The 288,358-nt window shown below is 42.5% G+C and overlaps 1 protein-coding gene across 25 annotated transcripts; it reads left to right on the forward strand.

The window, feature by feature from the left end:
• Positions 1 to 18,390: 18,390 nt before the first annotated feature.
• QKI (QKI, KH domain containing RNA binding) lies at positions 18,391 to 179,303 on the forward strand. 25 transcript variants are annotated; one of them, XM_086318685.1, is made up of 9 exons: positions 18,812 to 19,208; positions 58,251 to 58,352; positions 66,035 to 66,177; positions 88,148 to 88,264; positions 141,104 to 141,247; positions 164,850 to 164,937; positions 166,260 to 166,559; positions 169,296 to 169,370; positions 173,323 to 179,303. In XM_086318685.1, the coding sequence occupies exons 1-9, from the start codon at positions 19,067 to 19,069 to the stop codon at positions 173,337 to 173,339; spliced, it is 1,128 nt and encodes a 375-aa protein (XP_086174811.1). In that variant the 5' UTR covers positions 18,812 to 19,066; the 3' UTR covers positions 173,340 to 179,303. The 25 variants fall into 25 exon arrangements, 18 of the variants coding, with proteins under 18 accessions (XP_086174800.1, XP_086174801.1, XP_086174802.1 ...); XR_015133437.1 differs by having other exon boundaries at positions 18,915 to 19,208; positions 166,284 to 166,559; positions 168,510 to 169,370; XM_086318668.1 differs by having other exon boundaries at positions 18,915 to 19,208; positions 166,284 to 166,559.
• The last annotated feature ends 109,055 nt before the right edge of the window (positions 179,304 to 288,358 follow it).

Below are 288,358 nucleotides of genomic sequence, written 5' to 3' on the forward strand. Positions count from 1 at the left end.
TACATCTGCGTTTCAGCTCCAGTGTGCCCATACATTATTCTATTAAAATATCATAAGGATTCCCTATAATTAAAGATGACTTAGAGTCTAAGCCATAACTAGATGTAATTTCATGCAAACACATTTAGGGTGAATTCACTTTAAAGTAGAATTTAGCTAGTCTAATGAAAACATTATCTACTGGGCACTGGAAAAAAAAAAAAAAAAGACATTCTATATGGTCAATGCAATATAAACCCCGACAACCTTCTTATGCATTCATACTCAAATAGTCTGTACTGAAGGAACATATACAGAGCACTGCCTAAAAGAAAATGTTGGCCAGTTCTTTGTTTTCCAATAAAAGATTTATTTCCAATATGGAAACGTTGTCCTTAATTTTCTTCATCAGTGGGAATAGCTGGGCAGCCCGCCCTCATTTTTCAGTCATGTTTTATTTCACATTTGTACCGACTTGACACCACAGTTACATTTGCAACTCCTGAAAGCAAAGATGAAACTTTGTTCCTGCTTTTGTGTTGAGCTGTACAATCTATTTCTCTCCTGGCAACAGATTTTAAATCTCTCTTCCTCCCGCCCCCACCCTTTTTCTTCCTTTTCATGGGAACTGTTTGGTGAGCGCCGACAAAGCGCTGTGTGTGTGTTTTTTTCCCCCTTTGCCTGGTTTCTGTGTCGGTGTGTGCAGGCACGCATTCATTAACGTAATTCCTCAACGTCCAACAAGAGCGCATCATAAACCCGGGAGAAAAAAAGCCTCATAAATATTTAGATGCTCCTTCTACCTTCCAAACGAGAGTGAAAAAGCGTCTTTAGCGAGGAGTTGGTCTGGGTTAATCTGCATGTGAATCAAGAAGAGGGACAAAAGGATGAAAAGGTGATGGAAACTCGAATACAAACCCTCTGGTCTCCAGGGGGTCATTCATCTTGTTCATGTCGATACCCTGGCGAGGCTTGGCTTTTTTCTGCGCATGCGCAAACAGAGCAGTTTCCAAAGACAGCTGGCGCAGGGTGTGTGCTTTGTTCTGTCCTGTAGTTTTCTAAGCCACGAAATTGCTGGACACTTCATACTTGATTTCTTCATTCTTCGTCGTCGCTGCCATACATGGAACGATGCCTCTCTATTTAGTGATGTATGCAAATATACGAGGCGAGAAGTATGGACAAGATTTTTCTGCGTGGCAAAATATACGTGAAGCTTACCATCGTAACCTTTTTTTTTTTTTTTTTTAATGTGTACAATCCAATGGCATTGACCACAGTCACAGCCTTGTGTAACTATTTCTGGAACTTTTCATCACCCCAAACAGAAGTTCTGTACACATTAAACAACTCCAGACTCTCCCCTCCCCCAACATGAACAGCATTTTTTTTTTTCCCTTAAACTCCGTCCCTAAAGTCCCCATATAGAGTTAGAACTGGCACTCGATTTGGAAGGGACTTGGGTGTGCAAAGCACGGAAGAATGGAAGATAAAGAAGTGACATAAAGCTGGAAAAGTCTTTTCCCTTAAGTGTGATTTCCCTGAGCCAATGAACTCAAAGCCTGGGAAGGAATATGAGGAAAGAAAAGTTGGATGCCAAATGGCCTGTCTAGTTTTCACCAGAATGAAAGAAAATGATAGTGAAAAGTTAGCAGCTTCTGAAAACGCTCCATTTATTTTTCTAAGAAATTGGTGTAAGTAAAAATTTCAAAATAAAATTCAAAGGCAAAACCTTGTACTACCCGATATTATTTGAGACAAAAAACTGGATTTTATATTTTATAGAATTATTCCACCAAATATTGGGGGCATAATACACTTGACTGAAAACTGAAGTGAAGGCCAGGAAGATAACCAGCTGTAAAAAATTCAATTAATTTATGTTGTTATTTCCCATTTTGCAAATCTCTGGGGTTGCAAATATGTTTCTTTAAATGAAAAACATATTTAGGTGTTATTGGTCAAATTCCGTTACAAGGTAACATATTATGCAGGAAATTTGCAATCCCAACCTCCAAATTCACCACTTATTTTACGAAATTTTTAATATAAGTTCAGTGCAATTAAAAAAATACATCTTGTAATAACCTATAATGCAAAAGAACTGAAAAAAAATGACACATACATAGTCTTTGTGTGTGCATATATGTACATATAAACTGAATCACTTTTCTGTACACCTGAAACTAACAGAAAATTGTCAACCAACTAAACTTAATTTTTTTTTAAAAAATGTGGGCAGTCCGATTGAGTTTGTTTTAATGGCATCTTGTTTCTGTAGAACATAGAGACAGTCTCCCTAAGAATGAGTATGATCAGTTGAGACCACATGAAAGTGACTAATATTCTTCTTTCCTTAGTGGAAGTCATGCTTGTTACTATCACTAATTATTTAAGGAATTTTAATGTCTTATATAATGTGAAGATAGGATTATCATGAGGATTTTCAAGGCCAATGTGGGTGGGGGTGGTTGGAGAGAACCTGCAGAGTCAGAGGACCCAGGGAACCAGGGGAAGGGGTAACGCTGGTAAATTGGGAACTTGCAGTCATTACTATTATTTAATGGGGGAAAAAAAAACAGTTTCTAATTAGCTTAACCAAAAAGGCTCACTGATCAAGGTGACTGGGAAACACGAGTCAGACAATAACAAAGGCGGGAGCTCAAAGAGTGTAAGGAAGCGTTCTGCCATATTGGCGCACTCTCCGTGTGGGCATTTTTTTTGATGAGCTCTCTCCATGTAGCAGTTACCACTGCGGCCACTACTTCCCTAGACTATCCTCACCCACAACCACCAGGAGGTCCTGTTTTCCTGACGTTCCGGTGGGCATGGTGGTGATGATTGATTAGCCTGCCTTGGGTCCGGTGGTTCTGTGGGAAGGATGGGGAGTCCCGTGTGCCCTGCTGAGGGTGGCAGAGGTTTTAAACCATACCAAAATCACATACATTTCCCACTCTAGGAGGGGATCTTCACGGAAAGGTGGAGATGGGGAGAGGAAATATGCTGAGTAGACAGCTACCGCTCCAATAGTTCACTACAAAATCGATCCTTCATTGAGCTCAGTATTCGTGAGCTGTATTGGTAAGGACGAGCTGGGATGCTAGCCAAATGGACATTAATTTAACTACAATAAAAATGTCTCCTTTCTAGGTAACAGAATTGTGCAGGTGAAGAGGTCTGTTGAAATGGCCCTTCTCCAGGCAGTGCTTTTAGGACACATACCTTCAAGTGTCCATCCACAGGCCCCAGAGGGACAGACGATGGTGGAGGACACCCCTCAGCTCATATTCTAGAGATGAGAACTCAGTCATATGGCCACATGTAGCTTCAAGAGCGGTGGGAAGTGTAGATGAGCTGTGTGCCCAGGAAGAAGAGGAAGTCATTTTGATGAACCGCTACTGATGTCTGCCTCATCAGTCACCACTGTCCTACACATTAGCTGCAGACCACAGACACGTGTAGTGACCTAAACCAGGCAGTTACTTCGTTCTTACTCTGTGCCAGGGGTCCTTTCAGGGGCTTTGCAGTATCAACTCACACCTTCTCCCTCATCAGCCTGAGACGAAGAAGCAGAGGCACAAGGGAGGCTACCGACTTGCCCAAGGTCGCAAAACAAGAAACTGTTGGAACCAGGATTTGATACAAACAGGTTAACGACACAGGTGATGTTTGTAAAAGTTGTGCAGGGAAACAGTGCAAGTCATGAGGCTCCAGAAGGCTCTTTCCTACTGAGTCCACAGGACCGCTGTGGGGGCCTGGATCCCTTCGTTAAATCAGAGCACTTGTTGAGCCAGCCAAGTTCACACCAGGGCGGGATGAACCGTCAAGGCTGCCTGCACAGGTCACCTTCCCAAGGGACCGCCTTTCCACCGGGATCTGCGTACCCTTCCCGTCCCGGGCCTCAGGCTGAGTTCGTTGCTCCCTGCTCCACGTCCTGAAGGACTTCAGTCGTGATCCCACCAAGAGCCCGTTGCTTTGTAGCTGTTGACTCCTCCCTTTTGCCACCGTGTAAATGTCTTGAATGCAGAGACAATGACTCACTTTGTCTCAGCGACAATGCGTTGTATCAATGCATGAAACAGAGAAACGTGCCCTAACAGTGGTAACTGGATGTTGACAATAATTCTAATAGCCAAGGTGTATTGAGAGATGCTTTCTTCCCAGCATGGCTGAGGGCTCCATCATCATTGTCTCCCTTTATCTGCACGGTAATACTCTGAAAAGTGAAAGTGAAGTCACTCAGTCCTGTCCAACTCTTTGTGACCCCATGGACTGTAGCCTACCACACTCCTCCGTCCATGGGATTTTCCAGGCAAGAGTACTGGAGTGGGTTGCCATTTCCTTCTCCAGAGGATCTTCCCGACCCAGGGATCGAACCGGGGTCTCCCGCGTTGTAAGCAGACACTATACCGTCTGGGCCACCAGGGAAGTCCTAACACTCTGAAGGGGGTATTGTCAGGGTCCTCCTTTTGCAGCCGAGGAGACTGAGCATCACTGAGCTCATGGGGTCTGCCCGACATCACAGCAGAGCTGGAGGTTGTCATCACAGCATCACCCTGCTGGGCTAGCTTGGGTCATGGAGATGCCCCAGAGAAGCAGGGAAGCAAGTGCAAGGTCAGTGAAGAGGGTCCAGCGGGTAGTCTGGGGTTTGTGTGTGTGTGTGGGGTGGTGCGGTAAGGCTAGATCCCCACGGCTTCCACCAAGAGGGGCTCCATTAGGGACCCCGGTGGCAGACTGAAAGTCAGAACTGGCAGCTTCAAGCCCAAGGGAGAAGCCTTGGAGGGGAAGGAAGACAGGAGACGGCGGGGGTCAGAGAGTGGGCCTGGACTCCCCAGGAGCTAGGGCAGCACCCCCAAAATGAGAAGGTGTCCCGGGGACTGCCCCTCTGGGAGAGATTAACAAGCACGTTCTGGAAGTCTCAGAAATGGTTGACCCAGGTCTTCATTGAAATGTAAATGAGGTCAGGCTCTGAACTCCTGGTGGACTTTTCTGAGAGTCTCTCCCAACCTTGTAATTTTCCCGTTTGTAAGTTTTACGATGACCTTTCTGTAATGAAGACTCCTTCGTGCTTTTCCTAATTGGTGTTTGTTTTGGAGGCCGCGAGCCCAAGCGGAGGTTGAGAGCTGTGCTGTGCTCTGTGGGCCCCCGGGAGGACGGCTGGAGCTGGTGGAGGAGCAGGGAGGAGCTGGACAGCAGAAGTGAGAGGCCTCGATTCCAGGGGAGGAGACAGGGGGACAGGTGGGGCTGAGGGGCCGGCTGGGGACACAGGGGGATGGAGTGGTGGGGTGGGGGCTGGTGCTCTTCGGCCACTTCTAGGACTCACCTCTCAGACCCAGGACGCATCTGTATCATGGCGGATTTCACGTCGGTATCAGGCAGGAGCCAGAGCATGCACTTACCTCTTTATTACAAGTGCAGTTGACAGTAAATTAGGAGGGGAAGACACAAGCTTTGCAAATCTCCTTTGAAAGGATTTGGGGATCAGAGACACGGGACAGCTGAAATCACCTGAGGCTTAGCGTCACAAAGCGGGAAGTTCTGTTCTGTTTGCAGAGGTGGGGACGGGGGGCACTGTTCCACAGGAACTGCTGGACCCTGGACGCTTCTGGCTGCTATGCAGATGAGGCCCAGGCAAAACCAACAATGAGGTTTAATTAGCATGAAGATCTTCCTTTGGATGCTTAGGAGGGAGAACATATAGTGAATGACAGCATTTTTCTTTTTTAGTCTTATGAGGTTGATCACCAATTTAATAACTAGATTCCAATAAGAAATGACAGGTCTGAGGACCCTTTTATTTTTTTCTTTTCAGAAATGCTTTCTAATATGTTGCTATCGTTAACTGGGACCTTTTCCTCAACAGTGTAGATCTCACCAACATTTTCAGTAACAGTACAGAATCTTGAAGCTCTCTGAGCCACTTCCAACCAACTTGAACTTGAAGGTCTATGGGAAGACCACAGCCACTGGGGCACTCTGGGGTTGAGAGTCGGATGGGCTGAAGACTGAGCTAGCAGGCAAGGACTGGTAGTTTTGTGTTTAGAACTTGAAAAATAAAACTGCTGTTCAGCTCATTTCCTGGCAGATTTGCCTTTTGGAAGTTGTTTCCTCGGTTTCTTTTCTTTCTCATGCAAGTGCCCTTTCCTGCCTTTATAGAATGATGTCGTTAATGAATGCTGTGCAAAGTTGAGACTCCTGAAGACGGTTCAAATGAAGGATCAATGACAGTGACAAATCTTCCATTAAGGATTTTTTTTTTTTAAAAAAAGCTATATTTGTTGGAAACCCAGCAGAGTTTCCCATCTAGAAAATGCAATGATAGACACCGAGAACAAAGTTATGGGATGCACACATTAGGGTGCCAACATGCATAACTTAAGTCACGAATAGAAGATTCTATGACATCGTACCAACAAGTTTCACAATTAAAGTAACTCATGGCACCTCTGAGACCGTGTGGACAGGTGGCTGGGGTGACAGGAAGTGACCCTCTGACCAAGATGACAGAGAAAACAAGAGAAGGCACAGGCAGAAAGGCAAGACATTGAACTTGAGACTGAATGGGGCACGGGCCCCACCGGAGAGAGGGCTGAGAGCCCTGAACCCAGATCTGTGTCATCTGCAGGACAGCTCAGTGATGTGGTCGAGATTTTGCCTTGGGAAAGTCTGGTCTGAAAATAGGAGACTTAAGTTTTTTGCTGTGGTCTATAGCTTGACCCTCGCTTAGTGCATAATTGTTGTATACTAGTTACAATAAGCCAGTTTTATAAAACTACATATCCAGAGGAAAATTCTTATCAAGCCCTTATAACGTCAGGGATCCAGTTATAGTTCAGACTGACTCACACCCCCTAGGAATCTATTGATAATAACTCTGGCCCTCCTGGTAATAAGAAAACATGATGATGCAAATGTAAATTTTGTTCGGCATTAGTATCACAAGGGGCATGAGATTCACTGTGAAGCCAGACTCACAATTATAACATTGTCTATCTGAAAGATTCTTTTTTCAGCCACCTTCATTCATGTGTCCTGGCCTTCACTCTGAAATGATGCGCTGGAAACCATTTGGCTACATTAGGGTACCCTGAAAACCTCTTAAGAGAAAGTGTTCGCTCCACTGGTAAACTGCTTGGAGGGTATACACACAGCCTGGGGCTGAGTGAAGGTGACTGATCCATGGGATTCTCCAGGCAAGAATACTGGAGCTGGTTGCCATGCCCTTCTCCAGGGGATCTTCCCGACCCAGGGATCGAACCCAAGCCTCCTGCATTGCAGGCAGCTTCTTTACTCTCTGAGCCGCCAGGGAAGTCCTACAGATCCCAGGGCAGTGGACATCCTGGTCTCAGAGATCTAGTCTGGCTGATGCTGAGGCTCCTGGAGGTTCACTTGCAGAGGTCAAGTGCACCTCCGGGAACCCAGTGCTGCCACGGTCTTCCAGTTGCTTCAAGTGTGATCGAATAGACTGGCTTGCAGTGGCCACCTGTGAGTGTTTGCCTCCTCCCACCCTACTTGGCGATTTTAAGTTCCTCAAAACATGAACTATTTTTTTTTTGCCCTTGATGTCTGATTTAAATAACGAGGGTGGTATTCATTGCTTTGCTTAGCGATGTCTGCTGGGACATAAGGAAGCATGGTTTTGCTTAGCGGGAGGGTGGGGCAGACGCCCCTACTCCTTCACTCAGCTGTGCCTGCTGGTTCGAGCCACCCATGCTGGGCACCGGAGAAAGCCCTTGACCTGGCCCCGTGCATCCCAACAGTTGCCCAGACCTCACATTTTAAGCCCTGGGCCGGCCCTCAACTGTCAGTGGAATGGAGGTTGCTGCAGGTACCGTGGGAGCTCCTGCACTTTCCCGCCAGAAGGCAGGATCTTCCCAGGTCCCTCCTCTAACTCCAGCCTGGGGGGGACCCGGAGACAGGGTGGGAGGGGACAGCGCCTCTTCTCCCCCATCTGCCCTACTGCTGCAGGGCTGTTTCTACCAGGTCTGGGAGAGCATGGAGGCCCCGGGCCAGCTCTGGATCTCCCGGCTTGCAGCTGACAACCCAGGCAGCCGGGGATCAAGGCTCCTTTGCGTCAGGTTATTTGTCCTTTTGCTCCCTAGTGTCAGCAGTCCTGGGAACAGGAAACGGTTTTGTGCAATGGGAAGTGACAGGAAACTGGTGACCGACGACTTTTGAGCTTTGCAGATACAGTTTCAACGTGCACGGAGATACTGACACGCATTCCGAGACACATGTGCATGGATAAATAAGAGCTAAATCTAGACCTTACTCTGCTCAGGTTTTAAGGTGGTGCTGTTTATTGACAGCTTCCTGTGCTCTTGGGACTCTGCTAGGCCCTTCAGTCCTTCACAGAATCCTGACAACTTCCCTGGGTTCCACGGTCTGCTTTTACAGGGGAGAAGAGAGTCTGAGGCAGCTGACGTAGTCGCTGCTAAGTGCCAGGACGTCCTCGGCTCCTGGTCTAGACGCCTGTCCTCAGCTGCCTCCTCTAAGGGCTGGCAAACTTCAGGCTGAATGTTCTGGGGCGTGTTGCACTGCATGGGGGTGAAAGAATTCCTCCAAATCATCCGTGAGAAGAGCGTTCCCGTGGCTCGGCAGGTCACTCCATGGCCGGGCAAGGTATTGTGATTTCGTATGTTCACTGTGCAGAAGGAAGTACTTCTCAGGCCCCCACTGGCATCGTCTTGAGTCTAGAGATGAAAGGCCTCTATACCCCCACCAGGCCCGGAGCTCGCAGCCCAGACAGGGAGATGGCCAGCTCCTCCCATTCTGCTTGGTGTCCGCTCTGAAGCTCCAGCTGAGTGGCCAGGCCGTGGTGATTAAGTGAAAGCATGCCTTCCTGGAATCAGGCCCTACACAGGCTGAAATGCAGAGACCTGGTCAGCTGCGGGGGAGGAGAAAGTCAAGTCCGGCCATCGGTCCTGGAGGTCAAGGAGCCTGGTGCAGGGAAGGGCCTGGGGCTTCCACTCACCAGCAGCCAGGCGGCTGGAGAGGAGGCTGGTCCCCAGGGTGGGTGGTGGATTACCGCTGGCCTGTCCACTGATGGGACAGCTTATGAGAGTGCCTCTGAACCCCGTGAACCCGAGTCTTTCTTCCCTTTCCTCATTTCACAATTTAACAGTTTCGTGTTCTCGATTCCCTCCTTATATTCTCTCTGCTTTCCTGATAGCATTACCTGGATGGGGAGATGACGGTAGCCCCGCCCACTGTGTGCCACCAAGCCGGCGGGCAACTTCCTGCTCCCACTTCATTCCAGACGCAGCTAGAAACTGGTTTTAGAACTTCGGGGACAAAACATGTTACTCAGTTCACTACGCTATGTTTTATTTCCACCTAGAAATGATGCATCCTGCCAGTGGATATGAAGAAAATGTCACTGTAATTAATGCCAGTTAATCAAGTTGGTGGCCCTTGAAGATCTATAAAAGGGAGCTGAGACACAGTTTTACAAGTGGATTTGAATAGAGTATTTAGGAAACAGTAAATGCTGTCATCATCAGCCTGACTTTGGACAGTTTAGCCAGGGTATGTGAATGGCCCTATAGGACTGGGGAGAAAGCCAGGCAGCCGTACTTCTTTGGTGGGAAATATAAAGAGTTCACCATAAAGAGGATGAGTCATCATTTTTAATCTCTGGAAACCTGTTTCTGCAAGCATTATTTGGTGAAAAGTAGAAAATAAGACTGAAGACTTTGGTATTTCATTGTAACCCAGTAAATATGATTTCTAGAAATCTTCTAATTTTGGATATGTGCTCAAAGAACTTATGCATATTTTAGACAAAAAAACTATCCATTTTAGGTGCAGTTAGTAGAAACTAGCAAACTCAAGCTTAATGGACATGAAGATGTGAAGCAAACAACCAAATAAGCTGACACAAATAGAGATGATATTGAAAATGTTTTTAACAACTGGTATGGCAGGTGTGCAGATGAGCTCAGAGCCTGCTGGCCAGGTGGGAGCAGGGTGCCAGGTGTCAGGGTCGGGGATTCTTGGGGGTTCTGGGAGAAGGGCTTGGTCGTGTGGCTAAGAGCTCAGAGCAGTAACTATGCTCTAATGGGTACTGAATATCAGTGTTGCCAATAATTGCTTTTTTTTTTTAGTGTATTAAAATTTTTTGTGAATAATTGCTTTTAATTTTACATCTAAATAAAGTTAAAGTGCCTCTGATAAAATATCATTGCTATACAAGTCCTTCAATATTAAATCAAGAGGTACCACAGATTTAGGGGACCGTGGATGCTATGGGCCCATTGTCCCAAGCAGTCTGTTTCTTGCAGACTGAGACCATCTCACACTCTAGGAACCGTTGCATCACATTGCAAAAGCTCTTCCCACAGTGGCAGACACTGTGGCCCCTCCCTGTACTTCTGTTTCCTCGGTCACCAAGGGCAAGGATTTTCAGATGCTACTGTTTACTTAGGTAATTATTCTGGGGTGTGAGGAGATTAACAGCTGCTTGCCTTCTCTGGAGCTCAAATATGTCTGTGTTTCTTTTTGTTTGTTTGTTTTATTCAAACAAATAATTATTGAAAGGAGATTACTTGTAAAGCATTTAAAAAGCAGAAAGAGCAACAGGCCTTGAAGTCTACCCTCTAGGAATTTTTATGTTCTCCTAGTGTAAGTTTTCCACTAGGAACGCTAGATGCAAGTTTTTAGTGTTCTGCTTTTATTAAGTTGTAACACGATTTTTAAAAAGGAGAAGATTTGGTTTTAACCCTTTGGAAATTATAAAAATAAGGCTTTCAGTCAAATGCATTGTATTGTTTAAGGGAAACAAAAACCCATACATATAATTTTATTTCAACGAGGAGTACAAAATTGGACAGCTAAGATTTTAAAATACATTTTTTATTGCTGTTGCGAGACTACCCATCTGTACACGGGGTTATCCTAGCACAGAAATTAAATTACAACAAAATACTTGTGGATGTGGATGAAAACACCTTATACAGAGTCACAGGATTTCAGAACTTCTAAAGACTTCCAAGATCACTCAGTGCAACTCTCAGGGACTGAGCATCTCCTTCAGTGCCACACAGCTCCTTCGGCTACAACTGAGAAAGCCTTTTTATACCCAGCCCAGCATTCCTTTCTCTATGTGACACCAGCAGTATTTCAATTAGACAGAAGAACTTGACGTTTGAAAAGCTTCAGTATCACTATTGGTTAGAATACTGAAAAAAGACAGGCAGAGTTAGAAGACGACAGCATTTTAGCCATGAATAGACACACTTCTCAGGGCACCCAAATGTAAGTTGTAAGAGGGGGCAGCAGGGTGCTGGAGGAAGTCATTTGGGACTTGGAAGGTCTGGTTTGAACATTGTCCCCAGAATTGTCCCCTTGTTGTGTGACGAGTCATGTCATTTTGTTAACTCTCTGAGCTGCTGGTTCTTCACTATGAAGTGGGGGTAAGACTCAGTTCAGAGCTGCTATGGACTTAGCGAGGTAGTAACTGAAGTGCTTGGCACTCCCTAGGGATTCAGTAAACATCAGCCCTCTGTCTCCCTGGTCCCACTGGGAGCTTAGAAGATACAATATGTGGACTCTGTTGGGTGGGGGATGATTTGGGAGAATGGCATTGAAACATGTATAATATCATATAAGAAACGAATCGCCAGTCCAGGTTCGATTCAGGATACAGGATGCTTGGGGCTGGTGCACTGGGATGACCCAGAGGGATGGTATGGGGAGGGAGGTGGGAGGGGGGTTCAGGATTGGGAACACGTGTACACCTGTGGTGGATTCACGTTGATATATGGCAAAAACCAATACAATATTGTAAAGTTAAAAAAAAAAAAGAAAATACAATACGGAAGAGAGAAACTCTGGAAAAACAGAACATTTAGTCTACCATCAGTTGAATTTCAGTAAAGGATAATGGCATTTGACTAAACGGCTGGGATGTGAGTAGGCACACTTCCCATGCTCCTAAAATGTTCACTCACAGGAGCTATTTAAAACTTAATGCAGAGATTAGGAGTTACACAGTATCCGTTCAGTATGTCAAAAAAATTTAACCACAGATTCATCCTGAAGGAACCAGATCCTAAAGAACAACACATGAACCCAGTCCAGGGACACTACGGAAATCATTTTGCAGTCATAAAATCTTGAAGGTCGGAAAGGTGATCAAAACGCTACGGGTATTTAATTCACTCCCATAACCCTGTAATTAACAGACAATTGTTTTTTAGTTAGTGTCTGTCAAAATATGGAATGAAGATTGGATTTCATGGCACAACGGCCTGCATCTTGGCTGGGAATGGTTTTACCTCTAAAGTTTCCTTCAGGGTCAAATGAGTAGAAACCTGACACCACCGGCTAACATTTAACCCCAGCAGAGGTTTAAACTCAGTGTTAGTATTACATCTTCAAGGATCTTAGTGGTTTAAAAGGTGGCACAGTTAACATTAGATGGGAGTAGTGCCTTTATTTTACAAATGCTATATTTATGCTAAGAGATATAAATATGCCTCACTGAAGGAATCCACAGTACCATTTTATTGATTTTTTTTTTTTGTATTAAAAACAATTCCCAAAGCTCTTCTCTAGGAACACACTCGGAGAAGGCAATGGCACCCCACTCTAGTACTCTTGCCTGGAAAATCCCATGGATGGAGGAGCCTGGTGGGCTGCAGTCCATGGGGTCGCTAAGAGTCGGACACGACTGAAGCGACTCAGCAGCAGCAGCGGCAGCAGCAGGAACACACTAGCTTGATACTCAAGGCCAACCCCAGTCGGGCACCTCCTGTTTTTTACGGAAACTCCTACTGTAAAGTCTGTAAGTCCATACTTTCCCATTTTCAAAGTTTTTCTTTATGCCCTCCCTCAGTTCTGTTGCTCTGCCCCAAGCAAGACAGCAGACTCAGCTCCCCATGCTGCTGCTGCTGCTGCTCAGTCGTGTCTGACTCTTCTCGACCCCATGGCCTGTAGCCTATGGGGACAGGCTCCTCCGTCCGTGGGATTTTCCAGGCAAGAGCACTGAGGTGGGTTGCCATTGCCATCTCCGTCCCATGCAGACTCACTTAGGTACTCATTTCCATTTGTAAGGCATCGTGTCTTAAGCATCCGCTCTGTTCTGGTTAACTTTTCATATGTATGTGATATTAGCTCCCAGCTTAGTCTGTAAGCCCCTTAGGGTTAATGACAGGTATTCGCTCAGTCCTGCCCGACTCATTGTGACCCCATGGATAGTAGCCTGCACCAAGCTCCTCTGTCCATGGGATTTTCAAGGCAAGAGTTCTGGAGTGGGTTGCCATTTCCTTCTCCAGGGAATCTTCCCAACCCAGGGATTGATCCCAGGTGTCTCTCATTGTAGACAGACGCTTTACCGTCTGAGCCACCAGGAAGTCTCATTTAGATACAACGGGGACTCAAATATTCGTTAAGATAGTCACGCTTAAAATGTGTCATTTTCAACCTTTTAAACAGCAGCTGATAAACCATCTCACAATTTAAAAGGATACTAAAAAAATCTATTCAGGTGATAAACTTTACAAAGATGTTGGAAAAAGTCCATTCCCTTTTTGGACAATCTAAGGACTAAGACTTTTAAAACCAGAACATTTAGGACAAAAAGCCGTCAGAGGCTGATGCTTAAAGTCTGAGAAGCATTTTCGTTCCTGTGAGAACTCCATGGTGCTGATGAAAAAAATACTATAACTTTCTATTTTGAAACGTCAAGAATGGCAACAAATATTGCCAGTCAAATTTAGGAGAACAGAAAGTGTATTTCCACCCATGGTTAATTACTGATAGATGTGGCACATTTTCAGTGTCAATGTATTAGATGACGTGGGCCTCCAGGGCGGCTCAAACAGTAGAGAATCTGCCTGCTTCTCAGGTGGTGCCAGTGGTGAAGAACCTGCCTGCCAACGCAGGACACGCAAGAGACTCGGGTTTGATCCCTGGGTCGGGAAGGTCCCCTTGAAAAGGAAATGGCAACCCACTCTAGTATTCTTGCCTGGAAAATTCCATGGACAGAGGAGCCTGGTGGGCTATGGTCCATGGGGCTGCAAAGAGTGGGACACGACTCAGTGATTGAGCAATAACAATATTAGATGACATTTCTCACAGTGAAAAAAGTTTTATAAGGATCTTCAAATAGGAGCTCACCCATACATATATTGTAACTTTCTGTGTAACATACGAATATGTTGTATCTTATTATGAATATCAAAAAGATGTTTTTGTAATAATATATTTTCCACTGGAGAAGGCAATGGCACCCCACTCCAGTACTCTTGCCTGGAAAATCCCATGGGCGGAAGAGCCTGGTAAGCTGCAGTCCATGGGGTCGCTAAGAGTCGGACACGACTGAGAGACTTCACTTTCACTTTTCACTTTCATGCATTGGAGGAGGAAATGGCAAGCCACTCCAGTGTTCTTGCCTGGAGAATCCCAGGGACAGGGAAGCCTGGTGGGCTGCCGTCTATGGGGTCGCACAGAGTCGGACACGACTGAAGCGATTTAGCAGCAGCAGCAGCAGTTTTTTCCACATTAAGTTTTAGCTGTTTAAGCTACTGCAAGGCAAACAATGTATTCCAGGAATTTCTGTTGCTCCCTGTACTTGTCGTTTGTTGTGTAATTAATGGTGTAATACACATCAAATATGCGCAAGATTGGAGACTGAGATAAAAGGAAGAGCTACTGTGGATACTGGTGGACAGGTGGGAGGCCTCACCCTGTCTGGACCCAATTCTGCCCTGTATGGTCCAGCTACTTAACTGCTCTAAAGCACTCTCTCTCCTTTTGAAATCTGGCTATTCACACCCACCCCAGATGTTTGCTCTGTGGATTACAAGAAATAATGTAGGTAAGGGTTTTGCATAGTTCCTGGTGCCTAACAGGTACTTAATATTTTTTGGAACATATTTTTAATCTGCCTACACGTACATTCAGTCTTGAAGGGTTGGGAGTTCCAAACAGAACAAAGTAAAGTCTTTGCTCTCAAGGAGCTCACAGTGTAGGGGGAGGGGACAGACAAATTTAACCATAGGAAGACAGTGTCATGTAGGTATGTGAGAGTTGGACCACAAAGAAGGCTGAGTATGGAAGCATTGATGCATCTGAGCTGTGGTGTTGGAGAAGACTCTTGAGAATCCCTTGGACTGCAAGGAGATTCAATCAGTCCATCCTAAAGGAAATCAGTCCTGAATATTCATTGGAAGGACTGATGCTGAAGCTCCAATACCTTGGCCACCTGATGGGAAGAGCAAGCTCATTGGAAAAGACCCTGATGCTGGGAAAGATTGAAGGCAAAAAGAGAAGCAGGCAACAGAGGATGAGATGGTTGAATGGCATCACTGACTCAACAAACCTGAGTTTGAACAAGTTCTGGGAGATGGTGAAGGACAGGGAAGCCTGGTGTGCTGCAGTCCATGGGGTCGCAAGGAGTCAGACATGACTGAGAGACTGAACAGCAACAAATACAGTGTCAGATGGAAATAAAAGCCATGAAAAGAATTATAAGAGGGGTGGATGGGTAAGCAGAGAGCAAATGGCAGGTGTGTGTGTCTTAAATACATGCATACACTATTTTATACAGGGTGGCAAGGGAAGCCTTCTCTTGTAAGTCTTGAGAAAAAGTGTATGGGGGGCGGTGCTTAGAGATGTGTGGGAAAAACTCAGCAAGGAGAGGAAACACTGAAGCAAAGTCCTGGAGTAGAAGGACTTTGAACAGAAGGGACTAGGGGCTGGAAGAGCCCAACACAAGGTCACCAAGGCAGCAGGAGCTGAGAGCACCTGGACCCACAGGCCTCTGTAAGATCTTTGGGCTTTTTGCATCTGTGGTGGGGGGACCACTGAAGAACTGTGGGCAGAAAAATTATCTTCAAAGATTTGAAAAGGCAGAACAGAGTAGCTATTGTCAAATGGTGTAACCATAAGGGATTTGATACATAGGAAATGAATACTGTCTATCACTGTTCTTTAACTCTGATGTGGTTCATCTAGACTGTAAGAACCAGTTAGTCATATGAAACTGCAGTTTCTATGGGTCAAAAATGGTGGACACCATCAAAAGTCCCAACCTTATTGGATAGGGTTAGTAAAGGGGCACAGAACACAGGCTTTAGAATACAATATAACTGGATTTGAATTCCACACCTAGGACTCATGAGCTATAACCTTGGGCAAGATATTTAATCTCCTTCTTCTTGGGTTTCCCCTTATGTAAAATGGGGCTAATAGTATAACCTAAGTTACAAGCCTGAACTAAAAATTAAATGAGATATACATTCAGCACAGGGCCTGGGAGCCTAATAAAGAAGTGAACAGATTACAGAGACTGAACATTTTACACTAAAGTCAAATGAATAACTGAGTACCAAAACCCTTCCCAACTATCATTCTGCCGGCCACTAAGGAAACACACCTTACCTTAGTTTTTGAAGAGACAACAGGTTTTGATTAAATTACCATGCCCTGCATTTAGAATATTCATCCTTTAATAGATAATTAGGTGAATATTCTTGGCAACCCACTCCAGTCTTCTTGCCTGGAGAATCCCTGCGGACAGATGAGCCTGGCCAGGCTACAGTCCATGGGGTTGCAGAGAGTCGGACGGGACTGAGCAACTAAGCACAGCGCAGCTCAGGTCAATCTTCAATAGCTCCACTAACAATGATGGGTGTTGGTGAACTTAAAATATTTCAGTTTAATGTTTACAACTTTGTCTAGCAAAGCAATTCCATTTCCTCTATCGACTTAGCTTGATTTCAAAAGCAAACTCACTTTATGCTTTTTAAATGAATAGGCCAGAAGCTACTTGCCACTCTAGTTTTTGAAATTCATTTAATAGTTTCAATACAACTCAAAAAGTGTTCCTCAGAATCTTAAACAAAATTTTATGGAAAAAAACAAAAAAACACCCAACAAACCCACTTATTTAGAACACGGTGGACATGACTACGGCCATGAAACTATTTCAGCACATGTCACTCATACAACGGTCGGTTTTTGTATACATTATTTTGTACACATTATCAATTGAACATGTCATAAAGGGCTTGCAATAAAATGCAGATACACATTTGGTGGCTGACCACATTCTGCAAGCCAAATTTTTTGAACGGCAGTGTGGCAGTTCAGAAAATTCCTTCCCAAAGAAATAAAAATGTTTGAAATGTACTCTAACCGCAGGAAAATCCTCCTTGCCCAGTGTACGGTTATTTCTGCATGTGTGCAAGTACCAGTGTTGACTTTGCGCTTTTCCAACTCAGGCACCCGCTCCTCGGTTCGCCTCGCCATCGCGGCTGCATGGGATCATTACTGGACACCGAAGCCGTCGCGAAGCGCTGCAGACGGCGCTCCCGATCTGCTCCGGACTCGGCCCCCGGCGGTGCGCGCGCCTCGCCGCAGCGGCTCAGGGGAGGGCTGGGGGCCACGGAAGCGCGGACGTCCCCCACGCCCGGACCCCGCCGCACCGCCCCGGCTACGCCGTCTGGGGGGCCACGGACGCCCACGGTGGAGGGGAACCCGCCGCGCGACCCCCGAGGCCGGAGGCGACCGCGAGGAGCCCGGGGGGATCGCTGTGCGCGCCCACCGTGTACCCGTCCTGGCGCAGGACGGCCCGGGGGCGGGAGCGGAGACTACGCTACGTCGCCGCCCCCGCGGGCCCGACGGCCGGGCCACTGCGCGGTGATAGCGATGGTGGGGGTTCCCCACACCTGGACCCCTAGCCACCCCGGCACGCGGCCCTCCCCCTCCCGGGGCGCGCCCCCTCCCCGGCCCCGCCCCGCCCCACGCAGGCGCGCGGCAGGCCCCGCCCCTTCCCCCTTGGCTCGCGGGGCCCTGTTGGGGGCGGGGCGACCCTCGGAAGGGGCGTGGCCGCCGGCCTCGACGCACGCACGCACGCGCTCTCGGGCCTCACGGCTACGTGTCGGGCCACGTGACGCCCACCCCGAAAGTCCCCCAGTGAAGCAACAGGACGTTAAAAAAAAAAAAAATTGTTTTGGGGGGGTGGGGGCGGGGAGGGTGGCTGAGTGGCTTTTAAAAAACCTATAGTAATGGGGGAAGGGGACGGGGCCGTGCGGCGGCGAGCGCGGCCCTGACACGCCGTAGCCCGTCCCGCTGGAAACCCCACTCCCCCTAACGCCAGAGTCCGACCGCGCCGCCAAGAAGAGCCGGCCCGGCGGCACCCCCTCACCCCCTACACGCCCCAGTCCAAAACACCGCCGCCGCCCTCCCCTGTCCAGCGGCCCCTCCCTCCGTTCTCCGCTCGCCCGAAGCGGCGACCCTCCGGCCCGGCGCCCAGGCCGGGCTTGCCGTGCGCCGCCTCCGTCACGCCAGCCGCCGCCGTTCCCCTCAGGCCGCCTGAGGGAGACGGCGCGGCGGCGGCGGCGCCTGGGCCGGGGGCCGCGGGGGGCGGCGGGAGGAGGAGCGCGCCGGCCGGGCCCCGCTAACGGCCGCCCTGCGCGGCCCCGCCCGCCGCCCGCCCCCGGCCCTCCCCGCGCCGCCGCCCCTCCCCCCGCGCCGCCGCCGCCGCCGCCGCCGCTGGCAGCGCCGCCTGAACTGAGGCGAACTCCGCCGCCAAGTGAGTGAGGAGGAGGAGGCGGCGAGGAGGAGGAGGAAGAGGAGGAGCGGAGTCAGAGCGCGGCGGCAGCGGCAGCGGAGAGGCGGCCGCGGCGGGGACCAGCCCAGAGAGACCCCGAGCCCGCGGCAGAGGCGGCGGCGGCGGCCGAGCGGGCGCGACCAGCCGAGCGAGCGAGCGAGCGGGCGGGCGAGCGGCGGCGGCGGCGGCCCGGCTCCTCCTCGTCCGGCGCCGAGCGGCCCCGCGCCCGCACTCGGCCCGCGGAGACCCGCCTCCCGCCCGCCGGCCTCGTGAGGGACGCGCCGAGCCGGCGGCCGAGGAGCGGCGGCGGCGGGCCGGGAGCGCGTCGGGCCGCGGGCGGAAAGTGCCTGCGGGGGCGGGGAGAGCGCGGCGAGCGCGCGGTCCGGCCGCCCGGGCGCCCGGCGCGGGAGCGGAGCGGAGCGGGACGCCGAGTCCCGAGCGGCCGGCGGCCGGGGCTCCCCGCCCCTCCCTCCCTCTCCGGCGGCGGCGGCGGCGGCGGCGGGCGGAGTGAGCTGCGGAGCCTGGAATATGGTGGGGGAAATGGAAACGAAGGAGAAGCCGAAGCCCACCCCAGATTACCTGATGCAGCTGATGAACGACAAGAAGCTCATGAGCAGCCTGCCCAACTTCTGCGGGATCTTCAACCACCTCGAGCGGCTGCTGGACGAAGGTGAGTCCTGCCCGGCCCGGCCCCTCGCGGCCCGCGCCCGGGCGGCGGCCCCTCTCCCCGGGACCCGACGCCCGCCGGAGTGTGGGGAGGGCGGGAAGGTCGCGCGGCCGCCGGCGGGGGGATCGTGCGCCCGGGGCCGGGGAGGCCCGGGCGGGGCGCACGGAGGCGGCGCCGAGGCCGGGGGGCGCGGGGCGGGCGGGCCGGGGCCGCGGCTCGGGCGGGACCCGCGGGCGGGACGCTCCCCTTCTACCCCGGGCTTCCTCACCCCGGCCCGGCCCTGCGCCGCTGCCGCCCCGGCGGGTGCGCTCAGGGAGGCTGCGGGGCCGCCGGCTCCCGGCCCGGCCTCGAGCTCTGCGACGGCCCCGAGCTCCGCGGGCCTCCCGGGGAGCAGCCCGGCCTCGCCCGCCTCGCGCCTCGCGGGCGCCTGAAGGACACCGGCCTCGGGGCCGCTGCCGGAGGGGCCACCCCGCCTCCGTCCCCCATCGGAGGTCCTGGCGGTTCTCCGAGTGGGGCTTGTGCTTTTGTTTTGGAAGTTTGCGCAGCTTGTAAATACTCGAGGGGACCGAGGACCGTGGGGCTGGGTGAATTGAAAGGCATCCCAGAGCCGACCGAAAGTACAGCCGCCGTAGCCGAAGAGGAGGACAAAATGACAGCGGAAAGCACTTTTCTGTCCTTTTGTTTGGGGAAGCGAGCCCCGTCGGGGAGTTTTAAGTTCACTTTCGGGGTGGGGGGGTGAACGCGAAATACCGCGAGGACGCGTGCGGGCGGCGTCCGACTTGGAGAGAACTTGGGCGGAGAGCTTTCCCCCGGGGCCGCGGCCGCCTCGGTGTGTAGGACAGGAAGCCGAGGCGCCCGAAAGGGCGAAGACGAAGCGAGCAAAAGTTTGCAGCAGGGCTTCGTCGGCGGAGAGCTGCGAAGAGCTGCGAAGAGCGAGGACCTCCGAGGACGTTCGTTCCGGCCGACTCGAAGAGGGCTCGACCGAGGTCCGCCGGCGCGGCCGGGCCGGAGTGTCCCCGTCCGGGGACGTTTCCGTGGCCGCCAGGGGAAAGGCGACGACCACGAAGGGGGTCAGTTTTGAAAATCGAGTAGCGTGGAGTTTCTTTTTTTTCTGCTTAGAAGCATCTCCTTGAGGACTGTTTGAAGAAAACGGAAAACTGCTGCATAGCGATGAACATTGGATTGTAGGTTTTTCGCAAGGATTTTGAGAGATTTTTACAACAGACCTGGGAGAAAGGAATCTGAAGGTTGGGGAGTTGGAATGTCACGCAAGAACAAAAGACCGGAAATATCTGCGTGATAAAAGGTGGTTGAAGAAGCATCCCAGGAGCTTTGGTTACCATGAAAGTCTCAGAAACAACTCGAAAGTTAGAAAACTGTTGGATATTACTGTGTACTGTTTTTTGTTTGTGTGTGTGTGCTTATATGTTAAACATATGGCAGTGGATAGATCTCATTGAGATGAGCTTTTTCCCCCCATAGTTGAAACAGCAAATCTGTTCATATCAAATTGTTCCGGGGAAAACTTGAGCTGTACCTTTAAGGGGTTCTGCTTTTCCTATTTGTGTTGGCATTTGAAAGATTGTGGAGGCAGAAAACTTTCTGGAATGTCAAAAAAAAAAAATTGTTGGAACTCTTAAATTGAGTATTTCCAATTGTGGGCGCTAAGGGGCGCCAGTTATTTTTTTTAAGCATAAGAGATGTTTGGAGCAAAATGTGTAACATTCTCAGTTACCTGACCTATATTAAATTTAGTTGAAACTTAAATCATAGTTTATTTTGTCACTCTGTGTCCGTATTTATATTTGAAAACACTTCGGAACACTTTTATCACATTTCATGTGATTTCATGAATTCCACATGCGCTGTGGAAGTAATAACGCTATTTTTTTTTGGCACATTTTGATGCATTTAAAGTTTTAGTAGTATTCGTAAAAACTTTTGTTAAGCTTTTTCTTTAAAGCCTAGTTGTATAGAAGAAATCCTTTATAGTCATTAAAGTGAAAATAGGCTTTGATTATATTAGGGTTAAAGTTAAGTTGAAGTCTGAATTAAAATGTTGGATTCAGTAAGACAGCATAGGAGATTATAAAAAGTTTGCAAATGTTTTCTCCTCGTTTGTACTATTTGAAGTAAATAATTTGAGTTTCTCTGACTAGTTTTGAAAGATTTGTAGTGTTATGTTGGTCTGAAATCTCTAAATGGTAATTGAAGTTGGTTCTAATCTTTGGCATGATAATTTTTAATCTAAATCTAGAATTCCAGTTATGTCCATTATTTCTAACAAAGGTTGGTTTGTTCGTTTCTCTCTGTTTGGAAATAGTAATAGTTTGAGTTTTAAATGTTGTAAACCACTGGTTGAGGAGGAAACAGTCTAAGTAATATGTATTTTTTATTTTTATTATGGTTTACTTCATCTCTGTCTCAGTCTCTGTTGAGTTTTAGCCTTTTCAACTCCCCAGCATAAAGAATGCTCCTGTATAGTAGCTAGGATGTTTAAAAAGGGACAGCATAATGACTAGGAAGTTTGATTGTTTTTTATCAGACCAGTACAAACAGGGAGGGAAGGGGGTTATTCCTTAGTGTGGAATAAGCTGCTTCCTGTAATTGTTAGCCTTATTATAAACTTAATTTGACTTAAAAATATTGGTTTCTGAAGTTCATCACGTTTTTATCTGTGCTGGATTGGATTTTCAATTTGGCAAGTTGTCCTTTACTCCTTTGTGGCCTATCATTGTCCAAAACAAATTAATCTACTTGTTTGTGGTTAGGAATTATAATTTCCTTTGTCCATATGATTGGCTGAGGAATTCTTTTTAAATTTATTTAAAACTAAATTTCATTTCAGTGATTAGTTTAATCAAGATATTGTACTTACTGACAGTAGTTGTATCTTCTGATAATTGGAAGTCTTGAATGAGTAGCAATTTTATTTTGAAATATTTTTCAAAAGCGTTAAACAAATTTCCTGGTCAGTTTGAGAATATTTATTTGCTCGGTTACACATTGGGGATTTCTGGGTTCTAGATTTTGTTTGGTTGATTAAAACTTGAATGCTTTAGAGTGAGCATTTTAATTTTATGCCAAGTTAACCTTTATATTTTGGCTGTGGACTATGAACAGTCTTTTTTTGTTTACTGTGTTGGTTTTTTTGTTGTTGTGGGGCAGGGTGTCAGATTTTTCTCTGAAGTAACTTTATTTAGCATGGTTGTTTTTTTAGGTTGTTGAATGCATTCTAGGTTGGACCATGAAAGACATAGCATCAGTTGATAATTCTGATACTTACTTAGTCTTCCATTGAGATAGAGACGATCACAGATAGGTTTGAGGTTTTAAAGTGTTAAACTGCTCTTCCTTTAAAGAGAAGTTTTCCACTGAACCACCGTGGGACTATCCATGGGAAAGAATAGGTTTTTTTTTTTTTGGGGGGGGGAACCTTCCCTTGTGAAAATGAGACTTAAGCAGGAACAGTATTTGAATGCAAATTCTGTTTTAATAAAGTATTGCAATTTAGAATTGAGACAGCATAAAAGTAAAAATAAAGTCACTCCACTTAAAAATCCCAAATAGGGGAAAATGGAGATCTAGAGATATTAAAATTAGATTTTGAGTTTTCATTTTTAGACAGATATGAAAGTTAATATGAATATATGGTATAGTTTTTGAGGAAGGCTAGCCTAAATCTTTTTTTGTGAATAACTAAAAAAGTAGTGCATGGTTCAGAAAAAGCAAACGTGTTAGAGTTCACATTAGTGATATGAAAAATTTGTGTTCACTTTTTCATGATCTTTTTTGGGGTTGGGGGGTGAGGAGAGATGTAAATTTTCTTTTTGACCTCAATTTATTTTTTCTCAGTTTCTTCTCCCTTTCTTACACTTCTTTTTTTTTTTTTTAAGAAATCTTGCTCAGTTTAGAATTACATGGTTTTTTTTATTGAGAGGAATTTTGTTATATAAGTTTATTATAGTTGATTGTCCCCCCCCCCCCCCGACGAAGCATTGTTGACAATAATCAATATCTGTGACAAACTGATTTTAAGTTGAAGTAATGAATTTGTTCTTTAGAAGCAAAGGTTGTGCTTTTGTATGCACGGACCTTTGCATTATTAGTAATGAGAAAGAAGCTAGTTTTTGTGATCAGTTTTCTCCATTATCCTTTTTTCTCCTCACCCAGGAGGTGTCAGCAGCTATAATAAGGTAATAAAGGAAATGATAATTTGTATCATGGGTCATTTATTCAACATTTATTCAATACTTTTGAAGCTTAACTTCTAGACAGTGTGTATATAAAATGCTTGTACATACTATGATGCAGATGATTTCTTTTTCTTAACTTTATCCAGTTTACATGATAATGTACTTGAGTTAATAGAAATAGGTCTCTGCTAATCACATTTGCTAGTGTGTTTGGTATGAGCACCTTTTCTTAAATGGCTTTGAGAATATCAAGTGAAAACAAGATAATTTTATCTTTTAATGCTTTGTACATATTTTATTCCTGTTGATATCCCCCTACTAGTCACAATCCTGAAGTTGAAATGCATCCGTTTTTCATAAGAACAGATGGTTTTTGGCTTCCTTCTTAAGGGAAATAGATTCCTGCAACAAAAGACATGAAGTGAACCCTCCTTCCCTTTCCTGAGCATGATTCAGGTGCTCCTTTTTTGAGGCCAGTATAAGGTTTTTGTTTTGTTTTTTGACTTTTTTTTTGGGTGTTAAGGAGAATTACACCAGTATGATTATAAGGGCAACTTTTATAATCTGACTGGAACCACATTTTATTTTACTTGAGAATTTAATGCTGTTAATATACTTTGATTTATAATGATGCAGTTGTAAGTAAAACTTGGCCTTACTCTGTTGGAGATGTTGGAAGTGCTATGCTGTTGTTTTAGTTTTTGATTACTTAAAAGTTGGAGCCCACTGAGCAGTTTTCTGTTACTTACATGTCAGCTATTGTGAGATATGTAAGGATCTATTTTAGGGTCAGCGGAAGGGGCCAGTGCATGGGCCCATGTGAAGAAGTCATAGTTAAAATTATGTGCTGATTTTTTATTTACATGATTGACAGGACTTTGTCATGTGCTCTGACCCCTCTTGTTTTGACATTGACAGTTCAGTGTGAATTCTACGTGCAAAAATGTATCTCTTAATGAGAACTTTTAGGAAGTGCTTATCCCTTTTTTGAATTGGCATTGCAGTGTTCGGACTCAAAATAGCTAGGTTGTTTGATGCCCAAGTAAGATTTTTACAGGTTTATTTTCATTTAATAGAAAGCAAAAATAGCATTAATCTTTTCATAGTGAGTACAGTTTGTTTTGTTAGTGTGACTCTGTTACGAAATTTGACTATAAATATAACCCCCCGGCCTGTGTTAGGTACTACTCTCTGTATAGTTATCAACATACTTAACATGGTAATATCATCTCTTTTTTTGTCAGTCTCTGGTTTGTAACGTCATCTCTCTCTTTTGTTTGTTAGAAATAGTTTCTTAAAAGTGGCCACCTCATAGCCTGCATATGTGCGATCTCAGGTATTTGTTGAATTAATAAATAAGTTCACAGTTTAAATTCTTTTTTCATTTCTAGTTTCTCTAAAATACAGGATTAAGCAGATGGTTTTGGGTAATTAGAAAAAAAAAGGTACACGTTTTTCTTAAAAATGGTATTTTTTAGAAATTTTAAAATATTTTTTGAAGTACATGCCCTCAAGGAGCTTAATTTTATTTTACTACCATTGGTGTGAATGAGAATTAGAAAGATGAAGTTGCTTTACTTAAGCAGTAGTTTCTAGCCAGTCTTATACAAAGTGGATCAGTCCATAGGCAGAGAAGATCTGTCAGTGTTCGTCTCAGCTTGTGCATGTTTTGGCATTTATGGAATTACATAGGTGAACCTTCCCTTAGTCAGTTAAGTATAAAGGCAACATTCAGCAGATATGTATGTCTTGTACTCTGTGCAAAGCACAGTGAATATGAAAGACTTCTTTTCCCTAATGCTTTGATGTGCTCAGGATAAATAAGGACTATTTGAATGGTTTTAGTTTAGAGGAAAGCTGAGTAAACATATGTGGCGGTTACAGTAATTTAACACAAATAGCAGGTTTTAAGACACAGGTGTTTATTGAAGCTAAGTTGAAAGTGTCATTACTTAGAAGACTGATAAATTGAAAATTTCAGTTAACTGAAATTTAATTCTCTTAAAAAGAGTCTACTTCTCTGCTTTATCTGTAACAGTGTTTAAAGTAAATCTGTCAAGAGTTTAACAAATACATAGCTTGTTGAAGTTAAGTGATTTATCCAAAATTCTTGTAATTAACAAGGTGATGACTGTACTTAATGTTCTCAACATTTCCTCAGTTTCCTGAAGCAGAAACTCATTTCAAAACCTAGCAATCCTGTCAAGTCTTAATAAAATAAACAGAATTGTGTTTATGTTCATACTGTTGTTTCATATATTTGATTCTAACCTACATATTTTTATTAAACTAAATTTTGAGGTTGGTGAAATGATTCAATTTACATTTAGCATTTCTTTCACATTACTTTTGTTAAAGCAGAATTTATCAATTTGAATGCTATTCAGGGGGGTTGAAGTCTCAGAAAAACATGAAAGTGCAGTTAAGTCCATGAAGCGGTCCTGTGCTACGCAGCCATGGTTGTAAGGAAGGGGTGTATGTGTTTGCATGTGTCCAAGCCTGCCTGTGTATAAAGGGAGCCATGCAGTGGATGTGAGCTGGCCTTGAAATCCTTGCGTATGGGTGCTGCAACTGTGAAGTTCAGAGCAAGCATGTTTTTCAAAGTAAAAATTTGTCTGGCCTCAGGATTAAAATGATTATGTATCAACAGTGGAAAAGGGAGTGGATATTAAATATCTTGCTTTTGACTTTAGTGCAGGACGAGTTGTTGTAAAGATGGGGCATGATCTCCTGGTCATTTGCAGATTCTTGGAGGAAAAGTACATAAGATACATATATTTATTACATTAAAAAGAAAGCGCTAGTAAAAAGCAAACTTTTATGCAGTTTTTACTTGAAACTTTTCCATTAACTCAATGTCATAATATTTTACAGGGTCTGAAAATTCATTTACAAAGAGTGTTTGAAGGGGATTATATGTGGAAAAAACTGGGAGAAATATGAAACATTTCTTAGATGCAGTTGAGTGTAAGGTGTGCTAAGGTGATGCCCGAAGATGATGGAATTTCAGAGCTACCAGGGATTGTGAGGTGGGGGATGAGGTTTCATTTCACAGGTGCAGAGACCGAGTTAGGAAGCCTTGTGACTGGTCCAGATCACACAGCAGGGTGGGGGGCTTGCGGGTTGACTGCGCTACTGCCTACAAGGAACAGAGGAGGAGAACTGCTGATGCCTTGGATTGTGGACATGATGGGAAAAAAAAAACAACACATGAGGGTTTTCCTGATTCTGTGAAATGTTGGGCTTCAGCAAAATGCTGGTCATAGTTTTGGAGCTAGAATACACACACACACACATTATTATTACACTATTACACTATTCAGTGGTAGATCTTTATGATAATTGAAGGGCTAATAATAAAGTAAACACATTTTTAGAGAATATCAACTCATTCACTTAAACTGATTAGTAGCCAAAGGATAGAGCTTTAGCTCTTAAAATAACATGGTGCAAATAAATCTAGTGAATATTGAGTATTGTTTCTACTCTTCATTACTGTAAATTCCTATTTTTGAAAACTACTCAAGAGGAAACTTGTGTCAGAGTTTACTATTGTTGGGCAATTTAAATCAGGACTATACAAACTTGTATCAGTTTCAGATTAGCATAGGGTGGTTACAAGCATAGGTAGGCAACTCTAATGGCAGCCAAAAGGTAGATGATAATAAATCCTGTGGAAATAGAGCTGCACTAGATAGCCCCTGCATCCTGTTCCCGAGGCCCACATCTGGAGCTTTCACTGTTTCCAGTAGATGCGAAAGAATTGAGTATAAACCACCGTTACTTGCCTTTTTACGGTAATGTGTCAACTCTGATAGAATTGATAAGAAGAAATAAAAATTTCAAACTAAGACCATGTGTCAGTTGCTCTGAGATTCACTGCCCCCAATCCTTTGTTAGCGTCGCTGCTGCTGTCCCCATTGTGCAGTGGTGCCCCCAGTGTTAGAGCAGGCATTCGGGTGTTGACTGTGCATGGGCCTGTGTACACGCGTGTGCCAGCATGAACATGGAAATGAATGTGTGTTTCTGTCCATATGCTAATGAGACTTAGGTTGCAAAGTCGTAACAGTTCTTTGGCTTGGGAATCTGTTCATGACTTTACAGCTAACTGATTAGTTTGGTGATCTTGGACAAGGTCTGTAACCTTTCTGAACCTTAGTTTCTAAATGGAATTATCAGCTACACTGGTAACTTCAAAATGCTCAGAAGATGGGGAGAATATTATACGCAAGAGAGTTTCTTAGGCTATAAGGCAGCAGCATCTGACTTCTGTCAACATTTTCAGGTTGTTTTTCATAGGATGGGCAACCAGATAAGCAAGGCAGTTTGTAGAGAATGAGAGAAGAAAACAAAAAGGAGAAGGGTAAATTATCCAAATGAATATCACTAGTTTTTGTGTTCAGGAGAGTCATTCACTTCTAGCATTTTGGAAGTTCAGACACTGCTGAAGTGTCTAATAAGGATTTTTTAAGAAGTAGTTGGTATTAATAGGTGAATGGTATTATTAGTTGGTTTTTAATGAGGTGAATGGGAGGGTAAAAGATATTCCAGCAGAAGGGAAAAGTGAAGTAGTATCAAAACAGTGGTGATGGGAGATTGAAAGACTTTCATAAAAGTGTTTTTCAAGGAGGTTTGTTGAGATGACAGATGCATCAAGAGAAGCAGTGAGAAGGAAGAGCAGGGCCAGAAAGCCAGTTTACAGCTTTATTGTGCTGGGCTCTGAACTGGGGCGAATGTTCAGGCTTTACTCTGTCCTGTAAGGAACCATTGATGACTTGGGTTGTATCAGGATGACATGATGAAATCTCTGGGGATAAACTAGCAAGAGTGTATAGAACAAATAGATTTAAGGAAGTAGACTTTGGACACTGGAGAATTAAGACAGTAGGGAATTTGGAAAGAATCTTATATTTTCTCCAGATATTTAAGAAAAAATATTTTTTGACTTTTCTGTGTTTTAGATTTTAACTTTTTAGAGTTTTTTTAAATGGTATTTTAACTGAAAATATACATGCAAATTATTGTTTTCTTTACTTGTAAGTTACTGTATTCATATTAAAGTATTGAGAACACATGGGGCTCATGTTTTTACCTGTCAGTCCAGTTTTTGGTTACTTAGAGTTGAACTTTCATTTCTGTGTGAGTTAAAGAGAATTGAAGAAACTCTTGGTTTGGGGAATCTTGGGAATTTTTGACATAGTTTGACTTAAAATTTTTATTTCAACTGTACTTACCTAATACTGTTAAATATATGTGTTTTATCAAGTACCGTGAAGACTTGCTGGGAACTTGACTGCTTATCATCCATTTTACTGTGTGTGTGTGTGTGTGTGTCTGTCGCTCACTTGTGTCCAACTCTTTTGCCACCCCATGGACTGTAGCCTGCCAGACTTCTCTGTCTGTGGCATTTCCCAGGCAAGAATGCTGGAGTGGGTTGCCATTTTCTTCTCTGGGGATCTTCCCAATCCAGGGACTGAACCCAGGTCTCCTGCATTGCAGGCAGATTCTTTATTGTCTGAGCCACCAGGGAAGCCCACACTTTAATTTATTTAAGGTAAATTAGAGATTTTGGCATTCTATCTCTAAATATTTATATATCTCTTTAAAAACTAACAAGTTTTCTACATAGTAAATTCACACTGAACAAAATGGATTAATCCTACAATTCATGTAATAAGCAATCTGTAGTCAGATCCCCTTGTGTGCCAAGTTGGTTTGATCCTGTCGAACGCTTTGCAACCCCATGGACTGTGTAGCCTGCCAGATGCTCTGTTCGTGGAATTTCCCAGGCAAGAATACTGTAGTGGGTTGCCATTTCCTTCTCCAGGGGAACTTCCCAACTCAGGGATCGAACCCCATCCTGCATTGGCTGCGTCTTGGGCACTGCAGGCATATTTTACTGCTAAGCCACCAGAGAAGCCCCTCAGATTTCCTTTTATCTCCAGAATATTCTTTATAACTGAACTGGCTTGTGGAAATCAGAATCTGACTCAGAATCACTCAGTGAATCTGACTGTTAGAGCTTGAAGCCTTAAATCTAGAACCATCTCTCTCTCTTTTTTTTATGACACTGATGTGACTTTCTTGTTACTGAGCTTGTTCCTTTATGTCTTCTGTATCTGTTACTTTGGAATCCATCTAAGGATGGACAGGTTCAAGTATAACACCATGGGTGTCTCTTCCCCCTGGGAACCCAGTTTTGGTTCTGCCTGAGGGAACCTAGAATATGTTCCCAATGGAAGAGTTAGATAGATTCTTATTAAATAATTAATTTTTATTAAGCGTTGGTTTTCAAAGTAAAGTGTTGGTTTGCTAGCTAGCTCAAAAGATGACTAATGAATTTTTTCTGTGTTTCATGATAATTATTAAGGGCTCAAGAATCTTAATAAACTCACTGCAATTAATATTCTTTTTGATGTTCAAGTTGTCACAATTTTGGCCTGTGATAATCTTAACTGGCTTTTGTGTCTTTTGAAAATCTTCCTTGTTTGCTGGGACAGTTTGATGCCCCAAACTCCCTGCCCCACGGCTAGAATTAACCCTTTCTGCAAGGTGTTTTTTTTTTTTTTTTTTTTAGTGGAAATGGTACTAGAGATGTGAATTTAGTCCCTGAGCATATTGGTTGCTGTCAGGGTGAGGTTACTTCCAAGCCATTGGCCATTTTCTGTGAACAGAGCTCAACAGTTAATGAGTTCATGTTTGTACTTTCAATTCAATCTTAACATTTATTTAATTTTATAATCATATCTTTCTTTTTCTGCCAACACCAAAATAATGTGGTTTCTGACAGTGACAGAATTTCCTATTTACTTTATGCTACAATATAAAGAACATACTTTCAAAATAATATTGCTAATAATTGTAAAACTACTGAATATAACATTTTTAATATGTTTTAGACATGTTACAAATTATAGATAAAACCAGTGATCTCTTATTCTTCCAACTGATATAATTTTCTTCTTTCTTTCTTTGGATTTATTCAATTTGTAATAAGTATTTTTTTCTACCAAATCTTGTTTTTGAGCTTTTGATGTTGTCAGTTATTAGCTAAGTTCTTTTGCTGTTTTACTGCTGTTTCTGTTAGTTTTTACCCCATGTCCAGCAGAAATTATGGGAAAATATATTTTATAATCAGGGGTTAGTGAGTGTGTGTATTTATGGAGATATGTTCCAGAGCGATAGAGAACTTTAAGATAACCTAAAAGGAAAAAGATTGTGCTGTTCAGGTTACTGCTTTGTATCTTAAGCCTAAGGATAGAGAGAGAAGAGAACATAGCAGGCAAAGTGTTTTAATTTAGTGAATTTTTCTGAATAATGTTGGTAAAAGAATAAGGATAGGTCTAAGCTTTTAAGGTCCTATGAGTTAGAGGGAAAAAAATCCCCAGGTAGAAATTAAGTATTGAATTTTATTTTTAAGTAGTTGCAAAATCTCTACTGCAGAGTTTTTGTCCTTAGGAACTTTGGTAGTAAGAAAGTTCTGTTCCAGCAGATGGAGATATTAGTACACAAAAGACAGTGTTTAGTGATTAAAATGTGTTGAGAGATAACTGTCTTGCCAGAATAGGAAATTTTTCTTCCTTAAATTGTAAGAGAAGAGTTGTTGTTCAGGAATATGACAAATATTAGTTGCTGAATTTAATTTGGGGTAGTACTTAAATCAGTTGTGATATTTCTTTAAAGAGTTTTTTTTTAAGAGACCGTATGTTACTATGTTGACTATATAAAATATGAATGGTTTAGGACATTGGATTGATTACTGCAATATTCTGAAATATTCTCTGCCTTTACAGCTTCGTTGTTTGAATAGTTTTGGTTTGTTTTGGAAAGGGACTGTGTCAAGTCTCTTTAAACGTATTGTTTGTATGTTACCTTTGCAATTCTAAAATCTTTACCAGGCAGTTGATTTCTGTTTATTAATCTAGGTATGAAAAAAAAAGTGTGCCATAGTTTACTATTACATATTGTATAAAGAGAAAGTTCTTTTGGAGATTGTAGTTTTATTATAGTAATAAAAAATTATCAGCAGTAAAAGGTAATTTTGTCTCACTTTATTATCGTTTATAGCATTCCTTATCAGCTTTTTTTGGTTGGGTGAGTATTATATATTTTGCTTTGAAATGGCTTGCAATTTTAAGTTCCTTCTTAGGAACTTTTTGATTTGTGGAAATACGTGTTTTATTATTAGTTGCTGCATTTAAATTATGTTTCTAGTTGTTATACTGAGCGGTTTTTGTTTTTTTTTTTTAATGACAAGTCAGTTGTAAAATACCATTTTTCCTTCCATTACTTGAAGTTGAACTTGGCCATGAGAGAAGAAGGATGGATATGTTTTCTTTGTTAATATTTGGAGGACCAGGAAGAAGAGGTCTACTGTGGTGCCTTTGTAGAGTGGATAATAGCTTGCATTTTACACCCCCCAGCCCCGCCCCCACCACTTTTGCTCTTTTTTGTTATTCCTGAAATGTAGAGAATTGAAGATGCAAACTTTTTTTTTTTGGCCTTGTGGCATGGCTTGCAGAATTTTAGTTACCCTAAGGCTATATATCGTCACCCTGCTTATTTAACTTATATGCAGAGTACCTCCTGAGAAATGCTGGGCTGGAAGAAGCACAAGCTGGAATCAAGATTGCTGGGAGAAATATCAATAATCTCAGATATGCAGACGACACCACACTTATGGCAGAAAGTAAAGAGGAATTAAAAAAAAAAGCCTCTTGATGAAAGTGAAAGAGGAGAGTGAAAAAGTTGGCTTAAAGCTCAACATTCAGAAAACTAAGATCATGGCATCTGGTCCCATCACTTCATGGGAATTAGATGCAGAAACTGGAAAGAAACAGTGTCAGACTTTATTTTTGGGGGCTCCAAAATTACTGCAGATGTTGACTGCAGCCATAAAATTAAAAGACGCTTACTCCTTGGAAGGAAAGTTATGACCAACCTGGATAGCATATTAAAAGCAGAGACATTATTTTGCCAACAAAGGTTCATCTAGTCAAGGCTATGGTTTCTCCAGTGGTCATGCATAGATGTGAGAGTTGGACTGTGAAGAAAGCTGAACGCCGAAGAATTGATGCTTTTGAACTGTGGTGTTGGAGAAGACTCTTGAGAGTCCCTTGGACTGCAAGGAGATCCAACCAGTCCATTCTAAAGGAGATCAGTCCTGGGTGTTCTTTGGAAGGAATGATGCTGAAGCTGAAACTCCAGTTCCTTGGCCACCTCATGCGAAGAGTTGACTCATTGGAAAAGACTCTGATGCTGGGAGGCATTGGAGGCAGAAGGAGAAGGGGACGACAGAGGATGAGATGGCTGGATGGCATCACTGACTCGATGGACGTGAGTTTGAGTAAACTCCCGGAGTTGGTGATGGACAGGGAGGCCTGGCGTGCTGCGATTCATGGGGTTGAAAAGAGTTGGACATGACTGAGCGACTGAACTGAACCAGGAATTGAACCTGGGCTCTGGGATTGAATATGCTGAGTCCTAACCACTGGAGCACCAGCAAATTCCTGAAAATGCAAAGCTTAATTCACCTTTCACAGTACGGTGCTCAGTGGTCTCTGAATCCTTGGAAAGGTGGTGCTGTGAAAGCAGAGAAGTATCCTAGCATGCTATCTTTGAACCTTAATGTGAATTATTTTTTTTGAAATAAATTATGTCATGAGCATTTTCCACTCCCATTTTATATCATTTAACAATACGGTTTTTATGGTAACAGTTCATCTTATAGAGGTATATTATAATTTATCAACTTTTTACTATCGTACATATCATTTTATTTTCAGGAAGCTTGAATGATGATATATCTGTGGTTTCAGAATTTTAATTCTTAACTGTTTAAGAAGCCTTAGGTTACTAAGTGTTGTAATTCTTTTATTTTTGTAATGTGGTGCTTGGAAAGCAGTGTTTTATGCTGCATTCCAGTAGGAAGTGATTGCTATTATGTGACATGCAATTTTTGAGTAATGTCAGTTGCAGATTTCACATAGTAGCTTTTAATGACAACATATTTATTTGAAGTTTTTTTATTCTGTTTGCAAATATTTGAATGCATACTATGTGTGGCATCTTAGGAAAAATACAGCAAAGCTTCAGATTCATTCCATACCTTTAAGTTGTTTGAATAGTAGGGTAGGTCAGTCAGTTCAGTCGCTCAGTCATGTCCTACTCTTCGTGACCCCATGGACTGCAGCACGCCATGCCTCCCTGTACATCACCAACTCCTGGAGTTTACTCAAACTCACGTCTATTGAGTCGGTGATGCCATCCAGCCATCTCATCCTCTGTTGTCCCCTTCTCCTGCCTTCAATCTTTCCCAGCATCAGAGTCTTTTCTAAGGAGTCAGTTCTTTGCATCAGGTGGCCAAAGTATTGGAGTTTCAACTTCAGCATCAATCCTTCCAGTGAATAGTCAGGATTGATTTCCTTTAGGACTGACCATGTGCAGTGATTTTGGAGCTCAAAAAAGTAGAGTCTGTCACTGTTGCCCTTGTTTTCCCATCTGTTTGTAGGGTAGAAAGAAAGTGAGAGTCACTCAGATCAGATCAGATCAGATCACTCGCTCAGTCGGTCCGACTCTTTGCGACCCCATGAATCGCAGCACCCAGGCATCCCTGTCCATCACCAACTCCCGGAGTTCACTCAGGCTCACATCCATCGAGTCAGTGATGCCATCCAGCCATCTCATTCTCTGTCGTCCCCTTCTCCTCCTGCCCCCAATCCCTCCCAGCTTCAGAGTCTTTTCCAATGAGTCAGCTCTTCGCATGAGGTGGCCAAAGTACTGGAGTTTCAGCTTTAGCATCATTCCTTCCAAAGAAATCCCAGGGCTGATCTCCTTTAGAATGGACTGGTTGGATCTCCTTGCAGTCCAAGGGACTCTAAAGAGTCTTCTCCAACACCACAGTTCAAAAGCATCAATTCTTTGGCACTCAGCCTTCTTCACAATCCAACTCTCACATCTATACATGACCACTGGAAAAACCATAGCCTTGACTAGACGAACCTTTGTTGGCAAAGTAACGTCTCTGCTTTTGAATATGCTATCTAGCTTGGTCATAACTTTCCTTCCAAGGAGTAAGCGTCTTTTAATTTCATGGCTGCAGTCACCATCTGCAGTGATTTTGGAGCCCAGAAAAATAAAGTCTGACAGTTTCCACTGTTTCCCCATCTATTTCCCATGAAGTGATGGGACCAGATGCCATGATCTTCGTTTTCTGAATGTTGAGCTTTAAGCCCACTCTTTCACTCTCCACTTTCACTTTCATCGAGAGGCTTTTGAGTTCCTCTTCACTTTCTGCCATAAGGGTGGTATCGTCTGCATATCTGAGGTTATTGATATTTCTCCCAGCAATCTTGATTCCAGTTTGTGCTTCTTCCAGCCCACCGTTTCTCATGATGTACTCTGCATATAAGTTAAATAAACAGGGTGACAATATATAGCCTTGATGAACTCCTTTTCCTATTTGGAACCAGTCTGTTGTTCCATGTCCAGTTCTAACTGTTGCTTCCTGACCTGCATACAGATTTCTCAAGAGGCAGATCAGGTGGTCTGGTATTCCCATCTCTTGAAGAATTTTCCACTGTTTATTGTGATCCACACAGTCAAAGGCTTTGGCATAGTCAATAAAGCAGAAATAGATGTTTTTCTGGAACTCTCTTGCTTTTTCCATGATCCAGCGGATGTTGGCAATTTGATCTCTGGTTCCTCTGCCTTTTCTAAAACCAGCTTGAACATCAGGAAGTTCACGGTTCACATATTGATGAGAGTCGTTCAGTCGTGTCTTATTCTTTGTGACCCCATGGACTATAGAGTCCATGGAATTCTCCAGGCCAGAATACTGGAATGGATAGCCTTTCCATTCTCCACAGGATCTTCCTAACCCAGGGAATGAACCCAGGTCTCCCACATTGCAGGCGGATTCTTTACCAGCTGAGCCACAAGAGAAGCCCCTTTGTAGGGTAGGTAGCATGAAATAAAAGTAATAAAATTGGAACTTCCACAGCCGTCCAGTGGTTAAGACTTTGTCCTTCCACTTCAGGGAGCGTGGGATTGATCCCTGCTTAGGGAACTAAGATCCTGTAAGCCTCACAGCCCATCTCCCCCACCTTAAAAAATAATATAAAGTCATATAAACAAGAGAAGACTAAAGACTGTTGTTAAATAGGTAGCTAGGACATGCCAAGTAGGATCACTTCTCCACCGTAGATAAGCTTAAGTGCCTGGAGTTTAGCTTCTGTCCTGTTGATAGTGAAGGGGCTTCCCTGGTGGCTCAGAGGTTAAAGCGTCTGCCTCCAATGCTGGAGACCCGGGTTTGATCCCTGGGTCGGGAAGATCCCCTGGAGAAGGAAATGGTAACCCACTCCAGTATTCTTGCCTGGAAAATCCCATGGACAGAGGCTACAGTCCATGGGGTTGCAAAGAGCTGGACACAACTGAGCGACTTCACTTAGTGTTTAGCTTCTGTCCTGTTGATAGTGAGAGACCCATTTAAGGGTTTTTCCTTTTATATCTTACTCTTAGGATTTTTTCTTCTCTTTTATATGTCTCCGTATTTATGTTCAGTGTGTATTAATGTGATAGATTGCTATGCTTGCTGCATGTTTTCATATTCTTGAATTTACCCCTTTCCCACCCCTATTCCAGTATTTTGCCACTTCAGTTCAGTCACTCAGTTGTGTCTTTGCAACCCCGTGGACTGCAGCACACCAGGTTTCCCTGACCATCACCAGTTCTCGGAGCTTACTCAGACTCATGTGCATGGAGTCAGTGATGCCCTCCGACCATCTCATCTTCTGTTGTCTCCTTCTCCTCCTGCCTTCAATCTTTCCTCAGCATCAGGGTCTTTTCAGATGAGTCAATTCTTCTCATCAGGTGGCCAAAGTATTGGAGTTTCAGCTTCAGCATCAGTCCTTCCAATGACTGTTCAGGACTGATTTCCTTCAGGATTGACTGGTTTGATCTCTCTGCAGTCCAAGGCACTCTCAAGAGTCTTCTCCAACACCACAGTTCAAAAGCATCAATTCTTCGGCACTCAGCTTTCTTTGTAGTCCAACTCTCACATCCATACGTGACTACTGGAAAAACCATAGCTTTGACTAGATGGACGTTTGTTGACAAAGTAATGTCTTTGCTTTTTAATATGCTGTCTAGGTTGGTCACAGCTTTTCTTCCAAAGAGCAAGCGTCTTTGAATTTCATGGCTGCAGTCACCATCTGCAGTGATTTTGGAGCTCAGAAAAATAAAGTCAGCCACTGTTTCCCCATCTATTTGCCATGAAGTGATGGGACTGGATGCCATGATCTTAGTTTTTTGAATGTTGAGTTTTAAGCCAGATTTTTCACTCTCCACTTTCACTGTCATCAAGAGGCACTTTAGTTCCTCTTCACTTTCTGCCCTAAGGGTGTTGTCATCTGCATATCTGAATTTGTTGATATTTCTCCAAGCAATCTTGATTCCAGCTTGTGCTTCATCCAGCCCAACATTTCTCATGATGTACTCTGCATATAAGTTAAATAAGCAGGGTGACAATACACAGCCTTGACGTACTCTTTTCCCAATTTGGAACCAGTCTGTTGTTCCATGTCCAGTTAGAACTGTTTCTTCTTGACCTGCATACAGATTTCTCAGGAGGCAGTTCAGGTGGTCTGGTATTCCCATCTCTTTAAGAATTTTCCACAGTTTGTTGTGATCCACATAGTCAAAGGCTTTGGCATAATCAATAAAGCAGAAGTAGATGTTTTTCTGGAACTTGGTTACTTTTTCAGTGATCCAGCGGATGTTGGCTATTTTATCTCAGGTTCGTCTGCCTTTTCTAAATCCAGCTTGAACATCTGGAAGTTCATAGTTTGTGTACTATTGAAGCCTGGCTTGGAGAATTTTGAGCATCACTTTGCTAGTGTGTGAGATGAGTACAATTGTGCAGTAGTTTGAACATTCTTTGGAATTGCCTTTCTTTGGGATTGGAATGAAAACTGACTTTTTCCAGTCCTGGACCATTGCTGAGTTTTCCAAATTTTTCTGGCATATTGAGTGCAGCACTTTCACAGCATCATCTTTTAGGGTTTGAAATAGCTCAGCTGGAATTCCATCATTTCCACTAGCTTTGTTTGTAGTGATGCTTACTAAGGCCCACTTGACTTCGCTTTCTAGCATGTCTGGCTCTAGGTGAGTGATCACACTCTTGTCGTTATCTGGGTCACGAAGATTTTTTTTGTAGAGTTCTTCTGTGTATTGTTGCCACCTCTTAGTATCTCTTGCTTCTGTTAGGTCCATACCATTTCTGACCTTGAGTGTGCTCATCTTTGCATGAAATGTTCCCTTGGTATCTCTAATTTTCTTGAAGAGATCTCTAGGCTTTCCCTTTCTATTGTTTTCCTCTATTTCTTTGCATTGATCATGGAGGAAGGCTTTCTTATCTCTCCTTGTTAGTCTTTGGAACTCTGCATTCAAATAGGTATATTTTTCCTTTTCTCCTTTGCCTTTTGCTTCTTTTCTTTTCGTAAGTATTTTTTTGTAAGGCCTCCTCAGACAACCATTTTGCGTTTCTTTTTCTTGGGGATGGTCTTGATCGCTGCCTCCTGTACAATGTCATGAACCTCTCTGTCCATCATTCTTCAGGCACTCTATGTCTATCAGATCTAATCCCTTGAATCTATTTCTCACTTCCACTATATAATCGTAAGGGATTTGATTTAAGTCATATCTGAATGGTTTAGTGGTTTTCCCTACTTTCTTCAATTTAAGTCTAAATTTGGCAATAAGGAGTTCATGATCTGAGCCACAGTCAGCTCCTGGTCTTGTTTTTGCTGACTGTATAGAGCTTCTCCATCTTTGGCTACAAAGAATATAATTAGTCTGATTTCAGTATTGACCATCTGTTGATGCCCATGTGTATAGTCTTCTCTTGTGTGTTCTGTGGTTTTTTGCCACTTCTTTTTTAAATCTGTGCACACCTGCTTTGGCTTTTTGTTTTGTTTCATTTGGATTTACTTACCCTTCTATTATGATGCCTTTTAGTTACTGTGTGTGTGTCTGTTGGTTATTGTTTTAGGGTTAGGTGCAGGGAGGAGAAGGACATCTGGATTAGTGAATGTGTGGCTTCTAGAATGGTGAGTTTCAGCTGTGTGCTAAAGGTGAGTTGCTAGCCTGTCTTGGTCTGCCTGTGTGGTAGGGGCTTCCCTTATGTCTGGTTTTCATTCGTCTCCATTTGCTTGGCTGTAATGGCTTGAGAGATTGCACTCTCATGTTGGAGGGGAGCTGTGGAAGATATGCTAATTTAATTGTGGTTTGTGAGAGGCTTTAGGAAAGTGTTTTTGAGGCCTGTTTCTTGTAATGCTGGCTTCTTCAGGTGGTCTGAGAATAGAAGGGTTCTGTAGTCGAAGAAGTGCTACATATTCTTTTGTGAATTCAGTATGTGTTGATACATTAAATATACAGGACCTGCAACCAAGAATTTTCTGAAATTGGGTAAAAGAATGCTTTTTTTTTTTTTTTCTTCTTGGAACAAACGGTCTGAGGATATATTATGGGAAATACTAGAAAGAGGATTATAAAGACCTGTGTATCTGGAGAGAGGAAAGTTTACATAATAATTGTTTGGGAATCTTGATTTTGAATGAGAATGCTGATTCAAGTCAGATCAAAGTACCCTTTGAAAAGACAGTTAAACTTCATTCAGTTTGGGACTATTTCAGATTCCATCTTGAAGCAAGAAAAGTGTCCTTTCTGGCTTTATATAACAACTGAGACAGAGGGTTTCAATAGTGAATTTTATTTGAATCAATGTATGTTACTTCAGTAACAATGTAGATATGGTATTTAAAAAAACTAAAGTCCTGAAAGTAAAAACAGAATTTTGACAATTTAAATAACAGAGTAAAACATGTTTTGAAATAGATATGCATATAGAAATATGGTGGTGTACTACTATAAGACTGGCTCAAGTGTAAAATTTTTAAATTTGGAAACTATTGAATTTTAAGGTGAAGAAGAAGTGTTACATTTTGAAAAGAAAAATACTTGGATTGTTTAATGAACATTGAGATGCAGTGATGTAACAGTTTTTTGAGGTCTGTGAATCAGTAACCCGTTGAGTGTTTTCCGGGACTTCAGGTTTAATTTACGCGTATAAGATGGTCGCTCGCTCTGTTGTTTCAGTAGTTACTCAGTCTTATAAAAATGATGTTTTGATGACGTTTATAGTTTGCAGCAGCCTTTCAAAAGGGGGAAATACAAGGGTTGGATTTCACTTGGAAGGCCTGAAAGATTTTTACTTAAAAAAGTTTGTCCTTGTTCAAAGAAAAACACTATTATTCAGATTTTAAAGCTGAAATGAATATTAGAGATCACAGTTCCATCTTTTCATAGTATGGTATGTAAATACATTTCATTAAAGGATATGAAGACATTTGACAGACTAGAAACTACTAGTTTCAGAAGTGATAGCTCATTTGGCTCTTGCGGCAGAAGTATATCTCTCTAAGTTATGTTAAGTTATATTACTGGCCAGAAGGTACTTTTGGGCCTGATCCCCTCCATGGAGAATTATATCAGGACTGATAATTTGCATAAGGTGACTCCCTTCTGATGTGAGTAGTCTTAATTATTTTAAATTTTATTTTAGTACCTGAAATATCTGCCTACTGTGTTTTAGTTTTTCCTCTAAAGAGTAAAGCTAAGCATCTCACAGACAGTGTTGTTGTCATTAAACTGATGTTAAGTCAGAAGGTTCTCTTGTTTGTTGTAGTCTCCTTCAGCATTTTCTTGCAGGCTGAACCTTGGTCTGGGAACAGTTTAATGTGTATTTCCATAAGAACTTTCACTGTCCATATTTTATACAAATCTTTTAAAGTCATTTGTTAAAGTTATTCCCCCTCGCTGTTCCCCCCACCCCGCCTTTCATTATAGATCATGTGTCTTTTGAACAATGTGATAAAGTCCAAGATAGAGATAAGGGAAAGTGAGAAAGCCATGTGGTATGTTCTGAATACTCAGTTCAGATTCGCTGTCATTGCTATGCTAATACTTAAGAGCCTTTGCATTGATGTTCTGTAGAGGTTAAAAGAGGTGTCTGTAAGAAACTTTGTCTTAAGTTAAAGACCTAAAGGGTAAGCCAGTAGAGGGATGGATAAATGGATCAGTTAGAGAATGCTGGTAATGAAGGAAGGTGAAAGTAAGATCTGAGCTAGAAAATCCTAGGCTTCTGTCTAGGTTATAGGAACATGTACAGTTGTCCCTTGAGCGATACAGTTGTGAATTCCACGGGACATTTACGTGGACATTTTTCAACAGTAGATACTACAGTATGGCGAAGTCCATGGGTGACTGAATCCACAGTTGTGGAGAAACTGGATGTGGAGGGCCAACGTAGGCTAATACTGGCTTACTCATCTCTCTGTTCAAGGGTCAGTTTTGTTTATTTTACAGAGTGGTAGGGGGTGTGAGAAGTTAAAATCTTTCACTTTGTAAATTGAGTCTCTTTTGATTGTTAACGTTATTTGTTGAATAGCAAGTATGTATAGCCTGACAGTATAAAAGTGAACCAGAACAAATGGTATAAATATGAACCAGAAAAGGTATATATCTTAAATTTTTAAATGTTTCCTAAAAAGAGACATACTTTGTTACGTACACATACATATATATTTATATAATAACTGAAATGAAAGCGTCATGAAATAATTTTTATTACCTGTGGTATAAAGTAGTATTTTTGTGTTCTATTCCATTAAAGAGATACTGGTTTTGACTAATACTATAAATTTAGTGGATTGTGATCTGTGTGATTTTAGGAAAACTTAAGTTGACTCCTGCTGTAATTTAGTTTTCAGTACACTTAAAAAAAAATGTAGTACTTTGCTGGAGATACAAAGATGAATAAGACATAGTCCAGTTTTTAAGGAGACATACAATGGAATGGAGATAGACATGAACTGAGAAGTGCAGTACAACGCTTTAACTGCTGAGGCAAAGGTACGCACAGGTTAAGATGGAAAGGGACCACGTTTCCTAGCAGGAAAATGAAAATTTTTTCTAGGTTCACATTGTGTGTGTGTGTGTGCTAGTTTGCTCAGTCCTGTCCAATTCATTGTGACCCCATGGGCTGTAGTCTCTGCCAGGCTCCTCTGTCCATGGAATTCTCCAGGCAAGAATTCTGGAGTGGGTTGCCAGGCCCTCCTCCAGGGGATCTTTCTGACCCAGGGATTGAACCCGGGTCTCTTACATCTCCTGCGTTGGCAGATGCAGTTATGTCCCCACCACTGAGCCACCTGAAAGCCAGGTTCACTACGTATGATCTGATAATCTCTCTTACTACAAGCTTCACTTAATGTGAAATTGAGTTCTGTTTTTTCCCTGTAAATTCTAAAATGAATACTGTCAAATTAACTTGAAAATAAGAAATTTCTGAACTTTTGGTGTACAGGCCAAGTTTGTAAATGTTAGTTTTATAGGTAATATTTAAAAAAAATTTAAATCTCACAAGTGAGTAGTATTGTTGTCCTAAATATGACATGGTAATTGTAATGCCATAATTTTGGAAACATTTTTATTTTTTTCCTTTGAAGTTTATGTTGTGACTTATTAAGAAGGTAAAGTTAGATAGAAGTGTTCTATAAATAGATATATCTTATAATTATCTCTGACCATTGGTTATTTGCCCAGATAGTGGAAGTTAAACTACAATACAAACCATGAACTTTTAAATGATAGGGTAAAGATAGATACTTAATTATCCAACACTTAAAAAACCATTTTGTCTCTGTATTGGAATTTGAAAATATTCTGTATATTGACTTCTGTGGTTAATTTTTGCAATACCATTGATTGTAAAAGTTAGGAAATCGGTTGCCTTTTACTTTAAAAACTGAAACCATGGCATTTCTGTAGAATCGTGCTGTTTTTGTGGGTTACACGGCTGTTTTGCATCCTTCGTGAGTGACAGGCTACTGCACCTGGTTGAGGGCGCTAGTGTCTATGGGGCTGTGGTGGTTGCCTTAGGATGAATTCGCTGTTAGCAGTGAAAAATGTTTTCCTTACAGTTCTTGTGCAGCAGGCCATGGAGTAAAGCACATTTTTATAATAAAGGTGATGAATTTAATCACAGACTGACAGCCAAATGGAAATTGCAGACCTTGATACTGGGAGAAAATTGCCTATAAAGCAACTCTTGAGAGAACAGGCTTTAAATTTATCCACCCATTTCGACATTGAGGAGAACATAGGAATCACAGGATATTTTGCTTGGTCTGTTTAGTTCAGATGAATGACACTTGAGTGTTCTCTAAGAGTTAGAGATAGTTGGTTTAAAGTTGCTTATGCTTTATACATAAAGCCTTTAACACATTTTTGTATTTTATTAAAATTCTAAAATATTGCTGCTTTTTTGTATAACAGCACATTGCTAAGAAAGTGAACTCGCTCAGTTGTATCTGACTCTTTGTGACCCCATGGACTGTAGCCCACCAGGCTCCTCCGTCCATGGGATTTTCCAGGCAAGAATACTGGAGTGGGGTTGCCATTTTTTTCTCCAGGGGATCTTCCTGACCCAGGGATGGAACCTCAGTCTCCTGCGTTGCAGGCAGATAATTTATAGTCTGAGCCACCAAAAAAGCCCGCACATTGCTGAGCGTAATGAATTGAAATCCATTCACCACACTTCCTGTCATGTGCCATGTAATTCATATTTCGGCCATTTATATGGTGGAGCACAGTCTTAAAGGATGCAGAAAAATATGGGTTTATAAGTAACGTCGGGCCTCTCTGGTGGCTCAGTAAAGAATTTGCCTGCAGTGTGGGAGACCTGGGTTGGGAAGACCCCTGGAGGAGGGCATAGGAACCCACTCCAGTATTCTTGCCTGGAGAATCCCCATGGACAGGGGAGCCTGGTGGGCTGCAGTCCAAGGGGTCGCAAAGAGTCGGACATGACTGAGTAACTAAGCACATAAGTAACATTGAATTGATAAAATGTCTCTCATATAAACTGTCAGTCTTTACTATTTTATATTTGAACAGCTTACATTATAAAATTTAAGCACAGGATGGTAGAATTTGTATTATGGGAAATCTGGACTTTGTCATTTTTTAAGTAATTAATGATTGTCATTTCTTAGGAATAGCTTAACCCTTGATCCAACATGCAGTATTTAGAGTGTTTAACCTTGAATCTTGGTTTTATTGTTGCATGTATTTTGAGGTGTGCTTTCCCCCCATCGTACACATATTGTTAACAGATATGTGTCCAAATTTAGAGAATTATTTGTACTATTGAAGAGTGAGAGGCCTGTCAGAGGATGGTAAATGTTTAGAATGTAAAAGGCCACTGGAAAATATAAAAATATTTCTTAATATACTTATGGAAATCACTGGGTTCCAGAAGGAAATAAGAATTACCTCTAGGAGGTTATAAAATTTTGCTTGGTTACACAACCCTGTTCTGATAGATTTTATTTTCTGGATAGTATGGTACATTATATTTTAAGAGTCTAGCTGTAATAAGTGTGTGTTCTCTTTGTGTGTGTGTGTGTAGCAGAGTTTTATTAAAGTATGCAAAGGGACAGAGAGGCTTCTGACATGGACATCAGAAAGGGGATGGAGGGCGTCCCCCTCACTGTAGTCTTATCAGTGTGTTCTCTTTAGGTATAGAATTATGGAAGTGTTTACTTTTAAAGTAAATATGGAAATTTAATATATTTTGGTAGAGCAAGAATAGAAGGAAGAAAAAAGTCTTAGAAATTTTGTTTTTAGACAACAACTTACTAAAGTTGTGCAGATGAGACTGAGGGTAAGAAAACAAGAAATAAGAGTATTGTTTTTTCTTATTAAAACAAGTACCAGCAAGTGTGTCTTTGCCATTGGACGTAGTTTCATTTAAATTACTTTAGTGGTAGATTGATTGTAATAACATCCGTATGAGAAGTAAGCTTCCATGAATGTTGAAGGCGGTAGAGTGCTTAACCATCTCTGAAGTTTGCAAAGTTTAAAATAAATCAACTTCTCTCTTCTCTTATCTGTGATGTACGCTTGATCTTTGGTTTATTTGGTGGAAGTAAACTGTGATAGACCCTAAAGATAGTATTTGTGTTATACGTTTGTGAGAGAAATATTAAGTATTTTAACTCTTATTCTCCTGGTCCAGTAAATTAGTATACGGAAAACCGCATTTTCAGTTTCAGAAAAAAACTATAAAGTTTCATGCACTTAACATACAGGATAAAGTTAGAATAAGGTATATGGACCATATATAACTTGTGTACGTATATAATATGTTTGTTGATAGAGTTCAAAAATATATTTTGTACATATAATATTTGTATATAAAAATATAATGTATGTATATGACATATATGACTGTAATGATATGTAAGCCTTGTGTGTGTATCTGCCCACATGTGTGATATGTGTGTACGTACCTGTACACTTAGAGTACTTCTTTGAAACTGTACTATTTGTCTGTAGTAGGTTGAGTGTAATTAGTTGTAAGCTGACATTGAATTCAATTTCCATAGACACTGATGGTGGTTTATTTTTTAAAAAGGCTTTTGTTTGTCTTACTGCTGTGCTTCCATTCACATATAAATCTATTATTGTGATGAAGGTAGTCGCAGTTTAGCTCAAGATTATCTATTACTGTGATAAAGGTAGCCACGACTTAGTTCAAGATTGTCTATGTCAGAGTCTGAAACACCTGAGGCATCGAATATTATGAGTTCCAGGTGGATTTTAGAATTGCATGTTTAAAGAGTCGTATCACTGAATTAGTTCAACGTTGCAGGTTTGCCAGTGGAGTGAAGGAAGGGGAGTGTCCACAGGAACATTGTGGTTTCAAGACGGCAGTGTAAGATACCATCCTTTTATGTTGTGCTGTTTCTGTGTAGATGACTATTTTAAGGTATTAAGTTGTAGTTACATAAAGATATATTACAAACTAGAATATCTCCTCAACTTCCTTCCCTCAAATTATTCATTTGATGTTAAAATAATCTTAAAGCTCTTGCTGCTGCTGCTAAGTCACTTCAGTCATGTCCGACTCTGTGCGACCCCATCGACGGCAGCCCACCAGGCTCCCCTGTCCCTGGGATTCTCCAGGCAAGAACACTGGAGTGGGTTGCCATTTCCTTCTCCAGTGCATGGAAGTGAAAAGTAAAAGTAAAGTTGCTCAGTCATGTCTGACTCTTTGTGACCCCATGGACTGCAGCCTACCAGGCTCTTCCATCCATGGGATTTTCCAGGCAAGAGTACTGGAGTGGGGTGCCATGGTTAAACCTAAGCAAGTCAGATCCTGGAGCAAAACCTTTTTTAAAGACAGTATTGTGGGAAAGGTGCTGTAGAAGACAGTCACTCCCAAGTATTCAAGAGTCATTTTTATAAGCCAAGTGTACTGTGGGGTTTGTATTCGAGTAGTTTGTAAGATTTTCCAATTATATGTTTCACTATTTGAGGATCAGATCAGATCAGATTAGTCGCTCAGTCGTGTCTGACTCTTTGCGACCCCATGAATCGCAGCACGCCAGGCCTCCCTGTCCATCACCAACTCCCGGAGTTCACTCAGGCTCACGTCCATCGAGTCAGTGATGCCATCCAGCCATCTCATCCTCTGTCGTCCCCTTCTCCTCCTGCCCCCAATCTCTACCAGCATCAGAGTCTTTTCCAATGAGTCAACTCTTCACATGAGGTGGCCAAAGTCCTGGAGTTTCAGCTTTAGCATCATTCCTTCCAAAGAAATCCCAGGGCTGATCTCCTTTAGAATGGACTGGTTGGATCTCCTTGCAGTCCAAGGGACTCTCAAGAGTCTTCTCCAACACCACAGTTCAAAAGCATCAATTCTTCGGTGCTCAGCTTTCTTCACAGTCCAACTCTCACATCTATACATGATTACTGGAAAAACCATAGCCTTGACTAGACGGACCTTTGTTGGCAAAGTAATGTCTCTGCTTTTGAATATGCTATCTAGCTTGGTCATAACTTTCCTTCCAAGGAGTAAGCGTCTTTGAATTTCATGGCTGCAGTCACCATCTGCAGTGATTTTGGAGCCCCCCAAAATAAAGTCTGACACTGTTTCCATTGTTTCCCCATCTAATTCCTATGAAGTGATGGGACTGGATGCCATGATCTTCGTTTTCTGAATGTTGAGCTTTAAGCCAACTTTTTCACTCTCCTCTTTCACTTTCATCAAGAGGCTTTTTAGTTCCTCTTCACTTTCTGCCGTAAGGGTGGTGTCATCTGCGTATTTGAGGTTATTGATATTTCTCCCAGCAATCTTGATTCCAGCTTGTGCTTCATCCAGTCCAACATTTCTCACGATGTACTCTGCATATAAGTTAAATAAGCAGGGTGACAATATACAGCCTTGACGTACTCCTTTTCCTATTTGGAACCAGTCTGTTGTTCCATGTCCAGTTCTAACTGTTGCTTTCTGACCTGTATACAGGTTTCTCAAGAGGCAGGTCAGGTGGTCTGGTATTCCCATGTCTTGAAGAATTGTCCAGTTTGTTGTGATCCACACAATCAAAGGCTTTGGTATAGTCAATAAAGCAGAAGTAGATGTTTTTCTGGAACTCTCTTGCTTTTTCCATGATCCAGCGGACGTTGGCAATTTGACCTCTGGTTCCTCTGCCTTTTCTAAGACTAGCTTGAATATATGGAAGTTCACTGTTCATGTATTGCTGAAGCCTGGCTTGGAGAATTTTGAGCATTACTAGCATGTGAGATGAGTGCAGTTGTGCGGTAGTTTGAGCTACAACTCTAAGGAACGTAGTGGTGTGTTGAATGTGTAAATAGCTTGCTTGGCTTGAAAGTGTTATTCTTTTCATAAGAAAACTGTACAACATGTTCAGAATGCAGGAAGTATATTAAGCTTCTTTCAAAACTTGTTCCATTTAATATTGACCTTTTGAAAGTGGGTTTACTTTTTAAGTCTTGATACTCTGATGTCTTACTGAAGGTTCCTACCAGTGTCCCCAGGCACCTGTGAATTGACCTGGTGTTGAGAACTTATATGGGCTTCCCTCACAGCTCTACTACCAGTACCACTACCACTACCACGATGCGGGAGACCTTGGTTTCCCAGGGTTTGGTCCCTGGGTTGGGAACTTATATGGCCTTTTCCACCTTGTTGTTGTTTAGTTGCTAAGTTGTGTCCGACTCTTTGCAACCCCGTGGACTGAGCACCCCAGGCTTCCGTGTCCTTCACTGTCTCCTGGAGTTTGCTCAAATTCATGTCCATTGAACTGGTGATGCCATCTATCTAACCATCTCATCCTCTGCTGCCCCCTTCTCCTTTTGCCCTCATCTTTTCCAGCATCAGGGTCTTTCGCAGTGAATTGGCTCTTTGCATCAAGTGCTTTAAAAAAAGGTATACCGAGGGGTTTTAGTGTACATCTTACCTTTTTCTTGTCAGTGAAATTATTAGTCTTCAAAGGGATTTGGCTTCAAACCACTATTAGGTAGGGTTTCCTCTTTAGTGACAGAATTTCACTCATTTTTCAGTGTGATAAGGGTGGTACAGTGTAATTAGAAATAAGGTTGTTTTTTCGATTTTGGTTTATATAAGTAATTTTCCACTTGTCCCTATCAAGGCAGGCTTTGGTAAAGACAGAACTTTGTTCTTAGAAATTCTGATCATTATGAACTTTGCATGGGGAAAAATACATATAGTTTTCAAGGAACAAATACCCAATTTGAATGGTAACTTGCGTATCTTTAAACCTTAGCGTGGCTACTCTGTAATAAATAACTTCCATATTTGAGAAGTTTTTCAGTAAATGAAGTACCTAGAGCAAGAAAAACAGAACCACTTGCCTGAATAATCATAGATATTACTAAAAATAAGTCAGAAAACTAAGATTTGGGGGAAAAAATCCTTAAGTGGGACAGAAGAATATATTTTAAGCTTTTTTCATGTATCACATCCATCAACATAATTATGTATCGTAATAGTGATATACATGTCCATGCCTTTTCACTTTTATTCTCCTTTTCTTCATAATGATTAAGGTGAAAGTTTATGTATCTAGAATCCGGTTTCCCCTCGCTTGGTCTTTTCCCACGTGTTCAGTCGCTCAGTTGTGTCGGACTCTGCGACCCCATGAACTGCAGCACGCCAGGCTTCCCTGTCCTCCACTGTCTTCCAGAGTTTGTTCAAGTTTATGTCCTTTGAGTTGGTGATGCTCTCTAACCATCTCATCCTCTCTCGCCCTTGTCTCCTTTTACCTTCAGTCTTTCCGACTATAGAACCAAATGAAACCATAGAACTCAGGCTTACTCTCCAAAAAGTGCTTTGTCTATTGTTCAGGCCCAGGTATTTATATCCCAGGACACTCAGCCGCATCCATCAATCAGTTCTAGCAGTCTATAATTTGTTTATGTAGAAACCAGTTCTTACTGCTGGAGTGCCCAGACCATGCTGCTTACCGTGTGTCCCCAGCATGGTGCCTTCACCGTAGAAGGATGAGTCGTGTTCAGTCAGGAATAGCTTCTTGAGCATCTTTTATGTGTCAGATACTCTACAAATGTTTATAAGACTGAAATAATTTTTCCTAACTCAAAAGCTTAGGGCTAGATGTCTTTATCTTAGATGTCCTTAGAGGTGAAAGTCATCGTAGGCCATGGAAAGCTTGCACGATTTGTTGGTGGATATGCAGCCAGTTCCTGGCAGAGATTAAACGAGAATCTCTCCTTTGACTTTCATTTGGACTGTACATTATTCCTGTCCTTAGTTATTATTGCATATATATTTCTCCGTGTTTCCCTCATATCTCTGATTTGTACCCTCTTCACCATCTTTTTTCCCCTTTTCTGTCTGGCTCCTACTGTCAGCCATCACTGCTTTTCCCATTACTCTAGACCATTTGTTCTAGTAGCAGCTAAATTTAATTTTGGGAGATGGAGCAGTAAGGTATGGAGACGGACCTGGGTTTGAATACTGACTTTAACTTTCAAGTTATGTGATGTTTGGGGAAAGTATTTAATCCTCAAATCCCAGTCTCTGAACTGCGAAGTAGAGATGAGAATAGTGTGTATGTGTAAGGAAATCCCCCTACCCAGACTGGAGTCATAAGGTGCTGTCATGCAGGGCAGACTTTGTAGGGAGATGCATCCTTCAGAAAGGATCTGATCTCATGACTCCCCTCTCCTCCCACCATGAGGGAACTCTGTTTCGTCCCCAGTGCCTTCGTGCTGTGGCATTCCAGGCAGCCCTGGAGAAGGTCTGGATAATAGGAAATAGAGACCGAGTAGCAGCTGGCTAATTTGTTTACAGAGGAGAGTTCATTTTAAACTCTCTCCTGTACGGAGGTGATACTTCTTTGTCCAGTTCTGGTAGGCTCCTTTTTCCTGGGGGTTTTGTCAGCATGTCTACTCTTGGGAGCCCAGTCTCGAGCAGAATGTGAAGCCTGGAGGAAGCAGGAGCTCCCAATCATATTTAGATTATTGTGCATTTTATCTCTCATTTGATCTAAAAATACAGTAGAGGAATTTAACATTGGTGTAATAAACATGTTACTAAGCAAGTGCTGCTGTTGGTGGTGGTTTAGTCGCTAAGTTGTGTCCAACTCTTTGTGACCCTGTGGACTGTAGCCTACCAGGCTCCTCTGTCCATGGGATTCTCCAGCGAGAATACTGGAGTGGGTAACCATTCCCTTCTCCAGTGAATTCTCCTGATCCAAGGATTGAACCTGCTTCTCCTGCTTGGCAGGCAGATTCTTTACTACTGAGCCACCTGGGATGCCCAAGCTAATGCTAGATTCTCACAAATCCAGAATAAAGAGAGCTCATTAGAGAAGGTGAATACGTTCCTGTTACTTTAGAAATAAGAGGAATAAGTTGTCAGCATATAACCTATTGATGCTTGAGTGAAGTTTCAGGAATGTTTTGTAGCTTTGTATGCCAAGAGCCCTAATGAGGTTTGCTTAGTCTCTGTTTTTTCCAAGGATTTAGATGTTGGGAATATAACAAATGGCAAAAATGAAGCTATCTGCCCTCCCAGGGTTTACATTTCTTTTGTAGGAGACAGGCAGTATATACTTTTATGGTATATTAGACAGTATGGGAGAAGGTAATGGCACCCCACTCCAGCACTCTTGCCTGGAAAATCCTGTGGACGGAGAAGCCTGGTGGGCTACAGACCATGGGGTCGCTAAAAGTTGGACACGACTGAGCGACTTCACTTTCACTTTTCACTTTCATGCATTGGAGAAGGAAATGGCAACCCACTCCAGTGTTCTTGCCTGGAGAATCCCAGGGATGGGGGAGCCTGGTGGGCTGCCGTCTATGGTGTCGCACAGAGTTGGACACGACTGAAGCGACTTAGCAGCAGCAGCAGCAGACAGTATGAGTTATAGGGATACATTGAACAGGATACAGTGAATCACAGTGTTTTGGGTGGATTGGCAAATTGCAGTTTTAAATAGAGAGATTGGGTTGAGCCTTATTGAGAAATTGACGTTGGAGCAGAGATTTGAAGGAGGTAATGGCGTGAGCTGTAGTGCTGTCTGGGGAGAATGGTGTTCTAAGGGGAGAGAAGAGTCCGTGCAGAACTGAGGCCAGAACCAGCATCTCCCTGCATAGGGCGCAGCTGTGGCTGTGAGTGCGGGACGGTGGCTTGGTCAGGAGAGGAGGGCAGAAAGGTTGAGGGGGAGCAGCACAGTGATTGAGATGGGAAATCCCAGCAGGGTACCTATAAACCTTGTCTGGCCTAGGAAGTCTCTGAGGTCTAATTATTTACGATAATGTTATCTGACTTTTTCACTTGTCCTCCTTGCTTGAGTGTACATTGGAGTGTTCAGAGGCTGCGTGATACTGCAGCCGGTTGAATTGAGAAGAAGCTAGGAGAATCCCACTGTCTCCGTTAAGAAAGACATTTAAACCATTTGCAGAAGTATAAAACAGTGCCTCTCCTCACTATTTTGTTGGAAAATAGAGTATTTTCTATGAAATGTTTTCTGTTAACATGTAATAGAGTTTGCTATTTTTTAAAGTAAATCAAAATTAATTTAAATACTTCACTTTTTTTGATTTCTAGTATAGTAGGTATTAATAGATATAAATCTCATGGACATAAGCTCTCTAGGCTCCTTGTGGTAATATTTTAAGCATGGGGTCCTGAGACCCAAAATTTTGAGAACAGCTCCACTAGAGAGTTTTGAGCAGAGGAGTGACATATCACTTGGCTTATTATAGGCTAGCTCTGGAAAATTGATAATAGATTGACAGGGCAGAGGTGGAAGCTGGGAGACCAGTTAGGTTATTTTAGTAGTCACAGTGGGAAATGCTTGAGGCTGGAACTAGGTGGTGAAAAGTGGGGTTCTTTATGTATTTTAAAAGGTGAGCATGTAGTACTTGCTGGTGAATTGGATATGATGTGTGAGTGAATGGACTTGCCACTTTCTGAGATGAGGAGGAAAACGTCTAGGGGAGGCAGACACGGAATCTGATTCTGAATGTGTCAAGGGTGCGTGTTTAGAAGGTGGTTAGAGACAGGTGTCTGGAGCTCAAGGAGAGGGTTCATCTGAAATGTCCTCCACCTCCACTAGATTTTGTTGGATTGTATCAGTAATCTTTTTATATGATAGCACTTTAGCTTCCATTGCATGTGTGTGCTAAGTCGCTTCAGTTGTGTCCAGCTCTGCAACCCTATGAACTGTAGCCCACCAGGCTCCTCTGTCCATGGGATTCTCCAGGAAAGGATACTGGAGTGGTTGCCATTTCCTCCCCCAACCCAGGGATCGAACTCATGTCTCTTACCTCTTCTGCATTGGCAGGCAGGTTCTTTACCACTAGCGCCACCTGAGAAGCTTCCATTATAATGAGTTAAAGCTATATAACCTTAAAAAGCATGCTGTATTCTGCATTTTAAAAGTTCACATAAAAACTGCTTTCCAAGAATATTAAATGATAGTAGAATGTGCACTTTGAGTTAGTAAAACTTTAATACAAGTAATTATGTCAGTGGCATTTATAGCATTACTTAGATTTTCTGAGTCTAGTTCTTTGTAAAGTAAAACAACTTTGGTTTAAAAAAGGGGATCATATTGTTTACCATATTAATGTTTTTAATACCCATTATGTTGACATGTGAATATGTTGCTCTTGTTACAAAGATGGAAGTTTTATTCTAATTCAGTTTTGATACTTGATATAAAAGGACCGTTTTGAATATTGTGTATAGTAGATTTTTTATTAAGGCTTAAAAAACTCCTTAGCTTTTTCATCGTATGAGGCATTTCTCTCGTATATGGCCTGCTGTAGCACATGTGAATGTCGTGTGATGTTAATTTGCTTTAGTTTGTGGGAGTAGGGTGATGCACAGGTAAATGTAAACATGTTGCATTATTATACATCTGAGGCTTTTCCTACATTGAGCTTAGGTGGAGTTTAGAATACAATTAAAAAAGAATTAAAAATCTAATTGTCTCCTGCTGCTGCTGCGTCGCTTCAGTCATGTCCGACTGTGTGTGACCCCATAGGCGGCAGCCCACCAGGCTCCCCCGTCCCTGGGATTCTCCAGGCAAGAACACTGGAGTGGGTTGCCATTTCCTTCTCCAATGCATGAAAGTGAAAAGTGAAAGTGAAGTCGCTCAGTCGTGTCCGACTCTTAGTGACCCCATGGACTGCAGCCTACCAGGCTCCTCCGTCCATGGGATTTTCCCTAGGAACAGCAATTAATCTCTCCCCCTTACACAGACATAATTCCTTCGAAATTTGGGGAAGTTCTGTTTCATTTTCACTCTGATTTAACAAATTCCCTGTAAAGCCCTCAGAGACTTGGAGTTTGAAGAGGCTAAAACACATAGAGATGGACACCTTCTCACCTTCTCAAATACAACTGTGGTAGAGCCTGCTTACCCGAGGGTTTGGTGCTTTATAAGAATATCATTTAAACTGAGTCTTGGTGCCTAGGAGTTTAAGACATTTTGGAATGTGTAATTCTGATAAAAGTAGCATTGTTTGGGCTTCTTAGTTGGTCATTGAATTTATTACTAGTCATTTCTTGTGATGTATTGATACAGAGAGAGCACAGAATGGGGTTCTCTATGAAGAAACAGGAGGATGCACCCCTAAACAATTTTAGAGCTGGCAAAAACTATACATGTGATCTGGTCTAACCTCATTTCACAGAGGAGGGAACTGAGACCCAGAGGTTAAGGTCAAAGCCACACAACTACAAATTGCAGGAAATCAGAAATAAAATCCAGGTTGTATAAACTCAAGGTCAGTGTTTTTTCTCCTACTGCATATAGTTCTTAGCTCTTTGCGACCCCATGGACTGTAGCCTGCCAGACTCCTCTGTCCATGGGATTCTCTGGGCAAGAGTACTGGAGTGGGGTTCCCTTCTCCAGGGGATCTTCCAGATCGCCCATGTTGCAGGCGGATTCTTTACCATCTGAGCTACCAGAGAAGCCCATTTCTACAGAAAGGTCATCATTTATGGATTGTATTTTTCCTTGTTCTTAAAGAGCATTTAAAGTACATATGTTTTTTAAGCAATATCTGATAAAATTAAAGAGATTGTTTAAAAATTTTTAGTTATTTTGAATTAAAGATGATATTGAATGATTTTGAGATCCTCAGTGTTAGTGCTAAACAGATGTTTTCTTTTTCATTTTTTTTAGACACTAGAAAAGTAAGACGTTTGCATGGCTTTCATTCTCTCCCACAGCTATCCTCCTCCATTAGAATAAGTAACTTTGAAGGCTAAAGCAAACAGTTTTCTGAAAAAGTGAGTTTAGACTTACTTATAGAGAAACAGAAAAAATAGTGCAGACGTTAATGTTAACTCACATGACTAGGAAATTAACATTGATTCGAGATTATTTACTCATCTGCAGATACTTCCTCAGATTTCACTAGTGTTTCTACAGGTGTGCTTTTCCTGGTCCAGGATCCAATCAGAAATCCCATATTGCGTTTGGTGGGGATGTCTCTTTAGTTTCCTCCATTCTGTGACAGTGTCACATTCTTTCATGATACTTTTCTTGACACTTTGGAAGACAGCTGAACATTGAAGAACATTCTTGAACTTGGACTTGTCTGAGTTCAGGCAGTTTGGACCAGAAAACCACAGAAGTGCTGTTGGACCCTTCTGAGCACGTCACACCAGAGCACATGTCTTTCTCTTGATGTTGACCATCGTCTGGTTAAGGTGGTGTCTGCCAGGTTTCTCCACTGTGCAGTTTTCTTTTTTCCTTTGTAATTAGTACATGTCTTGTGGGAAGATACTCTGAAACTGTGCATATAGCCTGTTTCTCTTACTTTTGTTCACCCATTTTAGCATCCATTGAATAGTTTTCTTGCTTGCAGTAATTATTACTCTGGTAGTAATCTATGATGATTTTTCTTATCCTTCTTTCCTACTATATATATTATTGAAATTCTACAAGGAAAACCTGTCTTTTCTCCCACTTACATTATTCAGTTATTTATATCAGTATAAATGGATTATGGATTATAATCCATTATTGTATTACAAGTAAAAGCTTCTTAAAAATATAATTTTGAAAAGTTAATACATGGAGATGATTCAGAACTCAAAGGCCTGTTAAGAGAGTATATGTTGAAAAATCTCTCCTCCACTCCTGTATCATGGTTACCCATTTTCATTGCTATGAATTTATTTTTATTCTTCCAGAAATATTCAGAGGGTTGGGGAAAGAGTTCTTAGTAAAAATTGCTAGATTCTCAAGTATTTAACTATTTATCTGGATTCTGATAACACCTACCATTTTACCATTACATATTCTGCAGATATTCATGGAGAGATGTTTTTTAACTAGCTTTCTTAACTTTTGGATTTAAATTTTAATAACAACAAAAGTTAATATAAAGACTCGTTTCTCCTGCATATTCTAAAAAATAAATGACAAGAAGGCAACATTTTTATTAAATAATACTTGATATGTAATAGGTAAAACTCACCAGATTTAAAAGTAACTAACCTCCATACAAAATGTTTCAGTTTTTTTTCAGTTGATTTTTATTCACTTAAAAAATGCTTTCCCTTTTTTGTGATAGCCTGTTGCCATTTTTCAGTTATGTATCCATTTACTCATTTAGAATTGTCACTTTTCTGGGAACTGAGGCCTAGATTTCATTCATAAAACTGCTTTCTTTTAACGTGGAGTGAAAGAGGAGGGCTGCAAAGACTCTTGGTAGTTGCTAGTAAAACAGTGAGCATATTGGACTGTGCTTGTTACAGTATGGCTGTAGCAATAAACCAAAAATTGGTTTGTTCCAGTTTGTTATTTTATATTTCTAATTATTATTACCATCTCTTAAAGTGAGTTTTAAGGGCTTCTTGTTCCAGAAGTCCTTTCAGTTCAGTTCAGTCTCTCAGTCGTGTCCGACTCTTCGCAACCCCATGAATTGCAGCACGCCAGGCCTCCCTGTCCATCACCAACTCCTGGAGTTCGCTCAGACTCACGTCCTTCTAGTTGGTGATGCCATCCAGCCATCTCATCCTCTGTCGTCCCCTTCTCCTCCTGCCCCCAATCCCTCCCAGCATCAGAGTCTTTTCCAATGAGTCAACTCTTCCCATGAGGTGGCCAAAGTACTGGAGTTTCAGCTTTAGCATCATTCCTTCCAAAGAAATCCCAGGGCTGATCTCCTTCAGAATGGACTGGTTGGATCTCCTTGCAGTCCAAGGGACTCTCAAGAGTCTTCTCCAACACCACAGTTCAAAAGCATCAATCCTTCAGGGCTCAGCCTTCTTCACAGTCCAACTCTCACATCCAAACATGACCACAGGAAAAACCATAGCCTTGTCTAGACGGACCTTTGTTGTCAAAGTAATGTCTCTGCTTTTGAATATGCTGTCCAGGTTGGTCACAACTTTCCTTCCAAGGAGTAAGCGTCTTTGAATTTCATGGCTGCAGTCACCATCTGCAGTGATTTTGGAGCCCAGAAAAATAAAGTCTGACACTGTTTCCTCTGTTTCCCCATCTATTTCCCATGAAGATGGGAAGACCAGATGCCATGATCTTCGTTTTCTGAATGTTGAGCTTTAAGCCAACTTTTTCACTCTCCTCTTTCACTTTCATCAAGAAGCTTTTTAGTTCGTCTTCACGTTTATGAAACCCTAAGTAAAAGTTGCTTGGGCTATCTGTGATCTTGGGCAAATTCTTTAATTTCTGAACCTTTTCTTCCTTCCTGCTTTCCATTCTCCTCCCCCACCCCCTTTTTTTTTTGAAAATGTGTATTATAATAAATACTATCTTAGATTCTGGGAGGATCGCATGATAATTTATGTACCGAATTTTAACATGGTGAGGTGCTCATATTTTAAAAAATAGGTAAGTCTTTGTGGTTTATTTTTAGATTTAAGAGTCAATAACTTAATCCTCATTATAATTTTATATGGGGAATCCTATTCTGCATTTTGATTTAAATTAGTTTCTACTATCCTAATGAAAATAACTATCATTTTCTAAGTGTTACTGTTGTAAAAAAAAAAAAAAAAAATCATGAAGTAACATGAAAACTAAATTGTCCCTGTAAACTCACCTTTTAGAGATGACTACTCTTAGTTGTTGTTATATCCTTTTGTTGACTTCTGTGTGTCTGTCTGAAAATTCACATACTTCAGTTGTGATCATATAATAGACTTTCTTTTCTGTAACCTTTGAAAGGGCCTTTCCAGGGAAATGCAGCTACTGTTAAACACCTTTCATGATACATAACTGCTGCTGAGAATAGTCAAGGAACTAGGACGGACTATTTCATTTTTTTTTTTTTTTCAGGTTAGGTTTTTTTTTTTTTTAATTTTATTTTATTTTTAAACTTTACATAATTGTATTAGTTTTGCCAAATATCAAAATGAATCCGCCACAGGTATACATGTGTTCCCCATCCTGAACCCTCCTCCCTCCTGCCTCCTCCCTCCCCAGGTGAAATTTACCAACAATTTGAACAGTTAATTTTGGGCAGTTTAAAGAGGGCTGCTGAATTTCATTCGTCATTTTTCTTTTTGTTCTTCCAGTTCTGGATTGATTAAAGAGTAAAAAGGGCCCCATCTATAGCATTGGCAGTAGCTTGATTCCTGCCCCACACCCTGCTAGTTTCAGGGTAGTTGACTCAAATTTAAATCAGATATATTGGGTTGAATAAGCAAAATATGTTCCATTAAATAGTGGATATTCTCTAGTAGCCTGCTTCTTAATTCATTTCTTTTCTTTACCTTGTGGCTATGGCTTTTTAAAATTAGAACAGTGAAGTTATATTATTCTGTGGGTTTTGCTGTGCTTAAAATATCTTTAAAACCCTCTGTATTTGGTAAACCCTGAATTAGAGGTTTCTTTTTTTAGAAGAGATGTTTGTTGCCCCTAAGTGTACAGGGCACATAACATCCATCTCGTTGTGTGTTGGCAGGTGTCCTTTAGTTATAAGTAGACTTTTAATATTACTGTTATAAGATTTAATGAATTTCATGTGAATAGAGACTGGTGATTTGTCAATTAAAACCTAAAACAACTAAAATCTTACTTTGCCCTTTGTCTCACTGTACCAGTTTAGTGTCCAGCAAGAGATGGATGCAGATAGTGAAGAAATCATTGATCCCATTTAAACTTCATTTGGAATGATCAAAGCTGTTATTTTAATTTTGTTTATAAAATCTATACTGTGTACCTCAAAGCTTATATATATTTATAAGTAGTTGACTCTTTACTGAATAAATTAAGGGAAAATGTTAAATTAAAAAGCTTTAATGGTCAGATGATACAGTAACCATTTCATTTCTTTCTGTATTTTAGCTCCAGTTATATTAATTATAATACAGATAGTATTTTTGATGAATTTAAGTGTACAGGTCAAAGAAAAGCATGTAGATGATAAAGTGTGAATGTCTGTCGTTTGATTACAGCCAGTTGTTGTGCAGTTGCAGCTGTGTCCGACTCTTTACGGCCCCGTGGACTGCAGCACACCAGGCTTCCCTGCCCTTCACCGTCTCCTGGAGTTTGCCCAGGTTCGTGTCCATTGAGTTGATGATGCCATCTGACCATCTCATCCTCCGTTGTCCCCTTCTCCTGCCTTCTCTCTTTCCCAGCATCAAGGTGTTTTCCAATGAGTGGCCAAAGTGTTGGAGCTTCAGCTTCAACATCAGTCCTTCCAGTGAATATTCAGGGTTGATTTCCTTTAGGATTGACTAGTTTTATCTCCTTGCTGTCCAAGAGACTCTCAAGTGTCTTCTCCATAACCACAGTTCGAAAGCATCAGTTCTTCAGTGCTCAGCCTTCTTTATGGTCCAGCTCTCACATCCATGTGTGACTACTGGAAAAACCATAACTTTGACTAGACTGACCTTTGTCAGCAAAGTAATGTCTCTGCTTTTTAATACACTGTCTAGGTTTGTCATACCCCTTCTTCCAAGGAGCAAGCATCTTTTAATTTCGTGTCTACAGTTACCATCTGCAGTGATTTTGGAGCCCAAGAAAACAGTCTGTCACTGTTTCCATTGTTTCCCCATCTATATGCCATGAAGTGATGGGACTGGATGCCATGATCTTCGTTTTTGGAATGTTGAATTTTAAGCCAGCTTTTTAAGTCTCCTCTTTTCACCTTCATCAAGAGATTCTTTAGTTCTCTTTTCTTTCTGCCATAAGGGTAGTATCATCTGCATATCTGAGGTTATCGATATTTCTCCCAGTTCGTAATTCCAGCTTGTGATTCAGCCAACTCAGCATTTCGCATGATGTACTCTGCATATTCCTGTGTGTGTTGGAAAAGACTCTTTGAGAGTCCTTGGACTGCAAGGAGATCCAAGCAGTCCATCCTAAAAGAAATCAGTTCTGGGTGTTCATTGGAAGGGCTGATGTTGAATTTGAAACTCCAGTATTTTGGCCACCTGACTCATTTGAAAAGACCCTGATGTTGGGAAAGATGGAAGGCAGGAGGAGAAGGGGCTGACAGAGGATGAGATGGTTGGATGGCATCACGGACTCAATGGACATGAGTTTGGGTAAACTCCAGGAATTGATGATGGACAAGGAGGCCTGGCATGCTGCGATTCATGGGGTCGCAAAGAGTCGGACACAACTGAGCAACTGAACTGAACTCTGCATATAAGTTAAATAAACAGGGTGACAATATGCAGCCTTGACACACTCCTTTCCCAGTTTTGAACCAGTCTGTTCCATGTTCGGTTGTAACTGTTGCTTCTTGACCTTCATACAGATTTCTCAGGAGGCAGGTCAGGTGGTCTGGTATTCCCATCTCTTGAAGAATTGCCCACAGTTTCTTGTGATCCACACAGTCAAAGGCTTTGGCATAGTCAATGAAGAGGAAGTAGATGTTTTTCTGGGACTCTCTTGCTTTTTCTGTGATCCAGTGATGTTGGCAGTTGGATCTGTGGTTCCTCTGCCCTTTCTAAATCCAGCTTGTACATCTGAAAGTTCTCAGTTATACTTTTGAAGCCTAGCTTGGGGGATTTTGAGCATGACCTTGCTAGCATGTGAAATGAGTGCAATTGTACAGTAGTTTGAACATTCTTTGATATTCAGTGAAAACTGACCTTTCCAGTCCTGTGGCCACTGCTGAGTTTTCCAAATTTGCTAGCATGTTGCATGCAGCACTTTCACAGCAGCATCTTTTAGAATTTGAATAGCTCAGCAGAAATTCCTTAGCCAGTTGAGCAATTAGAATTAGCTGTCACAACGTTAAGTTTAACATGTGGTTTGCATCAGATTTTGTTCAGTGTTTTGAAAAGTCATCCTTAAAGTATTTCTTTTTGGCTGTGCAGGTAGGTCTTAGCTCTGGTTTGGGGACTCAGCTGCCCATTGGCATGTGGGATCTAGTTCCCTGACCAGGGATCAAGCTTGCATCCCCTGCAGTGTAAGACAGATTATTAACCACTGGACCACCAGGGACGTCCCCCTGAAAAGTTACATTTTAATCTGCATTGTTAACAGATTCTTAAAATAATTTTTTAATCCTTTTTAAAATGTATATTATTAGTTTTTTTTTCCTTCACTACTGAGGTGGTAAATTTTTTATATTTCCTAATCTTGTTTTCTTGGTTTAAATTTTTTGTTAAAATTCTAAATCAGAAAGTAAAATAGGGCGATATTTTATTCTTTATCTAGTTTTTCATTTTTGTAGCATTGAATTTATACACAGCGTTTTCTACTGATCTGGAAATGACTACTTAATTTTGTAACTTAGATGTCTCAGCCTGTATTTTTCTGTTCTCCAGTATTTTTTTTTCATGTTTTTATTTCTGACACTCTACTCTTCCTCAGAGTGGTTAGCTGTTAATTTGATAATTCAGATTTTAAAAGAATGTGCTACATTACTATGTATAAAATAGATGACTAATGAGAATCTACTTAATAGCACAGGGAACTCTATACTCAGTACTCCGTGGTCACCTAAATGGGATGGAAATCTTTAAGAAAAGTGGATATATGTATACTTACGACTGATTTACTTTGCTGTACAGCAGAAACTAACACCACATTGTAAAGCAACTATGCTATAAAAATTGAAGACTGTGCAGAATTGTAAGGTGGCAGTGGATGGGGTGCGCGTACAGTGGTTCAGATGCAGTAAAAGTGGTGGTGATGGAAGAGCTGAAAGCCAAAGGCAGTTAAGGCTTAGTGAAACATAAGGATGATTCTAAAACAAAGCTTTAGTTAAATCCATAGGTGAATTAGGGGAAAGGGGAATGACTCAAGGCCAGTGAGGTATTAGTAGGTTGCATAAAACAGAACTGTGTAATAACTGCTTTTCTTCTTAGGAGCATAATTCACTGACTGATAATTGAGCTTTAGTTTGGAAGAGGAAAATATCAGGATAATTAAAGCAGAGAAATATGAAGAGACAAAGCAGTACAGCCAAAGCAGATTTTCAGGACTGGATAAAAGAATAGTTCTTAAGGTATTAGAATTTGAAAAAAAATGTGATGACTGAGTATCAATTCAAGAAAACATGGAAAATGAGAGGAGTCTGACTGCTAAAAAGGTTAATACTCCCCAAAGCTGAAAAAATTATAGCACAGCCTTTAGATTCCAGAAGTGATTGTTTCCTGTTTAGCTTTGGTGGATCCAGAGGAAGATTCCAGTTCTAGTGTAGCTTGACATGTCATCAAATAGTTGATAAAGTATGCCTGAAGTTTTAATATCCAGGTTAGAGAAATATGAGTGGTATGAAATTGCAGTTAGTTGGATCCTTGCCTCACAGAATAGTTATCCCTTAAGAATGTCAACTGATAGATTATCATCAGTCTGAAGGTATTAGTCTGGTAGAAAGCAACCATGAGAAAATGTTAATTTGTCTCCTGCTGTCTAAGGAAACAGCCGTAGAAGTATGGAATGGTTGAAACTTAGCTTTGACCTTGTCAGCAGTGCACTGTGCTGGCCAGAGCAATTAAGGTATTCTTGAAAGGTGCAAAGGAAGCGGAGTGTTTGGGACTGGAGGTAGGCAGCCTCAGGCTGTGCGTACTCATTGGTGGTCAGGGAAGAATGTGTGTGGTACAGGGTTTTCAATTTTAAAAGAGACAGACAAATGAATTACACCTAAATCAGTAAGAGAGTATGAAACTATGTCATAGAGCTTAGAGAAGAGGGCACTTAGATTTCAGAACTTTTTTATGAGCTTTGGAGTATTGAGTGGGGGTGAGTGGGAGAAATTTCCGGAAAGAGAAAATTCAGTAAATTTATAACATTTAAGAACTTAATTTAGAGATGTCTAAAACAAGTTTTCTTGATATTGGGGTTATTTTGGGGTAATTATAAGTAGTAGGAATTTGTATACTCGGTGAGTAAGCACATGGCTCTGAACTTTTACTTCTGTAAACCACTGTGGTAGTTTGATGAAGGTAGTGTGGAGATGGGGACATTAATCTCATTGTATCTTGTAATGTTTGATGCAACAAAAGAATGTATAAAGCATACTAAGTATGAGACATTTGTATGGTTCATAAATGAACACCTGTGAGCCCACCACTACGAAGGGATTAGAGCGTTACCATGCCCATACCTATGACAAGTTTCTGTAATACTTTGCCTTTGATCATATCAGCTTGATAGGATAGCATTAACAAAAGCTCTTCTTGCTAGCCTTAAGAATGAAATGCTTTGGAGGCAGCTTTTAAAACCATTGGAGTTATGGGGAAAATAATAAATGAGTTTTTGCCTAGTGAGGTTGGAATCCAATGGATTCAGTCACCATCATTCGATAAGCAACCTTTAATTATATGAAGTACAGGCTACCCACTCCAGTATTCTTGGGCTTCCCGGATAAACTTTTGGTAAAGAATTCGCGTGCAATGCAAGAGACCCCGGTTTGATTCCTGGGTTGAGAAGGTCCCCTGGAGAAGGGATAGGCTACCCACTCCAGTGTTCTTGGGCTTCCCTTGTGGCTCAGTTGGTAAAGAATCCGCCTGCAATGCGGGAGACCTGGGTTCCATCCCTGGGTTGGAAGATACCCTGGAGAACGGAAAGGCTACCCACTCCAGTATTCTGGCCTGGAGAATTCCATGGAGTGAATAGTCCATGGGCTTGCGAAGAGTCGGACACGACTGAGCGCCTTTCACGTACACTTTTCACAGGCACTGAGAGGTTAAGTAAGAGACTCTAAAATGACACGGTTACTGTTAGAACTGGCATCAGAACTTGTTCTGTCTTGAGTGTCCTAAGTAATGTGCCGAGAAGTGCTCATGATTTTCTGGCTAGAAAGGTGCTATTGATAAAGGTGTAGTAGTACTCAGCTGGTTGGACTCCACAGTGAAAATTCTAAATATCTTGTGAACTCAAACTGTCTTAGTCGTCTTTTCATTTCCATTAGTGCTGTCTTGTATGTAATTTCTTTTCTGTTATTAAATTGAGTGATATATTTTAGAGATTGAAATAAATAATTTCATTGTAATTTTGCTTCACATACTCCTGTCATTAGAAAACAAAGTCAGAGTTCTTGTCCTCTTGACTTCTTTCTTGATCCTGATACCCTGTCTGTAGCAGAGTTGACGATGCCTGCTTTTGTGTCTAATCCGTATCTCTTACTTACTGTTGTTCTACCTTAGAGTGCCTCTGTATTCATAGACCTCCCATATTAGACTAAAGTTTTTGAGAGCTGGGACCATGACTTGTTTAACTTCAATGCCCTAGAACCTGGCTCATTCCTCTCTCCATTCACCCATCCATCAATCCCATTTACTGAGTATTAATTGAGGACCCACTGTATTCCCAGCCACTATGTAAGAACCAAGGATATAATAGGTAACAAAATTTCATGGAACTTTTAAATAATCACAAAAATGTTTCTAGAAATACAGCTTAAGTGGTAAATGTATCTTTTCTTCCATTATATCATCTGGTCAGATAGATATATATTACTGGGTTTTTTTGTATATTGTTTTTACATCTAGTCATCTGAATTTTTAAATTTATAATTGATTATTTCAACTTTTCTAAGTTAGATAAATTTGTTTACCTGAAAATCACTTTTTCCTCTGCAGCCTATGTATTACTATGTTAATAGATTAAAAAAATACTGAATTATTGTTGCATTCACGGTGTAAAATCCACCTTGTCTTAGTGCATTGTGCCAGTGATGTCTGTGCATTTAGGATATTTCCATCTCCGTCTGTAAGCAGATTTTGTGTATGGTTTCCTTTTATGCTATTGTCAGCTTTTTATTTGAGTGTTATTAGCTTCATAATAAGAATTGGGCAGCTTTTGAAGAGGAAATTTTAATGGAATAAACTAATGTCGGAAGTACTTCTACATAGAGACCTGGGCTGAAGGATAGATGTGCAATTTTAATTAGATTAAATTTTTCTCATGCTCTCCATTTAATTATGTGCTATAATTACATAATTATGTAAACAGCCATTTATATTTAAATTGTTGGTCACTAGAAATTTGAGAATTGCTGTCATATGCTAATTTTAAGATAAACACTGATTTGATACTGGACATCTTTGGGGATGAGTTCATTATGAAAGCAAAAGTATAAAAAAGAACTTAAAGAATCAAATGTTGCCCGCCCCTACCATGTAGTTAAATACAAGGTACCTTCTTTTGATTTTCTGTTACAAAAGATCACTTGCTATAAGAAATAAACATTTGGTAAACTTTAACAAGCAAATTGTTAAGAGATAAGATTTGTCATAAAATGAACATTGCCATCAGTGAAGTAGAAAGTGTACTGTAGTGCAAAATTCTCACCAGTTGGACTAATAAAGCTGGGTAAAAACATCTTTGATCATGCCTTTTTACTGTAGTGGATTTTATTTAACTGAAAGCAATTTAAATAACTAGTTAAGAAAATTAAAAGTGTGCATTGCTTTTGATAGTTCCTTAATAGCAATAAATTGAAATTCAATGTTTGGAAGGGATACAAATATAACAGGAGTGGTAAATGTATCTCTCTTTCCAGGTGAAGTTGTTTTTTTTTAATATGTATGTATTCTTTAACCTAGTCATCTTATCTAAATTTTCTTATTAATAATTAGTTCTTTTGGGATCTTATTTTTAAATATCAATACTAATGGACCCAAGCCTCTTCCCAAAGGAGGACATAGTCTATATCGAGAGTTGGTTACAGAAACATTCAGCTAACTTAATAATGACAGCTGTTATTAGTGTATTGCAGTAGGGTAGGGCCTGTCCTTTAGCACATTGTAAAAGCTACATAAAGAACTCTTGAAAGAATTGATTTCTTTGTATAGAATTTGATCCATTAAAATAAATTTCCCATTTTTTTTAAGAAGTCATATTTATACCTGAGAGCTGTCATGATAATTGTTTTTTAAAAATCATTGACTTTAGGTATCTCTGGTTTCTTGTATTTCATTCATTAACTCAGTGTAGTTTGACCTCCATACCATCTTCTCCTCACAACTTCTGGATCAACATTGACTTAATGGTCAAATCCAAGGTACCCTCTTTTTGCTCTTTACCTTACCATGCTTTTGTGGTATTTGATACTGTTGATTACCCTGTCCTTGAATCTGTCATTTCATAGCTTCTTAGATGCCTCTCTTCCCTAGTTCTCTTAATCTACCTCCGTTACTTCTTGGTTTGGAGCTTCTTTTCCTACTCCTTAAGTGTTGCTTTTCCTAGGGTCATTCAGTTCTTTCTCCTCCCAATCCCCCCTTAGGACATCTTTTTTGTTCTTGTAGCTTTAACCAGTACGTTTGTGTATCACACTCAGACTTCTGAATCTCTGTATCCATTGGACATCTCTGATTGGGTATTCCAGAGATACTTAAAATATCTAAGGAAGTGGTCCAGTTTGAATTTCATTCAGATCATTTCTGAAGTATAAAGGAGCCTTTGGCATTAGTGTTGTCTGGTAGGCATTCTCGGGGAGGCGTTTGGCTGAAGCTATCATTTGTTTAGGCATGGAGAAATTAGGTAAAATAACTGGTTTGTATTACAGTGAATAGGAGTGTGGGCTCTGAAGTTATTTTTTAATAAAATATATTATTTGGTGTAAATTTGGTTTCTGGTAGAATTTACTTAAGACTGTAGTTTGGTTATGCACAGACTTAATCCAGAGAATGACAGTATAGGTCAACAGCTCTTGACTTCTTTAAGTTTTAACACTTAATCAATGAAATCCTCCCTTACCGTCATATTTATTTTTTTCCTGGACTAGTAAGAATATTTTTTTGTCTAACACATTTAAAATTTTTACTTTTAACAGAAATTAGCAGAGTACGGAAAGACATGTACAATGACACATTAAATGGCAGTACAGAGAAAAGGAGTGCAGAGTTGCCTGATGCTGTGGGACCTATTGTTCAGTTACAAGAGAAACTTTATGTGCCTGTAAAAGAATACCCAGATGTAAGTATATTTTGTTTATATTCAATGTTTTGTTTTGCTTTTTTCCTGATTCACATTCTTTGGAAAGAGATATATCTGGTGGTAAGCATTGGCAGCTGCTTAAAAAAAATTTCACACGAGGGACTAGACGTGCGAATAATTTAAAATTACTTAAAAATATATATTTTTGTTTGGATGTTGCTGTGTCACTTTGGAAATGCACATAGTAAAGACTTAGTTCTAGATTTCAGAATTATGGAAAGAGCTTTGGCTTGAATGTCAGAAAGCACCAAGTACAACTTAGTGCTTGTCTTTGGCCCAGCCTCTGAAGCTGCATCATCCTCTCAGCAAAATGAGGGGCTAGGCTCTGATAGCTAAGGTTCCTTGCAGTGCTGAAATTTTTATCATAACCACTATTTATAATTTTTTTCATCTTCGTTCCTTGCTCAGCTATTCTCTGAGTATCCTGTCCTGGATAGCCTCCTTATACTATACAATTATTTTATAAAAGGCTCAAAACTCTTTGCCTTTTGTTACAAAGCCCTACGTGATATGGTACTTTCTGTCTCTGACCTCATCCTAAATGATTTTCCTTCTTCCTCAACACCCTGTAGTCACATTGGCTGTTAAGAATAAGTCTATTCCCAGCCCAAGTACCTTTATGTTTTCTCTGCATTGATCTTAACTGGCTGGCTTCTTCTTGTCATTAAGATTTTAGCTTAAATGTCACTTTAGAGAGGCCTCCTCTGACAATTTAATATAAAAGCAATCTGGTTATTCATTTTTTCACATACGTCTCTATTTTTCTGCAATAGCACTTATTATCTAGTTGTTTTTTGTTTTTGTTTTTAATTTGTCTCACCCCAGCAAAATATAAGGTACTTAAGAACCTGTTTTTGTTATTTACTTCTGTATTCCCAGTGCATGCAATATTGGCACATAATAGTCATCCAGTAGCTACTGAATATATCGAGGCAAATCGATGTCTTTTTGCTGAGCTTCAGAGGACTTTTCTGAAAGGAAGTACAAGAAGGAGTTGATACTGTAAAGTCAGAAATGTGATGTGCAGTCTGAGATGGATTGATTATGTGGGTACTATCATAGTTTGGAGATTGGAAATAAATGTCGAGTTGATGGGGGAAAATGTTGATATTACATAAGGTGCATTTCTATTAATAATACAGTTTTCTTACAAGTTAATAGATTTACTCTTTTTTTTAATAAGTATTTTTGTTGCAAATATATAAATAATTCTGGATGATTTAGGCAAAAAGGAGTTTGTTGGAAGATAATTCGGTGTAGTACTAAGGGTTAAAGGAATAGCTGGAGAACAAAGCTGTATATAAGACAGGAACCAGGGCAGGTTTGAGAACCTCAGTAGTGGAAGTTTAGGCCTTCCCTGTTGAGAGCCTTGCTCTTTTTCTGTTTTTAACTTCCATTTAATAATACTGTGGTAGTTCATACAGATGCATGTATAAATTCTCCTTCAAACTCCGATTCCATCCAGGCTGCCAGGTAACATTGAGCAGCATTCCATGTGCTACATAATTTGACATCATGCCTCTCAGATTTTATTTTTAAACTTCATATTCTTAGGAGAGAGAATGTATTTTGGGCCAGTTTGCCATGAGTAAGGCCTGGGATTAACTGACATAACCTAGACCACCCTGGGTATTGGATTATTTTTAGGGATGGTAAATTGTGATTTGGGCAGCTGTCCATCCCGGTTGGTGTCTACTACTTTTGTGTTTCATTATCTCTTTAAAAGATAGCGACCTTCTCATCTGCTTGTTTAAAGGATAAAGATCCAGCAGTAGTCTTTAACGTAGACTGTGTAAGAGCATGAGACTGTGTTAGAGAATATAACCTTAACTTGCCTGATCCCCATTCTCAAAAAAAATGTCATGTACAGAGTGATGTTTCTAATGCATTACTTAAAAGACGCAAGTCCTGTATAATCCTCTAAGTCAGAAGAGATGTGTTTTATGTTGTGGATCCAAAGCGGGGAGGCACCTTTTTACTATATTCCTGTCTTTTTCCACCAGTTGAGATTCATTGTCATGGTCAGCTTCAGTTGCTGACAGGTGTGTTGGAGTGAAACAATGTCTAGTTCACTGATTCTCGAAATGTGGTCCTGGGACTGTAGTATCCACACCTCCAGGGAACTTGTAAATGTTCAAACCTCAGCCCAGACTAATTGAATCAGCAACTCCGGGCCACAGCTCAGCAGTCTGCCTTCCAAGCCACGTGGACGATACCATGTACGCTGAAGCTTGAGAAGCCCTGCTCTCATTTGTGTAGGTTGTCATCCTAAGCCAGGCTCACAGGTTGTCACGTAGGGTGCTTTTACCAGGCGTTGTTTCAGGAGACGGATGGGGGCAGTGAACTCCTGAGGAGCAGGCATTGCAGTAGGAGAGACAGACAAGAAGCAAGAGGATGTTTTCTTTAGGTCCTGTCAGTGCTGTGGGAAAAAGGAGATGCACAGTGGCTATGTATTTACAGTCAAGGAATCTCTTACAAGATGAAGGGAGTGCAGAGACAAGAGTAGAGTGATGGGGGGAGGGCATTCAAATCATCTGGAGAAAGGACGTTCCAGGCAGAGAGATCAGCAGCAGTTCAGTGCACGCTTGGAAAGTGTGATGAGATTTGAGGTTAGAAAGTTAGCAGAGTGCCTATCCTGTAGAGATTTTGGATACTCACTTCAGTTCAGTTCAGTTGCTCAGTTGTGTCCGACTCTTTGCAACCCCATGAGTCGCAGCACACCAGGCCTCCCTGTCCATCACCAACTTCTGGAGTTCACCCAGACTCATGTCCATCAAGTCAGTGATGCCATCCAGCCATCTCATCCTCTGTCGTCCCCTTCTCCTCCTGCCCCCAATCCCTCCCAGCATCAGAGTCTTTTCCAATGAGTCAACTCTTCGCATGAGGTGGCCAAAGTACTGGAGTTTCAGCTTTAGCATCATTCCCTCCAAAGAAATCCCAGGGCTGATCTCCTTCAGAATGGACTGGTTGGATCTCCTTGCAGTCCAAGGGACTCTTAAGAGTCTTCTCCAACACCACAGTTCAAAAGCATCAATCCTTCAGGGCTCAGCCTTCTTCACAGTCCAACTCTCACATCCATAATGACCACAGGAAAAACCATAGCCTTGACTAGACAGACCTTTGTTGGCAAAGTAATGTCTCTGCTTTTCAATATGCTGTCTAGGTTGGTCATAACTTTCCTTCCAAGGAGTAAGCGTCTTTGAATTTCATGGCTGCAGTCACCATCTGCAGTGATTTTGGAGCCCAGAAAAATAAAGTCTGACACTGTTTCCACTGTTTCCCCATCTATTTCCCATGAAGTGGTGGGACCGGATGCCATGATCTTTGTTTTCTGAATGTTGAGCTTTAAGCCAACTTTTTCACTCTCCACTTTCACTTTCTACTGACTGTGAAATGGAAAGCTGTGGAGTGCTGTGGGGTCAGTTAGGTTTTAGTAGCTTATTTCTGGCTTCTGTGTGGAGAAAGGCTATGGGTGATACTGACAGCAGGGAGACCAGCTAGGGGCAGAGGAGGAACTTGAACAAGAGCACTTCGAAATACTCAGATCCTACATAATTGATAACCTAAGAGCCAGTAAGATTTGCTGGCAGATTGGATATGAAGGGTGAGGGAAAACTCAGAGGAGTAGCTCGGAGGTTTTGATTGGTTGAAGTAACAGTCACCAATTCCTGAGCTGCGAAAGACTGAGGGAAGAGCAGGTTTGGGGTGGGGCTTCACATTTCTGACTTAGAGCTGAGTTTGAAGTTTGAGATTCCCTGGTGGCTCTGCCTGCAATGCGGGAGTTTGAAGTTTGAGATTCTCTGGTGGCTTCTGCCTGCAATGTGGGAGACCTGAGTCGGACACAACTGAGCAACTTCACTTTCACTTGAAGTCAGACATCCATATGTAGGCGTGTCAGTGAGGCAGGTGGTGTATGAGTTGTGGGTAATTACTGGCACCCCAAAATATCTATTTTATCAAAGCTTTTAAAATTAGAAATTCAGTGGTTTATAGGAGAGGAATAGATACAAGCCATTTTGGTCCTCCAGACTAGTTTTTTAATACCTTGATTTTAAATTTCCTTTGAAAGAATTTGGCAGAGTTGGAGTCTGCATGTAGTTTCTCTTTGAGGTTATCAATACATACCAAATGAATAGTATCTAACTGCTGTAGTCTGTACTAGAAACTGTATCTCATCATTAAAAAAAATAATTAAAATGAAACAAGAGTGTCAAATTTTGGCAGTATAGAAAATATTTTTATTTCAGAATTACGAATTAGGTATTGGTCACAATGAAACAAGTATGTATTTTTCTTGTTCCTGTTTTTCTTAATATATCTTAGAGATCATTACATATGCGTTTGTCTTACCTCCTCCTTTTGTATGAGGAATTGATTTTGTGAGCGAACTCACGCTCTTTGACTCGAAAATGCTTTTAGTAAAGCTGCAAAGGGGCAGGTAGTGCAGTGGTCCACACGTGTGAACTCAGCTCCTGGCTGGCCCTAGTGCTTGCATTGTGCTGTGGGCAAATCCAGTCATCATTTTCTTCATCTCTGTATAGAGGTGGTCTCTAACAGGCTTGTGAGGACGTGTAAGTGAATTAGTACATGTAAAACATTTGGAAAATGCCATAATGCTGTGTAGGTGTTGCCAGGATGTAAGCTCCAGGAGGGGGGTGGTGGTGTCCTTTTTTATAGTCTCACTGCCTGGCATAATGTCCAGTAAACGGTAGCTGTACGATAAGTATCTGTTGTGTGTATCTGTATGAAAATTTGTCTTTTAAATATTGCTGAACTTTAAAAAAAAGTTGTCTTTTAAGTTTACATATAGCAACTTATTTATAAAATAAGTGTAAACTTGGAGATACTGTTTTGGGTTTGGCTGTGTATACCTCTGGGACTGATAAGAGAAGGAAGCCTTAGATTCAGTGTTTGAGAAATGAGATTGTGCTGTATTATGTCCACAGTGTTTTTTGAATCAGTGGCTTAATGGTGTGGGAATGAGAAGATAATATGAGTAGCTTGTTGAAAATGTATTGAAAATTTTTTACAGATTTAACTTTTAGTATTTATACTTATTAATAAAGTGGATTGTATTGCATCTCTGTTAGTATTAAGCATATCCTGGAGGTGGGAATATTAATTCAGTAAAGAAAACTGCTTGATACAGTTGAGGTACTAGTGGGTTTTTGAGTCAGGTTTTGAATCCTGGCTTACTCCTTTAGTGGCTGTATTTGTCAACAATTGCCACAACAGTGCTCTGTGTAAGCTGTCCTAAAACTCAGTGGCTTAAAATAACAAGTATTGATTTCTGTGTTCTTTATTTAGTCTACACTGTGTGGGCTGCAGTTCTGCTGATTGGGTTTAGCCGGCTTGGGATAGCTGGGCCAGCTGTGGGTGTTTCGGTTACCTTTATGTTACCTTTATGTTCCTGCTAGGCTCTGCCCAAGGGGGCAGCAGCTGCTTGGAGCAAGCCCTTCTCCTGGCAGGTCACTGGAGCGTCAGAGCCGAGCCAAATTGCTTAAACACCTGAAGGACCTCTGCTCTTTCTCCCTCAGCCAACATTCCCTTAGCTGGATGGTTGTCAGCTATGGATTGATCTTGCCTTTCGGGGGCATTTGGCAGTTTCTGGAGCTATTTTTGGTTGTCACAACTTGAAAGGAGTACTAATGGCATCTAGTGGAGGTGCCACGGATGCTCTTAGATATCCTACAATGCACAGGACAGCCCCAACAACAGAGAATTCTGCCCCCAGTGTCAACAGTGCTGAGGTTGGTAAACTGTGTTACCAAGTCACTCCGTCCACATGAGAAGGGACTGGAAATTGAGACTGTCACATTGACTTTGAGCCCATGTTAACTTTAGAATGTTTCCTTGTCTATAAGATCATCATAGAATTATTTAAGAGTAATGAAGATAACAAATATATGATATCTGATAGAGCACTCAGTAAGGTTCTTACGATCATGAGTAAGGAAAAAATCCCCATCCTTGAAGGAGCCCACAGTATTGTATGAAAGAGAAAAGCTGTTGCATTAAATCCTTTAAGACTATTTATCATACTTTCATAAAAGGACAAACAGGAATGAAGATTAAAGGCCATCATAGTGTTGGTTTGGCCAGTTATTAAGGAAGGACTTGTTTGAATCCATGACGATCTTATAAACAGTATGTGAATGGAGTTAACTCTGATTAATCAAAGATGTTGTATTTCAGTGAGTCAGTGATAATTGTGTCATTAAAGTTGCCTGGTTATCGTTTCTGTGCTCTGAGAAACGGCTTTATAGGATGTGCCAGAGTGGTAGAGCAAGTTCCAAACATTGGCAAGGGCTAGCTGTCAGGTGCCTTAGTTAGCCTAGTGTATATGTGAACAGATAGATTGCAAAACTGTTTTAGCTTCGGGCATGATTAAGTTGTAGTGAGACTTTTCCCAGAAATATTTTATGAAGATAATTTGACTTTGTGATGTTTTAAAAATGGGTCTTAATTTTGAACAGTTATAGTCTTGAAAGGTTTGTCTTGGATCTAAGCTGTCATGAGGACATATATTGTCAGTGTGTTTACACAGATTGTAAGATGGGTAAATGCCCTTTCAAATATTTTTTCCAGCTTGTAGGACTTCAACATGGCAACGCTAATTAATAACGTGGGTTTATAATGTTTTTCACGGTACTCTCTATGGAAAGTGAAAGTGGCTCAGTTGTGTCCAACTCTTTGCGACCCCATGGACTATACAGTCCATGGAATTCTCCAGGCCAGAATACTGGAGTGGGTAGCCTTTCCCTTCTCCAGGGGATCTTCCCAACCCAGGGATAGAACCCAGGTCTCCCACATTGCATGTGGATTCTTTACCAGCTGAGCCACAAGGGAAGACCCAGAATACTGGAGTGGGTAGCCCAGCCCTTCTCCAGTGGCTTTTCCTGACCCAGGAATCTAACCGGGGTCTAGCTCCTAATAATAATCTATGTTAATGGTGGAACGTAATTTTTAAATTCCTTTTCAGTTTATTTCTCCTGGGCTTGCAGATAAAATTTGGCTAGTCATAGCTTCTGAGTTGGTATGGAATTATTGGTCAGATTCAGTTTCTTAAGACTGTCACCTGCAGAATGGCTGCTGAGCTGACTTTTGTTTTGGAGAAATTATAAGAGGAGAAAAGAGATCAATGCAGTTGGTTATCCTTACTTAAGCCTTTGTCCTTTGACTTTTGTGACTTTCTTGTTGTGTTGAAAGACTCAATATAAACTACTTTGGTCTTTTGATGTTCTGAGAAACTGATGGACAATAAGTAAAAATGTAACGATCGGCTAAGTCTCTCTTTTCAATGCCTAGGTTAAACCTTGATATTTGGCAGGATATGATCTTAATTACAAGTGAAAATAAAAACATCTGCACATCTCTCTTTGATATTTTATACAGAAACCTCTTAAGGATAGGTTGTTGATTTGAAGAAGGTTAGATAATATATTTTTATTGAATGGTGAAATGTTTCAGATTACATATTAACCTATTGGAGTTTGTAATTTAGCAGTACAATTTGATAACATAGAGCATGTCTTTAAGTTTTAGAAAGAGAGACTATTATTGTTGACTTAGAACTTTAAACAGGTCAATTCAGTGAAGGTCAGTTTCATGACATTTGGTTTTTAAGTTTCATTTTTATTTTACTCTGCAAGGATATTTCAAAGGCCTGCTGTGTACCAGATATTTAATAGGCTCTTTGTGGTCTGAGATATACTAAATTTCTTAGGATGTTAATAGAAATTATTCCAAAAAAGCTTTCAAGACAGTCTGAAAACTAGTTTTTTTTGGTTTAAATTTTTTCAAAGTTTAACGATTTTTAAAGTAATCTCGTCTTAAAATAGGAATGCTTTCTTTTGTAAGTAACATTTTGATATTAAAAAGGACTAGTGTGTAGAAGAACAAGCTAAAAGATGGAGTTAGTTTTTAGGGAAGAATAATTACTTGTAAGCAAATGTTTTCCAAATTCAGTTGAGATAGAAAATTTTGCCTGTGGTTTATCTTATCCAAAAAGAGATTATTAGGATCTACTTGGTTAAAATTACTGTGACAGAGGTCTTAAGGAATTAGATGGTAACCTCATCACAGGCTTTAACCTCCATATCTCTAAGATTCTCACTGAAGTAATCAAAGGAATAGAAAAATTAGAGAGAAACCTGCTCCTCAGGGGTATTGGGTGTTAGATGTTAAAGGAAAGGTCAAGGTGCTGATCTTTTTTGGCCCATTTTGAGAGAACAGTGTCTCCTGGGAGTGAGTGAAACAGTCAGTAACAGAATCTTCTTAATCCTTACCCTGTCCCCTCCAAAGCTGGTAAAAATGAAATGGGGTGTGGAGTAGTCTACAGTTATACCCCTTGAGCTTGGCCACCCGTTTTTGTGCCTGCTTAACATAGGTGATCTAAGTTTATTTTGTGAGTGAATGAACTCATTATGTATACCTTCTTTTGATTTGAGTTTGAGCAAAAAACCACTGTAGCTTTTGATAGAATTTGTCTTAACTTCTGGGCTTCCCAGGTGGCGCTGGTGGTAAAGAACCCGCCTGCCAGTGGCAGGAGACGTAAGTGATGTGGTTTTACCCTGCGGACATTGAAATAGAACTTTTTAATGATTAGCCACAGAACTAAATTTAATTACTTCTTTGGTAAAGTATGTTATATGTCTTAGTAAACCCATCCCTTTAGAACTAAATAGTTTATAATAAATTAGGAAATTCCTGAAATCTAACTTTTGATTACAATGTGTGTGTTGCTCAGTCACTTCAGTTCTTTGTGACTCTCTCTGATCCTGTGGACCGTAGCCGGCAGGCTTCTCAGTTCATGGGATTCTCCAGACAAGAGTACTGGAGTGGGTTGCCCATGCCTTCCTCCGGGGGATCTTCCTGACCCAGGGAAGGAACCCCGGGTCTCCTGCATTACAGGCAGATGCTTTACCACTGAGCCACTGGGGAGACTCTACCAGGCTGCTCTGTCCACGGGTTTTCCCAGGAAAGAATACTAGAGTGGGTAACCATTCCCTTCCTCCAGGGGATCTTCCTGACTCAGGGATCGAACCCTGGTTTGCTGCACTACAGGCTGATTATTTAACCGTCTGAGCCACCAGGAAGCTTTTCCTAAATTCAAAAACAATATCAATAAGTAGCCTGCTTACCATGAACTTGGCCACCCCCATGTTTCATATTGGTATGATAATTTTTTCTTCATTACTTGGTAAGGAATTGATTTGAGTTTAAAAAATTTATCACTGTTGTCTTGGTTGGGGTTATAGAACAGTGATTTATTACTTTTTTGCCTTTTTATTTGTAAGATTATGTAAGAGCAGTACAAATTTGCAGTTTTAAGGACAGATTAAACAAAATAAAAAAGCAAAATTTGAGAAATGAGTAGAAACATGAAGAGATATGAGTATAAAACTGTAAAATTTTGATATCTTTCAGTAGCAAGGGCCTGAAGAATGGCAGTGACAGTTGGAACAAAGACAGGGAACAGATTAAAATTAAAATCTTAAGATTTTGTAGTCTGTTACATGTGGAGGATAATACTGTAGAGGAACCAAGAGTAAGAGATGGTAAACGTACTGTATTAATAGAATTTAATAATTGAAAATTATTAGAATTTTTACTTAGAATAATTCAGAATCACTGTGAACTGAGTTTGTTCTTAACAATTTAGGAACATTGAAACAAGGGTAGTGTAAGTTACCAGTAAGTCAAATGTAACCAAAATTTATGCCCCAGAAGAGCAGGTTTCTTTAAGAGCTGTATTAGTACTTTTGGAGCAGTTATGAGAGTGATATTTATGCAGCAAAATTTAAGAAACCAGTTTCAAAGAGCCTTAGGCTGTATTCATAATCAATACATGGTCAGGATTACTAAATATTTGATATCTCAGACTTACCTGCAGGGTCTGAGGTAACACTTGTAAGCTCAGTCTTGATTCAAATAATTGTACTGTTCTCTGTGTGTGTGTCTTGTGCTGAAGTCTATGCATACTTGCCATTGAATCATGTGGATGAAGTAATGATCATGTACAAGTTTTCATTCATGTGAAAGGTTTGGTTAAGGTACAAAGGATGTGGATGTTGAGCCTAGTCAGTAACAGACAGATGAGGATATTGAAAAGGGGTGGTCATGTGAAAGGAGTATGGTAATGGTATGTTCTGTGATATATGTGGAAAATAAATTACATTTGGGCTCATTGTGAAAGTCAACTTAAATCTGAAGAGGGTTTTTCTAGACTTTGTGCTAAACATTTTGAGCTACCCATTGAACACCTGGTGGAATCAGGGTCTTTAGAAGAGAGGCTTTATGCTATACTGATGAAGTGTCTGGACTCTAGGTGTTCTAGGATTGGGACTACTTTTGTAGCCTCAAATGTGTTAAATGGAGAGGATAATGGTAACTACCTTCTAGTGTGTTGTGAGGATTACGTGACTTAATGCAGGTAAGTCTTCCCTGATAGCAGAGTTGATAAAGAATCCACCTGCAATGCAGGAGACCCCAGTTTGATTCCTGGGTTGGGAAGATCCACTGGAGAAGGGATAAGCTACCCACTCCAGTATTCTTGGGCTTCCTTTGTGGCTCAGCTCGTAAAGAATCTGCCTGCAATGTGGGAGACCTGGGTTTGATCCCAGGTTGGGAAGATCCCCAGTGGCTACCCATTCCAGTATTGGCTACCCATTCCAGTATTCTGGCCTGCATAATTCTGTGGACTATACAGTCCATGGGATCGCACAAAGTCGGACACGACTGAGCCACTTTCACTTTCTTTCACTTTTCAATGTGGCTAAAGTGCCAAGCATCGAAGTTCACTTTTGAGGAACACTCATAGTAGAACATACTTCATAGTACTCAACATCTAAGAAATGCTGAATGACATAGTCCTTGCGCTTACGATGCTTCCATATTGAGGCATCATTAGAGAGAGACGTGCTCCTCAGAGCTACTGGCTGTTAGGTGTTACAGGAAAGGTCAAGGTGCTGATCTCTTTTTGTCCCATTTTGGGAGAGCAGTGTCTCTTGGGAGTGAGTGAAGCAGTCAGTAACAGAATCTTCTTAATCTTAACCCTCTCCCCTCCAAAGCTGGTGAACGAAATGGGTCTGGTGTAGTCCGAGGCTATACCACTTGAGCCTGGCCACCCAGTTTGGGGTGGGAAATAACAGTTGTTTCTGTGACATCATTAACTCTCACTTGAATTTTATTCCGAAAACAGGCGTCCATTTAATAAGTTTTTGGGACGTGTGAGCGTTCCTGTGCTGCCTGTGTTCATTTCTTCTCTGTGCTGTATGTCGTGTGAGGCACTGTGGATTCACATACACACACGTACGCGCGGTGCTGGTTTCCGATTTCAAAAGAATGCTCTATAAAAGACATGCAGATGATTGCAGACGGTGAGACAGGAGGGCTTTAAGAGGTGGGTCCTCACTTAGGGGAAAACAGCAGTCTCTAGGAATTAACAGCCAAAGAAGTCACTGAAGGACTACTTGAGCTTAATACTATGAAATGAGAATTTGAGGTGTTTGGTGAGAAGAGAAGAGAAAGAAAGGTATTACAGGGAACAAAAATTCAAAGTCCCCGCTGTTTTAGAGAACAACATGTTTCTGAACAGAAGGCTAAACGCAAAGATAAAGGTTTGAAAAGTAGCTAGGGATCTTTTAAAAGGCCTCGTGTGTAAGTGTTTGGGCCTCACACTTTCACAGATATTGTCTTCTGTTTGTGTCATCAGACCCTTGTTGGTTTTCATTGCCTTCATATCTTTTATTTTAATTGATAATTTCTTGTTTTTCTGAGTACGTGTTATTTAGCTTCCTAAAGAATAATCATCTTATTAACCTGAGTTTGTTTTGAATGGTTTCCTCTTTTTTGCAAATTATATTTATACTCAGAAGAGAAAGACTTGACATGATTTAGGTTATCTGGATTCATATGCTATAAATTTAATATTTTGGTTGTTATTGGTTACTTTTCTTCACTTTTGCATCTGTTGGTGTAAATGCTTCTTATATGTCCTGTGCCACCAACAGAAGATGTGTATGAAGGCCTAATATACGATTGGTTTGCAGAATGGTTCCTATAGTAATTATGTACCTTAAGGAGACATATCTGGCTGCTTATCTGGAATTAACATGAAGATAGAGAAGGGATAAGACATCTGTCTCTCCAAAAGTACATGACATTTTGATATATTCATTTTTTTTTTTAAACAGAAGACTTTCGTTGATTTTTTTTTTTTTCCCCTAAACTCTAATGTCTCTGGCCATACTGGTTTCAGTTGGTTTAGTTCTGACGTGAATGTTGATTGGTGTTTTCATTTATGTTAGTGAGTAGATGAAAGTGAAAATCACTAGACGTATGTCGAAACTTTATTGTTCATAAATGTCCAGGCAGTTTATTTGCTAAATTGGATAATGACTTCAAATATTGGAAGAAGGCTATGCTATTCACAGTGGACTTTAGATGTAGCAAACTTTTAAATTTAACCTGCATTGTTAACCTTTTCTCGTTTACTGTCATCAGTCGAGTCAATGAAACTATAAATCAAATCAAACAAGATATTCTGGTATTTTTAATTAAAAGCAGTTGTATGGCTAAGTAGTCATAACTTTTCTCTCATCTTACATACTTGCATAAGATGGCTTACTAGTGTTGACTACATTAGAAGTGGTCCATTTTTATCTGCCGAACAGAAGACTTTATCAAGAAATACACATTTGTGTGTATGTGTTTGATACTATGTTGCTTACATGATATGATGTAACATTTATAAATATTTAACTTAAAATTGGAAAAGACCCTGAGGAGGAGAAGGGGATGACAGAGGATAAGGTGCTTGGATGGTATCACCAACTCGATGGACATGAGTTTGAGCAAGCTCTGGGAGTTGGTGATGGGACAGGGAGGCCTCGTGTGCTGCAGTCCTTGGGGTCACAAAGAGTCGGACACGACTAAGCGACTGAACTGAACTTAAAATCACCTTAGCTATACTAGACGAAATATTTAAAAACAGAGCATCAGTTTATTGTGCGAAAGACAATCCAAAGAAGTGCATCTTGCATTTTTAAAATTGTTTTTCCAAAATTTTAAGCAGAAATTAAACATGTCTTAGAAGCGTATCATTGAAATGAATGCTTTTGGAAATCATTTTTTAATACGCTTTGATAGTGTGCCACAAAACATTTTATTTTTGATTGTACATTTCTTAAAAGGTTAGTGGAAAGATTTGCTATAATACTTTATGTTCTATCATTGAGAGAACTAATTTCTATTTAAAATTAAGTCAGCAGCATCAAATAGCATTAGACATGATTGTTGTTGACCTCTTCTTTAGAAATTAACATGCCACTTGAGGGCGATATAATTGGTAAGCCACAGAGAGGTCTGTACATAAACAGTAGGGTTAATGAGTGTCTTTCTTTTTTTTTTTTTTTCCTCTTTTCTTCTTTCTTTCCCTTCTTTTGGCCTTTAAATTTTGCAGTTAGCTTAGGCTGTTTGAAATTATTTTCTTTGAATGTGTTGTGACATTGTTTTAATTGAATGAAGCTGCAGAACTAGCATGATAAATCAACACAGAATGAATTAAGGCAAACAATATTAACTTGGAAATTGGTTGCAGTAGACAAAGCAGCTGCTGTGATTAAGTTTTTTCCTTCTCTACTTACACCATTTTGAGAAGGACGACCTTGATGGTTTCGAGTATATTTGAGTCCCAGTGGTATGCACTTAAACACATTTGAGCTGTTTTTTGCTGGTTGTGGTGCAGTAGAGGTTGGTTCATTTTTAAGATTAGGAAAATTTTGTTACGGATTTAATGTTTGACTGGCTTTAAAACATTTTTTATTTAGTAAATAATAATTGGGAGTATTAGCTATAGCAGAAAACCTTTCCTGTGTAATGCTGTGGTTTTAGCAAAAGAGATTTAATATATGAAAAGAAAGAATGTGCCAAAGATGGCCTCTTTAGGGTTTGTGTATCAGGAGTGGAGCCAACCACTTTAACAGAGGGCACAAATTCAGACGTTACATATTCGTTATATGACATGCTGAAGTACCTTCATTCATGCTGCATTTTTCCACACATTCTTTTGCTTGTTTCAGATACATAAGGTATATTTTTTATATGAGTTATAAGATCTGTATAGAGCACAACTGTAATAGAGGAAAAGCTGGCAAAAGTTACTTATTTTAAGAAACAGTCAAGATACCAAATAGAATAAAGTCATTTTCACAGATTTCTTGAGAGCAAGGAGAATTTCTCCTCTTTCTCCTCCTCCCCTTTCTCCTTAGGAAAAAAAAAAAAAAATTATAGCATCTATTTCACTCTTGACTGAGTAGCAGACCACGGATACATATTTCATTAGGTTGAACTTGAAAATAAAAGGTTGTTTCCTATTTTACTGAAAAATACTCAAAGTCAGTGAGGCATGGAATGTGGAAATTCTTGTCTCTGTTCAGATTGTTTGAGGAAAGGAGAGGGAATGAATTTTACAGAATCTTTGCCTATATATAAAGATAGGGGGTTAGCAAGGCCTGTTGATAGATTTTCTGTGGTAGGTGTCTTTTTCTCTTTCTCAGACCCTCATTCTAATATATTTTTACCCTGTACTGCCTGAAATTAGTCACTTCTAGATCTACTTAGATTTAAAGGCAGCCTTTTTAAAAATTTCATGGGCTTCTCTGTTAAGTACTAAGGGTAATTCAGAGCAGCTGAACAATTTCAGTAAAATAGGATACAGAAGGGAAAAAAACAAACAAACAGCAAACAGACATCTGCTTGAATGCATCAGAGACCCAGCAGGATTGTGAAGAACTGCTAATTCAGGATTCCTGGGAGGACAGAGAATCAAGGTTGGATGTAAGCCTGGCTTTGTGAAACTGCTTCTCCTTTAGCTAGGTGTGTTTGCTGAACCTGGAGAGGACAGCGGCGAGGCTAAGCTTTGGGGGACAGAGGTCTAACCTATGTAAGCTCCTTCCCATCTCCAGTCTGTGCTTTGGGGAGGAATCTGATGGGTGTGCATTCAGGGGTAAGAGGGAACTAATTTCCTAGGCCTTTACAGACTTTGCATGTCAGCATCAAAATTGTGTCAACCTCAATAAGCGGAATTGTATTGAGATGATCTTAGGTTGCTAGTTAACAATAGGTGCCTGGCAGAAGCTGACATATATTCCCTCTGGAGAAAGATAACATCACCTTAGGCCTTATATTATTTCTGTAAGCTGTTTAGTAAATACGTTGTCTGGCACACGCTAGAAAACAAGCAAACACACAAAGAATACAAGATGATGTTAAAAAAAATCTGAAGAAATAAGACAAAAGAAGCACATTCATCAAGACTCTAGATATTAGGATTATGCCATATTTCTCCAACTTGTCTTTGGTCTTCATACAAACAATAAGCATAACTTTTATATAGACTCAGACTTTATAAAAGTTATGCTTATTGTTTGTATGGAGACCAAAGACAAGTTGGAGAAATATGGCAGAGTTATGGGAGCTATGAAAGAAGAGTCAAACTGAATATGTCAGAGAAATAGAAAGTATAAAAGAAAAATCAAACTGAAAAATTGCTTAACTGGGATTAATAGATTTAACAGAAGACTCAAAGCTTTTGAAGAGGGAATTAATGAACTGAAAATTACCTCAGTTGAAAATTCAGTATGAAAATAAATTTAAATATCTTATAAATATCTTTATATCTTAATATATGTAGGCTTAAGGGCAAAAGGTACTACTGGAGAAAAGACCACTTCATAATGACAGAAGAATATAATTTTGTATATACCAACAACACAGTTTCTAATTGTATAAAGCAAATAAAACTGAAAGAAATAGACAAAAGTTAGTCACAGAGGAGTTTGCCTGCTTTTTTTTCCTAAGATTTTTTTGATATGGACCATTTTTAAAGTCTTTAGTGAATTTGTTACAATTCTGTTACAACAATTTGCTTCTGTTTTATATTCTGGCTTTTTGGCCCCAAGGCATGTGGGATCCTAGCTCCCTAAGACAGGGAGCAAAATTTCACTCCCTGCATTGGAAGACAAAGTCCCAACCATTGGACTGCCAAGGAAGTCTCATGAACACCCATGGAATATTTAGAAAAATTGATTATGTACTGTGCTTAAAAGTCTGAACAAGTATTCAGTTCAGTTCAGTCGTTCAGTCGTGTCCAACTCTTTGCAACTCCATGAACCGCAGCACACCAGGCCTCCCTGTCCATCACCAACTCCCGGAGTTTACACAAACTCATGTGCATCGAGTCGGTGATGCATTCCAGCCATCTCATCCTCTGTCGTCCCCTTCTCTTCCTGCCCTCAATTTTTCCCAGCATCAGGGTCTTTTCCAGTGAGTCAGCTCTTCACATCAGGTGGCCAAAGTATTGGAGTTTCAGCTTCAGCATCAGTCCTTCCAATGGACACCCAGGACTGATCTCCTTTAGGATGAACTGGTTGGATCTCCTTGCAATCCAAGGGACTCTGCAGATTCTTCTCCAGCACCACAGTTCAAAAGCATCAATTCTTCGGTGCTCAGCTTTCTTCACAGTCCAACTCTCACATCCATACATGACCACTGGAAAAACCATAGCCTTGACTAGACGGACCTTTGTTGGCAAAGTAATATCTCTGCTTTTGAGTATGCTGTCTAGGTTGGTCATAACTTTCCTTCCAAGGAGTGAGCGTCTTTTAATTTCATGGCTTCAGTCACCATCTGCAGTGATTTTGGAGCCCCAAAAAATAAAATCTGACACTCTTTCCACTGTTTCCCCATCTATTTCCCATGAAGTGATGGGACCAGATGCCATGATCATTTTCTGAATGTTGAGTTTTAAGCCAACTTTTTCACTCTCCTCTTTCACTTTCATCAAGAGGCTTTTTAGTTCCACTTTACTTTCTGCTGTAAGGGTGGTATCATCTGCATATCTGAGGTTATTGATATTTCAGCTTAGAGGAATACTTAAAGCTTTAAAAGTATGTTTATTGGAAAAGAAGAAAGGGTGCAATAAGCTGAGCATTCGTTTCATAATATCAGGAAAAGTACAGCAGATTAAATGTAAAAGAAGTAGAAGGAAGGAAGTAATAAAGGTAAGAGTAGAAATTAAGACCCCTGAAAACCATCACAAAATGAAGAAAATCAATGTATTGGCTGGCTACTACTGCATTTTAATGAGCTACCCCAGAAACTTATGTTCAAACAACCACCACTTACTTAGCTCCTGCTTCTCTTGTGCATGCTGGTCGCTTTTGTTCAGGCTGGGCTCACCACAGTGGTTCTTCTGATCGGCACCTGTAGTCAGCTGTGGGTTAGCCAGGCCCCTCTGCTCTTAATAGTTACCTGGGTGTGGGCCGGCATGGAGTGGGTTAGTCTGAGACTGTTACATGGTAATAATAGGGCCTAAGAGAGGAAGTACACATAAGACTGAGCCTTAGGCTTTTAACACACACATTATTCTTTTCATACATTGTATTGGAAAGCCAGCCAGCATGCTAACCCCAGATTCAAGAGGTGAGAGGAACTGCAGAATTACACTGCAAATGGCGTAGATTAAGGATGCATGGGTAATTGTGGTCAGTTTTGAATGACCTGTCTACAAATTTAATTTAAAATTATTTTTATCAGTCTACCCCTCTCAACAGTAGAAAAGGTACATTCTTTGTAAAGACTGGAAGACTGATCAAGAGAAAGGATGATATAGATAGCCAGTCAGAATTGAAGTGGGACCATTGTTACAGATCCTGTAGATACTAAGACGAAAAGTCCATGAAAGCTTTATATCATCAAGTTTGAAAATTTAAACTACATTGACATATTTTTAGATAAACACAAGTTACCAAAATTGACATATGAAGGAATAGGAAATCTAAATTAGGTAACTGAATCCATAATTGAAAACCTGAACTGAGAAAAAAATACTCTAGACCCGGGTGACTTCACCACTGATTTCTCTTCGGTATTTAAAGGAGGAATAGTACAAGTTAGCTTCTATGAGCCATTCCAAAGAGCTGAAAAAGGGGGACTACATCCCAACACATTTTGAGTCCAGTATAATCTTGATGCCTAAGCCCTAAGAAACATATTGTGAAAAAGGAAAATTACAAGGCAGTTCCATTTGTGAATGTAAATTTAAAAAATAAAATTGTCACCAAATTGCTAACAAGCTGAACCTAGTGATCTATAATAAAAGATAATGTGATTAAGTTTATTGTAGAACTATAAGCATGATTTAACATTTGATAATGAATTGTAATCCATTGCATTACCAGAATAAAGGAGAAATACTATGATTGTCTCGATGGTGAAAAAATGTGATACATTTAAACATCCATTCATGACTAAAAATAAAAACTCTTAATGAATTAGGGAATAGAATGGAATTTTCTTAATCTGCTGAAGTATACACAGATTACTTCAGACTTCATAGTGAACTATTGAGAACTTTATTCTTGGAATGAGTCAAGGATAATACACTTGATTTGACTTTGAACCCATGATGTGCTGGCCAGTGCTGTAAGGATGGCCAAAAAAAGAAATTAAAAATATGATTGAAGTTAGGTATTTTTTCTTTTCTCTTATTTGCAAGTGATATGAATCTTTACCAAAAGAATCCAAAAGAACCTACAGAAAAATTAAAATGAAGAAAGAAGAAACAGGGTTGCTGGGTATACTGTATGATACAAAAAGATGAATTATGATTTCACATGTAAAAAAACATGAAATAAAAATATGATTTACAGTAGCAAAAACGAAGCCCCAAATGTTTTGGAATAAATCAAACAAAATCAAGTAAAGGCACACCAAGAAAGCTTTGTATTCTTGAGAGAAATCGAAAAACACCTAACCAAATGACAAAATTATACCATATTCATGATCCTGAAGATTGTTCTAACATCCCAGTAAAAATTATTGCTAGTATCATTTTAGAAATTAACCAGCGATTTCTGAAATCTGTATAGAGGCACAAAGACTGAGACATCTTTGAAAGAGGAGCAAGGTGAACTAACATGCTATCCTGTGTATTAAGATTTTGAAAATAAAGTTACATTAAATGACAGTGAGATACTAAGCCAAGTAGCTTAATAGAGAACCCAGAAGTAGACCCATATGTATAAGCATGTATAGGTGTTACTTAAAACAAGAAATGACACTGCACTGTAGGGCAGGGGAAAGGATGGTCTCTTTAGCAACATGTGGCGGGACAGTTGGGCAGCCACGGGAGGGAACAGGAGAAGAGAAGATTGTTCTCGCATCATGGACATCACTTCCTGGCACACTGTAGACATAGATAAGAAAATCATAACAGTAAAGCTTCTGCAAATTAATACAGAGGATATCTTGATGACCTTGGGATGGGGAAAGACTACCTTTAAACAGGACACAGAAAATATTGTTAAGAGAAGACATGAGCTGCATTAAAATTATATATAATTTAATTCAATTCAGTCTGCTTAAATTAAGTCATCTTAAGACACCATTAAAGATGAAAATGGTAAGCCACAGGAAGGGAAAAGGTATTTGCCACACGTGTGACCGCAAAGTAGAAATCAATAAGACAGCAAAACAACACAATAGAATGGTCTGAAAACTTCACATGTGCTTCAAAAAATACACATCTGAATGACCAAAAGCGTAAGTGTTGAAATGTATCAGAGCTAAATCCTCTCCTCTTCTCGGAATGTAACTGTGTATGACTGATTTAGAAAGTAGTTTAGTGCTGTCTACTGAAGGAGTTTTGGGGGAATTTTCTGGGAGATGGTGAAGGACAGGGAAGCTTGGCATGCTGCAGTCCATGGGGTGGCAGAGTAGGACACAACTAAGCCACTGAACAACAATCTCCTTTACCAGCAGTCTTTTCCCTAATGGGACAGTCCTTTGTCCTGCTTCTTTATAGTTTGTACACTCTTGCATGCAAGGGCCTTCCTTAAGTTAGAGCATTCCTCAAGTCTTTGGTGAACTTTGTCTATACATACTTAAGAATGAAGCACAGAATATGAATTAGAAGCTCGTATTCTTGAATGGGGCTAGCTCATTGCAGGGTTCAGTGGGAGCTGATCACCTGAAGCTAAGTGTCAGCCTTTGAGAATGGAGCCAAATGCTACAGTGTGAGAGTCTTTTCTTCGGGCATCTTTTCTATATATGAAAACTCAAGCCTGATACCTGCAAAGTTAGATGCATGGCTATTGCTCCTCTTTGAGAAGGCTTTGTATCATTTCCATCTTTTCTTTCTGGTTTTCTGCAGAACTCAATGCGTGAGTTTCTGGTCTCTCTGGAGTTTTGTAGGTCAGATTTGCCATTTGATCATATCCCCTTCTGTGGACATTCTGAGCTTACTTGTTGATTGAGGGCCTGAGGCTTCCTAAACTGAATTTGTAGTAGACTTCATAGACTGTGACCCACTGTGTGGCGGACTTTGTATTGGATGTTTCTTATATATTGTGCTGTACACACGTGCAGTTCCTCATCACAGCAGTTCCGGAAAGCGTTGTCTCCATCACATGATTGAGGCTTGTTTTATATGACTTCCCGATTCTTAATTATTGCTTAATATTGGAGCTTGAATACCAGTTGGGGTCTGTATGCTTTCCAAGTATAGACGTGTAATCATAATACAGTCCTTCAAGTACAGTACAGTACTTCAGTTTATTTAGATGGGGGATATGAGAGGAGGGCTCTTGACTGGATGACTGCAAGGGTTTAGTTGGTTGAAGAGGTAGGTCAAGTCCTATATGCCAAAAACTAGGCAAGGGTAAAGGGTTTTATTTGAATGTAAAGACATAGTTCAGGCAGATTGCAGAATTTGGAATCTTGTATAGCTGGGTCAAGGACCTGAGAGTCTTTGCTTGGGGTGGAAGAGCTGATGTCACAGTCCCCTAGGGAATAGGACTTTCTTCCATCCTCAAATGCGTACGCACACATGTTTCATTTGGGAATCACTTCTCTAAGATGTGGCAGTGCTGGTGAGCAGGCAAAGCAGGCAGCCTCTGGAGCACAGAAGACTGAGGAAGTGCCCTCGCTTCTTAAGCGCTGAGAGCAGTGAATTCTGGCATGTTAATGTTATGTAACGATACACTAACAGTAGGAATAAAATGCAGGAAAAAAGTAGGAAGCATAGGTATCAGTAACCTGTTTGAATAAGTTGATAAAAACCACCCATGGATCTTTGTGGAACTGATGATATTCATTTTCTTGTCTTTTATATAGATGACATATTAATAAGGAAAATTTACTTTCCAGTGTTTATAGTCAATCTGTTCCTCTCACTGGCCTTTTAAAAAAATTAACTTCTATGTGTGAATATTAGAAGTTTCTGTGGAGGGATGATAATTATTTATACAGTTATTTCTTATCACTGTCCTTTTTGTGACAAGAGTTAAGGTTCTTTGTTAAAGTAGTAGTATGAACTAAAGGAAGAGATGGGAAATAGGAAAATAAGGATGCAGATACAAAATTGTGCAAAGATTGTGGGGAAAAAATGTAGACTCCTACGTCTTAAATAGTTAGTATAGTGTGGAATACAGTTTTGGCCATCAGTGTTCTGGCAGCCAGCCCCAAAACACAATGCTTTCTGAACAGTCGCTGAAGTATAACTTAGATCAATAAGATAGGAATTTCCCCCAGGGATTTCTGTATAAAAGGCAGCCACTATTTAACATAATAAATAGCTCCTGGAACCCAGTCATAGAAGGGATTTGTTGAACTTTTCATGTACACTTGTTTAGAGTGTGCATATTGATGGGCAGTTGAATACAGCACCTGTTTTAGGTAGATTCTGCTGTTCCTAATCCATGATTTGTATTAATGCACATGAAAATTTCAAGCTAAACCATGAACTGCTATCATTACACCCTCAAACTTGGCAAGAAATTAATAAGATTTTATTTCAACTTAGTATTTTTAAAAATTTAATTAGAGAAAGTTAAGTATATACTTTAAGTGACTAATGCACGATGTTGGTTTTTTTTCCCCCCAGTTTAATTTTGTTGGGAGAATCCTTGGACCTAGAGGACTTACTGCTAAACAGCTTGAAGCAGAAACAGGATGCAAGATCATGGTCCGAGGCAAAGGCTCAATGAGGGATAAGAAGAAGGTAAGTCCTTGAAAATGGGGCCGTCCTTTATGTGAATAATGTACTTACACTTTTGAATTTTAATAACAAAATATCTAGATCTTAAAGCAGTATATGTTATTTCATGTCAGAAAATTTTTAACTTTTTAAAGGTGGTGTCATGATTTTCTCTTTTTGATTATCATTACTTTTCATTTAGTTAGCTAATAACAGTTAATCCATCATATTCATGTTGGTTTTTACACTTGAGAAGCCGCCAGTTTGGAAGTTAGACTATTCAGTGTTGTATGTATTAAAGATGTAACTGAAACTTTGAAAAATCGAAAATGTTTCTCTTGATGAGATTTACATGAGAAGAATCAAATGAATTACTGTGGATTTATGTCATCTCATCAGGAGAGTGAGTAAGTGTGGAGGAAGGCTTATAAGTAGCCATACAGGAGTCATTTTGGTTTTCACCAGCATTTCACGTTGAGTTTGTTTTCCAGCTATTTTACTTTAAAGTATATTGTTGTTGTTTTCTGCTTTTCTTCCTTTTGCCACTTCTTACTTTTCTAGTTTAATTGATGAACACCTAGTTCCCTGCTTTAAATACTGTGTTTTCAGAAGGTTTTATTTGCCTGTTTCCTTTTATCCAGTGATGCTATGAGGCAGAATACTTTGAATTCTATCTGTGTGAAAAATGTTTGACTGATTTTTTAAGAATAACATAGGTTTTGATTGCCAAAGATTAAATGTATTGTTAGGAAGGGTTTGTTGTGTGTTTGATTTTTAAATACATTGCCTTGAAAGACACATCAAATGATGGAGATGTGGGTGGCTTTGCTAGAGCGTGTTGTGCATTGAATCCCTCTGTGGAGCTTACAGAGTGAATGCCAGACCTGTAGGTACTCTGACTTCATTCTGACTTCTTTCTAAGCTCTCACCTCATTTCATTTCATCTTTCCCATTAGCTGACTGGGGTCTCAATCATTTTCTCTCCTTACAGATAAATAATGACTTAGTAGTTAAGCTGAGCAGAGAGGCTGTCAATAATATTAATTATCTGTAAATTTTATTTTAAGCTGTTCTTGTCAGATGAGTATAAAGATACTTTGAGGCAAGCATGTGAGTTCTCCCTGAGCGTATTTAGCAGTTGTATTTAAAACAATCTTTTTTATTAGAATCTTAAAATAACTTCATCACTGTGTGACTCAGCCAAGGGGCAGTCTTGTATTGCCATGCAGTTTTGGTTCCCATGTTTGCGCTTGTGGTTGCTTTGCTTCAAGCAATGCTGATTTAATAGCCTAGGTACAGTACGACAAGCTCTCAAAACTGATGGTGTATTCATCCGTCAAACAAGTTGTTATGTCAGTTTACAAAGCGTGTTTTGCCCTCTCCTCAGCGTCTTGTCGATTCTGCAGTAGCAGCCCTCCACTCACGCACAGACACTGAGGAGTGGAGCTCAGAGCCCTGTAATGAGGCATCGCCAGTTCTGCTTTCAGTCAGGTTGAACTTGGAGTCTGAAGAACAGTTTCCTGCCATCATTTTGGCATACATTAGAGTGGCTAAGAGTGTAACCTCTGTAACCGTCTTGCTTTCATTTGACTCTTGCTTCTATCACTTAGCAGCTTTGTGATTTTAGCAGATGACTTCATCTCTTGGTGGCATGTGAAGCGGGAGTAGTGAGGTCACTGTGAGGTCACTGATGGCGTGAGGATTACAGAAGTTGTAGAGCGCTTAGCATAGTGCTTTGACATACAGTGATCAATCAATCAATGTTAATGATTGCTCTTTAATAAATTTTGTTTACATTGTTAGTGCATTTCCTGTTTAAACTCTTACACATCATGGGGGAAGTACTTCAGCTTTTTAAGCTTTGGAAATGACAATGCTTTGTTGTTGCTTTGTGACCTTTGAATATCCCGTATCCTCACAGCTTTTTTGTTTGGTTCTCTGGTGGTTGGTGTGTCCATATTCTGTCTTGTCCACTTTGTTCTTAAGCACAAACAGAAGTAGTTAACACATTATATTTTTTTAATTTGTACTGTTGACTAATGAAATAAAAAAGTTTACAGATTATACATAATGCATGAAAACAATGATAGATTAAGACACCAACAACATTTTGACTGCAGATTGCATTTTTAGTTTTATTAACTGCTATAGCAGACATCCTGGAATGTGAAGTCAAGTGGGCCTTAGAAAGCATCACTACGAACAAAGCTAGAGGAGGTGATAGAATTCCAGTTGAGCTATTCCAAATCCTGAAAGATGATGCTGTGAAAGTGCTGCACTCAATATGCCAGCAAATTTGGAAACCTCAGCAGTGGCCACAGGACTGGAAAAGGTCAGTTTTCATTCCAATCCCAAAGGAAGGCAATGCCAAAGAATGCTCAAACTACCACACAATTGCACTCATCTCACACGCTAGTAAAGTAATGCTCAAAATTCTCCAAGCCAGGCTTCAGCAATATGTGAACCGTGAACTTCCTGATGTTCAAGCTGGTTTTAGAAAAGGCAGAGGAACCGGAGATCAAATTGCCAACATCCGCTGGATCATGGCAAAAGCAAGAGAGTTCCAGAAAAACCTCTATTTCTGCTTTATTGACTATGCCAAAGCCTTTGACTGTGTGGATCACAATAAACTATGGAAAATTATTCAAGAGATGGGAATACCAGGCCACCTGATCTGCCTCTTGAGAAATTTGTATGCAGGTCAGGAAGCAACAGTTAGAACTGGACATGGAACAACAGACTGGTTCCAAATAGGAAAAGGCGTTCGTCAAGGCTGTATATTGTCACCCTGTTTATATGCAGAGTACATCGTGAGAAACGCTGGACTGGGAGAAACACAAGTTGGAATCAAGATTGCCGGGAGAAATATCAATAACCTCAGATATGCAGATGACACCACCCTTATGGCAGAAAGTGAAGAGGGACTCAAAAGCCTCTTGATGAAAGTGAAAGTGGAGAGTGAAAAAGTTGGCTTAAAGCTCAACATTCAGAAAACGAAGATCATGGCATCCAGTCCCACCACTTTATGGGAAATAGATGGGGATACAGTGGGAACAATGTCAGACTTTATTTTTCTGGGCTCCAAAATCACTGCAGATGGTGACTGCAGCCATGAAATTAAAAGACGCTTACTCCTTGGAAGGAAAGTTATGACCAACCTAGATAGCATATTGAAAAGCAGAGACATTACTTTGCCAAAAAAGGTCTGTCTAGTCAAGGCTATGGTTTTTCCTGTGGTCATGTATGGATGTGAGTGTTGGACTGTGAAGAAGGCTGAGCACCGAAGAATTGACGCTTTTGAACTGTGGTGTTGGAGAAGACTCTTGAGAGTCCCTTGGACTGCAAGGAGATGCAACCAGTCCATTCTAAAGGAGATCAGCCCTGGGATTTCTTTGGACGGAATGATACTAAAGCTGAAACTCTAGTACTTTGGCCACCTCATGCGAAGAGTTGACTCATTGGAAAAGACTCTGATGCTGGGAGGGATTGAGGGCAAGAGGAGAAGGGGACGACAGAGGATGAGATGGCTGGATGGCATCACTGACTTGATGGACATGAGTCTGGGTGAACTCCGAAAGTTGGTGATGGACAGGGAGGCCTGGCGTGCTGTGATTCATGGGGTCGCAAAGAGTCGGACACGACTGAGTGACTGATTTGATCTGATCTGATCTGATAGATGAATATATTTTGGGAATATCCAGTTAATTTGAAGGGCTACCGTATGTTTGATACTACGATGAAGAATTTATGTGTAGATTTGTAATGCCAAGGGTGTCTTCTGTAATATTAATTCAAATCTATGCATACTAAACTGTCAACCATGTCATTTTGGTTTACTCTGCTCTGCTCATTGAGTTCTTAAAAATGTTAATAGAAGTTAAGTCACAGTGGAAGGTGCTATCACTTGTTGCTTGGCTATTGCTTTGAAAAAGAACATGAAAAATATATGGAGACCAAAAAGTATTGAAATAAATAATAAGGCTGATTGAAGCATATTCTGTGAGTTTAAAGGAAAACTAAACTTTTTCGTGCAGAATTGTCAGTTTATGTAAAAGCTGAGAAAGCTAGAAAATCTTAATTTGTTGACTGTCCATGGTATTAATGATGGAATGCTGTTTGCTGATTTGTCAGTAACAGCATGCCATGTCTGTTTTATGGAGTGTTTCTCTGCTGTTTGATGAGTACTTGGCATAGAGTAGACACTGGAAAAAACCATCTGAGAAGGGATGAATGTGTAGGTAGTAAATGAAAGACATAGATGTCCCCTCTGCTTTACGTTCCCCAAAGTTTTTATGAATAGAGAAAATGATAAATTCTTTGTGTTTTCAGTTCTTTGGGGAAGATAGGCAGTACTATATCATCCTACGCTGTTGGTTTTAAGCAGGGGAATGAATATGCTACTTTATATTTTTCATTTTCCTGGATTGCTGTTACTTCAGAATTATTGATGGGCACAGCAGCATTGTCGTATATAATACCCAGAGGAATGGTACTGGGTAATTGCAGGAGCCTTAGGACAAGAACTTCACTCACACTTCATAACTGACTAGGGAGCTGTGCTTGTCTTTCTACTTCCCACTCCCACCTGAAAATGTTAGTGTGTGAGATGTCTGCTGCTGCTGTGGTTCAGTCGCTCAGTCATGTCCGACTCTTTGCCACCCCATGGAGTGCAGCACGCCAGGCTCCTTGTCCTCCACTCTCTCCTGGAGTTTGCTCAGATCCATGTCCATGGAATCAGTGATGCTATCTAACCATCTCATCCTCTGCTGCCTCCTCCTATTGCCCTCAGTCTTTCTCAGCATCAGGGTCTTTTCCAGTGAGTCGACTCTTCCCATCAGGTGGCCAGAGTATTGTAGCTTCAGCATTAGTCCTTCCAATGAATATTCAGGATTGATTTCCTTTAGAATTGACTGGTTTGATCTGCTTGCAGTCCAAGGGACTCTCAAGAGTCTTCTCCACCACCACAGTTCGAAAGCATCAATTCTTTGGTTCTCAGCCTTCTTTATGGCCCAACTGTCACATCTGTACAGGACTACTGGACGTGACAAAGCTGTGATCCATGAAAGGGGTGAGATGTCTACAGTTGATCAAAGTCAGGTGTTGGGTCTTCTGAAAATGTCCAGTAGGACTCAGCAATTCTGGTTAGAGCTCTTTGCTTGAAATGAAGGGATGTGCACTCAGGGAATCAGATGGCCATTCAAGGGCTGCTAATAGCAGTGGCCAGATGGTATTAACCACATTTATGATCTGTTCAGTGTCATATTCAGACTGTGCAGAAATCTCAAAAGATAATTTCTACTCTTCTAACAGGAATGAAGACTTAAAAGAGGTCAAGTAACTTATCCAGTCCCTATTTCTAACTGTTAACTGCACTCAGTATAAACATGTATCTTGCTGGACATTGACATTCAGCTCTATAAATCATTCTCTTCAGAATATGAACTTTGAATTTAAAATTAGATAAATCTGTTATAAAGTTTTAATTTACATTTTAATACATTTCCCAAATATATTTGACCACAATCTGTCCATTCTGAGAGATGTCTTAACTTCTTGAGGAGCTACAGTGTTGTATGGACCATGATATCTGAAGTATTATTAGAGGGACATACTGTACAATTGCAAACATGGGTAGAATTGCATAACTTTTTTATTTGCCACTTTTCATATGCTTACACATTTTTCTCCTATTCTTACAGTTCATAGATGTTTTACTTAGTTAATATGTGATATTTTTAGAAAAGTTTAAAAGTGTATATGATCAGAGAAAAAGTGTGGCGAGGCACCTGATCCTATCGCTTTTAGAGACTCCTCTTGGTGACAGTTCCGATGTGTCTAGTAGATCATTCTTCCTGCGTTGGTGTATACACTTTCACATGTGCTGTACAAAGTGAGTCTTCCTATTCTTGATGCTTTGTAATTAGCATTTCCTGCAGTTCTGTACCCTGTCCTGTCAGTTTAATTGACAAATAATTGAGCATTATAATGTCTGAGACTTTGTGCTGTGTGATAAGAAAACTTAAAAGATAGCTTAAGGCAATATTAGCAGTATATGCAAAAATTAATTTGCTTGTATGGGGGAAACTTAGACTTTTATTTTTATGAAGGATGTTATTACTTTCTCAACACTTTGAAAATGATCAAATTGATATAGTTTTTTTGGTTTTACATACTAAAGTGGTTGTGATAGCCAGTGACATAACGTCAGGTACAAACATGGTCTAGACAGCCCACTTTATTAGTCTTGTTGAATGCTAGATTTCTGACAACCTGGAGCATAAGTGTAGTTTATTAAATTAAAAAAAAAAAAAAAACAACAACCAGAAAAACAGCTTTGATCACGGCAGATTGTAAGCAGTGTCTATTCAGCCCCTAGCGCCGCGCTGCCCGTCTCCTCCCACGTGTGCCTGGTGTCCCCTGTCCTCCTCGCCCCTCTGTCTGCCAGACGGTCTGGGGAGCAAGTTCCGGACATCATGTCAAGCTGGAGATGCTGTATTAGGTGTTTCTAAAATAGAAGGGCTCTTCAGCACTATCATATTTGTGTTTTCTTTCATCACTAGAACAATTTCTTTGTGTTGTTAAATGTCTGGCCAGTGTTCCTAATTCCCCTCTTGTCTCATAAATGTGCTTTTAAGAGAAGCTTAAATGGTGTCCGTGTGAGGGGCTTACACATTGCATTTGATTGATAGATCTGTTAAGCCATTCTCGCCCTGGCCCCCATTTCTCTTTTGTAGTTTATTTGTAAAGGGTCTGAGTTGCTTGTACCGAACAATTCCCGTGGCCTTTGCTGATTGTATTTTCATGTATTTTCATGGTCATGGCCATGTTTATTAACACTTATCTGTGTCCCCTGTATTTTTGGCAATTTGGTAGTGAGAAAGGTTTAATAAGGTTTAGTTCTCCTGCCCTTCCTTCCTCATTTCCTTTCTTCCTTTTGAAAGAAAATTTTGTAAGTAAATGTGGTGGTGATACCGAAAATGTAGTGTTCCTTTGATTTTAGCAATCATTGTCGATTGTTTTTCAGACCTTTTACTTCAGTGGGAACTGCAAAACAGTTATTACCCTGTTTCTTTGCTATTATTAGTTAGATTTAATTTTTTTAGGAAAGGCTGGATAAATGCTCAGTTGTTTTTTTTGACTCAGTCCCTTATTTACTAGGTTTAAAATAGTGAATTGGTTCCTAGGAATCCTCCAGAGGTGTAGAATTAGTTTTTTTGTCTTGTTTTTATTTGACTATCATTATGAATGCATTTTAACAGTTTTGATGGATTTCAGTTCATTGCACCACGGTTTGAAGGCATCAGTTCTTCGGCGCTCAGCCTTTTTTATTGTTCAGCTCTCACATCCATACATGACTAATGGAAAAACCACAGCTTTGACTATACAGACCTTTTGTTGGCAAAGTAACATTGTGTTTGTCATTGCTTTTCTTCCACGTAGCAAGCGTCTTTTAATCTCATGGCTGCAGTCACTGTCCACAGTGATTTTGGAGCCCAGGAAAATAGTCTGTCACTGTTTGGATTGTTTCCCCATCTACTTGGCCATGAAGTGATGGGACCAGATGCCATGATCTTCGTTTTTTGAACCTTGAGTTTTACATTATATTGTTTGTATTGTAGTAAACTTGTGGCTGGGCACAAGAAATGAATTATTGTTTTAAATGTTTTCAAGAAGAAAAGTGCTATAATTTTCCATTAGTTTACACAGCCTTTCTCAGCTAGGGTTCCTCATCTTAGAAGCTCTTCAGTTTCACTAAGAGTGGTTCAATAATGAGTACCATTCTAGATAGGAGAGAAGTGAGCTATATATAATTTATGCCTTGGGCCACCACTGGGTACTCGATTCCCTTGTGGAGTCCTTAGTTGAGAAAGACTGTACCCTGTGAGGAATGGGTTTTTTTCTCTATTTTATATTCCTGCATTACCACCTGCTCTCACCCCTGCTCTTGGTGCCTTCAAGTCAATGCGTTGAGAGTAGGAATTTTTTTGGATTCTCTCTTAAAAATGTTACTTTTATAAAGTGCATGCTTAGAAACTTTCATGAATCTGATTGGGATAGTGCATGTGTGCTAAGTCGCTTCAGTCAGGTCTGACTCTTTGTGACCCCGTGGACCATAGCCTGCCTGGCTGCTCTGTCCAAGGGATTCTCCAGGCAAGAACACTGGAGTGGGCTGCCATTCCCTCTTCCAGCTGAATAGTAGTATTTAGCTTAAGAGTAATTATGAAAATTATAGTATTATATATCTATTTGGAAGTAACCTTATTAAAGCTATGACGTCTAATACTTACTCATATTTAATTCTGTGATATTTTAGTTCCTGTGGTACACATGGTTGTCACTCAGTTTTCCCAACCCCCCACCATAGTCAGTACCTTTTCAGGCAGTAAGTAGTTTTGAATGCTATGAATTTTGTCCTCGAAGATCTTTTACCCTGAGAGACTGATATGTTGACGGTAGACTAACACACCGTGCGGTGTAAACAACAGTTGTTATGCATTGTGCAGTGGGGAGCCAAGGAAGTGATGAGTGCTTTCACACGTTGAGGACTTCAGGGAAAGCTGGAGAAGATTGGACTGGAGTAGGAATTGACAGGGCAGATGAGTGGAATGGTGTTCTGCTTGGCATGTTGCCGTGCAAGTGACAAGGTTTAGTGGGAAAAGTGGTGTTGGAGACAGGCTTGGACCTGAGGATATAGGGCCTTGCTGCTAAGCCGCTTCAGTCGTGTCCAACTCTGTGCGACCCCGTAACGGCAGCCCACCAGGCTCCCCCGTCCCTGGGATTCTCCAGGCAAGAACACTGGAGTGGGTTGCCGTTTCCTTCTCCAACGCATGAAAGTGAAAAGTGAAAGTGAAGTCGCTCAGTCGTGTCTGACTCTTAGCGACCCCATGGACTGCACCCTACCAGGCTCCTCCATCCATGGGATTTTCCAGGCAAGAGCACTGGAGTAGGGTGCCACTACCTTCTCCGTATAGGGCCTTGAATACTATATTAAAATCTTTTTCTTTGGAAAGCAGTGTATTGGCACTCATATTTTTAAAGTAAGAAGTTATATGAGACATTGTTTTTTAGAGAAGGTGGCTATAGAAAGGATGGTGTAGGGAGGAGAGAGCAGAGGCTGCAGATAGAGAGCCAGGCCTCAGACAGCTCGACTCAGAGAGTCCTGTGTGTGCGGGAAAGCTTTGAGACTCAGAGCCTCTGATCCTAACTCTGCTCTGAATATAAAACGAAATAATCTCTTAACCTTAGGGCCTTTGACATATTTAATGTCCAGTGTCTCAAAGGTGTCCTACACTAGCTATAAACTAATACCCTAGGAACTTCAGTCCTCCTCCACCTTTTTTTTCTTGTTAATGTCATGGAACAGGGCACTGAATTCAGCCTCAAAAGTGATTGATTGGTTTCTTTTTAAAGAGAAAGGAAAACCTGCATTTCTGGAAGAATTTAAATCAGTACTTTTCAAATTGTCTGCCACAAAAGACCATTACAACAAAATTGTAATTCATCATAGACTGTTTCTTTTGTAAAATTATTATACAGTGAAATAAATTATCAGAGACAACTTTAAAAGACAATTTTCATCCTGTTTAAACTTTATGTCAGCGGAGGAAAATATCTGGTCAGAATGCTGTAAAAGTTTCTAAATACCCCAAGAACTATATAGCGCACAAGGCTCCTCTGTCCGTGGGATTTTCCAGGCAAGAATACTGAAGTTGGTTGCCATTTCCTTCAGGGGATCTTCCCGACCCAAAGATCGAACATGAGTCTTCTACATGTGTCTCCTGCATTGCAGGTGGATTCTTTACCACTGAGCCACCAGGGAAGCCCTAATGGGCAGAAGTATCCAGTCAGAGTGCTATAGAAATTTCTAAACACTTGATTCTGTCCTGGGAGGCTGCACTTGGGGCAGCACTGGCCTAACTGTCGCTTTCTGGCTGATTGATTTAGTGGGCCTTCAGGGCTGGGAAGGGGCCCTCTGCTGTCCTCTCCTCTGCTTTTCTTCTTTCTTCTCATACCCTCATTTTTACTTTGAGTTTTTTTTTTTAAACAAATTTCATTTTGGAATATGAAATTTCATATGGAATTTTTAGTTCTGTTTCTGGTTACATGTTCATTTTGGACTTAAGCAACTTAGCTTTAAGGTAGTATCAGATCAGATCAGATCAGTCACTCAGTCCTGTCTGACTCTTTGCGACCCCATGAATCACAGCACGCCAGGCCTCCCTGTCTATCACCAACTCCTGGAGTTCACTCAGACTCACGTCCATCGAGTCAGTGATGCCATCCAGCCATCTCATCCTCTGTCGTCCCCTTCTCCTCCTGCCCCCAATCCCTCCCAGCATCAGTCTTTTCCAATGAGTTAACTCTTCGCATGAGGTGGCCAAAGTACTGGAGTTTCAGCTTTAGCATCATTCCTTCCAAAGAAATCCCAGGGCTGATCTCCTTCAGAATGGACCGGTTGCATCTCCTTGCTCAGTCCAAGGGACTCTCAAGAGTCTTCTCCAACACCACAGTTCAAAAGCATCAATTCTTCGGTGCTCAGCCTTCTTCACAGTCCAACTCTCACATCCATTCATGACCACAGGAAAAACGATAGCTTTGACTAGACAGACCTTTTTTGGTGAAGTAATGTCTCTGCTTTTGAATATGCTATCTAGCTTGGTCATAACTTTCCTTCCAAGGAGTAAGCGTCTTTGAATTTCATGGCTGCAGTCACCATCTGTAGTGATTTTGGAGCCCAGAAAAATAAAGTCTGACACTGTTTCCTCTGTTTCCCCATCTATTTCCCGTGAAGTGGTGGGACTGGATGCCATGATCTTCGTTTTCTGAATGTTGAGCTTTAAGCCAACTTTTTCACTCTCCACTTTCACTTTCATCAAGAGGCTTTTGAGTCCCTCTTCACTTTCTGCCATAAGGGTGGTGTCATCTGCATATCTGAGGTTATTGATATTTCTCCCGGCAATCTTGATTCCAACTTGTGTTTCTCCCAGTCCAGCGTTTCTCACGATGTACTCTGCATATAAACAGGGTGACAATATACAGCCTTGACGAACGCCTTTTCCTATTTGGAACCAGTCTGTTGTTCCATGTCCAGTTCTAACTGTTGCTTCCTGACCTGCATACAAATTTCTCAAGAGGCAGATCAGGTGGTCTGATATTCCCATCTCTTGAAGAATTTTCCATGGTTTATTGTGATCCACACAGTCAAAGGCTTTGGCATAGTCAATAAAGCAGAAGTAGATGTTTTTCTGGAACTCCCTTGCTTTTTCCACGATCCAGCGGATGTTGGCAATTTGATCTCCGGTTCCTCTGCCTTTTCTAAAACCAGCTTGAACATCAGGAAGTTCACGGTTCACATATTGCTGAAGCCTGGCTTGGAGAATTTTGAGCATTACTTTACTAGCGTGTGAGATGAGTGCAATTGTGTGGTAGTTTGAGCATTCTTTGGCATTGCCTTTCTTTGGGATTGGAATGAAAACTGACCTTTTCCAGTCCTGTGGCCACTGCTCAGGTTTCCAAATTTGCTGGCATATTGAGTGCAGCACTCTCACAGCATCATCTTTCAATACAAATTAAATATTTGTTTCAGATTGGATAGTATTTCAATACATTTTTATAAAAGAGTCATTCCTTTGCCTTTAGTGATTACTGAGAAAGCTCAGGAAGATTTGAAATAAAACTTTTGCTACTGTTTTTTAAAGTACAGTTTGTTTTTTTTTTTCTTTTTAATTTGTAAGACTCTTTAAGGGATAAAAAGATGGATCCAATGAAAGTAAACCTGTTTTCATTACTAAAGTAACTCTTTAAGTAACCTGTAAAACTTAAGCTAATTACTCTGCTATAGATCTAATACCACGATGAATTAATTGTCCATGTCTAATGAAATGAGACGAGTTTCAGTGAAAGGGAGAGTCTATTTTATCACTGGATGCTGTTAATGAGCCTTTTAAAATTCAGTCTTGATTGGATTGTAGTCAATTTAGTTAAGGAATCTTTGAGTATCTTATAGTATATTGTGTATAAAGAAGTTTTTTTCCCTCAGAAAGTTCAGTTCTCTGTGAACAAAATTAGTAGTGGAATGTTGCTATGTGCTTATCATTATGCTACATCAGTTGATTTTCTTTTTTAAAACCCTTTAACAGAGAAATTCAATGGAAACCTTTTGTCAGTTATATTAGTAACACATTATCAGACAATTTCATAAGCATAGTGAGCCATCTAACTCTGTCCTATTTTTACTTTTTCTTCTGCAGTTATGAAAGATAACAATTTAAAGAAATTATAATGTTGCTCTTTGAATTTTAAACTGTTTTTCTTTTTAACTCATGTGTACTTGTTAACTCTTTGACTTTTAAAGACATGTACAGTTGTTAATTCACAAGTTGTCATAGGACCAGGATGATATCATAGTCTTTGGGTCCAGAAAATTTTAAACTTATGATTCTTCATTTTGCAAATCATTTATTACTTAAAAGAGAAAATACAAACTACAGCAGGTAGTTAGCACTGCTTTTAAAAGGTTTTAGTAAGTTTTTATCTTAAGTTTTTGCTTAATTCAAACACCTATGCTGCTGCTGTTGCTGTTAAGTTGCTTCAGTCGTGTCTGACTGTGCAACCCCAGAGATGGCAGCCCACCAGGCTCCCCTGTCCCTGGGATTCTCCAGGCAAGAACACTGGGAGTGGGTTGCCATTGCCTTCTCCCCAAATACCTATTCAGTTCAGTTCAGTCGCTCAGTTGTGTCCGACTCTTTGCAACCACATGAATCGTAGCACACCAGGCCTTCCTGTCCATCACCAACTCCCGGAGTTCACTCAGACTCACGTCCATCGAGTCAGTGATGCCATCTAGCCATCTCATCCTCTGTCGTCCCCTTCTCCTCCTGCCCCCAATCCCTCCCAGCATCAGAGTCTTTTCCAGTGAGTCAACTCTTCGCATGAGGTGGCCAAAGTACTGGAGTTTCAGCTTTAGTATCATTCCTTCCAAAGAAATCCCAGGGCTGATCTCCTTCAGAATGGACTGGTTGGATCTCCTTGCTCAGTCCAAGGGACTCTCAAGAGTCTTCTCCAACACCACAGTTCAAAAGCATCAATTCTTCGGCGCTCAGCCTTCTTCACAGTCCAACTCTCACATCCATACATGACCACCGGAAAAACCATAGCCTTGACTAGACGGACCTTTGTTGGTGAAGTAATGTCTCTGCTTTTGAATATGCTGTGTAGGTTGGTCATAACTTTCCTTCCAAGGAGTAAGCGTCTTTGAATTTCATGGCTGCAGTCACCATCTGCAGTGATTTTGGAGCCCAGAAAAATAAAGTCTGACACTGTTTCCTCTGTTTCCCCATCTATTTGCCATGAAGTGATGGGACCAGATGCCATGGTCTTCGTCTTCTGAATGTTGAGCTTTAAGCCAACTTTTTCACTCTCCACTTTCACTTTCATCAAGAGGCTTTTGAGTTCCTCTTCACTTTCTGCCATAAGGGTGGTGTCATCTGCATATCTGAGGTTATTGATATTTCTCCCGGCAGTCTTGATTCCAGCTTGTGCTTCTTCCAGCCCAGCGTTTCTCATGATGGACTCTGCATATAAGTTAAATAAGCAAGGTGACAATATACAGCCTCGATGTACTCCTTTTCCTATTTGGAACCAGTCTGTTGTTCCATGTCCAGTTCTAACTGTTGCTTCCTGACCTGCATATAGGTTTCTCAAGAGGCAGGTCAGGTGGTCTGGTATTCCCATCTCTTGAAGAATTTTCCACGGTGTATTGTGATCCACATAGTCAGAGGCTTTGGCATAGTCAATAAAGCAGAAATAGATGTTTTTCTGGAACTCTCTTGCTTTTTCCATGATCCAGCGGATGTTGGCAATTTGATCTCTGGTTCCTCTGCCTTTTCTAAAACCAGCTTGAACATCTGGAAGTTCACGGTTCATGTATTGCTGAAGCCTGGCTTGGAGAATTTTGAGCATTACTTTACTAGCGTGTGAGATGAGTGCAATTGTGTGGTAGTTTGAGCATTCTTTGGCATTGCCTTTCTTTGGGATTGAAATGAAAACTGACCTTTTCCAGTTCTGTGGCCACTGCTGAGTTTTCCAGATTTGCTGACATATTGAGTGCAGCACTTTCACAGCATCATCTTTCAGGATTTGAGATAGCTCAATTGGAATTCCATCACCTCCACTAGCTTTGTTCGTAGTGATGCTTTCTAAGACCCACTTGACTTCACTTTCCAGGATGTCTGGCTCTAGGTGAGTGATCACACCATCGTGATTATCTGGGTCGTGAAGATCTTTTTTGTACAGTTCTTCTGTGTATTCCTGCCACCTCTTCTGAATATCTTCTTCTTCTGTTAGGTCCATACCATTTCTGTCCTTTATCGAGCCCATCTTTGCATGGAATGTTCCCTTGGTATCTCTGATTTTCTTGAAGACATCTCTAGTCTTTCCCATTCTGTTGTTTTCCTCTATTTCTTTGCACTGATTGCTGAGGAAGGCTGTCTTATCTCTTCTTGCTATTCTTTGGAACTCTGCATTCAGATGCTTATGTCTTTCCTTTTCTCCTTTCACGTGTCTTCTTTTTACAGCTATTTGTAAGGCCTCCTCAGACAGCCATTTTGCTTTTTTTCATTTCTTTTCCATGTGGGTGGTCTTGATCCCTGTCTCCTGTACAGTGTCACGAACCTCCATCCATAGTTCATCAGGCAGTCTGTCTATCAGATCTAGTGCCTTGTATTCTAAATATAAATTACTAATCACTTCACATAGGAAATACTAAAAAAGTTTTCAGATTCTGATATGAAGGGAGTTTTGTAACATTTCACCTTTGTAACTGATAAGATTAATTTCTGACTAGTAACCTTCTTTTCATTCTTGCATATTTGGCAAGAGTATTTAAAAAAAAAACGTTGTGTCCCTCAGTTCAGCTCAGTTGTGTCTGACTCTTTGTGGCCTCATGGACTGCAGCACACCAGGCTTCCCTGTCCGTTACCAACTCCAAGATCTTGCTCAGAAGTCCTTCTACTTGTAAGACCATGGAGGCACAGGGGAGGTTCTCTTCACCTGGCTAGTGAGCTGCCTAGTCACAATTTGAACCCAGGCTGAGTGAAGGGGTTTAATCCTTACATTGCCATCTTTTGATCGCCTTATTTCTGTTCTTCCTCTCTGTCTCCCTCTGGCAACCAGAGTGATTTTTAAAAAGTAATCCTGCAGTACATTTTTCTGTGTTCAGTGAGAGTCAGCTCTTCACTGTGGGTGACGAGGCCCTGCTTGATCATGAGTCCTCCTGCTGTCCAGGCTGCTTTTCTCTTTGCTGCCTCTGTGCCAACTATGTGGCTCACAGCAAACTGGAAAATTCTTCAAGAGATGGGAATACCAGACCACCTGACCTCCCTCCTGAGAAATCTGTGTGCAGGTCAAGAAACAACAGTTAAAACCAGACATGGAACAAGGACTGGTTCCAAATTGGGAAAGGAGTACATCAAGGCTGTATATTGTCAACCTGCTTATTTAACTTATATGCAGAATACATCATGGGGAATGCGGGGCTTGATGAAGCACAAGCTGGATTCAAGATTGCTGGAAGAAATATCTCAGATATGCATAATATTTCAGATATGCAGATGACACCACCCTTATGGCAGAGAGCAAAGAAGAACTAAAGGGCCTCTTGATGAAAGTGAGAGAGTGAAAAAGTTGGCTTAAAACTCAACATTCAGAAAACAAAGATCATGGCATCTGGTCCCATCATTTCATGGCAAATAGATGGAAAACAATGGAAACAGTGACAGACTTTATTTTCTTGGGCTCCAAGATCATTGCCAGTTGGTGGCTATAGCCATGAAATTCAAAGATGCTTGCTCCTTGGAAGAAAAGCTGTGACAAACCTAGACAGCATAATAAAAAGCAGAGCCATTACCTTACCAACACAGGTCTGTCTAATCAAAGCTATGGTTTTTCCAGTAGTCATGTATGGATGTGATAATTGGACCATAAAGAAAGCTGAGCACTGAAGAATTGATGCTTTTGAACTGTGGTGTTGGAGAAGACTCCTAAGAGTCCCTTCAACTGCAAGGATATCAAACTAGTCAATCCTAAAGGAAATCAGTCCTGAATATTCGTTGGAGGGACTGATGCTGAAGCTGAAATTCCAATACTTTGGCCACCTGATGCGAAGAATGGACTGACTGGAAAAGACCCTGATGTTGGGTAAGATTGCAGACAGGAGAGGGGGACGCCAGAGGATGAGATGGTTGGATGGCATAACCAGCTAATTGTTCTTTTTCCCCTCAAGTAATATGCACAGTGTCTACTAATCTTTCAGGGAAGTCACTTTTTCTGTTATTGCTAATATCTTGTATACTTATATATGTATTTGTCTTTCTGTCTAGATATATGCAAGGTTGTAGTACTCTGTGTCAGAAAATAAAGTAAAAGTTCTCCTCACCCACTGCCAAGCAGTTCAATGTACTGTGTCCATTACCTGATTTACCTTTAGTTACTATAAACTTTTTAATTTGATTATTTAAGTTGTATAGATAATTTATACAATAAAAATAATTTTGCCTATCAACTTTTAGAATTCCAGTTATGTATAGGGCACTTTCTTTTTACTTGTTGATATAAAACAGAGTGAGATTTTTGTGTTTAGGCGGTCTTAAGTATTTGTTCAGGTCTTTCACATATCTTAACCTTCAGTAGGTGCTCACAGGTGTTGAGCAGCATCTTGAGCCACACATTGTAGTGGCCGAGGGCTTAGGGCTTTAATGTACTTTTCATAGCAGGCTATAGTAGTTACCAGCCTGGCGTGCTGCGCTCCACGGGGCCACAGAGAGTCAGACACGACTGAGGGACTGAGCTGGTTGATAATTATCAAAAGAAAAGTCACCATGGAGAACAGTACATGAAATTTGTTTAGAGCATTATACATTTGTAGAACTAACTGATGAAAGAATTCTAAATTTAAAAAAAATGATGATGTATTTGGTTTGAGGGCAGAAATCAGTTGGTAGGAAATAAACATTATCCTAATACAGTGTGTCTCATAGAGGCTTTTTCCACATGGAGTGTTTTCCTGTAGACAAGGTCTAGAGGCACAAGTGCCCCGCAGTGATCTTTCATGTCCTCTGTCACCACCAGTTAGAGGATACCTTCTGGGAACTTCTGCGGTTGAGTTCAAGGTGCTCACCTCCCTCACTTGCCTCAAGGCTCGTTGAATTATGCTTTAAGGTATACCCCAAAGCATATCATCATTTTCCATTAGGGTTTCCCAGGTGGCTCAGATGATAAAGAATCTGCCTGCAGTGGAGGAAACTTGGGTTTGATCCCTGGGTCAGGAAGATCCCCTGGAGAAGAAAATGGCAACCCACTCCAGTATTCTTGCCTGGAGAATTCCTTGGACAGAGGAGCCTGGTGGGCTGCAGTCCATGGGGTCACAAAGACATGAATGAGTGGCTGTGGCTAACAGTTTCGCTTTCTTTTCTCATGAAACCAGTTTTAGCTTGGGGGTTTCCTGATAGCTCAGTTGGTAAAGAATCTGCCTGCAATCTGGGAGACCCGGGTTCAATTCCTGGGTCAGGAAGATCCCCTGGAAAAGGGATAGGCTACCCAGTTCATTATTCTGGCCTGGAGAATTTTGGTCTGTGTGTTTCAAGTCAAGTGCCTAGACCTGTGGTCTCCTCAAGAGAGTAGCCATTGGCCTCTGTGGTTATTACAGTGAAAGCTGAATGAGAGAACAGCTGAGCTGCAGCATCACACAGTCAAGTTGAAGTGCTCGGTGTGGACCTGTGACAAGTGGCTGTCCTTTTGGACAGCAGATAAAATGATTCTCACTGTTACAGGAGTTCTTTTGGTTAATGCTGCTTTAGGCAGAAATGTGTATAGAAAATACAGAGAAGCAAAAAGTGGGGAACAAATTATTCCTGTTTTTAGCTTTGTATTTTGAAATAATATTTAATTTTACAAAAAGAATACAAAGATCCCGCCCCATATACTTTTCATTATTCACCAATTTTTGATGTTTACCAGTTCAGTTCTCTCAGACCTCGATGTTCACGTACCTCACCTCCCTTCCCTCTTTTTCTCTCTCCCTTCCCCTTCAAGTTGGAATAATTCTACTTTCTTTTTTCCTGACCTGGATTATTTTGGGGAAATAAGTTTTTATTATTAAAAATGCTTAAGAGATGATTGTGAATGTTTGGCAGGTTTGTATATTTTTCTATTGGAAAATAAACCAGATTCTAAGGGTGCTCATTTTGTTTTTTAGGTTTTTATTTCCTTTGCCATTGATATAATTTGTGTTTAATTAGGTTCATTCGGGAGTCACTGACTTCCATGCTTTTTCCCTTTCTGAAAATCTCTTTAAACTTGTTATAAGAAGTATTAAAATAATTCAGAAATATGCTAATGTTTGAGCTCTTAACTTGTATCCATAATCCCCTAGATACATGATTTCTTTTGGACCAATATGCGGTATATGAATCGGCCAGTGATAAGCAAAACCTAGGCTGGACATAGCAAGTGATGAGTTTTATGGCAATAAAGATAATGAATACTGTCCCTGACATCACTTTTGAGCAGTTCTCCTGAGATGGAATGATTGGATGAAAAAAACAATTAAGCTGTCAAGGAAGACCAGGACCCATTGTGACGTAAGTGCCAGGCTTGATGAAAAGTCTGAGAAGCAGTGATAATGGTTATCAGCATGCTCAAATACAAAGTCTTGTCTCATTGCCGTCACCAACAAAGCACATTTAATTTAGCCTTAAATGGCAAAGGAATACAACCAAGTCCATCATTTCCTTCATATAATAGTGTTTTGTTTTCAGTTTCATTCTCTGATCTACTCAACAAATCAGACGATTCCCAACTGCTCCGCACCCATTTATTCACTTTTTTTTTTAATCTAGAAAATTATTTCTTCTTCTTTTCAAAATTTGTTAACATTTAATCAGTATTTTTTTATTTTCTACTTTAGGCCACACCCAAAACTGGGTGGGGGGAGGAGTTGTTCCCATGTAACAAAACTAGAGAGGAAGACAGAAAATAAATGGTAAAGAAATGAACTAGCTAATATAGATAGTGATAAGCGCCGTGAAGAGACTAGCATGAGATGGTGTGATGGGTGTGGAATGCTTGTGACTTGAGTGGCCAAGAAAGGGCTGTGTGAAGAGACATGTAACACGTGACAGGACAGTGAAATGAGAGCGAGTGTGAAGGCACTCAGAGAAGAGTCCTGGAGGACAGTCAGGAGCAGCAAGGGCGGCGTGGGCGGGAAGCGTGGGAAGGGAGGTGGGGGAGCGCCTTCCGTGTTGGCAGGGGAAGGAGTTCGGATTTTATTGCAAGAGCAGTGGGAAGGCAATGGACGGCTTTAAGCAGAGTGGTGTGACCTGGAGCCTTGAGAGTGGGTTTGTAAAGGGATGTGTGTAGAGAAGATGGAAAGAGTTGAAGCAAGGGACGTGAGAGTGAACTCCTGTAGTTTTAGGTCTGAGTTCCTCAGTGAAGTGTGAGCATAATTAGTGCCCATGAGAAAATTATGTCGTCTTACCACAGAATTTCAGTCATCCAGTTTCTTGAAATTGGCATAGCATAGGAGCATCACACAGAAAATGCAGAAGAAACACTTTAAAAATTTACTTAAATACAAACAACTGTCAAGACTTAAATTGACAAAAATAAGGAAAAAAGAGAAAGCCAGCAAGCACTTTATAAGTTAATTGATAAGGTTAAGAAGCAAAGTTGTAATTTAAAACCTGTAAGTAAAATTAATTGCCCAGGTAGAGACGGTAAATAAGTATAGTTTGCAAGAACGCAGGTGGCCATTTTATCCAATCATACCCAGACATAGGTAACAGCTGTTGATTTGTAAGTGTAAACGTTTCCCTTCTCCCCAGTGTACATGATTATCTACCATACTAACGCTTACATACAGCTTTAATGTAAACCTATTAAGTGAGATGAAAGTGGTTTTCTCAGTCAAGTGTTTGGAATATTGAGGAGTAATAGGTATCATTTAACAGAAAGTTTTAAGTGGTACATTTAAACAATTTGTTGACCAGTATTGAATAACCCTAAACGGACAGTGTGAAGTAGGGTGTTCTTTTGGTCACTTAGCATGCCTTCCCACTCAACTCATGAACTAGATTGTAGAGAGGTTTATTCCCTAGGGTGTTAATGTTTTTAACATTAAAAGAAACTCAAGGCATTTGAGGCAGAGACTTTTTTAGACAATAGTTGTTTAATGAGTTGCTTGTATATACAAGAGAAGAGAATAGGCCTGATTGCTCACAATCTGATGTTTGGAAAGTATTTTCCTGGATCTTATTTATTTGCATATCTAATTGCTGTGTAATCAAAACTAAGTGAACTGTAGCTACTTGAAACTCTAAAATGAAAGGCAATCATCTGTGTGGAGGGGATGCTTACATGCAGCCTAGCCTGAATATTAGCATTAAAGGCTTCTTGTGTTTAATTATAGGTGTCTGACTGAGCAGTAAATGTGTGCTTGTGTAATAAAGAAGTGAATGTGACCCTGAAACATGAGCTCTTTTTTTGGTGACAGAGCCTTGGCTTTGAGAGAACTTAGCGCCCTTTGTGTATTTTGGTGATAAGGGATTGTGCCAGAATGGTTGTTAATTACCTGCTTTGTTTGATACAGAAAGTAGTGATTTCACACTTTTCTTCCTCCCAGTGACAGCACTCAATTAAAATGGGTATTAAAGCAGCTGTAATGCCCTAGGTTATCTACTGGGAAGACATGAGGTAAAGAAAATTAACTTGACTTTTTCCTAGCTGCTTGTTGGCAGCTTTGTTTTTCGTAAACGGAAAACAAATAGAAAACTGTTTACTCCAGGATGTACCCTATATCCATTTATAGACTAACATTATTTCTTGCTGCCTTATAAGTGGATTATTAAATTGAGAGGGATATTCTTAAATGTAATTTGGGGGTAGCCACTGATGATCAGTTAAAGCTCTCTGTAAATTTTAACTTCTTTGAACTTCTAAATCTAGCACAAGTTTAAGGCTCTTTTTTTTTTTTTAAGTTTCCTTATTGTCAAGTCAGTAAATTCCCTGTTAGTTTGTGTGGCATCAATTGACATTTCTAACTTGGGTCTCTAATCAGTGTACTTTGGATAATGAATTGCTACTAAGGATGGCTGTGGGGAGATGGCAGGTAATGCATGTAAAGGATGTGCAAGCACATGTACACCCTCTGTACATTGCTTGAGGCTGCTCTACTCAGCGTCATTTCTTTTAATGTTTTTTGTCTATTTAAAAAATTATAAGTATATTACAGTAAACTTCCAGTGTGTTATGTTTTTCTGTGCTTGGCCTGCTGTCGTGTGCTCTCAGCCAGTGAATGCTAGTAGAGTGGAACACGTGCTTGCTTACATAGCACGTTTCTCATTGAGCATAACATTCTATCAGAGTAGTCTCAGCCAGTTGAATGTTCTACATTATGTGTGGTTTTACTCTGCTCTGAGAAGGAATCCCAAATTCTGGCTGACCCCTGAATCACATATGTGCAAAATAGACTTAAAGGATCTCAGCTGAAGATCTGAACTGAGACCAGACTTAGCACCTTAGAAAGTTTGCAGTTATGAGTTGTCAACAACCTTGGCCCCATTGGCTTCCCTCGTGGCTCAGACGGTAAAGCATCTGCCTGCGATGTGGGAGACTTGGTTTTGATCCCTGGGTTGAGAAGATCCCCTGGAGAAGGAAATGGCAACCCACTCCAGTACTCTTACCTGGAAAATCCCATGGACGGAGGAGCCTGGTGGGCTACATATTGTGGGGTCACAAAGAGTCGGACACAACTGAGCAGTTTCACTTTCGCCTTACTTTTTCACTTTCACTTGGCTCCACTGGTGTTTATGAAACTTTACACATGACAACTGGGGGATTCACATTTTTTTCAAGTGCACATGTGCACTCACCTGGGTAAAAACATGGTAGGCCATAAGGTGATAAAGATTGCAGTTATATAGAGGATGAGCTCTTCCCAAAATGAAATTAAACCCCAAATATTTTCATATTGAATACACATCTGTATAATCCATTGGTCAAGAGATGTCCCAGGAGAAAATAGAAAATATTTTAAATTAAATGATAATGAAAATACAACATAAAATTTAAAGTATGAAGCTGAAGCAGTGTTTACAGGGAATTTATGTATCTAAAAGTTTATATTTTAAAAAACTCAGTTACCTGGTTTTCTATACCAAACTAAAATTGGTAGGTAGAAGAAAATAAATTACTGAAATAGAAAACGGACAATAGAAAAAAACTTTTTAGACAAGATTAATAAAATAGAGCTCTAGCTTGACTGATTTGAAACAAAAGAGTGAAGACACTAATTACCAGTATCTGTAATAAAATAGGGGGCTTCCCATGTGGCGCTAGTGGTAAAGAACCCACCTGCCAACACAGGAGACCTAGAGATATGGGTTTGATCCTTGGATTGGGAACATCCCTTGGAGAAGGCCATGGCAACTCACTCCAGTATTCTTGCCTGGAGAATCCCATGGACATACGAGCCTGGCAGGCCACGGTCGATAGGGTCGCAAAGAGTCGGACACAGCTGAAGCAGCTTGGCATGCCATGCATACACATAGTAAAATAGGGAATATCACTATAGATCCTACAGATATTAAGAGACTTTTAAGGAGTATTATGGGCAACTTTAAGCCATTAAACTGGACAACCTAGATGAAAAGTCTTTGAAAAACATAAACTACTACCAAGAAGTAACAGAAATTTGAATAAAGAGACTGATACTGATTAAAGAGACTGAATTTATAATCGGAAATATCCCTAAAAGAAAATATAAAGCTTAGGTACTCACACTAAAGGATTTTTATCAAACGTTTAAGAAATAGAATGAATCCTATATGAGTTTTTTCATAAAAGATAAAGAACACTTAATTTTAACTTTAATTACCTAAATTGGTAATTACTAGCTTTAGCATGATACCACCACAAAAAGAAAATAAAGATGTAGGTTTATCACTTTAACATCTCTGAATTGATCAGTGTCATTCATTGTGTTAATATAGTAAAAAGTTACATGATTATCGCAATCAGTTCAGTTCAGTTGCTCAGTTGTGTCCGACTCTGTGACCCCATGAACCGCAGCACACCAGACCTCACTATCCATCACTAACAGCAGGATTCTACCCAAACCCATGTCCATTGAGTCGGTGATGCCATCCAACCATCTCATCCTCTGTCGTCCCCTTCTTCTCCTACCTTCAGTCTTCCCCAGCATCAGGGTCTTCTCAAATGAGTCAGCTCCTTGCATCAGGTGGCCAAGTATTGGAGTTTCAGCTTCAGCGTCAGTCCTTCCAATGAACACCCAGGATGGATCTCCTTTAGGATGGACTGGTTGGATCTCCTTGCAGTCCAAGGGGCTCTCAAGACTCTTCTCCAACACCATGGTTCAAAAGCATCAATTCTTCGGCACTCAGCTTTCTTTATAGTCCAACTCTCACATCCATACATGACCACTGGAAAAACCATAGCCTTGACTAGACGGACCTTTGTTGACAAAGTAATGTCTTTGCTTTTTAATATGCTGTCTAGGTTGGTCAAAACTTGCCTTCCAAGGAGTAAGCATCTTTTAATTTCATGGCTCCATTGAACAAAATTCAATATGCTTTCATGATAAAACCATCTAGCAAACTAAAAATAGAAGGGAATTTCCTCAGCTTGATTAAAACCAAATATGAAGATAGAGCAACATCATATTTAACATGAAGATGCAATGCATTTTTCCTAAGATTATGAACAAGTCAGAGATGTTTGCTTTCATTATTTCCATTCCAGTTTGTACCAAACGATAGTCTTAGCAAGTTTAGTAAGTCAAGAAAAAGGAGTTAAAAGGCATACAGACTGGAAAGATGTGAAACTCCTTTTCCAGACTGCCTGATTGCTTATGTAGAAAATTCTAAGATTTTTAAAGGGTGAGTCCAGCAAGATGAGATCTTAAATTTGCATATACCAAATAGCATAGCTTGAAAATATATGAAGTAAAGATGGTCAGAACTAAAAGAAAAACACAAACCCACAATTATAATTTTAGCATCACTCTAAATACCTGATGGAATAAGCACGCAAACTCAGGAATATAGAGGATCTGAACAACACAACTAGCAGACTTGACCTAATCAACAACAGAAAAAGAACTTTGCACCCAACAGTGCCATAATTCATTCTTTTAAAGTACTTGTGGAACATTTTGCCAATAGAGAAAGCCTTAGCAAAGTTTGGAGGTCTGACATTATTCATAGTTTGTTTAATCACAATGGAATTGATCTGGAAATCAGCTGGAAATTTAAAACTAAGCATTGATCGTAAATAGTTAAATTATATGTAGGGATTTAAAAATAACAGTGAAATAGATCAAAATGAAAGTGAAAGTTGCTCAGTCGTGTTCGACTCTTTGCCACCGCATGGACTATACAGTCCATGGAATTCTCCACGCCAGAATACTGGAGTGGGTAGCCTTTCCCTTCTGCAGGGGATCTTCCCAACCCAGGAATCGAACCAGGGTCTCCTGCCTTGCATGGAGTCTTTACCAGCTGAGCTACCAGGGAGACCCCTTATCAAAGCAAAATTTAATAAATAGAAAACATACTGAATAGAAAACTTTAACTAAAATGTGTTTCTTTGAAAATTCACGGAGTAGATAAACTTGTATAAAAGTGATTAAGAAAAAATCAGATCAGATCAGTCGCTCAGTCGTGTCCGACTCTTTGCGACCCCATGAATCGCAGCACGCCAGGCCTCCCTGTCCATCACCAACTCCCAGAGTTCACTCAGACTCACGTCCATCGAGTCAGTGATGCCATCCAGCCATCTCATCCTCTGTCGTCCCCTTCTCCTCCTGCCCCCAAGAAGCAGGGCAAAGACTAATAGAGTTTTGCCAAGAAAATGCACTGGTCATAACAAACACCCTCTTCCAACAACACAAGAGAAGACTCTATACATGGACATCACCAGATGGTCAACACCGAAATCAGATTGATTATATTCTTTGCAGCCAAAGATGGAGAAGCTCTATACAGTCAGCAAAAACAAGACCAGGAGCTGACTGTGGCTCAGACCATGAACTCCTTATTGCCTAATTCAGACTTAAATTGAAGAAAGTAGGGAGAACCACTAGACCATTCAGGTATGACCTAAATCATATCCCTTATGATTATACAGTGGAAGTGAGAAATAGATTTAAGGGCCTAGATCTGATAGATGGAGTGCCTGATGAACTATGGAATGAGGTTCGTGACATTGTACAGGAGACAGGGATCAAGACCATTCCAATAGAAAAGAAATGCAAAAAAGCAAAATGGCTGTCTGGGGAGGCCTTACAAATAGCTGTGAAAAGAAGAGAAGCGAAAAGCAGAGGAGTAAAGGAAAGACATAAACATCTGAATGTAGAGTTCCAAAGAACTCTACATGGCAAGAAGAGATGAGAAAGCCTTCTTCAGCGATCAGTGCAAAGAAATAGAGGAAAACAACAGAATGGGAAAGACTAGGGATCTCTTCAAGAAAATCAGAGATACCAAAGGAACATTTCATGCAAAGATGAGCTCGATAAAGGACAGAAATGGTATGGACCTAACAGAAGCAGAAGATATTCAGAAGAGATGGCAAGAATACACAGAAGAACTGTACAAAAAAGATCTTCACGACCCAGATAATCATGATTGTGTGATCACTGGCCTAGAGCCAGACATCCTGGAATGTGAAGTCAAGTGGGCCTTAGAAAGCATCACTACGAACAAAGCTAGTGGAGGTGATAGAATTCCAGTTGAGCTATTCCAAATCCTAAAAGATGATGCTGTGAAAGTGCTGCACTCAATATGCCAGCAAATTTGGAAAACTCAGCAGTGCCCACAGGACTGGAAAAGGTCAGTTTTCATTCCAATCCCAAAGGAAGGCAATGCCAAAGAATGCTCAAACTACCACACAATTGCACTCATCTCACACGCTAGTAAAGTAATGCTCAAAATTCTCCAAGCCAGGCTTCAGCAATATGTGAACCGTGAACTTCCTGATGTTCAAGCTGGTTTTAGAAAAGGCAGAGGAACCGGAGATCAAATTGCCAACATCCGCTGGATCATGGAAAAAGCAAGAGAGTTCCAGAAAAACCTCTATTTCTGCTTTATTGACTATGCCAAAGCCTTTGACTGTGTGGATCACAATAAACTGTGGAAAATTCTTCAAGAGATGGGAATACCAGACCACCTGACCTGCCTCTCGAGAAATCTGTATGCAGGTCAGGAAGCAACAGTTAGAACTGGACATGAAACAACAGACTGGTTCCAAATAGGAAAAGGAGTTTGTCAAGGCTGTATATTGTCACCCTGTTTATTTAACTTATATGCAGAGCACATCATGAGAAACGCTGGACTGGGAGAAACACAAGTTGGAATCAAGATTGCCAGGAGAAATATCAATAACCTCAGATATGCAGATGACACCACCCTTATGGCAGAAAGTGAAGAGGAACTCAAAAGCCTCTTGATGAAAGTGAAAGTGGAGAGTGAAAAAGTTGGCTTAAAGCTCAACATTTAGAAAATGAAGATGATGGCATCCGGTCCCACCACTTCATGGGAAATAGATGGGGAAACAGTGGAAACAGTGTCAGACTTTATTTTTCTGGGCTCCAAAATCACTGCAGATGGTGACTGCAGCCATGAAATTAAAAGACGCTTACTCCTTGGAAGGAAAGTTATGACAAACCTAGATAGCATATTCAAAAGCAGAGACATTACTTTGCCAAAAAAGGTCTGTCTAGTGAAGGCTATGGTTTTTCCTGTGGTCATGTATGGATGTGAGTGTTGGACTGTGAAGAAGGCTGAGCGCTGAAGAATTGATGCTTTTGAACTGTGGTGTTGGAGAAGACTCTTGAGAGTCCCTTGGACTGCAAGGAGGTCCAACCAGTCCATTCTGAAGGAGATCAGCCCTGGGATTTCTTTGGAAGGAATGATGCTAAGAAAAAATAAACAGGACTAAATTTGATGTCACTAATTGTAGCACTATTATTTTCTGTATCAGCAAGGGAGGAAGAGCAAGCAAACAAACTGAAAGCTTATTGTTCATGTAGAAGTTGTTGTGTGTAGACTTAGTTGTCTTTTTTCCTCTGTTCTGTGGTATATGTTAAAAGGGAAATACAAGTGAAATTATTAAATGCAGTTTTAAGACCTTCTCAGAGAGTTCTATCTCACCTTTTTACTCAGTCATGCTGTATAGTACTCTAGTCCAGGAATTTCAGTGATGTAGCATTTTTAAGGAGTGCGTCATTATTCTTCCCTATAGTTTTCCCCAAGCTACTGAGAGTTTTGATACACATTCCCATCAAGGAAAGCAAAGTCTGAGATTACAAGTTTATCCTACTTGTAATCTAACAAGTTAACTTGCCAGCATAATTTCAAGGATTCTGGTGGAAGACTCAAGACTTCTGAATCAGAGGCCAGACTTTATTATTCACAGCAAAAGCAGTAGCAGACTATCCGCATATTTGCACTGATTCCCTGAGCCTCAGTTCCCAGCCTGACCTCTGTACTCTTAGAGTGCTGCTTTGCTGAAGAGGGACCAAGGTCCCAGCACTTGGGAACAAGCAGCAGGCAGTAGTCTTCTGTGCCAGGATTCAAGATGGGATCTCCTTGTCCTGCTTATTACCTGTGCTCGGTTTGAGAAGATAGATGAGATTTGCACCCTTGCACAGCCCATGGCAATATGCGGGGATGTTCCAGGCTTGTGGGAACCTCTCTCCCCCAAGAGAGGTCAGGCAGGGACAGCTATGTCCTGCTGACAAGCTTACAGTGTTAGTAAGACACTGCAGGTTTCAAAGATGTTAAACTATTTTTTAAAAAGATTGTTAGAATGGGTGACGTTCTATAGATTAATGTTAAGAGTGGAAATGAGGGTCAAATAAGAAATATTGGAGATATTTTTTAAATCGAGGAAAATTCAGTGGACAACTTTAGAGTTAAAATTTGAAAATGTACTAACTGAAATTCTATATTTCATAAGTTTTTTCCTGAGACAATTTTAATAGTAAAATCGAATAAATTCTTTTTTCTTACTAGAAAGTAATGAAAGTTGTGTGTGTGTGTGTGGAACTGAATTGACTGGTTTTAAAGTTGTGAGGCTAGCAGAACTAACCTTTGGCGCCTGGGACAGTCAAAAAGGAAAACAAACAACATGGAGGCGTGCCTTGTGTACGTTTACTTTCTGTCGTTTTGCTAATTGTGTGTGTTGCTGAGGGACAGCTGGTAGGCTAGTGGGGTTGGAGAAAGAGCTATGTTAGTATGATATGTGTGTGTATATTGTGGAAAGAGGGCTTCCCAGGTGGCGCTAGTGGTAAAGAACACGCCTGCCAATGCAGGAGACGTAGCGACTTAACGTTGCACGTTGTGAAAAGAAGGGGTAGACACGGGAATGGCCCTTGCATAGTTGAGATACAGCTGTTCAACAGTGATGTTGGGAAAGTTGGGTTTGCATATGTAAAAAGAAACTCAGAAGAATTAAACACATAAAAATTAAGAGCAAATGGTTAACGGAAGAATCTGTAGGAGAATATATTTGTGACTTCAGAGTAAGAAAGGAATACTGAGAAGAAAACTCCAATAAATGTGAATCCGTTGGGGAAAAAATCTTGTTATGCCAAACACACAGTGAACTACTCAAGGATCAGCCACCAGAGTGTTTGTATACAGGATATATAAAGAATTCATTCAAAAACAAAAATAAGACCACAAATCCAGTAGATAACTGGGTAAAATGTGTGACATGACAACTCAGAACAGGAAACTACAATCAACAATGAACCCATGGGAAGATACTTGGCTACATTAATACTTACAGGAATGCATGTTATAGTGAGAGTAATATATATACTGTTGGATGCCCACTGAGTTATCAAAGTTATCAAAATTCCTACGTGACTCTCGTGGAGAAGGAAATGTCAACCCACTTCAGTATTCTTGCCTGAAGCATCCCATGGACAGAGGAGCCTGACAGGCTACAGTTCGTAGGGTCGAAAGAGCGGGACACAACTTAGCAACTACACCACCACCACCTGACTGCAGAATGTGGAGAAGCACACGCTGACTCAGTGCGGTGGAGGGTGTGTATCGAGACAGCTGCGCTGGAGAGCAGCCTGGCAGAGTCTGTTTGGCAGTGGGTGTTTATTTTTAAGAGCTTGTGTTTGAAATTCTGTTATTTGTCAGTTCCTTAAGAAACTCTAAAACGAGTACATGCGTTCTGGAAGATGTGTGTTTATGAAGCATTGTTTATAGTGATAAAAATACTGGAAAACATTGATGGGGAGATGGAAGTTCTGGTTTCTCTATGTAATAGAATATTATGTGGTAATGAAAAGGATCAAACGTGCTTGAATTCACATAAACTCAATCTTGAAATTAGGATGTTTAAAAAAGAGAGTTTTTAATCTTTATTCTAGGTACTTTTCTGTTTTAGTGTTGAGAAGTATATTGATGTATTCTTTATGCATTGGGCAATTTGAAAATGGAGCCATATCACACAATGACATGATGGCATTGTTCCTTATGTGAGATGGGACTGCAAGAGACTTTATGTCTCATTTATTAAACTATTAAGAGACACTTTAACTATTGAATACTTAATATTTTGGGGAATGGGGGAGATTGGTAATTAGGTACTGTTTTCTGTTTGAGATATAAAATTGGTCTAGCAGTTGATGTTTAATAAGTAACCAAAGTTTTTCACTTTGCTTTTTAATTTTTTCTCAAATCTGTCACCTCACTGCAACCTAGTCTATTTATTTATAGGGAATTGTTTTCTAAGACTACCCTCTTAAGATTAAATACCAATAAACTAAATTCATCATATTCCTGAAAGTTAAGGTAAAAATGAGAATAATCTTTCAGTAGGTTATTAATGGTACAGGCTCTTTGTAGAAAGTTAAAAATACGTGTGCATACCCACAACACACGTACATTCTACTCTGTTTCTGTTGCTTGAAGGTCTTTTTTGGGTGAAGTGCAGGATTTCTAAAATTTCATCTTGCATTGTTATATTTAGTTAAGGGGAAGGAGGGGGGCTTGTGGCCCTTTTGATATACTTTAATGCCTTGATTAAAATGTGGCTTCCGTCATAGCTCAGTTGGTAAAGAATCTGCCTGCATTGCAGGAGACCCCGGTTCGATTCCTGGGTTGGGAAGATCCCCTGCAGAAGGAAATGGCTACCCACTCCAGTGTTCTTGCCTGGAGAATCCCATGGACCGAGGAGCCTGGCAGGCTATAGTCCATGGGGTCGCAAAGAGTCGAACATGACTTAGCAACTAAAACCACCACCAGTGCCTTGATGACTTATTTAAGAAGTCTTTTCATTTTCCCTGTCCTGACTCCTTTCCATCATGTTTATTGAGTAAAGATTAATCAATCAGGTTTAGTAAAGAAATTGTTTTTTCACATCAGAAATAATTCTCTCTTAGCAGTGTGGGTTTGTTACCAGCGCAGGTTCATGTACCTATCGCAGTGAGGCCAAATGAACCGAAATGTCAGTGTTTGGAGCAGAGAAAGGCTTATTGCAGAGCCGTATGCATTTCAGGTAGAACAAAGATTTAAAACGTAAAAGCAAAATTAAGCAAACCCTCTTGCTGCTGCTGCTGCTGCTAAGTCGCTTCAGTCGTGTCCGACTCTGTGCGACCCCATAGACGGCAGCCCACCAGGCTCCGCCATCCCTGGGATTCTCCAAGAAAGAACACTGGAGTGGGTTGCCATTTCCTTCTCCAAAGCAAGAAGAATAAGTGGCTTAAAAACCCTGTACTCCCTGATGGTTCTGGGAGAGGTTCTTCTAGGCACAGTGTGGGGGCGTGTGACTTTCTTCTGATTGGCTGGTGGTGAGGTGACAAGGTGGCCTTCCAGCAATCTAATGGTCAGCTTAGATTTGCATCCCCAACGTGGAGGGTGTGCCTTTGTTCCCAAAGAGAAACTCAGATACTGTTCTGTGTATTGCATCCCTTAAGGAAGAGCCTGGACCTGCCCTAAGGCTGTACTGCAGTTGTTCCCTGAGTGCTCTTCCTAGTTTCTGCATCCCCTCTGCTCCCTCATCAGCAACTGTTTGAACCTGCCCTTTGGAACTCTGGGAAGGCCGAGGAGGCTGAATAAAATAAACTGGTATTTCCTACAAACAAGAAACCTGGGGCCACGAAAAGACTTTTGTGCCTCTTTAGAGTCCTGCTAGATTTTAGGTTTGGTCCAAATTCTGCAATAAGCTTTAATATTTTTCAGCTTAAAAATACTCTGTAAACCTATTTTGACTACTTTGAAACACATGTTTACCAGTGGTTAGCCTCTTTACATTCGTACCAAAATTATGGCTTTGGTGGGGCTACTTTAAATTTTATTGTATTGTTTTTGTGAAGGTGAAACTTTAATGACAGTATAAGTCAAGGGTTAACCAGAGAAGTGGCAGGACACACACACACACACACACACACAGATTTATGATGAGAAGTTGATGTTTACACCTGAGTAGTCCTAGTCCAGAGTCCAGAGCCCATAGTCAGGAATGACAATCTGTGGGGAAGGGAGAACAGTTGTAGACCCATTGTGTGTTTGGAGTAACTTGAGTTTAGAAAAGGCCTCATCCCCAAAAGTTCCACGTGAATAACTTAGGCCCACCTAGGATAATCTCCCTTTTGAATAAAGTCCACTGGGTAATGGCTTTAATTACATACACTGGATTCATTGCAGAACAGATTGCTGCTTGGTTGGAGAGTGGAGAGAAGGTGTATATATGCTACCAAATGGCCATTGCTTCCCTTTTGTTTTCTAAGATCTTGGGAAGGAATGTACTTTTGCTCACTCTAACTGGAAACACACTAGAACCCAGACAACTAACTGTTCTTAAATAGTAGCCTGCTTTTTTGGTTATTGACATTAAAGATTAATTTCATAGATGAGCAAGGAATATGAATTTATGTTAGAAGATATGTAGAAGATACACAGCTATTTCTAGGTGGCTAGGATCAGAAAACTAAGATCATGGCATCTGGTCCCATCACCTCATGGCAGATAGCTGGGGAAACAGTGGAAAAAGTGGCTGATTTTATTTTTCTGGGCTCCAAAATCACTGCAGATGGTGATTGCAGCCATGAAATTAAAAGATGCTTACTCTTTGGAAGGAAAGTTATGACCAACCCAGACAGCATATTGAAAAGCAGAGACATTACTTTGTCAACAAAGGTCCATCTAGTCAAAGCTACAGTTTTTCCAGTAGTCATGTATGGATGTGAGAATTGGACTATAAAGAAGGGTGAGCGCCGAAGAATTGATGCTTTTGAACTGTGGTGTTGGAGAAGATTCTTGAGAGTCCCTTGGACTGCAAGGAGATCTAACCAGTCCATCCTAAAGGAAATCAGTTCTGAATATTCATTGGAAGGACTGATGTTGAAGCTGAAACTCCAGTGCTTGGCCACCTGATGTGAAGAGCTGAATCATTTGAGAAGACCCTGATGCTGGAAAGATAGAAGGCAGGGGGAGAAGGGGACGACAGAGGATGAGATGGTTGGATGGCATCACCGACTCGATGGGCATGGGTTTGGGTGGACTCTGGGAGTTGGTGATGGACAGGGAGGCCTGGTGTGGTTCATGGGGTCGCAAAGAGTCGAACACGACTGAGGGGCTGAACTGAACTGAGGATCAGTCAGGAGTCACCTGGTCCATTTGTGGTCTGTATTTAGTTTATACTTAATAATAGGTTTACCTGCCTCTGGTAACTTTTTCTCTTTTTTTCTCCCTGGCATTGATTTTTATATGTTCAATGTACAAACCCCTTTTAACACTTAATGTGAAGGAAAGTGGGAATTCAGAAGATTTTTATCTAAGCGAGATTACAGTTTATTAGAATTCAGTATGGATGTGAGAGTTGGACTGTGAAGAAGGCTGAGCCCCGAAGGATTGATGCTTTTGAACTGTGGTGTTGGAGAAGACTCTTGAGAGTCCCTTGGACTGTGAGGAGATCCAACCAGTCCATTCTGAAGGAGATCAGCCCTGGGATTTCTTTGGAAGGAATGATGCTAAAGCTGAAACTCTAGTACTTTGGCCACCTCATGCGAAGAGTTAACTCATTGGAAAAGACTCTGATGCTGGGAGGGATGGGGGCAGGAGGAGAAGGGGACGTCAGAGGATGAGATGGCTGGATGGCATCACTGACTCGATGGACGTGAGTCTGAGTGAACTCCGGGAGTTGGAGATGGACAGGGAGGCCGGGCGTGCTGCGATTCATGGGGTCGAAATGAGTCGGAAACACGACTGAGCGACTGAACTGACTGACTGACTCAGGTAATCTAGAGCAATGTCTAATTCTTACCTCAAATTGAAAAATAACTAGAAACTGACTTGAGAATCCCCATTTCCAGGAAAACAGGTCACATCAACTGAAAATTAATTCATTTCTTGATTCTTTTATTCAGCAGACTTAATAGTTGTACATGTATATGTGGTAGGTTATATGCTAAGTTGTGAAGATACAGTCAAATACAAAGATACAGTGCCTGCTCTTTTATAGGCAGGATGGACAGGTACAGGTTTTATTTAAAAGGGGCTCAGAGAAGCAAGGTTGGAAAATGCTATGTTTTACATAGAAATAATGTTTTGCTGGCCTATAGACCTATAAAGTTGTGAGGTTTCCTGGGTATATTTTTCAAAATGATTGCAAACTAGTTGAATAGAGTATCTTATACTTTGGTGGCAGGAATGTCTTTATTACTGTTGCTCTTGGCCTTAAAGGATATGAGCAAAGGATATAAATTCACGTTGTTAGATCTGTACATGAATATCAGTTGTTCACAGTTCATGAGCTGCTAACTTTGAGGTTTAGGGTTCCATTTGTTGTATCATAGCTTCTATTAAGCGCAGAAAAGAAAATCAGTTGTTCTTGTAGCATGGAACAATTAGGAAAAAACACTTTGTTTTTCAGAGAAGGTAAAGGTAAATCAATTTGTAAATACATTTTTTTCATAGGACGTCAATTTTGTGTTTTGTCAAGACTCAGTGAGGTAAGCCTCGGAAGACGGCAACAATTGAGCTGTTTCCAACTCTCCCAGATGCACGCTCTCCCAGTAGGTGTTTGTAGAAGCTTGCATTTATAATGACTGTGTGCATTTATTTATTTAGTGTGTATTCTTCCTCTTAGCGTGAAAGTAGTCATCTAACTTTCTGTTCACGATGATGTTTTTTGGTTCGTGTTCTGCTCTACAGATAAACTTAGCTGAACTGAACTCCCGTTGTTGGATAGAGTTGGTGTTACTGAACACGGTATTTTCTCTCCCATTTTCCACCAGACTTTTCACTAGCTAAACATTTGAGTATGAAGCATACTGTTAAGATTTGTCGGGCAAGAATCCTAATCCTGAGTAGAAACCTAACCCATAGTAGAAATGAAAAGATGAAATACACAGACATGCAGAGTTGCCTTATCAAACCCTGCTGGTAGTAAGAGTCCGATGACTAGGACTGCGAGAGAGGTTCAGAATGAAAGAGCTTTTGACACAGCTTCACACAGACAGAGCCTTGGGCTCCCCTGGTGCCTCAGCTGGGAAAGAATTTGCCTGCAATGTGGGATACCTGGGTTCGATCCCTGGGTTGGGAAGATCCCCTGGAGGAGGAATGGCAACCCACTCCGGTATTCCAGCCTGGGAGAATTCATAGACTGTACAGTCCATGGGGTTGCAGAGTCGGACACAACTAAGCGACTTTCACTTTCACTAAGAAGAGTAAGGGTTCACTGATGCTTCTGGTACGGCCTAGGGGAGAGAGGGCACGAGAGAAAGAGTCAGATTTGCATACAGTTTTGGATCTTTTACTTCAATCTGTGACCATTTTCAAAAAGATGTTTTCTCAGTTATAATGATTACTATTAACATTATTTCAATTGAACTTTGTTCTCAAACTTGGCCACTGTTGCTGCTGCTAAGTCGCGTCAGTTGTGTCCAACTCTGTGCGACCCCATAGACGGCAGCCCACCAGACTCCTCCATCCCTGGGGTTCTCCAGGCAAGAACACTGGAGTGGGTTGCCATTGCCTTCTCCAAAACTTAGCCACAGTAATTGTTAATTCATAAGCATTGCAGTGATTTCATAAGTTTGTCTTAGGCCTGGGCAAATGTTTTCCATCACATTCATATTTCATTTAGATGGTATATAACATCCATTATCTCCATTCCTTAATTAAGAGGAAGTGGAGCCAAGGATACTGTGAAAGAGAGTAGACTTGGGTATCTTGTCCAAGTACATTTTATTGTGTTTAATTGTTAGCGGACAAGTAATGTACTCTTTCTTGGTCAGTGAAAATATTTTCCTTGGTCACAAAGGAAACATATATATATATATATATATAAATGTGTGTATATATATTTTAATTGAAGTATTGTTTATTTACAATATTGTGTTAGTTTCAGGTGTACAGCAAAGTGATTCAGTTAAATAGATTCTTTTTCAGATTCTTTTCCATTATAGCTTATTGCAAGATATTGTATATAGTTCCCTGTGCTACATAGTCAGTCCTTGTTTATTTTATATATAGTAGTTTGTATGTTTTCCTTCCCCACCCTTTTCTTCCTTGGTAACTATAAGTGTGTTTTCTATGTCTGTGAGTCTGTTTTTGTTTTGTAAGTAATTTGACTTGTAGCTTTTTTTTTAGATCCCACGTATAAGTCATACCATGCAATATTTATCTTTCCTGTCTGACTTCATTTAGTATGGTGATGTCTGGGTCCATCCGTGCTGCTGCAAATGGCAACATTGCATTCTTTTTTATGGCTGAATGCTTTGCCAACAAAGGTCGGTCTAGTCAAGGCTGTGGTTTTTCCTGTGGTCATGTATGGATGTGAGAGTTGGACTATAAAGAAAGCTGAGTGCCAAAGGACTGATGCTTTTGAACTGTGGTGTTGGAGAAGACTCTTGAGAGTCCCTTGGACTGCAAGGAGATCCAACCAGTCCATCCTAAAGGAGATCCATCCTGGGTATTCATTGGAAGGACTGATGCTGAGGCTGAAACTCCAATCCTTTGGCCACCTCATGCAAAGAGTTGACTCATTGGAAAAGACCCTGATGCTGGGAAGGATTGGGGGCAGGAGGAGAAGGGGACGACAACAGAGGATGAGATGGCTGGATGGCATCACCAACTCGATGGACATGAGTTTGGGTAAACTCCGGGAGTTGGTGATAGACAGGGAGGCCTGGCGTGCTACGATTTTTGGGGTCGCAAAGAGTCAGACACGACTGAGCGACTGAACTGAACTGAATATTTGTGAGTGTGTGTATCCCACATCTTTATCCGTTCATCTGTTGATGGACATTTAGGTTGCTTCCATGTCTTGGGTATTATCAATAGTGCTGGTGTGAACATTGGGGTGCATGTATCTTTTCAAATTAGAGTTTTCATCTTTTCAAGCTCCTAAGTGGGGTTGCTTGATATATAGTAACTATTTTTAGATTTTTGAGGAACCTCCATATTCTCATGGTGACTGCTTCAGTTTACATTCTCACCAACACTCTAGGAGGCCTTCCTTTTCTGCTCATCCTCTCCAGCCCATCTCTGCCCATCCTCTACTTTATTATTTGTAGTCTTTTTGGTGATGGCTATTTTGACTGGTGTGAGGTGATAGCTCCTTAAAGTTTTGATTTGTGTTTCTCTAATAATTACTGATGTTGAGCATCTTTTCATGTGCCTATTGGCCATCTCGATGTCTTCTTTGGAGAAATGTCTATTTAGGGCTCCTGCCCGTCTTGTGATTCAGTTGTTTGATTTGGATTTTTTCTTTTTATATTAAGCGGTATGAGTTGTTTCTATATTTTGGAAATTAAGCCCTTGTTGGTCACATTATTTTTAAATATTTTCTTCAGTTCCATAGGTTGTCTTTTCATCTTGTTTATGGTTTCCTTTGCTTAACAAAAGTTTGTAGGTTTAATTGGGTCTCATTTATTTATTTTTGCTTTTATTCTGATGGAACATATTTTAAAGCTGTTATTAAGATTTTTGAAGCAAATAGTAGCTGATTATACACTTATATAGATGTCAGTTGATAACAGGGAGAGGAATATAAGAATTTCACTTAGTTCCATATCCCTGGAACTTGAGCATGTTTGAAATGATTTCAAATAAGAAAACAAAGCATCTGAACTTTTATTTATTTTTTTATTTTTTGTTCTACTAAGAGATTATTCCTTTTTTAGGCAATAAAATTGAATTAGGTAATTAGCACAAATTGTAATAATAACAATAAAATAGTTGAGCATTGATTGTAACACTGGATAATGTGTGAAATATATGAAAAGTGATGATTTGTAGTGCTGAAAAATCTTATGTATAACAGGCCAGGTTTTAGTTGGCAAAAGTTCAAGATTTTTAAAAACGTTTTTCGGGAAATTATAAATGTTGGCTGCATAATTGTTATTATTGAAGGAAAGCATTCATGTTACTATTTTTGCCTAGTAAAATCCCTATTGAATGAAAAAAGAAGGTAAGAGTTCTAAAACTGACCCTCTTTTAGCTTGACCATCACCTTGGGCTTCCCTGGTAGCTCAGATAGTAAAGAATCTGCCTGCAATGCGGAAGACCCTGGTTCGATCCCTGGGTTGGGAAGATCCCCTGGAAAAGGGAATGGCTACTCACTGCAGTATTCTTGCCTGGAGAATCCCATGGACAGAGGAGCCTGTTAGGCTGCAGCCCATGGAGTCACAAAAGAGTCGGAGGCAACTGAGCGACTAACACTTTCACTTTCACCACCTATTAGATTGAAGTGTTCTGTTAACTGTGTTCATACTTCTATTCAAACTCTATTGAAACCCATTGAAATCAGGCTAACAACATCATGGAAGAATAGTTTTGATGTTTTTAATTTATTAAACATCTTTGACATGTCACAGTCTAACTCTGGATTGGTTATATTTCAGAAATACCCACAGGAAGTGAAAGTTATTCAGTATCTTTAAAAGGAAAATTTTGTTCTGCACTAATGAGCTATATGACTTTTATGGTTATGTCTTATTAATCAAATTATACTAAAGGATTATAAGAAAGATGTCACTTCTTATATTTTGTTAACCAAATTTTAATAAAGATTATATGAAGAGTCTTAGATTTTTATAGATTTGGAGTGATAGGCAATATAATGTGGGAGAAACATGAAATCCTGGATTCACCTGGTTCTTTCAATTAAGTGACTACCCCGGACTTCTCTGGTGACTCAGACAATAAAGAATCTGCCTGCAACGCGGGAGACCTGGGTTCAATCCCTGGGTTGGGAAGATCCCCTGGAGAAGGGAGCGACTACCCACTCCAGTATTCTGGACTTGGAGACCTCCATGGACAGAGGAGCCTGGTGGGCTAGTCCATGGGGTTGCAGAGTCAGACAGGACTGAGCAATTTTCACTTTCAATTAAGTGAAGTTAACTTTGCTTTTTATCCACTGAGAAGTATAGGTGTGTGAAATATACATGAACACTTTGAAAATACAAGGAAAAGAAAAAAAAGAACTCTGCTGATAATACTTTAGCTATTTGGACAATTCAGTATTGTGTTTTTGATCATCATCAGACATTATATCATCCAAATTATTAGCCAAGAAGTGCTGCTGCTAAGTCGCTTCAGTTGTGTCCGACTCTGTGTGACCCCATAGACGGCAGCCCACCAGGCTCCCCCGTCCCTGGGATTCTCCAGGCAAGAACACTGGAGTGGGTTGCTATTTCCTTCTCCAATACATGAAAGTGAAAAGTGAAAGAGAAGTCGCTCAGTCGTGTCCGACTCTAGTGACCCTATGGACTGCAGCCTACCAGGCTCCTCTGTCCATGGGATTTTCCAGGCAAGAGTACTAGAGTGGGGTGCCATTGCCTTCTCCGAGCCAAGAGGTGCAGAAGTGTATGCATTTCACAGTAATTATACCTACTAATATCTGGCTGTGTATTAGAAGCGTCTGTAGAGCTTTTTAAAAACATAGGTGTTTCCAGCACATCCCTACAATAATTCCTGAGATATGTGGTGGGTTCCTGTCTATGTTTATTTTAGTTGAAATAACAAATATAACCTTAAGGTACTTAAATATACCAAATGTTAAATTTACAAACATTTTGGATAAACACCAGACTGTTAACCATGGGTTTTATTTACTAATTCTGATCTTAATTGCAGAACTTTTCAAGGGTGATGGTAACTACCCAGAAAAGAATTATGACATTCCAGGTATTTGAGGGTAGGTAAGAACTGGACATGGAACAACAGACTGGTTCCAAATAGAAAAAGGAATACATCAAGGCTGTATATTGTCACCCTGCTTATTTAACTTATATGCAGAGTACATCATGAGAAACGCTGGACTGGATGAAGCACAAGCTGCAATCAAGATTGCCGGAAGAAATATCAATATCCTCAGATATGCAGATGACACCACCCTTATGGCAGAAAGTGAAGAGGAACTAAAGAGCCTCTTGATGAAAGTGAAAGTGGAGAGTGAATAAGTTGGCTTAAAGCTCAACATTCAGAAAACGAAGATCATGGCATCCGGTTCCATCACTTCATGGGAAATAGATGGGGAAACAGTGGAAACAGTGTCAGACTTTATTTTTCTGGGCTCCAAAATCACTGCAGATGGTGACTGCAGCCATGACATTAAAATATGCTTACTCCTTAGAAGGAAAGTTATGACCAACCTAGATAGCATATTCAAAAGCAGAGACATTACTTTGCCAACAAAGGTTCATCTAGTCAAGGCTATGGTTTTTCCAGTAGTCATGTATGGATGTGAGAGTTGGACTGTGAAGAAGGCTGAGCGCCGAAGAATTGATGCTTTTGAACTGTGGTGTTGGAGAAGACTCTTGAGAGTCCCTTGGACTGTGAGGAGATCCAACCAGTCCATTCTGAAGGAGATCAGCCCTGGGATTTCTTTGGAAGGAATGATGCTAAAGCTGAAACTCCAGTACTTTGGCCACCTCTTGTGAAGAGCTGACTCATTGGAAAAGACTGATGCTGGGAGGGATTGAGGGCAGGAGGAGAAGGGGATGACAGAGGATGAGATGGCTGGATGGCATCACTGACTCGATGGACGTGAGTCTGAGTGAACTCCGGAAGTTGGTGATAGACAGGGAGGCCTGGCGTGCTGCGATTCATGGGGTTGCAAAGAGTCGGACACGACTGAGCGACTGAACTGAACTGAACCTATATTTTTTTTAATCAGGAGGAATTGTTCGTTGATTCCTAATTTATTATTTTTCTGTCTTTCTTTTATTTATTTTTTTTTACTGTGACTTTAATTTAGAGTCTTTTGTAATTGAGGAACTGGTTCTTTCCTGAAGGTTGTTTATGTTAACATAATATCAGGAAGGAAGTCCTGCAGTGGAGTTAAGGGAAATCCCTGTTATCTGAAAAGCCGTCTTTAAGAAGACTTAGGGAAGGAATAAGAATAGTAGGAGTTACATAGCAGAAGTATGAGGTACTGTGAGCTAGTCACTGCCTTCAACATCCTTTTTTTCATTCAGTCCTAGCAACCCTGTAACCTTTACAAATGAGGAAGTAAAGTTTCATGAGATGTTTATCATATAACCTAGATCAGTCCGGCTTCTGTCCACTTATAGCAGAGTGAACTTTGATGTCTGTCACTCATCTCAGTTGTAAGTAGTTATTGTGTTATTACTTATTTCATGTCTTTCTTCCTTGCTGGCCTCTAAGCTTTTCAAGGGCTAGCATGTTTGTCCAGTTACCTGTTATAATCCTTGTGCACTAAGAAAGTATCTTCTGTGTAGTAGAAAAACCTAATAAGTATTTATTGAAAAATCAATGAATGTATGAGTGAGTTGGTCCAGGTTATTACTGAGATAACTGAAATATGGTCCTGAAGTAAGGCTTGCATTCAGGTTGTGTTCTCTCCTCACTGTATTATGTGCCTTGTTCACTTCTGTGGGTAGAGAATGTTTTATTCCAGATATTTCTGCAGTGCTTCTTGTTGTTGTTTAGTCACCGAGTTATGTCCAACTAGTTGGACACAATTCCATGGGCTGTAGCCCTCCAGGCTTCTCTCTCCATGACGTTTTCCACGTAAGAATACTGGAGTGGATTGCCATTTCCTTCTCCAGGGAATCTCGACCCAGGGATTGAACCCATGTCTCCTGCATTGGCAGGTGGACTTTTTACCACTGAGCCACCAGGGAAGGCTTCTTCAATGCTTATTACTGTATACAAAACCTTTTGCCAGATACGTCAGGAAAGTGATTTGTAATATAGATGAACAGTAGTTTAGCATGTGTTGAGTAAAGAAAAGACATAATCATGGTAAACAAGCCTAGTATGAATTTAATAATGTCCTTTAAATGACTTTGTATTGTGTTTATTATGGTAGCATGCATATATGTTGAGAAACTAGTAGTAAGTTTGTATGTGATACAGCATTTAGTTTATAGAATATATATACATATAAAATAAGACAAATGCAGATAAATGTTTGAGGAGGAGTTGCTGTTCAATGGCTAAGTCATGTCCAACTCTTTGTGACCTCATAGACTACAGCATGTCAGGCTCCTCTATCCTCCACTATCTCCCGGATTTCGCTTAAATTTATGTCCATTGAATATTTGAGAGACCTGATTAAAAATATCATAAAAGAGGTACACGTTCATATCTGTGCAGAGGTGTAAGAACAGAAAAATAGTAAGCTACTGCTTAAATACCAAACTCTTATTTAGGCATTTAAAAATACACTGAGCAGGAGAAGGGGACAACAGAGGATGAGATGGTTGGATGCATCCCTGACTCAATGGATATGAATTTGAGCAAACTCTGGAGATAGTGAAGGACAGGGAAGCCTGGCCACGGGGTCAGAAAGAGTTGCACATGACTTAGCAACTGAAAAACAGCACAGATGCATTGTGCATACATTTTTTAAAAAGACACCTGTCTTGCTCTCTTGAGGCTTATTATTTTATATTGGATGCAGAGGACTGTATTACAGTATTAAAAGTATTATTATATAAAGCCATAAAGTTCTATGGAAGGAAGCAAAGTGGAGGAGGTGAATTCTAATAGAGGGAGTAACTTAGGAAAATATTACTAAAGAAGTAGTATTTCAACTTATTCTTCAGTTATTTACTTTTTTATAAATTCCTCTTACTGCTTTTAGTCTCTTTGTATAGAGCTGGTGGACAGATCATGGGTTATTCCTATTTCTGGGAAACTGTGGTTGTCCTCCTTTATATGTTGTTTCAAATCTAAAGCGTACACGGAAGGCAGTCCGGTCCTGTGATCAGCTGAGCTCTTCTCCAGTTTGCAACCCAGAGATTACAGGTGGATCTTTATTAAGCTTCTTTATCCTAAAAACTGTATTTCGAAACAATCTCTCATGTTTTATTAAATATGTTTAATATATTTTTATTGACAAATTAATTTTCTTCAGTTAGTACTCTTTATCCCCAAAAGCTTTTTTCAGCTTTTTTTTTTTTTTTAATTATAACTTTAGTCATGCTATTTTATTTGCTATTCTTCAGTCATCCCTACTCCATATTCATAGGTCATTTCCTGTAATTTTCTATTACTCTTTGATTTTATTATTTTTTTAACTTTTTATTTTACTCTTTGATTTTAAATAGCAGCCTGTTCAAACCATGGTAACATCACTTAGGAGATGCTGGCAACTATTCTATGTGCTGTACAAACATAACACAGTTAGAACTTACCTCTGTTTTATAGATGAGGAGACCAAGGTTCAAATATTTTGTCCAAGATTAAGGGTAATATCATGAATTCCTAGGAATATCATCAAATGGATATAAAAATCATATTTTAAAATAATCTAGAGAAATAAGAGGCTTCCCTGGTGGCTAGGACGGTAAAGACTCTGCCTGTAATGTAAGAAACCTGGATTTGATCCCTGGGTCAGAAAGATGCCCTGGAGAAGGGAATGGCAACCCACTCCAGTATTCTTGCCTTGACAGTTCCATGGACAGAGGAACCTGGTGGGCTACAGTTCATGGGGTTGCAAAGAGTCAGACACGGCTGAGCAACTAATACTATCACTACTAAACAAATAATTGTTTTGTTCTGAATATCTGTAGAATTTGCTTTCTGAATACCTTCCCTCAGGAAACAGGAGCACTGTGATAGGGAACCAGGCATTGCCACTCACTCGCTGTGCCCTTAGAGTGATCGTCCAGCACAGGCCTGGGAGTGGTCTTTGCTTAGGGCAGCAAGGTATCCTGTAGGTGGTTTTATCAAAATGTTCACCTTGTTTCTTGTTACAGTTTTGTGTGAAAAAATTTTAATCTTCTTTCATTGTTGTTCTTTAAATATTACAGTTGTTAACCTTTCTTGTCTTCTTAATATACTGTTGTAAAATCTTTAGGGCAAAAGTGTATAATGAGAAGTTTAGCCGCGTGACATTGAGTAAGTCAGATTTCTGCCCTTTAGTTTATGTCATTTTCAAGTGAGAAACAGGTATTATAATAATATCTACTACCTCTACTAAGGTTTAAAAAGTTTTTTAACTTTATGTTGCTTTTCTTCATAATAATATTAGCTATGACTGCATTTTTGTATCGTGCTTGCTCTGTGAGCATGGTTTGATATATTGAGTGGTTATGTGGCACTTATTATGGTCAGTGCTAAAAGATAGGAGTAGAGTCTGATTTCAGATTCCTTGAAGCTTTTTAGATAGTAATATACATAAGACTTGAAAGATTGAAAGTGGGAGGAGAAGGGGACGGCAGAGGATGAGATGGCTGGATGGCATCACCGACTCAATGGACATGAGTTTGGGTAAACTCCGGGAGTTGGTGATGGACAGGGAGGCCTGGCGTGCTGCAGTCCATGGGGTTGCAGAGAGTCGAACACGACTGAGCGACTGAACTGATAGTAAGACTTCATTCAAAAGAACAAACGATAAGATGTTTCCTGTACTCCCATTTTGTCTGAGAGGACCGGGAAAATGTTTTATTCAAAGGCCATTTCCGAAATTGAGTTTTTGCCAATTTTGGAAATAAAATGGGTATGAGTAGAAATGGTAATCTTTAACTTTTAATCTTCTTTTCTTGATTTGCTGTCAATAAGTAAATACTTAGATTTAACACTTTAAAACATCACATTCTAAGACAAATGGTTTTTTTTCTCTGCCTTTAATAATCTTTATGTCTGCTAGATGGGGGAAGAAATAAATCCAGTACAAGGTTTCATGTGAATAGTGAAAGGGTTCTGTTAATGCTTTGTGGAAGCACTTCATGCCTCCGTGGACAGTAACTACTTGTATGTGAGTGATCGTTAGCAGCAGAAACGTAGCCCAAAGTTTCCAAAAGGATTTCCAGCCAGTTCCTCAGAGTCTTTTTTTTTTTTTTTAAGCATTAGGCAGCCACTGATATTTAAACTTGGGGAAAATGAAATTAAAAATCACCTGGTCATTTTTGTCCTTCTGTAGGAAACTGTTTAGTTCCTTCTTTTCAGCCTGACCTATGGCATCATCAAGATCATATTTAGCTTCCCAAATTGGGCATGGATACTATAAACAGCTCAGCTCTAGTGAAAGTTTACTGATTTTGGTCATGATGGGGACATTGGCCATAACTGGTGATACTTAAGTTTGGTCTTGATACACGGTATTTACAGTTAAATTAGAGGAATTAATATATGAGAATTGGAATGAGGACTTAACCTGACACCTTTTTGAATTTAGCAAGTTGTTTCACTATGCTAAATTTAATAAGCCTTTGTAGAATACCTACTGCCTATAAAGACATTCCTAGATAATGATTTCAACAAACTGAATAAAAGTATGTACCCTTGCCTGGAAAATCTCATGGACGGAGGAGTATGGTAGACTACATACAGTCCATGGGGTCGCAAAGAGTTGGACATGACTGAGCGACTTCACTTTCTAATTTCTATATATTATTAGAAAATAACTTGCTTTGAGAACATGATTCCTGTTTTACTCAAGTTAAAAATTTTTTTGAAGTCAACTTTATAACCGGAGTTAGTCAGTGAACAATTACATATAATTATATATATTTCATTATATATAATGAAATTATTATATAATTATATATATCTATATATATATATTGATATATATATATATCAAGAAATATTCCTCAGTGTACATTTCTTAAACTGATACTGATTTAAGATTGTATGTACAACTGGAGATAGTTGTGTTAGGCTTTATCACTTGGCTTAAAATGTTTTATATTATTTATATTATTTATAAATGGGTTATTGAAACCTTGGTTTGTTTAAATACGAAGCACTTTCCAGAATTCCTTTCTAGAAGATTTTGGGTATGAAGCTCCACATTAAGAGCGCAATAGGGAGAGAAGTCTTGGCTCATTTGCCGACTACGAATGTGTAATTAAAAGAGTCTGTCAGCGGTGTTGGGGCAGTCATTGTGTTCTGATTCTTCATGTTATACAATTACTTTGTTGTTCAAACAGATATTGTAATTAGAGCATAATTTTAAATTTCAGAGGTCAGTGACTCGTTGAGGTTTTTTTTTTGGTTTTGTTTTTAATCAAAAACAAAAGTAGTTTCTCAGGTTTTGAGGAATTTTTTTACTGAATATTTATATATCACTGTAGCAAGTGAAATGGGTGATGTTTTATTGAAAAGTAATGCTTAAAGCTTATTTCACAACGGTGATTTAATCAGCCCTAACTTAGGAATGACATTGGGTGTATATGTGTGCATTGTATATTAAGACCAAATTTTCATCTTCCCCTATTGAAAACTGTAATGATTAGAAGAATTCTGTGTAAGTGGCCACAGGTTTATCATTTTTGTGTATTTGTGTCATTGAAATTTGGTAGGCATTTCTCTCTCCTAGGAGAAAAGCATATTTGTCGGTGTAAGAAATCTGTTTTACCAGCTATTCTCTGCTATTTATTGATACGGTGTGTGACTCAACCAGGAATTCATTGATGGAGAAAGAGCATATGACTTGGAATTAGGGGGGAAGAACACAAAATAAATTTACCAAGTCATCTCTGTTAATCTGTTTCTTTATCTGCATCCAAATTCCCTACCAGCTCTAAAATTCTATGAGAACAAGCTGTGCTTAAAATACATGTTCCCCCACCCAAATGTTTAAAGGTAAAATGATCAGAGTAGAAAAAATTCTTAAGTGTCAAGACTTCAGTGTTCTGTGTCTTTCACTAATTTATCACTCTCACTAATTTGTGGTGCTATTTTAAGGCAGTTTACTTAGTTTTAGGCTCTCGTGTAGGCGATATCATGCTCTAGGAAGTGTAGCAGGCTCTGAAGCACTCCCTGTAGAACCTGTGTGTCTGTGTGTCTGGGGCAGCCTTACCCCCTTAACCTCCTCCCCGACCTGTGAGGGAAGGAGAGGACTGGGACCGCAGTCTCAGGACTGCTGGGACGACTAAGTGAGGGGACATGTTTGATTGTTCAGTGTGGCACTTGGCAAGCAGGAAGGTAGGTAGTATCATCATCATTTTCATTCCTGAATTTCTTTGTCATCACATGAAAGACTCAGAGCTACTTGAAATGTGTTTTTTGATAGTAGACTTGCCAAGAATATAAACCATAATAAAGTATTATTGGTAATTGTGTCCATGCTTCATAGTCAGGTGTGAATGATATTATAGAATCGTTTTATATGTTACTAAACTTTAATTTACCATATAAATTAAGATGCATTCCATTTCCTTGAATGCTGTCTTGTCATTTCAGACTACCTTAAATAAAAAAACCAAGATCAGTGATTTGAGCTTTGTTCTTATTTGTACACGTTGTAATTGTTTATAAATAACTTGCCTTTGCTGTCATTTTATTATATTAAGATATATAAATTTAGTCTTGCAGTTGCAAAGACTGACTTTTTTTTGTTAACTGCATTCTTCTGATATGTTGTAACAAGGTAATATTGAACTGATAGAATAAAGGAAAAGCGCTGTCTTTTGTAGGATATGAAAATCAGACCTCATGAACATTATCCTAGAAAATCTGAGTGAGTTGACTAGAAGAAAAGTAAGAAACCAAGAATAAAATTTAGGGGTGTAAGAATTTTCAAACGTTAGCTTGCTACTTAAATAGGAGGTCAAGTAGAAGCAGGCCCAGAAATAGACAAATGATCAAGGGAAACTGGAGACTTATTTGGGCAGACACAGTAGTAATGAATACAGCACAGCACTGTGAGGAAACAGTATGATTTTAGTGATGCTCATCAACAATAAAAGCTCAGTTGTTCATTTCAGTAAATCTAATAGCTAGAGACAGTGCACAGATAACTATCAGTTATAGTACTACACAAGTAGAGTAGTACTATAAAAAATAAAGGATAAAAGTAAGTATTAAAGAAAACATTCTGGACATGGGTGATCAATTGCATAAAGTTTGTGGGTGTGAGAATCCGTGTTTGTGAATAGGCCAGCTTGTTCACAACCTGGAGAAAATGTAATCAGGAAATGGTGTCTGAAGTTAGTGTGGATTGAAATGCACGGGTGAATGCACAGCAGCTCTCTGTGAGGACCGAAGGAAGCTTATAACTGTGTTTCAGACTTCCCACAAAACCAGTTAGTTGGTCCTTGTTCTGAAGTATTAAAAATTCACAAAGAACTCAGAAAGCTCATTCAGGATCAATAACAGCTGAGACGTAACTGTGGACTAGTTTGGAGAAAAGAATGAGCTGGACATGTTGAGTGCTTTACAGACACTGACAGACACTTGTCAGTGCGCAGTTGAATTTGGAGGTCTAGCAGTAAGGAATGTACTGGAAGTATAAATTTTGGAATATGTGGATACAAAAAACGCCATATTATTGTATATTGCTGAAGATTTGGTGGCAAGTTATATGAAATTCTTTGGGTGAGTATAAAACAGAAATTATAATAATTTGCAATGAGCTATTTTTTTCACATCAGTTTCTCAGCTGTTTATTTCTGAAGTACTATTAAAATATGACTGTAAAAAGAAATTAATGCCTCAACCACAGTTTCTAAGAGATACACCACCTTTGGTGTGTCTCCATTTTGCCATCAGTCCTCTCTGCTTCATTGCATCCCTTTTTTTTTTTTTTTTTGGTCCCAAATTAGGAAAGTGAGAGATTTCGGGAGTGGCTTCTTAACTGCAGGTACACTAGGATATAGGAGTAGACACTATAATTTTACTCTCTCTCTTGTTTGTCTATAGTAAAAGAAAACCTTTTTGGATATCTTTTATTGACTTGCCAATCCCAGATTGCCTTTGTTATCTGTTTGAGAAACAAAAAGAGAATAGAGGGAGAAATTATATTTGTATTGAATAATGACTTGGCTCAAATTCACTGTTGACAGAATTTACTTCACTCTTCCTGAGTTAGAATGGATTACAATTGTATAAAGGTGGCTTCTGCATAGAATGATCTTAAAACCTCTTTAAAAATGAGTTTAATACACTCACAGATTAAAAGTATGCAATTCTATAAAGCCTGATGTAGAAAATACCTTCTCTGCTTTCTAACAAACACCACTGCTCACAGTCACTTCCTGCTGTTTAAAGAGATTCTTTTGGTATTCATTCTCTATTGCTGCATTTTGTGCTCACCTTACCCCTAATTGATTTTTTGTTGTTGTTTTGTTTTGATCTCACTTTTTCATTGTGATGAGAAGTTACTGGGCCCTTTACATTTGGAAACTGTTATCAATTTTGTTTTAAAATATGTATTATGTTGATGACTCTTCTCCCTTCTGCTGCTTTTCTTTTTTCATGGTGAGACATCAGCCATTCATCGTTGTGACCTCTTGTGTTAGTTCCCTAATCTTTATGTTACCTATTCTCCTATTGTTCAGCCATTTTCCACCTCTGGCTTTACTCTTTACTTGGAAAGAAAATTCACTTTTTATCTTCAAGCACCTCTGCCATGTGTTTTTTTGTTTGTTTGTTTCTACTGTCATATTTAAGTTTCAAGAATTCCTTTTTATGTTTTGAATTCCTTTAATAGCATGTTTTACTTGTTTCTAGGATGCAGTGTCCTTTGTTAACTCTGAGGACTTTTGAGTTTTTCTTCTCCTTGCCCAGTGATTGCTTTCTTCAGGCAGTTTCTGTAGTTGGGTTGACCATACTTTCCAGAGAAGTCTTCTGGTCTCTGGCCCCCAGTGTGCGGGCTGAGGGTAGAGTGAAAGAAGGCTAGACACCTCAGCCTTCAGTGTTTTGCAGGGTCCTGTCACCTGCCCTTCAAAACCCAGTTCCAGAATATGGAAATCTTTAGGGATACATTTCTAGTATACAGCTAGAAATTAGGAAGTGCTGGATTGCCAGCTATTTAAGGAATGGGGATGTGGAGAGAGAAGTTAGCCAGTTTTCCAGTCTTAGCTCCACCCTTAAACCACTTCCACTGCTGCCGATTTCCTGAGGCTTTATGGAGGCTCTAGAGTGTAAGTGAATTTCTTCTTGCCTGGGTCAGCTAATACCCTGCCTACTTAGCCATCTGCTTTCTAGTATAGTTGCCAAATTTTTCCTTTCCCATTTTCTTCTTTCTCATAAGTTAGTTCGTGCATTTAAAACTCTACAGTGTTTCAGAAGAATTTTAGGAAGGAGTGAAAGTACACAACTCCATTAGTTTCATGGTTTTTGTCTCTCAGTGTTTTAGAAACCATAAGCAAACCCTAGGATAAGTATAACTTTCTTTTATTTTTGTAGTTTTAACTGGTACTTAAATTGTTGAATTTATTAAGAGTATCATTTTTGGGCCTTTGTGAAATATTTTGGATTATAAATGTTCCTCAGTTTTCCTTGTGTTAGTATCTGTATACATTAATAATATACACATACATATGCTTTTTTAGTGTCTTTGTCTACTAATTATAACATTATGTCAGTCGTAGGTTTTGGTTTTTTTTTCTTATATGTTTCCTTTTTCTCTTCCTTTGCCTGTTAATTTCTGGTAAGATGCCAGATAGTGTGAATTTTAGGGTTTCCCATGTGGCTCATTGGTAAAGAATTCGCCTGCCAATGCAGGAGCCACAGGAGATGCAGTTTCAGTCTTTGGGTCAGGAAGATCCCCTGGAGAAGGAAAGCAATCCACCCCAGTGTTCTTGCCTGGAGAAGAATCCCATGGATGGAGGAGCCTGGCAGGCTATAGTCGATGAAGTCACAAGAGAATTGGACACAACTGAGTGACTGAGCACACACAGTGTGGATTTTACCTTGTTGGGTGGATATTTCATCTTTGTATAGCTGTTCTTGGACTTTGTTCTGGGACACAGTTAAATTGGAGACAGTTGGATCCTTTTAGGTCTTCTTTGAGTATTTATTTAGGCACTGCTGGCACGGTACTGCTTACACTGCTGACTGTTTTCCACTCAGGAGGCGAGACCTCTGTGTACTTGTCCCAGTGTCCTGTGTGTCATAAAGTTTCCTATCTTGAATCCTTTGATCTGTTCTTTCTCTGGCCTCTGGTATTTCCTCCCACATACGTGCTGAGCAGTGTTCAGTTGAATGCTTATGCAGATTTCCACTCTCAAAGTGAAGTGAAGTGAAAGTCGCTCAGTCATGTCCAACTGTTTGCGACTCCATGGACTTTAGCCTGCCAGGCTCCTCTGTTTATGGAATTTTCCAGGCCCAGAATCCTGGAGTGGGTAGCCGTTCCCTTCTCCAGGGTATCTTCCCAACCCAGGGATTGAACCCAGGTCTCCTGCATCTCAGGCAGACTCTACTGTCTGTGCCACTAGGGAGGCCCTCCACTCTCTGTGCAGCTCCTTTTCCCAATACTGGTTTAGGTGAGCTCTAGCTGCTGTGCCCTCCTGGGTCTCGAAGGTTAGTCTTCTCCACTCAGAGAGGCAGCCTGGCACCCTTCCCAGGGCTGCAGCCTCGAGCTTCCCAGGCCAGGAAGCCTGGACGATCGTATGTTGGCTTCCCATCCTCAACCTCACTATCCTCCTTCTTTTTGGTTGTTTTTAGACATGAGAGTGAACCTTGTTGATGTTACTTTATCTTGGCCCAAAGCAGACATTGCTTATTTGTATGGATGTGGAGATACTTTTAGGTTCATTAAAACATAAACGCACAGAACTTTATCACTTTTATAAAAAGTGATCACTTCTATAAAAACTTCTATAAAAAGTTTTATTTGGCTTTTTATAGAAAAAATTGATCAGATATAAATTTCAGTGAGACGATATTGTCAATGTTTTTCAACATAAAAATTAAACTCTGGATTTTAAAATTGCTTTTTATTGTTACAGTAGAGGTGTGTCTGCACACTTTGTATTTGGCACACAGATAGCCATGAGGTTCCCAGTTCCTTGACTCACTGACTCCTTGAGTCTCTCAGTTTTTCATGGTGTCCCCTTGGCAAAAAAAAATGCTGAAGAGTTTTTCTTCCCATTTTTAAATGGTTACTTCCCAAACAGCTTAGTTTATCAAAACAACTTAAATTGAAATTTTTGTTTAAATTTTATTTATAAACAACCACATTATTTATTAATGGATTTGTTTTTCTCTTGGGTACTGTTCAGATTCTCAAACTGGACACTACCACCCTCTTCCTGTTCCACACTGATTTTGCATGGACATGGCTTTTTATTACAGCAAGCACTGAAAACCTAGCATTGCAAAGATAAGACATCATCAAAAGGAATGTAGCATGATCTAATGCTGATAAAGACAAATATTTTAAACTCAAAGGTTGCATGGTGTCTGACAGACATCGACTATTGCTGTTTCCCTTGAAGCTTCAAGTATTTTGTGGCACCTGGTGAGTGTGCTATGCTGTCTCCTTGAATTCACTCCTTGGGAGCACACAGGTGGCCGACCACAGGCTGCTGTGCTTTGTTTGGTTTCCCATTTCCCCTCACAACACTTGGGTGCCTTTTCACACTTAATGATATTAATAGAAAATAAAGAGAAGCATTAACTTTTTTTAAGAACTCATTTCTATCCTTATTGTCTGAGTTCCATATATTTCTTTTCCCTGGCATGACCTCTGCAAACATGTGAGTTGTGGTAGAAAACTTTTTTTGTTTGTTTTTAATAACCAGTTTATTTTTCTTTGATTGGAAGAATTCAGTAAATAGTATTCACAATTCAGTAAACAGAATACTTATAGATGAAACTTCAAAAAAAAGTATTGTTCATTGTTTATGTGTGGTACATTGCACTGAACCATATGCATTTATTTATACCATTTTGATATTCATGTTGATATTGTTTTTAATTATTAAAATTATATTTATGAAATACTTACAAATATATTTGTATATTATCTCTAAAGCTTAAGGCAAGAAGCAGCTCTGAAATGATTATATTTTAGCTGAAAGGAAAGTATGGCCAATCTTTCCTGTAGCTTGACAGTGTTTTTTACCTGGGGATCACTGGGTCATCTGAAGACACAGGGGAAATGAAATGCAGATGTTCTCTGCTAAAACTAGTGTTTATGATGGTATGGTTAAAAGAGTGACTGTACACCTCACCGTTTTTAAAGTAAGGTCTGATAGAACTACAGTTAAAAGTATCGTTACATTTATTCCTTGTTATTATTTTATAATGAAATGGTTCCATAATCATTACTTGAAATGCTTAAAACAAATGGCATTTGTCTACACAATAATGTCTGTTGGTAAAATACTTTTCCTGTTCTTGAATTCAGCCAATGTTACTAAAAGCAGTTGCAGCAACATGGGAAAACTGCTGAATTTGAGAATGAAGATGTTGATTCAGTTCCTAAATTTGGCAAGTTACTAGCCACATGGCCTTGACAGGTGACTTGCTTAAATTTACCTCAGTGACCTTTTATTTACTCATAGCAAAACAATGCAAGCATAGCTTAATGATTGCAGCAGGTCATTATTATGGATAGAAAGATGTGCTGTCTCTGTGAAAGAAAAATTTGTAATCGTGTGCATTGTAAATTTTTTAGGAGGAGCAAAATCGAGGCAAGCCTAATTGGGAGCATCTCAATGAAGATTTACATGTACTGATCACTGTGGAAGATGCTCAAAACAGAGCAGAGATCAAACTGAAGAGAGCTGTTGAGGAAGTGAAGAAATTACTGGTACCTGCAGTAAGTAATAATTTCCAAATCTTAGATTTAGGCCCATGATCTTTTTCAGTTAATGTTTTAATTATTATAATGTTTATGTTAATAAAGAATAGGTTATTATTTGTTCAAAATTTTATTTAAGCACAAAATATAAAAATAATTTACAAGTCATTTGCTATAGAATAAGAGACAGACAGTGCTCCATTTCTTAAATGGGAAAGTCTGCTCCCTGTTTATTTTTTGTGAAGTGGAGCAAACCGAATCAGTGGCCTGTTTTTCAAAAGTGTGGTTACCTTTGCATCAGTCTGTTACGGAGTAAAAATGTAGGTCCGTCATCAAGTAGGGCTGATGAAAGCTTTGTCTCTCTTTTAGATCAGTTTCTCATTGCAAACAAGCAGTGAGTGTACACGAAGTCCACACGAGCTAATACTTCTGTTGGGTGATCTATGTTAGTAGGAGTGCATTACCTGTGTTGCCTATGGATTCCGTGGGCTTCCCAGGTGGCACAGTGGTAAAGAACCGACTTATCAATGCAGGAGACACGAGAGACCCGGATTCCATCCCTGGGTCAGATCAGGAAGATCCCCTAGAGTAGGAAATGGCAACCCACTCCAGTGTTCTTGCCTGGGAAATTCCAGTATCCTTGTACCTATATTCCTTGTGATTTGATTCTAATTTTTCTAATTTTGATAATTTGAATGTATTTCCATCAGTTTGCATAACACCACACATAACTTACTGTTCAGAGTTCAAACCTTTTAAATTCAAATTGGGGTTTCAAAACAGCCTTACAGTAAGTTCCTTCCCACCACCCAAGCCCCTCCCTCCCGACCCCCCTTCTCCCAGCAAGTACAGGAACTCAGACAAGCCTTAGCAGTTTTTAATTTCACTGCAAAAGTATTGTAATAGGGGTTTTGAGATGATCACACTTAATCTGTAGAGTTGTAGTGACTTTACCTGACAGAATTGTTTATGCTGGATAGTACTGTTTTTTTTATTTCAAATGTTTCTTTGATTTGAATAATTAGTTTGTTTTAGTCTCTTTTGTTTCTTCAATCACAAAATAAACCATGCATAACTAGAGAAAAGTCATTTCTTCAGTTACATATAGTGTAACCAGTCTGGCAAGTCTTCATGTGTTACTATGAAATATCTACTAAAGATGATCTTTTTATCATAGGTACAGTTAGTTGTTCAATCTCATTTCCATAAATCTGAACTATACCTCCTTTAGATTCTTGAGATCTTCAATATACTTTTATAAATACAGTGTAACATTTTGTGGAAATCACATCATCTTCATTGACAGATAAGGACTATTGATGAGTGCCCTGATTTTGCTCATCTTTGGGGACAGGTTATCCTTGACAGAAAAGAACTATTGATGTAAATCTGCCTCCACTGTATTTCTTGAAGACAAATTCTTGCCAACCCAGTTAAAATAAATCTCTCTTTTCACTTTTAGTCTTAACCCACTCAACTGATTCTCAGAAATTAGTAAGAGTGATTTTTTTTGTTTGTTTGAAAAAACTGTATAAAGATAATCAATGATTGGACACATCACTCCTCTGGAAGCAGGGTAACCAGTGAGTTACCTTGTCTGGAACTCCTTGTTGTACGCTGAAGAAGTAGTCTTAATTGTAAACAAAGTATAGGTAGTTGAGAAAACTTTAAAAGTCAGAGAAGGAAAATGTTTGTGAAATAATTAATTTTAGGATTTTACTAAGCATATAGATAGAACATTAAGCAGAGGTTTTATAGGAAGATATAATGATAGCCTTCTTATTTTAAGTGGCTCCTGTGAGAAAATTAGTTACTTGAAATTGTTAGGAACTTGTGATTCTTATTTGTGGTTTGTGTTTTTTTAGTTGGGTTAAAAAAACTATAGTTTGTATGCTTCTTACGGAGTTTTACAGTGTGGACTGTTGGTTTTAGCTGAGTATTTAGGCTAGGATGTGTCGGTCATTTCTGTTTATTAGGCCACGTTGCAGTGCGCTGCTGCACGCTTTCCTTTAGTTTTGTTTCTTTAAGCTTCTATGAGAAAGTTACTAATTTAATCTAACCCTTTGATAAAATACTATTTTGTAACTAGACAAATAGCATTTTAATAGATTAATTGTTAATCTTATATATGTAAAACTTAGGCTTTTAGATACGCGTGTTGAACTGGTTTATTGTAATTAGAAAACTCAGATGAAATTTTAGTGCTTGTTTTTTTATTCAGATAATAATTCGCACACTTTTCCTGTGAGCCTTTCAAAATAAATGAGGCTGTTAAATTTCTTGGCTGAACTTACAGTTTTTGCTTAGCATTTACCTAATGTGCTTACACATACACAGTATTTTGGGAAATTGTGATCTCTTATCTTTATATGTTCAAATCACTTTAACATAGATTTGATCCTTACAGAGAACTTGTATATTAATTTACTCATGTTCTGTTATCAGATGTTTTCATTTCCTTTATTCCCACCACACTGATACCGTAATGTGCTATAACTTTCCATTTCTCCCATTCAAGTACCAACCAGGCCCAACCCTGCTTAGCCTCTGAGATCAGACAAGATTGGGCACGTTCAGGGTGGTATGGCTGTAGACTAAATTTCCATTTCTTTTTGCCTTTTTTAACAGAATATCTGAACCTACTTTTAATTAAATTTGGTCTTAGTATCCTCATGTATATATTATGACAATTGATTAATTATTGTACAGGGCCTTGTTAACCATTTTAAGAACCGTGGCTTTTGGTCTAGAATGGGTGGGCTTCCCTGGTGTCTTAGATGGTAAAGAATCTGCCTGCAGTGTGGGGAACGTGGGTTGGGAAGATCCCCTGGAGGAGGGCATGGCAACCCACTCCAGTCTCCTTGCCTGGAGAATCCCGTGGACAGAGGAGCTTGGTGGGCTACAGTCCATGGGGTCATAAAGAGTCAGACAGGACTGAGCTCTCTAAGTAGAAACCATTGGCGTGCTTAAGGAGAAGGGAATGACATGATCTGATTAATATTTAGTAAGGATTACTGGTCTGCTCTGTTTAAAACAATAAATCACACAATGTGAAAGAAAGGAAGCTCTCATAGGAGTTCACAAATTAAGGCCCGTGGGCCAAAACCAGCCTCCCACTGGGTTTGAATAGCCCATGAGCTTAGCATGGTTTTTACATTTTTTAATGACCAGGGGGAAAAAATCAGAAGAATAATACTTCATGAAATGTGAAAATTATATAAAATTCAAATTGCATTGTCTAAGTTTTATTGAAGCACAGCCGTGCTTATGCTTCTTCGTTTACATATTGTCTGTGGCTGCATCTGAGCTCCAGTGGTGAGTTGAGTAAGTGCCACAGAGACCATATGCCCAGAAAAGCCATTTACTGTCTGGTATATTACAGAAAAAGTTTGCCAGTTCCAGGACTCTTGAATTAATTCAGATGAGAGGTGATGATGGGTTGGGTCAGTGTAGCCACAGAAGTGAGTCATGGTCTCATTTCTAAGCATATTTTTAAAGTGAAACTGGCAGGATTTGCTAATGGATCATCTATGGGATGTTAGAAAGCAAGGCGTCAGGCATGATACCAAAATTTTTAGCCTGAACAACTGAAAGGATATAATTGCTGTTACTCTGATGAAGGGTGTGTTAGGAATAGATTTTGAAGAGATTACTTGGAACTCAGTTTTGAATCTGGTAAATTTAAGATGCCAATAGCTATCCAAGTGTAGCTCTTCTAGTATTGTATTCAGATTAACAAATATTTATTCCAGGTTGACTGTATTTTAGAGCTTTAAGGGTATAGAAAGTTATTTAAAGCAGGATGTTTAATGTTTAGGACAGTGGCAGTTCCATAACTATATTTCATAAGGTACTTTTCATAGGTATTCTGGATAAAAGAAAGCCGTAAATATAAGTATTGTGAATCTCTGGTAGAAACCATTTCCAAATTTAATTGACCATCAGAATTTTTTTTCTGAGAGTGTATTCACCATCTAGTGTTATAGAGATACTTGTTTGAGGAATGATCTATAAACTGATGGGTCTGATTTAAATACATAAGAGCAGTCTTTTTAACTCTGAAGCATAGCCATTTTGAAGACATGAAAAAAAGGCTCTTCTTCAGGAACTTTTTCTTTTTTCACACAAATAAAAACCCATTAATTTTAAATGTACAGTTTGACCCTTGACAACTGTGTATATTTACAGCCACTACTACAGTCAAGGTTTCCATTACCCTAAAAAGTTTTCTCTTAGCCCTTTTGCCATCAATTCAGATTACCAAGTTACCATCACAATCAAGTTAGCATCCATCATCTCATATACTCATTGGTTTTTTGTGTATAATCAGCAAATTTCAGGAGTACAGTGTATTAATTAAATGTAACCACTATACTGTGCCTTAAATCCCCAGAACTTATTCATCTCATAACTGAGAGTTCGTGCCGTTTGATGGACGTCACCTCTTCCCTAGCCCCTGGCAACCAACATTCTACTCTCTGGTTGTATGAATTTGCCTCTTTTAAATCAGTTCGCTTTTTCTAGATTTCCTTTCTTTGTACTTTCATGCAGCTTGGCTCTTTTGAGTTTCATCCATGCTGTTGCATGTATCAGTGGGTTGTCCTTTTGATTGATAATTAGCATTCCATTGTATACATAAGCCACAGGTTGTTTCTCCTTTCACTTAATTTTTATTTCTGTGAATACAAATGATATGGAGCATCTTTTAATATGCTTCTTGAGAATTCATATATTTTCTTTGATGAAGTATCTTAAATCTTTCTATCATTCTTCTTGGCTTGTCTTTTTTACTTTTTAGTGTTAAAGCAATTCTTTATGTGTTGAAAATGAATCCTTTATTGGACAAATATTCTAATCTGTGACTTGTATTTTTCTTTTGGTTTTGTGGAAAGGCTTTTATTACAAATCCCATTTCATTCATATTAATAAATATTGAACTTAGTTTATTTCCCTGTTCTTGTATTTTTCAAGAAATTTGTCTTTGTCATCTGAGTTGGTAAATTTTTCATCTTGAAGTTGGTCACAATACTCTATCTTTTTAAGGTCTACTCTGTTCATGTAGGTTGTGTGAGCTATACATGCACACATGTGCACACGTCTAAACTGCCATTTCAGTGCCTTCAAGGAGAACACGCTAGGATACACACACATTATTACAACGAATGGAGGTCTTTATAATCTTTCAGTAATTCAGGGGAAAAATGGGAAAGAAGACTTGAACATTATCTACCACCTTCATCTAAATGGGGCTTCCCTGATAGCTCAGTTGGTAAAGAATCTGCCTGCAATGCAGGAGACCCCAGTTCGATTCCTCGGTCAGGAAAATCCCCTGGAGAAGGGATAGGCTACCCACTCCAGTATTCTTGGGCTTCCCTTGTAGCTCAGCTGGTAGAGAATCTGCCTGCAGTGTGGGAGACCTGGGTTCAGTCCCTGGGTTGGGAAGATCCTCTGGAGGAGAGAGAGCCTACCCACTCCAGTATTCTGGCCTGGACAATTCCATGGACTATATATAGTCCATGGGGTCGCAAAGAGTCAGACATGACTAAGTGACTTTCACTTACTTCACCTAAATGACATTTATAAAACACATAAACAAGTACCGCAGAATACATGTGCCTTTTAAGTGTAAAAGTGATATTCACCAAAACAGACAGTATGATGGAATAGTACAAAAATGCACTCTAATTCAAAGAGAATAAAATCTTAACAGAAAGCATTTTTTGGAAACAGAATTCAGTTACCAGTCAGTCACAATAAGATAAATTTAAAAGTCCCAAATATTGGGAAACATTTCGAAATAACTCATAAGTCAAAGAAGAAATCATGAAATAAAATAGGAAATACTGTGAAGTGAATGGTAATAAAAATACCACATAATATTTGGGATGCAGTTAAAGCATTATTCAGAGAAAATATTTTTAGCATAAATAAAAGGTCTCAAAAGTATAAAAGAAAGGTCATAAGTCACTAATAGTCCACCTTTAAGAAGCTGTGGAAATAAAAACAAATCAAGTAGAAAGAAGATAAAAAAGCAGAAATCAGTGAAACAGAAAAGGAACAAATAGAGAAAATCAACAAAACCAAAAGCTCACATGTAGCACTAAAAGATGAATAAAACTAAATAAAATTCTAGAGAGGTGATGACTTTGGAGATAGCACAGTCTGTTTATAAAGTGCAAGTTTTAAACTGAATTGTTAATTTAGTTCTTGACCAAAGGATCAATAATTGAAGTCTGTGGTATCGTTGGCCTCCTTTTCGTGTTATTGGGAAAGAAGGATTAAAAGATCCAGCTGTAATGCACTCGCCCCTTGATAGAGCTGTAACATGAGAGACCGTCTCTCATGTACGGAGGGTGTTGCTGCTGTTTTTCTGCCTTGCACAACCATTTTAATCTGAATGGGAAATCTGTCTAGGGACCCAGAGTACAGTAATTAGCAGTCTCTTCAAAGTGTCAGAGCAGAATTACCATTGTAACGGTTTAGCTGCAGGATAAAAGGATTGAATTTGGGTCTTCCTGTCTGCCAAACTAAATGAGTTGCCATGGGAATTTTTAAATGTGAGAGGCGTTTACGTAAAACAATTTGGCGGGTTTGAATAAACTCATAAATTACAGGTTTGAAAGGAACCAGTCCTTGCTTCCTCTTATATAGGCAAGACTGTACAGAAGGCTGATAGCTTCTTACATTCTTCATTAGAATAAGCTGATCCATGCTGCCATGTGGATGATCCTGTTATTAAGGCTTGTATTTTCACTAAATACAGTACAGTAAACAAATTTAAGGAAAAATATTTTGTTCCAGATCTCTGGAGAAAAAAGTGAAAATTGTAAACATAAGTTTGTCTTCCTAAGTTAAATATATCTTCAAGTAATGCTATTAAGTGTTTTGTTTTAATAAACATTAATATAAGATTAATTTTTTGCTTAGGGCATATAATAAAGAGGTATCTTTACAATTCTCATATTTGTCACACAAAGATGAACATTTAAAGCTTTTTGGAAATCAGATGAGGTACTCATACTTGTAAATAGGATTATTTAGGTTGCATGTAAATAACTTGCAGAGAGAGCTCTGTCTTTCCCTGTCTCTCCACAGATCTGGGTTTTAGTGTAATGACTTTTTAGTGAGGAAATGTTGCCTTAAACGCCTCAGGTGATGAATATCTCTCTAAGCTTGTTTAACCTCATTCGTCCTCAAGGTATCAGTAATAGTGATAGTTCTTGCATTTGGTGCTTTATATCTGCTCTCCAGAAAAAACATTCAGTGAAATTTAGGTATTTAAAATTTCTAAATGTGAGACTTACTCACACAATGAATACGTTCCTCTGGGTGATCGGGGGGCATCTGTTAACATTTTCAAGCCACAAGATTATAGTTTTGTAAGGAAAGGGAAAAATTGGTTGCTGTTAAATAACCTTCGTGGCCTGAAATTGTAGATGCAAGTTACACATGATGATTCTTTAATTCAGATGAGAAAGTATAAAATAAATATTTTTAAAGTATAATAAATGAATTTTATAGTTTAATCTTTACTAATATAAATTGTATTAATATATCAGAGTAGTTATCTGAATCTGATTTTGTGTTTCTGAGATTGTTGTTAAACCTTAAACTAGACCCAACTATAAGTAAGACTTTCCGAAAATCTCATTTAAATGTGGAATACAAAGACCATCGTGGAAGTGCTAGAAGTCCTGGAATCACAATGGCATGACATGATACAGGCTGAGTGTAAGGCTCTCTGATGGGAGTCGGTGTATACTTCTTGTTAAATGTGGTGAGAGAGAAAAGTTCTTTCAGGAATTGAAAGGTGCTTTTTTTTTTTTTTTTTTTTTTGCAGAGTGGAACTACTAAATACATTTTAATAGAATTTTACATCAGTTTCCCTGTATGCCCCACCCACAGTGTTAGCTGTGCTGTTTGTTTATTCTGCATTAGACCAGCTACAGGATCGTTGTTCCAGCTAGAGTTTTCACAAATAATTAAAGCACTGTATTTTTGGATAGATAGCAGTCTATCAGTTCAGTTGCTCAGTTGTGTCCAGCTCTCTGCGACCCCACGGACTGCAGCACGCCAGGCCTCCCTGTCCATCACCAACTCCCGGAGGTTGCTCAAACTCATGTCCATTGAATCCGTGATGCCATCCAACCGTCTCATCCTCTGTCATCCCCTTCTGCTCCTGCCTTCAATCTTTCCAAGCATCTGGGTCTCTTCCAAGCAGTCAGTTCTTCTCATCAGGTGGCCAAAGTATTGGAGTTTCAGCTTCAGCATCAGTCCTTCCAAAGAATATTCAGGGCTGATTTCCTTTAGGACTGACTGGATCTCCTTGCAGTCCAAGGGACTCTCAAAAGTCTCCTCCAACACCACAGTTTAAGAGCATCAATTCTTCAGTGCTCAGCTTTCTTTATAGTCCAACTGTCACATCCATACATGACTACTGGAGAAACCATAGCTTTGACTAGACAGACCTTTGTTGACAAAGTAATGTCTCTGCTTTTTAATATGCTGTCTAAGTTGGTCATAACTTTTCTTCCAAGGAGTAAGCGTCTTTTAATTTCATGGCTGCAGTAACCATCTGCAGTGATTTTGGAGCCCAGAAAAATAAAGTCTGACACTGTTTCCCCATCTATTTCCCATGAAGTGATGGGACCAGATGCCATGATCTTAGTTTTCTGAATGTTGAGTTTTAAGCCAGCTTTTTCACTCTCTTCTTTCAGTTTCATCAGGAGGCTCTTTAGTAGTTCTTCGCTTTCTGCCATAAGTGTGGTGTTCATCTGCATAACTGAAGTTATTGATATTTCTCCTGACAGTCTTGATTCCAGCTTGTGCTTCATCTAGTCCAGCATTTCTCATGATGTACTCTGCATAGAAGTTAAATAAACAGGGTGACAACATACCTCCTTGACGTACTCCTTTTCCTAATTTAGAACCAATGTGTTGTTGCATATCCAGTTCTAACTGTTGCTTCTTGACCTGCATACAGATTTCTCAGGAGGCAGGTCATACAGTCCGTACATGCAGATTAAATTAAGAAAGCATGACAAAGTGTAGATTTTAAGACTTCAGTCACTGTCACTGAGGTCTCTTTAATCCCCATCCAGCCTTAATGTTGTCTGGCAATGGGGTCGGGTTTTTTTAAACAGAGGAGCTTTTCCTCAGACTTGAAGCTTCACTTTTAATGAAGCTTCTAGGTGATAATAAAATGTGTCTTATGTACAAGGTCTCATAAATAAAGACTGAAGAAACACCCTCCCTTTTTTTCTTAGAAGGATTTGTTGAGGGATAGCTTTTCTAAGTACAGATTCTGTGGGAGTTGACTGTTGAGATAGCTTGTAACTTTTAAAACAAGGGATTCTAGGCTTAGAGTAATAGGGCAGTGTATGTTTACTCTCTAGGAAATATTTTTACAGTTTATATAGGAAGTCCTTCCATTTTAATCTCTTGTTCCATACATCCCTCAGAATTTGCCTGTTGAATCTCCTATGTAACGTTTTACACTTGCTTGAGCCCACTTATTTTTAAATTTTAATGTTTTTATTCCATAATTAAATATGCCACTCACTGGCTGGGATAATGCACTTTAGTTTTGTTATCTGTTTCCCTATTAAATGTATGATACTCTACACAGATCTCTAAAACTAATATAAAATATATTTTATTAAAGAATTTAAATTATTTAATAGAAAAATAGGTGAGTAATGTCTCAGTATGTCTTTAGTTCAATTATTTTCATACATCCCTTTAATTTGTTTGCATGCCCTTCTGATGGTTGGTAAGTAGCATCATGTTCCTTTTATATAGGTGAAGCGTTTGTAATCCATTCACTCTGTACTAATGTACACTGAAATTGAATTGGCAAAAATGTTAAGAAAACCAAACACCCTGTATTTTATTTAATTGCTCCTTATTTTTTTGATCCTTACAGTCAATTTTTCTTGACAACATTTCAAATGTCTTAGAATTACAGTATTTATAAGTAAAATTCAGGTAGCTACCATTGAGAGATTTAAGAAGTATATTAATGATTCAGTCATAGCTCATGGCTTGAATTGCCTTCTGTATTTTTGATAACTGAATTTTGAAAATTTAATTTCAAAAGTGATACTTTTTAACAACAAGATTTCTCCTTTATGGGAATTTCTCTGAAGCCTATATTTATACTGCAGGGTTATGTAAGTGGATGTGTTTTGTCTATTATTTTCTTAATTTTTAATGCCTTTGTGGAAAAAATAATCTGTAATATACATTAAAATCATTTAAGTATATTAAAATCAAATATAAATTAAACTGACATAGCATGTTTTTTAATTAAACATCTTTATGAATATAGTATCTTCAAATAAGTTAGCAGATTTGTGAATTCACTTACATTGTGATACTGTTTTATGAATTCTGTGAGTGATGACAGTATGCTCTGTTTAAATAAAATTCCTTGATTATTGAATTTAGCACCTGTGGAATTACAACATACTTGTTATAATTTTTTTATATTAAAAGACTCGGTGACTGTCAGAAGCGATTCATTTCACAAACTTATATTGAGAAACTGCTATTTACCAGGCTCAAGACCAGAAAGGTTTAGATTTAGTAATATACATGAGAATAGGACAGAACTAATTAGTTTACCAGTTACCTTTTTGATCACTCAATAGTTCTTAGAAATGTCATGGTCTCACTAAAAGTGAATACTTTTTCAGAGTGATCTCTCCAGTTTGTTCTTGGGCAGTCTCATCAGTAACTGTGTCTCCGAGGACCACTGCCATGGTGATTGTTTTTTATTATGCTTTTGATCTTCAACTCCGGATCACCAGTGTTTTCAACACCTCCCTGTGGATGACGTCTTGGCATCTCAAACATAATGTGTCCAGACCTAAAATCACATCATTCCCGGTCCTCCTCACACAGTGATTGCTCCATCGTGTTCTCTGTGGATGGCATCAGTTGCCTGGAAGTCAGATGTCCTTCATTTCCCCTCTGCTTACCTGCAGACCCCCTCCTTCCCGTCTGCTTTATCACCAGGTTCTGATCCTGTCTCTTAATAGCACATGACTCTTAGCTTCTCTGCTTTTTCTCCTGGGCTAGATCTCTGGTACTCCCTCAAGTTGCAGCTGAGTTCCCTCTCCCATACCTCTGTGTGACCATGTACACTGGAAAAGCCTGTTTAGGACACTGTTTAGGAAGATGTGTGCATCTTCTGGCATGAAGTGGGGAGTAAATAAATGCAATTCATCTTCATGTTATTTATCCAAAAGAAATAATCCCCAGTCAGGAGAGCAGTTTATAACAGTGTTCTTTATAAAACAGGTTAATGTTGAGCCGTGGGGAACTGTTCAGTCCCACCTGACACACGTACGGTTGGTTTTATCCTCTGACCCTCTCTCACTCCTATTTTTAACCCTCCATCCCCACTGGAATTAGCTCAGTTCAGACATCATTATGTGTTGCTTGGATTAGGAACCTATAATTGCCTCTTAATCTTTATGATCTTGCTGTATTTTTCCAAATATTCTCCTTACTGAAGCTAAAGTGATGCTTCTAAAATAGAAACCTAATCATGACTCTCCTTAGGTTAAAACACTTGAATGACTTCTAATTATTCCAAGGAGTACGTCCAATTGCTTGAGCATGACTTGCAAACTGTTATTAACCTTACCAGCTTCATTATTTATTTCATACTCTTGATTCTAAATTTTTGAACATGTTCTTTTTTTCAGAACCAACTTCATTCTTCCTCCTCTTTAACTCTTTAACTCTTACTCATCCTTTGAGTCTCACATTGTGTATTGATGCCCCAAAGCCTTCCCTCCCCTGTTCATCACCAACCCAAATTTAGTTCAACACTCTTGCACTGTGTTTCTGGAAAGTCCTTATTGTCACTTTGTTTTAATTGCTTAATTTTATGTTTCCGGCTCCTTTCCCGACTCCTCCAACCCCACCCCCACCACCAGTTTTCTCGAGGGCAAACTATTTGTTAGGTAAGAACTATCCAAGAGATAGTGTTTCAGTAAACATTTATATAACGAATATAATTTTATTTTAGAATTTCAGGAACTATAATATAAAAAATTTTGGTGGAATATTTCATAAAAATAGTAGGATATAAAATTGAATAGCAAATATGAAAGGAAAAATTCCATTCATAGTGAAACCTACATAGGAATAATGATGTTTTCATATAGTAGTAGATTATGGATAATTTTAAATTATAATTTTAAAGCAATATAGAAGCACCTAGATTTTGTTTGAGTTTTTGCAACTCCATGGGCCGTAGCCTGCCAGGCTCCTTTGTCCATGGAATTCTCCAGGCAGGAATACTGGAGTGGATTGTTGTTCCCTTCTCCAGGGGATCTTCCTGACCCAGGGATCGAACCCAGGTCTGCTGCATTGCAGGCAGATTCTTTACTGCAGAGCCACCAGGGAAGCCCAAATTTGAAAAGACAATAATACTTGAGTCAATTTGTTCCTAAGTCTCGATCATTTCAGTGTTTTCTGCATACAGTTCTTGGGCATATCCTAGTAAATAATGATCCTGCTTAAGATATTACTGTTTTTGCCTTCCTTGGTGGAACATCATTGGTACTTTTTTCAAAATAAATCAGTTTAGTGTGTATGGAAAGCAATCTATGAGGCAGATGGATGCCTTTCTTCCCTTTTCGTTTTTGTTTTGTTTTGCTTTTGTATGCTCCATGAGGCATGTAGGATCTTAGTTCCCAGACCAGGAATGGAACTTGTGCCCCCTGCAATGGAAGCACAGAGTCCTGACCACCAGACTGGGAGGGAAGTTGGTGCCCCCCTTCCTTGATAAACTCATCAGGTATCATAGGGAATTCCTTGGCAACCTGAGCAGACCTGTTCCCTTCCAGGTCTCCTGTTGATACTACAGTACAGTTCAGTCACTCAGTCATATCCTACTCTTTGCTACCCCATGGATTGCAGCAACGCCAGGTTTCCCTGTCCATCACCAACTCCCGGAGCTTGCTCAAACTCATGTCCATTGAGTCAGTGATGCCATCCAACCATCTCATTCTCTGTTGTCCCCTTCTCCCGCCTTCAGTCTTTCCCAGCGTCAGGGTCTTTTCCAGTGAGTCAGTTCTTCACATCAGGTGGCCAAAGTATTGGAGTTTCAGCTTCAGCATCCGTCCTTCCAGTGAATATTCAGGCTGATTTCCTTTAGGATTAACTGGTTTGATCTCCTTGCAGTCCAGGGGACTCTCAAGAGTCTTCTCGGTATGTACGGTTTAAACATTCATCCAAGCCTTGGGGCTTCCCAGATGCTGATAGTGATAGAGAATCCACCTGCCAGTGCAGCAGATGCACGAGATGCAGGTTCGATCTCTGAGGTGGGAAGATTCCCTGGAGTAGGAAATGTTAGCCCACTCCGTATTCTTGTCTGGAAAATTCCATGGACAGAGGAGCCAGGCAGGCTGCAGTTCCTGGGGTCACAGAGAGTCGGACAGGACTGAGCGACTGACAGCATCAGGTCACAGCACACAGCTGTCATCTGCAACTTACAGGAAGATCTGTGCTCTTTGAAGAAAATAACTCCTGGGTTCTTATAACGCTTTTCAGCATTTATCATTTTTTTCCACTACTTTCCAGTTTTGTTTCTGTTAGTAATTTTGTGTTACTAATTTATGGGTTCATTATTGGATACGGTGTGATTCTTACTATTCATAAAACACCTTAGAATAGCAGCCAAGCCCAAAATGGAAGAGCCCAAACCCAAAATGACTGTGCATAATCAGCTTGCTTAAGCAGAGTGGATTTATTGTTGTTCAATCACTAAGTCGTGTCCAACTCTTTGTGACCCCTTGGACCACAGCATGCTAGACTTCCCTGTCCTTCACCATCTCTTAGAGTTTGCTCAACTCGTGTCCGTTGTATCAATGATGCCATCCAAACATCTCATCCTGTCACCCTCTTCTCCTTTACCTTCAATCTTTTGCAGCATCAGAGTCTTTTCCAGTGAGTTGGCTCTTTGCATCAGATGGCCAAACTGTTGGAGCTTCAGCTTCAGCATCAATCTTTCCAATGAATATTAAGGGTTCATTTCCTTTAGGGTTGACTGATTTAATCTCATGCTGTCCAAGGGACTCTCCAACACTGCAGTTCTTCAGCAGTAGCCCTTATTTATGGTCCAGCTCTGTACATGACAATGACTGTAGCCATGAAGTCAAGACACTTGCTCCTTGAAAGAAAAGCTATGACCAACCTAGACAGCATATTAAAAAGCAGAGATGTAACTTTGCCAACAAAGGTCTGTCTAGTCAAAGCTGTGGTTTTTCCAGTATGTACGGATGTGAGAGTTGGACCCTTAAGAAAGCTGAGCATGGAAAAATTGATGCTTTTGAATTGTGGTGTTGGAGAAGACTCTTGAGAGTCCTTTGGACTGCAGGGTAATCAAAACCAGTCCATCCTAAAGGAAATGAGTCCTGGTATTCGTCGGAAGGACAAATGCTGATGCTGAAGCTCCACTGATGCTAAGAACTGACTCATTGGAAAAGACCCTGATGCTGGGAAAGATTGAAGGCAGGAGGAGAAGGGGATGACAGAGGATGAGATGGTTGGATGGCATCACTGACTGGATGGACATGAGTTTGAGGAAGCTCCAGGAGTTGGTGATGGACAGGGAGGCCTGGTGTGCTACAGTCTATGGGGTCACAAAGAGTTGGACGCAACTGAACTGAATCGTACATGACTACTAAAAAACCATAGCTTTGATTATATAGACCTTTGTCGTCACAGTGATGTCTCTGCTTTTTAACATGCTATCTAGGTTTGTCATCACTTTTCTTCCAAGGAGCAAGCACCTTTTAATTTCATGGCTGCAGTCACCATCCTCAGTGATTTTGGAGCCCAAGTGACTAAAATCTGTCACTGTTTCCACTTTTTCCCCATCTATTTGCCCTTAAGCAATGGGACCAGATGCCATGATCTTAGTTTTATGAATGTTGAGTTTTAAGCCAGCTTTTCACTCTCCTGTTTCACCTTCATTAGGAGGCTGTTTAGTTCCTCTTTGCTTTCTGCCACTAGAATGGTTATCAGCTGCATATCTGAAGTGGTTGATATCTCCTGGCAATCTTCATCCAGCCCGGCATTTCACATGATGTACTCTGCATATAAGTTGAATAAACAGGGTGACAGTATGCAGCCTTGATAAGCTCCTTTCTCAGTTTTGAACCAATTTGTTTTTCCATGTCCTGTCCTAACTGTTACTTTTTTGACCTGCATACAGGTTTCTCAGGAGACAGGTGAGGTGGTCTAGTATTACCATCTCTGTAAGAATTTTCCAGTTTGTTGTGATCCACACAAAGGCTTTCATGTAGTCAATGAAGCTGAAGTAGATGTTTCTCTAGAATCCCCTTGATTTTTCCTGATTTATCTCATGCCTACTTTAAAATGAGGTTTTTAGATTGCTTTATAAGTTTCCACTTAGGAGTAGAGTATTTGCAAATTACTTCAGAAGTGAAATATTTTTCATTCCCAGAGGAATGTGTTGTTTCCAAGTTTTTATTTTTTATTATTTGAATCTTCAGGTGTGACTAAAGCAAACCCTGCTTCCTCGCTTTCGTTGGATGGCTAAGTGTAAGAAGTATTTTACACTCAGAGTAAGAGTGCTTTATCTACATAGTTCTTATCTTTTGTTTAATTTTACCCTAAAGTGCAGCCAGTGAAAGAGATAACAGCTGTCTTATATACCTTTAATTAAGTAATTAAGAGGATTAAGCCAGATAACAAAGGTTAAATTCTCTGTAAACACTTAAAATAGAAAAGGTTACTCAAATTTCAGGGGAAACAAATCTTCAAAAAATGAACTAACTATTCTTTTCTGACCAAGGAAAACTGTTCAGTGTCTCCATGATCTGAAACAGTTACAGTGCACACGGCACCCTGATCTGCCCGCCTGTGCTGCTGTCATGCCCCCGGGAGGTCAGGCGGCCGCCTGGCGTTTGAGGAGACTCACTGTCTCTCTGCTGTCCTGCTCTGCTTTCCTCGGGCCTTGAGTTCGCTCAGAGTTCTAGTCAACTGTGTGTAATGAAGGTGTACCTTATGAAGCAACAAAGGAAAAACATTAAGGTGGGAATCAACCAAAATTAAGGACCTCACCGTAATGACTATATCCAAAAGTACTCAGTGTTTTGAATATAAGGGAAACTGGTAGTGGTGACCTCAGGTTGCTCTAAGGACCATGTGGCTTTCTGCATCTGCTCTCATTGAGGTCATTAGACTCTGCTTGATAACTCAGAAATAGGATGAATATCTCCTAGTAAAAAATGGGTTACTTGAAAGAATTCCTGTAGATGATTAAAACTGAGTGGCAGGTTTTGTCACCGTACCGCTGTGTGTATTGTAAGCAGTCTGTAGCCATCGTTGGATCCTTACAGAAGTTTGTGATCCTTGCCCACGCTGTCCACCTGGTCTCCATTACACTCTTGTGTTAGCTTCTGTCACAGAATAGTGTTTCCCGCTTCTTCTGTATACCTCTCACAACAAACAGGTTTTCAGAGCGCGGTTTTCAGGTTCCCACTCCTTGCCTTCTGCTATCGAATGAGGCTCTCCTAAGCTCACAGTTTGCAGCCATCCTTCTACAGCACCGACCATATAGTTTGATAAAGTCCACCTAAAATACAGTCAATTTAGGGTTTGGGGTTTTTTTTTTTTTTTTTTTTCCTATAAAGGTGTGGCTCTACTGATACTAGTATGCCGCCTGAGTTTCGGGTCATAGAAATCTTTCAAAAGGTTGTCATTTATGTTAAGCTTACTATAAAAAGTAATATTTCAAATTATACAGTATTTGATATAGAAAGGAATAAGTGCTTTCTAATGAGACCTGGCTCTTCTGAGGTTGTCAGAACTTTTAGATGAATCTATAGCTTGTCAAAAAAAGACAATGTATTATCCCAAAAGTATTTGTTAGTCTTATATAATAGTTTATGGAGCTTTGTGTATATGTCTTTGACAGTGAGTGTTTGAGTGCTTTAAGCCTTAAAATGAAATAAAATGCCTCATGCTCTCTCAGTGTCTTACTTTGCTTTATCAGTGTTAAGTTGTTGCTGCTAAACCAGGGATTGTGCTTAAATGGGAGAATGTGTAATAAATGGGAAATAGTAAAATATATGCTAGGGTTTTTCCCCCCTTAACTGTGTCTCTAACATTCTGACCCACAAATTTTTCAGAGGAACAGTCTTTTTTTGCCGTTATTTGAACTAAGGGCTTGCTTTGTAAAAGACAATCAGGCTGTATTACCCAGGCGAACTCTTTCTGATACTGAGTTTCTGTTACGATTCTGGAAATCCCTCTAATGTGCTTCAGTTCGTGAACATCATTCTTTTGGTGTGTTGGGCTGGTTAGCAGAGTATCTGCATCCTAGCAGGTACTCAGTTGCCTCTGTTAACTGAACACTGCGAGAAGGAAGGACATGGAATTAGCGAGCCTTAAAATAATCTAAAGAAATAGCAGATCATCTGCTTAAATTTTTGACACAAAATAAAGTTGGTGACATAAAAAGGAAAGGAAGCTGATGTGACCACAAGTATCAGACGGGGAAATTCAGGTTCTGTGAAGTAGTGCTGCAGAGCCTCCTCTTCAGGAAAACAGAGACCACACTAGATCTTTCAACAGAGAGGATAAAGTAATTTGTTAAATGGGTGTTGAAGACTAAAACAGGAGAGAGGAGACGGAGTGTAATACAGTTTTAGGAGCTCTAGGAATTGACTATTATCCCAGGACTGGGAGATAAAAGAGAGAGAATGGTGCTGTTATCGCCATATTACCATCACAGAAGTGGAGAGAGTTCTGTGCAGAGGCAGGATCTCTGACAGAGCTGCGCCTTGGCTGACACAGAAGCTCAGCAGCTCACAAGAGTGCGCACACTGGTTGTGCCTGAGGGGTGGGGCTACTCCGTGAGGCTGATTCTACAAGTGCTGGGGAAGAACTCCGGAGCCTGGGCGGAGCTGCCCTGACGAGGTGCACGGCTGAGAGCAGCAGGCACAGGAGGGGCGCCCCTTCTGCCCTCAGCCAGCACTTCGGTCTCCCTTCGATGCCGCTTGGTGTGTCTCATTTGTGGGCGCCTAACTCACCAGCTGGCCTGGAAGACAGAACTATGTAGAGTCCTAAACCCAGCCTTTGGAAGCGTATAGCAGGCCAGCTTGAAATTTAATAGTTTCTATATCATCTTGGAGAAAAATACTGTGAAAATGGAGTGGGAGGTAATTTTTCTGCTAGCTCTTTATATGCTAAGTTAGGAAGTAGACCTCAGATTTGTATTAGCCATCTCCTTGGCATCTCCACTGGGGTGTTTAAGCATTTCAAGCTTCGTATTTCCAAACAGAACTTTTGATCCATATCCCTTCGCCTTTAAACCTGAATGTCATTCTTCAACGTCGCCTTTTCCCTCCTCCACTCTGTCCAGTCAGTCATCGAGTCCTGTCGGTTTAACTCACTTCTCTGTCAGGGTTGGTACCTGCCCCCAGCCCCGCCCACCGCCCAGTTCTTCTGTCCCCTGGACTGGGTTAAAGCTGACGGCTGGGTCTCTAATCATACTTGAGCCCCAAACCGTCCATTCACAAAATACCAAAGCAAGCCTTTCAGGCCCTGGTACGTCACTGCCCTGTGTAAAGCCCTCTATTTAAATTTAAGTTAGGTTCTTCGTCAGACTTTTTAGCTGACAGAAGCAGATGCAGGTAATGATTGGTATTAGTTCTTTATAAACTTTGTCACTCGTTCTCTTTATTACTTGTTCAGCCCTGTTCTCCTAGTGAATAAAGTTATGTACTTTTCATTTAATGCTTGGAAAACCTTTTCTACTCATTATTTCAAATTTATAGAAAAGAATCAATTTTTAAAAATGTATTAAGAAGGTTCATATTTGTGAGGCATTGCAGGCTAAAAGAAGACTGGTTTATTGGCTGTTCGTTGATTCACAGCTACAAGTCATGAGATTTCCTAAAAAAAAATGAAAAAACAGAAGAGATACCTTCTTCTTCATGGCTGTATGTGATTGATTACCCCAAAAGGAGTAGCATGAATTTAGAAATGTTTAGGAAAGGCTGAACTCTGGAGAGGCCAGTGATCTGCCTGGGCTGCAAGAAGAGGCACGCAGCATGCTTCTGGACCAGGCCTCCTCTCGCTTAGAGGCGGAAAAGCTCGGAGTATATTCCAGGAGACAGTGGACAGACGATTTCTACCAGTGCAAAACATTTGCAGAAAGGCCTGCCTTTAGAAGTTACTCAGCGCCTTGAATGCTAAGCTAGAAAGTTCGGGCTTTTATTACAGGCAGTAGTTCAAATTATTGGGCTAGTTGACATTTCAGTTGGAAATATTCATATATTTGTTTTAGCTCTCTGTTGTAATTAATTACATTACGTTCATTTTTCTTATGTGAATTCTTTGATGAATTCAAAAGATACTTCCACTTGAAGTCACCATAAATTACATTGCAGAAGGTATAATGAGGACTTTGGATCAGATACTCTGGTTGAAAGCCAGTTTGGCATTGTGGCATTTGGTAAGCTACCTAACCTTTCTGAGCTTTGGGGATAATGAAGTACCAGTGCCATAGATCTGTTATGAAACATAAATGCTTAGATGATGAGGATTTAATATCTAATTCTAATAAGGTAGAATAGTGTATAAATTGTTCTATTTTAAAATGTTACTCTGATCTAATACTAACCATGAACTATTTCTAGCACTTTAACACAGCTGTTATATATAGCTGATAACATAGCTATATGTTAAGTAATATATGCATAAGTTATATATATTTGTATAGACCCATAATTTGTCATCCTTAATTGCAGAACCCAAAAAGTTCAGAGAAGTATGTTTATAGTCTGTTTTTATCCCACTGAGTTCAAGTAATCTTTATATAATGTCTTCCATGCAAAATACATTTACCCCATGACCCAGCAATTCCACTTCTAGGTAATTATCCAGGAGAATTGAAAACTTAAGTTTACCCAAAAAAGCCTTGTACAAGAATTTTCATAGCAGCTTTATTCACTGTACCCCCAAAACTAGAGTACCCAAATATCCAGTCATGTCTTGAGACACAGAGCATCATGTTCTGTGAGTGCAGAGTGGGTGGGAGTGCTGAGGATGCAAGAGAGGCTGATTCTGCACTGTTGTGCCAGGAGACGTTGGGGTGGCCTGCCCCCGGTGACGTGACGCAGTGTGTACCGTGATTTGTCCCTTGTGTCAGCGGCCTCCGGTGACTGTCACCAGGGTGCGCGTCGCTGACACTACCCAGTGCACGTGGGGCTGCATGGGTTCTTATCCTCCTCTGCTGACGTCCCTAGATGGATTTTTTTGTTTCCTGCACCCTGCGAATTGTGCCTGCACATGCCCTACACATGCACACATGTATTTCTTCCATCATCTTTTTCTTTGTCTTTCTCCCAAGTTTGACACTGCATCACCAGCTAATGAGTATGGTTATACTGTTACCCAAAAGAAACTGTTCAGTGAAAACATATGTTCAAGCACCTCTTCTTTGTACAGCGCTGTGTGTGAGGCATTTTGACTCTTCATTTCTTTCATCTTTATTTCTGCTTAATTTTCAGACATTTTCAAATATGTAGCACTTTTTCACTCTGAAAGATGACTGAAGGTATACTTAACTGTCTTTCTTTCTATTTAAATAAGGTATAGTTTATCTACTTCTTTTAGTATTCTGTTGCTGTTGTTCAGTCACTCAGTTATGTCCCACTCTTTGCGACCCCATACCAGGCTTCCCTGTCCATCACCAACTCCTGGAGCTTGCTCATAGTCATGTCCATTGAGTCATGTCCCTCCAACCATCTCGTCCTCTGTCACCCCCTTCTCCTCCTGCCCTCAATCTTTCCCAGGGTCTTCTCCAGTGAGTTGGCTCTTCACATCAGGGTCTAAAGTATTGGAGCTTCAGCTTCAGCATCACTCCTTCCATTGAATATTCAAGGTTTACTTCCGTTAGGATGGACTGGTTTGGTTTCCTTGCTGTCCGGGGGGCTCTCAACAGTCTTCTCCAGCACCACAGTTTGAAAGCATCAATTCTTTGACACTCACTCTTCTTAATGGTCCAACTCTCATATCTGTACATGCCTACTGGAAAAATCATAGCTTTGGCTGTATAGACCTTTGTTGGCAAAGTGAAGTCTCTGCTTTTGAATACACTGTCTAGATTTACCATAGCTTTTCTTCCAAGGAGCGAGTGTCTTTTAATTAGGTTTAAATTGGAAACAACTTAAGTTTTAATTTTCAGTATTGTTAGCTTTCAGTGGACAATTTAAAGGAGTTTTATCATAGTATATTTCTAATTCTTCTCTTCCAGTGATAATGCTTACTATTTTTCTTTAGCACGTAATTGTTGTATCTTTCAAGTAAATCATACTACTACTTTTTTTTATCTGTTCACCTTCATAGGAATCAGGAAGAGTAGTTCCACAGAGTGCAAGTATCTTCTTCACTTTCTATAACTGCAAGTAGGTTTCTGAAAAGTCATCAGTGGCACACTAAACGTTGTTCATGCTGTTTTCACTTATCTTAAGAAACGTTTTTTGTAGTTTGTTAAAAGTCCCCTTAGCAGTTCTTTTTGTTACAAATTATGGTACCCTATTTGCTGTTACAGTGCCAGGGAAGAGTTTTGTATAATAGGAAAGGGCTGAGAAGCTTGTTACCTGCTCCTTTCTTGACTCAAGAAGGACCAACGTTACATCAGAAAAACGTATCATTGGGTTTCTTTCATTTTAAAATGTTAAGTCCTGGGAGTATAATGTGTAAAATATGTGAGCAGCACATAGTTCTGTTTCTACCACTTCTTCATGGGTGAACCTCATTTTTCTGTGGCTTAAGTTCATTCTGTAGGATTTAAACATTTGAGATTTCTAAATAAAGTTAAAGATATCTCATAGTGATCATTTAAAAATAACTCCTAGCAAATGACTTGGGGAGATGAGGTGGGCCAGGAAGATAGGCAGTGATAAATGAGAACTAGGCTTCGCACTCAGGGAGCTCGCTCGTTTCTTGGTAGTTGTGGTGTACAACAAACTTTAACTCAAAGCAGAAACATATGCTCTAGGGGTGACCCTCTAAGAAGGTAGCATTTAGATTGAAGTCTGCAAGGATAAAGTAGGATTTGAGAAGAGGGATGAGGGGCAGCGTGGAGTGCAGAGAAGCAGTCAAGATGGAGGCAATAGGAGGAGGCACAGAGATGAATAACAGGAAGTGATTTGGCTTGATTTATGCCATAAGATAACAGTATGAGATTCATTGATTTAACTTGAGAAGATTTTTGGAATCAGACCAAAAGTAGCTTAAATGTATTATTATTATTTTTTTTTTAGCTAGTAAGAGACTACAAGGGTTTTAAGACATGAGCCTGTCAAGAAACATGAAGATGGAAGTTGTGATTTGGGCAGTTAACTGGCCATTAGGCATAGATTGATTGGAGAACAGATACTCTTAACACATTATAGTAGTTGTGGTAATAAACGAATAATGCCAAGACAAGAGTGACAGCAGTAAATGAGGAGGGTGGGGCAAGGCCAGGGTTAAGGAAATGGCCTAACAGTTTGATGTCAGAGACATCCCTGGTTTTTGCCTGGTGTATACTTGTTAATATTAGTAGTGCTGCTTTTCGCTGTGAAGTTTTACATGGCTTGGACAGTGTATCAGATGATCTTAAAGACTGATTTGCTTTAGAATTGATAGCATTTGCTAATTGAGGGGAGAAAGGGATTTTGGGATAAGAAACCAGAATGTAGACCAGATTTTTAGAAATTCTTATGTTTATGATTTTGTTAAATTTTCCTCTTTGGGAGAATTAAAATTTCCTTACCTGAATACCACAGTTGAATCTTACATGTTTAAAATCCCAGTTTATTTTTGTTTTTTGTCTTTTAATGAAAATTTAGACTCTTTAAAATGGTAGATAGTGTAGAGACTATACTATATTTAATTTACCTAACATTTTCATTGATTCCATTTAAAAGTAAAACTTTTTAAGTGATTGTTAATACGTCAGTGTAGCTTACATAGTGAAGTCACTCAGTCGTGTCCGACTCTTTGTGACCCCATGGACTCTAGCCTACCAGGCTCCTCCGTCCATGGGATTCTCCAGGCAAGAATACTGGAGTGGGTTGCCATTTCCTTCTCCAGGGTATCTGCCCGACCCAGGGATCGAACCCAGGTCTCCCGCATTGCAGGCAGATGCTTTAACCTCTGAGCCACCAGGGAAGCCTACGTAAGAAGAGTCCAAATAGAAACGGAGCTGGTGGCAGTTGAGAGCATCTTGTGTGTGAATGTCCCGTTACTGAGTGGCTTCAGCATGCAGCACCTTTTGTTTCCCCTGGAGGGGGAAACGGCACCCACTCCAGCGTTCTTGCCTGGGGGATCCCATGGACAGGGGAGCCTGGTGGGCGACAGTCCATGGGGTCGCCAAGAGTTGGACATGACTGAGTGACTGAGCACGCACTCACGCACTCACACACTCACTCACCTTTTGTGTCCTGGATCTTTTTTCCCTGGTTGAAACCAGTGGCTGTAGTGACGTGACACCTGTTCTAAGGTTTTTGCACAGATACGGCTGTAATGTGTACGGACCGTTTCAGGTGCTTAGTGCTCTTGTCTTCTCTACGTATAGGCAGAGGGAGAAGACAGCCTGAAGAAGATGCAGCTGATGGAGCTTGCGATTCTCAACGGCACCTACAGAGATGCCAACATTAAATCACGTAAGACCAGAGCGTACAGCTGTTTTGTCCGCAGACCCCTCTTCTTTTGGCAGCACAATACACGAACAGTTAAAGTGAAGAGTTGAAACAATTGTCACTTGATATGGGGCTCACTGTTCCATTTTTATACTGTTTTCAAGAATGAGGGCACTCTTGATTTTATTTTACACCAGCATGCCTAAGTTTTGAGTTCATAAGCTTTTTCTTTTATTCTTTTGTTGAAATTTCAGCTTTTGAATTCAAGAGTTTCAAAAAAAGTTTTGTTAACTACAGATTTAAGACTTCTAGTTTATTTTGTTACATTTATGCAAAGGAGAAGTGTTTTCTAAAAACTAAAAGCTAATTTGGAATATATATGAATGCAGTGATTCTTCTGTTGAATTCTGTTCTTTCACCTCGCTTGCATGGTTTTCCTCCAGTATTTTTTTTCTCTATTGATTTCATACATGAGTTCACAGAGAGCAGTAGATGATACTGTTTTTAATCCTGCTTTCCCCTTAATGTGTATTGTGCATGCTTTCGTAAACTTAGAGGACTGCTTTTTTATATTTAAAATGAAATAATGCGAAATTTATATTTTGAGACCGTCCAAGTTTTATTCATCATTCATATGAACATAATATCATTTAAATTACAGGTATAGAATTTTAAAGACATAGCCAGCTTTCCAAAATATAGACACCCTAGTGTGTTTAGAGTGATTACTTTTTATAAATGGTTGGCTTTAATTTACTCATGAAAAAGAGTATATCATTAATAGTCATGTGTTTAGGAATGTGACTTTTTTATATTTTCTATGAAGAAGTTAATCACTACAAGTGCAGGAAATTAATAACTATTGGTTATTTTGGCTAAGTTAATACAATGAAAATTATTCTTTCCTTCATTTGAAACTGAAGCTACTCTTTAGAAATATACTAAAACTGTTATTTCTGTGGACTCCAATTACAGAGTGTTTTTAACATCTTTTAATGCAAGTGTTTTCTTGTGCTTCTGCATGTACCTTTATCATGAGATCTTAAAAATATAGACATACCAAATACATGAAGTAAATATAACCTATTTTAATGGTCTCATTCTTCCCCCCTCCCCCCAGTGGCTTTTTAAATTCTGCACATTTATTCTTAATCACATTGGGAAAGGGGAAGCTGTTTTGCATTTGATTGGTGTGCTTTGGCATTTTTGTGTGATCAGCGCATGTACTAATGATTTCCTTTTATTTTTCTTCTTTTCTGCTTTTTCCTTTTCCTCCTTCCCTCTCATTTTCCGTGTTTTACACTGCTGTCTCTGTACTTCCTTCTAAATTTCTTTGCTTACTGTAGCAGCCCTTGCCTTTTCTCTTGCAGCGACGGCCCAGGCTGCTCCGAGGATTATCACTGGGCCCGCGCCCGTGCTCCCACCAGCTGCCCTGCGCACTCCAACGCCGGCTGGCCCTACCATAATGCCTTTGATCAGACAGATACAGACCGCTGTCATGCCAAACGGAACTCCTCACCCTACTGCTGCAATAGTTCCTCCAGGGCCCGAGGCGGGGTTAATCTACACACCCTACGAATACCCCTACACGTTGGCACCAGCTACATCAATCCTTGAGTATCCTATTGAACCTAGTGGTGTATTAGGTAAGTTGTTCTCCCTGTATGGTTAACAGCATTTTTCTTCATCACTTTTGCTACCCCAGACTTTGAAATGATATATCCATTTTAGAGAGGCAAGACAAGCTTCCACTGGAAAGACTAAAAATTATTTCAGCCTCTTAAAAGTTCCCCCTTTAACTAATTGTACCTGAAATTTATTCAGATGCACTTTGGTGACTGACGGTCACTTTGGTTGGGTAAATTTGCAATGAACATTTTAAACAGAAAATGCTTTTCACGTTTGACATCACCGAGGTCGTTCTGAGTGTTAGATCCCACCCAGAGGCCTATCCCTTCATCAGCTCCACCACCCAGAGTTTTTAGATTGCTTTTGTGTCGGAAATTTATTTGTCTGCTACATTTTCAATTTTTGTGTGAAAGTCTTTTGAGACATTTTAAACCTGATGTGTGTTTTCTGATATTTGTGGTCACTTAAAATATGAAAGGGACCAGATAAATGGTTGCATTCTTCAGGTTTCTTCAGTTTTTTTCTTTTGAAGTCCTAGTTAATATTAAAGATAAGAGACGTTCTTAGTTTCAGTAGTACAGTATGGAATTGATAAGTAATACTGTCTCACTGAATTAGAATCACAATTGAGGCAAAAATGAAGAAACAAAAAGTAAACAAAAAGTGGTGTGCTTGAAAAAGACATTACTGACGCCTTTTTTTTATAGAGTGGATTGAAATGCCAGTCATGCCTGATATTTCAGCCCATTGACTGCTGGATGAAGGACTAGAGCAGCAGCTGTTCTAACACGACCAGTCAATGTGGACACACTGTTTCTGCGCTGCCCCTTTGTTTTACCAGACAGAATTTGAGTTCTTTTTTCTTGAATTGTACATGACTTTGGTGCTGTGTGCATGCTGTTGACTTTTAGGACTTTGATCTTTTAAAGTTATTTTTTCCCCCAGCATTAATATTGATTTATAAAAATTTGAAAGTTTTTAATGAACCTGGACACTAAGATTGAAACTTGAAAATTCATTGTTCAATTAAAAACGCCACAGTGCTCTGTATGTTATCTGTGTGTGTGCATGCACTCAGGTGCGTTTTGTTTCATGAGCAAATACATTTTATTGTACATGTTTTCCGTTTATCTCTAAATCATTGTAAAAAGTATTACAGGTCAGAATCATACAATAGAACTGTTTCTGAGAGGCTTGTTTCTGTCGCACATTTCTTGAAGCGTTTTTTAAAATAACATGTAACCTGTAACCTGTTTACGTTTTCCTTTCTGTTAACGCTCTGTCCTGTGGCCCCATGCTGCTCCTTTCCCCAGAGCTCCTCTCTGCTGCACGCACAGCGTCTGTTCGAGGAGTTTGACTGTTGCTTCCCGCAGGGCTGGCACTCTGAGCCACCAGCTGCTGTTCCAGCACTCTCAATGCAAGATCTCACTGATTTTGCCTCAGCGAATTACACTTACATAAGATTAGTTTTTCCAAAATGAAAAAGGGGTGATGGACCAGTTTACTGCTTAGAAACAGCAAGAGGCACTGCAGTAAAATTTCCCATTTTAAAGCAATGTGCTTTTGTTGTGTTGGAAAATTTTTATTTATAATACTTAATTATTAGACTGACAAAATTGAAAGTAAAATACACAGATACCTAATTGACATGCATAAGGTGAATAATAATGAGCACTAAATGGCAAGATTCCATTATCAGTTTTATTTCTCACTTTGCCACCTAAGCAGTGAAACATGATATTGACCACTTGGAGAACTGAGAAAATGAATTTCAAGTTGCTATGTTATAATCAACTTGCACACAGATAACATGCATGCTATATATCAAGTCTCACATGAGTATTTTAAAATAAGCAGTGCCCTTCAAAACAGATGCAGACATGTGTGTTGGTGGTAGTGAGGAGATTGGTATTAGCCTCAAATCTTCATTGATGACTAATTTTTAATTCCCTTCCTTTTATCTTTAGGTATGGCTTTCCCAACGAAAGGCTAAGAATTCAAGAACGGTCTTAACTGAACCCTCATCAGATCTGAATTTAACAAATGCTTAGTCTCAGCAGCCTCCAGGGGGGTGGGAGGGAAGCTTAGCCTAGCAGTCAGTGACTTACTTGCACTTTTTGCACACTGATAGAAAATAAAAGTATGTTATTAATTGGTCTCGTCTGTAATCTTACAGAGTAACGGTAATTTATAAGGAGTGTACAGTAGTGTACTGACTGCTAAGTGTACTGTACTGTTCGCTTTACTAATCACCTAATTCATTGCAGTTCATACTTATTGACTCGAAGTTTAGAACCACGATCTGTAGGCTTTAAGAATTGCATTTAAACCTTCTTAAGTGATAGACTCTGGAAGTGTGGTCTTAAGGTTAGCAAATAATTGTCAGTATTAAACATGGCATTATTTAAGTAGTCCTGCTGCAAGAAAGGCACTTCAGTGAATATGTGACTAGTAAAGCCTAACTATGTTTGGATCTAATAGAGTTCATGAAATCTGTAACTTGGGATTATAAATGAATGGATAAAATAGGTTAAGGCCAAGATGATTGAAATGAATGCAATATTAATAGATGCATATATACGCAACATATAATGGTTAATTTTAAGACTACTGTGCCTTAACGTGTTTCCTAAAACAAAACTTTTGTAGTAAATGAACATTGAAATCCATTGTGATAAACCTGCTGTTAATGTTTGTTTCTTTTCCCTTGTGAATGTTTTCTAACTTTGTCTTGGTAATTGCAATTTAACTAGGTGCGGTGGCTACTAAAGTTCGAAGGCACGATATGCGTGTCCATCCTTACCAAAGGATTGTGACCGCAGACCGAGGTTAGTTTAGTTCTGCAGTTCTTGTTTATGAGAAATGCGTTGGGTGTTCATAAAGTTTGCGACACCACACCTGATGGAAAAACATCACTGCTTGCCTGCCATCGTTTCTTTTCCTTTTCTAAATTAATTCATAATAATTGAAAGATTTAAGGGTTGGGTTTTTTGGATGTTTTCTTTTCCTCCCTTCATATTTTAATTTATTAAATTCTATTTTAGTATGTACAATGATTTATTTCTACTAAAATGTAAATTAGTCCATCTGGGGAGCTATTAAATTCTGATATTGCCTTATTTTTCAGGAATATTTTTTGCCCTAATTTACCTTTTAGTTGTTCTGAAATTTTGGGTTGGTTTTGCAAAAAGAACTAAGCAGATGGTGCTTTAATGAGAGAAGTAAAGGAATATATTCCTCCTGTGTCCTCTTGGAGAAAACTGAAGATTTAGTTTCCATTTTCCTTTTTAATAAGACACTTGAACCCCACTGTATACACACAAGGATATACATGTCAGGTCCTTAGCTGAAATCAGCAAGAGCCTGTGAAGATGACTTTGATGAAGTAGGATTTTTTAATAAATGAGAAAATCATTTCCCTTTTATTCTTACATTCTTGTCCCAAATCAGATCCTTTGATTTTTGTCATTTGCTGCTAAAATGAATTAGCTGAAGGTAAACATTTGTGGTGACATGAATCCAGCTGTTTGAAAGACCTTTTTTGACTAACCCATGACTGGAAAATAAGTCTTCATTTTTCTCCTTTTCCACATGTATAATTTGTGTCCTATATATGCCCTTGGACCCTTCTATAAAATTATTTATGTCTATTGAGGAGTGATGATTTTGGTTTATTGACATTGTTTTCTGAGTTTGTCATTACAAGGTAGGTAGCAATCCAAAGCAAGATTTTAAAAAAGGATTTTTTTTTTTTTGCAAACTTCTGTTATAGCACATCTTTACCTACTAATTAATTTGATCAAGGTCTCTAGTATTAGTGGTGGAAAGTGATGTATTTACACCCCAATCCTACATTTTCTATGAACTTGAGAAAGACCTAACCTGTCAGTTTCACATAGTTATCTTAAATACTGATGGACGCAAATGTTGTCCACATCAAAATAAAATACCTTTCCAAAGACATTGATGACATTTATTTAGCATCATACATAATTAAAGAGTTTTAAGACTTTTAACTAATACATATATTACTCATAGAGATTATTGACTAAACAGATCCCCCCAAGGTCAGCAGTTATCTATGAAGATAATATAAATATAAGTACATCATGCACCACAAGGAAATAAATGACCCTTTTTGTGTCAGAAAGTCTCCTAGTGAAGGAGGAAATTTAAAAAATCTTTTAAGTAACTCTTCAATTTAAGGAAATTGAGTAATTCCACAAAGAGCTGGGAGTTTTTACTTTGTTAGTGTCTAAAACAGTTCTAAAGACTATTTTCAAGTAGTTTTCCTTCTGTTAGCCTTTCCCTGCGTGCCCTTTTAAAGAGATTTCTCATAATTTTATTTTACCACATTATTGGTCTACTCAACACTCCAGTGCCTTGAGACAGTTGAAAATATTAGAAAGATTATACCGTATTTGAAACTGACAGCACATTCCATGAGAAGCTCTTTTGTAGTTCATGTGTTTTCATTAGTCCTGTCACTGTTTTTATTCAAAATGCAATGTCAGCAAACCGAAATGCTCTTTTTTTCTTTTCCTTTTTTTAAATAACAGATGCTTGTATACTGCTGTTACTATCACTGTAAGCACTCACTGGGTCTAAGGGAGAGGTCTGAAGTCCTTCACTTAAATTATTTTATGATACTACTGTTTTCTCTATTTTTTGAGGTTTTTTTAATGATTATTTTTTAATCTTTTGAAGGGAAGATTATGAGTATTCATTTATGCAAGGAAACTCAGCCCTTAGACGTATAACCATGTAATTCTTTATGAGCATTTAGAGTACTGCATGGTTGACAGACATCTAGTTCTTCACTAAAAATAACCCCCCCGTACACGTATTTTGAGACTGAATATGAAGCCTGTAAAAGACCAACTGACTTTTTAGTTGTAATGAACCGTCAGTGATTTTGCACGGTTGACACACCTGTGTGTACTGCAGGCCAGGACTTGGCAGAGGACATATTCTAGGTTTACTGGTATATATAGAAACAGGAGTTTGCTTGTTTATATGTTCCACACTCAAAAAGGCATAATCAAAATGTTTCTAAATAATGATTTTACAAAAACCATCATTTACATAATTTGTATAAAAAGCTTAATACAATTTTAATCAAAATTTTAAGTAATTTAAAGAATGCTTTAAGATTCTATATTTCTGGAGTACCTATGAAGTGGTATGACTACATCATGTGAAATATTTATTTTCTTCTTTAACTTTGGAGTAGCAGTTTTTATTTTAATTAAATAAAATTCCAATTTTTTCAACAAATTCAGGGAAGATTTGGTCACATTGAAGATACAGTATTTTTGTAGTATTTATAAGCTGTCCTATGTGATAGACTTTTAGAAAGCATTTTTTTTTATATGAAGGTAAACCAGTCCATTATATAGCTCGTTCAGACTCTGTGAACATTACACCTACTAGGTTTCGATTTATCACATGGCACAGAATCTGCCTTTGCACTGAGTACCTTTTCATTCGCATCTCCTCTGCCTTAGTCACAGTGGCAGCAGTGCAGAAAACTCTCTCAAACCTCAGAATATAGTAGAAATAATTAAAGCTGTTGAATGAGTCTTAAAAATCATACTACTGTTAAGTGGACCAAGTTTGGTGAAGCAGAATGTGACAGAGGTTGATTAAGGAAGGAGCAACTCAAGGACATTGGGAATGATAACTTTTCCACTTGAGAACTACTTTATGTTTTACTGTAATTTTTTTTTAATTTTTTTGTTCTGTTTGTTATTTTGCAAAAGAAAATAGTATTTACAGGTGGCTTCTTTTAAAATATAAAATATAAAGCAGGAATGTATATGAAATGTCAGATTTTATTGTATTTGCAGAGTATTAGCTTTGAAATTGAATAAAGAAAGCTGTTTGTAGTTTTAAAATGCCTTATTGGTATCAATTAGAAATTTCTTCTATTTTTTGATGTACTTAGAGCTTTTTGAGTATAGAATTTTAAATGGCAGGATTTTACAGTGTTTACATGCAAGTGCATTTTATAAGTGTTCTATATGTGTAAAATAGTATTTCCAGCTGGAAAGTGTTGGCTGGCGCAGAAGGCCTGGCCCTTTTCTGGTTCCCATGATGTTGCCCACATTGCTAGACTACAGTTTAGTGTTGCTTTGTATCATGAGGCCAAGAAGTTCCATGTTGTTTGTAAATAGAATAATTGAAAAAGCAATAAACATTTATTGAACAAAAGAAACTTTGTTTGGCCCAGAGTTTATGTTGAACCAGATTATTCATAGAAATTAAAATTTCTTTAGATTCATTTCTGTTAATCATTGATTATTAATAATCACATCCATCATTAATAGTTGCTTTAATGCTTGCATCTGAGAGAATACTAATGCTTAATAGCAGTCAGATACTGATAGCTGCACTGACTGTTTCAGAATTCTGTATACCAAACCTATTCATTGATGTTGTTTTCCAGTTTCCTTCATTGACTGCTACTAACTATTAGTTGTTAGTTGTATTTTATTTCTATTTTTCCTGTTAACAGTTTTTTTTGTTTTTGTTTTTTTTTTTTTGTGGGAGTGGGCTCTCCTTCATTTGTTCAAATCATGATATGGAATTGTCATGATTTTTATTGTATTCTGTAGATGGTGTCAATCAGTTTGTCAGAATTAAACATGCTTTTTTTTTTATTAGTTGTGATTAGTTTTTCATGTTGTCATTAAGCCGTCACTAGCTGAAACTAATCTCTTCTCTATCTTTTCTTTTCTTTTTTTTTTTTTTTTTTGTTTTTTGTTTCTAACCACCCAGCCGCCACCGGCAACTAACCTATGACCTTCTGACCTCTGAACTCTTCACCCAATGATGACCTGACCATGCCTGCCTGCTGATCAGTTAACTGGTAATCGCCTTTGCTTGCCTGTCGTCAGTGCAGCGAGCTGAGGCACTTGTCCGTTCGTCTTACCATCTAACCAAACAAAAGACAAAGAAATTGTTGTCCTCCAACTCAGCTTTTGTTTGTTTTGTTTTTTCTTTTTCTGTTTGGGTGAAAGTGGTTCTAGAACCTGCACTGAATAGTAGTAAAGCAATAAGGCCCAATTCATCCCACAGCACTGATCATCTTGTAATGTCCCACCCTAAGCGAACGGTAAGAAGGCCTCACTTCAGAAGGGGAGACAGATGGCCCTTAACTACTCAGTGACAGAGGCAGTTACTGTGAGAGACTTCTAGGAACCTCTCTTCATAGCGAGTCAAAGCTCTCTGAATGTACTGTGTGCTGATGCATCATGCATGAACCTTTGGTCAGGGATGTCATTGGTGAAGTGATTTCAAAAAGTATTCAAAATTTGATATGCTGTTTAGTCACTACAGTGCCCTCAAAGGGCAGAAGTTGCAGCCTTTTTTATATTGCCTGCCAAAATTTGAAGTATTAGAAGTGTGCCATGAGAGAAAAACTTAACAAGGAATTTTGGAAAGTAATGCAAAGAACAAAACTGCAACACTATTTTTAAAAAGATAAATATCTGAGTTAAAATTACTGAACCTTTATTTTACACCTCCTTTAAAAAATATATGAGAACAAGGTACATGCATTATGTGTCACATTACTGGGCAAACTGTTCAAATATTTTTTTTAAACCTCCCTGTATAGAAAAAAATCATTAAGGATGTAAAAGCCATGCTTGCCTATTTGCTGTATACATGTAATGAAATTGTAGATAAAGTGTAGTGCATTGAAACAAATGAACAAAAAAAGTAGATACTTTTACTATACAAGGGTGCTGGTGCAGAAAAAATATATATATTTTTGGAAATGTAGCATTTTATACTTTCAAGTGTTATAAAAAAAAGAAAAAGAACAAAGAAACCCTTTATTTCATTAAATGATTTTTTCTGGTGGTTGTCAAGAAACAAAAGACCAAAAGAGCCTTTTTGTCTTTCTTTTTTATTTTTTAAGTATTGGAATAAGTCTAAAGAAAAGAAAGTGCCTTATTTTCCTTCATGGTCATTTAGTCAAGTGTCTTGTAAGATCAGCTCCTCCCTCAGAATACAAGTCAATGCCTGTCACTCAGTCGCCCAGTATGTGAAAGAAGATGTGAGGGGAGACACATGAGTTGATGGTTTGAATTAAATGATTTTTTGCCACATTACCTTGATATCAATTTGCCAAATCTGATACTGTGAAAAAATTTGATAACTTTTCTAATTCCTAACAAGTAAGTTTAAAAGCATCGTTTTAAAATAATAATTGAGTGCTTTTGGTAATTGGTATACTTAATGTTAGCCCAGAGGATTCTGAAATAAAAATTACGTGTGATCAGAACACCATTTATTTCATAGACAAAATTAGAACTTTATTTGGTGGGCGTGTTGTTGGATTTTTCTTTATTAATCGGTGGTAATAGTATACACAGCCGTCTTTTTCACAAAAATGAATCTGTGATTTTCATTCTGGATAACAGTGTTTCTAAATGACCCAAATTTAAATCAGACTCATTTCTTCCGAACCAGATCGCTTGTGTAGTCCATCTCTGCTGGTTTTAGTGGCCTAAGCCGCCACCACACACACACAATCCCACCCACCCACACGCACGCGCGTGCTCACACACACACATACACACGCCCCCAGCCCCAGTTTAACTTTAAAGGAATGTGAGAAACTAGCATCATTGTGCACATTACACTCAACTACATAAGAATATGAACTTGCAGCTTCTCCGGACGTTCAGTCAGTTTTGTAGCTGAAGTGCTTTGTGCACAAAGCTCTACATCTGAACTCTGGCCTGCAGATCTAAATGATCTGTAAGTGATCATTAAATGCCCAGTACCAGATGTGGCAAATGCCGAGTGGCCGTAGGTCCCCAGCTCATCAACTCCTGCCCTCTACATACCTTCACAGCTTCACAGTCAAAGGTCAGCAGTAAGCTCAGTAAGCACCTTCGCGGTGACCTCCATCATCTTGTCTCACTTGGAAACCGTTTTCAGTTTATTTACTATGCAATAGACATTCATTGTTTTGTATTCAGCTAGCTTTGGTTTAGTGCGCCACTGCTTTGTCTTTCTGTTACACATACAGTTGTTTTGATTTATTTACCATATGTGCTGTGCCATTTTGATTTTTATTTTGTTTGGTTGGTTGAATAAATTTGCGACACTCAAACACTTGAGGTGATAGTTTAAAAACGATACCAGTATTTGATCCAGTTTCATCTCAACTGTGTTATACCTGGACATTTTAGATGTTTATCAAAGGTCTTTTATGGGGAAGAAAGTAAATGTATGAAATAAATGCGTGACATTTATGAGTAATGTTGGCTCTGAACAAACGTTTGAAAACTTAGTTGATAAAATTTTGGATCAACTAAAAAAAAGCATGACTTTTGAAATCTCTGAATGCCTTGGTTCTCAGTATTATCATTCTTTATTGAATTTCTTTCTTATTAAAATATGTAGTTTTTAAGACTTTTTTTTTCTGACAGTATTATGTAATTTTTAGCGCGGGTAGATGGGAGTGTCGCTTGTATGTTACGTACAGCTGACATGTGTTTTGTCGATTCTTTATTATCTCAGTAGTTTCATGCTGTGTATGTACCATAACCAACCTATTGCCTATGAGAAACATGTAAGATAATGTATTTACAGCCATTGTTACAAGTTTATAATGTATTTTTCTATCTTGTTTTATATGTATGTTATATAACATTCAAAAAGAATTTTTTTCTTGATTGAGAAAAGGATACAAAATGCAAAATCCACAATTTTGATAACTGAAAATTGCCAATTGTTTTGCAGTACTTTATTATATTGGGTGTCTTGTCTTTCTTGGGCTTTTAGTTAGCTAATGAATGAATACATTAGACACTTTTGGGTTTTAGTTGGGATTTTACATAGCTTGCATTTTAATTCTTTGGTTCTTTGCTGTTTCTATTAACCCATAGCATTATTTTAATAAATGTTATAATATCAACCTACTAACTCTGGACTATGTCTGTTTATTAACCTTTACATGTTTAATTAAAATAAACAAATAAAGACAAAAGAATGTAAAGTCTTGAATTACTGGACTAACCCTGAAGGAAGTGACCACAGATAACATAGCGTGACTTGTTTGTGTGTTGTTTGTCAGCTGACAGTTCCGCACACTGCTGTTAAAGCGGCTTTGGTTATTCTGGCCTTTTACCTTGAGGGGAGGTGCCAGGAGAGATGGGAACAAAGTAGTGTTGGTTTGAGGCGTTCTTCTAGTCTTGCCACCTGCCTTTCAACTTCTGCATTACTAATTCCACACTTTCTTATTTTTCCTTCTCCAAAATAATCACTGTCTGCTCACAGCGTAAAGGGTAAAGAGATTTATCGTAATGATATACCCAAGAAACCAGTTTGATTCTTTGTTGAACCATTTTTTAATTTTCTATAAGTAGATAATCTAATGGTCACATTATAAAGCAAAGCATCTGGTGACGTTTTACCTTTCTTCAAATTGGTGTTTTAATTGGACGTTTTTCCAGTATACAGTTATGAACTGTTTTGGCTAGCTGCTCCTGTTAAGGAAAGCCAAAGGTAGAGTGGCTCCGTGGCTCAGGCCAGCCCCGCGTCGCCATTCACGATGACCACAGACGCAGGCCCCCCCAGCACGAGGCCAGACAGCATCGCTGAGCTTTCTCTCTCGCCCTGTTCCACAGTACAGTCAGAATACTTTAGTACAAGAAGTCTGAGGGGGAGGAACAGTGCATTTGAAAAGCGGTGTATATACCGTGGTTTGCATGGGAGTTAGATTTATTAACTTACCTTCACGCTTTTCTTAGCTGCAGCCTAGGTAAACTGACCTCTACTTACCTATTCTTTTAACTCTTGAGGTGCATTTATGTTTCACAGATACTGGTATTTCCTTTTCTGTGAAATGGTCCTCCTGGATAATAAAAATTCTCAGGATGAATTTTTGCATTTGCAAATAATGCCTTATTTCTGTAAATTGCTTTTTATTTATTTTAAAGTTCTAAAATTTGGGGCTGAAATGAGTCACATTGTTCCAGAAGACATAACCACACCAATATGGTATTAACCAGACTGTCAGAACGTAGCCCCATAGTATATATACATACATGAAATACATAGAATAGCAAGAGCATCAGATTTAATCATAATTTAGATGGTTCTTTTGATCAAACATATTGTTTCTCTGATGGGGAGGGGGCAATCTATTATTGTTAGGTAGACAGCTTTAATATGCTACTATCTTTAAAAGTTCACATTGCCGTACAGTTAATACATATTGTTTTGTGAAAATTTGAAGATAACTTTCAAGCTGCTAGTATACAGGTCATCGTGGTACCATGTACGGAAGTTGATGAAGAATTTCTATGTATTTTATTCTACATTTTCTGAAGTCTGTGAATGCAGTCTCATCTCATTTTCAGTTAAGAGTACTTTTATGTATAATTACGTTGTATTGCCACCTTTTATGTTGGAAAAGTCCAGTTTTAAAAAACAAAAATGACAAAACCCATTTTTATACAGGCTATAATAGTATTAAACTTGAAATCACCAAATTGTCAGAATGATAAAATGCCAGAGTCAGCTTATTGTTTTATACTACTAGTATTTGACAAAGCAATTGGAAGTTAAGCTTTCAGTTGAGAAGTTGGTAAAGTTATGTACTTGCAGTCAAGCATCTTTTTCTTTGGGAAAATGGGGCATGAAAGTCGATATTCACCAGCACACTAGTACACTCTGTGTGGGAGAGCCCACCTCGGGGGCGGTCAAAGCACCCTGTCCATAAAGCCAAGATATGTGAATGTTCACACAAGAGGTGGTTAAGGTTTCTCAATAAATAATGAATGAATATAAAGGGCTGTAAGTTTTTTAGTCCACCAAAAGCAGACAGTAGGTGTGATTTAAATTACATTGATATGCTCATTACCAAATCAAGACTCTTCTTTACCAGCTAACTTTTATAAATGACAGTCTAAAGTTTCTCCATTTTGAGGGGGAGGGGTTTGTGTGTTTGAAATAAGGTGTCTGTTATGTCTTGGTAACAATTAGCAATTGTAGGGTTACCAGCAAGTGATTTTTAGTAGAGTGAAACGTATTGTTGGATTATAATCCATTATATAATAGCAAAAATTATCCAGAGAACTTTTTAGACTCATGAAGTTTCTAAGTAAATGTAGTTTTTAAACATCTTCAGAAGTTTCTATTTTATTTAAAATGGAAAAAGGATTCATTTTATAGATAATTTTACTTTTAGAAATGTTCATATGGTACACACATGTAATTTTATCTGTGGTTTCTCTTAACATATTACCTATGCCTTTGCTATGAAGACACATAACAAAATTACATGCCTCCCTGGTACTCAATGCTGAATCAAACTGGTTCACCCGAGTGTAGAACTCTCCTTTCTGTCTTTCTGCTGCACTAATTGCAGGGGGCTGGCAGAGGAGGAGGAAGTGTCAGTTCACAGGAGACGTGGCCGGTGGGTGCAGCGAATAGCACAGCGTGGGCTTCTCACCGCTTACAGTGTCGCTGTCCCTTCATGGCAGACACCGCATTGCAGACAAAGCGCAGCTCCCAGAGTAAAAAATACATATCTTTTTGAAAGTGCTGTTATTGAGAAATTTTGATTACCAAATACATCGTTTATGACTTATATTGTAGTGGTGTGTATGAAACATTTAGAACTTGTGGAAATTGTATATACAGAGAAAAGTTGAAATAGGTCTTTCCAAATCGTATGTGAATGGAGAACCACATATGACTGTACATGACGTGCAATAAACCAACTGGAAAAAGTGCATGTGCTTCATCCTCTCAAGCCGACTGCAGCTGAAACGCTGCTCGTGCAGACCCACACGTGTGTAAATACGCTCATGTCCCATGCCCCTCCCCAGGCCCACACGTGTGAATATGCTCATGTCCCATGCCCCTCCCCAGGCCCACACGTGTGCAAATATGCTCATGTCCCATGTCCCTTCCTAAACCCCACACGTGTGTGTAAATCCAAACCCCACATGTGTATAAATATGCTCATGTCCCTTCCCAGAACCCACATGTGTGTAAATATGAAAGTAAAGAGTGCACGTTACAGTTTTAGCTTCTATTGGTGCTTTTAACCCTATTGAGAAGAAAATAGAAGAATCTGACATTCTGGAGCAACATTACCCCTGCTGTCAGTGATTAGAATAAAGGAAATCACTAAGTGATTTAGCTAGTGTTGCTCAGTTCAGTGTGCATCCAAAGTGCTTGTTTCTAACTAAGGAATGGAGGCGCAGCTGTACGCAGTTCTGCTTGTGTTCTGGTGGCCCTGTGGGGCCTTACCTCCCTGACCGGGGTGGAACCCGCAGGCCCCACCCTGCAAGTGCGGAGGCTTAGCCACTAGACTGCCCAGGGACGTCCTCGTATATCGTTCTTAGATGGAAGAAGAAAGGAGTGCTGACCAAATTTTGATCCTGGGGGCCATGTGTCAAGGATTACTGTTACCAATTTCTTGAGCACGGAAGAATTGGTTAAAAAAGAAAAAATCAATGATGTGAAACCTTTTCTCAGAGATCTTACCTTGACATCTAAGTTTTAGGACTCCCTGCACCTTAAATTTCCCAGTCCTCACTATTCATGAATGTATTCACCAGGTTTCTTTTCCCCCTTTCTGATCACTCACTAGAACCTCTGTCTTCCGTGGCAGAGTTCCCTTCACACGCTTCTGAGAGCAGCTGTCAGAGGTAGGACCTGAGCCCAGGGTCCACACCAGCTGCCCACAGGTGGCGCTTAGCCTGGCCGACGCAGGGTTGCTGTTGCTTTAGTTACCTGCCAGCTTCAAAGCCTTGATAGACGTTTTTTAAACCCTCTTCATAAAGTCGACCCTTCAGAGACCAGATTACCTAGAAAACTTCGGCCTGCGTGTGCCTCAGCCGTCGGGTGAAACACAAGAGTTCCACTACCCCTTCTAAACCCAGGTCCCACTGGTTAGTCACGCCGCCACCTCCATACGGCCCGCAGTGTGTGTGTGTATATATATAAGGGTCACACCTGGGCTCTTGGCGGCCACACTTCATCTTGGTTTAGCCTTCTGGCCTCCCTGGTTCCTGTAGACACCAGTGCTTCCCCTTCAGGTTCAGAATGGTAATTCCAACCCTTCACACACCAAACTAGCTTCTCAAAGGGTATAATGTAAAACAGGTTTTCAAGTTTTCCTCCTAAAAGATCAGATGAGTATGGTTTCTATTTAAAGATGGCTTTCATAATTCATCTATTTCTTAATATTTAGGGAGCAATTCCTAATTGCTTGTGTGCTTCCTTGTATGAAGGGACAGGATGAATTTGGGTTTCCTTCCAGATGTCACTTTTTTTATATAATTATCTACCTCTTTGTAGGAACTCTTTATGGTCTTGTTAGAAAGCAGTTAAGCTAATCGAACATTCAAAAAATATACCACACCTAAAAGAAAACATTAGTGTTAGTGAGTTCATGTTTTTCCAGAAGAAGTACATTAAAATCCAAGTCTGCAGTTACACATAACTGTTTTGTGGAAAACACGGGGGCCTGTTTTTATGGTCTCTGCAGCGGTTCCAGTTCGAGGGAGCATCTCAAAGTGAGAATGGAAAGTTTTAACTCCTGTGGTTCTGATTTCTTCGTGTATGCCCTGGTTACTTAGCTGAATACCAAGGAAAACTAGGGTGAAGTGATTACAAGTAAAATATTGGAAGAAAATACTCGCAAATTAATCCAGAAGTATTTTCTTACATATCTTCTAGTTGATACTAAAAATTCCATGATCATTTAACTTCAAACGTCTATCAATGTTAGGGGAGGAATAAAGTGCCTTGCCTATACCCAAAACCTGAATTTTAAAAACCTCTTGTCACAGTGTTTTAAGTAATTTAGCCTAAAAATTAGAACGGACTAACAGTGCAGGTGAGAAGCTGCCTTGAACACTTTGAAGTAAATTACATAAATGATGCTTTTGCCCAGTGATTTTTCACTTAGGTGAAAGAACATTGGAAAAACTGTTCGAAAGTTAAACTTACTCTAAATTTCTAGATGGTGAGAAAATGGAAAACTTGATAGTGGGTGGAGCGCTGTACATGTGAAAACACCAGTGCTAAGAACTCCGAGAAGCTAAGGTCTAAATTGGTGGGCCAGGGAAGAAAACTGCATCAGCAAGTCAAACGCCCCACCCTAAACTCTAATATTTTTTAAGCACCAGTTTGTGGGGCTATTAGCAGGAACATCAGTTTTTAAGTCAAAGAAAAAAATTAAGAAACTGGGAGCATATGATATCACATCTGAAAGCAGCCTGTCATCACTCACTGTTGGTTTCAAAATGAATTAAATCTCTCTCATAGCTCCCGGAGCTTACCATGAAAGCAACCTGACATAGCGAGATGCAAAAGCAAAAAAATGTCATTTATACTTCTGTGTCTTCCAAAGAACAATGCATTTTCATTGAATTCTACATGAGTCTGTAACAAAGATTCTGTCCTGTGCAAAGGGAAGACCACCGATGTGAACTCTGTCAGTTACCCATACTAATAAACAGCAAGAAAGCCTTGTAAATACCTTAACTCCTTCAGAGGTGTTAACCCAAATTCTTCTAAATTGCTTGTTATCCTCTTCTGCTAAAGATTGTCCATCTCCACCATGCTAGAGGATTTATAGCAAAGAAAAGCTGTTGAATCAAAGTATAGATTAGTATCTGAACTAAAACTAATGAGAAGTCATTGGTGGGAGGTGCAGCTTGTTTTAATTACTGAAATACACGTGTAATATTTTTATCTACAGAACTCCACATCTGAGTAAACGTGCAGCAAGTTGTGGCTGGAGAGCATGTCATTAAGGGAAATATTGGGAAGCTCAATCTTTTCCTTACCGCTGTCTCCCCCAAATTCAAAGAGAGGTGCTCCTTTCTTCAAGACCCCGTTGGACAGAGCTGGTGGAAAAACAGAAAAGAAAAACAAATTTAATCTAAAAATAATGCAGACTTGAAGGATGGAGCTGGTTACCACACCAACTCCCATTTCTTAAGTGTTTTTGTTTATCTGCGATCCCACTAGACCCAGAAGTGATGATGAGACAATGCAGGCTGTGAGTTCTGTCTCCTCGCAGGTTCCTAGCTGAGGATTTGGGTAAGAGGGTCGAAATGAACCACCTCTAGGAGAATCTTCTCATGGGGGCAAGGAATGCCTCGGGTTTGGATGCCCAGGAGGCTCTCTGCCCACTCCTTTTCAGTCTGAGTTACCACCTGTCCCCGCTATGAATGTTTCTGAAGAGTAGGAACTCGTTGTAGAACTGCCGTAATGAAATTGAAATTCAGACATAGCGGGGAGAGAAGTTGTTGGGCTATATGTTAGAAAGGGATTGTTGTAGTACCAAGTTGTATACTAGTGGCTTTAACTAACAGCTAAAAGACGCTGGGAAGTGTCTCAGCAGGAATCGGGTCTGTCTGGCACCCTGTGTTACTCATATTGATGAATTATCAGCCCCACAGTCAACTTCTGAGCCCTTAACTGGATTGGACACATGGTGTTTATCAGATGTAACAATCAATCAGTACATGATTCAATAAACTCAGGAATATGCAATGAACAAAAATAACCGTTTCTCTGCATATCGGAATACATTAAAACCAAAGACCTATGCATCAAATTTGTGTTACCCAAATATGGTAAAGCCATGTAATAAGATAGATTAATGGTTTAAAATCAAACACGTTTCTACTGCCCATGTCCTTTCAAAAATGCTCCCTTGGTGACCAGTTTGGGAGATTTTGCTGTCATTATTCTTGTTACACATAAGCCTCAAGTATGTGGTCTGGGTAGACAGCAAAGATAGGAAGTTTCAATAGAAGACATCAGTTGCACAGGTAATTTTTAGCCTCTTTCTGCAACAAAATTTATCAAAATTTTCTACCACGCATTAGTTATGCTCTTCAAACGAAGCAGCTCTAAGAAGTTGTTAACAAATTTGTGAGGCTGTAAATTAAAAACCAGAGGGACAAGTGTACACTGTGTATGTTGTACATTTAATTCTGTCGGTCAGCGCAGTGTGAGCTTTCTCTCCACAGGTGCACTGTGGAGCTTGGCCGCAAGCATCCAACTACCTAAAACTTGGTGTATTCCAAAGCAGATTCGAAACATATACCTGCTCCTTGGGAGTGTGTGTGGTTTGTCGAAAGGAATTTTAAAACCGTATGTCCATTATCCAAATAAGGATTTCAGTTCTGCATATGTTACAGTGTAATATGCCAAGTTATTTTACAACGTGTGTGTTCTCAGAGATCCTTCGCTTTATTGAGGCTGCTTCATCCGTTATTTTTCCATGTTTCTTCCATCACAGAAAATGTCACAAAAAAATAGACATCATTTTATCTTCTCAATTGAATGCCCTGGTGATTCTGGAAAATTTTTGTCTTATTTTGTTTTCAATAGACTTTCTTTTTTTAAAGCAGCTTTAGGTTCACAGCAAAACTGAGCAGATGGTACAGAGGCTTCCCATATAGTCCCCTGCCTGTCACTTGAACAGCCTCCCCCGTTATCAACATCTTGCACCAGAGGGGGCATTTGTTAAAACTGGTGAACTTGCAATGACATGTCATAATCACCCAAGTCCATGGATGACACTACAGTTCACTCGACGCTGTACTTTCAATGAGTTTGGACAAATGTATACAATCATTAAGATACCATAGGGCTTCCCAGGTGGCTCAGTGGTAAAGAATATGCCTGCCAGTGGAGGAGACTCGGGTTCAATCCCTGGGTCAGGAAGACCCCCTGGAGAAGGAAATGGCAACCCACTCCAGTATTCTGGCCTGGAGAATCCCACGGACAGAGGAGCCTGGAGGAGTCCATGTGGTCACAAAGGGTCACAGACGACTTAGTGACTAAGCAATGATAGAGTGTTTTCACTGCCTTAATAAGAATTCTGTGCCCCATCTATTCATCCCTTTCCAACCACTGATTTTTTACTGTCTCCATAGTTTTGCCCTTTCCAGAATGCCTTGTAGTTGGAATCATACAGTACCTAGCCTTTTCAGACTGGCTGCTTTCCCTTAGTTATATGCGTTTAGTTCCTCCGTGTCTTCATGACTTGATGGCTCGATTCTTTTTTGGTCCAACTACCATCCCACTGTCTGAATGGGCCACAGTTGATACATTAGGTTACTGAAGGACATCTTGGTTACTCCTGTGTTCTGGCAGTTATATACTGCTATCAACATGCGTGTGCAGGTTTTTGTGCGGCCCCGGTTCCTTTGAGTACATGCCAAAGAGCACCATTCTGGGTCATATGGTAAGAGGACACTGAGTTTTGTAATAAATCTGCAAACTGCCTTCCAAAGTAGCTGTATCCTTTTGCATTCAGAATTTAACTGGAGGATGCTGATTAAGAAGGTTAATATATAGATACATGAGAGTGAAAGTTGCTCAGTCGTGTCTGACTCTTTGCGACCACATGGACTATACAGTCCATGGATTTCTCCAGGCCAGAATACTGGAGTGGGTATCCTTTCTCTCCTCCAGGGGATCTGCCCAACCCAGGAACCGAACCAGGGTCTCCTGCATAGCAGGCAGATTCTTTACCAACTGAGCAATGAGAGAAGAAGCCCGTATAGATAGATATAGATGTATAGATGTGTAGGAATTTTGAGAGTGAACTTTCCAGTTATTTTGTTTCAATAGACAAATCCAATTTGGAATCCATGCAGATTTATTAAAATCACAAATCCAAGTGAAAAAAGAGCTCCCAAAATTCCTAAGCCATTTTATTCACTCAAAAAGTACTTATGAGTGGTAATGACTGTGCTGAATACTCTGCCTGTCCTCCTTGAGACAAGAAGAGACAGCCCTTGCTTTAAAGCAGCCCACAGCCTAGGACAGGGAAGACAAAATCATGTAATATAAGACTAGTATGTTAATTATCCAGCCTGCACATCAACGGGCATTCCAAGCCCTAGATCTATCCAGAACATCTAGTAAAGATGTGATTCTCTCTCGTGAAGAGGGAAGCAAAGCAAACGTTTATGGTTAAAGATGGTTGGGTTTTGGTAGCAAGTCTTGCTTCCTGGTGTAGCCAGATCTGAAGTAACCTCATTTCCTCAAAGCCCATCTTATTGAATTATTATTCAATAAAAAACATCTTCAAAAGCCACTTCATTTTGGCCATTCAGTCTTCTGGGAAATAAGCTATTTGTCCTCCTCCTCTGGCTCCTTGTTGGGAAAGACATTTCTTAGGCCCAGGCGCCCAGCAGCTCATGCCCTAACCCTCCGTGTCCCGGGGAACAGGGGTCTCTGGATCCAAAGGCAAGCCCTCGTGTGATGTAGCCCCACCCCAGGTAGGATGCTTATGGCCCTGTACTCCTCACTGTATCACCAAGCACTGAAATCCCTCCTGTTCCCATAGGATATGTGAACACCAGCATCAGCATTAAACAGCTCTCCTCGAATCCCTTCCCTACGGTCCTTGTCTGAGAAGAGGCATTTTGTGTAACCATGGCAGCCTAGCTTTTAATCTCAAGACAGTCTATGGACTTTGAGAATAAGAGTCTTTTTTTTTTTTTTTTAAGTCCTTTTGCTGGATCTGTTTTATGAAAGCAGCCTCAGGTAGGAGTGGAAACACACCTAGAGTGATCTTGAAGGTAGGAGCGCTGCGTAGGGTGTGCCATCAGTTTCATATCTCCTTGCATTTAATTGTGATTGGAACCTAAGTGCTTAATACATATTTGCAGAGTGGATAAACGCCACCATATGCCCCGTTTCCAAAGCTGATGGCTAGAGAACTGTCAGTTCAAAGGTAAGCTGAGGCCTTGAAACTGGCGTGGGAGCCAGTAGACTGGCTGGTGGACTCCCCGTGATGGCTCCAAGCCAGGGGCATGGAGGCGGACCATCTGTGGCTCTAAAGTAAGCTGGGCCCGCCCGTGGATCATGGTGCCGATGGGTCAGGACCATCCTGTGCCATCTCCTCCATCTCCAGGACTTAGACGGTGCTCCCCACTCACACTCTGGTCTTCAGGGCTGCCCTTGCTCATCGTTTTAAGCAAACACTTAAGTCATAGACGGGATCTGGAGAGCAGTTTATTAAAGTTTCCCTATAGGGACTTCCCTGGTGGCTCAGATGGTAAAGTGTCTGCCTACAATGTGGGAGACCTGAGTTTTATCCCTGGGTTGGGAAGATCCTCTGACAAAGGGAAAGGCAACCCACTCCAGTACTCTTGCCTGGAAAATCCCAAGGATGGAGGAGCCTGGTAGGCTACAGTCCATGGGGTCGCAAAGAGTTGGACACGACTGAGAGACTAAACTTTCTAAACTTTAACTCAGAAATGGCCTAGCATCCTTTTATAAGCATCATACATAAAAAGAATTAGAGAAAAACAATGGACCAAAGCCCCTTAGAAGCAAAAGCCACTTTGTGGTCACACAGACTCACACCCTACTGCTTGCAGATGAGGAAACACACCCAGAGAAAGACCTGGAAACGATATTCCTAAACTCATACGCTGAAGTGATGGAACTGGGAATGGAACTTTCGGTTGGTTTGAACCTCTGCAGTATTCCAAGAAGAAGTGGCCCCTTTCAGAGCTGCTGCTGCTGCTGCTAAGTCCCTTCAGTCGTGTCCAACTCTGTGCAACCCCATAGATGGCAGCCCATCAGGCTCCCCCGTCCCTGGGATTCTCCAGGCAAGAACACTGGGGTGGGTTGCCATTTCCTTTGAAAGTGAAAATGAAGTCGCTCAGTCGTGTCCGACTCTTAGCGACCCCATGGACTGCAGCCCACCAGGCTCCTCTGTCCATGGGATTTTCCGGGCAACAGTACTGGAGTGGGGTGCCATTGCCTTCTCTGCTTTCAGAGCTGCTGCTACTGCTGCTAAGTCCCTTCAGTCGTGTCCGACTCTGTGTGACCCCAGAGACGGCAGCCCACCAGGCTCCCCTGTCCCTGGGATTCTCCAGGCAAGAACACTGGAGTGGGTTGCCATTTCCTTCTCCAATGCATGAAAGTGAAAAGTGAAAGTGAAGTCGCTCAGTCGTGTCCGACTCTTAGTGACCCCATGGACTGCAGCCTACCAGGTTCCTCCGCCCATGGGATTTCCCAGGCAAGAACACTGGAGTGGGGTGCCATTTCCTTCTCCAATGCAGGAAAGTAGAACCATCCAAATCTAAAGGCATAGTTTTCTCACGGGGCTTTGCCGAATATGAACATCTGTACTGTGAGTGAGCCTCAATCTTCTCACCGTTTTTGGTGGCATTTGCTGAAAACAAAACTGAGAACCTAGGAACCACATTTTCCTTGCATGCATCTGATGGAATCCCACCACGACAGGCAACCCTGGCGCCCGGCCCAGGGCTGAGGGGGAGAGGGGAGGAGGTACATAGGTGGACGCTTCTGGCCACCAGCTCTCCTGGGTCCCCGACGGGCTTGGCATGTGAGGGGCTTGACGGTGGTGTCCGGACGAGCAGTCCTGAAGCTCGGAACCCCCAGGCCCTCGGGTCTGGAGTCCTGAGATGGCCTCTTTCCTGCCATCCCCCCTCCAGCTTATGTCAAAATCCACGCAACCTGTGTGCGTGCGAAGTGGCTTCAGTTGCGTCCAACTCTGTGCGGCCCTCCGGAGGGTAGTACCCTTTCCGCCAAGCTTCCACACCTGCTGAAACCCCCTCTGTGCCCCCTGGCCCATGTGAGACAGCACATGCCCCTTCCTCTGCGGAGAGGAGAGAGGAGGAGAAGGTGATGTGTCTGGGTACCTGGCTCTGGGCCCAAGACCCTGGGGGTCAGGTTGGCTCCCCAGAATGGGGCTTCCCACAGTTTTTCCATTAGGACATGTTTAGAAAAGCATGGAATAGGTGACTGGAGCAACGGATAAAGCTGCTGACACTCTGAACCAGACCTGGTTCGGGAGTTCCATTTCGAATCCCCCTTTGCTGCCCAGCAGAAACTGACCCAGCAGTGGAAAACAAATATACTCCAATTAAAAAATAATTAAAAATAAAATAAAATCCACTCCCTTTATGGCAAGGGAAGCTTTCACTTTGGGGGAAGTTGTAGTATGATGGCAACTGTGGCAGCCCACTCGAATGAAGGAGCTTCAGAGTGAAGAAACGTGACAGCTGGGAAGCCAGGGTTGGAAGCTCACCTGCTGGCTTCCACATGGCTGTGCCACCTTTCACTATTTGAAATTTATCTCGACTTTCTATTACCAAATATCTGTTTATTTTTCCTATCAAAACATAAGTAAGCTATTATCTACAAGACATGGGTTTTGGCCTTCCTGGATTCTTTTCCTGCATCCCTGGTCTCCTATTTCTGAGCCAGAGCAGAACATTTTAGCAAGCTTTGACCTCTGGGAAGTTATTTTGCACCGCTGTCCATGTTGATGAAAAAGCTATAGAGGACTCGAGACTTAGAACATGCTGAGTGGGATAAAAACTAGCTTTGTTCTCGCCTTGACCTGGAGTAATCATGTTCACATTATCAGGAACGTGGAGTTCTCTTTGGATCTGCTAATAGTTTGAGCCTCAGCTGCTTCTAATCTCCTTTGGAAGAGACTTGTGAATCACTAATGGGAGATTTCCACTTGGTTTCAATGATTCTGAAATCAAGTTGTTGCTGTTTTCTTTTCTCCTCTTTTTCCTCCCCCAGAGTAACCTGAGTCAGATTCACCATTTAATTTTGTGGGATTTCAGTTTCCTTGAAGTGAGCACAATTTGACTCCTTTCCCACAGAATTTAGTTCCCTGTGGATCTTGTGATCCCACAGCATGGCCAGCAGGGTGGTTCTTAACTACAGAAAATGTTCTGTAGACACTGGCGCTTTACTTCTTAAGGAGCTGTTGTCGTTAATGTCTTCATCAGAAGGCTGTCAACTGGTGGGGCGTGTGCATTTGCAAAGTTCTTACACCTGACGTGTGCTTCTCCAAACTGTAGAGTTCACCACTGAAATATCTACTATTAGAACACTACACCACATCTAGATTGAACCCTAGTCTACAAACTCTTAGATGCTTCTGGTGGCTCAGGGTAAAGAATCTGCCTACAATGCAGGAGACACAAGAGACATGGGTTCGATCCCTGGGTTGGGAAGATCCCCTGTAGGAGGAAATGGTAACCCACTCTAGTATTCTCGCCTGGAGAATCCCATGGACATAGGAGCCCGGTGGGCTACCGTCCATGGGGTTGCAAGGAGTTGGACACGTCTGAGCACTCATGCACCTATAAACTCAAGTTTATTTAACCTAAAAATCATTTATAGTGGCAGTCCCCAATCTTTTTGGAACCAGGGGCCAGTTTTGTGGAAGATACTTTTTCCACAGACCAGGTTTGAGGGAGGTAGAGATGGTTTTGTGATGTTTCCAGCATATCACATTTATTTGCACTTCATTTCTATTATTATTACACCAGCTCCACCTCAGATCATCAGGCATTAGATCCCAGAGGATGGGGACCCCTGGTTTATAGCAGTAATTATTAGTGAATACAAAGGCCTCATCCTCTATAACAAAACCTAAAAAAAAAAAAAAAATCACCTACTGCTAATACTTGAAATGATACACTGAAGACTAAAAATGCTCACCAAAACACGTGTCTGACAATTGTTGCCTTAAAATGTGAGTGCTTGGGCTTCTAAAGGGAGTTAGTTCTGTGGTTGTTTTCACCACAGAAATCAGTTGGTCTTGACTTACTTTCATTGATAAATCCTTGGAAAGTATAGACTTAGATCAGGACTCTTGGAGAAGGGAAATAACCCAGTGTTAACCACTTTTCAGTCATTGTGGAGTGCACGGCGCAGACTGAGGGGCTCCAGTCCGCACCGGGTGCCTGGTGAGGGGGTGAGGCAGCCTGAGAGGATGCTGAGGCCGGCTCTGCTCTTCGACTGGCGGGGCCACACCCAGGAAACCTGGGGACCGCAGCTAGGATTTTGGGGAAAGGCTCGTTCTTAGGCTTCCCTTTGGGAGGCATGTGACGTAACTTGCAAACCTTTCTCCACATGATGCTTGATTTCTCCTTGGGACACAGCGGGGAGGAAAAGCACCCGAGTCTGTTGAGTCCCTGATCCAGTTTCTTCACCTGGGGTCTGTCCTACAGGGGGTGTTTGTTGTTTAGTCACTAAGTCGTGTCTGACTCTTGGTGACCCTATGGACTGTAGCCTGCCAGGCTCCTCTGTCCATGGGATTTCCCAGGCAAGGACACGAGTGGGTTGCCATTTCCTCCTCCAGGGGAATCCTCCTGAGCCAGGGATCGAACCTGAGTCTCCTGCATTGCAGGTGGGGTCTTTACCTGTATCACTGGGAAAGTCCCCCCTCTTCCCCCCTGGCTTATGGTGTGCTTTTGAGCCATTTGTATTTTCTCAAATGTTAGCAGTAATGTGACTTTCCCCATCCCTCTTTCAAGGAATGAGGCCCTTGTTGCCCTTGTCGTGATTGCTGTAAAGGGATTTTAGGGTGAAGAGGGTCTGAGTGTGTCACCGACCTGGCTCCAGGGGGCCAGGGACAGACCTGGAGAAACCCTGCTTTGCTGACCTGCAGGGTCACCCCAGCGCCCTCCCCAGTTTGTACAGACTCACAGTCACACCCGAGAGTGATGTGAACTGCAGCCCGGGTGGAGAAAGAAGGAGGGTTTTCTGTGGCCGAAGAGCAGCCTATTCTCACATCCCATAGAACAGGGTTGAGCTCTTTTTAAAAAGATGTGATTTCTATATATTTTTTTTTTGGAGTTAGAACGTACTTCTCAGTCACTCGGAATCTCCAGTTAGAGTCTGACACCTGTAAGGTTTTATAGAAATATCTTTCTTATATCAAAGCAGTTCCATTCATCGGCATGACGTGGGTCTGTGGTAACTTCCCACATCTGGTGATTTTGGACAGGTTACTGAAACCTCGTCTCTCCGATTTCTTATCTATAAAATGGACGAGCAATGCCCACCTCAGGGGCCCTTCAGAGGATTCAATGAGCTAATGAATCGAAGCTTCTGAGCACAGGGCCTGGGGCTGCTGTATTTTCAGCAAGTACGTGTCATTTTTGCTTTGCGCGTTTCCTGGTGCCATGTGCAGACGTGTTTAAACTATTTGGAGCCACTGGCAGGGGCATTTCCTACTGCATGAAGGTCTGGGAAGTTGGGCACCCAGGCCCTCTGGGAGTGCTGAGCACCGTGTTTTTGCACATGTTCTACATGATTTCAAATAACTGTCACCTTTTATAACCAGACCTGGGGTTTCCAAATAAAACACAGCTAAAGTCCTCCCACAACTGTAATAGTTTAATAGGGAGCTCAGCTTGGTGCTCTGAGATGACCCGGAGCGGTGGGGTGAAGGCATGGGAGAGAGGTGATATATGTAAATGTATAGCTAATCTGTGTTGTTCTTCAGCGCAAACGCACACAACATTTTAAAGCAAGTATACGCCAATTAAAATATAAAATTAAAACATTGCTATACTTTGCAGAAAAACAAAAAAAGGCCACTAGACCAAGGCGGTTCTAATAGCTTGGCAGCCTACATAAGCAAACCCAAAGCCCATAATGCCTCAGAGTTAAAACACTGAGACCTGAGGCCCACCAGTTGCACACCGCCCACGAGGCTTTCCCAAATAAGGCAGCTTCTTAAATGTTCACCAGATAATTTCCTTCCCTTGCCTTCAGGTCTCCTTGAAGAGGTCTTGGCCCTACCTTCTGTCAATGGAGCACTGCTATCCCCTTCTAATCTGTGTTGCTTGACTCAAATCAACTTCTGCTCAAATAAACTTTCAACATTTAAAAAATGATAAAGTGAATAAAATTCAACCCACACAAAAATGAATTACTGAAGTAAAAACCTCTACATGCATAGAAAGATACAGTAAGAAAAAAAAAGAAAACAAAAGCTTCTCAGCAGAAGGAGAAAATTAACAACAAAAGCAAAGAACCCACAAAGCAGAGGATAATTAACACTGTCTTTCAAAATGGATTTTGAGAGAAAGACATTCCTGTAAAGCAACTGCAACTCTGAAAGAACACCACAGATCACAATTGTTTAAAAATTCAGAGACGGATGAGACTCAGGGGAAATTTTGGAAAAAATGCCAAATCATTTCATATTGCAAGGTACACAAGGGAGAATGAATATCATGGAAATAAAAATAAGAAAAAGGAAGAAAGTTGATTAAAGAAACTAGAAAAAAAAATTGACTAAACACAAGCGAAAGTTGGTATGGAACCAGGTTCCTTTGCCAGGAGCACAGGCCAAACGCTGACAGGCCAGCAGAGAAGGGACTTTCTCATGAGGCCGCCAGGCAAGGAAAGGCAAGAACGCATCCCAGATCCACTTCCTAAAGGCAGCAGCTCGGGCTATCGGTCAGAGAAAGCTGAGGCGTGGGGAGCGTGGGGAACGGGGATTGGGAACCAAAGAAAGGTGATTGTTAGCTGCAGGGGTCTTCAGGAGACTCACATCTTCTTATTTTCTGAGGGTGGCGTTTTTGGCCCTCTGACATCAGAAGGTCCCTGGGTGGACACTCACACAGGCCCGGTTACAGGCTTGATTGTCCCAACGGTTCTGAACAGACATGTCAGTTCAGAGCTGAACACCGCTGATTTCAAGTTTCTGAAACACAGCCCTGGCGATTATCTTATTATTTAGGCTACTAGATGCTTGGAGGACTTGCAAGTGTTTTATATCAACAATCGAAGCCACATTGAGCATGAGACAGGTTACAGGTCTAATGGAGCTGATGATTACCCTTGGTTTCAAAGAGACACAGTATTTGTATAATTGGTACGCACAAGGATATACAGCAATAAAATAGGAAAGATATTCTTAAACTATCATTCAAGAAATGTCTCTGATTTTTTTCATGGTGTAAACTGCCCCCAGTGTTTCTATGGGAGCGATCTACACCTGAGAATAGGCAAGAAAAAGGAGATAAGGAGGCAGGACACGAGCCACCTTCTAGTGGGTTTAGGAGTCAGGGTATTCAGGTCTGTCTCAGAGCTGCTTAGAATGTGTGTCAGGGGAAGGGACAGCAGACCCTGGAACACGAATAAACTTTCAATTATATGAGAAATTAATTCACAACAAGGTGGTGTTTCAATTCAGTGGGCAAAGAATGGATTACTTAATACACATTGTTCTGGCATAGACAGCCACCAAGTAAAAATCTATGAGACTCTTATCTTGTCATTCAGTCGCCAAGTCATGTCTGACTCTTCCCAACCCCATGGGGCTGTGGCATGCCAGGCTTCCATGTCCCTCACCATCTCCTAGAGTTTGCCTAAGTTTGTGTCCAATGAGTCGGTGATGCCATCCAACTAGCTTATCCTCTGTCCCTCTCTTCTCTTCCTGCCCTCAATCTTTCCCAGCATCAGGGTCTTGCCCAATGAGTAGGCTCATCACATTAGGTGGCCAAAGTATTGGAGTTTTAGCTTCAGCACCAGTTCTTTCAATGAACATTCAGGGTTCATTTCCTTTAGGATTCAAAAAACTAACATCATGACATCTGGTCCCATCACTTCATGGCAAATGAAACAGTGACAGACTTTATTTTTTGGGGCTCCAAAATCACTGCAGATGGTGACTGTGGCCATGAAATTCAAAGATGCTTGCTCCTTGGAAGAAAAGTTATGGCCAACCTAGACAGCATATTAAAAAGCAGAGACACTACTTCGCCAACAAAGGTCTGTCTAGTCAAAGCTTTGGTTTTTCCAGTAGTCATGCATGGATGTGAAAGTTGGACTATAAAGAAAGCTCAGTGCCAAAGAATTGATGCTTTTGAACTGTGGTGTTGGAGAAGACTCTTGAGAGTCCCTTGGACTGCAAGGAGATCCAACCAGTCCATCCTAAAGGAGATCAGTCCTTAATATTCATTGGAAGCATTGATGCTGAAGCTGAAACTCCAATACTCTGGCCACCTGATGTGAAGAACTGACTCCTTAGAAAAGACCCTGATGCTGGGTAAGATTGAGGGCAAGAGGAGAAGGGGATGACAGAGAATGAGATGGCTGGATGGCATCACCAACTCAATGGACATGAGTTTGAGCAAGCTCTGGGAGTTGGTGATGGACAGGGAAGCCTGGTGTGCTGCAGTCCATGGGGTCACAAAGGGTCGTACACGACTGAGTGACTGAACTGATACTGATACTTCTTTTAGGGTTGACTAGTTTGATCTCCTTGCTGTCCAAGTGACTCTCAAGAGTCTTCTCTAGAACTACAGTTTGATCAAAATACACTCTATGTTAATTAAATATTCAATTAAAAATAAAAAACAGTATAACTCTTCAAGAAAAATGAACGATTATATTTACAGTCTGGGGTGAGAGACTCTTTTTGGCAGCCTGGAAACAATGTAATGACAGGCTGAGACACCATCTAGAAGCCGAAAGTTTTGTGTGGGAGAAGAAGAGGTAAGCGTACTTAAACAGGAACAGAAATACAGGCATTGTCGAAAGTAGAAGTGAAAAGTGAAAGTGTCAGGCACTCAGTCGTGTCCGGCTCTTTGTGACCCCAGGGACTGTAGCCCGCCAGGCTCCTCTGTCCCTGGGATTCTCCAGGCAAGAATACTGGAGTGGGTTGCCATGCCCTTCTCCAGGGGATCTTCCCGACCCAGGGATTAAACCCAAGTCTCAAACCCAGGTCTCCTGCATTGCAGCCTGATTCTTTACCATCTGAGCCACCAGGGAAGCCCATCAGACATGGCAGAGAAGGTAAAAATTCACAATTGCTTTGGAAAACAAATTGGGAGTATTTAACACAAAAATACACTGACTCTTTAACCCAGCAGTCCCACTCCTGAGAATTCAGCTCATAGAAACAATGCATTGGACCTTAAGAATATTTGTAAAAGATATTTATCACAATGTCGCTCACAGAGGCAAAACCAAATGTAGATGCAGAGTCAGGGAAATGGTTACATAAGTTACCGTACGATCAGAGTATTAGGCAGCTGTCACAAAAATAATAATTAGAATGATACAGAATTGCAGGAACTGTACAGCATATCATTGTATGTGAAACGAGAAGCTATATAATATGATCTTTCTTTCATTAAAAAAATACCTGACCCCTTTGTGATCTCTGTATAGGTAAGTGCATATCATAAATATGGGTGCGTATGATTATCTGAACACTGAGGAAAATATTTAAAAGCCCGTGACGTCATTGACATCATGTGGTGGAGACCTCTGTGCCCCCAGCTTGCTGCATGGACATTCTTCCGCCTGTGACTCGACCATCACACTCACACCACACATCTTAGCTTTTGGCACATCTCAGCTCAACAACTTCTGTGCTCCCTGGGGTGACACATGCTGCTACAAATGGGAAACCACGGATCTAAGAGCTCAGATTAGGTGGACATTTGCTTCCTGCTCAAGGTAAGTGTTCAGGGTTGACTAGTAGCTGTCCTTCAAGTGGTAATTTGGGGAAACACTGGAGAGCTGGTGACTTGTTATACTACAGCAAAACATTTGGGAAAACTATGCCTGTGGGTGGTTTTCCCCTGATAGCTCAGTTGGTACAGAAGCTGCCCGCAATGCAGGAGACCCCAGTTCGATTTCTGGGTCGGAAAGATCCGCTGGAGAAGGCATAGGCTACCCACTCCATTATTCTGGCCTGGAAATTCCCTGGACTGTATACCATGAACTTCCAGATGTTCAAGCTGGATTTAGAAAAGGCAGAGGAACCAGAGATCAAACTGCCAAGATCCGCTGGATCATCAAAAAAGCAAGAGAGTTCCAGAAAAACATCTACTTCTGCTTTATTGACTATGCCAAAGCCTCTGAGTCTGTGGATTACAACAAACTGTGGACAATTCTGAAAGAGATGGGAATACCAGACCATCCGATTTGTCTCCTGAGAAATCTGTATGCAGGTTAGGAAGCAACAGTTAAAACTGGACATGGAACAACAGACTGGTTCCAAATCGGGAAAGGAGTACGTCAAGGCTGTATATTGTCACCCTGCTTATTCAACTTATATGCAGAGTACATCATGTGAAATGCCAGGCTGGATGAAGCACAAGCTGGAATCAAGACTGCCGGGAGAAATATCAGTAACCTCTGATATGCAGATGACACCACCCTTATGGCAGAAAGTGAAGAATTGAAGAGCCTCTTGATGAAAGTGAAAGAAGAAAGTGAAAGAGTTGGCTTAAAACTCAACATTCAGAAGACTAAGATCATGGCATCCGGTCCCATCATGGGACTTCATGGCAAATAGATGGGGAAACAATGGAAACAGTGACAGATTTAATCTTTTGGGGCTCCCAAATCACCGCAGATTGTGAGTGCAGCCATGAAATTAAAAGACTCCTTGGAAGAAAAGTTATTACCAACCTAGACAGCATGTTAAAAAGCAGAGACATTACTTTGCTAACAAAGGTCCGTCTAGTCAAGGCTATGGTTTTTCCTGTGGTCATGTATGGACGTGAGAGTTGGACTATAAAGAAAGCTGAGTGCCGAAGAATGGATGCTTTTGAACTGTGGTGTTGGAGAAGACTCTTGAGAGTCCCTTGGACTGCAAGGAGATCCAACCAGTCCATCCTAAAGGAGATCAGTCCTGGGTGTTCATTGGAGGGACTGATGCTGAAGCTGAAACTCCAATACTTTGGCCCCCTGGTGCAGAGAACTGACTCATTTGAAAAGACCCTGATGCTGGGACTGAAGGCAGGAGGAGAAGGGGATGACAGAGGATGAGATGGCTGGATGGTATCACCGACTCGATGGACATGGGTTTGAGTAAACTCCAGGAGTTGGTGATGGACAGGGAGGCCTGGCGTGCTGCAGTCCATGGGGTCACAGAGACTCGGAGACGACTGAGCGACTCTCACTTGCTTTCCTCACACCTGCAGCACCCCAAAGGCAGACTGCACGGCTGCCCAGCCAGCAGCTCCAGGAAAAGGACTGTGTCCCGACCTTCCCCACGGGTGCAGGTGGCCCTCGGGTCCTGGCTCACGGCCGCCCCTCCATCCACAAGTCGTCGGCACAGTTTTACTCTCCTCCCTGACCTCTCCTTTCTTAGTCACGTTTCTCCCTGACTCTGACCCTCTCGCCCCTTTCTTATAAACATCCTGCGATTACACTAGGCCCACTTGGCTAACCCACGAGCTTCTCCCCATCCATGCCGAGGCCCTTAATTAATCACATCTGTAAAGTCCCTCTTGTCAGGTAACATACTCGTGAGTTTCAAGGGTTAATATTATTAACATCTTTGGGGGGAAAATATTATTCTGTCACCAAGGAGGGAAAAGAGAGAAAGGAAAGGAAGAGCAAAAAAAAAAAAAAAAAAAAGCCAAAGCACCAACCACTGGTATACTATGCAAAATTATGGTTTTCATTGAGCATAAACAAGCAACTTTTATTCTTTTTTAAAAAAATTTAAAAATAATTTTTATTAGCATACAGTTGATTTAACAAGCAAGCTTTAAAGAGGAAACAGTATTTGAAATAAAGTCATGGAGGAAGAGGCAGAGAGCGAGGTGGCAGAGAGGAGGAGTAGGAAGTGGAGATAGCAGTTTTCGAGGCGCAGTTTAAGCTGGTGTATCCATTCATGCCTCCGGGCAGGCAAAGATATTTCGTAAGAAATCATTTCAGAATTTGGTTTTACTTCTTGCCGTATGAGTTTCTGTTCCCTTGTCGGGACTAGAAGAGCGAGTGAGGGCGTGAACGGAGGTTTTCGTTTCTGAAACGGTCCCCAGGTGCTGTCTTTTAAGGACAGAAACTTGCGACTCTCTCTTCATTATAGAATCACAATCCCTTTTTCTTCTTCTCCTGGACTGGTGTTCACGGGACCATCCATCCACCTGAGAGCCAAGCCGGGCTTCATACAGTGCCTGTCTGTTGGTAGATGCTGGGGAGACCCTTGGGAAAGCCAGGTAACTGAAAAAGCACCTAAAATAAAGTTGTTAGAGCATCCTTCGGAGAAGGCAATGGCACCCCACTCCAGTACTCTTGCCTGGAAAATCCATGGATGGAGGAGTCTGGTAGGCTGCAGTCCATGGGGTCGCTAAGAGTCGGACACGACTGAGCGACTTCACTTTCATTTTCACTTTCGTGCACTGGAGAAGGAAATGGCAACCCACTCCAGTGTTCTTGCCTGGAGAATCCCAGGGACGGGGGAGCCTGGTGGGCTGCCGTCTGTGGGGTCGCACACAGTCGGACATGACTGAAGTGACTTAGCAGCAACAGCAGCAGCAGCAGCAGCAGAGCATCCTTTGGAGAGGAATGAGCTGAAATTAGATGTGATACCTATTTTTATCCTCTTGAAATTCACTTTTTGGAACCAAGAGTGAGGGTTATACAATGAGCTTTCTTTCTTTCGTTTCTAAGGAGTTTTAGGAATAACCATGCCCTTTTCTTCCTTATCTTGCTCTCACACTTAATACTGGATGTATCCTCATGGAGGCCACCAGGGAGCAGACGGCAGCCCTTGGGCATCCCAGAAAAGGAGGGGCGGGGCACGGGCAATGCCCAGGGAGTGGGCACAGTGAGGGGCATGTGGGGAGTCAGACACGGATCAAAACGTCAGCACAGTTCCAGTCTGCAATGCCCGAGAAGGCCAGATCCCCACCCCTGACAGGCAGACCCTCCGAGAGCAAGTTAGCAATGTGACTCAGACCCTGCCTTTCCTTCTTAACCTGGGCCGCTCCGCCCACCCACCTGTGGTCCGTCCGGAGGACCACGTGCGTTTGCAGGTGAAGCCGGGCTGGGGCTGGCAGGGGCGGCTCGGTGATGATCCGTTTCGTCCACTGCGCTTGCAGCCCTCACTCTGCGGAAAGTAAAGAGACAGATGAATCCTACACGGACGCAGACCCCGCCGTCGGCGACTACTGTCCACGGGCCTTAAAAACCGTGGCTGGCTCCAGAGGTATTAGAGCTGAACCATCATTTGTGTTGGTCACAGGGGTTGCGAGTGTGTAATAACATTCCAGAGCTCACGTTTTGCATGAAGCACTTAGGAGCCAGGATGAAGCTGGTTTATAGTTCTAATGTGGGGCTTCAGTGAAAGTTTGTAATCAAGGGTGGAGCAAAGGCTGTTGAGACAATGTCAGTTCACTCGGATTCACTGGGGCAGCCTGGCGGGAGTTCCTGTTGTTAAGAGAGAGGGAGAGAGAGAGAGCGGGACACGGAGAGGTAGATGGACAGAGAGATATAGAGGGATGGACAGAGAGACAGAGGCACAGAGAGACAGATGGACAGAGGGGGAGAGGAGAGACTGAAACAGAGCTCCGGTCTTACTGGGGAAGCCTGAGGGGTCCTGTCTGGAGCTCGGGGCCCCTGCACCCTCTTCCCGGAAAGGCCCTCCCTTTGGACAGAGACGCGCTGGAGCTGCTGGGCGGGCATCCGGGAGGCGGGGGCCTGAGGGGAGCCTCCGGGACTTCGGAGAGGGAAAGACGCTCTGCTTGCTCACTGGCGAATGGTTGTCTCTTTTCTTTTCTGTGAGTCACGCAGGAAGCCTCTGAGCTGCAGAAAAGCCTCAGAAAAGGTGACTCGGTGCCTCCTGAGCGCCAGGAGCCCTGAGTCCCCGCAGGACTAGGTTTCCAGCCCCGGCCGCAGCCCGCCTTCCCGCCGCGCCAGCCTCTGCCCGCGGGCGGCGGGTCAGACGGTCCGCGGACACCGACGTCTCCGCGGGTCGCGGGTCGGTGGAGCTGCGTGTGGAAGGCGGCTCTCCTGTCCGCACCCGGAGGCGGGGGCGTGGGCGAGAAGGCGGCTGGTCCCGCCTGGATTCAGCTCTCGGTCCTCCTCACCTCTGATCGCGCTCCCCGCCTGCGTTCTTACTCCACGGGGTCCAGGCCCTAACCGCAGCCAGAAGCATCTTTCCAAAAACGAACAGAACCAGGTGACTCTCTTGCTTTCAACTCTCTGGTTCAGTTCAGTTCAGTTGCTCAGTCGTGTCCAACTCTTTGCGACCCCATGAACCGCAGCAGGCCAGGCCTTCCTGTCCATCACTAACTCCCGGAGTTCACTCAAACTCATGTCCATTGTGTCAGTGATGCCATCCAACCATCCCATTCTCTGTCGTCCCCTTCTCCTCCTGCCCTCAATCTTTCCCAGCATCAGGGTCTTTGCAAATGACTCAGCTCTTCACCTCAGGTGGTCAAAGTATTGGAGTTTCAGCCTCAGCATCAGTCCTTCCAATGAATATTCAGGACTGATCTCCTTTAGGATGGACTGGTTGGATGTCCTTGCAGTCCAAGGGACTCTGAGGAGTCTTCTCCAACACCACAGTTCAAAAGCATCCATTCTTCAGTGCTCAACTTTCTTTATAGTCCAACTCTCACATTCATACATGACTACTGGAAAAACCATAGCCTTGACTAGACAGACCTTTGTTGGCAAAGTAATGTCTCTGCTTTTTAATATGATGTCTAGGTTGGCCATAACGTTTCTTCCAAGGAGCAAGTGTCTTTTATTTCATGGCTGCAGTCACCATCTGTAGTGATTTTGGAGCCCAAAATAATAAAGCCTGCCACTGTTTCCATTGTTTCCCCATCTATTTGCATGAAGTGATGGGACTGGATGCCATGATCTTAGTTTTCTGAATGTTGAGCTGTAAGCCAACTTTTTCACTCTCTTCTTTCACTTTCATCAAGAGGCTTTTTAGTTCTTCTTCACTTTCGGCCATAAGGGTGGTGTCATCTGCATATCTGAGGTTATTGATATTTCTCTTGGCAATCTTGATTCCAGCTTATGTTTCTTCCAGTCCAGCGTTTCTCATGATGTACTCTGCATATGAGTTAAATAAGCAGAGTGACAATATACAGCCTTGACGTACTCTGTTTCCTATTTGGAACCAGTCTGTTGCTCCATGTCCAGTTCTAAGTGTTGCTTCCTGACCTACATATAGGTTTCTCAAGAGGCAGGTCAGGTGGTCTGGTATTCCCATCTCTTTAAGAATTGTCCACAGTTTGTTGTGATCCACACAGTCAAAGGCTTTGGCATAGTCAATAAAGCAGCTTCTGCTGCTGCTAAGTTGCTTCAGTTGTGTCCGACCCTGTGTGATCCCGTAGACAGCAGCCCACCAGGCTCCTCTGCCCCTCGGATTCTCCAGGCAAGAATACTGGAGTGGGTTGCCATTTCCTTCTCCAATGTAATAAAGCAGAAATAGATGTTTTTCTGTAACTCTCTTGCTTTTTCAATGATCCAGCGGATCTTGGCAATTTTATCTCTGGTTCCTCTGCCTTTTCTAAAACCAGCTTGAACATCTGGAAGTTCACGGTTCATGTATTGTTAAAGCCTGGCTTGGAGAATTTTGAGCATTACTTTGCTAGCGTGTGAGATGAGTGCAATTGTGCGGTAGTTTGAGCATTCCTTGGCACTGCCTTTCTTTGGGATTGGAATGAAAACTGACCTTTTCCAGGCCTGTGGCCACTGCTGAGTTTTCCAAATTTGCTGGCATATTGAGTGCAGCACTTTCACAGCATCATCTTTTAGGATTTGAAATAGCTCAACTGGAATTCCATCACCTCCACTACCTTTGTTTGTAATGATGCTTCTGAAGGCCCAGCTGACTTCACATTCCAGAATATCTGGCTCTAAGTGAGTGATCACACCATCGTGGTTATCTGGGTTTTGAAGATCGTTTTTCTTATAGTTCTGTGTATTCTTGCCACCTCTTCTTAATATCTTCTGCTTGTCTTAGGTTTCTGTTAACTCTCTGGTGGTTTCTTATAACACTTGGAGTAACCAGAGTAAGAGCAAGGGCAGGCCTTTGCTGAGACCCCATATGGAACCTCACCTGGACCCACCTGGGCCCACCTGGACCCTCACCTGGACCCATCTGCCCCCACCTGGAACCTCACCTGGACCCACCTGGGCCCATCTGGAACCTCCCCTGAACCCTCACCTGGAACCCCCCTGGGCCCACCTAGACCTGCTCCCCTCTCCACCAGGGGCTCTACACCCCTTGGCTCCCCTGTGCCTCTGCGGGGCCACACCCCTCCCCTGGGACTTCCACCACCAAAGCCTAGACCAGAACCTTCTCTTGGGGCTCCCTCCCCACCATTCAGCCTCAGAGCTTCTGTGCCCTCCTTCTAGTGTCTAAAGCAGCCTTTGACGCGAGCCCGGCCTCAGCACCCAGCAAGGCCTCAGGGCACTCTCCTCTATCTTATTCCTGACTTGCTCGTTCCCTGTGTCTCTTCCCACTGGGATGCCAGCATCGGTAGAGCAGGGCCTTGCTCGGCCGCACCCCGGGGCGCTCCCGTCCAGGAACTGCAGGTGAGCTGCCTGGGATCCGTGTGTCCTCCATTCACGGCTGCTTCCCTGCTGTGGACCTGAGTCCTCCCACCTGTACACGGCATGCACTGCTCAGCACAGGTGTTAGCAGACGTGTACAGGTGGGAGACAGGGCTCTTCTTTAGGTTCCTCCTGAATTACCCGAAAAGACATGGCTCTTCACAGTGGGCGTCTTATTATCCCAGCTGCTGGAAAGGCCACAGCCGCGGCTTGGCCCTACCTGTCATGAGGGCCAGGTGTCAGCAGGTTGCATAATATCAAGGCAGATTCGACTTTATTCTCCAAATTGGGAGCTGAGATCTGGGGAAGTGGGCAGACAGGTATGACCCACTGCACATCTGCTAACGTCCAGGGGGCAGTGAGCTTGGACATGCTTTGTGGACGGTGAACAGAGCCTGGTGCTAACCACACTGAGAGCTTTGTTCCAAGACAACTGTGTGTTGCTATTTTCACCATCTCCTGGCCAGCAGTCCACTTACCCCTGCAAGGACATGGTGAGCTGGGGGTGGGGGCTGGAGGCACCCTGGGCTCCAGGCTCCCTGCAGCATCACTTAAAGCAATCACATTAATGGGGATTTCGTGTTAGCAGAGTGAAGGGCTGATGTGAAACCACAGTGTTTGGGCAGGAAGCGGCCAATTGCTATCTGGGCACAAGCTCCCATTTCATTAAGTCTGCTGCTGTGAAGCCAAATGAAAGCTTATGAAGTTAATTGAGTAAAACACTGAGAAACTGGCATCTTATCCTAAGGTTGCAGCGACTAGTGGGTCCTGCGGGAATCACTAAGACATTGTTTTGAAGGAAATGATTTACAAGGATTTCATTCAATATTTAAAAACATAAATGAAAGTTCTAGGGGCATGTCTGGTTGTTCTGTGGCTGTTGTAGACCAAAATATGTCCTGATACGCTTTAAAAATGCATTTTCTTTGGTATATCACAGAATAATAAAATCTCAGGGTTTTTTTGTTGTTGTTTTAAATCCAGGTCTCCGCCCTCCTATTTGTTTATGTCATAATAATTTTACTATTAATTTACATTTACTAACATCAGTGCAGGCACAGTATTTGTGTGTGAGTTGAACCAGTAGACGTAAGTGTTGTTGAAGTAAAAACTAACCTACCTCTGTCCTTCTCTTTTCCCTTCCGCAGTCCAGGGAAGGCAGTGGATGCTGGGATGGTCTTCAGGGAACCAGGGGTCCTGGATTGTTCATACGGGTCGAGGCTCTGCCTGATCCCCTCCTCTCAAACCCTTTATCCACTCCGCTGACATCTTGGTTTTCTGGCCCCTAAAATCCTCTTGCTGTAGCATCCACTGCCGTGGAGTAAAGTTTGTTGTTGTCATTGTTTAGTTGCTAAGTCATGTCCGACTCTTTGTGACCCCATGGACTGTAGCCCACAAGGCTCCTCTGTCCATGGGATTTCCTAGGCAAGAATACTGGAGTGGGTTGCCATTCCCTCCTCCAAGGGAATCTTCCCAACTCAGGGGTGGAAACTTCCTCTCCTGACTCATCAGGCAGGTCCTTTACCATCGAGCCACCTGGGAGTAAAGTTTAGTTTTTCATTAAGATGGAAATTCCCCAAGAGAGGACACATTTTGAGCATTTGTTGCTGTTGTTCAGTGACTCAGTCGTGTCTGACTCTTTGTGACCCCATGGACTGCAGCACAGCAGGCTTCCCCGTCCTTTACCATCTCTCAGAACTTGCTCAAACTCATGTCCATTAAGTCGGTGATGCCATCTAACCATCTCACCCTCTGTCGTCCCCTTCTCCTCCTGCCTTCAATCTTTCCCAGCATCAGGGTCTTTCCCAATGAGTTGGCTCTTCACATCAGAATCTAAAGTATTGGAGCTTCATCTTCAGCATCAGTCCTTCCAATGAACATCCAGGACTGATCTCCTTTAGGATGGGCTGTTTGGATGTCCTTGCAGTCCAAGGGACTCTCAAGAGTCTTCTCCAACACCACAGTTCAAAAGCATCAATTCTTCGGCACTCAGCTTTCTTTATGGTCCAACTCTCACATCCATACGTGACTACTAGAAGAACCATAGCTTTGACTAGACTGACTTTGTTGGCAAAGTAATGTCTCTGCTTTTTAACGTGTTGTCTAGGTTGGTCATAGCTTTTCTTCCAAGGAGCAAGCATCTTTTAATTTCATGGCTGCAGTCACCATTTGCAGTGATTTTGGAACCCAAGAAAATAGAGACTGTCACTGTTTCCATTATTTTGAGGCTTATCTTCACCATATACCCTTGGATCGTTCCTATGAACAGACTTTAGCAGAGGGGGCAGACAGCCGCTGAGGTGGGGAAATGCTGCAGAAAGGCAAGGTGGAATCCAGCCTGGCTCAAAACTGCATGGCTGCAAAGTTGCCCACAGCCATGGCCATCCGACTGCCTCTCACATGCCTTTGTCTGCACGTCCAGACTTTGTTGAACTTTGACTTTGAAGCTTCAGTCATAGGATAACATCCCTTTGAAACTGCATCTTCTATTTTAACATGTTTTGATTTGAATCACCTTTTTGTCATTTTGTCTCATTTGTGTTGTTTTCTTACAAAAGTCAAATACTTTTTCCGTCTTCATGCAGGATAGTCACTAAGATTATTTAGCTGCATAAGTTAATAACAGTCTGCCATCCAGAAAACTAGTTTGCATTTCATTTGCCAAGAAGATTTTAATAATTAAACGCAATCAATAGTGGGATTATCATTCTAGCAAATATGGGAATCTGAAAGAGACGCTGTCAATTTGCACTTAGTGCTAGCTCCATGGATTCCGCTAATGGCTCTCATTTTAACAAGCTTAATCATTTTTATAGGTTTGTCTCTGATTCCATCTCCTTTCCCTGTTTTATTGCTTGGCTCGTATAAAGGCTTCCGTAATTTAGTTAACAGGAGTGGGGAGGGAGACTTCTGTATTTCCCACTTGATATTGACATTAGATAAGACCCTTCGGAGACCTTTTAATTATCCATATCGTGTGTGGGCTATACTTATATTTTTAAAGGCCCATTTAATCAAAGAAAAATGGGAAGTTCCACGGTCTTAACTTCCAGACATGTTTGTTCTTTGCTAAGCATTCATTTCCTCCTGTCCCTTTGGTTCTCGGGTAAAGGCTGAGGGAGGCTGCAAGCTTCTGAGGCCAGACGCTCCCTGCCGCATGGAGATGGTGACGCTCGGGGCCGCAGTGCTCGTGTTCAGCATCGAGACACACTGCTGATTTCCCCAGGCCTGTTTTCATGCCAACACAGCAGCGGAACCCTGGTCACCTCTGTCTGAACCGTAATTCTGTGAGCGTCTCTGCTCCTCTCCCAGGGGTAGCTGGTCCTCCCTTTGGGCGGGGCTACCATAGATGGTGACCGGTGTTAGAGGCGGGTGGACGGGAGCCTGGCCCCCAGGGTGACCCCTCACTCTCACCATCACTGGTGTGCCCTGAGATGCAGGCAGAAGGAGGAGGAGGAGGAGGAGGAGGGTCCCTCCCCCCACCCCCCATCTCCCTCCCTCCCTCTCTCTCCTCTCTCTCAGGCTCAGGACATCTGCAGGCATAGCTGGAGGCTCAGGGCAGTGTCCCGAGGGCTCGGGGAAGCCTGGTGGGCTAGCCCAGTCTGGGCGGTGTGTCCTGGGGTGGGGGCTTTGTGCAGGGGCTGTGTCGTGGAATGCTCCCCAGCCCCTGTGGGACGGTGACCCCTTTGTCCTGCTGGGGTAGCCAGCCTGGCGCTGCATTTCAGAGCCAGTGACTAGAGAGGACGCGCCTGGGACCCTGCCTGGAACTCAGCCTTCCTGGGACTTCTCTGCACTTTCCACGGTCTCCAGGAGAGCGTGTGGCTGGTCTGGAACTCAGCCTTCCTGGGACTTCTCTGCACTTTCCACGGTCTCCAGGAGAGCGTGTGGCTGGCCTGGAACTCAGCCTTCCTGGGACTTCTCTGCACTTTCCACGGTCTCCAGGAGAGCGTGTGGCTGGTCTGCACCTTTACAGTTTCTTGTTATTTCTACTTATGTTGTTGTTGTTGTTCAGTCGTTAAGTCACGTCCAACTCTTTGCAACCATCTCCTGGAGTGTGTTCTCACCATCTAAAGTGAGAAAACTAAGATCATGGCATCCAGTCCCATCACTTCATGACAAATAGATGGGGAAACAGTGGCTGACTTTATGTTTTGGGCTTCAAATCACTGCAGATGATGACTGCAGCCATGAAATTAAAAGATGCTTGCTCCCTGGTAGAAAAGTTATGACCAACCTAGACAGCATATTAAAAAGCAGAGACATTACTTTGCCAACAAAGGTCTGTCTAGTCAAGGCTATGGTTTTTCCAGTAGTCATGTATGGATGTGAGAGTTGGACCATAAAGAAAGCTGAGTGCTGAAGAATTGATGCTTTTGAACTGTGGTGTTGGAGAAGACTTCTGAGAGTCCCTTGGACTGCAAGGACATCCAACCAGTCCATCCTAAAGGAGATCAGTCCTGAATATTCATTGGAAGGACTAATGCTGAAGCTGAAACTCCAATACTTTGGCCACCTGATGTGAAGAACTGGCTCACTAGAAAAGACCCTGATGCTGGGAAAGATTGAGGGGGCAAGAGGAGAAGGGAATGCCAGAGGATGAGATGGTTGGATGGCATCACTGACTCAATGGACATGAGTTTGGGTATACTCTGGGAGTTGGTGATGGACAGGGAGGCCTGGTGTGCTGTAGTCCATGGGGTCGCAGAGAGCTGGACATGACTGAGCGACGGCACTGACTGCCTGAGGAAGCCCGTGTTGTCCTTCCCGCTGGAATCCGCGCTTCCAGTATTCAGCCAAGAGCCAGCGGCAGGCAGCCCACAGGTGTGAGGGCTGTGCTTGTGGGTGGATCCCTGGAGGAGCGCCCACCTCAGTCCTCCCTGGGGGGAGGCAGCCAGGCAGGACTGTGGCCTCGCTCACTGCATCTCATGCACCACGATATGCAAATCTTTAGTAATCAGGATGTCACGCATGAATGAAAACAAGAAAAGAGAACCTGACTCTGAGAACCTGACTTCAGTGTCCTGACGCCACAGCTTGCTGTCGGTTCTGCACGGTGCTGGGGAACCTCGGGGCTCACTCGGGGGAGCCTGTGGCCGTGGGCTTTGTGAGGTGCCTGTCTACAGGGGCTCATCTGCTTGAGGCGGGGCAGGCATGCCCCAGCGGCCTTTCCAGAGCATCTGTGGTCTGGATGTGATGGTTGGGGAGAGGAGGGGTCACTCCTACAAAAATAAAAAGAGAACAGAGTGGAAGCTGCTTTTCCTCATTTTATAGACACATGGCGGGGGTGAGGGGTGGGTTGCAGACTCACTGACTCCCATCTGGGGACCCGGGGGAGGGCGTCTCATACAGCATCAGGCTCCCTTTGGGGATGAAGACTTTATCGAATTTCTGTCCAGTGTCTTCTGCCTTGGGGAAGTGGGTGGGGCGGGGGGAGAGGACTGGAGTGTCACACATGGAGCCAAGCGAGGTGACAGTAAGCTGTTCTTTTTGTCTCGCTGGGAAACCGTGTCTGAGCTGGAATGAGACTAGTGTCCACTCTGGAGCTGGCAGATGAACCCACATCACGCTTTCCAGGGGACGAGCTGCTAGGTCTGTGTCCGTCAGCGGCTCATCCCCAGGGCCAGTGGCCCCTGATTCCCTAGAAGGATTGTGAGAATGAGGAGCATAAAAACACACATGCCAAGATGGAGTCACAAAAACACAACAAACACTCAAGACAGATGAAAAAGTTCCTCCCTGATCCCATAAACAGGGGCTCCCCTTGGCTCAGGCACAGTCCATGGGGTTGCACAGAGTGGGACACAGCTGAAACGACTAAGCAGCTGCAGCAGAGCATGAGAAAGACATGCAATACACAAGATGTTAATTGGAAGAACTGCCAAAAGGAAAAAGCAGGGTATGTCCCTCCGGGGGTTGATGCTGGTGTGAGTTTTCCAGGAAGGACAACAAAATCACAGATCTCAGCTCTGTTCATTCAAATGCTCCTTGAAGCTGATTTCCCACCAGGTTGGATTTATTTCCTGGGGCTTCTGTGACAAATCACCAAGCCCAATGGCTCAGAAAGCAGAAATTTATCCTTTCATAGTTCTGGAAGCTGAAAGTCTGAAATTGAGATGCAAGCGGGGCACACTCCCTCCAGTCTAGAAGCGGATCGTCTCTGCCTCTTACAGCTTCCAATGATTCCAAGTGTTCCTTAGCTGGCAGCCACCTCACTCCAACCTCTGTCTCCATCATCATTGGCTTTAGGCCCCACCTAAAATCAGTCTTGAATATTCATTGGAAGGACTGATGCTGAAGCTGAAGCTCCAATACTTTGGCCACCTGATGTGAAGAAGTGACTCATTGGAAAAGACCCTGATGCTGGGAAAGATTGAAGGCAAGAGGAGAAGGGGACGCCAGAGGATGAGATGGTTGGATGGCATCACTGACTCAATGAACATGAGTTTGAGCAAGCTCCGGGAGTTGGTGATGACAGGCCTGGTGTGCTGCAGTCCATGGGGTCGCAAAGAGTCGGACACAACTGAGTGACGGAAGTGAACTGAGGCCCCAGCTGGACAATCCAGGATCTGCTCATCTTTCTTCTACAGCCTTTCTGAGATGTAATGGACACATGACCTTGGGACATATAAGAAAGTGTCAATAGAATACACTCATGTATTTCAAAATGGCCACCATGGAGTAACTAATACCACCATCATGTCATGTATTCACTGTTTCTCTTTTTGTGGGGAGAATATTTAAGATCTGCTCTCTTAGAAACTTCCAAGTATTTAATACTACTGGCTTAAATTGTTGCACTGTGTGGTATTAAGATATTGGATTGTTAACAATAACCACCATGCTTTAGGTAGATCCCCAGAACTTATTCATGTTTTTGCTGAAAGTTTGTACTCTTTGACCAACATCTCCTCTTTGCCTCCACCCCTCAGCCCTGGGTAACCACCACTGTATTCTCTGTTTTGATGATTTCAGGATTTTTACATTCCACATCTAAGTGGTATCATACACTATTTGTCCTTCTCTGTCTGACTTACTTCACAGCCTAATGCCCTCAAAGCCCGTCCATGTCGTCACAAATGGTAATATTTTGTCCTTTCTCATGACTGAATGACGCCCCACTGTTGCATGTATATCTCTCACATCTTCATCTATTCAAGAGACACTTAGGTTACTTCCATATCTTGGCTATTGTGAATAATATTACGGTGAACATGAAGATACAGATATCTCAAGGAGATCCTGTTTTCATTTCCTTCAGCTACGTGCCCAGGAGCAGGACTGCTGAATCCCATAGTTCCAATTTTAGTTTTCTGAGAAAATTCCATACTGTTTTCCATAGTAGCTGTGCCAACCTACATGCACACCGATCGTACAGAAGCGCTTGCTTTTCTCCGTATCTTGGCCAACACTTGTCATCGCTTGTCCTTTGGATGATAGCCCTTGTAATAGGTGTGAGGTGATACCTCACTGTGGTTTTGATCTGCATTTTCCTAATAACTGGGGATGTTGAGCACCTTTTCACGTACCTGTTGGCCATCAGTATGTCTTCTTTGGGAAAATGTCTGTTCAGTTTCTTTGCTCATTTTTAATCGGATTTATTATTATTACTGAGTTGTATAGGATAATTTCAAGATTTAACTTAATTACATCTGCAAAAACCCTTTTTCCAAATAAAACCACACTTAAAGGTTCTGGGGGTTAGAAAACAGACATATCTTTTGGAGGACCACCCTCCAACCTCCTGCACAGATATAACTGAATGGTATTTATTTCAGAATAGCAAGTAACAGAAATCACAGCTCAAAACTAGCTTAGACAACAAGGAAGTTCATGAGCTCAATAATTGGAGATACAGAGAACCCAGGTGTGGTACAAGCCAGTGGAGAAGACTTCTCAGAGCCACCCTAAACCAAGAGAGACTCCGTTCTGTACTTCCTCCTTGGTGTCTGGTCGAGGTCTTCCGGCCTGAAGGGGTGGAGCCTGGGCTGAGCAATCATTCCCTCTGGGGCCCCAACCGCACCCATGACACAGACAAATCATGGTCTATGTCAGTTCACGTGACCGCATCCTGAACCCAAAGCCTAAAAGGAGCTAAAAATGGAAAAAAAACAAAAACAAAAACCAACCATCCAACACAAATAATTTCATTTAACTCCTTTCCAGCTGATGCTGAGATTTTTCTCTTTAAAACCATAGATGTTTTGGTAGGAAATAATTCCCAGCTTTAATATCCTATAGCCAGAACCCGTGTATCCTAATAATGGTAAAACTGAAATCGATGAAGAGCAGTCTCCTTCAGCAAATTTGCTCACTACTCACTGTGAACCGAGTGGAAATACATCAAATGAGCCTACATTCAGCAACGTCATCAACCTCGAGTGAGATTTCTGCAGCAAGAAAACGACTATTAAGAAAGTTAAAACTATACAGTGACCAATTTGATTTATTTCCCCTTAAACTGATTGATTTTTTTTAATGGAACTACAAGACAGAGTGAGTTTGATGGTATAGGTTATTGTTCAAGGAATGTTCTCTGCCAGCCCTTTCTGCTGCAGGAAAGAATTCTGACCATTTAGCTGACCTCAGCCCTGCAACCGTTCCTCTTGACTTCATCGGATGCGATGCAACCAGTCTTATACCCACTGGTTTGCCTGTCTTGTGTTGAGCTGATCCTCCAAGAGAATGCCCTTCCACTCTCTGGCCCAGCCCAGGCCCCATGCAGACCTGAGCATGAAAGTGAAAGTGAAAGTCACTCAGTCATGTCTGACTCTTTGTGACCCCATGGACTATACATTCCATGGAATTCTTCAGGCCAGAATACTGGGGTGGGCAGGCTTTCCCTTCTCCAGGGGATCTTCCCAACCTGGGGATCGAACCCAGGTCTCCTGCATTGCAGGCAGATTCTTTACCAGCTGATCCACTAGGGAAGCCCAAGAATACAGGAGTGGGTAGCCTTTCACTTCTCCAGGGGATCTTACTGACCCAGGAATCGAACCAGGGTCTCCTGCATTGCAGGTGGGTTCTTTACCAACTGAGCTATCAGGGAAGCCTGATAGAGCATGAAATAAATGTGAAATAAACATGAGCCATGGAAACAGTGGTGTTCAGGGAGCCTTCTTCACACAGGGAGTCTCCTCTTTATTATAGTTGCAACTGATGAAGAAATTCCTATCTGTGCCTCTTCTGCAAAATCAGAAAAGTCACCCCAGCTAAAAGAACATCTCTGCTTGCCAGGTGAGCCATATAGAAAATCTGGGCTCTGACACATGGGAAATTTCCGAGTTATTTCCCCTCAAAGAAAACAAGAGGTTATCATCTGTCTGAAGACCAGATTCAGAGTCAGGAGAAACAAAACCCTTTGTGAACACCCAGTGAAAGTGATAAGTGAAATTGTTAGTCGTTCAGTTGTGTCTGACTCTTTGGGACTGTAGCCCACCAGGCTCCTCTGTCCAGGGAATTCTCCAGGCAAGAATACTGGAGTGGGTTGCCATGCCCTCCTCCAGGGGACCTTCCAGACCCAGGGATGAAAGCTAGGTCTCCTGCATTGCAGGGGACTCTTTAGCGCTGAGGCACCAGGGAAGCCCTTCTCACACTCTGCCTTTCTCTAAACAACCATGTGGAATTTTGAGGCTTTGCTTGTCAAATCGCTTCAGTCATATCCGACTCTTTGCAACCCCATCCATGGACTGTAGCACTCCAGGCTCCTCTGTCCATGGGATTTCCCAAGGCAAGAATACTGGAGTGGGTTGCCATTTCCTCCTCCAGGAGATCTTCCTGACCCAGGGATCACACCCACCTCTCTTACGTCTCCTGCATTGGTAGGTGGGTTCTTCACCACTAGCGCAACCTGGGAAGCCCCTTTGAGGTTTTGGAGACACACACTCTAAAACGTGATGGGTTGAGAGTTTTGGTTGCATCTTTGGCAACCTGTTCATAAGAAGAAGGTATGAGCTGGTCCAAAAGGGGGAAAAAATCTACAAAATCTATGGCATTATTATTCAGAGGAGATTTTTCTGGTAGAGTTATGTCTACAGTTTTTCAATAAATTAATTTTACAGACTTTTAAGGGGTAGCTTTTAGATGAATGGATATATTACTTGAATTTAAATTCAGCCCATTAAGTCATCAATTATATTGTTGTTGCAACATCATGTCTTTAATGTTAATGACACACACAAATAAAAAAGAAACGACACAAGAAAGCTATTTGCTTTACTGTTTGGGGTGAGCTGAGCCAAATGCTTAATAAGATTTACCCTTTACAGTCAGAGCCAGGGCTGCCAGAAAGGAGAACACACAGAAGAGACAGACTCTTCTAACAGGAGTCATTTTGCAAAGTGACAAGACGGAAGACGCAGCGGTGGCCACCAGTTGGGAAGGGCACAGCCTCCTTGGCTGTATCCGCCTGCATTCTGCTCTTCTTTCATTTCCCTGATCTACGAAACCATCCCTCTGGTTCCTATTCCGACTCCTCTGCTCCTAATTTTATTTACTTCCTTGTTTCATTCTTCAAATACAACCCAATTCCACTGAGTTTTTGCTCTAACCCCCCAAAACTTGAAACCTGGCTTTCTCTGATCACAACTCCATATTTCCTCTCTCTAGCTCTTTATTATGATCTTTAACTCAAACTATGGAGTGCTAACAGTGGAAACAGTGATAGACTTTATTTTTCTGGGCTCCAAAATCTGCAGATGGTGACTGCAGCCATGAAATTCAAAGACACGTGCTCCTTGAAAGAAAAGCTATGACCAACCTAGACAGCATATTAAAAAGCAGAGACATTACTTTGCCAACAAATGTCCATCTAGTCAAAGGTATGGTTTTCCAGTAGTCATGTACAGATATGAGAGTTGGACTGTAAAGAAAGCTGAGCGCCAAAGACTCAATGCTTTTGAACTGTGGTGTTGGAGAAGACTCTTGAAAGTCCCTTGGACTGCAAGGAGATCCAACCAGTCCATTCTGAAGGGGATCAGTCCTGAATATTCATTGGAAGGACTGATGCTGACGCTGACACTCCAATGCTTTGGCCCCCTGGTACAAAGAACTGACTCATTTGAAAAAACCCTGATGCTGGGAAAGATTGAAGGCAGGAGGAGAAGGGGACGACAGAAGATGAGATGGTTGGGTGGCATCACCGACTCAATGGACATGAGTTGGAGTAAACTCCAGGAGTTGGTGATGGACAGGGAGGCTTGGTGTGCTGCAGTCCATGGGGTCACAAAGAGTTAGGCACGACTGAACTGAACTGAACTGATGGAATGCTTTTGTGCAAATTAGAAAAAAGGTATCCTCCTTTGGAGAAGCACTTTGGAAAATGGTTCTCTTCTGCTTGGTCACAGACCACAGGCTCGGTACTTCAACAAGATGCCAGCATGGATTTCTACCCGCTTTGGGTGGACATCCCTTTGGGTGAACTTCTGTGCAGTGAGGAAATGGCACAGTCATGTGGGTACTCAGTGCTAGCCGCCTCACTGTCCCCCTTCTCAGCCCCCCAGGTTATGCTGGTCCTCACTAGTCTGTCTACCACCAGACGCCTTGGTAAATCTTCCAAATAAGCTCTTTGGGCTGCCTCTGATTCCTCTTCCTCCTGGTCCTTTCCTGGACCACACCCAGAGAATGTGTGTTTGATATGCCACTGGGTCCTCGGCCTGGCATACGGAGCTGGTAGGACGGTGCTACCATTCACAGGAGTCCTTGGCCAAGAGCTTGGAAAGTATTGAGCCTATGAATGCATTGTTTCCTTTCGATCAGTCCATTAATCAGTCTCACAGCACTTTCTGTCTGCTGTTGCGTTTTGCAGAGAAAGTTGTTCATCTCGGAAGACTAACGTCAACTCAGACTCATGCGATAAGACTCAGTGCTGCTGGGAACTGCTTCTGGTCATCTGGAACGGCTTCTTCCCTTAGGTCCCACAGAACGTCCTACAAAACCACCATCCTTCTCAAACTCCCACTCGAGTGTCCGTTTTGGGGAACAGAATGTCTTCCCTTCCGCCTTACTAAATCACCTGTGAAAACTTGTGGCCGTTTGGGTTTTCCCAGCTTCTCCTTCTCTGTCTTCTTTCCGTCTTCTCTCAACCTCACCGTGTCCTTCACGCCTCAGTAGAAGAGGTGTCTTTTCTTCTCTCCCAGGCTCCGCTCTGACCATTAATCCAAGCATGGGCCATCTCCTCTGCAAATCCACTTTCCAACGTGGCCTTTGCCAAGTCCTAGAGCTATAATTCTCTCGCTTGCTCCTTTGCTTCGTTTTCCTAGAACAGGCACCCCAGTTCTAATCCCTACCACCTCTTACCTGGGGTTATTTCACCAACTTCACAACAGTGTCCTCGTCTAGACGCCCCCATTTCAACCTTTATACAGGCTGCTAGACCAGTCCTTCAGAGCTTTGGCCTCTGGTTGTAGCACTTCCCCTCCACATAAAGCCATCCGAGGTCTGTCGGTAGTCCACACAGAATCAAGTCCTAACCCCTTAGCCTGCTCTTCAAGGGTCCACATACTCTGGGTTCAATGGAAAACTACAGCCTCAATTTCTATAATTCAGGCTACCCATTTTTACTACAGTAAATGGAAATATTTTCTTTTCTGTAATCATCAATGGTTTGAGTCTCTGATTTTACTCAAGAGCATGTGTTATATTAAATGGTTTTCAAATTTATTGCCAGCTTCCTATAGGCTGTTTTGTCAATGCCTTTTTTTTTAAAGTATAAATGCTACCTATATAATAATTTTACTTCTAAGAAGTTATTCTAAGGAAATAATTGTGGATGAATACAAGATTTAGGTAACACTTTCAATTTAAGTGTGTCACTTTTTACACTGTAACCTTGTTCCTAACATTGTTAACAATGATTAAATTTATCCTTAGTATGTATGTGTGTTACAGAATAAGAATAATATTATAACTAACAAAAGATAGAGACAGCAATTCAGGATGACTTTCAGGTGTTTTTGACCTTAGGATATACCTCATTAAAGATATAATCAAAATGTTGTACTTTAAGGTTATTATAATAATTCTTCTGTGTGGATAAGGTACCATTTTGGATATTCTTTTGGCTTATTTTCAGTTTTTTGAGAGATATTTTTATTTTTAAATTAACTTTGCTTTTTAAAATTTATAAAACATTATGTCAACTTAAAAGCCAAAACCATCGATCAGGAGTATTCAGTAAGATCTACCTTCTCACCTTGGCGCCTCGCTCCCTTTTTAGTTACACAGAGCAGCATCCTAGTGATGCTATTCTGCAGCTTGGCTTTCTTCACTTGACCATTTATCCTATATGAGGATCACCTCATAACCACAGAGAGATTCCCTATTCCTTAGGCAGCTACACAGTTTTCTGTTGCCTTCAGGTTTAATCAGCTCCATCCCCTACTGATGGGCCTTTATCTTGTTGGCCATCTTTGCTATTATGAGCAGCACTAAGGAAATGGCTATATGAATATGCCATTTGAGTTTTTGCCAGTGTATCTTTGGTGCAGGCACCTACATATGGAATTAATGGTTCAAAAGGGTGATGCATGTGTAATTTCATCAACTCCTGCCAAATCTCTTTCTACCGGGACTGAATTGTATTCGTTCTCACAGCAACGTATAAGAGTGCCTCTGTGTGTGGTCAAACTTCTGGATTTTTGCTAATTTAACTGATGAAAACGGCATCTCAGTGTAGTTTTAATGAGCAATTCTCTTATTATGAGCAAGGTTGAGCATCTTTTCCTAAATGCATAATTTGTGTTTCTTTCCAATGAACTGACTTTTTATATTGCTTGCCATTTTTCTATTAGGGCACACTGTTATTTTTTTAGATGGCTATAAATTCTTTTTTATTTAATTAACTCCTATTTATTTGGCTGAATTCGAGTCTTAGTTGCAACATGCGGGGTCTTTGTTGTGTCGTGTGGGGTCTTTTGTTATAGCACACAGGTTCAGGAGCTGTGGTACGTGGCCTCAGCTGCTCTATGGCACGTGGGATCTTATTTCCCCAAGATCAAACCCACATCCCTTCATTGCAAAGCAGATTCTTCACCACTGGACCACCACAGAAGTCTCCACACTGTTACTGTTAAGGATGAAAGCTGTTTCGGGCTTCCCTGGTGGCTCAGTGGTAAAGAATCTGCCTGCAGTGCAGGAGCCACAGGAGATTTGGATTTGATCCCTAGGTGGGGAAGTTCCTCTGGAGGAGGGCATGGCAACCCACTCCAGTATTCTTGCCTGGAGAATCCCATGGACGGAGGAGCCTGGTGGGCTACAGTCCCTAGTGTTGTAAACAGTTGGACATGACTGAAGCTACTTAGTACCAGCGCATACATAGCCTTCAAAACACAATCATCATCTTTACATAGTTATCATTTTCCTTTAAAAAAATTTCCACCATGCTAGAGTCCACAACCGTCAATTAGACCTACTGACTAGTATTTCATGGTGTTGATGCCCACCTCACACCCCCAGCCAAAGACCATCAGGGACACACACCTGTGCTTGAACAAGTTGTGTTGATGACTTGCTGTTTTGAAGAGCAATGTCCATCACTGAGAACCGTGGGGGTTTCAGTAAGATGGTGTTAAACAGCACGTAATGGGTTTGGGCTTTAGTTGGGTGATTTAGGTGAGGCGTTAAGCTTTGCTCTGGCTTGGACACAGTCAGGAAGTGGTGGTAATTCTACAATTGGGTCTTGGAATAAATTTATCTAGAGGGAAGGCTAGATCAAGGCCAGGCTATCTCTGGTAAAGAACAGTCATTCATTCAGCCAGGATGGGGGTGTCCAGGATTGTGTGGCCTGGATGCCGTGCGTGGTTTGTCTCTGTTTAAGCATGACTCTATGGTCTTACTCTTATCTTCGTCCATCACGGTCACAGAGTAGCCTTGTCTGATGTGACATTTTGTGAAGTGGTCTGTGTTCACTGGGAGAGCACCGAAGGCTGCCAGGCTGGCTTGCAGCAGCACTGGCATCCAGATAACAGAGCCAGGCCAGGCCCTGGACACCTGGAGTGTTTTTCTGTGTCCCACAGGGCACCAGAGCAGAGCCTCAGGCCCTGTAGAGGCAGGTGACCTCCCTCATGATGGCCAGTGACGGAAACTCTGGGGGATTGAGAGTACCCGTATTTAGGTGTTTATTTCACATGGTATTGTGTAATACCTCAGCACACAGGCCTGTGATTCTATTCTGGGCCAGGGTCCAGAACTATGGTCTTCTTTCTGGCTTAGCCTTTCCATGTCCAGAAGGTCTTGTTAAAAATGATGGAGCCTCAGGTAGGGGAAAAGACCTTGCTGCTGGGGAAAGATTGAAGGCAAAAGGAGAAGGGGGCGGCAGAGGATGAGATGGTTAGATAGCATCACCAACTCAATGGACATGAATCTGAGCAAACTCAGGGAGTCAGTGGAGGACAGGGAAGCCTGGTGTGCTGAAGTCCTTGGGGTCGCAAAGAGTCAGACACGACTTAGCAGCTGAACAACAGCAGCAACAGGGTAGGGGGGTCTGGCTCTGAGAGGAGGAATTTTGACTCAGGGAAGAAGGAAAAGGTGGATGAGTTGGGGAGGGTGAGCAGCCCAGGGATGGGGGTGATCAGCTCCAGGACGGGCAACTGGAAAGATTCAGAGTGGTCCCACTTTTCTCCAGTTTTTTCTTAAAATTCCCATTTCTCAGTCCTCTCACCTTAAACAGGACTTATAGAAGTGGATGTCTCTGGGGTAAATGCAAGTGGATAATAAGCAAGAGGAAAGAGGGTTGGCCACATTTGGCGTATTAAAGCTAAAAATCATCAAGCTGTGTTAGGAGAGCCTAACAAGGAGGGTGTGGCGGTAACACTTCAGAAAGTGCACACCTGGGTTGGATCAGAAATTCTAAGGCAACATCTAAGTCTCCTGAAAATCTCAAAATGCAAATGATTCACACTTCAAGTTTTAAAAATAACGTATTAGGCCAACAAGAAAATAGGTATTTAAGTAATTAGAAATAGCACTATATATCTGAATATTGAAAGCAGGTTTGCAACCACCTGGAAAGCTTTATTGCTTTTCTGAATTTCACCATTTTCATTTGCAAGAGATCCTTCCCTTAAGTTGTGATGATGATTGGATGTGATAATGTGCGTTCACAGCATCTGGTACACTTCCTGACACATAGCAAAGGCCCACTAAATCATTGTCAACTGTAATAATAATGAATCTGTATTTTCTGCCTTAAAATATTTTGTGCACCTCTATCAAGCTGATATTACCATATTTTCTCTTCATAAAGCATTTTTAAGTTATAATTTGAAGGTCATTTAAGTGGGCTTGTCTACACTGCCAGGATGCAAAAAGTTGAAAATAATTAGGTTGTACAAGTCTTTGCAAGGAGATCCAACCAGTCCATCCTAAAGGAGATCAGTCCTGGGTGTTCATTGGAAGGACTGATGTTGAAGCTGAAACTCCAGTACTTTGGCCACCTGATGGGAAGAACTGACTCATTGGAAAAGACCCTGATGTTGGGAAAGATTGAAGGTGGGAGGAGAAGGGGACGACAGAGGATGAGATGGTTGGATGGCATCACTGACTCAATGGACATGAGTTTGAGTAAACTCCGGGAGTTGGTGATGGACAGGGAGGCCTGGCGTGCTGCAGTCCATGGGGTCACAAAGAGTCGGACACGACTGAGCGCCTGAACGGAACTGAGGGGTCTTTGAGACCATGGGGACGCTGCAAGCTCTCTTTCTTGCGGAAGAAGTTGCAACCTGCCCAGCTGCCCGTGGACCTCTGCACGTGGTGTGGAAAGCCACTCTCGGGTCCTCCCGGAAGTTGCAGAACTAAATCTTAATGACATAGGAGACTAACCTGAGCTTGGTCCCACCTTGGCTTAGAGCATGTCTGAAGGAAAAGTCTTACCCTGTGTGTCTAACCTCACTCCTCAGAGGTGCTTCCTCTGCACTAAAGATGCCTGAGAGGCAATGTAGTCTCAGAACTCCCAGGGAGAAGGCAGAAGGGGGCTCGGTCCCTGCACGGTGCTGAAATGGACAGTGCCACTCTGAGCAGCCAGGTCCCCAGGCTCCAGGGAGGCAGCTGCCATCAGCCCTGTCAGTTCCCATGAGCAAGAGCAGCCTGGTGGGGAGAAATACCACTAGGCAAGGGAAAGGTAGGAAGCTGTGGATACTTGGAACTTAGCTGGTTAGATCCTGCCTTTTCCACTGGAAAACAACTTAAAAAGTAACAACAATACTTCTCTCTAGGCCACCAGCAGCTATAAGCCTGTTATTGTTGCTGTTCAGTTGCTAAGCCATGTCTGACTCTTTGCGACCCCATGGACTGCAGCACGCCAGGCCTCCCTGTCCTTCACTGTCTCCCAGAGTTTGCCCAATCTCACGTCCATTGAGTTGGTGATGCCATCCAACCATCTCATCCTCTGTTGCCCCCTTCTCCTCCTGCCCTCCCTCTTTCCCAGCATCAGGGGCTTTTCCAATGAGTTGGCTCTTCACATCAGGTGACCAAAGGATTGGAGTTTTAGCTTCAGCATCAGTCCTTCCAGTGAATATTCAGGGTTGATGTCCTTAAGGATTGAGTAGGCTGATTTCCTTAAGGATTGAGTGGTTTGATTTCTTTGCTGTCCCAGGGACTCTTGAATCTTGTGTAAGCTTGTGGTCCCATTTAAGCCTTCTTCCCAGCACATGGTGTCTTTCATGCTAATTGGAGGGGCTGTCCAGAGCTTATTGAGCAGACCCACAAAACCAGAGTTAAAAAACAAACAACTTTTTTGTTTTTTTTTTTTTTACTTCAAGTGGTTACAGCAATTTTCTCTTATTCTCAGCTACAGTCATGAAGGAAATCAGATATTGTTACCCAGAAAAAAATTAGGGTGATAGGTATTGGTACAGGTTTTGGGGGGGCTGAAGTTTATAAAATGTAGAAGCCCCTCTGAAAAAAAATGCTAAGTACAAGTTTTTTTTTTTTTTTTTTTTTGCTCTTCGTTATTTTTATTTTTATTTATTTATTTTTATTTATTTATTTATTTTTTTCTCCTGTAATTGAGATCTAATCTTACTGCATTGTGGTCAGAAAAGATGCTTGGAATGATTTCTATTTTTTTGAATTTACCAAGACTAGCTTTATGGCCCAGGATGTGATCTATCCTGGAGAAGGTTCCATGTGCGCTTGAGAAAAAGGTGAAATTCATTGTTTTGGGATGAAATGTCCTATAGCTATCAATTAGGTCTAACTGGTCTATTGTATCATTTAAAGTTTGTGTTTCCTTGTTAATTTTCTGTTTAGTTGATCTATCCATAGGTGTGAGTGGGGTATTAAAGTCTCCCACTATTATTGTGTTATTGTTAATTTCTCCTTTCATACTTGTTAGGATTTGTCTTACATAGTGCGGTGCTCCCATGATGGGTGCATATATATTTACAATTGTTATATCTTCTTCTTGGATTGATCCTTTGATCATTATATAGTGACCTTCTTTGTCTCTTTTCACAGCCTTTGTTTTAAAGTCTAATTTATCTGATACGAGTATTGTGGCTCCTGCTTTCTTTTGGTCCCTATTTGCATGGAAAATCTTTTTCCAGCCCTTCACTTTCAGTCTCAAACAAACAACTTTTATGGCTTCTGTTAAGTGGCATCAAGAACAACTTAACCAATAACATTTCCTGCCACTTTCCTCTGGACTGACTGGCTGTGCCCCTAGTCTGAAGCACTGATCACTTGATGATGTAGTTAATCACCAATCATAGTCTTAATATGGCTGTAAGTTGCCAATTATTACCTTTGGGAGTGATGTAGAAATGGATACTTTGGATAGCTTTTTTTCCTTTTAAAATATGAAATGCTTTGAGGTTGGAATAGTTACCTATTGGCCATGTGATTGTCCTCAATAACCAGAATTATCCATTGACTCAACACTAAACACTTACCTATTGAGCATTATGGTATGCACAACAGCAGTCGTCCAAAGAGGTCCACCGCCATATGCACAGAACATGTAACTACGTTAGGCTGCATGACAATGGGGGTTGAAGACTGCAGATGGAATTAAGGTTGGTGGCTAGACAACCTTGAAATAAGGAGATTATCCTGGATTATGTGGGGGAGGCCCAAGGTAATCATAAGCTCCGTTCAATGCAGAAGAGGGAGGTGGCAAAGTCAAGGTCTGAGTGATGAGAAAGACTTCCTTGCTGGCTTTGGAGATGGCGCAAAAGCGGCCGTGAACCAAGGAATGGGGGCAGGAAAACCAAGGAGACCGTTTCTCCACTAGAGCTTATGGAAGCAACCAGCTCTGCCAGGGTCTTGATTTCAGCCCCATAAGATGTGTGTCAGACTCAAAAGTCTCCAGAACTGTACCAAATGTATGCCTTTAAAGGCCAGTATGTCTGTGATTTGTTACAGCAGCAGTAAGAAACTAATACACCACCCTCCATGATCCGGGCCTGTGCTGGACCCTGAGCATAAAGAGTGGCAGCGATGTGGCCCTGCCTCAGTGGGCTCAGGCGCACCCCGGTGAGAGGAGGCAGGGTCGCCCCATGCAGCAGTGACTGTTTCGGTCCATGTCTTCTCACTCACCCCGGTCCTGTCTACGTGGTGAGAGCCCCTCAACCCGTGGGGAGGGAGTGGCTGGAAAACCGCTGAGCTCTATGACAGCAGTGGTTGTTTGGAATCACCCACCTCTCCTTTCTTCCACTCCAGTAAATTACATTACTGCCTCCAGGAGGGTGGGTGTGCCCTTGGCCTTGGGGAGCTTGTCACCTGTCGGAGGATGGACAGCCCCTCCTTTTCAGTTACAGATGCTCTGGCTCTAAATCGCTTGGCCTTGGTTTTGTTATCATGGCATTGATGGGAGAAGGGGCAGAAAGGCGCAGCTTAGCATCAGGACAAGAAACTGAGCGGGAAATGCTGACTTTGGGGAAAGGAGACAAGCAGAAGGTCGGCGGCAAAGCCCTACTTAAGAACCCAAAGCAGAAACTGCAGAAACCCCTGGCTCCGCTGGGCCCCAATTCGAGCTGTGCTGGGAGGAGGTGATGGCAGCGGGGACGCTGAGCGCTCCCGTTCTGCTGGCAAGGGCTTTGTCCTGAAGGCGGAGAAGGGCGAGGGTTCCCTTTACTGCACTGCAGCCACTTTCCAGGCCAAGCCCGAGGCCAAGCCATCCGCCTGTTCGCTCCATCTATGTGGACCGGGTGGCTTCTTCAGGGACAGGAAACAGTGAAATCAACACATCACTGTTTGAGGATCCCTGGCTGCCATGTGGGCCTTGGAGCCTGAGCTGAACTCCCGGAAGGAGGTATGGTTACAGTCAATTCACCACAATTGCCATTTGGGCTCAGTTACAGCCTCGGCTCTCATTACCCCTCAGCTCCCTGGTTGTCACCACCTTGCGGGACAAGGAATACGCAACAAAGGGTGCCTTTTTCTTGGCTCCTTGTGGCTGTGCCTTTCAGGGTTGAGATGGGAGGGGCGGACACAGAGCTGGCTGGCGGGCACGCATCCCAGTGGAGGGCTTCATCCTTCCCACGTGTGTGAGGGCACTTACTCCTTGGAAGGAAAGTTATGACCAGCCTGCTGCTGCTGCTGCTAAGTCTCTTTAGTCGTGTCCGACTCTGTGCGACCCCATAGATGGCCTCCCAACCAGGCTCCCCCGTCCCTCGGATTCTTCAGGCAAGAACACTGGAGTGGGTTGATATTTCCTTCAATGCATGAAAGTGAAAAGTGAAAGTGAAGTCGCTCAGTCGTGTAACTTGATGACTATGTGCTTGACATTTTCACATTCCAAGGGGGGAGAAATCACGTGCAAAGGAGTTGGCAAACATGTAATTTTAGGAAGGAAGAGGTGCCCAGAGAGAAAACGTATCAGGACAAAGGGGATGGAGATACTGGGCAACAGGAGCGGGAGCAGCGGACATAAGGCATCGGGAGGCTGCTCTGAGCAAAGGGAGAGCTTCGTGGGCAGAGGCGCGCTCGGACCCTGCAGGGACTCAGCACTCGGGGAGGAAAGTGATGCCCACTGAGTACTCCCAATAGGGCCCCGTGCCCCTCTCCCACAGAGAAGGTCCGCCTACCCAGCGAGGGGACTTAGGACCACACGATGGTTAACTAATGAAAAATCCCCCCACCCCTGCACAGTCTTGTATAAATTATCAATATATTTGCAGCAAAGGTAGATTTTGCTGGAGAAGGTGCCTGAACTATCCAGAGTTGCTTCTGTTTCCAGGTTATTTTGTAGATGGAGACCAAGTCTGATTCAGGTCTTCTCTTACGAACACTGCTGATGACTTACCTTCTGAAGCACTTTAGCTTCAGATGACTTAGCTGAAGCACCCACCTCAGATGGCAAATATTAAAGACGCTGCTTTAGAGCAAAGTCTTGACTCGGCTGAACTGAGTTAAGATGTCTGGCAGTGTTTGATGCAGCCACCCCAGGAGGCAGGATGAGCGGAATGCCACGATCCCATAATACGCCCACAGTAACCAAAGCATGCATTTACCAAATAATGGGTTCTTCATATTTTGCACAGAGATTGCACGGTCAGAGCAGCAAGAGCATAAGATACGAAAAGGAGCAATCTTTCCAGGTAATGTAGGGAAAAATGTAATTTTGCAACACTTGATAAAGCAGGAGGCTAGAAATTGAGATTGAGGGAGAATGTTGCTTTCTGTTTAAAGAGCATGAATACTATTTGCGGAGGAAATATCTGGCTTTCCTTTTTTTTTTTCCTTTCATTTCTAAGAGTTAAAAATATAAAAATTTAAAATGTAAGGGGTGTGTCTTCAGGTCCTGTTGTAAGCACGGTAGAGAACGAAAAAGGTGATTTAAATCCTAGAGGCTAAATTTTGCTTTTTTTTTTTTTTTATGAGTGACTCATAAAATATCTTACTAAGAAAAACTGAATGAACACAGAGAAGGTAATTCTTCTTCATCTTAGGGGACATTTGAAATTATTTTTAAAGAAAATAGCACACAGGCAAGGTCTTGGTTACCTATCACTGTGTAACGAACTACCCCAAAGGTGAGTGAGTCAGTGAAGTCGCTCAGTCATGTCCGACTCTTTGTGACCCTGTGGACTGTAGCTCACCAGGCTCCTCCGTCCATGGGATTTTCCAGGCAAGAATACTGGAGTGGGTTGCCATTTCCTTCTCCAACCCCAAAGGTAATGGATTTAAATAAACCTTTATTACCTCAGGGCTTCTGAAGGTTAGGAATTGAACACAGCTTGGTGCCTTGTCCCCGAGTCCCCGAGGCGGCCACAGGGTGTCAGCTGGGGCTGCTGTCTCATCCGGCAGCTCAGGCAGCATGGGAGGGTCCATTTCCAGGCCTAGGACACTCGTGCCAGGAGGATTCAGGCCCTCACGGGCTGTTGGCCGGAGCTTGTCCTCAGCCTTGTGTGCCTCTCCTGAGGGCAGCACGTGACAAGGCAACCAGCATTCCTCAGAGAGAGTGTGAGAGGGCAAGACGTGGTCACAGTCTCCTCAAAGCCTAAGCTCAGAGGTGCCATCCCACACCTGCTGTTTTCTGTTCACAAGAACTTTCCCCAAACCCCAACCCACTCATGTTGCTGAAGCAGAGATACGTAAAGTGAGGCCATGTCATTCCACTGGAGGCCAGGAGCTCGGCTTGGGCAGAAGGATGTTTTTTTTTAGTTAAGGAAGCGTGAAGAAGGGAGGAGGGGGTCTTTGTGGGATTCTGGGTTTCGGGGCTGAGCTTTAGGTTGACCACACCCTGAATACGTTCTTTACAATGGAGAGTCTCAAAGAGCAAGTCTTCTCCTCTTCCCTGGCTTTTCCCAGGCCCCGGGCAAGGCCACGCGGTCCCCGCAGCCCCGTCCTCGCCCGCCGGCCGAGCCTGGTACCGTCACCGTGTTACTGCCCAGGTTCTGCTCCTGCGGCTTTCATGAGAGCCAGTGACCAAGGAGCCATTGCAGGAGCTCTGAATTTTAGGTTATAGACTCGGATGATTGAGAAAAGTATGCTATTGGCTTTTTATAAAACTTAACTCTTTCTGTTTTTCTAAATTTCAGTCTGTTCCTGGATTTCTTGGTGCGTGGTCTTTCCATCCTACTTTAGACTGGGCAGCTTTTCGTCTTTTGTCATCACTTGGTTCGTCTGTGGATGTGACCAAGCTGGGTGCTGGTGTACAGTGTCTGAGCGCGTCCTCAGGGCAGTCAGCGCATCCCCCGAAGTCAGCGCATCCCCCGCAGTCAGCGCAGGCTCAGTGTAGTCAGCATATCCCCTGCTGTTAGCGCTCCTCCGCAGTCAGCGCATCCCTCGCAGTCAGCTCATTCTCCGCAGTCAGCGCATCCCCCTCAGTTAGCGTATCCTCAGCGCAGTCAGCGCATCCTCAGTGTAGTCAGCGCATCCCCTGCAGTCAGCTCATCCTCCGCAGTCAGCGTATCCCCCAGAGTCAGCGCATCCTCAGGGTAGTCAGCGCATCCCCCGAAGTCCCCATATTCTCAGCACAGTCAGCGCATCCTCAGTGTAGTCAACGCATCCCCCACAGTCAACTCATCCTCCGCAGTCAGCGTATCCCCCGCAGTCAGCTCCTTCCTGTGCCGTCAGCCCCAGGTGGTAGGTGTTCTGATCAGCGCTGTGCAGACGAGGAAACCAAAGCTGAGGCCGAGGAAGCAACCTGGCTGGGTCCTCCCTGCGGGGAAGGTGGGGAGCTGGGATTTGAAGCCTTGGCTTTTTCCTTCCAGAGCTTCCACTCCTCTTGTCTTGCTGACCCTCCTCTGCTTTAAATAACGACCATTTGCACAAGCATCATATTCCCTTTCCAGAATATAAACTTCTGAGCAGAGGGACCTGAATACAGCAGATGATCAATAGATAATTTTTTTGAATTGAATAATTAAACATATAGGGACTGAGTAATGTGAGTGAAGAAGTCTAAAAACAAGTGGTTTTATGTCCGGGCAGAAAGATTTTTTTTTTTTTTTAAGCGTAGGTTCTAGAAAAACCTGATATTAAAAAAAAAAAAAAGTCTTAGTTCTTAGGAATGTAAATTCATGACCTACCACAGACAGCACTGTACTTCTGATAAGCAGTGTTTGTTCCAACAAGACTGGTTTAGTGTTATGAATTATTTAATTTCTCCTTTAACATGGAAAATAATTCAGATCTGATCCCCTCTTTTGAAAATGTCAAGTGTGATATTGAACCGTTTTCTTAGCGTCTCTGCTGGTGGGAACCTGGCATCACTTCCTGGGCAGTCCATTCTAGACGGGCCCAGGGGCTAATGTCCCTTCAAAGTCAACTCAGGAATGTTTCTGTGGAGGAACTAAGAAATGAAATGGAGGTGGGATGAGAAGTTTACTGTGCTCAGTATCTGGATATCGGAAATACCAGCCAGTGCTTTATTGAGTAAGAACAGGGTCCCCAGCGTCTCAGGAGCAGAGAGAGCTCGGGAGATGCCAGTGCCATCCTCACGGAGGCCAGAGACCTGAGACACAGGCAGCAACTCGTGTGGGGAGGCCTGTCACCGGCCCAGGCGAATTCACCCTCCTCCTGACTCTTCAGCCCATTTTACAGATTAGTGAACCAAGTCTCAGAGAGCTTAGGTAACTTCCTTGAGGCTCAGGAGGAAGCCAGAATCTGCATCCAGACCCAGTGGACATCTGCTTGAGCGCACTCCGGGAAATAGTGGGGGACGGAAGCCTGGTGTGTCCATGAGGTCACAGGGTCGGACACCACTTAGCAAGTGAACAACAGCAACAGTTCTGATATTAGGAAGTACATGTGCTCGTTTTCTGTAGAATAAGTGTGTCGTTTGACTAACTTCAAAATCTTGACATGATCCAGTACTCCAGAGAGAAGGTCCATGTTAATTCTGTGGAAAACACACTCGCTGTCACTCAGCCTCCTTTGTGGGGGAGCTCGGGGCTGGAAAGCTGGGCCTGTGGGATGAGCTAGGCGTTTAGGTCATGACCTGGGGGCATGCACAGAGAGCGAGGTTAACTCAGTTAACTTGCTTCTGCCATGAAGTGACTCCCCTCCACTAAAGACACTGCCTAGGTCCAACATGTTGTTTATGTCAGGACATGTCTGATGAACCCTGGGAAATACGGGATCAGGAGGAGCCTGACATTTCCACTGGGCCCACAGGGAGGCTCGGCGCCACCCCCGTGCTTCATTCATCCCATTTGGAATCGACTCACACACGACCTCTGCATAGGTGGGAAAAACCACTCGATTGGCCGCGTATTTTCCTACTTTCCTTGAATAGCTTCAGATCATTTCATTTCCAAATGGGGATTTGCTGTAAGCCTTTCCAAATCTCCCCTTGGAAGTATGTGGGTGTTGAAATATAAATGTGAGTGCATAAATATTTCACTCTGTACACAGACCTCCTCCCACTCTCCGTGTGTAATGAGGCCAGCCCAGGTGGCAACGTCAACATCCTGTGTCCACAGGCATCCGACAGAGCAGGCGCTGGCAACCACCGCACGTGGGCTCAACCCAGCCCACCTCATAGTTTAATAAACACAATTTAACTCGAAAGACAGCCACACACATTTTGTTTCTGTACTGTCTATGGCTGCTTTTTGTGTTAAAATTACAGATTTGAATAGTTGTGACAGAGACCTTATAGATAGCCTCCAGATCCCCAAACATTTACAATGTGACCCTTTATTAGAAAAAAAGTTTACTGACTCCTGAAATAAGATGCAAAATAACATAATATTATAGAAATTCATGTTTAAAGATAGCTTCAGCTGACCCTCATAGCTCAGTTGCTAAAGAATCCGCCTGCAATGCAGGAGATCCCAGTTCAATTCCTGGGTTGGGAAGATCCGCTGGAGAAGGGATAGGCTACCTACTCCAGTGTTCTTGGGCTTCCCTGGTGGCTCAGCTGGTAAAGAATCTGCCTTCAATGCGGGAGACCTGGGTTTGATCCCTGGGTTGGGAAGATCCCCTGGAGAAGGGTAAGGCTACCCACTCTAGTATTCTGGCCTGGAGAATTCAGTTCATCGGGTCACAAAGAGTCAGACACAACTGAGCGATTTTCACTTCAGCTGACCCACATAGCGCTTCCCTGGTAGCTCAGATCGTAAAGAATCTTCCTGCAATACGGGAGACCTAGGTTCAATCCCTAAGTTGGGGTCGCAAGAGTTGGACACAACTGAGCGACTAAACCACCAGCATGGAGGTAACAGGGGAGCACTTTTTGGGGGTGCTGTGACCACATGCAGGGGTCCCCAACCTCCAGGATCTAATGCCTGATGATTTGAGGTGGAGCTGATGTAATAATAAAAGAAATAAAATATATAATAAATGTCATATGTTTGAATCATCCTGAAACCATCCCTCCCTTGCCCGGTCTGTGGAAAAATTATCTTCCATGAAACCGGTGCCTGGTGCTGAAAAGGTTGGGGACCACTGACATGGGGGTTAGTAAAGACTTCTACTAAAACCCACTTCATCTCATGCATAGTGTAGTGAAGAGTCTGGGTTCTGGAGACAGAGTGGGTCCCAGTAGGAGTCTTCTCACTAGACGTGTGCCTTTAGGAGGCTGCTTTTCTTCTTCAAAATACCCAAGCAGTTGAGAGGGTAAGAAGAAACAACAGAAGTGAATTTCCCTGTGCTATTTTGTGGGTGGTTTTGTTTCAGAGTTTTGTTTAGCCCTTGATCTATGATAGTTTTCATTCAAAAACAGTGTGTCTAGGAGTCGTTTTAATCCAAACTCTTGCTACACCCTTCCTTGGCCCATCCTCAGACTCCTACTAGGACTCACTCTGTCTCTGGAACCCAGACTCTTCACAACACTATGCGTGAGATGAAGTGGGTTTTAGTAGAAGTCTTTACTAACCCCCACGTCAGTGGTCCCCAGCCTTTTCAGCACCAGATTTTGGGAGTAGTTTGTTAAATTACATATTCATTATAACTTTCAACCCACATTATAACTGTGGGGAAAAAATTATACTCCACTCACCCTGAAACTTGAAGGAGGAGAATTTACAATATAGATTCTGAAGCCACTGAAGGAAAAATACTGAAGAGTTGAAGCAGGACTGTATGTAATTAGAAAAAATTTATTTTTTAAAACATTTGAGTTGGCCAAATAATTTTCTTTTTTCCTACTTTGCCTATGTGGACCTTTCCTTAGTTAACTAAACTCATAGAAAGTCACCGAGATGAGAAAACTCTGTATTAAAATAACATTTAAATGAATTTTCAGTATGGATTGAATACAAGAACCTGTAAAGATTTATGGCTATTATTTCAAACATCATGGAAATTAGACTTAATTATCTGTGCAATTTGCTGGAAATAGCATTTTAGCATTTTTGATCAAGTATATGTCATTACTTTAAAAATAGAAATGTACCAAGCTGCTTGTAAAAAAATTTCCCCAAAAGCGTAATTGCTAAATTGCCCATTTGAAAGAGCCTGTCTTTTTCCTTTCCTCATCCCTAAGAATTTTGTCACCCCTGCCTCTTAAATTGTCAAATAAGTCCTCTGTGTCTGTTTGCTTCCTTTCTTGACCGTGATGATTCTGAGGGCCAGCTGGGCTCTCGTGAGTACCCAGAATATTCCCATGGAGGGAAAAGGGAGGCTATCTATTCCCTTTCCAGGAAGTTTTAGACTTTGAAAGGACTTAAAGAAAGTGGAAGTGTTAGTCGCTCAGTCATGTCTGACTCTTTGCAACACCATGGACTGTAGCCCACCAGGCTCCTCTGTCCATGGAATTCTCCAGGCAAGAATAAGGGAATGGATTGCCATTGCCTTCTCCAGGGAATCTTCCCGACCCAGGGACTGAACCCCCTGTCTCCCGCATTCCAGGCAGATTCCTTACCATCTGAGCCACTGGGGAAGAGTTGGAAGGACCTAGGTGAAAGGCTTTTTACTGCTCGGCTTCTCCTTGGGGAAAAGGAACCTTGTATTTTCTCAGTGTGCCTCTGTCTACACTGCACAGAGGAAATTTGAAATTTATCAAGTTGATGAACTTAGGTATTTCAGCTGAGTAATCGGGCTCGCAGTCTACTCTTTTAATGGCTCCTTTCCATCAGGGTGACAGTGTTAAGTGTGTGGAGCTTCCCTGGAGGCTGTGATTTGTTCCTCATACTTGGCCCCTTCACGGGAGCCTGCATCACACAGGTAAGATGCCGCGGCTTCCTGGGGCTGCGTAGACAGAACGACGTCTCTGTGAACGACACCATCTGGGTTTGGCCCTGGCCTGGTGGTGCCCTCAGACTCGATTTCTCCGCGTTTGCTCAGGGATCCACCCCGAGGCTCCCCGACCCCTCCTGAATCTAGCCGACAGCTCGGCGAGCCGTCTGCAGCCATGCCTGCGCGTGCACCCTCTTACTCCAGGGCTGGTTTTCTGCTTGGTTCTGTTCACCGCCCACCCGGCCAAGTCCAGGTACTATGATGTCAGGACCCACTGATTTGTCCCTGACTCTCGCTGGCCCCTGGCGTCCGAATGTCCCTGTGTAGGAAGAAAAGGGCACCACGTCCAGTGCCTGGCGACCTTTGGTGCGGCCCAGAGAGGGTCACAGAGCCTTGGTGTGCACTGACTTTTTGGCAGGACCTCTTGAAAAGCAGCTCCATGTGGAAAGCCAGGGCTGACTCAACTTTGAGACAGGAGAGACCCACTTCTTGGATTTAGATGTGCCAGGAAAGCAGAGCCGCTTTGGGAGCTGAGAGCCCTCGGAATCGAGATGTTTAAGACGAGCGCGGGCCGAGAACCAAGGGCAGAGCCTTGAGGAGCCTAGCTGCTCCGGACACAGGTGTGTCTCCAGTCCAGGGCCGGGGACTGAGGTCTGAGTCTTTCAGTGTATGTGTCTGTGTGTGCCTGCGTGTGTCTCTGTGCATATGTCTCTGTGTGTGTGTCTGGGTGTATGTGTCTGTGTGTGTGTGTATCTCTGTGTATGTGTGAGTGTGTCTGTGTGTTTGTGTATGTGTCTGTGTGTGTGTGTCTCTGTGTGTGTATATGAGTATGTGTCTGTGTGAGTGCGTGTGTGTGTCTGTGTGTGTGTATGTGCCTCTGTGTGTGTCTGTGTGTGTGTCCGTATGTCTGTGTGTGTCTCTGTGTATGTATCTGTGTGTGTGTCTGTGTGTGTCTGTGTTTCTGTGTGTGAGAGCAAGACAGGGTCAGGGAGAAGGAGAGAGAACAAGACAGAAGTGCCTGCTGGGAGGGAGAAGGTGAAAGATGCAGTCAGCCCATCCAGGTGGAGCTGCCTTTTCAGGAAGCGAGTTCCTATTCCTCCCCTCCAAGACCCGTGGCTCCCTGTCCCCCGGGTGCTCCCTGTCCCCCAGGCGCTCCCCTGCCCTGGGCGCCCCCCAGTCCCCTGGGGCTCCTCTGCCTCGGGCACTCCCCTGTCCCCCGGGCAGGTGCTCCCCTGCCCTGGGTGCTCCCCTGTCCCCCTGGTATCCCCCTTTCCCCCAGTGCTCCCCTGCCCTGAGTGCTCCCCTGCCCCGGGTGCTCCCCTATACCCTGGGTGCTCTCCTGCCCCTGTGGCCTTGTGGTGACTTGCTCTGACGCAGCAGATGCAGCAGGTGACTTCTGCCTGGGCTTTCAGGGGCTCAGGGCCTCCACTCCCTCTCAGGAGGCTGCACCCCGCCCCAGCTACCCTGGGGAGACAGAGCTGCAGGAAGGCTGGGTGTCGGCTCGGCTGCACGATCCCAGGTGTGCTGGCGAGGCCGTCCCACCCAGGCTAACCGTCCCCTCCATGCAGGTGCACAAATGAGCACGGGGAAGCAGCGTGGTCAGATTTCTCAGAAACGTGACAAATAATAAGTCAGTGTTGTTTCAAGTCCGTGAGTTCTGGGATCGTTTCTTAGGCAGCAGATGCTCTGTCAAGCTGCTTTGCACAAATGCTATAAGATATTTTGGGGTCTCCCTCCACTTCTTTGGGGGAACACAACGTGCCTCCGATGTGCCCATCCTAGCAGCTGGCAAGGGAATTCCCCTTAAGAAGAGAATATTCTTTGCAAGTAGGGTGGTACTGGGGATGGGTGAGGCTTCGAGAGCTTCTCTGGGGAAGAGAGAACCAAGATGTCAAGGTAACAAAACTTCTGTCCATGAGACACACACAGGGGCCTGGGAGTTCGGGGGAAGGTGGGGAAGGCTGGAGCTGAGCATCGCTTTGCTGTTGTTCAGTTGCTCAGTCGTGTCCAACTCTGTGACCCCCATAGACTGCAGCACGCCAGGCTTCCCTGTCCTTTACTATCTCCTGGAGTTTACCCAAACTCATGTCCAGTGAGTCAGTGATGCCATCCAACCATCTCATCCTCTGTCACCCCCTTCTCCTCTTGCCTTCAGTCTTTCCCAGCATCAGGCTCTTTTCCAGTGAGTCAGCTCTTCACATGAGGTGGCCAAGGTATTGGAGCGTCACTTTGGTGGGGGCGTTTGTACAAATGTCTGAGGGGCTTTGATTGGAGTCATCAGCTGATTTGCTGCAGACTATGCATTTCTATGCTTTACACACAAGAGCCTCTGGGGGCTTTTACTTGGATGCTCAGGGATGTCTGGGTTATCTACAGTTTCAGTACGTTGAGGACCTGAGAGATTCTCACATGTCGTAGGTGTTGGTGAGGTTGATGGTGGGGAAGTGGATTCTCTGGGCACCCAAGGGAGGTTAAGCTGTCTCATTAAGAGGTCAGAGCAGACAGCCAGGAAAACGGTGGACTCCGAGCACTAGCTTGTGGGTGTCTTGGTTCAAACCTGTGTGATGACTCTGGAGAAAACCAGGACAACCTGAGGTGGGGACCACACTGGGGAACTGGGATCTGCTATCGAGAAAAGGTTAGGGAACCTGACCAAGGAGGTAGAAGACTTAAACTATAAAACATTGATAAAGGAAATTAAATATGATTTAAAAAAATGAAAGCTATCCCATGCTCTTGGATCAGAAGAGCTGATATTGTTAAAATGGCCATACTATCCAAAGGATAGCAATCCACAGGATTAGTGTGATCCCTATCAAATTACCCATGATACTTTTCACAGAACTAGAACAAATCATCCTAAAATTTATATGCGACCATAAAAGACCTAGAATTGCCAAAGTAGTCCTGAGGAAAAAGAACAAACTAGAAAACATAACCCTCCCAGACTGCAGACAATACTACAAAGCTACAGTAGTCAAAACAGCATGGTATTAACACAAAAACAGACATGGCCCAATGGAACAGAATAGACAGCCCAGAAATAAGCCTGCACACCTATGATCAATTAATCTGTGACAAAGGAGGCAAGAATATACAATGGAGAAAAGATAGTCCCTTTAGCAAGTGGTCTTGGGAAAGCCAGACAGCTGCAGGTAAATCAATAAAGTTAAAACACATCCTCACACCATACACAAAAAATAAGTTAAAAATGGCTTGAAGACAACTATAAGACATGAAGTCCTAGAAGAGAATGTAGGCAAAACATTCTCTGAAATTGTACCAACGCTTTCTTAGGTCCGTTTCCCAAGGCAATAGAAATAAAAGTAAAAATAAACAAATGGAACCTTATCAAACTTGTTAAGTTTTTGAACAGGAAAGGAAACTATAAGATGAAAAGACAACCTATGGACTGGGAGAAAATATTTGCAAATAATACAACCAATAAGAACTTAATTTCCAAAATATATGAATAGCTCATACAGATCACTACCAAAAAACAGACAATGCAATAAAAAAATGGGCAGAAGACATAAATAGATATTTCTCCAAAGAAGACACACAGAGGATCAACAGGAACATGAAAAGATGCTCAACGTCGCTGCTTATTAGAGAAATGCAAATCAAAACTACAATGAGGTATCACCCCACACCAGTCAGAATGGCCATCATTAAAACCTCTACAAATAATAAATGCTGGAGAGGGTGTGGAGAAAAGGGAACCCTTCCACACTGTTGGTGGGAATGATAGTTGGTATAGCCACTGCGGAGATCAGTATGGAGTATGGAGGTTCCTTAAAAACTAAAAATAGAGCTACTGTATGATTCAGCCATCTCAGAAAAGACAAAAACTCTATATAAAAAAGATATATGCACCCCAATGTTCCTAGAAGCACTATTTATAATAGCCAAGACAAAGCAACGTAAGTGCCCACTGACAGGTGAATGGATAAAGAAGATGTGGTATATACGCATACTGGAATATTACTCAGCCATAGAAAGAGTGAAATAATGCCATTTGCGGCAACACGGATGGACCTAGAGATGATCTTATTAAGTACATTGGACAGAGAAAGGCAAATATTGTGTGATATCATTTGTACATGGAATTAAAAAAAACGGCACAAATGAACATATTTACAAAACAGAGCCATAGACAGAAAACAAACTTGTGCTTACCAAAGAGGGTAGCGGGGTGTGGTGGGATACGCCGGGCATTCGGGATGAGCGTACACAGACTACTATACACCAAAGAGGGTAGCGGGGTGCGGTGGGATACGCCGGGCGTTCGGGATGAGCATACACAGACTACTATACACAAGACAGATAAACAACAGGCACTTACTGTGCAGCACAAGGAGCTATATTCAGTACCTTGCAGTAACGTATCATGGAAAAGACTCTGAAAAAGTACATGTATAGGTATATATAACTGAGTCACTTTGCTACACACCAGAAACTAACATAACGCTGTAAATCATCTATACTTTTAAGAAAGGAGAAGAGCCAGGAAAAAATCGTTGTCCTGCTAGTGAGACTGTGACTCTAAACTGCTTTAGTGAGAACGGGGAGCTCAGACGCTTGCCTGTGCAGGAGAGCCAGGGACGCGAAGGCTCTCCGTGGGTCTCACTGCGTTTAGATGAATGGCGAGCGGATGGGACGCGGGACTCGGCAGGGCTGTTAATTTCCAGGGAGAGAATTTACAGTGTGGTTTTCTGGCTGACTCAGCAGATCAAAGTACTTTCAAGTTAACTTTTTTTTTTTTTAAGGGTGCTCCAATTAAGTAATTAACCACTTACTAACATTCTTCTGAATAACTTTATGCAACTATATTAGTTTCGGTTATTTAAAAAAAAAAAAAAAAAAAAGACCACAGCTCGAGCAGCTCACAACAGAAGAGACCAGCAGCTGGCGTTTCTGTGCCCGGAGGTCAGGGCGGGGCGTCTGCGTCCGTAGCTTAGGGTCTCCCGAGGTTGCGCTCTAGGTGTCGGTTGGGGCTGGGGTCTCTTCCAAGGCTCTTCTAAGCTCTCGCGTCCTTGGCAGAATTTACTCCTGACGGCTGCTGCTGGGGGGCTGTTCTCAGCTCCCTGAGGCCCCCATGCATGGTTGATAGCGTGGGCGTTTGCTTCTCTGCAGGCCCAAGAGCAGGGGTCCCTATGGTGTCTTCTTTTTTCAAAAGCCCCCTCTGCTTAAGTCAGGCCCACAAGGGACAATCTTTTGATCACCAAACACCAGGGATGGGTAACTTCATGCAGAGTGATACCCCGGACGTCCACAGGCCCCCTGCACACCAAAGGCATGTGCACACCGGGGGTGGGGTCGGACCGTCTCAGAGCCCTGCCCCCACAGCATCTGTGCTCTTCAGCAACTCCCTCCCGCCCCTGGAGGGCCTGTCGCGGGCTGTGCTCCTCTCCTCGCTTTGTCCTGCCTGGATGGTGACCTCCCTGCGTGACTTGGGTTTGCACGTGCAGCAAAGCCAACTTCTCTGTTCCTCTGACCGCAGGGCTGAGGGTCTGCATCTACTTCCCCCACAGAAACGAGGGTAAAGAGGAAAGATTTCCTCTCTTCTTTGGTTTTCCAGGGAAAGTGAAAGTCGCTCAGTTGTGTCCGACTCTTTGCCATGCCATGGACTATCCAGTCCATGGAATTCTCCAGGCCAGAATACTGGAGTGGGTAGCCTTTCCCTCCTCCAGGGGATCTTCCCAACCCAGGGATAGAACCCAGGTCTCCCGCATTGTAGTCGGATTCTTTACCAGCTGAGCAACCAGGGAAGCCCGAGAATACTGGAGTGGGTAGCCTATCCTTTCTCCAGCAGATCTTCCTGACCCAGGAATTGAAACAGGGTCTCCTGCATGGCAGGCAGATTCTTTACCACCTGAGCTATCAGGGTTTTCCAGAATATATTTTAATTCAATTAAGTTGAAAGGGAAGAACTGGAGTAAATCAGGAGAACCAGGAAAAATAATGTACCAGTGTCTCATATTTAGAAATCAGATTTTAAGTGCCAGGAAAGGTCTGTCCTCCATAGAGGGTTTTCACAGAGATGGTGTTCACCAGACACGTGCCCATCTTCTGTGCCAGCCCAGCTTCATGGAGAAACCAGCTTGATGATCAATGCGAAACCAAGGGTCAGTGGGTTTGCATTCTGTTGGACTCTCTCAAGGTGTCCAGATGATGGTTTTACCCTCCTCTCCTATGTTCTTGGATGCACTCTTCATTCAGAGCAGGACTAAAATCAACCTCTGCGGTGTTTCTGCAGCCAGCGTTCTGTGCACGGAGGTGACTCAACAAGGTAATTAATGCCAACACGAAACCATCAGCATGTGTGGGTGATCAAGTCTAAATAATTCAGAAAGCAACACCCGATGTGTCTGGCATGTTTACATACAGACTCTCACCTGGTTTGCCTTTAGAGCAGCTCCCAGATTCCAGGTCAGGTGGTAGATGATGAATAATGAGAATGTTACTCATGCCCCGAAAGCATGGCATTTGTAAATCACATCATCGTTTTGCTCTTAAGAAAATACCACATGATTCTATTTTGACATATTTTATTTTCAGGAAGAAGAGCACTTTATGTAGACAGGCTCCCCTCAGAGCGCCTACAAAGGATGGAGCCTTAGCACATTAATAATTGAGGCATGAGTGTTGTCACAGGTATAAATCAAAAGGGCACATTATGCTTCCAGATTTGCTGGTGCTTGCAAATGTATGTTGAGCTTAGTAAGCTGGTGCGTCACCTGCAGGACTATTCAGATGGCTTCAACCTCACCAGCTGCTGGAGCTCAGCAACCAACCTAGCAGCTGCGACTTTGTCGGCTGTTATGACACGGGCCGAGGTTTACCGTGTGCATGGAGAGGGAATCTGCTGAAAAGCTGTGCTCTAGGGCAACGGTTCCCTGACCGGAAGGTGCAGGAGACTCACCTGGGGAATTAAAACACGGCTGGTGCGGCCACTCCCAGTTCCTGATTCATTGCCTTTCCGACAAGGTCCCAGTGATGCTGACCACACTTTAGATTAGAACCAGTGCACTAGAAAAACAGAGGGGTTCTTGTGGAAGGAAAGCTGGACTTTGCTTTAGGGAAACACTTTGATGGAGCCTTTTGGTTGACAATTTCAGCTAGTTCTGACTCAAAAGGACTCAGCACAGAGAAGTAAAGAAAAGGGAAAATGAAGTTGCTGTGTGTGTAAAGCAGGAGGTTTGGGGCTGAACGACAGCCAGAGAGCAGACTCAGGTCTCTGATGATGAGAAAGGATGAAAGAATGGGGATTCGGTCTAGAGTAACATGGTGGCTTCCCTGGCAGCTCAGTTAGTAAAGAATCTGCCTGCAACGCAGGAGACACCAGTTGGCTTCCTGGGTCGGTAAGATTCCCTGGAGAAGGGACAGGCTACTCACTCCAGTATTCTTGCCTGGAGAATTCCATGGACAGAGGAGCGTGGTAGGCTACAGTCCATGGGGTCGCAAAGAGTCTGGCACAACTGAGTGACTTTCACTTTTTTCAACATGGTGGCAGGCTGAGCAGAGACAAGGCTCAGAAAGAATATCCTGATAGGGAAGGGTCAGTGAATCCTCAGAAACACCGGCGTCTGTTCTGAAGTCTGGTGTTCAGTTGGAAGTGGCCTGTGGACCTGTGGCATGCTAGCGTCCCTGAGAGCTGCTTAGAAATGCCCAGCTGGGGGGCTTCCCTGGTGGTCCAGTGGCTTAAAGGCCACACTCCCAATCCAGGGGGCCCAGGTTCCATCCCTGGTCAGGGAACCAGATCCCACATGCTGCAACCAAGAGTTTGTATGCCCCAAAGATCCTGCAAAGAAGACAGAAGATCCTGTGTACCACAAGACCTTGCACATCAAAATAATAAAACAAAGAAAAAAGAAATACAGACTTGCGGGCTCCACCCCAGACTGACAGAATCAAAATCTGGAATTCAACAAGATCCCCAGGCAATGTAGGAGTTCCCAGGTGGTGCTAGTGGTAAAGAACCCGCCGAGGCAGGAGACAGAAGAGATGTGGGTTTGATCCCTGGGTCAGGAAGATCCCCTTGGGAAGGGAATGGCAACCCACTCCTGTATTCTTGCCTGGAGAATCCCAGGGACAGAGGAGCCTGGCGGGCTATGGTCCATAGGGTTGCAAAGAGCAAGACATGACCTGAATCGACTCAGCACACACCAAGTGATGTGATTGCACGTGGAGGCTTGGGAAGCCCCAAGGCAGAGCTGTCCCGAGTTTACGATGTCAGCACCTCCTGGGACACATTTAACATACAGATTCCAGGGGCCCACGCACCCCTGAGTCAGGGTGTCCAGAGAGAGGCCTGAGAAACTGCGTTCAGCAAGAAGGTGAGCTCATTCTTATGATGAAGAAAGTCAGGGGAAGACAACTTAAGGGAATGAGGGAGGTATATGTTCATGCTTGGAGCAAACAGAGGTGGGGACAGGACAGGAGCCCCGGGGGCACAGGGCACGCAGGGGTAAAAAGTTAGCAGGCAAGGAGAGTTCATAACAAACGTGATAGGGAAATGCAACCTAGCTGCCAGGAACCCTCAGACCGACTTGCCAATATCAGAAGGCCTCTGGTTTCCTCTAGACCAACTGCCTTCAAATGGGTGGGGACTTGGTCCATCAGGTCCAAGAGGATTATTGGTCCATCAGGGACATTCAGCAATGTCTAGAGACATTTTTGGTTGTCACACGTCAGGGTGTTACCCAAATAAGTTCATTTAGCCCCGACCCGTAACAGCCCAAAGGGCTGAGACACTTTGCAGCAAAGAGAGTTTATTCCTAAGAGAGTCAAGTGAGGAGACTTTGTAACTAGTCTCAGATTCATCTCCCCAAAGGCCAGGGGCTTGGGGTATTGGCGGGATGAAGAATAAAGAGGCAGGTGGTCAGATGCATGGGGAAAGGTGATTGGAAAAAGGCGGGTCCCTGCTGTTCTGCACAGGCGTAACTAGGCTCCAGACCTCTGCAGGTGTGAAGATGGAGGTGCTCAGTAAGATCTGGTGGTGGGGTTTTCTGCCTTGCAATCTCAAAAAGTCACAGAGGAGACACAACTAGACTTAGCTGATTTTAAGTTCCTGGAAAACGACTCGGGCAAACAGCTTATTGTTTAGGCCTCATGCTGCTTGGAGGACATGCCTTAAAACAACCCTGTGAAGGCAGGTGAAATGGATTTAACCCACTGTGTCGAGGACCGCTGCTGGCATCTAGCAGGTAGCAGGCAGGATGTTATTAACCATCCAGCAATGCACAGGCCCTGTATTATCCACCCCTGGGTCTCCGAGGTGCTGAGGCTAGAATCCTGGTCTAGGGCAGCGGTTCTCAGTGGGACCCCAAGCCAGCAGCCGCAGCATCACCTGGGAACATGGGTCCGCTCAGACGCGCACACCTGGGGGTCTGCACGTCAGACGCTCCGTTCGGGGCCCGGTGATCTGTTTCAGCAAACATTCCAGGTGATTCTGACGCAAGCTACGGTCTGAGAACAATGGTACAGCTCACAACACACACACACACACACACACACACACACACACCCCTCGTCACACAAAAGGGCAGCCCTAGAAGACTTCCATACCGGAGGACACCTGAGTCTGTGTTTCTGAAAGAGTGGTCCGCGCTCCGATTTCCTGGCGTGCCATCAAAATTCAGGGGCCCCACCTCGGACCTGGACATGCACAGCCCCTTCCCCCGCAACCCCACCAGACCACGAGTGGTTCATCCATTCTTTCAAAGTTCAAGAAGCATTGCCTTGGACTCCTCACTCATATAAAGGTCACCGTTTCCTCCATTTCCTTCTCTGGCTGCAAATGATTTTATTTTTTTTCCCCATGTGGAAGCTGTACCCGAGGCCTGGTGGGGAGGCCCCAGGGGCCTGGGCAGCCGCAGCTGACACGCTGACTTCTGCATGGGGACCGTGCCTGCTCGTCCTTCAACCAGGAAAGCCCCGGCTTCTGGGGAAACAAAGGTTTCGTTCTGCCGAAAAAGGAGAGAACTCCCCAGCTTTCCTCACACCCTGGCACTCGGAGAATGAGCTGTGGATGTGTGGAGGGATCAGCTGTGGGGCCTCTGACCCCTGACCGGCTGCTCAGAGGCCCAAGGGCACCCAGCGGGGGCCGCTCGGCCACTCGTGAGGCCGGGGGTCAGTGTGTCTGGAGGAGATCACAAGCCCCACTCGGAGAGGCGGTCTCCTCCCTGGGCCGAGGTCAGCCCCCGGCTGGTTCCACTGACAGACTCCTCGTCTGGGAACCTGTGTGTCTTTTGCTTGTGAGGACCTAGCTCTCACCCAGACGTGTTCGGGGATTTCCCTGATAACGTGGCCAGGTTTGGATTGCTCTGGGTTGCTCCAGATGCTTCTCTAGCATCTTGTTTGATTTCAGGTCAGTTCAGTTCAGTAGCTTTTGAACTGTGGTGTTGGAGAAGACTCTTGAGAGTCCCTTGGACTGCAAGGAGATCCAACCAGTCCACCCTAAAGGAGATCAGTCCTGGGTGTTCATTGGAAGGACTGATGTTGAAGCTGAAGCTCCAATCTGTTGGCCACCTGATGCAAAGAGCTGACTCATTTGAAAAGACCCTGATGCTGGGAAAGATCGAGGATGAGATGATTGGATGGCATCACCAACTCAACGGACATGGCTTTGGGTGGACTCCGGGAGTTGGTGATGGATAGGGAGGCCTGGTGTGCTGCAGTTCATGGGGTCGAAAAGAGTTGGACATGACTGAGCGACTGAACTGAACTGAACTAGTTTGATTTAGCATCGGTTTATTGGACATCACAGTCTGGCAGATCAGAGTCATGTGACTCTGTAGCAAAGCTGCAAAACATCACGGGAATGTATCTCCCTCCATTCTTCTAATGAGAAACGGAGGCCTCGGAGAAGGGAAGTGAGTTACCCAAGGTCGCCTGCTCACAGCACAGTGGGGGTAGTGTGGGGGTTACCCCTTCTCCTCCTTTCCCCCTCCCATCACCCCTAGATGGGAGGCACAGTCAGGCTGGGGGGCCAGTTGCCTGGAGAGTGGAGGGAGCCAGTGGTCCTAACCCCTTCAGCCCGATAATCAACTCCAGGGCCACTTAAATGCTTTTCAGGAAACGTGACTGCAGGCTTAGCTGCGTGCAAAGCTCTGTATGAGAAATAATGAATGTCAGGGAGAAGCTGGGTGTTTTATCAGTTCAGTCCATGTTCTGGTTTTAATCTTAATATTTCAAAAATTTGAAACCTCAGTGCACAGGAGATATATTTTCAACCACAACAAGGACAATATCGGAGAACATGAATCGTTTCCATGTAATTTTTCAGGAGCAGGAGGTCACCAGAGCTGTCCGCCCCTCTTGCTGCGTAGCACACCACTGGACTGCATCTACCAGCTTCCCTGGCGATTGGGCTCTGTAGCCACGCTGCCACGTTCTTGCCACTTCCAGGCCTGCCCTTGAAACATCCCCGCAAAAGAGGCTTGCTCATCCCCCCGCCTCTGTGGGCTGGACCGGGTGACTTTGAAGCCATGAGTGGAAGATGGGAGAGCCAATGCCAATCAACAGGGATCAGCCAGTCACAAGTTTTCACAACAAAACTAAAGCATCACTTGCCATGATGGGGTGGGGGGAGCCTGCCCTCCCGCCTGCTGTGGGCTTCTTCCAGGGAACCAGCAGCCAGGCACAGCCCATGTGATGCCCCAGACAACAGCGGACCCTCCTTGGGCTGGGTCCTGGCTCTGCTCCATTAGCTGGGAGGCCTTTGTGAGTTGTTAGCTGTTGTGAACTCTGCTTATGCTTTTGTGAAGGGACACACACTCTCTGCCTTCATTTAGGACCATTTCATTCAGGTTACTTGCTGGCCACTTGATGAGAAGAGTTGACTTACTGGAAAAGACCCTGATGCTGGGAAAGATTGAAGGCAGGAGGACAAGGGGACAACAGAGGATGAGATGGTTGGATGGCATCACCGACTCAATGGAGATGAGTTTGAGTGAACTCCAGGAGATAGTGAGGGACAGGGAAGCCTGGCATGCTGCAGTCCAAAGAGTCGGACATGACTGAGCGACTGAACAACGTGTTGGACATTCGAGCATCTGAATTTTCAACTCTTGTTATTACCCATATGGATCCTTTTATTATGAATGTAGTAGCTTAGAATTTATAAAATGGAACAGTGACTGTTCAAAGAGTCAATAAGAAGAGAAGCCATGAACTTCCAGGGGCCGGATGCATTGTTGTATCTGCTCATTGTTATTCAGCTGCTCAAAGTCTTAAAACATTGTGGGATTAGTTGCTAACACTTAAAAGCCAGAAAATTTTACACAAAAATTTTATTTTCCCACTTTTCTAGAAAAGTCAGAGGGATAGTGAGCCAATATCCCCACATGGCCATGACTGGCTGGAGCTGGGTCACAGCTTCCCTTAGACCCACCCCAGGGCCTCTGTCTGACAGCCAGACCACTCCATTTAGGTTACTTGCTGGCCCTAAGAGCATCTGAATTTTCAACTCTCATGTGACCCCCATGGATAATTTTATTATGAATGCAGTAGCTTAGAATTTATATAGTAAAACCTACATTAAAATAAAAAGAGCACAACCTGTAGTATCTGTCTCAGTGAATTGAGCTCAATTAGAATGCATTACTGGAGAAGGCAATGGCACCCCACTCCAGTACTCTTGCCTGGAAAATCTCATAGACGGAGGAGCCTGATGGGCTGCAGTCCGTGGGGTTGTACAGAGTCGAACATGACTGAAGCGACTTAGCAGCAGCAGCAGCAGCAGAATGCATTACGAACCCATAGTTGAACATCTCCCAGCAATAGCCAAAAACGACAGGCAAAGATGCTGCTTTGCAGGGGAGACTGAAGGGGAGCCCCCAATTATTTGGCATCCTCTGGGTCTAGGTCCTTGGGTTCACGGTCCTTGGTTGACCTAAGCTCATCCTATGAGCCTTAAGCTCCTTTAAGAGAATACTGTCTCGCCCAATCCTAGGGATGCTGAGGAACCCACTTGGAAGTCCCGTTACCATCTGTTTCTCTGGCCCATGGTTTTCTCCAGTTTCTGCTATGCCAAAGAGCAAGGAGTCATCACTGACATTCTAAATGCCTGCAATGTTTAGGGAAGGACCCTCAAAACCTGCATTCTCAGCTCTTCTAATGAGGTCAGTGGTGCCATGCTAAATTGCTTCAGTCATGTCCGACTCTGTGCGACCCCATGGACTGTAGCCTGCCAGGCTCCTCTGTCCATGGGATTCTCCAGGCAAGAATACTGGAGTGGGTTGCCATGCCCTCCTCCATGGGATCTTCCTGACCCAGGGATCGAACCCACGTCTCTTAAGTCTCCCGCATTGGCAGGTGGGTTCTTTACCACTAGCGCCACCTGGGAAGCAGGGGTGCCGTCATCCCTTGAGAACCATGAGAACCACTGCCGTACAAGCAGCACAACATCCTCCAGCCTAACGGTGTTAGAAGTAGGGGTTTCCCCGGAAAGAGTTAATAGCTCTTGCAAAGCACAGAGCTCACCATTCGGGACTGACTCCAGCGGCCCCATAGGGGAAAACAGCTTGCAAAGCAGTTAAGAGCCTGAAAGGAGAACAACATTTGAGAAATGGATCCCTGAGAACAGCTATGTTTAAAGCAGAGCAGAGCTGGACTGGCCCTGGTACCGGGAGAACCGTCCTTGCCACTCCGAGTACAGCTAGAGGCTTGGTTTTGTGAAAATGAAGACTCTCACTATGCAGGGACAGAAAACAAGATGAAAACATTGGTATATGGGGCGTCAAAGAATGGATTCCAAGACATTTATTTCAATTCAATTTCATTCAAGAGATCAGTAGTCATTTATTGTTCTCCCTGGCTCAGAAATAGTCTGTGTTTCATATTTCCCCCCTGGTTATGAATAAAAAGTCACTAAGCAGGAAAATATGAAAAAAAAATTCTTCTCGCGACAGAAAACTGTTCCGGAGTCGTTCATGCGTGTCCTTCTTGGGTGTCATGTGCGGGGTGGGGAAGGAGGTCGCGTTGCATGACCGGGGGTCATGATGATGGAGGTTGAGCAGGTACCCCAACAAAGCCACACAGGCGCTGCCCTGAGGGGGACTCCCAGCGGGCTGACCCAGCAAAACTGCAAAGTAATCCTTCTTTTATGCTCTGTGCCGGGCAGTCTATGGAAAACATGCTTTGCAAATAGGGCTTTTCATTGAAGAGTCCACCGGGAGGTCAGAAGAAGGTCACCAAGGTGGTCAAAATTTGGAAAATAAGAACCACGAGGAAAGGGAAAGATGGTGCAGAGAGCTGCAGCAGCAGCAGCAGCAGCGTCCCCTGGGGGCCTTAGAAATGCAAATGCACCCCAGTCTCCAGAATCAGACATGCCAGCCTGGCACCCAGCACTCTGGTTTGTAATGAGCTCTCCAGGTCATCCTGAGGCAGGCTAAGCTTTGAGCGCAGGAGGGGAAGGGGCCCAGACCTCACAGGCAGGAGAAGAGAAGGTGCAGGGGACCAGGGCATCCATATGTCTCTGATTCAGACTTCTTTCCCTCATCTTCCAATCTTTTCCCTTTCAGGTCCCTGGCCAACCAACCAGGCCATCCACAATTGCCTGCAACTTCATTTCCCAGGTGGCGCTACTGGTAAAGAACTCTTGCCAATGCAGGAGAGGTAAGAGATTCAGGTTCCATCCCTGGGTTGGGAAGATCCCCTGGAGGAGAGCATGGCAACCCACTGTAGTACTCGCTTGCCAATGCAGGAGAGGTAAGAGACTCAGGTTCCATCCCTGGAGGAGAACATGGCAACCCACTGCAGTATTCTTGGGCTTCCCTGGTGGCTCAGATGGTAAAGGATTTGCTTGCAAAGTGGGAGACTAGGGTTTGATCCCTAGGCTGGGAAGATCCCCTGGAGAAGGGAATGACAACCCACTCCAGTATTCTTGCCTGGAGAATCCCATGGACAGAGGAGCCTGGCGGGCTACAGTCCAGGGGGTCGTAGAGGTGGACATGCCTGACCGACAACATTTTCATTCATTTACCGTCTCATCTCAGGGAACTTCTCTTGAGACCCCAAAGAATGATCAGGTGCATTGCCCAAGGCTCTGACCATCAGGAGAGCTTTCCCTCAACAATAGCTTTTAAAGACACCCCGATTGTTGTCACGAATCCACACACCTAGCTGACTCAACCGTAAACCGTAAACCAAGCTCCTCCTCTGGCCTCAGGCATGGGTGGAGGAGCAGGTCCTGGTGTGACCATGGTGGGTGACCCTGGGTGACCTCATGCAGCTGTCTTGTCCTTCTGGGTCTACTTGTGTTGGAATACACACGTACTACTTCCGTCTTACAATGAGTCATACCGAAAAGCACTTTATTTCCCCTAGTAGCGTTGGTGCTTCTCTGCGTTGGTGCTTCTCTGCAGTGGTGACTGACAGCCAGGACATCCAATCACTGGCTCCCCTTCCCTTGTTCCTGGTGGTCCTCACGCCTGCCCCTGCTGGTATAACACACCCCCACTGACCTGCCGTGAGTTACAACCCTTTGTGATCAGCACAGGCGAGTGCTGGAGAGTTGAAGAGGAATCATTCACTCTTAGAAGAAAACACATAATTTCAAGAGTTACTGGCTGTCATCTGTACAAATCCATAATGATGAAAAGAATTTATGCTGAAATCTTTTGTCTTATTTATTTTAGTTTTATCTCTTCAAAGCTTACTTTCTTATATCAGAGTCTGGTTCTGCCATAGCAGAATAGAATAAAATCTTAGCTTTCACAATTAAAAAAATACCTAATGTTTCTTAAATAAAAATGAACTGTTACAAAGTAGATGCTACTTTGAAGCATAGAATTTATGGTAATTTTACTTTTTAATATGACTTCCCAGGTGGCACAGTGGTAGAGAATCTGCCCACCAATGCAGAAGATGCAGGTTCAATCCCTGGGTCGGGAAGATCCCCTGCAGACGGAAATGGAAACCCACTCCAGTATTCTTGCCTGGAGAATTCCATGGACAGAGGAGGCTGGCGGGCTACAGTCCATGGAATTGCAAAGAGTCAGACACGACTGAGTGACTGAGCACACACACCTTCTAATATAAATAAGGAATCGGCTCCTCAATTCTATTTTTTTTTAACATTTAATGGTATTAATTAAGATCATAGCACCTTAACCAGTAACATACTTTTCTTTCATTTTCAGAAAAAAAAATCTTTCTTATTCCCCTAGAGGAACCCTGAAATAAATAGAAATGGGGCCAAGACATAATTTCCCTGATTCACTCACTCGGCATTTGAAATTCCACTAACTCCCAATAGTATGTGTTTGAGTATGTTTCCGTGTTCATTCCATTTTTAAAAAGGTGAACTGATTGCCTTTGAGGCTAGAGCAACACTCTATGAAAATGAACTCTTCTTAGGCAGGTGGTTTGCTTGGAACCCAACATAAATGTTGAAGTTATTCTTTTCTACTTGACTACCCCCCCAAGTTCTGATTTAATGATATCCTTGTTTACAACTTGATTTGGCCTCTTTGACTGACCCCTGCAAAGGTGCAAATGAGCTGACTCTTAGCAAGACAAGATTGCAAGCCGCAGAACGAGCTGTTTCCCTCCCACCCCTGGTTCCCGTGCTCCATCTTGTAAAGCTGTGCTGAAAAGGGCAATGAGCAACACCACATCTCAGGGGATCACGGGGTCCTGAGGCCAGGTTTCTGCTCTGCTTTGCGGGGGCAGGGTGGAGTGTTGCCGCAGTTAGCAGTGCCTGGAAGGAAGAAGCATCGTCCTGCGGCAGCTCCAGAAATTCCCATTTGGTGGGTGGAGGGTAGGGGGGACAGGAGGAAGCAAGGACACTTATTTTGAAACTGTCTCATACAGTAATGTGTCAGCTGCTCAGCTGTGTCCCACTCTGCGACCCCATGGTCTGTAGCCCGCCAGGCTCCTCTGTCCATGGGATTCTCCAGGCAAGAATACTGGAGTGGGTTGCTGTGCCCTCCTCCAGAGGATCTTCCTGACCCAGGGAAGGACCTCGGGTCTCCCGCATTGCAGGTAGATTCTTTACCAATGGAGCTACCAGGGAAGTCCCGACTCATGTGGGGAGAACAGTATTTTTGTTTCGGTGCCATGCTGACTTGAAGGGATTTTCAAGTGTTGCTGGAGACTCAGGGGGTTCACCTCTCCTAATGGCATCACATTTGATGCTCCCAGAAACTGGGATCCAATGAAGAAAAGTCCCAGAGAGGCAGCTGAATCTGAAGCCTCTGACTCCTGCCCAGAGTCAGATTGCCTCTCTCAGGCTCAGGCCAAGAGAGGCGAGGCGCAGACCTGCTTTTTTGTCCTTGAGGGTGAGGGAAGCTTAGCAGAAAATCAGCTTCTTTCCGTATCTCCGAATCTCCTCCCGTTGCTATGCCTGTTGTAACTGGAGCGAGGCAGCGTGGGTCTGGCTGATTCAGGATTTTATGGCGAATGAACTAGAACAGATATGGCCCTGCTGGCAGGAATCCCAAGCTCATATACTTTCTTCAGACCTCTGACTTGAGTAATGAAAATTCAGCCGTGCAATCCAATTGGGAGCCAGGTAAACAAGAGAGAGAAGGGGGAATAGGAAAAAGTAAATTAAATCATGAAGCAAATGTCAAGTGGAGGGCAAGGGAGAGGCCAGGCCCGAGCTGGGGACGATCTTTGATCTGCAACCAGGATCTCTCACTATCTTTCTGACGGGATCAAATTAAATGCGGTCAACAGAGGTGGCTGCATGGCAGGGATCTGCAGAATCAACTCCCCTGCTAAAGAGGGGGTCATGTCTCCTGCTCGAGGACTCATGTCCTGTTGCGCCCATGACATGTGAGTCCCTGGCCGTGGGGCTGGGACCACCGGAGCTCATTTCTGCCAGGGGTCAGAGCTCAGCACAGTGCCCAGCAGCTGCGGCCTCTGGAGATGTGGGAACACAGTGCTTTTGTTCGCTTACTTCCAGCCCCAACCCTGACCAGTGGGCTTCAGCTTGGATCTGGCCAGGTCTTCATGCTTGTGCAGATTGACTTTCTTCTCAAACTCTTTCTTGTTGTTTAGTCGCTAAGTCGTGTCCAACTCTGTGACTCCACGGACTGTAGCCCACCAGGCTCCTCCGTCCATGGGATTCTCCAGGCATGAATACTGCAGTGGGTTGCCATTTAAGATCTCCCAACCCCAGAGGCGGTCTCCTCTGCTCATGTGGAGAGCCTGTCTGCTAAGAAGGTGCACGTCTTTGTGTGCAAAGGATTGGAACCCACTGCTAGCAGCAGCCCCGTCGTGGGCGGATAGATTGCATGACCTTGAGCTATTTCACCGTTTACTCCTGGCCTCAGGAATGACAGATTTTAGGGACCCCCTAAACAGAAATATTGTCTATGTTGTGGATTCAAAAACAAAAAACAGAGAGCCGGCTGAGCCAGGGTCCTCTGGATGCTCTGAGGCAGGAGAGCGAGGACTCTTGCATCTGCCAGCTTCATTCTAAGAAGTCTGCCTGTGGCCCCCTGCTTGGCAGTCTGGTTGGAGTGATAACACGGCACATAAACTCACAAAGTCAAAAGTGGATGCAAGGCTTTGCCGGGCCGTGTGTCCAGCAGAAAAGATCAACAGGAGCAGGATCTCGCGAATGTTTGGGGTGAGGGTATAGAAGGCAAACTCTTGGTCCCCTGTGCTGTGTTTGATCCCGCTTGGTGAGTTACCAGTGTTGACCTGGGCGGGTTAACCGTCCTCTTCGTGCCTGGGTTTCCTCTAACGTGCATGGATTAGCAAAATAGACAAGGAAGATTAAATTAGTTCTATGTCCAAATCACTTGGAGAAGCATCTTACTCACAGGAAGTGAGTGCCTTGGTTTTATGGGGCCAGCTGATCATGCCTTTTGCCTGATCAATGGGGCTTGTAGGGATTCATGGGAATGAACCGCCCTGTCTGGTGGGGTTCAACAGGCAAGGCTTTCCAGAGGGGGAAGGATGTAGGTGGAGCCTCAGGAGACAGTACGCTTTTGGCAGAGGAAACAAGGGAAACTGCAAGAACGCAGGCCAGGAGACTTGCTTTGGGGTCGGGGTGTGGGACCCAGTCCTATTTCGTGAGTCACCCCTGATGGTCAGTACTCCTTGGGTGAGAAGCTGGTCTGGATGGATCCTGAGAATGAATCACAAAAGGCTGCAGCAGTATATCATCAAAACCCGCTGACTCCCTGGCTCATGAGCTGGGGTCATCTGTCAGGGAGAAGCGGCCAGCTCTGGCTGAAGCGGGTGGTTTATTTTGGAGAAACACAAGAAACTCTGAGAGCAAGACTGAGGCAAGAAATGGCTAGTGGAAGGGAAGGAGGACTTTATTAAAGTGCCATCACTGGGTTGAAAGGAGAGCTCGATACCAACTGGACTCAGATCAGCATGGACCTGTTTTGAGGATATCAAAGATGGATCTGTGATGGGAAGCAGCTGGAAGATGGAGGCACTTTGACTCCAACATTTGAAAGGAGTCCACTCTTGATCATGTGTTGAGACTTTGTGTTGGCTCTGAGAAAAGCAAGATGAACTCTTACATTTTTATTAATTTTTTAAGGTGTTTTGTTCTTATTTTAGAAAGTTCACAAAGCTTTCCCAGCTCTGTGCCAGCCCTGGCTTCGGTGACCCCATCCATCAGTAATGCCCTACGATGACAGTAACAGGCCAGAGGGGAGGCTGGGCCGCAGGGCAGCAGGAGGCCATGGCTTGGGGGCTCTGACTCCATTGCAGTCCCAGGGCCGTGGCAACAGCAGTGAGGCAGCCGGATGGAACGTGGGTGGGGGGCCAGGAAGCATCTCGGCCCTCCTGGTCCTGAGAAGGAGTGGGAAGCAGGGGGTGGGCACAGGAGACATCTCGGAAAGCCTTGCAGGCTCGAGGGTCTCTCTCTCCTCAAAACGTTTCCTTCCGCCGTCCCTTACTCCTCCTTTCCGCTTGCTCTGTGTGCTGGGCCGTCATAGGAGTCCATCTTAACCCCACGGTATCCTGTGCCCCTGCACTGGATGGAGACACGTCCTCTTTCTCCTGCTGTAGACGTCATCCCTCTGCGAGGTGATGAGTTTCCACCCGCGTGCATGGCCTCTGCATGGCCTCCCACAGACCGAGCCCTGCCCCTCTCAGGAGCAGGACGCCTCCTTTTCAAGCTGGAACCCCCAGAATTCAGTCCCTGTAGAGTTTGCCCAGTTTCCTGAGGGATCGTGGCCAGGAGCACCGGGCTAGGAGTGGCCCTGGCTTGAGCCCCTGAGAATCGGGGATCTTGAAAATTCGATCCCAGAATCTGATTTTCAGCTGAAATTACTGAGGACTAAATGCAACACAGAATTAGCCTGTGGTGGTGGCTCGAGGTCTTCATTAGTCACAGAGATCTGGGAGCCCCGGAAGACTGCTCTGAGTTCTAGGGAGAAGACAAACGCTTTACTGAGCATCCTTGGAGATACCTGAATCTTTGGGAGGTGAGAATGAGGCCTGATGAAAAAGCTTTCCCTGGGACAGACAGACATTCTGGAGCAGTCTGTACCGCGTTCTGGCCCACACATGTGGGTCATTCACGTGCTCTGTTGGCCTTCATGGGTGAGTGTCTTTTGTTGAGGGACTGCCTCTCAGGTTGTAGTTCAGTCACTCAGTCGTGTCTGACACTTTGTGACCCGCCCCCTCATCCCCCACCCCATGGACTGCAGCACACCAGGCTTCCCTGTCCTTCATCATCTCCCGGAGCTTGTTCAAAGTCATGTCCATCGAGTCGGTGATGCCATCCAACCATCTCATCCTCTGTCATCCCCTTCTCCTCCTGCCCTCAATCCTTCCCAGCATCAGGGTCTTTTCCAATGAGTCAGATCTTTGAATCAGGTGGTCAAAGTGCTGGAGTTTCAACTTCAGCATCAGTCTTTCCAGTGAGTATTTAGGGTTGATTTCCTTTAGGATGGACTGGTTTGATCTTCTCTCAGGTAGATGGAGGTATTCTGGATGAAACGTGGTTCTTCACAAACTTTAAATGCACAAAGTTAAACATTGTCTGAGTTGGGACTTCCCTCAGGGTCCAGTGGTTAAGAATCCACTTTGCAATGCAGGGGACATGGGTTTGATCCCGGAGAAGGCAATGGCACCCCACTCCAGTACTCTTGCCTGGAAAACCCCATGGATGGAGGAGCCTGGTAGGCTGCAGTCCATGGGGTCGCTAAGTCGGACACTACTGAGCCACTTCACTTTCACTTTTCACTTCCATGCTTTGGAGAAGGAAATGGCAACCCACTGCAGTGTTCTTGCCTGGAGAATCCCAGGGATGGGGGAGCCTGGTGGGCTGCCATCTATGGGGTTGCACAGAGTTGGACACGACTGAAGCGACAGCAGCAGCAGCAGCAGGGGAACTAAGCTCCCACGTGCTGCAGAGCAACTAATCCCAAGAGCCACAACTGGAGCGTCTGTGCCCCAATAAAAGACCCCGCATGTGGCAACTAAGACCCAACGCAGCCAAACAAACAAGTAAAGTAAGTATTTACAAAGTGAACCAGATCTAAATTTTGTTAAAAAAAAAGATTGACTGGGTCAATTCAAACCAGGTTGTAGTTGGCTTAAATAAACATTGGACTCCAGGTGACCCGGAACCCCAAGAGCACTAGTACACACAGTGAAGTGATGAGGCATGTCTGTCCCCTGAACCTTAGGAGTCGGTTGTTTAAAGCATATCCAAGCTTTCATCAGCCTAGGTTTTCCTTGGGATTAAAGATATATTAGATAATGGATTTTGAGTATATGGTCTCCGACTCCCTGACTAATTTATCTTGAAGGGAGAGAAACTATCCAATAGGAATGGAAATTGACAAAAAGCCTGCATTGAATCCATTGGTTAATCAACAGGAATATATTGGCAAAATGATTAACTCTGTTGGAAGATCACGGCTCTGGCTGATTCTTTTTGCAATCTGAGTGAGTGTGGTAGGAGGAATGTGGGTTCCTGTTTGGCCTAAAAATTACTCACATTTCTCAGGCTGGTGCAAAGGGAAGGTGTCTGGGGAGGGGGGAATTTGCATCACTTATTTACTCCTTGAAAAGTTGTCTGTTATGTCTAAGACGCAGGTTTTAACTTTTGAAACATACACGCTCCGTACAGACACACAGAAACACAGACTTCAGACACACATACAGAGAAACACACACACACACATGGATGCATACACACACAGACCCACACTTACACTCTGCCCTCAAGACATTTTACATAGACGCCTTCTTGACCTTTTGAAGGAACATGTAACATCAATTTAAAACAATTTGGTTTTGGGCGAGAAAATGATCTGACTTTGGCAAAGACAAGAAGAAAAGTACTAAGACCATCTATTAACATCTATCTGGGCTTGTGTTCAGTATTCATTCAAGCTAATAACCATCACTCCTCGCCAAACCCCGCCCCATGATACTACTGGATTATATAATAGACCTCAATAACTCTAAATGAGCTATTATATTCCGCCATATAATTATATATTTAGGACACATGTATGGTTAAAAAAAGAAATCTACAGAAAAAACAGTGAAACAAATTGCAGAGCAATTTCAGTGACTGATTATATTTAAGCTGTAGTGTGTCAGCTGTTCTCATCTCTTTTTTCAGAGTTCCCAAATTTGCTAGACAATATTCCAGAGCTTTCAAGTGTTGGTCTTTATTTTGGAATCAAAATCATTTTGGAAATGTAAAAAGCCTGCTTTCCTGATCTTTTATTTTTGGGACTCATAAAATATATATAAAAAAAAAAGGCACCTTATTTATTTTTCTTGGCCAAGTCTTTTATCTGCACATCCTAGTCAAACAATAACAAAAAGAATAAAAATAAAAGCAGTTTTCATTAACTGAGTGCTTACTTCTTGCCAAGTACTGTGCTGTGTATTTCATCTCGTCTCATCTTAATCTTCACAACAAACTTACGAGCCATGAGTTGTGTGAAGACCCCAAAGTATTAAGTTTCTTGTTTTAAGGATACAAGGGTCATAAATAGTGGAGTCATGATTAAAGCAGAGTGGGCTGGTCCATTCTGATTATTTGGAGTGATAATGACAGCTAATGTATTTTCATTTCATAAAGTATTTTCACACATGCTATCTTACTGAGGCTCACACCAGTTCTGAGAGTACAGATTTTGGTGTTGTTCCCATTTTACAGAGGTGGAACTTGAGGATCAGAGGGACTGTGATCCTCCCAAACTCAGCTCACTTCCCAGGAGGGCTGCTGGGGGCCACACGGAGTGTGAAGCAAAGCCAGCATGAAAACTGGGTCATCTGAATTCAAATCTGGTGCCACTCATGGTTTCACACTGAAGAAACAAAATCTCTGAGCAAACCAAGACAAACACACACACACCATACCATCTAGGCATTCTCTCTTTCTCTCTTTAGTTGCTAAGTCGTGTCTGACTCTTCGCAACCCCACGGACTGTAGCCTGCCAGGCTCCTCTGCCCATGGAATTCTCCAGGCAAGAATACTGGAGTGGGTTGCCACTCTCTTCTCCAGGGGATCTTCCCGACAGAGGAATCAAACCCGGGTCTCCTGCATTGTAGGCAGATTCTTTACCAACTGAGCTACCAGGCACTAGGAGAGTCTTTTTCCCTCAAGCATCAGTCAGGCTAGCAAAGACATCTCTGTGAACATGGACGGCAAGGAGCCCGCCCAGCTGTGTGCCCGAGCTTGATGAGGCTGGCGGGGCCCTGATGAAGCAGTCCAGCCTCAGCAGCTCTGGACCTCAAGCTGACTCTTCTCGCAGGCCAGGCTGTGATGTGGGGTAAGATCTGGGCAAGCCCAGAAATGCAGAAGAGTGCAGGGGTTGGCCCGGAGGCCGGAGGTCTAGGGGGCTGCGAGGCAGAAGGCCTGGGGGTCGTGGTGAAGAGCAGATCTCGTGAGCAGTGTGTGTGTTGGAAGAATCCTGAAGAGGTCCTTTTCTTCTTGAGGATGTGCGCCGGGGGTCTACAGGCGTGCACAGAGCAGCTCCTCATTCATTTAACGCACGATTAGATGTCAGGGCTGTTGGAGCCACATTTTAGGAAATGACTATTCATAATGGAAGTCCTGGCAGGGTTTCCTTATAATCAGCATAACGGGGCGGAGGGCTCAGCTGCGGCACCCACGCCAAAAGGCTCTTAATTTACAAGCGATGTGAACTTACCGCCGGCTGCCAGAGAGTCAGATACGGGAAGCGATACAGTAAGTCATCGGGGGATGTGCTAGTTTTTCTCTTTTCATTTGACAACCACAGGAAGTGGCCATTAGCCAAGCCATCTGAGGGGGAGGCATCTGATTGTTCTGCTACGTGCTCGGTTTCTTGAATAACTCGAAGGCCTCAGGGGAAAGGCTGCTGGGTGGGGGTGGGAATGAGTGTCCCCAGGTGGGTCCCCGACATCAGCCCCAGGGACTGGGGCTTCGCACAGACTGGCCGCTGAAGGGCTCCTGGGATGTTTCCAGGTTGGGCCTGGCTCACTCAACTTTGTCATAAGCCTTGTAAATCTAGTTTGGGGTATATGGGGAGGGGCGGGAAATGGTGCCTGAAGAACTTACACATATCCAATTGCTTTCTTTGCTCACTTCTAGAAAGAGCAACTCAGCATGATGAGATTTCCCATCTGTCTGTCTACGTGAAGGCTGATGGAGGCAGGACTTCGTCTCCCGGCCTGACTGCTGGGTGCACGGTGTCGCCTGCTCTCCTTTCTGAAGCCCAGACTGAGATCTGAAAGCGGGGAAACCACCTGAAGTCTCAGCTGATGAGCCAAAGCCAAAGGACCTGCGGAGAACCCCGGGATACCCATGTTTGGGAAAGTTGTCTCTGATAAAAGCAATTCCAAAGATGCTGTCATATTTTGCTGAAAAGAATCCTGGGGATGCTATCAGGTAACTAAAGCCACAGGCAGTACGTTTGTGCTCAGTCATGTCTGACACTTTGCAACCCCCTGGACTGTAGCCCACCAGGCCCCTTTGTCCATGGGCTTCTCCAGGCAAGATACTGGAGTGGGTTGCCATTTCCTTCTCCAGGGGATCTTCCCATCCCAGGGATAGAACCCTCATCTCTCACATCTCCTGCATTGGCAGGCGTATTCTTTACCACTGAGCCACTGGGGAAGCCAGAAGCCACAGACAGTGGGCCCTTACATATGCACTAAGAGGGCATCACAGGAGTGTCTGGGGGGAGGACCTCCTTCCTTTCCTACCCCTGGGATGTGGTTTGCTCTCTCAGTTAGAGCTCTGGTTTCATATCTTCCTTTTCCAGCATGGCCGCCATCGCTCTTTGACTTCCCTGAAATAAATATTTTGAAGTTCATCAGAAAAGTTTTCTTTTTTTAATTAAGATAAAAGATTTTGATGGAACGGTTCCCAAACTTTCTTGCTATTGAGAATTACTTGGGGATCATTATAACATTCTGATGCTTGGCTCTCACCCCCAGACACCTGATTCAATTTGTGTGGGTGCTGACCTGGGAGTCAGGATTATTCAAAGCTCCTCAAGTGACTGCGATGAACACCGCAGTCTGGGAAGCACGGCTCTGGTCTTTTTACTCTTCATGACATTGCCCAGCATATCTGCTTAAAAAACCCTTCAGCAAATTTTCCATCTTTTCATAAATCCTTTTCTCCAACTTGATATTCCTGAATTTTCTAGAGCTTGCTTATTATCATGATGTAGCAGTCCCACAGGACAAGTTCTTGCTGTACAAACAGTATCATCTGACATCAACAATGCAGGTTTTATCCTCACTTAGGCTGCACGACCAGCGTGGGTCCTCAGGGGAACTGCTTGTGGTAGGCTTTTGGGGACCCAAGTTGACCAGAGGCTTCATTTTGACCCATGCGTCCCTATCACCTTAGAGGAAGAGAACATGGCAAAACGCACACTGGTTCTTAAATCTTCAGCTGGGGAATGACCCTTTATTTGGATTCTCATTGCAACGGCCAAAGAAAATCATATGGTTTTGCCTCCCGTCGAGGAAGCACAATCGTACCACATTCCTGAGAAAAGGAAAGCCAGAAATATTTGGAGAATAGCAACAGTTATGACCCGTGGATTTCTGATGTTGCATTCAAAATTCTTTCAGTTTGGCTAATTCCGTCAAGACTTTTTTTTTTTCCCTTATGATTTGAGAAATTAAGAGATTAAATTTGCTTCAAAATGGAAATACTTCCTTGGCTGGGACCCAGGAGGGAGGGTACTCTGCTTTTCTCAAAGCAGATTATATTCTTGGTTTGATTACTCTATTATTAGGATTGCATCTTTACCCCCAAATAATGGCAAATCCTCCTGATGGGCTGCAACAGCCTGTGATTTTTATGTCTCATGTATGAGAAGTCTGGGTGTCAGCAGTCTAGGGCGGGTTCTGAGCCCTTCGCGACTTAGGTTCTTTCTGGGTTTTTGCTCAACCACCCTTAGTATTTATGCCTTTGTTTTCATGTTTACCGACCCACTGTTATCAGATGGCAGCTGCCGCTTCAGACGCCTGCTCCAAGATACGTGCAGAGAAAAGGCGGGGGAAGGACGCAGAAGGGCTCAGTGGCTTCTCTTTGTAAGGCTTTGCCTTTTCATTTGGGAAGGGACCCCTTCTGAGGCTTTCATGTCTGTCTTAATCGGCCAGAGATGGAGTTGCCCGAGAGCCTATGTTGTAGAGGAAGGCAAGGAGACAGACCCAGCCTGCCGTTTAAACTGCCAGCAGTGAGCCAAATTTGTGCTGGAATATCCAAGTCTAGCCCTTGGGCTGTCACCCCTGAGAAGTCCATAAAGCTCCCAAGTTAATTTCTGATAACTTTGTGACCTCAGAAATGGAGTCCAGGCTCCAAGTTGTAAAAATAGTTAAAATACCTTCTATCACAATGTGAGCCTTTATTGGGTAACCTGGGTGGCGCTTTACAATTGACTTCCACTTAGATTTTGGGTCAGGTCACGGTGAGCTACTCAGAGCAATTGTTGCTGTCGTTTGGTTGCTAAGTCATGTCGGTCTCTTTTGTGACCCCATGGACTATATATAGTTCGCCAGTCTCCTTTGTCCATGGGATTTCCCAGGCAAGAATACTAGAGTGGGTTGTCATTTCCTTTTCCAGGGGATCTTCCCCACTCAGGGATCAAACTGGAGTCTCCTGCTTTGGCAGGCGGGTTCTTCACCACAGAGGCACCTGGGAAGCCCCCTTAGAGTAATCAGTTCAGTTCAGTCTCTCAGTCATATCTGACTCTTTTTTGACCCCATGGACTGTAGCACACCAGGCCTCCCTGTCCATCACCAACTCCTGGAACTTACTCAAACTCATGTCCATGAGTTGGTGATGCCATCCAACCATCTCATCCTCTGTCGTCCCCTTCTCCTCCCACCTTCAATCTTTCCCAGCATCAGGGTCTTTTCCAATGAGTCAGTTCTTCACATGAGGTGGCCAAAGTATTGGGAGTTTCAGCTTCAGCATCAGTTCTTCCAGTGAATATTCAGGACTGATTTCCTTTAGGATGGACTGGTTGGATCTCCTTGCAGTCCAAGGGACTCTCAAGAGCCTTCTCCATCAGCACAGTTCAAAAGCATCAATTCTTCAGTGCTCAGTTTTCTTTATAATCCAACTGTCACATCCATACATGACTACTGGAAAAACCATAGCTTTGACTGTATGGGTCTTTGTCGGCAAATGTCTCAGCTTTTTAATATGCTGTCTATGTTGGTCATAGCTTTTCTTCCAAGAAGCGTCTTGCTACTGTAAGTAATGTATTAATATTCATATATTGAATATGAAAAGTGGAAAACGTCTCTACTAAAACAATATATCTGACGCAATTATAGTTCAGAGACTTTGAATGCCAGAGCTTTAGAATACTGCAGCTGGGTGGGAATTAGGAAGCAGAGCAGTTGAAGTTGAGCATCCCCCATTGAAATGGAGAATTAAGACAATTACCCAGCACTTCAGGCAAGAAGAGGAAGTACTTGTCTTTCTGAGAGTGACCTTCTAGAAGGCCTGATCCATAGCATTCCCCAGGACACCGAAGAGCCACAGGGTTATTGGCATCTTTTCCCTGGACTATTGGGTTTTTTCATTTTGGAGAAAAGTGGTTCTTAGGAGTTAATGGCATTAAGATGTGGCCTGGGCTTTTGGCTGGTAGATCTTCAGTGAAAGCAGATGGCCACAATGGTATTAAAAACTAAAGACTGCAGTAAAGCTTTTAATTGAAAACAATTGGACCCTGCTGGATGGTAATTACCTTGGCTGCTTGCAAATAATACCCTGCCCCTGATGCTGTGAAAAAAAAGCTGAAACCCAGTGAGCAGGATCTGCTTGATCTGCCTCTAATAAGGATGGAGCTCCCCCAAACTACTTTCTCCAGGGATCCGCCAGTAAAATGAGTTAGAAACGAAGGGGAGAATTTGCCATGGCAAGAACTGTAAAAGCAAAGCATTCATTTCTAAAACAACCTAATAGATCCACATTTGCTTGGAGAAGATTGAAATTCCAGCCACCTTCAGGAGACAAAACATTAAGATGCTTTACATGCTTCTTTCTTTTCTCAGTTAATGATAGTCCCTGATGAGGAAGCTGTCTCATTTGGATGATTACCTTTAAGATGTTTGCACAGGAGCTGCTACTCGCCCGACAAGTTGCAGGCCTTGAAAAGCCTAGGCTGAATGGGAACGCCAACTTTCCTTACAGCTCTACCCTCTCAAAGCTGCCATCGACTCAGATAAGGTTTACATGTGGAGTATAAAACTCAGGAGGCATTGATGTAATAATGCTCTTACGGACTCAGCCCTGGGGGTTAATGCACAAGCAAATTTTGGCCACAGACTCCCTTCTAAATCTAGATAACAGACTTAGTTAGAAAGGATCATTTGCGGGAAGTGAGGTGGGAGAAGGTCTTAGGAGGCCATGGGTTCAGTGGGTCTCCCCAGAAGCAACCACCTAAGATTCCACCCAGGGACCTTGGTGGTGGTTCCCGGAATACTATTCTTTAAGGGGCTTCAAGTGGTTCTGTTGAAAAGCCCTGATCTAGCCTGGTCTGCAATGTAGTCAGCATCAGGATCTACATTCCTGGTGGTCATTCCCTCACATCTGTATCTCACCTTAGTGAAGCACTTAACTTCACATAGACTACAGGCCAGGTAGGTTGGAATCACTCCTTCTTGGTGGTGCTCCTTAGGGCTGCTCACAAAGACTGTTTCCCCTTACTTCAGTTCAGTTCAGTTCAGTCGCTCAGTTGTGTCCGACTCTGCGACCCCGTGAATCGCAACACGCCAGGCCTCCCTGTCCATCGCCAACTCCCGGAGTTCACTCAGACTCACGTCCATCGAGTCAGTGATGCCATCCAGCCATCTCATCCTCTGTCGTCCCCTTCTCCTCCTGCCCCCAATCCCTCCCAGCATCAGAGTCTCTTCAAATGAGTCAACTCTTCTCATGAGGTGGCCAAAGTACTGGAGCTTCAGCTTCAGCATCATTCCTTCCAAAGAAATCCCACGGCTGATCTCCTTCAGAATGGACTGGTTGGATCTCCTTGCAGTCCAAGGGACTCTCAAGAGTGTTCTCCAACACCACAGTTCAAAAGTATCAATTCTTCGGCGTTCGGCCTTCTTCACAGTCCAACTCTCACATCCATACATGACCACAGGAAAAACCATAGCCTTGACTAGACAACTTGGCTCCCTTTGAAGTCAGCTGTGGCCACATGATTTGCTCTGACCAATGAGATGAAAAGGATTGGTCACATGACTTGCTCTGACCAATGACATACAAGAGAAAGTGAGGTTTGCCTCTTCAGTGACTCCCCTATTCTTCTTCCCTTTGCCTTTGCATCAGGTGGTGCTCTAACCCCATCAGCCTGACTTCCTGAGTGGCCATGCTGCAGCTGACCTCTGTGGGCTGAGCATAACCTCGATGTCCTGTCCTTCCTAAATCAATGCTTAGCAGAGCTGGGTGGGCTCCTGAGGGGGACCTCGACTTCATGGTGAGGCTGGAGTAAAGTGAAATAGATGAGTGCAGACTACTGAACTGTTGAAGACATTGTGGGGAGGTCTGTGCACCTGCCACTACCCTCATAAAGCTCCCATCATGGGGACTGTGGGGCCTTAATCTAGAGAGACTTCTCCTTTCCACCTGCAGACTTCCCTCACTCCTAGTCACAGGAATCACTTTTGGGGGCAGCGCAACAGTGCGAGTGCTTTAGGCAGCCCGTGAAAACAAAGCCCACACAAAGCCAGTGAGATGCTACGGCTCTGTTAACATGAAATGGTTATTTAGTCATGGAAAAATTAAAACACCTCCTTTAGCTTCAAATATATCATGATAGTTTATAGAGCAAAAATGAAACACAAAAAGCCCAAACAGATGAGAGAGAATGGATATAAAAGATTTCTTAAAAATAAAATGTTTCCAGTTTGCTGTGGTGCCTCTGGCTTGGCTCTTTCCTTCTTGGAATGTTCTCAGCTGTTTTCAGCAGTTAGCTTCAGTAGTTGTGTACCGCACCACCAGGTGGACAGTTATTTTGTTATGCATTTTATTTAATAAGGGCTCAATTCCTTGGATTGTCCTGTGTGACTCCTTCTTGGTTTTCAGGGCAGTTAGCTCTGTTCCATTCTGGAATGTTCTCTTTCTAGAGCAGCCAGGATATTTTCCCCTCTCTGATGAAGTATTGCCTGCAGTGGTCCTGTCACATGGTCCTGTTCTCTCCCAAGAGACAGTGTGGAGGAGCCATGGGTGTCATCAAGCTCCTTCTCCAAAGGGCAGGCTTCTCTTCTGTCCTGCTGGTAGACGTCTGGTCTTGCCTGTCTTCAATGGTAGGAGCTCTCTGAGGCCTGAGATGACCAGTTTCTGTTGGGGGCAGGGGTGGTGCACTTTTTAGGAAATCCTTCTTTACATTGAAAACAGTTTCTCCTAGTAGCTCCCACTGTTCTGACCATGGGTTCTTGGAGTATGAATCTAACCCTTTTCTATGTGACACCCGTTGAAGTATTTGAAGGCACTATTTTAAAATAGTGAAGACACTATTGAAGACACTCTTCCTTTTCATCTATGAGTTATTTTCTTCAGGCTACACTTAATCATTTTTTCATTCATTCTTCATACAATAGAATCCCTAACCTTGTAAATCATTCCATCATTCCATCAAAGGGCAACTTGGCTATCGCCCTTTTAAAGATCCAGCTCTCAGAACTTGAGCCCGTGCCATTTAGAGTCTCATCAGTGTCAAGTAGTGTCTTCAAAAATGGGTGTTCAGAGCTCCTAATACAGATGAAAATGATTTTCAAACTCTTGGGTTGTATTTCTTTTCATTTTTAAAAATTTTATTTCTCCTGGTGCCTCTATTTTTTTCCCATTTCCTTTCTTTTCATTTCTTCTCTTCCCCTTCTCTGCCCTCTTTTTCTGTTTTAATCTGTTGACCACACAAGCTGATTTTGGGATCTGGGGGATGTGTCTGGGGCTGGGGGGTCAGGCTCCATTGGGAATCTCCGACAGCAGAAGTTCTAGAGACAAAGAAAGCATAGGATCACCTGAAAGTATGTGTCCAGATATCTTCAGGAATCTGAAGGAAGAGTAATGGGGTCCCAGGAAAGGATGCAGCTAAGGTTCAGGGTTAGACAAGGGAGCACGGGTCACTTAACTGAGACTGAGGAATGGTCTTCTGCAGCCTCAAGCAGTGTCCTCTTGGGACTCAAAAGGAGCTCAGGCTTTGAATACAGTTTTTGAACCATTGCTTTAGTCTTATTCAGCACTAAAAATTTCAGTTTTGGTGACAGTGCCAGAATATGTGTATAAAGACCTATAGAAGATACTCCTTGATATTGGATTTTGTTTGAGAAAGATGTAGTGGGAAAGCAAGTCAGCTTCAAACATCCCATAATTTTTCATGGGCAGTTAAGATAACTACTTGCTGTTGGTATTATGCTCTATAATTGTACGGTGTAATTGCTTCTTGTAGTCCCATAGTATCTGTTCAGTAGCATTCTATTTTATAGGTACTTTTAAGGTGTATTTTTTATTGATTTGGCCTATACACAGCAGTAAGCTGCTCTTGGATTGATTAGATTCTAGAGTGAAGCTGAAACATTTAGTGCATTGATTCTTCATCTATAAAGCTGTTTATTTGCAGTTCTGCATATATTTATTATTGTGGTGTAAGTAATGTTAACATTAAATAGAATATTGGGGGTTGTGTGTGTATTCCTAGTGATCAATTCAAAATCCTGTGGTTATCTCTTTCAAGATGCTGCCCAGGGGCTTCCCTGGTGGTCCTGTGGTTAAGAATCTGCCTTGGAATGCAGGGGGTGTGGGTTCAATCCCTGGGCAGGGAACTAAGATCCCACATAAGTCGGGGCAGCTGAGCCTGCTGGCACAACTAGAGAGCCTGCACCGCACCAATGCAGTCAAATAAATAAAATTTATTCAAAAAAGATGCTACTCAGATAAGTCTAGGTCAGTGATAGAAGGCGTAAAGCTTTGCCCAGCGGATTACCTTCTGCTCAGACACTGTGTGTTTATACCCTTATCAGGCCTAGAACAGGGCTTGATTAACGTTTGTTGGTTGAGTGATTCCAAGGCGGGGCGGGGGTTACTGTTGAATCTTCCAGAAATGGACACAGCCAAATCCTCCCCCTTTATTTTCCTTGAGCAAAAATGGGATGATTCTTGTTGCCTCTTGGAGAAAAAGCATGGAGTCCTGTAAGAAATGATTCTGGGCTGTCTTACTCATTCCTTGACGGAGACCTCTGAAATTTCCTTCGTGGTCTTCTTTACTGTTTTATCGATGATGTTCTGGTGGCGACTACAATTTGTATATGCAAATAGTGTCTGTCTTTAGACATTAGCTTATTTTAACCAATGGCTATTCCTTTCTTCCCATTTGGCTCCCGTTTTGGTGACCAATGGTAGTATGTAGGCGAGCAGACTGCAGTTCATTTGGGGATGAACGGCAGGGGGAGGCTTTCAGGATGGAATGGAGCCTTATTCTTGGAAATGGCATTAACATTTCAGAGCAACTGAGGGCCATTTAGTGCACGGATTCTTAAATGTATGAAATATTCTCATTTTCTTTCTCCGCATTTTGACGTGCTGAGTAAAAATCAGAGTGAAGAGGGGAAGCTGGTTTTTGATTGAAGACAGGAAAGATGGATGGAGGCAGAGCATGGGAGGCAGATCCAGCCTCTCTGGTTTCATCCAGATGGATGTGGGCCTGCGACTGGCTGGAGGAGCCTGATTTAGTTTATCACTGTTAGAGGTGGTTGACCGAGGAAGCCAGGAAGCATTATTCACAGCTCTCTATAAAGTGAATAATTTACTCCCTTCCCTCGGATAGAGTGAAATCTGTAAAGCCTTTGGGACTTTTTGAATAAAGTGCTCCACAAACATGTCAGATGAGTTTTGGTTTTATTACAGAGGAGCCTGGTTAGGATGGAAAGTGGGAGTTGAGTTAAACATAAGGATTTATTGCCTGAGGGAGCCTCTTGGAATGTAATTGCTTTAAGAAACAAATGTGTGATAAAGAAGTGAAAATTACCTGCATGTTATAAATTTTATTTGATATAGTTACATTTGAACGCAGGTGCAAGTCATTTTTTTTTTGGTAAATAATTAATATTGTATCTGTAGCCTTCCAAAAGTCCCCTGTTATCACTTGAGTATAGTGATTTTCACTCCTGATCTCCAGCTAAGCCTCTAGCTACTGGGCCTGACAGGTGTGTGCACAGCAAGCCCCCGCAGCAGTCACTAAGTTCTCCTGGAAACGGGGGAAGGCGGGTGGCGTGCGTGTGCGTGCCTGGGTGCACGCATGAGTGTGTGTGTGTGTTGGTGCATGAGTGTGACTGGCTGCTACAAAGGGAGGGAGAAGGAGGGGAGGTGGGGACAAGGAGTTAGGGGAGAGGGCTGGGGTTCTACAGACGCTCTGCTCTCCAAGGTCTGCATTTCCTCCTTCAGGAAGAGCAAGCCTGTTGCTGTGGGCACCGTGAGGGCCGGCTGTATTGTTGAAGGGGACGGGAGTGGATGCTGAACCAACAGAACATTCTGTGCTCCGTGGGGGGAGGGCTCATTCTGTTGATGTCATCCAAAATGGAAGTGAGCTTCAACTGCAGGGAATGAGAAGAGTAATAACAGGAGACGTCGTTGAATGAGTTTAGCGCCACTCCTGGCAGCGTAATTCCGAGTGCCTAGGACAGCGTTCTTTCTTTCTTTCCCACCCTCCCTCCCTCTCTGTTTCTTTCTCTCTTCCTTTCCCTTCCTTCTTTCCTCTACTCCCTCCCCCATCTTTCTTTCTTTCTTTCTTTTTTTAAAAACTGTGATTATCCAGACGTGGGTGTTTGTCAAGCAATTTCTTTCCTTTTTTGTAATTTCATTAATGTATTTATTTTAGGCCATGTTGCTGTGTGGGCTTTTCTCTAGTTGCTGTGAGCGGGGGCCACTCTCGCGTCGGGGTGTCCAGGCTGCTCATCGCTGTGGCTCCTCGTGTTGAGGAGCATGGACTCCAGAGCGTGGGCTTCAGCGGTTTCGGCCCCTGGGCCCTAGGGCACAGGCTCGCTAGTTGTGCTTCCCGGGCTTACTGGCTCTGCAATATGTGGGATCTTCCCAGCCCAGGGATCAAACCCATGTCTCCTGCATCGGCAGGTGGGGTCTTTCCCACTGAGCCACCAGGGAAGCCCACTTTCTTTCTTAAAATGTTTCCCTATGGCTGCTTCAACTGACCAGTTACTGTACTCAATCAGATTCTATTCTTAGAGGACACCAGATCAGAGTCCACAGTGGCCAGTTGGGGCAAGTGAAGGGAGTGTTGTGACCCACAGCCCAAGGCATTTTGGTACTTAAATAGGCTAGAGGAATTTATCTTCTAGCTCTCGTCTTCTCTCAGTTTATTTGTTATTAAAGCAGCTTTGGATCTACCATTATACATTATATATTACATAATATATATAATTACATATTTATATTATTTATTTATATATAATCATGTATGCTTTTTATATAGAACTTTGTGTATGACGTATAATGTATTACTTATTACTGTTTGTTGTAGTCATAAGACTGGGTATAGAAGGTGATGGCAACGTTTAACCATTCATCCGTCTGGCAGCTGCTGATAGCTCCGCTCCTTCACCACCTCCCCAGGGTAACAGAATACTTAGACAAAATATAGACATGCCTCTTTCTTTTAGGGCAATAATTATTATCAAGCAATTTATTTTATTTACTCATAATGCATGCAAAGTTGAGCAGCAACAAAGCAATCAGTTATTTTTGGAAAATACCTTGAACATGTCTTCCCCTTATAACATCTCCATGTTGGTGGCTCAGATAGTAAAGAATCTGCCTGCAATGCAGGAGATCTGGGTTCGATCCCTGGGTCAGGAAGATCCACTGGAGATGGTACTGGGAACCCACTCCAGTATTCTTGCCTGAACAATCCCATGGACAGAGGCGCCTGGTGAGCTACAGTCCATGGAGGTCTCAAAGAGTCGGACACGACTGAGCAAGTAAGCAGGATGTTTTTGTCTCATGGGAGAGCCGGCTCCAGGGCGGTTGATCTGGTTTTGATCGCAAGGGTCACTCTCATGCTGCCCTGCCGGATAATATGTGTGGTGACTTAAGATTTGGGTTCGCTTAAACTGATTGAGAATTCCTAGGCAAACGGTCATCTGCTGAGCTTCTGAATCCCAGATGGCTAACCTGAGAAATGCTTCACGTGCTCCAGGGATGCCAGGGGTAGGGGGACTAACCCAGGGTGCAGGCTTGTCAGCCTTGCACTGTAGCTCTGCTTGCACGCTGGTAGGAAAGCTCATGTTTGTTTGCCCTGACATGCTCACAAACGGTTTGCTGTTGAAGCAGGTTTCCCTTATCCTGGATGATTTTTAGAACAGGAAAGCTGTGCGTCTGTGCTTGGGTAGCTGGTTCAAAACAGATCATTATTCTCACTAAACACAGAGCAGGTCAGAGTGGTTTCCTGAAGCATCTGGTTTGGGCATTGGCCTTGGGTTCCAACATTCATGCTCATTATAAAATGAGGCTTAATAGTCACCTCTGTAGTCCTGCTAGAGGCAGGTTTTAGCAGAAAAACATCAAGTAATGTAGCAAGGTGGTTGACTAAGAGGTTGACTAACAGAAGAGCTACTTGACTCTGCTCTTGTGAAGCTGACGGGACAAGGGGTCATGGTTGTGATGTCCTCATGAACAAGGACTATTCTTTTTTGCATACCAGCCCGCAGTGCAGCAGCAGGATGCTGTGGGCAGGAAGAAAATGTTTTCTGAATGAATAACTGAAAAGGGCAGGAGATGAAACAATAAGCAATATTCTAAGAGAGACAGACTGCTCATTTCCACATTGCAATGCGACGTTAGCCATAGGCCCAGCGTGGAAAATGTACGATGGCTTCCTTGCTCTTCTGCCGCATGAAGAGTGGGGTGGGCAGAATTCAAAGCCCAGTGACCCACCGCCTTGTATAATTCCCTCCTCTTGAGGAAATCTAGCTTGCTTTTAACCACAAAATTTGGCAAAGGTGAATGGATTTTGCAGCTGTAGTTTAGATCCCTAATCAGCATACTTTAAGTTGATCAGAAGGGAGATTATTTTGTGCGGGCCTGACCCAGTCAGGTGAGCCTTTTTAAAAAGAAATTCTGGAGGCCAGAGACCAGTCCTCATGGAAACTACCTTCCTTATTTTATCATGGTCTTTATTACATGGGACATTGTTCTGCATAAAAAACATTTGCAAAATGAAATTGGGAGTCTTGCAACAGAGGCAGGATTATATAAAGTCAATGATAGTGATGTTGGTGGATGTTCCAATCTTTTGATGCCATTGAAAAGTGAGCCTCTGATAGAGGTATTTCAGCCAATGAGTGAAGAGTAGGCAGTCGACAAGGACAATGATGTGTACACGTTTTAAAATATTCGGAGGGACACTCAGGAGCAGTGATGAAGTGTTCTGACTTTTTGTACAATGGAGCCTTTTTCATTGCACCAAGGAAATGAATATATTAATAGAATGTAAGATAGGTTGTGACCTCACCCCCTGTCGATACTTGGGGTGTTGTTTGCTTAATAAGAACCTAAAATGATGTTAAATATAAACAAAACAAATTCATTTTTATGGTTTTCAATTCAAGATAAACCCCAGTCTACTGGTTTTTATCACTATGAAATACTGATTTCTGTTTTATGTGAATTCACTGTGCCAGATTTTCTTCCTAACAACTTAATGATAACAGGACTTCCTGTAATAAATCATACATAATGCAAGTCTGATGTAAACTCCGAAATCCTTTATTCCAAGGAACTGATGAAAGCTAGACTGGACAACGGTACATGTCCACTGGTCTGAATTCCTCTTCTTTTCCTTGTCTGGTCCAGATTAAGGTGGTCCTTTTCTATGTGTTCCATGCGGATCTGCATTTGGCTACTTTTTATCCAAGAATCTTCATGACCTTTTAGGGAAAAACCAGGGTACACGTCGGTAAATGTTCAGCATTCATTCAGAGTATTAAACATCCCTCGACATTCTTGAGGTTGTTCCTCTAAAGATGGGATGTAAATTGTTCTATTTGTTGTTTAGTCGCTAAGTCGTGTCTGACTTGTTTTTGACCCCATGGTCTGAAGCCTGCCAGGCTCCCCTCTGTCCATGGGATTTCCCAGGCAAGAATGCTGGAGTGGGTTGCCATTTGCTTCTCCGGGGGATCTTCTAGATCCAGGGATCAAACCTGTGTCTCCTGCATTAGCAGGTGGATTCTTTGCCGTCTGAGCCACAAGGGAAGCCACAGTTGTCCCCCTGCTCCCTTTTAGCCTTGGGAATGCTCTCTCTGCACTGGGCTATGGAGCTGATCCAGCACGTTGTCAGTGTCTGCCTGTTGTGTTCTGTCTTGTGTTGCCTTGCTCAGGTGATGGAGAACACTCTCTGATTCACAGGTTGATGGGAGGAATAACTGCTGTTGGGATTCAAGCTGAGAACAGATTTGCCAAACTGGGCAGAGATTCACCCAGTGTCTTGACCCTTCCCGATCGTGTAGCGGAAAAGCTTGGGGTCCCCTGGATGCCTCTGTTACTCTTCTTACAACCAATGTGACAGGGGCTGTGATGGATAAGGGTATAGACTCGGGGGCCAGACGGCCAGCATCCGAACCCCGGTTCTTCCTTTCCTGGAAGCGTGACTTGGAGAAGTGACTCCGCCTCCCAGGGCTTTTGTGACCTCATTCGCAGCAAGTATCATTATTTTTCCTGCCCGAGGTTTGTTACGAGGACTGTTGCTGTTTAGTGGCTAAATAGTGTCTGGTTCTTTGCAACCTCAGCGACTGTAGCCCACCAGGCTCCTGAATCAATGGGATTTTCCAGGCAAGAGTGCTGGAGTGGGTTGCCATTTCCTTGACGAGTTATTGTCTGGGCTGTGCTAAGTAAATGTCAAATAAGTGTTTGTTACAATACATTGGACAGATGCCATTGCACTGAAAAATGAATTAACTCTGAGATTTTAGGCGTAAGGTGACACAGAGAAACCTGGAGGAGCGTGGTCACGTGTGTGGGTGAAATGATCCCGAGTTAAGGTGTGCTCAGCACCATTAAACCTCCTTCAAATGTCAGTGCCCGGTGTTGGCACATGGAAAGTTTGCTAGGATTGAGGATTCTAAATTATTCATGAAGGCTCTGCAATCTTGAATCCTTTAATTCCATCACAGCTCTAGTACAAAAGACAAAACCAATGTTTTCTGATTATAGATTTTGTAAAATAAGATCCCTTCAGCTGTGCCAGACTGGCAAAGCTATTTTTTTTTTTTTTAATATAGGGCATGGGCTGCTGTATCTGTTGCTTCAGTGAAAGCCCGGAACTGGAGAAATACCAGGAGAAACCCAACTCCCTCAAAGGAAAAATCATGAGCAAAGGTGTTTTAATCTCTGGATGTGATATCAAGCTCGTGAGACTATGCTTTGGGGTTTCTATACAAAGACAAAGGCTGAAGATGGTAACTTAACTCTTTCCTAAGTGACGCAATAGCTCTCTAGTGTGCGTGTGCCAAGTCGCTTCAGTCATGTCTGACTCTTTGCGACCCCATGGACTATAGCCTGCCATGCTCTCCAGTATTTCCTTCTCCAGGGGACCATCCCAACCCAGGAATCAAACACACGTCACTTATGTCTGCTGCGTTGGCAAGTGGGTTCTCTACCACCAGCGCCCCCTGGCACTGAGAGTCAGAGGCTCGAGTCTGGGGGCCTTTCTTGTTGGCCAAGTGCCGTTGTCAGGTGCCCGGCCTTGGCGCCTTCCTGCCCACTTGGTCCCTGCTACCGTTTCCTCCCCTTGTTCTCCTCTCTACCTCTCTGGTCCAGCCCATTCTTTAAGCCCCAGAACAGAAACACCCCTGTACGGGGTGAAACACCCCCTCCCAGGGCCTCTCTCCAGACTGCCCCAAGGGGAAGCGATCTCTCTCTACTCAGACTTCCCAAGTTCCATCTTCTGTCCCCTTCCTCCTCCATGCGGATGTATTGTTGGCCACTGTCTGCCTCAGATTTTCAGCTAGAATGTAATTTCAACAAGGAATGAATTCTATTCACATTTCTTTAAATCCATGCACTGCCAAGCACAACAGATGCTAAATAAATAGCTACCAAAGGATTGGGTCCTTGGACCTTCAAATTCTAATCCTGATTCTGCAGCCAACTTGCCAAAGTAGCTTTCGGGGTGTTAGCCACCCGTACTCTCACACAGATATGCCTTAAATAATAGTAATAACATCATAACAATAGATTGTACTTAGTGAATGCTTGTTAGTTTCGAAATTGTTCTAAGCACTTGACACGTGTTGACTAATTTAATCCTTATAACACATCTGTAAAGCACGCCATCTCATGTTATAGTGGGGAAACTGAGGCACTGAGCCGCGGGGTGACCTGCCTGAGGACGCAGCAGGAGCCGTGAGGGGCAGAGTCCTAGGGCTCAGACCCAGGCGGTCTCTGCCTCAGTCTCTGGATGACACGAGCAGTGGTAACCCCATGTAGTGCCGTGTTAGCTCGGTGAGGCTGTAGTCCCTCAAACACTCGTCTGGGTGTGGCCGTGACGGGATTGGGAAGGAATTACTGAGGGGGTGGCGGAGCGTGAGACGGTTCAGTCCTGTCACCAACCCAGTAGCGTGAATCTGAGCGAAATCTGGGAGACAGTGAAGGACAGGGCAGCCTGGCCAGCTACAGTCCTTGGGATTGCAAAGAGTTGGACGTGACTCTGTGACTGAGCAACCACCACTAAGGCCTTTACTCAGTTGGCTTGAAGTGGGGAGATGATCTCGGGTCATCTGTGAGCCTGATTTCATCAGCTGGTTTACAAACAGGGCTGTTGCTGCTGCTGCTAAGTTGCTTCAGTCATGTCCGACTCTCTGCGACCCTATGGACAGCAGCCCACCAGGCTCCCCCATCCCTGGGATTCTCCAGGCAAGAACACTGGAGTGGGTTGCCATTTCCTTCTCCAATGCATGAATGCATGCCAAGTCACTTCAGTCGTGTCTGACTCTGTGCGACCCTATGGACAGCAGCCCACCAGGCTCCTCTGTTCCTGGGATCCTCCAGGCAAGAACACTGGAGCGGGATGCCATTTCCTCCTCCCCCAAACAGGGCTGAGGCTTCCCCAGAGAGAGCGCGGAGGTTCCGCCTGTCTGTGCCGAGGAACCCCACCCTGCCGTGGTCTTCTCTTTCTTGCCCTCAGCCTCTGCTCGTGTGCGTCTCGCGCTGGTCGTGCTCGCCTGGCTGGACCCTGACTGAGACACGCCAGGACTCCTCCCTGGTGCTCCTGCAGCCTTCTCAGGCTCCCTGCTCTGAAGCCCCTGCTCCCTCAGATCCTCTTTGCCCTCCCTCGGGGCTGTGGTGAGACTCCTCCCCCTCCCCCGTCTCAGGTCTGGCCCTGAGGCCACGCAGGGTGGAACAAATGCTCTCTCTTTGGGGCTGCAGCCCATGGCGTCCAGCACTTGGAACACGCTTCTTTGCGTCGTAGGTAATTCCATCCCCTCCTGGCAGCGGGCGGGGAGCAGTGGCAGGGTAGCGGCCAGCCTCATATCTCTCATCAGTAGAGAGAGATACCAGCCCAAGTGTACCCATTAGTGGATACAAAGGATTAACATTTTCTTGGGCCAAGTTGAAAGGGATTACCCTTGCGCTTTGGTGGTCAGAACATTTGCTTTCCTTCCTGGAGTGTTGATAAGTGCTTTTAAACCCGGGAGACAACAGGGCTGCAGTCACTTGGATTACAGTAATGAGCTGGTGATAGTCACACAAACAATTAAAGAGTTCTCCCCTTTAAGTGCAATGGTTGAATCGTTTCCTCCTGAATTAAAATATGCTGCATATCTACAAGTTTCAGAGAGCATGGGTGAGTGTGTGTGTGTTAACTGGGCACAATCATTTATTAGTAATTCACACCTGCATGCATACACATCCACAGTTACCAGGGATTATTGTGTGTTTACAGGAATAACTGGCTCAGAGGAAGTTTCCTTCACATTACCCAGGCCCCCATTTGAGTGAAATACCATCAGGGCGGTGTTCTAATGCCCTCTCTCCATTCTGTCCTTTTTCCCTTTTGTCAAATAAAGACACAAGCAAAAGCTACCTCCGCGAAGTGACTCGGGTAAAACTCAGAGCCTATTTACGTGCACCAAGCTTGGTTGTCCTGTTCTGGGAACTAGCAGGTGGCATCATGACGGTGTTCAGAAGGCGGGCGGGCAGGGGAGGAGGAGTGTTGAGAGCATTCTGCTTTGATCTCGCTCCAGAGCGGGGCTGTGTCCAGGCTCAGAGGGTGGGAGGAGGTGTCTGTACACTTGGCCACTTTGTCGGGGCCTTTGCTGTGAACATGAGTGTTAAGCCTCCACCGCAGAGCAGAGGCGGTCAGGTCTGGACACGGCATGACGCCTGACGTTTACTGCTACCTGCGTGTTCACCGTGGGGCGTCCCTGTGTGGTCCTTCTGGAAATCACCGTCTTTGCAGGAACTGCTCCCACAGGAGGACTTCCAAGCAAACTAATTGGAGTTTGATGGAGAAGATGGTGTTGGGGAACTTCGATTTTAAATTGAATTCAGGGCTTTTCTCACAAAGTACAAGAAATCAAATCTCATCTGTTCTCTGTTTACCCTGCACGTAGGTATGTCCACGTAGGGTTGTGTGTGCACTTGTGTAAGCTGAACAGCCACAGGTAGGATTTCTCAGTTCAGTGCTGTGATTTCTAAGGCCTAATTCATTTCCACCTTTCTTAAGGATAAACTGGCCGTAAAAGTCATTGGAGAAATGTGTATGCTCAGCCCTCAGTGGCGTCTGACTCTGCGACCCCATGCACTGTAGTGTGCTGGGCTCCTCTGTCCGTAGGAGTTTTCAGGCAAGAATTCTGGAGTGGGTGGCCATTTCCTCCTCCAGGGGATCTTCCTGACCTAGAGATCGAACCCGTGTCTCCTGTGTCTCCAGCATTGCAGGCAGATTCTTTACCCGCTGAGCCACTGAGGAAGCCTGAAATGATCTTCCAAAATGACTTTCTCAAAAGTTTGAGAAGCAGAGATCTCAGAGGAAGGAATTGATAAATAGGCTCTCTGTACACTTGGGCTCACTCTTAAAATTTTCTATTCAAACCACTGTGTTTTGAGGGCTGTTTCCATTTGTTTTGAGGGCTGCTAGTATTTCAGATGGAGAAGGCAATGGCACCCCACTCCGGTACTCTTGCCTGGAGAATCCCATGGCAGAGGAGCCTGGTAGGCTGCAGTCCATGGGGTCGCCAAGGGTTGGACACGATGGAGCGACTTCACTTTCACTTTTTACTTTCATGCATTGGAGAAGGAAATGGCAACCCACTCCAATGTTCTTGCCTGGAGAATCCCAGGGACAGGGAAGCCTCATGGGCTGCCGTCTATGGGGTCACACAGAGTCAGACACGACTGAAGCGACTTAGCAGCAGCAGGAGCAGTATTTCAGAGATAGATCAAACTTGTGTTCTTTTTTTTTTCAATTTATTTATTTACTTGAAGGATAATTACAATATTGTGATGGCTTTGATCATACATCAATATGAATCAGCCATAATGGCAAAAGGAGAGGGTGGGATGATTTGAGAGAATAGCAGTGAAACGTCTTCTTAAGGGCGACTGTTTGAGAAAGAAAGTTCCTTATTTTCCTTTTCAGAACTGGTGGCACAGGGTGGGGGACTGAAGAAAGCTGGAGGAACCCCACGTGCTTCTCGTGCTTCTCGCTTTGTGGCAGAACATGCCCCAGGCCATGGGTGGGGAAGCTGAGACCTCAGGAGCTTAAGAGACCCATCCAAGTGCAGAGCCCTGCCCCTGCATCCCCCGACCCAGGGAGGGTGGAGCAGCCCTGATGAATGAATCAAAGGCCTGGTTTTCTTCCTGTGGCAACAGGTTGCCTGTGGAGTTCTCACATCCAGACTTCACAAAGTCTGCTGTGGTTTCTGGATGGGAACCCAGCGCAGGGCCTGGAAAATGCGTTCTTGGCAGCAGGAGCCAAGAGGAAACAGATCATGCACCTTTTTTATCCCACTGTTACAGGGTGGGACTCGGCTGCCCCCAGACAGGCTTGTTATGAAAGAAAGTTCACATCAATTCATGAGGCACTGAGGCCGCTTCAGATGATAGGCCACGGGAAGCGCAGCGCTTCTGAGTGTGATGGGAGCTCAGGAGGGAACAAACGGGAATAATCGAGAGGCTCTCAGCTCGTAAACAGGGTTAATCTGGTATCCATCCAGAAAGCGGAATTTCAAACAGGAAGGCCTTAAATGCATCCAGAGAGGGTTCCTGAAGGACGTCTACAGTCTTGCCTGAGGGGACCAGAAAGGGGTGTGTCTTCGGTGAGTCGTGGAAGAGTTTGGGGGTCACTCACCACTCTGTTGCCTGGAGGGGTGGGGGCCTGCGGGCAGGCCTTAGGCTCCCGGCACCTCCTTTCCTCACTGTGTCTGGCGGGTGTTTGGTTGTCTTTGTAGCCTGACACGCAGTGGGCATTTAATAAATATTACCATTTCTCATGAGAACTAGAGCTCCATCTACATGAGAGTCACACACCTGATCGCTGGGGTGAGTGCTCTCTTCTAGACAGTGGCTATTTTCATATTTGGGTAAATCTGCTCGGAAAACGTTAAATTGCTCAGAAAGCCTGAAGGGTTTCCCTGGAAATAAAATAACAGTCAAACCTGGTGTAATCTGTCCTTTAAAATGAAAAGCTGTATTCAATTCCATAAAATGTCAATCAAATAATTTATTCTACCTATTAAATGTATCATAAAATGCTCAGAGTTTATCTGGGGAAACAGACTCACCAACAAATAATTGCAATGTTGCATTGTTAGTTGAACTAAGTGGCCTGAGAATTTGGTGGCAGAGGAGGGAGCTGGGAAGGGCTTCTATGGTCGGTGGAATCCTGCGTGGGCAGTGACATCGTGGCTCCTCTTGATGGGTGCAGATGGTGGTTATGTTAGCTGGTGGGTGCAGATGGTGGTTATGTTAGCTGGTTGGGATGACGTCTGCCCTCTCTCTACCTGGGCCCTGGGCTGCGTCCACTTGAATGAAAGGATGTCTTCTCCTAATTTTCACAAAGGTGCCCAGTGGGCTGCTAGAGGCTCTGCAGGGAATGTGCAGGGAACATCACAGAGGGTGGGCGCCAGGTCCAGGCGGGTCTCGGTGAGAAGAACTCATCCTGATCTTCTCTCATCAGTTCTCCAGTAGAGGGTCTACATGTGGTGACCCCAGACTCCAGACCGGCCTGGAATCAGAGCCATCCTACCTCACGTGTAGGCAGCGGTGGGGTGCACGCCAGGCTGCTGTGTTTGGAGGTTTACAGAGTGACTCATGCCAAACAGAAAACTGGAGACAATTTTGCATCTTACCAATAAGAGGCAAGCATCTAGTTTTCCTTTCATGGTCCCACTTTAGTTTTCAAATCACAGATTATATTTTCTTTTTTTTTTTTTTCCCTCCTATCTTTATTGAGAAGTCTTTAGAAAATAAAATCTACTGAAAAACCAAACGTATAATGTTAACAAAGGCTCTTAAAGCAAGGTTTGGTGTGACCTCAGCTTCAACGTTCAGGAGGTAATGGTAATATTTCTAAGCAGAATAAAGACAAATTTAACTTCTTTGATTTGATACTTAGGAAAGTTTTTTTTTTCTTTTAATTTGATACTTGCAATGAAAAGCTTAAGTGTTAGTATTTGTGTTGCATTCAAAATATACCCATGTGTTCTCAAATAACATTTTATACCATTGTAAACATCTTGTACACAGGCCCTTCTAAATAAATATATCCTCTAACAATGAACTGTGATACCTATTTCTTAATTAAAAACTAGGACTACAAGTCACCACTATTGTGTTGGTTTGCTGACCCCTAATAAACTGGACTGGAGAAGGAAATGGCAACCTGCTTCAGTATTCTTGCCTGGGAAAGCCCATGGACAGAGGAGCGTGGCAGGGTACGGTCCATGGGGTTGCAAAGAGTCAACATGACTTAGTGTCTGAACCACCACCAACAATAAATCAGATTGATTATGACACTTGCTGTAATCATACAGCTGGAGTTTCAGGAATGGATCTGTAGTAACTCTGGGGCCCCACTGGTCTTTAAATGCATGTGTATTTCTTCGACCACGGGTCCTTTGTGGCATTGGCAAGGTCACCGCTAAGAGTGACATCCAGGAATTACTCAATGCATGCCAACCAATTTCTGCTTAGGCTGAGTACTTTTTTGGCTTAATCATGTCAAATACATAAAGTATATATCAAAAGCTAAATAGAAAATACACTGAACTAGATATGTCTCTCAAAATTATCGTCCATGATTGTCAAGAAGCTTTCCCGTATGTTTTCTTCTAGTAGTTTTATAGCTTCTGGTCTTCCATTTAAGTCTTTAATCCATTTTGAGTTGACTCATGTATGTGGTGTGAGATAAGGGCCCAATTTCTTTTGTCTGCATATAACTATTCACACTAAGCATTCAGTAAAGGATCCTTTATTGAAGAGCCTCTTCTTTGCTTTGTGTTTTCTTGTCATTGTCACCAAAGATTGGTTGACTTGTAAATGTGTGGATTTATTTCTGGATGATCCTAAAGTAAAAATAGACAAGAGGGGTTGTGTAAAACTATAAAGCTCTGCATAGCAGAGTAAAAAATCAGCAGAGTGAGGAGACAACCTGTGGGGTGAGAGAAAGAACCGTACATCTGAGTCATTTGAGTTCCTAATATCCAGAGTATGTTAATATCAGGAACTCAAACAACTCATTAGCAAAAAACCTACCCAATTAAAAAATGGCTAAAGGACCCAAACAGACATTTCTCAAAAGAAGAGACACAAATGGCCAGGTGTATGAAAAGATGTTCAGCATCACTAATCGTCAGGGAAATGTAAATCAAAGCCACAGTGAGATGCCACTTCACACCCGTTAGGATGGCTGTCATCAAAAAGACAAAAGAGAAAAAGTCTTGGCAAGGATGTGGAGAAAAGGAGAGTCTTGTGTACCATTTGAATGTAAGGATGTAAAATGGCACAGCCATTATGGAAACTAGTATAAAGTTGCCTCAAAATATTAACATGATCCAGCAATCCCACCTCTGGGTATATGGCTGAAGGGAATGAGATCAATATCTTGAAGAAATCTCTGTACTTCCGCATTCACTGGGGCATTATTCACCACAGCCGTGATATGGACGTGAACCAAGTGAATGGTGAAGAGTGACTGCGTAAAGAAAAGTGTGTGTGTGAGTGTGTGTGTGTGTGAGTGTGGGTGTGAGTGTGAGAGTGTGTGTGTGTGAGTGTATGAGTGACTGAGTGTGAGTGTGAGAGTGTGTGTGTAACTGTGTGTGTGTGAGTGTGAGTGTGTGAGTGTGTGTGTGTAGACAAGCAAATGTTATCCAGTCATAAAAAAAAGACACTCTGCCATTTGCGACAGCATGAATGGACCTGAACCACATTATACTAAGTGAAATAGACCCAGAAAGACGATAACTGCAAGTATCACTTCCATGTGGAATCTTTAGATAGTAAGCAGGACGGTGGATGCCAGGGGCAGTGGGAGGGGAAAATGGAGTGATATTGTCCAAGGGTATAGAGTAGTTACATAGGATGCAGAAGTTCTGGAGATCTAGTGTACCAGTGTCTATAGTTAGTAATGTTATACTGCATACCTGGAATTTGCTATGATCATAGATATTAAGTGTTCACACACCCCACACACATAGACATATCTATGTGAGGATGGATATGTGAATTAGCTTGATTTTGGTGATGATTTCATAATGTATATCTAGACATCATGTTGTACAACTTAAATATATACCATTTTTACTTGTCAATTTTATCTGAGTAAAACTTCCCTGGTGGCTCAGATGGTAAAGAATCTGCCTGCAATGCAGGAAACTAGAGTTTGATCCCTGGGTCGGGTAGATCCCCTGGAAAGGAAATGGCTACCCACCCCAGTATTCTTGCCTGGAGAAATCCAAGGACAGAGGAGCCTGGCAGGCCACAGCCCATGGGGTTTCAAAGAGTGGGACGCGACTGAGCAACTAACACTTTCAAAACTGGAAAAGGGAAGATTTTGCTTAACTCATAAAAACACATGTGGTGCTAAAATAAGAGCTTCAGATTTTGCCAAAAATTGTTAATCTTATGAGTGGGGTTTAAGATTGAGGCTTCAACTAAACCTCCATAAAGGTAGACATGAGATGCCAAAGCGAGGCACGTATTAGGTGTAGCATTTCATATGACATATACTTACGTGTTTGCAGCCAGTGACACACTTTACCAACTCGAAAAATGCAGTCATGTTTCTTTCATTTTTCAGGTGGTTGCTGAAGGTGCCCTCTGTCTATAAAACAAGAGTTCCGCCACCTCACTTTTGAGGCCTTTCATTCCCTCCTGTCCATGAAAACCCCTAAGAACCTGGGGTCACACTGTTCAGAAGCTGGCTGGTTTCATGGCTTTGGGGCCTGCACTCACATAGCAGTTAAGGCCATTCCTGTGTCCACTCGTGGGCCCCCTGGCCGCCTTGCTCCTGGATGTCACACATTTCAGTTCACACACACTTGCAGCCACTGTGCCCCAACCACTATCCCAGGGGGTATGGGCCTCAAGGGGCTTCCAGATTTAGCCCCAAACCCTGAATTCTCAGCTTCTTGCTTTGAGTTAGGGTGCCAGGCCAGTCTTCCCTGCTTATTTAACTTACATGCAGAAATGTTGTTGTTCAGTCAGTCATGTCCGACTCTTTGCAACCCCATGGACTGCAGCATGCCTGCTTATATGCAGAGTACATCATGCAGAATTCCAGCTGGCTGAAGCTCAAGCTGGAGTCAAGATTGTTGGGAGAAATATCAGCCTCAAATATGCAGACACCACCCTAATGGCAGAAAGTGAAGTCGAACTAAAGAGCCTCTTGATGAAGGTTAAAGAGGAGAGTGAAAAAGCTGGCTTAAAATTCAATATTTGAAAACTAAAATCATGGCCTCTGATCCCATCACTTCATGGCAAATAGATGGGGAAACAGTGGGAGATTTTATTTTCTTGGGCTCCAAAATCACTGTGGATGGTGACCGAAGCTATGAAATTAAAAGATGCTTTCTCCTTGGAAGAAAAGCTATGACAAACCTAGACAGCATATTAAAAAGCAGAGACATCACTTGGCCAACTAAGGTCCATGTAGTCAGAACTATGTTTTTTCCAGTAGTCACGTTTGGATGTTAGAGTTGGGCCATAAAGAAGTGTCCGTGTTAGTCGCTTAGTCATGACTGACTCTTTGTGACTCCATGGACTGCAGCCCATCAGGCTCCTCTGTCCATGGGATGTTCCAGGCAAGGCTACTGGGGTGGGTTGCCATTTCCATCTCTGATAAAGAAGTCTGAGCACCAAAGAATTGATGCTTTCAAACTGTGGTGCTGGAGAAGACTCTTGAGAGTCCCTTGGACAGCAAGAAGATCAAATCAGTCAACCCTGAATTTTCCAGTCAAAGGAAATCAACCCTGAATTTTCATCTTATTTTGTTTCAGAAAAAAATTTACTATCTGCAAATAGTGAGTGTAGTTCCAGATGGGTAGTATATGAGGTGTGTGTGGTAGAAATGTCTGGCAATGTTTGGAAATATGGGTCTGGAAGTCAGGAGAGAGGAAAGCTATAAAGACCAGTCATCGTGCACAGAAGCCAAATGTGCATGCCTGGAAAGAAGAGACGAAAAGAGGGGTCAGGACAGAACTCAGGGGAAAGCCAACACTGAAAACGTCCAGGGGTGATCAGAGAGTTGGGAGGAGAACCAGAGAGCTGTCTTGCAAAGTCACTGATGAAGAGAATTTCAGTCAGGAAGGATAAAGTTGTGAAAAGGGCCAGTTTTCAAAAAAGATGAACAGATAAGGACCGGACAGAGGTCATCTATTACCTTCCCAGAGCTGCTGTGACAAAGCACCGCACACCAGGTGGCTGCAGACAGCAGAAACTGTTCTCTCACGGTTCAGAGGCTAGAAGTCCAAGATCAGGGTGTCAGCAGGGCCACGCTTCTTCTGAAGGCCCAGGGAAGAACCTCTCCTTGCTTCTTCCAGCTTCTGGCGGTGCCTTCAGTCCTCGGTGTTGTTCCCCGGCTTGTAGACTCATCCGTCCACTCTCTGCCGCCATCGCCACATGACCTTCTCCCTGTGTCTCTCCGTCTCTTATAAGAACCAACAGTTACACTGGATTAGAACCTTCTATAATGTCCTCCTTTTAACTTCATGACATCTGCAAAGACCCTATTTCCAAATTCAGCCACATTCACACCTTTCAGATGGACCTAGATTTTCAGGGAACACTGCTCAACCCAGGGCTTCCCATGTGACTCAGAGGTAAGAGAATCTGCCTACCAAAGCAGGAGTCACAGGAAATGCCAGTTCCATGCCTGGATTGGGAAGATCCCCTGGAGGAGGAAATGGCAACCCACTCCAGTATTCTTGCCTGGGAAAGCCTATGGACAGAGGAGCCTGGCAGGCTACAGTCCATGGGGTTGTAAGAGTCGGACAGGACTGAGCACACACTGTTCAACCCAGTACAGGTCACCTTTCAAAGATGGTTGGAGACAGAATCATTTCAGTTGGGTGAGTGCAAATTGCATGGCATGGACAGGAAGCAGGAATCGGGGTGTGTGGGTAGTGCCCTGACCCTGTTGGCAGGGCAGAGGCAGCTTGACAGGGAGGCGGGTAGAAGGAGGCAGGCATTTCCCTGTATTTTTTCCTGGGCAGGAGAAACCAGGGCAGGTTTCTAGGCTGCAGAGAGGACCCAGTCAACAGGGCAGACATGGGGAGCGATGCTGCATGGAGCCAGGCCTGGGGGAGGGCAGGGGCCTTGGGGTCTGGCTCAGGGCTGAGGAGCATGCCTGGAGGAGGGGGATCAGCAGCCCTGGATGGAGCCATCTGCCAGAGGCTGGCTAGCCTTCAGGCAGAGGGCAAATGGAGCTCGGTGTGCTGAGGTCACTCAGAGGCTGCTCTTTCCTTCTCCGTGGGCCTGGCTCTGTTTCTTTGTTCTCTTGATTTTACAGGTAGCTGTGGAAACATATGGCTGCCATGTGCCTCCTCAAAGGCTCTGCGGCTCATTTCTGAAGCCCCGATGGATGAAGCAGTCAGTGTCTTCTCGGGGCTGGTGTCAGCTCTGACAGCCGTAGGTGCACCCCTGGGGGTCCCAGGGAGGCCATCCCCCACCCTCTGCCCCGTGCACAGAGAAGAATGAAGAAAAAGGAGGAGGAGGACACAGCTGAGCCCCCAGAACCTGGAGAAATCCAGTGAACTCAAGCCCAGAGCGCTGTGTACTTTGGATGGGGGTCTCCACTCCCAGTCCTGGTCTCAGGAAGTTAAGGGGTCGCACGGGAGTGACTGTCGGCATGCCCTGTAAGTTCTGTCCTCACAGACCAATGAGTTGATGTTTTGCACAAAGTGCATTTTTGTTGATCTTTCACGATGAGTGTTGGGGAATTTTCAGACATTCTGAATTGCCCTCTAAATTCTGAACTAATAAAGACGCACAAGATTTAGATAGGGTTGAATTTGTTCTTTGCTGGAAAAACTGGATGGGCTGGGGCTTGTTCTGTGTTGAGCTTAGTCTCTCAGTTGTGTCCAACTCCTTGTGACCCCATGGAATGTAGCCCACCAGGCTCCTCTGTCCATGGGGATTGTCCAGGCAAGAATACTGGAGTGGGTTGCCATGTCCTCCTCCATGGAATCTTCCCAACCCAGGGATCGAACTCAGGTCTTCTGCACTGCGGGTGGATTCTTTACTGTCTGAGCCACCAGGGAAGCCCATGAATACTGGAGTGGGTCGCCTATCCCTTCTCCAGGGGATCTTCCCAACCCAGGAATTGAACCAGAGTCTCCTGCATTGCAGGCAGATTCTTTACCAGCTGAGCTACCAGGGAAGCCCACTGGGGCTTATATGTGAGTTCAAAATGAGTTTCCTAGTCTTTTTTCATAAATTGAACTTATGGGCTGAGTTTATGGGCCCCAGCAGGTGGAGGGCCTGCTATGGTGATCCTACAGTCTGCGAGTCTCAAAGCAAGCCCAGGGAAACAGAGGAGGGCCCTCCACGATCAGCTTTCTTTGGCTCTGAGCCCCGACTCTCAGAGAAAGGGCAACCAATGATGGTCAGAGTCTCATGGTCCCACTTATCACACGCACCATCCTTACATTCCTCAGGAGGAGCCAGCAAGGTAAGAGAGGACAGCTCAAGCTAGGGTGGTAGAAGTGAAAACAGAAAGGGACAAAAGATTGTTATTTACAGAAGCGGAGTTGAGAGAATCATAAGTTCCATGTGCGGTGGAAGTGAAGAGCTTCATGGAGGATGAAGTCAGTGGTGTCTGTCGCTACAGAAACTGTAAGAAATGTTTGGATCTGGTTATTAGGTGGTTAGGAGTAGGTCGCAGCTTGGTGGAACCAGGTATGGTTATGAGCACATAGAAGGTGAAGATAAAAATGATGGTTTGGCTTTTGGAGGGCTAATCATTTTCTGTGAAAGTTCACGTCATCATAATAATCACTTGATGCATGACAAGTGACCTTCAAAATCAGTGGCTTAAAACAGCAACCATTTTCTTATATTTCACAGTTCTGTGAATCAGAAATTTGGGTAGATGTTGGCTTAGCAATTGTTCTGCTTCACACACACTCCTTTACTGGCCGTAAGTGGCAGGTGGGCTGCTCTGGATGGTGTGAGATGGCTGGGCTCCTGTGCATGACATCTGCAAGGGTCAGCTGGAAGGGTGGAGTCTTCTGGGCCCCTCTCCTCAACATTCGCAGATGTCCTGAAGTCACAATGGCCTTTCTTTATATTTAGCTCTGGAAACACGCCCCTAAGATTCTTGGAAGTCATCTTTTTTTTTAATAGAGGAGATCTCTGAGGACATCTGCCTTGGACATCCTTAGCAGGACGTTTGTCTGTTTGAAACCATCTATGAAATGCCACCTTAGGTCTCCTAAGGCCTTAACAAAAAATCTTGTACTAACATCTTTGATCTTTGCCCCGAAGCCATCTTTTTCCCCCTTTGAGAATCTTTTGCTGGGAGAGGCTAAGAGTTTATTTTCAAATCTAACAATCCATGGTTCCTTTATATTTCCTCTACATTCTGCTGAAAAAATGAATAGTTCCCTCCTTGTCTTCTTGAATGTCATCATTGCCAGCCAGAGGAAGAGTTCTGTATGCTGCCAGCAGAGCTCCTCAGCCAAACCCAGGAATTTATAGATGATACCTTTCATTTTCCATGTTACTGCAAGGGACGGTTTTTTCAAGCAACTTGCCCCTACATAACACACATAATCTTCTGCCCAGGCTCCAGTAAAAAGCTCTCACTGTTTTTTCTTTTCACTGAGAGGCCCTTTGAAGCCTTTCAGACCTTTTCCCACCACCAAGTCCCAAACCCTGCACTACATGTTGTAATTTTTGTCATAGCAGCAGACTGCTTCTGGGTTAAAAGTCCTCCCGCCGCACCGCCCCCACACCTAACAGCCTGTGGCTGCATAACAAACTAACCCAAAAGTTAGTGACTTAAAACATTAAAAATTTTTTATTACACTTCATATTTGGGAAGTGAAGGATTTAAGCAGGGCTCAGCTGTATGGTTCTTCTGTTCCATGTTGCATCAAATGAGATTACCTGTTATTATTCAGCTGGCAGTTAGACTGGCTTGGGAGGACTTAAGACAAGATCCTGGGGCTTGGAGCTCCTAGCAAAGAGCTCCAGGGCCCTAGCTCTCCTTGGGCTCTGGCACCCTAGCAAGGATAGAGAGAAGGCTGGACTCAACCAGGTCCCTCCTCCTCGTCTCACATCTCAGGGCTTCCCCATAAACCCTCCAAGGCAGGATGATCAGACTCCTTACATGGTGGCTCAGGACTCTAGGAAACCAAAGCTATGCCCAGACCTGACCTCATGTCATTTTCTCTGTACTCTATTAGTTGAAGCAGTCAGAGACTTGCCTCAAGCCTATGGGAGGAGAAATGGTTCCCTTCTCTTAGTGGGAGGAGTATCCAAAAATACATGGCCATCTTCACTCACTCACAATAGCTCACCAATCAAATTGATCAATCATAAAAATCACCTGCAGATATGTTCTATCAGCATGTAGTGGCATAGTGGGCATTTAGTAAATATTCTTAACTTACTGATTGATGCAAATTAATCTGTTTCCCAAAGGAAATAATGGAGTACAGAGGGGGTCTTTGCATTAATAGCAGATTCTTGGTTTCTGTGAACTTGCTCTGTGCACTTGTGCAAATCCCTCCACTTGACGGAGCCACAGTTCTTTTATTTGCACATGTTAATAATATTCTGTTATGTACCATATAAAATTCTTCTGCTATACTTGATATAAAAATCAGAAACAAAATATTTTAAAGAGTTTATAAGATCCAAATTGTTCAGTGTTCAACAGAGCTTTAGTGACTAAGCAGAAGAGCTCTGAAGTCAGGCTATCAAGTTTACCTTCGTTTCCTGTGTGGTCTTGATTGACTTCCTAAACCATCTGAGTCCTCATTCCATTAACTGGAAAAAGGCTGTTAAAATCTCGATCTCATGTGGCACACAAAGCACAGTAGACTCAATAGACTCAGTGCTGCTCTAATTGTTACTCTTCAGTGCTCTGAGGCTAGAAGTCAAGGTTAGGTTTGACCATGCCTCATTTTAAGATCTGTGTGTATAAGTCGGTACAAGGAAGGGTGAGAGCCATCCCATTGCAGTGTGAACAATGTAGTCAATGGGGCAGGAATAAGACAGTAGTTTGGAAAATTGATCCCAAATCAAGTCTGTTTGTTGCTATGTATCAACAAGTCAAACAGTAAAAAATACCCATAAAAATGGTTTCTTCCATAGCCATTTGATTTCTAATGAGACAGCTTGTTATTACCCGTTAAGTCCTAGATTTAGCAGTTATGTCAGAAGTCTGCGTCTCTGACATAGTTAATCCTCAGTGGGTATGCCTTGCATAATCAGCTGGTATTTAATTAACATGTGAAACCTCCCTGTTAAACCTAAATTAAATACGTGGTGGGTCTATTTGAGATCATTTAGAATGTTGTCAGAGCAACGTTTTCCTTGGCTGGAATGTCATTTTGTTAAGTCCTTGAGTTTCGAACACTCACATGAAGAGGAAACCAAGTAAGGGCTTCCCCATGAGAGGCTGTAGAGGGAGTTTAGTGCGGTGGCAAAGTGAGGAATCTCAGCTCTCCGGCGCCCTGCTCCTTGCGAGTGAAGCAGCCATTCTCAAAGTGTGGTCGCGGGCAGCTGCATCTGTAGCCCCGTGAGAAATGCAGGTTCCCGGACCCTCCCCAAACCCACTGAAATGGAAATTCTGGGAGAGGTCCAAAGGGTCTGGGTTCTCACGGGCGTCCAGGTCCTTCTGAAGCCCATCCGTTGAAGGACCACCAAACTAAGGTCTGGTGGTCAGGCAGGGGATACAGTGAATATGAACCATTCCTGGAAAACGTCACCTCATTACATCACCACCGAGAAAATAACCTACCCCCAGAGGGGATCTGTATCTTGGCAATTCTTTTTCTTTTTTTTGTCTTTATTATATTAAACATGTCAGTCAAGAATCCTGGTTCCCCTGGTGATGAGTAACTGGGATATAAATGTGCAGTTACAGATATAAATTCTGAAATGCTTGCAGGAGGTTCACGTCCACTTGACTTTCAACGGGAAGAGATGCTGTGTTCTTCTGCCTGGGCTGCATGCTCCCCCTCTGCCCATCAGCTGGTTTCGGCATACCCTTTACTTCACGTGCTCCTCTCTCCTGTCTCTCCAGAGTTCAAGGACATCAGATGCCATCTGTAAACCGCATCGCCAGAGACCGAGTTATACAGCCGAGCCCGCAGGGAAGCCACGAGATAGATTTAAGCTGGAGCCCTTCAGAAGTGCGGTGGGTGCGCGGAGAGGGAAGTGAAAGCAGCCTTTTGTGATGCGGGAGGCAAACTCTTGAAGGCGTTTGCAGAGACCGGGAAGGACAGAGTGAGCAAAGAGAGGGCAGGCATCTCTGGGCAAGGGCCACACAGTGGGCTCAACCAGGAATGAGTGTGGTCTCCAGGCAAAGTGGGTTTTGTGTTCGAGCTGAAGTCAACACGCCTATTGCTGCCAAAAGGCACGGACGTCTCAGAAAGGACAGAACGCAGATGGTGGAGGCTCATCTGGGAGGGACTGACAGGACGGTTTCTCTGTCAACAGGACAGGAAAGGCAGAAGAGCATGCGGCATCTCCTTCCAAGTCTTTGCGGACACACGCAACGACGGGGAGGGAGAAACCAAATCCTCATATCGGTGGGAGACACGGAGAGAGCTCGGGACCAAGCCTGGAGTCCGAGCTGGTCATGCTTAGGTTAGCACAGCTTGAGAGCTGGTTATGGTTAGTTAGATTTTCACGTATTTGCCAAACACCGGGCTGTGATGTCAACTAGGGATCAAGTGATTCTATTTCGAAACAAAGCAAAACTCTCCCGCTCTATGATTTTCATTTGTGAGAATTTCCCTGGCCCAGTGCTTATCCTTAGTTTTTCCTCTTTCATTTCTAGGAGGTTCTCACTTTTCCAAACAAGAGGGCTTCTGGTAGGGAAACTGAAAGAGTGGTGTTGGTGACTGTTCTCGTGTGAACGAGGCCCTGAAGTGTGGTCTGAAATACTAACTTCCCCCGGCAGCATCACTGCCGACGGCCACCGAAGAGCAAATGCAGGCTGGCATAAGGTGCGGAAATAATGAAAACCTATGGTCTAGATCATTCGGGCCACAGGAAACCTACCCCAGGGGCACATCATCACTGGAATGGAGGGTGGGGGACGTCTCATGTTACAGACACGTGCACAAGCCGTCGCGGTCGACCTGCAGCGCCTGCCTGCCTGTAGGACAGGGAGTCTGGGCTGCAGCCTCCAGTGGGCGGTGGCTCCCTCTCCTAAGGGAAGGTCAGGCTGGTCTGGCTCTGACAGTGACTGGGCAGGTCGAAAGGCAGGAGGAATAATACATAATCGACTTGGCCAAAGGAGCTCCCAAACCTCCCCTTCCCCTGCCAACCGTGGGCTCTGCCTTGACTCGGTTGGAGCAGCTGAGGGTGGAACTCAGAGGCCAGGGCCACCTGGTCCTCAGAGCCCAGTCCTGCTGAAACAGCAGAGCTGTACAGGAATTCTCTTCACTGTGCATGAAGTGTAGGCACAGTGGGCTGCTTGTGACCTCTCATCCTGAATGCCCTTCTGACTCCAGAGGAGTGTTTTATGGCTCTTCAACACCCCACACAAACAAACACATATGGGGGTTAGGGAAAGACAGATTCTTTCAACAGGTGGTTGAAATTTAGCAGCACTTTGGAGGCTGGTCTAAACCAATCGCTCCTAAGCATCCTTTTCCACTAATAGAAATGATTTTGAGACAAATGAACTATAGGGCCCCTCTCTTTTCGGGACTGGATTGTGAATATAAAATGCTTTATATATATAAAAACCTTGTAGTATGTGGTAATCACTCTGTGTCCAACTCTTTGTAACACCATAGACTGTAGCCCACCAGGCTCCTTTGTCCATGAAAATCTCCACGCAGGAATACTGGAGTGGGTTGCCATTTCCTTCTCCAGAAAAACCTTATAGACTGTGCATAAACTGATATGGCACATAAAATGAATGTCAAAGTCATACTCAAAGTAAACCTTGTGTTTAAATAGCTCAGACGTTTTCCCCCTGAATTACGTAATTGTTTTCCAGCCCTGAAAAAAATAACATTGGCATTTCATAAATAGGGAAGGAAAATCAACAAGATGGGTCTAAACCGGGCTGTGCAACCAGATTACCCGGAAATGAACAAACATCTACACGCAAGACAGACGAGCAGAATCTGTGTCTGACAACACCGCGAAGAATTCATAGGCTGCCGCTCAGGCTCAGGGAGGGGAGGGATGGACGTGGGAGGAGTCCTGGGCCCTGGATGCGGCCAATCAGGTGCTCCTGGCGTTCACTTCCTTCCTCCTTTCTCAACCACGCTTCCTCTGGTTACTTCTGGGACTTCCTGTGTCGTTTCCTGCTTCCATAAAAACCTAACCTAATGTTAAGAAAACATTTTCTAAAATTAAAACTTCAGTCAGCTCAAGAAAAGCAAGCCCTGTCTCTTCTTCCTTGAAAGAAATGGCTGGAGTGTGAATCTGAACAAAGGGGCGTCTAGTTAGGAGGATCTGGCTTGTCCTAATAGACGCCCCCGCTCTTGGCTAATTGCCGACCTT

This window comes from Bos grunniens, chromosome 9 (assembly GCF_055505025.1).
Source record: "Bos grunniens cultivar Pamir isolate PY7600 chromosome 9, Bosgru_T2T1.0, whole genome shotgun sequence".
NCBI classification, from domain to species: domain Eukaryota; kingdom Metazoa; phylum Chordata; class Mammalia; order Artiodactyla; family Bovidae; genus Bos; species Bos grunniens.

Bases quoted from the DNA above. Each gene is read 5' to 3' on its own strand.
- QKI (XM_086318685.1), top strand. From the start codon at position 19,067: ATGGTGGGGGAAATGGAAACGAAGGAGAAGCCGAAGCCCACCCCAGAT. The intron at 164,938-166,259 runs GTAAGACCAGAG...TGCTTACTGTAG, and splicing joins AGATGCCAACATTAAATCAC to CAGCCCTTGCCTTTTCTCTT. The intron at 166,560-169,295 runs GTAAGTTGTTCT...CAATTTAACTAG, and splicing joins TGAACCTAGTGGTGTATTAG to GTGCGGTGGCTACTAAAGTT.